This window comes from Falco punctatus (genome assembly GCF_963210335.1).
Source record: "Falco punctatus genome assembly, chromosome: 10".
Classification (NCBI taxonomy): Eukaryota; Metazoa; Chordata; class Aves; order Falconiformes; family Falconidae; genus Falco; species Falco punctatus.
Window position 1 is genome coordinate 14,075,713 of NC_137590.1, and position 239,251 is coordinate 14,314,963.

Consider the following 239,251-nt stretch of genomic DNA (forward strand, 5'->3'; position numbering starts at 1 on the left):
GACATTAAGTCGCAGTGGAAAGGCAACTGCAACTGCCAGTTTCACTGAGGTTATAACCCACCCATCACAATATGGTATATGTCTGCGTAGAGTGAGGATTTATAGGCTTGTGGAAAGATGCCACATGCTTACTAGCCAGTGAATAGAAATAAAAGAGTACTAATTAGGTCTGTGATGTCGGCAGATGGATCCATGTGTCAGGAAAAGAAAGCACTGTGCTATACAGAAATCCGGCCATCTTTCAAGTGTATTCATCAATATATGTAAACCGGGAAGAAGAGTCATTCCACATTTGGAGAACACAACACAGATTTCGGCGCCAGGCTCCTATGAAAGATGCAACCTTCCGAACCGAGCCATTTCTGAATACAGCATTTTACTTATCTCACGGTGCAGCTGTCTTGTGTGATTCCAAATGTCACTAAGTTTGGAGAGATTTCTGAAAGGAAATGTGCTCGCTATTTCTTTGCCTGCCTTTATTAATTGAACCAGAGAGGGAACAAGTGGATACAAATGGTTTCATTTGGCATGTGGGATATGTTGATGCTAGTATTTTATACTGCAAGTAGTATTAGCTGGAGCAGAAGTCTTCCAAGCTGGGTACCAGTTTTATTTAGTGCCTTCACATGTCTGGGGGAAGCTGGTAGCCTTGCCTGTGAATTTGGTGGCCCAGGTGACTGCATAATGCTCTGACTTTGCCTGCTGGTATTGGTTGTCGCCCTACGTTTCTTCACAGCGCTAAGCACTCCATTTTGGCTCTCCCCCAAATGGGGCAACACCAAGAGCTACTTGCTGGCTTCAGCTCCACTGCCCAGGCCTGTACACATCAAACTCCAGCATTTCGCCCATGCATTGACTGTCATATGAAAACACACTCCGTCCCATTCTGCCAGATGATGCTGCCCCTTATACTAATGTTCTGCAGTAACTGAGCCCTGACAAATCCTGGAGGCATTCTCACCCCTCACTCAGGGTGCTGATGGCTGAAGAAACATGTTCAGCTTTTTTGGGAGCTGTGTTTAATTATTGCACTCAATTAGTCACTTCCCCCACCCCCACACTTTATTTATAATTTTTTTTCCATGAGTCACGAAAAGGTTGTAGCCAAAAGCTTTAGCGATGACAGATGATTCACAGATAACCCCCTCTCCTGTTTTGTACTCCCAAGAACTTTGGGAATCAGAAAGCAAAGTAATTTTTGGACTAATGCAACCCCTCATGCTGGGGCCATATAGCGATAAATTACATGGCCTCTCCCTTCTCCTTCCCTCCAGTGGCTCTGGCACCTGCGCGTTATGATTAATATAGGCATTGCAGGTAATATTAAGCACGTTGGAAGGTTTCCATGAGCCAAAGGCTATTTGGGGCCATTTCACGCGCTGTAACGAAGGCTGTTAGGGAAAATGTGGGCATTGCAATTTCGTGAAATGCATGAAGAGCTAGCTGTAAAGGAAGACACTCCTCCCTCCTTTGAGAGGAGACCCTAGAAAGGCAATGCTTTATTTTCCCAAAGCCTTTTTCTTCCTGCTTAAGTTCTTGAGCTGTTACAGAAAATAGGAACATTTGGGCCCTATCAGTGTAATAGCTAATAATAGCCTCACAGTTTACTTATCTTCACACGAACCCTTTAATATACCCAGTCATTTTCTAACAGATGGGAAACAGGTATGGAGGAAACCTAAGCAGCTGGCCCAAGGTCATACAGGAAGGCTGTGGCAGAGCCGGAGCTGAGTCCAAGTCTGCAGATCCTGAGCCAGATCCCCAGTGACTGGGCGACATCCTCGCCTAGCGAGCAACGGGAGATGACATGCTGAGAGCCAAGCCGTGCCCTGGACTAGCCTCAGCCTCATCTGCTGACAGAGAAGGTCTCAAATTGCTGCTGAGGGCTGAGACTGATCTGCCCTGATGGATGCCACGGCCTGACCTGGGGCTGGGATCTCAGCAGGAACAAGAGGGGCTCAGCATCTATGTGAGTGGTAGCCAGGATCTGGCCTTCTGCAGCAGCATCTAGGCTAGGGAGAGCTGAAGGAGCTGGTCATCTTGCAGAATGCATGCGTATATATATGCGTATATACATGTAAGTATGTATGACCTACCTCCCACATACAGCTGGAGAGGTTCAGCTCACTGCCATGGGCTCTACTCCACCTGTTATTGAGCCCACCCCACTCAGACTTGCGATGCTCCCAGTCGATATGTGTTTATACGGCATTTCCGCGTTAATTTTGGTTGGTGGCCTTTGCAGTGAGGTGCAACAAGATGCTTGTACAAACACCGCTGGGGGAGAGAGGGCATGTCCTGCCTCGCCTTGCCAACTCCCCGGCAGCCTGGAAACGCTTTGCGGAGGGGATGGGCTCTCCTGGGCTCCTCAGCATCTCCTCTGGGAGCTCCCAGACCCAAGGGATGACAATTTCAAATCTGTCAAGCTACTTTAGAGGGCCAATTCTTTTTTTAAAAACACTTCAGTGAAACAGATGCTCGAGTTGTTCCTTAATCTACAAGGTAACCGCTAATTAGTTTTGTATACAGCATAAGCCTTCTCTCCACATGGCATATTTTGTGTCACCAAAGGATCCCTATCAGGGGCTCTATCTGTTTGCTGTCCTCCCCTGGTATTTAAGAGATAAATGGAGTTTCCATCACCAGCTCTGCCTTTCTGCTGTTATCGTTTCTCTCCTAAAAATCAGCTCATTCATCCCATGTGGCTGAAATGGGGTGTTTGGAGAGGGGACCAACCTTTCCCCCTAGCCCTGCTCACCTTCTTTCCACGAAGGCTGCATGGCTTCTGAGGGAGCCCACGTGTGTGTCATGGTGGCTTTTTTTTCATTCAGCAGGGCACCTCTGTCGTATGGGGATTGCACATGTGTGGGAGGAATACAGCGCATGGTCCATTTGAAGTCTTCTTTATAAATATTCAATTCCCCTTGACGCAACGGGCAACACAGCAAAGCAGCCCCTCATGGTCTTGCATGCCAATAATTTGCAGACTAAAACTCCTCCAATGTGCATCTCCACAATGGGCCCTGCCTTATCTGGAATGGGCCTGTGGAACTATTGTGGTGATAATCTGGGGATTAAGAGACTTTAATAAAAAGCTTTGACATGACAGGTCATAGCCGCTCTGGAAAACAAAACAAAAAAAATCAAATCTGTTACTCCCGAATGGCTTAATCCTGTGTGAGCCTGGATCCTCACTCTCCAAGGGTGCCGGGGGGATTCAGAGGCACTCAGCACCTTGCTCCAGGAGCTCGTGGTCCCCTAGGACAGGGCTAATTGCCTTACGAGTTTGCTGCTCTCAGCATGCCCTATGTAGCCAACCTGGGGGGACTCCAATGCCTTTTTGGAGCTTTTCTTAAAACCCACTACCCCGGGGCTGATCCTGCCCTTAACCCTTGGCTGCAGAGGACCACGCTGCATCCATCCTTCTGAGCTGGCTGCGGTGCTGGCCACGGCACAGCCCAGCCACAGTCCTCAGTCTGCTCCCAGTGCGTTTCGGGGAGGGCTCCTGGTTCAGCCCCCCCCCTGGACCTCACACCGAGTGTACGCCCATGCACATTAATTACATTTGGGTTTCTTGTGAAAATACAGTGCTGCAGCAATCCTCATCCAGCACTTGTCTCTAAACAAATTGTTAATATTTTAAGTGTCTTTCATGAGCCTGAGTCTAATTAATTAAAGGTTTATGAAAAACAATTAGGTTTTGATAGGGATCACCTTCTCTTGAGTCCCATGTCTGCACGGAAAAAAGAGAGGGGTTAGAAAGGCTCAGGTTGAAATTTAGAACTGCAGTGAATAAGAGAATACACAAATCCCACATGGATTGGGGAAATTAGGACATTTGGTGCCAGATTGTCTGACTAATTAGATTTCTATCAAGTCCTGAGGGACTGGCTGATGCAGCATTTTAATTTAAAGCTGCAGCAGCAGCAGCAGCAGCTTTTTTCCTTCCTCTCGTGCTCTTTATCAAATTGTCGGTGTTTTCAACATGCAACTGCTTTCTTTTCTAGCGCTGCGCCTCTGCAAGGATCAAACCTTCTTGTTTTGCAGCATGGGTCTGCTGTTCACTATTGGGTTTCATTTGAATGGGAAAACAACTCTCTGTAGCTGCAAGGGGATTTTCCCATAACATGAGGCATGGCATTCCTTGACAGACACGTGGGGTATACTTGTATGGGAAAAAGCTGAGGTGTCTTGGAGTTACCCAGTACACTGGTTAGTCTTTATAATTAAGAGCATCTTCAAAAACTGGTGCATGGTACAGGAAAGCAGAGGGAAGAAAACAGTCCATCTCACTGTAGAGTCATGTTGCTTTCTGAACCTGCTCTCTAAATAGCTTACTGGGCATCAGGAATGGTGCTTTGCATTTCAGATGAACTGCTGGCAATTTCTTGGAGTTAGTTCATGAACATCCTGAAATTAAGATCAATGCTTAAACAACGGCTCCCTGCAGGGAGAAGAGAACGGCACCTCTTTCAATTATATTAATTTAAAATATGGTGATGCAAATGTTCTGCATCCAGATACAGGCTGGAAAACAGAGCAGCTTCGTGGCAAAGCTGTGGAGCGAGCACAAGTCCCTGTCCCTGAACTCTGAAATATATACATATATATATATATATATATATATTGCATGTGTAGGCACCTCATTCAGAGCAGGCGTCTAACTTTTAAGTCTCTGAAGTTACGGGCACTGAACTCAGGCTTAATGTGTATGGAACAGTGCACAAATTGATTCAGAACTGCAAAATTGTCAGTTTCCTACTTAGTAGGCACCGAAATTTAGTGTTAATTGCTCCAAAATTAGTTAGCATTATTGAAATAGAGTAAGTGGGTTTTTTTAAAGCGATTTCTTACTTGACAGTATGAGATTGCAAATATTCCCGTGCCCTATTTAATGAAAAATTATTATGCTATTATTGCTATTTTATATGATGGATACATAATTAACAGGGTCTATAGAATCATTTCTTCTCCCATTTTGCTCTACTTCTTCCAGATTATTTTATCAAAAAAAAAAAAGATAATGGAATTATATCTTATGCTTCAATGAAACTGAAAACTATTATTCCTCTCGATAACCAAACCCAGCAAAGTCAACCATTCCAGTGAATATTAAACACAAAAAGTACATTTCAGATGTGTTATGAATCTGCTGCTAAGTCTTTAACTCATTGCTTTGTGAAGAGAAGTTCAGCAGCGGAGGGAGCTGAAATGAAATCACAGCCTCTAAAGACGCTGAATTTCCCAGCTTTCATTGATTGAAAGCAGGCCTCTAACAGTATTGAAATGGTTTCACTTAACCTCATTTTCCTGTTATTATTCTGTTATGCTTTTTGGGGAAGGTTATATAATACTTATTTACTCTTGTCAGTGATCCCTAGATGCTAAAAATTATTTAACCCCACTGTGCTTCAGCCAGATGCACGATGCAGAAGGCAACAGGAGCCTGCCCAGGACCAACAGCCCTGTTTGTGGCCCGATCATTTCAATTTACAGTAGATGTGCTAAAGAGGGAAGAGGCCAGCTATTACTGTAAAAGCATTAAGAGCCCGGGTGATGGATGAGATCCCACTAAACTGGGTAATAAAGAAACACAGAACAAAAAGGACATTTCTAGCCCCCAAGTGCCCAGAGCGGCTGGGCTTTGAAAGGTGCCATAAGCATCATGGTAAAAGCAAATGAGTTTAAGCTCCTGTGAAAGTATAGCTCTTACTTAGGGTCCTAAGAGGGATTTCGGGTCTCTTGAAAAGGTAAAGATCCCTAATTCTCAGACCTAGATTTGTGGACCTATAAAGTGCTCCTACAATTTGTGCTGGTGCTTTTTCACCCTTGAAATGTCAGAACAGATAAGACAATGCAGAATGGTGATTGTAAAACACACTTTCAGGAAGATGCTTTTGGAGAGACGCTTTTTTCCCCCCTCACTTGATCCCCTCCTCTTTCTCCACCCAACGGAGAAATATAAAAAATTTCCAAGATATTTGGATTAATTAGAAATTCATTTTCTTTCTCCTCTTTTCCCTTTTTCTCAAAGAAAAACAAAGAATGGAAGAAGCCACTGTTTTACATTGATGATACTGTTTCATTTCCCTTTCTTTTGTTTTAAATCCCATTTTATTTTCAAATTAAATTGAGGCACACGCAGAGAATAATTTCTCTCCTTGGAAGGTAGTCGTCAGAAATGCGAAGGAGGGATATGCAGTTTGTGCTCACGGATTGTGGAACCTGGCTGAGATGTTTGCATTGTCAGTGGCTAAAGTTACAGAGAGGAAACAACCCACTGAAGGTCTGAAATTAGAGAAGGAAAATGTATTGGTTTGAAAATTATCAAAATGAGATAATTTTGACTTTTCCTAAAAATAATTCCTGCATGTAACTATGCATTATGCCTGTGAAAAATTGTCTGTGGCTGCGCCAGAACTAACACAGTTTTGAAAATAAGCTAGTTATCTGAAAATGCATTTATTTTGATTTGCAATGTGCATATTGTGAAAAAATTGTCCCGAATGACCATGATAAATTTCATTCATATCATTCTGAATAACCATGTACAAGTTGAGGATTGCTTCCCAACGTAATATAACAAGTCTAGCCAGAATTTCTGGAGAAAAATCCAAAAAGTATTGTTTCGGCAATTTCCAAAACCTAACAGTTTTGTTTCTAATTCAAATATTTCCAGGATTCTCCTGGCTTTGAGCTGGATGGGTAACCAGGAAGGTAACAGGAGGGAAGGACACAGGTCCTGCAGGCACCAGGGCTGGCAGGTGCTTGGATAAATACTGAAGTCGTTATGAGCCAGATGTCACACTACGAGTATGTGGCGCATGAGGATGCTTTTGGGGACAGCAGTAGTGAAGGCAGATTTTGAACTCTTTTTTTTTTTCTTTTCTTTTTTTTTTTTCTCCGCCCCCCTCAACCATTCTTTACAGTTTAAAGGTGAATCTGATGCTCATGGAAGGTGTCTCACTGCCCTCCTTCAGGTAACTGGGAAATTGGGAAAAGGCTATCAAAAAGTTTGGGGACACTGCATCATTTCAGCATCTCTCTCATGTTACCCATCCTCTTGCTATAATGTCAGGACCCGGTGCATTTTCCTCTCCAACCAGTCTCTAGTACTATCTGAGATGTTTTCTTTAATGTTATTTACGTGTAAAAGCATGCTTTGCCAGAAAAGCAAGGACATCAGGACCCGCACCGTCCCCTCCTCCTTTGCATCAGCCAGCCCATGCCCAGCACTGCCCACATGCCGGGGCTGTGAGCTGGAAACGCTGCAATGCCAGGAGCAAGAGCTCGCAGAAAGTTGTCTTTAAAACCCACTCCTGTCTTTTGTGGATTACTGGCTCTAACTCCAGTATGGAGAGGTTATATGCTATTTTATTTTCAATAGATCACATGTAGGTCAGGCAACTGTGAAAAATAACTGCTCTGTAGTTGCTGGACAGGCTAACAAAACAGTTGAAATGTTATATGGAAGGAAGGGAGTAACTCCTTATATTGCTATTGCAGGCATTGCAACTGAGTCTGTCACGTTCTGTTGGTCTGAGCAACTAGCTAAAAAATGGGGGGCTTGGGTATTATTTTGTGCCTTTGACTCAGTCCACAGAAAAAAATAAACAAATACCCCATTTTTTCCTGAAAGTAGCAGAACTCTGCCAGCAGAAACCAGGTTCTGCCTTCATAGCTTTGAGCCCCTTGTAGGGAACGATCAGCCCAAAGCATCCTTCTAGCTTCCCCGAGTGCCTGGGTTGCTCGGCTGGAGGCCGGCACGTCCTTGCTGCCCTTCCCCTCGGTGCTCCCCGACTCCCCTGCCTCACACCAGCACGCAGAGCGTGTGTGCTGGCAGCCCACCCTTGCTGAGCCCCGGCTGAAAGCGGGGGGATAAATCCGTGCTTTGCGAGAGGGCTGCAGGCATTGTGTCTGACCTGAAGGAGCTCGAGTGTCTTTTACCTGTCTCAAATGAAAGGTGACAGCCGTGTCCTCGTCCTCACTGCTCCCTTACTTGTCGTCTCAGCCTGCAGAGGGGATGCACACCACTGATTTTAACGTAGGAGCCTTAGAAACACTTAGAAACCAAACCTTGTTTTCTAGTAATTACTTATACCCTGCTCTGTAGTAAAGAAAAGATTGCACCAGTGGGATATTTTCAAAAGAAAGTTAAAAAAAAAGCTGAAAAATTATGTGTTTGTGCTTTGGACACAAAAAAGGAAAGAACGACTGTGTGCGTCTTTCTGGGCTGATGCAGAGCGAAACCCCGGCAGTGACTGACTGAAGTCCGTGCTGCCTCCAGACAGCACCTCTCAGTGCCTGGGAAGCGAAGGGATTTGTTCCGTTGGTAACAAGGTGGATTATCACAGAGATGTGTGCCCTGCCCGTGGGCACCGCAGCCCCGCAGCGCCCAGGCCGGGGGCACAGCGGGGGGAACTGCCCGGCGGGACGGGGCCGGGGGGGGCTGGTCGCCGGCCGGCTGGGCAGGAGCCCCCAGTGTGCCCAGGTGGCCAAGGCGGCCAGCAGCAGCCTGGCTCGTGTCCCAGACGGTGTGGCCAGCAGGGCCAGGGCGGCGACTGTCCCCCTGGGCTCGGCCCTGCTGAGGCCACTCGAACCCTGTGCCCAGCTCGGGCCCCTCCTGCAGGACAGACCCTGAGGGGCTGGAGCGTGTCCAGGGCCGGGAACGGTTTAGGTTGGATATTAGGGAAAATTCCTTCCCCAGAGGGTGGCCCAGCACTGGGACAGGCTGCCCAGGGACGTGGTGGAGTCACCAGCCCTGGGGGGGTTAAAGGACACGTAGATGTGGCGCTCAGGGACGTGGGTTAGTGGTGGGCTTGGCAGCACCAGGTTAACGGTTGGGCTCGGTGATCTTAGGGGTCTTTTCCAACCTAAACCATTCTATGATTCTATGATTCTAATTAGTCTCATTTGCTGACACACAAGCCTTTAATTGCAAGTTGAATAATTAGACATATCTGCATATGCAAATGAACAGGGTTATACTATGTCACTCTTAACATGATTTCTCTGGAGACAAATAGCTCTCTATATTTCAGAAGAGAATATGATATATTAATTTATGTAGACAAATAACTTTATTTAGAACGAGTCGCTCTCATGTTTGTTTATATAAAGCAATAAGAGAAGAAATAGAAGAGATTTGATGTGGAAGGGAACAGCTGGAAGATACTAATTTATGAGGGGGAAATCCTTGCTAACCGGGATGCCCCTCCGCGGCAGGATCAGGAGCGGGATCGGGAGTGGGATGGGAATCGGGACCGGGATCGGGCGGCCCCGCCGTGGGCCGGGGGCTGCGGGCCCCCCGCGGCGGTGCCGTGCCCCGGTACGCGGCGCGCTGCCGTGCGGGCCGGCCCTGCCCGCCACCCTGATGGCCGCTGCCGCGCAGCCAGGCTGCCGTTTCGGCGGGTGCATGCCGGGATACGCGGCCCTCCGCCGGTCGGATGCGAGGTGAATCCTAATCAGGCGGCGGGGCCGGGGGCTGCTGGCTGGACCCCCCCACACCCGCCCCGATGGGGCTAAGGGGCCGGGGCAGCGGCGCGGTGGGGGGGGCGCAGGGGCCGCGCTCCGTCGGGCTGCCCAAGCGGTGCCCCAGCGGGACGCTGCGGCTGCTGGGGGGGGCGGGCAGCCCGGGCTGGGCACTGGGGGGGCTCGGCAGGACCGTGCGGGGGGTCGGCAGCAGCGGATACAGCACGTGGCGCGGCGGTGTCCCGGCGGTGTCCCTGTCCCGGCCCGTTTTTACGGAACTACCGAAGGGATGCCTGCCCCGCACCCGCCCTCTGCCCCGCAGGAAGAGCGGACCGGTAACCGTGCCCCCCGCCCCGCGGCGGCCGCTGCGCGCTGTGCCTGCGCCCCCCCCCCCTCCGCAGCCCCCGAGAGCAGCCCGGCAGCGGCGCGGCCCCAGCGCAGCGGGCTCGGCCCCCCCTCCCGTTACCGCGGCAACCGCGGCCCGGGCCGGTTGCAGCGGGCGGGCGGCGCCGGCAGGAGGCAGCACCGGCACGGGCCTGCCCGGAGCGGCGGGGCGGGGGGCGCGGGGGGGCAGGCAGGGTGCAGGCTGAGTGCAGGCAGGGTGCAGGCAGCGTGCAAGCTGTGCAGAGGCAGCATGCAAGCGGTGTGGAGGCAGAGTGCAGGCAGTGCATAGGCTGATTGCAGGCAGCATGCAGGCAGCGTGGAGGCTGAGTGCAGGCAGGGTGCAAGCTGTGTACAGGCTGATTGCAGGCAGGGTGCAGGCTGATTGCAGGCAGCGTGCAGGCAGCGTGGAGGCTGAGTGCAGGCAGGGTGAAAGCTGTGCACAGGCTGATTGCAGGCAGGGTGCAGGTAGTGCACAGGCTGATTGCAGGCAGGGTGCAGGCAGCGTGGAGGCTGAGTGCAGGCAGGGTGCAAGCTGTGTACAGGCTGATTGCAGGCAGGGTGCAGGCAGCATGCAGGCAGGGTGCAGGCTGATTGCAGGCAGCGTGGAGGCTGAGTGCAGGCAGGGTGCAAGCTGTGTACAGGCTGATTGCAGGCAGGGTGCAGGCAGCGTGCAGGCAGGGTACAGGCTGATTGCAGGCAGGGTGCAGGCACTGCACAGGCGGATTGCAGGCAGGGTGCAGGCAGCAAGGAGGCAGGATACAGACTGATTGCAGGCAGCATGCAGGCAGGATACAGGCTGTGCACCGGCTGATTGCAGGCAGCATGCAGGACAGCCAGTGCCAGAGCTGAGCCCCCCCTGCAGCAATCAGCGTCCCTTCCTGGGTGTCCTGCACAGGGAAAGGTGGTGCCAGGGCCTGGAGCTACACAGGGTTAGTTTTCTGTGTGTACCAGCTCGTGTCATCTAGAGGTGGATGGTGTTTTGCCCCCTTTTGGAGCAGCCTGGTGGCTCTGCGTGCCATGGTCACTGCAGCTGGCCAGTGGTGGGCTGCAGTTTCCCGTGTTACTGTTGTAGTTTAACCCTGCCTGGTAATTAATTACGAGCTGGGGTTAAACCACGACAGTTGTCCATACAGCAAAGCAGGGGTTATGGACAGGATTCCCAGTCAGACCTCATATCCCTGTGAGGAAGCCTAAATCATGTTCAGGATTTCTAAAACAAGGCTGAGTCATTGACTTGGCAGGATCTGATGATGCAGCTTCTCATCATTTCTTAACTTCCTTTTCCATCCTGAGTTTGAACTTTTAATTCAAGCATCATAGTCTTAATTCAGGCATGGGGGTATCCATCACGACACAGCTAGGGAAGCGCATAGGTGGGTGGGTGTCCCTAGTCCATCCCTCTGCCCAGCTACGGGCACAGTCACATCTGCTACCAGCCCGACTCAGACGTGAACTAACTGTAAGTAAAGCAGTTCATGGATAAACTGGATGTTGGTTAACTCACACTTTACTAGTCCAATACAGCTATGAACTAAGGAACATTGCAGTAAACATCTATGTTCTTAACACAGACTAGTACAACACCCTTAATGCTATACAAACAGTGTTTCTTTAATCTGACTCATATAGGTTTTGCAATAAGAGAAAGGTGCAAAAAAAAAAAGGCTGGTAAGGCACCCAGACCCCTGTGGTAAGTTTTCTAAGCAAATTGCCAGATGGTCTTCCTAAGGTGCTGCATCATGCCGCAAAATTTTAGGATTCTCATGACCAAAAACCTCCTCAAACCCTTAAAGATATTTGGGGTGTGCTGGTGCTGCAGGGGTTAATTAGTGGAGAGGGTGGAATCTGCATAAAGCTGATTTGGGGAAAAAAATAATGAAACGAAGCTTAGCTGAGATCAGGGTTGAGTGGGATTTGGTGAATGGCATCTCTGAAGGGAAACCTGCCCTAGATAGGAGCTGTGGTGGTGTGTGAGGGGCATCGCCCTCCTCTAACTCACACGGAGACACCCCTGCGTGAGACCTGCCTTACTTCTGGCTTCCTGGCGCAGTGCAGGCGGCGTGCGGGAGGGTGATGGGAGCTGCCCATGGGTGCTGGTCCCCTGTCCTGGCCACCACAACACAACATGACCTTGCCTGGAGCCACCCCCCTCCAGGCTACAGCACTGTTGCATTAATTTCCCTCAGCGATCACCTCAAGATGAGCCTTTTCCCATCGCATTATTATTGTTGTTACTGTTGCTATTATTATTATTGTTGTTATTATTATTGAATATTTCTACACAGCAGCATCTGGGAGCTGCATCCAGCCCCCGTCTGTTCTGTGCAATCAAATCCTTTCGCTGCTGCAGCAAGTTTTTCATGTAAAAGAAGCTCCATGTGACCGACAGCTTCCCTTGCTCTAGAAATGATTTCCCACAGGGGTGGGGGTGTGCTGGGAGCCACCCTGCATTTCTCCCCCCCATTTCAGGGGGCAGAGGGGCCTTGGGGTACCCGAGCCTTATTGTTGTGTTCCCCCAGCAGCAACACCTTGACAGCAACATGCTCTGTGTACCTTTGAGTTGGTGGAATTATGCAGGTGCATTTCTGTAGCCCTTCCTGGGACAGCTTGGTGCTGTGCTCACGCTTTTCTAACGACACCCTGAGTCCTTCCAGGCTTTTCTTCTGTGCAGATGGGTGCGTGCGTACCCATATTTCTGTGTGCGGACACCCCAATATGGGTCATTTTGGAAATGCAAAGTCACAGCATCACGATACTTTGCTAAAAGCCGTCAAGTTGTCATTCCTGTTAATGCCTTCCTAATCCCAGTGACTTGGTGAAGAGTGAGCAGACTACATCCTTGCCCTTGGAAAAGCTGTGGGGCTCTTTTTCCTAATTTGTCGTTTTATTCTTCCCATCCGGGTGCAGCATTTTAAGGCGGGTTGCAGCTCAGTGTCACCCTTTTTATTCTCTCTAACAGTTTCTTTTCCTGGCGACAACACAGAGCTTTCACAGCACAAACAAGCCCAAGGAATAGATTAATTTCCTCAGCTATGAAATAAGTAAAGCAGGTGATTGAATACAGTTTCTTTTCCCCGCCTGGTTCAGCGGCTCTCTCTTGCTGTATGACATTTCCTAACTTCTGGCCTCAGCAACTCTCTCAACTGGATCTGCAGCCCCCCCCCCCCCCCCCCCGCCTCCTTCCCCCCCAGCAGCGGGTGATGCTGGGGCGTTTCTTCTGCCATTGAAAACCTGACCCTTTTACATAGGGCCAAACGCTGCACTCAGTGCCCCGGGTTAATCTGGAATAAATCCCTGGGATTAACTGGATTTAACCCTGCGCTAGCTGAGCGGCTGTGCGCAGCCCTGACCAGTGGCGTTGCCTGGGGTCTGCTGGGCTCGGTGTCCTCACCAGCAGCCGCGGGCTGGGTAAAGAGATGCTCCCAGAAAAGACCAATAAACCATCCCACGCTCCAGAGGCAACAGCAGGTCAACCACCTCCTGGTGAAAAGCTGGAGGGGATCCGTCCAAAATCAGCAGAGCCCTTCTGGGCTGCAAGCAGGTAGAGCTGACAGCTAAAGACCACCCCCCTTCCCCCCTGTTAAGTCATCCTTCTTAAAAAAAATGCTCTCTTCTTCCCACTTTCACCTTTCCTCCCTCCCTGGCTGCCCTGGGAGGTTTGCTGCACAGTTTATTAGGATTTATTTTATTTTCAATCTTTCTGCTTTCCTTGCCGGAGCGTGTGCCATCCGGGATGGGGGCTTGAGTGGCTGTGACCGTCACAGGGGGGGGTCTTCCCGGCTCTCCCCTGCCCTCCCTGCAGTGGGGGCACAGGGTTTCAGCAGGTTTCTCTTGGAAGCCTGAGTGGAATATTCAGGCCCTTTGTTTGGCCACAACCGGGCAGTTGCCTATAGCCGTGGGTTTTCTACCTGCTGGGTATTTTCTTGCCCTGATGTGAGCGAGGGAAGGTTCTAGGCGAGCAGCTCATCCTGCGCCTGACTCTGCACCTTCCTGAAACCCTTTCCACATCCACCATCACACGAGGGTGCCGTGACTTGGGCTGGGTGCCGGAGGACGGGGTGTGCGAAGTGCAGCACGAGGATGACTCCGGTCCTGCCAGCCTGGGGTGGGTGCGATGGCCGGGACACCTGGGGTCTCTCAGCCCCCACTCGTGCACCCCCTGCCGCGCTGCTTCCCTCCTGTTTGCATCTCTGCCTGGTACTCCCCGGCCAGGCTTGTGATGGAGTGGGTCCCCTTTTTCTCTGGTGTGTCATCGAGGGAGAGACGGTCACCTGTGGGTCCCCAGAGCCCCTCTGCCCCCTCCACTGCTCCTCCACCCTCGCTGGTGAAGCTCTTCCCACCGCCGGCTGCCTCGCTAAGGAGCCTGACGGAAAAAGAGAGCAGCAAACCCCAAAGATGTGTCATTGTGCTAAGTGCTTTCAAACCTTGCAGGATGTCACTGTGTCACAATTTCAGTTCATTAGGTGGCGCAGGGAAGACGCTGGGACATCAAAGCACTCCTTTTCCCTATAGAAACGGGAGCAGCTCTTTTGATCTCAGCCCCCAGTATCCCCCCCAGATTAATATTTACTTGTACAACCCGAACCTACGGGGGATCCTGCGCTTGATTCCGCCATATGTTCTGGGGCGGTTTTCGTTGCTTCCCTGGTTTTCTCTGGGAGGTGGTTTGTCATTGAGGGGAGGAGTAAGCAGTAATTTTTATATGTTTATTTATTTCCACGCTACCCTTTGCTCCTCGGGCACAGCAGGGGAGGGCACCCAACCTATTTCATGTCAACCGGTTGCTTTGAAGCTTGCTACAATCAAATGCTTTTATTTGGGGGGAACCCAGCCAGCTGTTTGTTTGCTTCCCTGCTTTATATTGATTCAAGGAGATAATCTCCCAGGCCCCACGTGCTTAATCTGTGAGCTGCTAATGTTGCATGAGCTATCGAGTTGGTCCCTTCGCCCCTGGATTGCTGGGGTATTTATAGTTTAATGCAGAGGTTTACAGCCTAACGCTCATTTTCAGAGCAGCAGAAGCTACAGACGTGTCCAATAGCACCAACTGCTGTTGACTTTAGCGGGGATGTTGTAACGCTTAATTCACTGCCAAAAGGTGACCATGTGCTTTATACTGTAGGAATATTCTGATATAATTTGGTTCCTAGCAAGTGGTTAGGATAACTAACAGGATTCAGCCACTGAAGCATCTGAGCATCCGAGCAAGAGCGAGGGGTGCTCCCCGAGATCCTGAAAGGCAGGGCACGAACTTGATGGGGAAAAACTCAGCACCAGTGTGGAGCCCAACTTCTGCGGGCAGAAAGAGAGGCCACGTCTCAAAGCCAATTAGAGCAGGATCTGGCTCTCACGGTGTTAGCATCTGACAAAATGGAGTGGAAATGAATTCCATTCAGAGACATCTAATTTCATGAGAGACTCTCTAAGAATAATTCTGCTGCAGATGCTTAAAGTGATTTCAACCTGAAAAGCAGGAAAGACAGAGAAGATGATAGAAAATGACTACAGAATTTATACCTTCCCCTCCTGCCTTCAAGCCCTGCACATCCTGCATGTGTCCTGGCACGAACGCTAAAGAAAACCGCAGTGCAAACGGAACGATTCTTTCTATGTTTTTATTGCCCTGAAACAAAGAGATGGCCACTGAAGGTGTATAGAGCTGCCTGTCCTGGACCCACAGGGACCAGTCCAGGGGGAAAATCTATGTTTTTTTTAAATGAAGTTTTTTAGCAGCCTTTTAAGTGCTGCTTAGAGTGAAAAAAGGCAATGGTTAAACCGCATGCTCTGGGTATCATTCATTCACACAAGCCGAGAGCTCTAGCTGATGCTTGTGTGCCCTGAGTGGTGTTTGGGAAGCCAGATCTCAAAAGCTCTGACACAGACTGTTGCTGATAAGAACACATGACCACTATTCTCTCTCTCGTTTCTTTCTTCTTCTTCTTCCTTTTTTTTTTTTTTTTTTCCTTCCCGCTGTTTAGGGGGTTTAAACAGCCTTGATTTTCTGTGGCTGACAACACACCCCATATGCTATTTATCTTGTCAGAACTCTCTCCCTCTGCCCTCAGCTCCCATTTTGTTCTCATTAATAGTGATTATGAAAAATGGGGCTAAATACTTACTTTCCTATGATTTATCCAAATGTTGAACTGCGTAATTGGAGAAGCTAAGACATTATCCCTTCAGATCCTGTCAAGACTCAATTTCTGCATTCGATTTAATTTTTAGACTCATGACCCATAACAGTACATATATTTATTGCCTTTATGGTGGCTTGACTGAACAATATATCTATCAGTCAGAAGCGGGAAGCTGCATATTATTTATAAGAATTTAAATAGTCAGTGTCTTTTAAGAACACTTGTCCTTAGCATGCAGTTATTAACACGGGGCCCCTAGATACAACAAAATTGAAAGTCAGCTGGAAGGAGTGCCCTTATAATGAAGATATTTAATAACTGGCATCAGACTCTGATTTTCCTTTCGGTGACAAGTGATGCATGAGCAAAGGCAGGGGAGCGCTTTGCGCTGCAGAAACCTCGCCTGCCCCCTTCCAGGGCCTGATCCAGCAGTTTCCTCCCCTTCCACTTGCCACTGGAAACTGCTTGGCTGTAAAAGGCATGGCCACAGACACATAAGATTTGGTCCTGCCTGTCTGGGCTCCCTCCCAGAGCTGCGCACATGTGGTTGTGTCTGCAGCGCTTATGGGCGCCTGCACCGCTGCCTCACAGCGATTTTCTGCCCCTTTCTAATCCATCGGTTTCTACGCCTGTTTTTCACAAATCACTTTTGCGTGGTGTTGGCCCAGATGGCCCGCTGAATGCAAACGGTTATCTGCAGTGAAGTGTCTCGATCGATGGTATGGATTGTCAACAGGCAAGTCAAACCAAACCCGAGACCCCTCAAGGCTTCAAAGCCGGCTTTGCTGGGGCGAGGGCGGCCGGTGCTGAGCAGTGAGCCAAGGTGCAACGCGTGGCAGAAACTCAAGCCCACCGTCACATCCGTGTCACCGACAGTACCATCCCGCTCCCCAAATCAGCACTGACACATGCTGAAATTGTTAATAAACCAAGTAATCAGGCTGCTAATATCTGCAAGCACCATTTTGGAAAAAAGATAATAGAGCAACCATCAGGGAGCATAGTTAATGTATAAAACAATTACTGTAGTCAGATGCTTAAATAAGAGCTATAGTGGTAACAAATGCATTCCTGTACAGAGGAGCAGTTTACAGTACACAAGATATTTTATTTGTGATGCCAGAATGGAAATGAAGAACTCCAAGAGGAAGCCAATGCATTTATCACCACATTTTCGCCTTTTTCCTTGGCATGAAACCTGCGAACACCCGTGTGGGCACACACACACATGTGCACACACACGCAGACACAGTTTTAACTCGGTGTTATTTGTTGTAGAAACTAATGTAATTATTTAAAGCACACTTGTTTACTGCCACCTAGTTCATGTCAGTGGTCTTTCCTTTAAATAAAACGCAGTAACGGGTCAGGAGAGCTTTCCTTTAAGGAGACCTTTTAAACAAAAGCTTCCCATTGCCATTTTTGATAAGGATCTAACCACTAATCTTTTATTTTGCAGCCAGCCCTGAGACCTGGGCATAGCTCTTCCCTCCTTGTGAGACTCTTACAGGAAACAATAAGAATATTGATTTTTTTTTTTTCCCAGACTCATAATACCACAGTGATTTCCCCCCCTCCTTATTTTCTCTAGCATTTGGTGGGTTTTGACCAGCTTTAATTGCTACAAAGCTCCCGTCTTCTGTTGTTAGCCCTAAATCCGTAACCTGTGCTCTGCCGCACGGTGGTGGTTAGGACTTCGCGTTGTCTCTGTAATCCTAATTCCTCTGTTGTGCATCTTCCTCTGCAAAGAGGAAAAACTGCCTGGAGAACCCCAAAGCACAGAGGAAAAACATCAAGAACATAAAGAAAAGGGCTGGCTGGGGCATCCTGCTGAAATACTGATGGAGCAGAGCGTGTTTGCTGGGAGAGGGTCACTAAGAGGGACTTTTGCTGGTTTTAGTTTAAGGCTGAATGTAAGAGTGGATTCACCAAAGTGAATCTAAAATGGGTTCACCAAAGTGCCGTGGGTTTGTTTGGGAAGATTTCTGTCTATGCAGCCATTCAGTCTGATCGGGAGAAAAAGAGAAGTATTGTCACTGGCAATTTTTTAATTAAACCTCGCTTTTTAGACATCCCAAATTTCTATTCATGAAATATTTTCCCTGTACTGAACTCAGCTCAGTTTTTTAATGGGCACAAGATATTTTACTTGTTTCCCTACCTTTAATTTAAAAAAGTTAAAACAAAAAAAAAAAGTCAAAATTCAGAATACTCTATCAGCTTTTGTAACACATTATCTCTCTGTGTTTGATTTTATGCCGTATTCTGCATATTAGTAGAACTCAAAGCCAGCTGAAGTACTCTATACCTCCATTTAAAAAAAAGGAGACAGCGATCTGCTGTGCATTTTCTTCTGGTTATATTATAGACTGAGCAATGACAATAACCCCGTATTCAGGTTATCTAGCACTCTGCATTAAAACTTGGTTTCACATTGTTTCAAATTTTGACTACTTTTAGCCCAAATTTTAAACAGAGACAATAGACTCATTTCTCAGAATGGGATTAATGAAAATCAGAAAGCTCTGTCCAATAAATAGCTCTTCCCGGAGCCCGTCGCACAGTGCGCTTGCTGGGTATTTTCCCTGCTCGTTGGGATTTGCAAAGGGCCACGTGCCCTTTCCCGCGGACTTCCATGAACTTTGCATTTATCCATTCGTCTAGTGTTCTCTGGCTCCTGTGGGAAATATCTTTAATGCTGGAAATCCAGGGGTTAACTAGTTACAAATGGTATTTAGTTATTAAAACCATTGGCCAGTCTCAGGGTGGAGCAAGGATGGGTTTGCACCCAGATCCAGGGCTTTGCCCAAGGAAATGCAATCAGCTGAGCCCGAAGGGCGCCATCCCTTCCCAGGCAGCATCCCCAGCTCCCATCAGGGATGCAGGTGACCTCAGCTCCTCATCTCAATGTCCTTTGCTACGGTGGCTGGCACATCGCAATTGCTATTTTTAGGGATTTTTTAAATTATATCACTTGTCTTTTTTTATGGTCAGACAGTCAACTGTCAGCATCAATTATGAAAGTTAATATTGACATCCTCTTAAAAGAGGTTTAAATATTAAAGTGAAAAGGGACTTGCTCTGGGCTTCATCTCTCTGTGGCATTCGTCAATAAAACCTTAACTCGCAAAACAGTTGTCACAGCGATTTTTTGTGTCTTGCGCTGACATGATGCCTGGGCGGCAAATGTTGCCGGAATTTTTCAAATGAGCAAACTGCACTTATTAATTATGCTAATAATCACGAGTCGAGATAGCTGTTCTGAGGAAGACAATAGCTGAAAGTTGCTGCTTGTGAAAGGGGCCGTAGAGGAGCCGCCGCCTTTGTCATGTTTAGAGGCTCTACACAGGAAAAAACCTTCCGCCACTGCTGGGGCAACAGCCGTTCACACATATGAAGCAGAAACCTCGATATGCATATCTTTATTTTAACCACCCTGCTATTTATTGATTTTCCCTGCAATTATGCGGTGCTGTATTTATTTGCATCAGTGCTCTGCTGTGCCATATATTAAACCTCCCTTCCTCCAGTGGTGGCTCTTTAGAAAAATGCTTCTGATTTCCCCTCAGAGTAGGAGGTCAATAGGCCATAACTTATGATTTTGAACCTATAGCCGGACCTAATTTATGGATCATTTCTGGTTTCTTGTGTTTAACTGTTTCTGGGAGAGGGTTTCGTCAGAGAGACAGAGCGGATCCAGGCTTTAGGGGCGAGAGACGTATGGACTGTAGTAAAGCTCAGCACAATGCTATAGCTAATTCAAATCTGCTTCTCTATAAATTATGTATAGTTCTTCTGAAAAATGTTTGTATTTCCTAATATAACTCTAGATTATCTCACTAAAGCAAGGGAAATGTTAAGAGAAAGTAATTTCTTACGTATCAGAAATTAATTTTCATTTGCTAAGCACAGGATGCATTTAGTTCTCAAATTTTGTTTATCGGCCTAATATTGACAAAATACGGATTTGCTTTTCTCACTCTCTAACAACTTTGGCAATATTTGCCATGGACAAAAGGTTAAGGTTTCACATTACAATATGTCAACATTAAAAGAAAAATCTCTGGCTCTCCAGCGAGACCGCAGCCCGCATTGCCCGGCACCGGGGCGGCTCTGCTGGTGGGTCCCACAGGGCGATGTAGTGGCCAGCAGGATCACCAAAAGGATTCCCCAGTGGGGTCTCACTCGCCAGACAAGTGTTTGAACAGTGCAAAGCCACTCAGAGTGGCTCAGGGTGCTTAGGAAAGGGCCAGTTGCCCCCTCCAGCAGATTTTGGACCAGCTGCGGAGGATGCTCGGTGTGCAAACGGCTGCAGAGGCTGTGGGGACAGCGCAGGCTGCCTGTGCGGAAGAAAGTGCCAGAAGCCGGTGGGACAGGGGCTGTGGCATGCCACATGCATCAGTGCATTTTTGACTTAACTGCCTCAGCAGCTCTTGGGAGCGAGCCCCTTGTGCTTTACATCACCAAAACCATCTGCTAGAGTTGCGCTGTGAATCGCCTGGTCCTCTAGAGGCAGTAGGGAGGAAAAAGGCAAAGTGAAATTCTTCCCTGGAAAGAAGTTAAAAAAAAAACCAAAAAAACAAAATTAAAAAAAAAAATAAATTAACCCGTTCAATCCTGAATGAAGCTTTTGTGACCCAACCCGGGTCAGGCAGAGGCTGGATTGGAGCCATCCTTCAGGAACTCACGGAGGGTTTGGGATGCCCTGAGGTTAGCCAGGTGCCTGGAGGGGGGTACTGAACATGGCAGGGAACAAATAAACGGCACTGTCACAAGCTACCGGAGAGGTTCAGAGATGAACCGGTGCCAGGTGCTAGCAGCAGCAGCACTGCGCCGTCGGGCTGTGTCAGCATGCAGCTTGCCATGATAACCTTTGCATGTGGTGTCCCCAGCAAGGAGAAAGCCGTGGGAAGCCCGGACAGAGGGCTGAGCTGCTCGTCTCTCCCTGGGGCATGGGCTGAGCACCCCTGGCCACCTGAGATGCTGCAGGGGCAGCTGCAGATGTGCAATGAGTGTGTGAGGGCTCATGCCCGCTCACAGCAGGCTCTGACCCCCCGCAGCACCTAGGCACCACAGGGTGGGTTGGCGACCAACCTGCAGCCTTTAATTCCGGATTTATGGCTGCTACTGATCCTAAGCTAACCTTTTGCCATTACAGTGTCTGAATGCAACTTTGGGGATTAATAAACGGGAAAAGTCAGGACCTTAACTGTCAGGAATATAGCAGATGTGCCCGGCACTAAAACCAACAGCCATAAACCATGGAGGAATCCACTTCACCTAAAGAAAAACCAGCTACCTGGTGTATAGGGTTAATAGCGTCAAGCCAACATGCTAAGAGACCTCCAGGCTCTGCTGCGCAGCCTCAGGATCCCAAGGAGTTAAAACGAAGCAAACCTCCTCATGCATTTTATGTCACAGCTCCCCCTTTTTTGTCTGTGTGTGACCAAGCCAAGTTCTTTTTTAGCTCTACCCTTTTGAAAACTGCTGGTTACAGATAAATTAAAATGCCAGAGCTGAAATTGCCCACGTTAGCCCCTAAGGGAGCCTGCACTGTCATCTTTCATTAGATGCTGATAGACCAAAAGCCCAAGGCAAAGTGAAAGCTGGTTCCTAAGAAAGGGCTGGGAGCCAGGAGCTGCATCTCTCTGCTGTAATCTTGCATCTCTGTCCTTTTAAGTTTAAGCTGAGCAATGCTTTCTTAGACATGTCTGTTTTCATACTGCAAATTTCAGTCTTAAAATCAACAGCAAATATGAACAGCGTATTCCACAGAGTCCTAAATTGTCAAGACAAGCCAATGCATTTTCTCGGAACAATCTGATGGTTTTGTCTGGTGTCAGCCCTTACATCCTCCAGTGCAGATGATATGTTCGGACGGTTTAATAAGGAGCTGTTTAGAAATGTGACTGTTATTCATTTTTCAAAAAAATAGTCATATAATCTTTCAGCAACAAAGGCAGGATTTTCCCCATACTTCTTCCATCATTTTGAAGGAGGGGTAATGTCTTTGTGGGTTTTGTGAAGTCCAGCACAGAGGTGAAATGGTCTAGTCTGGGGAAAAAAAAAAAAAAAGTCTAAAATTATGCCTGCACAAGGAGCCTAATAAACCGTAAAGGCCAGTGGCTTTCCAGCATCCTTTCACTTTGTGTTTGAATTAGAGATGTGCTTTGACTTAGAAAAATGGGGCTAGTCCTCGGTGTGCTGGGCACTGGGCAGGAGCCTCCAAAAGGAGCAAAACCCCCAACCAGATTCCTCACGGGCAACTCGAGCTGCACTTTGCTGTTGTGCCCAAGGGATAAAACCTTCCTCCTTGTGTCCCCAGGAGCAGTGAATGGGTGAGGAAGAAGAGGCTGTTGGATATCACCCCTATGTCACCTCATTCCTACAAAATCCTGCTGAGGAAATCGAGCTGGAAAACCATACTGAGCTGGTTTGTAACCTTTGGATGGATGGCCACCATGAAGTTCAGTAGCAGGTGGCTGAACGTGATATTCTTTAAGGCATGCAAAAGTGTTGAAAGCCTGGAGAAGCCAGCCCAGTTGGTTTTGCTCATCTGTCACTCTAGGCAGTGAAATAATTTACTCAATTTCCATCTACCTTCTTCTATTTATTTGCATTGAGTTACGACGGGGAAAGAAACCATTTTAGACGTCTCTTACTTTCCTGGAGTCAGCAAGGCTTTAGTTTTCAGACCATTACATCTCTGTGCTTCTGATCTCAGTGCTTTTTTTCCCTAGCTGCTCCTGAATTAACTTTTATTCTGTGCATACAACACAAAGCAAACAACTGCACAGCAAAGCCCAGCACACGAGGTAGGACCACTTCACTGTATGACACTCACAACTGATTGAGTATATGAAACCATAACACAAAGTAAAGAAAACTGGAAAATATGTTGTTCCAGAAGTTATTGGGTAAGGCCACGGGGAATTAATTTTCATTGCACTACAGCTCCAGAGAAGGCAACAATAACGAGCTACACTTAGCAAAAGTAAATACTGCGACAAGTCCATGGCAGTGCACAGGGCTCGGGCTGCCACGCTGTGTCAGCCGTGTTTGCTGGACACCTCGAGATCGTGAAGTAAGGGGAAGCATTTTGGCTTTAGTTCTGGGGAGTTTCTGCTATACCTGAACACTTCATTAGAAGGCATTGCCGTAGGGGTGGTGTGAGAGGTCTTACCATGGACAAACATTCCTGCAATGCGATAACTTGGCATTTTGACTATAGATTTTCTTTCACTGCATCCCAAAGACTTGCTTCAAACATGCAATGAGGAAGATGCTTCCATGGTCTTCACTGAACAGCATTGCTATGGCTCTGCCTTCCCAATTTCACTCCTTCTCACTTATTAAATAAATGTATGCTTATATGCTGCAGATGAAGTTTCACCTGTCACACCTGTTGCCAGAAGCTACTCACTTGGGACAAGCAGAGGCTTAATCTCATGTGCACGATCAAAATAAAATCAGGAGAGTGAAAAGAAGTAGATCAGCCTTTGGGTCTCATTTTGCTCTTACTTCTCCTGACTCCGTGGATAATTTTTGCAGACTGTGATTTGTCACAGCACTTTCCAAACTATCAAGCTGTAACAAGGTCTTTTTACCATCACATACCAACAGACTCTTCATACAGTCCCTCTACTGCCTTCTCCTCACCTCTCCTCATCCCAGGTGTGTGCTCTGTCTCTTCTCTCTTCTCTCTCTTCATTGGCTGCCCAACCACTTAACAGAACCAACCACAGCTTATCTACATCAACCAACCCACCACCCCTGAAGCCAGCCCACAGCTATATATTAATGCTAATTGACCCAGCTTCATTCCTCTACCGTGATTCACCTGGAGGGCTGGTGAAAGGTGTATGTGCACCCAGCAAGCCTTCGTGATGCCTAGCAAGGGTGCAGCTGCATCTTCTTGTCTGGCTCTTCCAGCTCTCTGGAATCCACATCACATTGAAAAGACATGCAAAAACCCAACCAAGCCTCCAGCCTTTCCCAAAAGGAGCCTGGGAACAGCTGTCAGGCAGCAGCGGTGCCTGACATGGTGCAAATCAGGGTGGTTTCTCCCACTGGTGTGCAGGGATGGGTGCTCTGAAGAAGCTCTTTGGCCATGGAGCAAAGGTCACGGCAGCAGAAGCTGCAGGGCTGCAAGAAGAGCAAATTCTGCCTAAAATCAGAAATGCCGTTTGGTTTCCTGACTTAGAAAAAAGGATAATCACGCTCCCCTTACATGGGTATCATGCCGTTTAATTAGTAAATGATTAATTTGTTAATGATTTCCCTGGCATGGAAAGCACTACTGAACAGCTTCTTTTCCCAGCCATGTAAATCTGCAGCAGAAGGGAGGTACATCTGCACCTTCTCGGGGCTGTGTCTGGTTACTCCCCCGTTCCTCCACTGCTCTGCCCAGATCTATGCACTTGGTAGGTGCAGCGAGTGAGATGCAGCTCTGGGAACCCGCTCCTGCAGCACCTCTGCCTTGAGGCACGGAAGATTTCTGTGAAGCTGAACCACAATCACTGCCCTCTCTGAAGCAAAAAGAGGGAAGATGTTTTCTTAGAGCTGGACAAGAGCTGGGAACTGAGTGTCAGCTCTCCTGGCACCCACCGCTGCACCTTAGAGCCATCTGCACTAGATACACGTTTGCCTGGCAAACTTGAACATCAAACATACCGTTCTGCTCTATAAACACTCAAATATCTCAAATTCTGGTTTACTCACAATTTCAGCAAATAAGATTATCAGTGAAAAGAGAAGGAAGCAGAAATGAATCACAGCCTTGCTTAAGGAAAGAGACTCATTTAAGCCAATTTCTCCAATCAAGAAGAAAGGCTGTTTGAAAAACAGATCAAAACAAGCCTAGTCTCTTTGCGAAGGCCGTTGATCAGAGCAGTGTTTTCCATAAAAAGGGTTGGAGAGGGACCTTGAGGATGCTGGTGCTGTTTCTCTGGGGCAGCCTGCACCTTTGTGGCACACGCTGCAGCCTCCCCAGCCCCTGGTGTGGCTGCTTCTCCACTTTCCTCTGGCTCCCAAGGGGTTAGTTTGCTACAGAGACAGATGAAAAGCTCCAGAAAGGTATCCCTTTTCCTGACCCTGCTCCAAAGGTTCCCTGACCAAGATGAATCTGCTCCTGGCCTCTGGGAGCATCCCAGATTTCAGGCAGCTCGGTGGTAGCAGAGATAGGGCTCATGCCTATCCTATGCTGTGGATCCTGCCCTTTTAATTCTTGTGAGCGGCTTATCTGCCTTTCCTTATCTCAATCCTTTCCTTCTTCATCATGCCCTCACCCTAACCTTCCTGCCATCCTTTTCCCCAGCCCGGCTAAACCTCCCTGGGGAGGGGCTGCCCCTTTTATAGCTTTTTGCCTGAAGCCACATGGCTCCAAAGCAAGTGATTCTTTTAGGGCTCTTGACTTTAAAAAGCTCCCTTTTTGAAGCTCGATGGCGAAGTATAACTCTGACATCAGTGCTGTGGCACTGGGAAAAAAAATGGCTACAGGTGTGAGCAGAGCCGGACCCCTCGCATCTTGAGCGGCTTCATATTCCTTAGGAAACCTTAACGCACAAACATGCTGCCTGTTGTGTGCAAAGCCATGTATTCAGCTCTCTGCAAACTGGTGAGATTGGCTTAAAAATAATGAGGTTTAAAAATAGAGTAAAAGACATTTTGGACAACTTTCATCCGCTCCTTGGCTTTCGAGTGGTTTTCTGTTTGGCTCTGGGGACCACTTCAATCCCATTTCCAAGTTCTTCTCTGTACCCTGGAGGGCCAGACATCTACTTGAAAAAATCAAATCACATCTGAGATTGCCAGAAACCCCACAAAAAAACCTGATGGTTTTTAAACCAAACAAAATCTTCACTCCAAATGGAAGCCCCATCCAGCCTGACAACAAAAATCACAAGTTGGCAGTGCAGCCCTCCTAGCGAGGCATCCTTGCTGATTAGCGCTGCTGCCTCATTAACATGCATACTGTAATCTCATTTGCTCCAGGATTGCTTTGATGTTAATTCCAGCGTTTTGGTGCAGTGTGGTACTGCACTTTGTGTTTCCAGGCTAGCATCCCTCCTTTCCGCAGCCCAAGCCTTTTCTTTCTCTGGAGTCCAGCCTTGCTGCGGCCACTAAAGCACCGGCCTCCTTCATCCTCCCAGCTTGCGGCTTTGCCCCCGCACCTTGCAGCCTGCCCCCCTACTGCCTGTGCTCTGCTTTCCATACCATTTTCTCTCCCTGCAATTTTTCAGCCATCCTTTCGTATATTTTTTCAAACTATGTGCACCTTATCCCCGAGCCCCATGAGTCCTGGGTAGGCTGCTCAGCCATGAAGGTTGTCTAGTTTGGGGACAAGGGACTTGAACCTGGATGTGTCCTGCCCGGTGGGTTTGTGGTGTGACTCATGAGAAACCCACCCAGCCCTGCTCCAGCAGCCTGGCCAGGCTGTGCTGCCTCCCTGTGCTGTGGCAACGGGGACAGCTTCAGAGGGAACCAGGCAGCATCCTTGCAAGGACGCCCCAGTCTCTCCAAACGCATTCTCTGTTCCTGGGGCTATTTTTATGGCTAGAGGAGAAGGACCGTGGGATGTCCAGTAGGAGCAGGAGCCCTGAACCAGCTGCCATCTGCCTGCCAGCCCAGGAGGAACATGCCTGGCTGCCCATGCAACGGCACCCAGGCACGGGGCACAGCGGCTGGGTGGGTTGGTGCCCACAGCCCCAGGTGCCAGGGTGCTGGGCGTGGGCTCCATATGCGCAGGGATGGTGGGTCCTGTGTCTCCAGAAAGCACTGCACTCGCTGTTTGCATGCACAACCATGCATTTGCATTGTCTATAGGTGCTCCTGGGGACCTTGTACCCCAAACACCTTGCACCCCCTGGGAAGCACTGGCCCCCTCCTCTGGGGTGGCCCTGAGCTGGAGCACGAGGAATCAGGATGGGAAGCCCCTCAACACAGTAAATCCCATTTACTCCGATGAAAAAATGAGGACAATGGTGCGGCATGGACGAGGGCGCTGGGTAGGTGTCCAGCGAGGTGGGGGTAGAAAGTTTAATGCTTTTTGTTACGAGGAACTGAGTTATCAAAAGCCAGATGTGTGACCAGGGTCGGTCAGGGCTGGGGATGCCATAAAGGGGTTTTGTTCGAAGTGAGATGGGGACTTCACCTCCCTGCAAAATCAATTGTTTACAGAATTCTCAAATGTGGCTTCCAGATATCCCGGGTGTTTACGATTGTGAGGACTCAGAGCTACCTGAGAACAGGGGCAGGCCAGAAAAGCCAGCCAGCAGTATTGTCTGGGAGATCAATGACTTTAATAATTAGCATCTTACTTACACATGAATTCTATACTCAATTTGAATCTTAATTGAAGATGGAGAAGGGGATTTAGAAACCGTGATGTAGCACAATGCTGTGAGTATCTCCTGCCCACTCAGAGGAGGAGACCCTCCAGTGGGACCCGTGACAAAACTGCAGTGGCATCGGGGACCTCACCTGGCTGCTTCCAGGGGACCACTCAGTCCCTCTGGGGAGAACACCAGCGCTGGAGGGTCCCACAGCCAAGTCCCCTCTACACATACAGCCCCAAAGCCCAGCTCCAGCCTGCAAAGACAGGGGCTGGCCGAAGGGTAACGCACTGGGGGTGCCCACACGACACATGTCCCCAGCTCACTGGTGCCACGTGTCACCAACACCTTCTGCTAAAGGTGACGTGACCAGCCCTGGGGCCACCTCTCTTGGCAGGACAGTGCAGGAGGCACTGAGCTGTGCTGGTGTGGCTGAGGCTGAGTATGCTGCTCAGACCCGGCGCCTGCCCAAAGTGCTCAGCAGCTGTAAAAATCTGCTGCAATTTAGGGAGCAAGAAAGGGATTGAGGGGCTGTCAGCGCAGGCAGGCAGCTTTAAACCTCAGCCTACATGTCTTTACACAGGGACATGCATTAAAAAAATGCGAAGCATTTGAAGCCCACCATTTTAATTAAGCTGATTTAACATCCGAGCTTGTGAGGGGCACGGGGCTGGCAAACACAAAGGAGCTGCACAATCACTTTGGCTCCATTGTTGACGGGCTTTTGCTCTCTGTTTGTACAATAACCTATTGAACTTTTCCAGACTGTAATTCAATACAGAATAGATCCTTGCAGGAGGCTTTTTTGGCAGGGAGCACTGAAGGCCTTGAATCAATTTCACTTTTCCAACGTGGCTGTTTAATGTATTGATACCAGCTGGAAAAAAAAAAAAAAAGAAAAAAAAAAAAAGGAATCAATGTTACTTTTATTTGTCCTGAGCTGAAGCTTTTTGGGTCTGTTCTTTGTGACACTGATACCATGCAGCGTGTGGCTATTGTCCCACCTTTGCCAGGAAAAGCAAAGACTGTTAATGCGAAACAAGGCGGGTTTTTTTTTCTCAGTAATACTTCCCGGTTTTGCAAAGGCTTAAAACCTTTTATAGGAAGAGAAAAGTCCAGCAATCACACTGCCGCATGGCTTAGCTGGTTGTTCTAGTGATACTGAGCCAATGCTGTGTAATGCTCGGGATGTGGGATGCGAAGCAGAGGTGATGCTCAGGATTGGGCATTGCCCCATTGCTCAGGCTCAGACCCAGAGCTGAGCACAGCTTCACTCCAGACAGGGCTCTTCCAGGTCCTCTGAGGATCTGGTTTAAAAACAAGCCAGGGAGCTGCTGCCATGGTCTGTCAGCACAACTGGATCTGGCCCTACAAGGGACCTGTGCTGCATTGCCAGCGGGACACCCTCATCCTGCGCATCCTGGGCAGCAGCACAGGTATGGCATCTTCAGAGCAAGCGCCAGAGGAGAGAAAGCATCCTCACACCTGCAGCTGAGCATGGGGTGGGCTCGGCGGGGCGGTGCAGCCCACCATCACCCTAGCACAGAGAAGGATGGGGAGTGGGAAGGAGCTGGGGGATGTCCACAGTTTGGGTAACTCATCAAGAGAGCACAGGCTCCGGAGCAGGGGATGCACACAGTGCACCAGAAGCACTCCCAAAAGACAAGGCTGTTAATTGTTACTTAAGCAATCAAGCTGTTTCCAGATTGCCTGGGGTGAAGCAGCAGCGGTGGAAGGTGTCTTTCTGCCAGAGTGAGAAGTGGCATCATCGGAGCCTCTTTTTTGCTGGGAAACCTTCGCTGGGATGTGAATGAAAACTGTGGGCTACCCCAGGGCCACTGGTGTGGCCATGGAGCACCTGGGAGAGAAACCTGGAAAACCAGCTGAAAGGGAGCATGCAGAGGGCGAAAAAAATCACTTTTGGGTTGAGCCAAACTTCCAGACAAAACCAGGGAGGAGGATCTGGGACGGGTCAGACCTACCCTGGGCTCCCAGGCATCCCTGCAGAGCCGTCGTCGTGCCTTCCCCAGTCCCAGCATAGGAACATTTCCCTGTCTTGCCCCCATCCCAGCCCTCCCCGATGCTGTGTGCACAGGGTCTGGCCTCCATCCCGTGTGATATATGTACGTGCACCAATGGTATATGATACACGTGAACACACACACACAGATATAGGGGGTGTGCTTGGTGAACATTGCCAGTTTTACTAGGAAAAAGGAAAAGCTGGATTTCACAAACTCCTAAGTGATGTCAAAGCACAAATCTCACTGACGTTCACTTTCAGAGTATTTTTCTGTTAGGATTTGCCCCAAATGAAGAGGAGGCTGATACTGCAGCAGCTAATTACAGGGTACGGGACGACTGTTTTGAATGGAGTTGCACTTGCTGAAGATCTGTCCTGAAGATTTAGTCTCGGGTCTAAAAGGCACCTGCTTGAGGGCCACACAAAGCTTTCTGCCCTGCTGTTTACTAAAAAGAGAGAGGGTAAAACACGTGTCTAATATATATATATATTTATCTATACATTGCAAGGTGTCTGTGCCTCCCTAGCTGATTAGAACACCAAGCCATCTGATATTACTGTAGTAAGTCCTGCCAAAGGGAACTGGGAAACAAAGTCACTTCTTATAATTAGATGCTGCAGTTGTAAGTCTAATCTTAATTTAGAGCAATTTCTGAAAGACAAAGAAAAATCCACCTGACGAGGTGTTGGTGAACCGGATGATGTACCTACAAATCAAAGCTCCAGGTCTCAAAACTTGGCTGGGAAGGGGAAATAAATGGCAGGGGAACGGCTGATGAGGTGGCATACACCTTGCAGGAGCCATCCCCGGGCAGGATGGGGCCAGTGGGGATTAAATGCCCAGGAGCATCGCCCATCCACGCAGCCCCCTCCCCGCCACACACCCGCGATGTACGCCTGACCCTCCGCATCCCCTTACTCCCCTTCCCCCCACCTCCACTTATAAATCAAAGCAGAATTAATTCAGGCGCCGCGTTTTATTTGATAAACGTCAAAATATGTAAATACCGGGCTCTCTTCCTACAGTCGCTAAAACAAATGGAAAACACATTTATTAGCATAGAGATGAGTTTAATCAAATCAGCGGCGAGTACAAATTAGCCACAGGAAACGTAATGAGCTGGGAATTAATTAGCAGCATAATGGTAATAACTTTGCCTGCTGATTACCTTGCGGCCATGGCTCTCCCCCAGGGCTTTCCATGGGTTCTCCAACAGCTGATCTTTTCTGTTGCAGGAGCCCCTGAACTGGAACAGCATGGCCGACAGCTCCGGTGCAACAGACTGGAGGAGGGGAGGGAGACGGAGGGAGGGAGGAAAAAAAAAAAAAAAAGCCGTGTGAGAGATCCACCGCCTTTCCCTTCCCAAGCCATGAGCCTGTTTCTCTAGCTGAGTGCTCTCCCGGTTTTTGTACTTTAGCTGAGTGCTCTCCCAAAGCTCTCCAGGCTGAGCCTTCCCCTGTCCCTGGGTGGCTCTGGTGAGGTGTGTGGGGACATGGGGACGCCGCCCTCGTGGGTGGTGGGCTGGGTGGGGTATCTGGGTCACCTTCACCCAGTGAGGATCGCCTCCCTGGCCAGGCACATGGCACATTTCAGAGCTCCAACAGCAGCCAGCCTGCAGCCCGGGGTTATTTCAGTGCTTTCAGCATCGTGCTGCAAGCGGCAGATGCTGGATCTGACTTGTCCGAAAATAAATATCCAGGCAGATTTGGATAGGGGCTGAAGTTGCCTTGGGAAGGGCAGGAGCTGGGTGACCCCCGGAGTCTCAGCTGGCTTTTTTGAGGAGCTGATGTTGCATGAGAAAGGGACAATTGGTGCTCCAGGGGCTTTGTAAAGTGCTGGGCTTGTAAATTAACTGTTTGACACCAACAGTGATGGAGAACAGTGGGGGGCAGGGGCTGGATGGAGGAAAGGGGCAGTTTCTCTTCTTGATTTATTTGTATTCCTTCTGCAGTGCCTCTTCTCCTAACACCTGAGCAGTCCAAAATAACTTGCGCAGAGCCTTCCACTGCCGGAGCTAAAAGCACTTCATAAGCCTTAATGAATCAAGCTGTGCAACAGCCCTGCAAGGAATTATTATTCCCAACGGTGCAGGAAGGGTAAGGGAAAAACGCTCTTGTTTGGGGGCCTCCATTTAGATGCTCCAGTCCCATCCTTGTGCACCTTCGCACAGCAGCCTCCCACTCAAGTGACTGAGTCAAAACTTCTGAAGTTAAAAAAATAAATAAAGCTAAGTCAAAAAAAAAAAAAAAAAAAAAAAAAAGCCAGGCCACGCATTGAGGTGTTTTAGCAGGGTTTTGCAGAGGAATTAACTGAGTATCTAAGTTTAAAATGTAATTCAAAGTGATTTCTGGAAATTTGTATGGATGCTGAAAAACGGGAGCACTGGTACCTGCACAGCCTTTGCTTCCTCTCTGCTTCTGACGGTTGGCTCCAACATGCATAAATGCTCCACAAAACGGAGGGAGGACAATAAGGCGAAGGCCCAGTGCTGACAAAGACAGGGGGATTATTTTTTTTCCCAGAGGGATGGTGTCAGTTTGGACTCGTGCATCCCCCAGTCCCCCAGCCTGTCAGTGGTACCTCATACATCAGGCTGGTGAATCCAAGACGTGATGCTAACCACATCACTCCAGCCGCTCTAGCCCCTGCCTCAACCGTGCCAGTTGCTCGGGCCATCTAGGTTTGGGCAGATGTTTGACTGGAGCTGTCAAGAGCTGGTGGACTGAGACTGATGCAAACAAGGAAGAAGTCAGCACTTTAAAAAACAGATGGGTTTTAGATGGGAAGGGGCAGAGGTTCTTTCAGTTACTGGAGACAAAAGAGAGGCAGACTTTTCGCATTTTACGGAGCGTGTCTGTGCTAATAGGAAGGTGTCTCGCTTCAGGATTTAACTCCAGGAGGCTTCAGAGAAGCAAAGGTTTCCCTCAACACTGAGAACTTAGACCAAAATGAAGGCTCTGTCTTGTCCTTAAGCACAAAGAAGCTTCACATTAGCCCTGATCTTTGAAGCTGAGACTCAGTTCTCCTGCTTAGAGATCTTAGTAAAGTCCATATCTGACCTTTGAATGCAAAAATAAACAAGTAGGCATATCAATTCCCACTTAGACACTCAAGATAAAGTTCTCCAAAGCCCTCAGTATTTCCCTGAGTCTGTTTTTCCAGGTGTTTTTGGGGTATTCCCCATTGCCTTTAATCAAAGCGATGTTGGGTCATTGGTTCTACCAACATCTCCCTAACCACTGTGATCAAACCTGCCAGTGTCAGAAGCCCTGGTGGCAATGCCTTGCCTCAGCCAGCTGGTTGGTAGAAGAATCTGACATCTGAACAGTCGTCCCTGAACAACCTCACAAGTTGCTCCAAACCCAAGAGTCAGAGGAGAGGAAACGCGCCCGCTGCACTCCGGGTCAGACCCGCTCTCCTGCAGGGACTGAAATGCTTATTGAAAAGTCCCCAGACGTGGCAATAAACTGCAATCCCTCCCCACGGGAGGTTTGGGTGATGTGTGAACTTTTGTGGGAGCGTTTGCTCCTTCCGGAGAAGCAGAGGCAGAACTAGGACAGAGCAACTATTTCGAGCCCACTCTGCTGAGGGGCGTGGGCAAGGGATGTTTGCACAGATATTTTCAGCGTTTTTGCTAAAGTCCTCCTTTCAGGAGGCAGTGCTGGCTGCCCTGTTCGTGGCTTGGCTGGGCTTAAGCCTTCCTGCTGCTTGTTGGGTTTGTACCCAGTGTTGAAGGGTGTCCAGACCCAACGGGCACCATGGCTGTGCGGTAGCTATCATCTCCTCCCAAAGCCCATCGCCAGGACGCTCCTCGATGGAGATCTCCCCCTGCAGAGTCAGGCCAACAAGGACCTGACCTCTGATCAAAGTTGCGTGGCTTCAGTTAAAGCTGCTTAGTTTTTTAATCCTTTTAACGTCTCTGATTTATTTATTTTTTTTTCCTCCAAGGGAGCTTGTGCGAGTTGACACAATAGATTAAACCATGAGTCGTAGTTGAAGAATCCTGTATTTTATTATTATGGATAAATAATATCTCACCCAGAGGAAAAGGGGAGAACACAAGGTCACCCAGCATGCCTGGAGCTGAGCCTGAATAGGAGGTCTAAGTTGCCGGCTCGTGCCCCAGCCTCCCATGCAGCCCGTGCTCCGTTCTGAAGGCAGAGGGTCTTTATTCTTCAAAGTGCCGCTTTCCTTTGCTACCTGCAGACAAATAGGTTGCTCTAAGATGCATGCCACGAGCTGATTTTTGATTCATGAGAGCCTGAACCAACACTGATCATAAGAGAATCGACAGTGATCATAAAATATGAAAGGTTTTTAAGGAGGACTCTACATCATATTGAGGTGTGCAGCAGCGCTTTCTGCTTCAGAGCCAGAGGGGCCAAATGCAGCTCTAGTTTATTAATGAAAATGTGGAAGCGAAAGCAGTGAGAGCAGAATTTTCCCCTATATATGCAAGGCTATCTAGTTCTGCAGCAGCTTTTAGGAAATCTACGGCTTTAAGCATAAACACAAGACAATATTGTTTTCATGCAATTTTCTTGCCAATTCTTTTTCTTAAAAATCTGTACGGCTGTCATATAAAATATGCCTTGGTTTGTTCTAATTTAGATTACGCATATTTGTCCTCAGTGAATGATTGATTAAGTGCTCTGATCTTGACTGCTATGTTAGCAGCAGGGTATCTGTGCAAGAGGATTGATTGGAAATCTCATTGGATAAATGGTAGAGATGAAATCTTAGCTGTTATAGATCTGGTTTTCTTTTTCACAGCCAAGGCAAATGCTGTCTTCTTTGCAATAACAAACATGCTTTGTAATGTGTTCCAGGACAGTGCCGAGCCTGACTTTGTTTCCTCATGGAGGGGCTTTAAGCTGTCATAATACCACGGCACCAAACTCTTAATGTCACAGATTTCGCTGTAAAGCGGGTATCTCTGAGTTCACCAGATCAGTTGTGATTTACGCTGATGTAACTGAAAACAAAATGTGTCTCGCTGACATCTGCGGAGCTGCTCTGATAAAAACGGCATAGAAGCAAAACTAGGGGAAAAAAAAGATATCTCTGTGCAACTGAGCTCATTCAAAGCATCAAGCATGGTTTAGCAGGACTGCCCAAAACGGAAAACCTCCTTCAGGGGTTAGTTACCCTGTCAATCTCACTTTAACATCACTGAACCTGAGCTGTGTGCGAGTATATTGCTACCCACAGGAGCTGGAAGATATTTTCTTGCTGCTTTGTATAATCTTATGTCCCATACTTCTTATGGGAAATTATGTCAAGCTGCGTTTTGTCATCTTTTCATTTGTTTGTATTTATGAGCTAGAACTGATGCAACTAAAGGTACCTGAAAACACTAACTTGGAAAAAAAATTTCTTTTTTCTTTAATACATCTTAATTTCTAATGCTGGTCTGTGGCATTGTCTTTGGAGAACTGTATCACTGGGAAGGTGTGGTAACAAACCAGGCAATTTTCTAAAGAAAGGATTTTTTTTTTCCCTTTGCTCTTTCTGAAGCATTTCTCTGACCTTCTTGGGAGGTATAGAGAAAGCTTTCAAGACCATCAGAATAAATGGGTTGTTTACTGTGATGCTTGCAGCCTTGGAAAAAAAAAAAGAGGTAAAAGAATAAAGCAAAGAAAATCTCTCTACCTGCTGTCTTCCAAAAGGAGAGAGATGAGGCATGAGCTCAAGAGAAAATATTCCAAAATCTGAGCATGATGCTGTCACAGTAAAGCAGAGTAAAACAGAGAAAAGCTAAACAAAAAGGAGGTGACTGCAGGGGTGGCAACAGGACTCAGCACCCTCCTTCTTCTCAGGCGGTTCAAAACTTTGGGAAAAAAAAAAAAAAAAAAAAAAAGAGTTACAGAAATACCAAAACAAGGAGGTGTATCTTGGAAAAAAGTCTGTTCTGGCTTAATTTCCCATGGTCAGTATATCATGTTTGCTACTGTCTGCACTGACTTGTTCACACATACCTGCACACACAGATGCAATAATCAGGGGCAGGTCAGAAGATCTGGAGATCTTCTGATGAGAACTCCAGACTCTGATGCTGAACTGTGAGCCCTTCTCTGAGGAAAACCACAGCTAGTAGCCACGTATGAAAGTACTAAGCTGTGTTAATGATGCTGTGTTATCATCAGGCTTTAATGCTGCCTTGAATGGATGTCACTACTGTGTATGTTCCTGCAGATCAGTTGGTAATTACACTTGGATCCAAGGTAATTACATTGAGACCTGCACTCTGGTTTAGAAGACAGAAATAACCATGCACTCGCCTAGTCCCACACGTAGCACTTGTGATGTAATTTAATAGCCAGCTACTAACATGAAAGTAAAGCGGCATTTCTCTTATATTTATGCCCTTTTAAATTAAACATCGGTGTTTTTTCCTATGAAAGGAGCAGGGGCCGGTGCCACCGGTCTTCTTCCTCCCACTCAAGCACCCTTCTCTTTTCTTTACAAAATGAAATACTCCGAAGCAAAATAAATATTTATAAGCTCCTCCTGGTGTGTGATTGTTTTGACAAAACAACTCAAGCAGGTCTTGCTTTGGCTTTACTTTCTGCCCTATTTAAATTTTAGGCAGGGAAAAACCAGCCCTGTGAAGGCTGGAGGGAGACGGGGCGTTTGGGTGGGTTTGGTGGTCTCGGGGTGGGGAGTGGACGGACCAACCACCCCTTGTTGCCATTTTCCAGGTCGCATCTGCTAGTGCGTTTCTCTTTAACCTCCCAACGTTAAACACCTGGACAGCCGTAGTGCTACATTAAGCACCTTCTTTTTGATGAAGAGCTCAAAGGCGAGGCAGACTGACGCCTGGAGCCCCCGTATCGAAGGGTCCCCTCGCTGCCTGCAGCTCTCTTTCCCAGCCATCCATTAGCAAAGTGTGCAGGGGTTTTTTTGTTTGTTTGTTTTTTGTTGTTGTTTTTTTCATGTAGAATTTACTTCTTGTGCATTTCCAAACAAGCCAGTGCTTCTGCAAATAGTCTTCTTCCTTCAGGGTGAGTTGCTTATTTTGGTTAGGAAAAGAAAGAGTCTACTGTGATCTCTTTCTTTTGGCAATGTCTGAGTAATCATTGCTCATAATAATGCCATCCCAGATGTTGAAACATCTCCTGTATTAATTTTACCCAGAAGATAATTTCCCTTAGAAATCATGTGCAAATCCCCTGTTCTAATTTGAGAATTAATTCAGTACACTAAATCTTAGCACTTCATCCTAGAAATGTTTTGCTGTGTCTGTTAACCCTTTGCAACAACAACAAGAAGCCCAAATGGGAGATTTACAGATTTAACTAAGCCTGTCTCTCACGCCAAGCTCTGGTTGAGTCTAGCACATGATATTTTGAAATGAGGGGCCCCTTTGACACCTACAGCCTACCTGCTCGAATGATTTCCTTCTCCTCAGAGAATCACAAATGTAAATAGATTTGTTGTTACAAATATGGAGAGCAAAGACATGGTGGTCCCAGAGACCCCTGCGCCAGTGGTGCCTGGGATGGCCATTCTACCCTCCATCGGGACTATGCATGAAAATCAGATAATTCCACATTTTACAAGACTTGAAGGGAAAAATCAGTGGGAGAGTTCACTCTTTTGAGTCCTAGGTACGGGTCCTTCCCTCCTTCTGCCCACCCTTCCCTCCCTTGGTGGCCTCATGCATACAGAAGGACACACCAGGCTACCATGGCTGTGAGCATCCCACGCATCTGATGGGCTTTCTTCATTTAGTTTGTAATGGAAACTCCAGACTTCAGACTGGGAACTCTCCTGTCCTTCCACAATTGTGGAAGAATTGTGACAATCTTAGCGCATCACAGCCTTCATACTGAAAGTCTTTGACCATCAGTGAAAACAATAAAGAAAACACAGGGAGGCCAAATCTATGAATTTCATCTCAGCTCTGTGAAATCAGAGTGCAGCCCAGTGCACCTTCTGTGGAGCAGGATGCTTCAAAAGCCATGAATCTTCTGCTTGTACTGGGGTACCTCTGCTTTGCCTTTGCTGTCTAATTTCTAGTGGTATTTGGAGTACAAAAGAATTTCAGGTATGAGTACATTTAAGTTAAAAAGAATATAATGCAAGGAATTGGTCTCTGGGTTTTTGCAGCTACACAGGCTTGCAAATTGCACAAAGCCATATGAGCAAGACCATGCCACCGACTGTAAAGTGTACACGCAGACTGTCAGAGGGTCACAGAATTCTTTCAGATGGAATTTTTATATGTATCTACAAATGTTTCCTGATTCCTACCATAACAACATGAATTTATTATGTCTCAGTGATAACATCTAGCTAGCTTCTTCATGCAATGTAATGTCACATTTTGGATTTCACTGATTTTACTGCTGGTGACTGTTGTGTTTGCACAAGCGGTGCCTCGTGCATCTTGCACAGCAGAGGGCTGGCCAAGGACCTTCTCCAAAGAGGATTCAGCTGGATCCAGCTTTGATAATTATCATAAGGTGATAATATGTGATTAGTGCCGGGACATGCCAGCAGTATCACCTCATAAACTCTTGGATGCTGTGCTTGTGCAGCAGCTCAGCCTCAGAGGAGGGGAATGATGCAGTCCCAAAGAGGAGACAAAGGAGGGACTTTCACAGGGTGATCCACAGTTCTAGTAAGCAGAGGCTCCGAGCCTGCCTCACCGCTGTGGAAATGCTCAGAGAGGTGAGGGAGTACAGATGCCCAGAAAGGGCATCATTTCTCCCAGGCTGATCCTCAGATTCAATGCTATCCTGGCACAAAATGGTACAAATCCAAGGAAACTTTTCTGGTTTACACAGCCAAGACTGCACACAGCTCCCAAAGTCAGGAAAAAATGAAAGAACATGATGGTCATCTATCCCATCCCATCAACTGGATTGAGGATCCTGTGCCAGGTGTCTTCACATCCCCTGAGCAGATCACTTCTGCTGTCCTGTGCCCTGATGCACTGATAGTTAGGTCTTGTTTGCTGCTGCTTAGATGTTTACCCTTTCTCTCTCATTTCAATAAAACAGGCTGGAAAAACATTGCTGTGTCCTTCTGGTCCTCAGGCGAGGAAGAATGCATTTATGCTACCCTGAAATTCAGCACACTGACAACTGCAGGATGGATCTGCTGGCCCAGCAGCTCCAAGCCTGTGCACTGGTTATTATTCCTCCTGATGAATTCACTTGGAGGATCTGCTCCTTGAATGCAAAGCTCTCAGGTCAGGACAAACGGGAAATGCATTTCATGGAGCATGACATCCTGTGAGTCCCAGAAATGAGCGCACGTTGAGATATGTCCATAGGCAGTGGGATAAAGTCATCCCTTTATCTCCAAGCTGCTGCTGGAATTTCCTTCTAAAAGCCTGTGTTTGCAGCAGCAATGGCTATTTGCAGTGAAATATTGGAGTTTCTTGTATTTATTGTGTATTGGGATTTAAGAAGCTAAAATCACAGCTTTGTTTGAATTTTTATTAGTGGGGTTTTTGGCTCCCTGTCCCTGGTGTTCCTTGACTCTGACCATTCCCCACAGCCAGAGACCAGCCTCAGCAAAGAAGCCGTTTTCCCATGGGGAGCTTTTAGTTTCCTTCTGTTCCTTCAGCTCCCCATTTGGGGTCCTCCTTCACAAGACACCCACAACCAAACCAGGTCCACACGCATCTCTGCCACCCTCTCCACTGCACCCTGAGCAGAGCCCAGTGCAACTCATCTCTGTTGTGATGGGGATACATGAGTTCCTCTTTGTGGTATAATCTTTCTTTTGTTATCTCCAGGCGGCACTCCTTAGCCTTGACACTAAACTGCCCACCCTATATCTGCATCACTGGACATTTTAAATTTATCTGCCAAACCTTTGTCTCCTGCCCCACTATAGCTGTGATGTTAATGACATTCCTATTTTCAGCCACGGAGGCGGCTGTCATTTAGGTTTTGTCAAGGAAATGACAAAAAGACCTAGTATCAAATCTGAAATATTTAGAAAGCCTTTCTCCAAAAACCTAGAACTTAAAATACTGGCCTGGTGGCAAAGCTAGCTGTAGTTTTCCAGCAAACCTCCAGCCCAAATTTTCAGGATCTTGATCCCACAAAAGAACAGTGTGTGTGTCTGAGGCCCCGGTCCTGCCACCGAACATGTTCTGCCTGGTTCTGTGGGGATTCTCTCCTGTCTTCGGAGGGAGAGACACGGAGTTCAGTTTCTTCAGTGAATTGTCACAAGACAAGCAAAGAGACAGCTATTCTCACCCAGCCCACTGATCTTTCTAGAAGACTCTATATACCATTTGTTTTGCTTTGCGGTTCTCCTGAGCTTCAGGATACTATGTTCTCATGCAGGTTGTTTCATATTCAGATCCTAAAGCATCTTGTGAAGGAGAGGAGCTGTGTTTCCAAATCAACACTCTAAAAGTCTTAGTCTCAGCAATAGCTTCCCAAATGTGTAGGGTGTGGGAGGCTGATGAGTTGATCTAATCAAGATACAAGGGGGCAGGAGGTCACTGTTAGTTTGGTGGCTTGAGAGTGGTACTGGTATTTGCTGGAGATGGGAGTACAAGTCCTGTGCAGCTTGTTGGCAGCAGGAAGAAAATATCACAGCAGAAAATGATGCCCACCGTCAAACCAAAGCAGAGCAGGGGTTGAATAACCACATCTAGATTTGCTTATATTCTAACGCACATGAGAAAGTCAGCCGGCAGGCACAGGGAGGAAGGAAAAGCCAAGGGAAGATGCCAGGGCCGTGCTGACTGCTGGGGTGCAGTGGTTGTGGGTGGAGAGCTGGGCTGGGTCAGTGGGGTCTGTGTCACTGCCCCACTGCAGCCCCAGGCAAGACGGACCATCCCTCGCCACCAACACACGCTCATGGCCACTCTGTTCCCAGGGCCCATCTCCTGGCTCAGGGCTTTAACTGAAGACAGTGAGCATTTGCACAGCGGAACATTTTCTTTTCCATCCCTCAATTTCTCCTCTCCTGGCAGAAAAAAGTTGGGTTTAAAGACTACTCTTTTTTGAGAACTTCCCTTAACTATCAGCTAAATAATACATGAACACTGATCCACCGTGCTGACTGATGACTCCCTCTGCTGACCCTGTTTTATTTTTATTGCTTGGCTCGGGCCAGTTCCTTCAAGTCCTGAATCATCAGAACAGAGACCTTGAGGTATTCCAGCCAAATCAATCCCTGGCCCATTGACATATTGCTTTACCTAACCAACCATACAACTTCACTTTTCCCTGATAATTTCTCAATTAATTGCTTTTCAGCTCTCATTCGTTACAAGGTCAGGCTGTGACTGGGCTTGTACATTCCCATCTCTGATAAACTCTCTTGGTCCCCTAATCAGCTACGACTGGGATTTTAGTTCCATTAACTTATTCATCATCTAGACATTTTCATCTTGGGGAGCTTGACTTTTGATTGTATCAGTAGTATCTTCAATTATTTAAAAGGACTTAAAATTCCCTTCTTACCTAAAAGGAAAATGCATTTTGAGCTCTGAAAATTGGTCATATTGGCCCAGTGTATTTTGGATGTTCGTATGTGCAAGCCCATGTTAAACAACTCATGTCTGACAAGAGCATAAGAATTTGCTGCTGAGGAACATGTGTGTGCATAGGGCCGGCTATATTAAGATGTCAGATATAGAGAAATGACAGTATGCTGATGACTAGTGGCTTACTAATGCTAAATCACGCCTGAGATTCTGTTCCATGATGTCAAACATTGATTCAGTTTCCGTGGGAAGTTATGCAAATGCCAGAGCCCCTCGATGAGATCTGAAACTGAAATTGCTAGCAAAAAAAAAAAAAAAAAAAAAGCTTGCCCTCTCCTAGCAATAAATCTTTTTTAGAAAATCTTGAAGATAGCTGCTCCAGGAGGGGAGTGCATTTTGAACATGCTCGCCTAGGCAGAAGGTCTCGTAGGACCCTTCTTCATCTTTGGTGCTAGCTGGGAGCCAAATCCTTCTCTTCTGCTGCAGCCTTCTGTCTCAGTCTGCGCTTCATCTTTGCAGCAGCTGGTCCAGTCCAAGGCAACAACCTGCTAGTGCTACTGACTACAAAATTAATCTTTTAACAGAAGCAGCAGTCTCTGTCGCACAAGGAAATGCCCTCCATCCCAGCAATTCTCAATGCCCCTCTTCCCACAATTTTCAGCAAGGCAAAAGTCCTAAGAGCCTGCGAGCTTCTCCCAGCAGGAAAACTGGTGGCAAAACCTAACAAAACTGGCATCAGCTGGGAAACGGTACTTTTCTAAACGGGGTGATGGGACCAAGGAGTCTGGAGATCCCATCTTGCTCTTTGTCCCAGGTTTCGTGGAAGCCATTTGACTGAAAACCTCCTTCCTAGGATGGTGTCGGGGGACCCTTTTGGAATATCTGAGCGCTTCAGGCTCTGAAGGATATCCATAGAGAGAGGTCAAACCATATTGACAGAGTCTCCAGGAAGAAAAGCTAGTTTAATATTGGCAAGACAAGACCTGCTGCATATTTAAAAGGAGCCTCTCCTTCCAGGAACTATGTGCTTAGGTCTCAGTTTCCTTTCTGCAAAACGCAGGTGGCAGCTTTTAACACTCATGATTTCATTGCAGACTGCAGAATTATGGGTTTTTCTTGCAGGAACTCTGCAAGAGTTTACACTTTCGAGTGTAAATTTTCAGCATTCGCTTAAAAAGCAAAGCCCACATTATTGCTGAGAAGGGCTTAAAAAAGATTAAAAGCACAGAAGATTGAAAAAAAAAAAATGATCCCACACCAATAGGCAGTGTGTTGTGAAGAAGGAAAGTGCAATAGCAACAACAGTAGCAACTCTGGAGTGTTGCTTTGTTTGCTTTTCCCCCCTAGACTGCAATAACTCACCCACCCCACTGGAAAACCTCTGTCCTCCCATGCCCTTTCTGGCTGCCACGGCGTGAAGGGCCTTTCCAAGGATTCTGTCGCTCCCTGTAAGTGATGTACCAGAAGGCACCAACACTTGGAGGACGTGAAGAAACGTACAGTTCTCTCTCCGCCTGTTGCTAGGATTCACAGCTATACCCCACTGCTTGCTGGGGCTTCAGCTTCTCTTTTGGCTGTAGGAAAAAAGAAGGAAACCTTGTTGCTTCCAGGCTCTCTGCATCAGGTTTAAGCAGCTCCAATGCCAACCCTTACAATATTGCTACAGTCAGACATAAAATCTTAATGCATGGTAGTGCCTTGAATCTTACATTCTTCTGAAAAAGGTGAGTCCCCAGTAGTAAATGAAATATTAAACATTATTAAATATGAAACAGCTAAACCTGGATTCCATTAAAATGAATCTTTCATAGTTTTCCTGGGGTTTTTTCCTCCTTTCCCTTTTTTTCCCAGGGAGCACAGTGATCTCATGAGCTTTTATGTGTCCTTTTAAAGACAGAAAAATCACAGGTAATTTAAGCCTATTCTATTCAGATTTATTTTAGCTGGAAAACAAATCAAGGCTGTGAAACTCTCTCATGGTTGCATGTATCTCACTGAACTATTCAGCAGTCTATATCAAAGGCTCACCTAAAGACACTGTTGTAATGCCTGCTGACATGTGCCACCTATTTAGAAATCTTGTATCCAGTTACACACTCTACTTTCATTTCAAATGGCTTTAATCTTCCACCATCCACTAACCCCCGCCACCCCCCCTTCTTTTCACATGACATAGGATTCATTTAGAGCTGTTTTTGTTGCTTCTGCGGGTTTTCTGGGAGTTAAACTGTGACTAAAGTGAGTGTTGATGTGTGAGCTGGCAACTGGGCGTCTAGAGGAATATTTGCAAGAAAAAGCTTAAAATTAGTCTGGGACAGGCTGATCATGCACATGTGATAGAGGTTACGACTACACAGATAGCACAGGGCACTCAACATTGCTGCTTTATTCTGTGACCGTTGTATTTGCACCTCAAAATTCATAAATGTATAGGCATCAGCACAGGCTGGCTGAACAGACACAGAGGTGTGTACTTCTCATCAGATGTACTTCTGTCCTTGCATTCAGAACTTGAACCCTCTCTTTTATGGCTAACCACTGTATTTGAACAGGACTGATAAGAATTTTTAAAGCAGGACAAGGGAAAAGAGCGCTTGCCCTTGCTGAGAGGGTCCCAGAGCCTGGATGTGTGTGACAAGGTTCCCCCACTCCGCACCATGGGGACCGCTGTGGAAAGGTGGGTCTGGTGGGAGGTCGCATCTCCAGTGCACACCTTCCTTCTTCACTCTTCAGGCTGCTCTGTTATGGTCTCCAAAACATGCATGAGTTAATTTATCAATCCACAGGCACACTTGTGGACTGGAAGGCAATAACCGCTAAGAAAGATGAGCTAAAATGGCAGAGAAGGTAGAAATCCATTAATTATTCATGACTACTGTTCCGTTTTGCGCGAAAAAGCTTCTACCTGGCTTTCCTTAGGTCACTTCTGAGGCTCAGCAGAGCAGGTTTAAGTGGAGGCCCCACCACAGGAGCTCATGCTCGTGATGCTGCCAGTTCCGCTGCGCCTGGCTGGCTTCTGCATCTCCCCCTCCGGGAGCTGAGCGAAGTGGGGGCAAAAGAAGCCAGTTCTGCAGGATAGTGGGAGAACCCACGCTCTTCTCCATTGCAGATTTTTGTACCATTTCACAGATTTCTGAAAAAAAAAAATATTAAAAAAAGCAAATTGTACAAGGTTATTTTCCATGTTTAAACACTGGTGTTTTCTTTTTGGTGTGCTTCTCCTTCAGCTGAGATGGCAAGAGCATCTCACCAGCAATGGCCTTCTCGCAGCCTGACCAGAAGCATACGCTCTTGGTCCGGTTTTGTAAGAGCTTTTGATGCCGCCTTCTGGCCTGACACCCTTGGGATGGAGAGGAACAAATCCCAGCTTTATTGTTTATTTATTTTAATGAACTGCCGTTGGCCAGCTCACATTTTCACCACAAAGATTTCAAATTGCCTTAGAGCACCAGAAAACATGTTGCAAACTGCTATGAAGCTTAGGCACGAACATGTCAAATAAGTGATCCACACGAGAGTAGATAGACGTGACATTTAGTAATCATCTTTCATGGACAAAATGGGGCATGGCTGTCACTTTAAGTAAATCTCAGTCAAATTTCTGGCATTTTACCATAGGGGAAGCAGGAGGCATAATAGTAAATTTCTCTTTAAAAAATATAAAAGATCAACCTTGGGAAAAAAAATGGTTGCCACAATTTAAGGTGTAATACCTCATCCTAGCTTGGCCATCCGTTTACTTGCAGCTGATATCAATATGTCACCCCTAATGTTTACTGATGTTCACTTTATAAATGACTTTTCCTAGCTGTCAGAATATCTGTCACCAGCATCTCTTCCCCCTTTTTGCCTCTCACGCTCTTTAATAAAGATTAATATCTTTGAGGTTAAGTAAAAAGATCAGATACTACGTAAATGACACCATAGGTCTGATATTTAAACAAGATGAACACGTAATTGCTGAGATTATGTGAGCAAATTGGGTAATTCCTAGGCTAAATGAACAGAGTTGGCTTTTGTGGGGTCAGTTAATGTAAGCGCACATTCAAATGAGCTGTATATTGTGCAGGCATTTGGGCTCCTGAAGGTTCACCCATTGAAGAATTGTAGATGTTCAAAGCAAAAATTGGTGAGTTTAGCTTCCACAGCTTCTCTGAAGCACTAATATGTTTAAAAGACATGCAGAATGGGGATTCTATAAAAATATGGCACATTGGTTTTCCATATTTATAGTCCACCAGTGACTTCTATATTAAACGGTTTCAGTCTATGAGTCTAAACAAGATTTTTCAACCTGTCACTCCCACAGCTCAACCTGGTATATGAAATGCTAAACATGTTCTGTCTGCTTTGTACATCTTCCTTGACAAACACCTGGAGTAATGACTCCAGAATGAAGATTTAGCTGGCAATGTGAGGGATGAAGCACAAAACAGTTATTTTGGCTTTGCAATGCTAAGAGTAGTGAACGTGCATCTTGCTTCAAAATTGCAAGATGCAACTTGGAAGGCACAGTGAAAGAGGTGATGGACTCTTCATGTAAGCCGTGCTCCTGGTGGCTCAAGTAAGGTTTGCCTGACCAAGAACCACAGGACCAAACCAAAATGTAGGATCATACCCATGGAGCAAAAACTATGAGATCAGACCAAAACAGCTGGTGTAGAGGTCAAACTTAGCCTCATTTTTCTGACCACCACCTTTGCTGTGTGCATAGATGGTCTTGTGGTGAAGAGTGGAAGACATGAGGCTCGTAATCCAGTTTAGACAGTTTCCTGAAGTCCTTCTGGCCAGGCTGTGTGGATTGTATCTAATAAAGGAGGCAAACACCTCAAAGGAGACTGCAGCCCTACTTCCTGACCAGAAATCCTTTACTTTTTGGCACCCCAACTCTGGATGTTAGAGCTCTCTGGTACCTACAGCAATATTCTGGATATCCTCAGAGTTACGGCAGTTTTGACACGGCCGAGCCGCTGAATTATGTGGTTTGTACTTCTGCCCCATTGGGAACCCGGACACAGAGGCTCTCCCACTCTCTTCCAGGGACCATCCTCTGGGATTTCTCTGAACGTGGGGGAGACCAGGGCCAGGGTGCTGGAGGCGTAGGTCCTGCCACTGCCTGGGAGACCCCGACCCACCTCCCTGCACGTGGCAGTGGCTCCTTCTCTGTACTGGTTGGTGTTGTGGATGCGTGTGTGTGTGGTGGCGATCTGGCTCCTCTCCATCCTGCCTGTTCAGAAAGCATCCCTGGAAATGGAGAAAAACCTAAGGACTCATTGGATCAGGAACAGAGTATGAAAGGGGTCATGGCTTTGATGAAGATGCTTCTTTAGGAGTGGAGCACTTGGTTCTGTTTTATGCTTTATTCGGGGGCAGTTTGACATAATTTTTTAAATTTAACCCCTAAACTCTGAGCAAAACCCTCCTCCCGATGTCAAAGGTGACATCCCTCTCAATGCCCACACTGCAGCCTCCTCTTTGAGGTTTTGCTGTGTTGTGAACTGCAATAACTGGCAGCTCCCTGACTCCACAGGGATGGGGCTGTTGGAGAGGCAGATCTCACACAAAGGGCACCGACGGTGCTCCTCAGCATCACACAAAACCTTCCAAAGGATGGCAAGCTAAAAAAAAAAAAAAAAAAAAAAAAAAAAAAAAGTAGGCACCAAAAGGCAATTCCTGAGGTGAGAATTGTGTACATAATTTCTTTCCAGTGCACCAACAAAACTATTGTGCTCAGAAGATGGCTCTGGAGCTGCCTTTTGTTGTATTTTGTATGAAGTAGGGTTTAATATCTGCAATAACCACCAGGTGATTTTATTTCTAGGAACTAGATTATTTTACAATAAAAGAAAAGACTCTCTGATCGGTATTTTAGCAATCATCTTATGAAGAAAAAACACATCTAAACATTCCAGGAATATTACAATATGTTCTAAACCCAACTTAGTTTTGACTCATGCAGATTGATATTTGCACTATTTTACTGTGTGGCACTGCTTCTCTTACACATACAATTGTTTCTTTCAGCAGTAACTAACTTGATTCTTCGTGTAGCAGGATCTGAGACTAGTAAACCACAAAGAAATTCTACGCTGCAGACAGCAGCAAGCAGAGGTCTCTCTAGCAAAGGCATTATTTTACAAAATGATGGATGTGCATATTTATTTGCTCTGTGACTTCCATGTCAGGTTTGTCATATTTCCTCAAATTACTAGTTAAACCAAGGTTTTGTGTTTTGTTTTGTTTTTGTTTCTGCTGAAGCCTGCAGGCTCAATATACCTTATAAAAATCAAGCTGTAATTTATCTGCTCCATAGATCAAGTGTAACAATAATCACTCTGGAGTCTGTGCTGGGTTCTGATGTCTGGCTTTGTTGGAAGAGATGTATGAAGTGAACAAAAAAGCTTCCTGATTTTCATACTCTGTAATAAACCTGAAATATGGAGAGAAGTGAAACACGTATTTAAATTAAACCGTGGAATCATGACAAAGAAGGAGAACAGAGAAATACACGCACACCCAGACACATATTATGCAATGACACAGTATTATTTCTTTTACCAGATGGACCTCTACAAGTTATGTATACTATATGCCGCATACGTATAGCGATTGAACTAGTGGAACAATTTTTATCCTGAACTTGGACTCCTCAGAACGGTGCATATGTTCACTTGCATTTTGCAGGGACAAAAAACTTGGCCAACAGAAAAACGTGTGGACCCCCAAACGGGTTAATATGCACAGGCGCTACCCGCAATAGCAAAGTGATAGTTCACACTGAATTCGCGACTCAGTGTTAACGCTTGTTTCACATACACATGGGTAATTTTGGAAAGGCCACGAACAAACTTCAGAATTTGTGGTAGATATTTGCAAAAATAATAATAATAAAAAAGCTAAAATTATTAGATGAACCATCTAACTGTGTACAAATTGAAAGCGGGAAGAAAAACTCACAGAAGATTGCTGTAGCTTAAATTCCCCCCACACCCACACCCACATATACCCCTGTGAGGGTAGGAAATCATATTAATATCTTGACATATTTTTTATTGCCCTGGGTGGGCAGTTCCTCCCACAGCTGAATTGCCTTTTGCAAGGCATCGCTCTGCCTGCTTTTTTTTTTTTTGTTTTTTTTAATAACAATACCAAAAGAATACATGATTCATCTTGCAGATGTTAGAAAAGCAACTCCCCATCTGGGGATGTGAACTGGGCACTGGATGATATGCAAAGGCGCTTGCCAGGGCTAGGCGAGTCCTTTGTCACCGCATGGGTTAATAAGCATTGAAGGGCTGTCACCACTGGGGCCCCAAGGAAGCCGAGCACGGGGTAAAGATTTCTGGTCCACTGGCTATAGGAATAGAGAGCTGCAGCGAGGCCCTCACATTAAGAATAGAATGTAATTTTAAATTTAATTAATTCTCTGCAACGCACTTAGTGGAAGAGCTGCAGCCCCGTTCCAACTGTGGGAGGGGTACCTCCTCCGCTCCCCAGCTAAAGCGATGCCTGGGACTGCACGGGTAAAACACATCCTGGGGGGCACCTCCCAAAAGACCAATGTCTTGCATCCTGAGTTACAGGGCAAACGTTTCTGCCTCTAGCTCCCCAAAGTCTCTCTTGCCTTAAAAAACAAACAAACAAACAAAAAACCCCTAAATTGCAGTGGCGTTATCATTAAGAGATCCAACAGAAGCCTGGAAGAAGAGATTAGCACATACCAGAGTGACAGGGCTGCTAGGAAGGGGAAAAAATAGACAACATCAGTGCAATGTACCATTAAAAGTATGGAGTGACAGATGACAGTTGGTCTGTGATGGGGTGATTCAGCTAAATGGTAAACAGAAGGGCAGATTCTGATCTTGCTTATGCCAACATAAACCTTGGGTTGCAGAGGAGCTGCTTCGCGTCTCTAGTACCGGAGTCAAGCCCATAAAAGCTGTGACTCAGCCAGATAATCTCTGACAACTGTTAGCGCCGTGGTAAATATGGCAACGTGGCAGGCTGGAAAAGAGACTAAAAAAAGTTTCACTTCCACACTTCCAAAACGAAATTTTCAGAGTTTTTTTTCCCCCTCAAAACAAAATTTTAAATCTTGATAGTAATAATAGAAGTGGTTAAGAAATGTTGAGGTAAAACATTTTAATTTTTTTTTTTTTCAGGTTGGATGAAATATTTTGATGAAGGCCAAATTAATGATGTTGCTGAGCCAATGAGTTGAAAACTCAGTTATTCCCATAAATCCAGTCCCCCCGGAGTGGACCTGACGGATACTTTACACAACCATCAGTGGCAATGTGGTGGACAGACACATACGTCTGCATGAGAGGGATGAGGAGAGGTTTTTAAAATGAGATTATCTGCTAAGAAAACCTTCTGCATTTCATTTTGCTCCAAGAAAGGATCCTATCTAAAACATATGTCACCCCCTTCGTGTGGGCAGGCGTGCAAATGCTAACGCGGGACCTAACAAACTGCGCATTAGAGCTGAAGTCTTTTCGAAGCCACAGCTAAAACTCTCCCATCTTGCCTGCTGAGGCTTCCTCGTGATAAAGCTGGCTGCTCTCTGATTTTAGTACCGAGATGTCTGAAACTCAAAGGGATGGATCTGGCTTCTCCTGCCTCCTGGGCTGCCCCAGACCCCGTGCCCCTTCACCCCTCGGCACATCTGGCACCACGTCATTGGCATTTGGCAAATTACAACCTGACAAACTATCGGGATGTGAGCGTGTGTCACATTGCTTGGGTGATTAGAAGAGCAAATTCCCTGTTTTCTGCCCATGGTTTAACTTTGTGAGGTATTGGTATTTTTATTTCAGTCCACATAGTGCCTGGTTTCACCAGCAAGCTACTGCGGTATCTGCAGAACTAAAAATAAGCCATTTCTCATGGAAAATGTCATATTTTTCACATTTTAGCCAGTCTGAGCTGAAGAGCTGTGAAGGTCTCAAGTTTGCTTCTGATGTGCATGCAAAAGTTGGGATGCTCACCCAGCACCCCCCCACCCTCCTTGGTGGGAAAGGCCATGAGATGGGGCTTCCCCATGGGGAGGCCACCGCTGTTGCCGGAGCTAGTGGCTCCCGCGCCCTGCTGGAAGGAAGGGAGCAGGGGCAGCCCGTGTTTGTTCCTGCTCACATCACCCTCTGAGGCTTTAGGAAATTTGGGATCACTCAGAACCGTTTTAAGATCTGGGGAAAGGGTTTTGTATTAAGCAGAATGAGTTTCTCGTGTGAGCCCGACTCAAGGTGGCAGTGAAAATGGATCTTGGAAATAAAGCCGTGCAGAAGCATCCACCTTATAGAAAAGCTAACAAAAAATATATGGATTGTGGAATTACTCTTTGCTGAGAAGGGAATTCAGATTTTATTCCTTTTATTACATTTTATTTCTTGCGTCATTACAGCGTACAGAGGCAGATTATTCCCCAGTTACAAAAACAGTTGTAGTGAGATGCTGCAGTTGAAAAGAACAAAACAGGCAACAGTTCAACATTCTCAGTTAGGATAATTATGTTAATATTAATGGATATTAATTTCTGTTTATTTTACAAATATTGTATTAGGAAACTAGCTTTCAGATTCACACCTCACCAAATGCTTTTCAACAATGATTTGTTTCATTAATTTTATCAGCTGCATTCCTTATTTTTTTATAGCACTTTCTTTGCTGAGAGACATTAATCCATGATAGAGCATCCTAAAAGTCTGTGCAGAGGAACCGAGCTGATAAATGTCGGTGTATAGGCTGCTCAACACTGTCAGTTTTTCAATTTGCAGTGCAGTTGGGGCACATAATAAATTTCTGGTTTTTTAAATTTTTATTTTAAAGATATCGAAAAATTTCTGTGCATATTTTCTCACTGTTTTAACATACGTACGAGCCCTCAGCATTCAAATGTCAAGTGATGATATGGGTTAAGTAATAAACCCTATGGTATTATTTTTGGAATACCTATAAAAATAACTAACACAGTTTAAAGTCGGTGTCTTAGTCAAATATTCAGTGCAGAATTAGTTTTTAGCTGAATTCAGTACCCGCCATTTCTGAGTTTCTCACTAATGAATATAAGATGCTAATGGGAAGCGAACAGGAAAATGTTCTGCATATGCTGAGTTGACCTTATATTCAAAATAAGAAAATGCATGTGCCACATGTTTAATTGGTGAAAAAATAATAAAATGCATTTGTGCTTACACCTGAATGAAAAAGAGGACAGTGCACAGGTTGTTATTTAAAATGTTTGCTCTAAATTCTGAGATTCAGAAAATGTGGTGGCCTTCTCTAGAATGGCAAGAGCAGGGAGGGGTAGCTGACACTAAATTTTGTGTCTGGTTTTGATCCAGATTCATTCTTGCTGATACAACCATTCGTTTCTGGAGGATATTCTGCTCCTAAGTATTGCAGTTTTCCTCTGGTGTGCCTTTACCTATCACGGGGGACATGGGTGGGCAGCTGGCACCAGGGAGCAGGGACTGGGACCTCCAGCGCGGCCAGCTCCGCCTGAGTTACGCATGGCACATATATTATTCTTTAACACTTGTCTGCTAGTAGGCTTTATGTACAATAATCAGATGGCTGCCTACGATGTAACACCTCCCAGATGATAAACGCTTCCCCAAAATGAGTGTGTAAAGCCAAGGCAGGGATGGAGGTGGGCAGAACCTTCTCCAGGTAAGGGCAAGCCCTGGGCGAGGGTTTTACAGGCTGAAATCACCACCCTAAGCAGGACGCCAAGCTTTTTTTTTTTTTTTCTCCACGCTATCCTGTCAATTTGCTGTGAATGCTCCACTCGATGCTGAATTCCTCTGCTAAAAACTGGAGATGGAGCTAAAATTCAGGTCTTGCGATCAAAACTCTCGGTAGTGTGCTGACTCTCGTGTCTGGCAAGCGCTGCCGGCTATGAATCAGCATGGGAGTGTCAATAGGGAAACCTTACAATAAAAAAATAGGTGCTGTTACATTCCCTCCCCTCCTCCCAGGTTGCTGGGCCAAATTTCTTTGTCCCTCAAAAGCAGCTCTAGCCAACCCAGGCAATAGAAATGTCAGTTGAGTAGACCCTGGCTCACCCCTTGGCTCGCTTAAACCAGGCGATGCTGTTGAGTTAACCCATGACACACGTCAGCTTACCTTCCTGTCTTTCTCCAGAATAGACAGAGAATTCTATTTTTCCTATTTTTTTCCCTGGACCTTGGCCAGCTCAATAGAGGTCAAGTACACCAATCTGGGTCTAAACTACAAGAAAAAAAAAAAAAAAAAAAAAAAAGAGCTGCATTTCAACCTTTTCCTCTAGCAGAGTGACAATATAATTCATGTTTATATTCCTGCCTTTGCCACTGTCCTGCTGTTTGACCTTGGGCAAGTCACTTCATCTTTTTGGACCTTCATTTCTCCTCCAGCTCATTTCTTTTGTATTTAGACTAATACAGGGCGAAAATCGACTAATGTCTATGGGGCAAAATGTGGCTGATGCTGTGCATTTGTATTGCTACTACGTAGCGTATCCATCTCCTGGACTCGAGGTCTCAGGCAGAAGTTAAGGAAGATAATATCAGCCACATTCCAAGCTATGGGATAAATGTGGAGCAACGTACTGTCCCTGTGCATGCACACATGCTGTGTGTTCTCAGTATTCCTTGCGTGTTGAAGATGACTCAGAAGAATTCGTTCCCAGCCACCCAAATTAGCAGGCAGCCTCTTTCATGTAAAGCAGCGCCGTGCCCACCAGTCCTGCCATGCAGCAGGAAAAGCAAAACGCTTGCTCTGTGCTGAGCTGATTGAATTTGTTCAGATTAGACCAGGAGCTGAACAAACTTGAAATGCCTTCATTTGAGTGAAGCTCCCATTTTTATGGAGATATTTGGCTGTCTTCAGATCTAATTTCAGGATCCAAACACTCCAATTTCCCTATAAGAATGTGTTCAAACACCACTTGACTGCTATTCTTCTCCCTTGCTGCAGAGCTGGGAAGTCATCACGTCTGATGAGGATTCATTATAAAGTTGACAATTTGCCCCTTCCCTTCAAAAAAACTCAGCCAAGCTGCGTTCCTTTCAGCCCACACTGACTCTCATCTGAAACCTTCCCTGCCGCTCTTAAGAAACCTGAAATATCCAAACTGCAGGATTAAACCCATCCTTGCCCCCTCTAAACAAACAAACAAATAACAAAAGAGGGAAGAAATTATCTCTACGGTAAGGTGATGAACGTAAAGAGCTTATATGTTAATCATCAGCAGAAAAAAAATCCCCATGGCTCACATGGCCCTGAAGTCGGAAAGGAAGAAAGGGAGAGATAAAGGGAGAATACGGACATCGGGAAAAGAAAAAAGGCAAGAGGCAGAAATGCGACGTGCCGCTGCCACGAGTGTTGCTTGCCCGCCGTGCCGCAGCGCTGGCAGAGCCCGTCCGGACCGGTTAACTGGATGATGCAACTTTTAAACTCCCAGTAATTCCTGCAGCGAGCCCGCTGGGTTCCAGATCGGCCGCACACACCTGGCTGGGGGCCATCCACCTGCGGCCCCCTAGGTGCCCCGTGCCGCCTGGCAGCGGCGCCCTGGGTGGGCTGGGGGGGGTCCCAGCAAGCCCCCTTCCCTCCGGCCAGCCGCGCTCGCCTGTGCACCCATCACTTATCCAGACATTCCTTTCTCCCCATAATGCCTCTTTGCAAAATAAAGGCAAATTGATTTATTATTATTTTATTTTTGAGGTATGCCTGGTCTGGAAGGAGTTAAAGTCATTATCTCCTTGGATGTCCACAGCAGCACCACATCCCCGCTGCGCTCCATCAGAGCTGCTGGGGCAGTGTCAGCGATGACTTCACCTCCGCGCGCTGCAGCATCGCGCAGTGCCCAACTGCTGGAGTTTGCTAATTTGTGTGTTTTCACTCGAGGCCTGCTGATTCAATCATTTTAAAGATGCCCATTTCTTCCAAGCCAGGGATTTTATGACTCTAAGGATTAGAAGCTGTTATCCCAACAAACCCTGGAGCTCTATATATTCTGATTTTATGGTAAGCTTCACTAATAAACTGTTTAAAACATATGCTAATTGTGTTTATTGTATTCTTTAATTATCATATGTATCATTAAAGATGTACTATCCCGTTTGGAATCCTAATACTGAATGCCCTGCCTTTTTTTTTTCTTTCTTTTTTTTTGATACCATTGCACAGTACTGCATTACTTTAAAAAAAAAAAAGCGAGGAAATAGAGAGATATATATTTTAACAAGGAAACCTATTTTGGATTTTCATTGTTTATTTAAAAGTAAAGTCTTTGAATTTAATGTGGAATCTCTCTCCTGAAGAAAGGCAGGCAGGGAATGACATAACAAAACATGGCATTCTGTCTCTGTGCATTTTATTCCTTAATTTATTTTTTAAATATGCCTCCCTATAGTCTATTATGCTTAGTTTTCTGTTTTCATACGGCTCAAAATGATAATTTGCACAGCCAAGATGGGTTACAAAAGATCAGAATAATTGTCCCCTCATTTTTGTTATAGCTCATTATTCTTATCATACATAAACACACTCATATAGACGCTCCTGCACGTGCATAATAAATAAGTATATTATGTATATGTACACACATCCATGTATACATATGTATATTCACACTTATTCTCGTGCCAATTTTTTCCCCAATTAATGGAGAGTTGTTTTCCCCAAAAAGAGGTACCAGTCTTCCTAGCCATGTGAGTAATTTTCACTGCTTTGAAGACTGATCTTCATTCTGAATGTGGTTTTATCCTGCCCCTTTAAAACGAGGGTTCCCCTGTACAATAAAATCTTCATACTTAGCACTCACAATATATTCCCCTCCACTGACCTGCTCCCAAGCCCTGAGCACTATTGATTGCAATGGCCTGCCCTGATTCCTCCCTTTGCTATTTTGATGTGATTATTTTCTTATTTTCTTTTTTTTTTTTTTTTTCCCACCTGGGAAAATGAATTGGCATTAACATCAAGGAATTTTGCTCACTGCTGAAAAACAAAGCAGCAACAGCAAAAAAAAATCTAAGCGTTTTTCAGCTGCGCAAGTCAAGGAAAATGGATGCGGGCAGAAAGACGCATGTGCATTGAGATCGGTCCTTGGTCATCAATATTGCAGATGAGAATAATAAATATGGGCAGACACATGCCAGCAAAATGTGGGCACGCATGCTTAACACAGGCTTCTTCTTCCTTTCTGCTGGGTCATGCACACTGGTGTGCTCCAGCCTAGATCTTTACAGGTCATTTTCCCCCCCACATTTGAGGGACATCCTGGGAAAAACATGAATATCCCAATAGAAAGTGATGTTTTGATGCAAAAGAATGAAACTACTGGGCTGCTTTGCTGCTGACATAGCAGGGAATTTGCTCTCAGGAATTTATCAATCAGACTTTTTTTATTTTAGTTGGTTAAGAATGTTTCCTTTAGGTACCAGATGCTAATGTCACATCATGAATGAAACCGCTTCTGCAAATTGAATAACGTCATTTGCATTCACTCATTCAAAATAACATAGAAAAGTGGCAATGCTGCTCTGTGCTAAAGTTAAAAATCCTATTTCCAGGCAAAAGAGAGTGTCTGCTTGGGTCTCCAAGCCATGATAAAACAATGGGATTTGGATGCTGATAGAGGTCTTTAAAGTATATGTTAAATATTTGTATAATTGGGCCAAAAATAATTTTAAAATCATACAATTTTGGTTTTTAAATAAGGGCAACCGACAGCCTACAGCATCCCTCATCACATAATACAGAACTTCATGTCGGGTCAGATTCTCTTTATAGGGGTGCTGGCTGAATTTGGAATAAGCTGCCTGCAAATGCGTTGCGGCTCTTCAGTTGCTGGGATCACTGAGAACATCATTAATTGTTTGTTTTGCCTTTTTGGAGATTTAGCCCATGTGTCCTTGGTGGTTTGACATCCTGGCCACAGATGTACTTCAAGCTACAGGAAGAAATTTAACAGAAATCATGTTAAAATAAACCTGTTGCGATTAGGGACATCTCAGCTACATGCAGACTAAGCTTGATTTTCCCTGGCTTCTGTGGGTTTAATATTTCACCTCAGCACGAGGGGTGCTGGCGTCGGGGGGACGCTGGGGAGAGCAGGTCCTCCCCGCCCGCGCAGGTCTGCCCTTGCTGCAGCCCCTGGAAACGATCATTTTGCGCAGCCCCAAATTAAAGCATCGCCCTCTCTCTCTATTATATTAATGGATTTTATGCTATTTTTTAAATTACACTGTTTTCAAACTCGAATACATTTGAATGTCAGAATCTAGTACCCAAATATAAATGTCAAGACCTCTGTACATATGTGGCATGTAGGAACTAATTTAATCATCTCAGTGAAGCGATTTCGGATCAGACAATCACTTTGTTTGAGTGGAGGGGTTATGAAGAGGGTGCACAGTTGCAGGAGAATGCTTACACACTATTTAGGGCCACGCTTTTTTATAAAAGGAAAACTAAGATGGGCGTTTGTTCCTGAGTGGAAATTCCCAGCCCCTGCCCATCTCATGGGAACTGGGGTAATTGTATCTCAGGTTCAGAGAAATGACATGAGGAATATTACATTTTCATTTATTGCGGGAAAATAGGGGTAAAAGGGATGGGAAATGATTTTTTTTGCTTTTTTTTCTCTGGTGATTGGAGCAAAAAAGGACAATCTTGTGAAATACAGGCCGCCGGGTCACTGTGAGCAGCTCGGCTCCTGGGGTGGGTGAGTGCACTGGCTGCGCACGCGGAGAAAGCGAATGCAGAGGCAAACCCAGCTCCAGCTTCACATATGGCCTGTGGGCCCCCTCCTTCTAAAATTCAGCTTAGATGGTTTCCTTCCTCCTTTTTACATACTGCATTTAAAAAAAGGCAAAGGCAGTGCAGGCAGCATTTTTTCCAAGAGGTAGGTGCTGAACAGGACTGGCAGAAGGAGCTTGTTCTCTACGCAGGCCAGCTACTCACAGCACTCACGTTACTCAGCCCTAACCCATGTCTTCAACCTGTCTTAGGAGGAAGGAAAGTTCCTCCTGAATTTCTGGGGGGGGTCGGATCAGCTCCAAGCCACTGCTCTGCAAAAACTCTCCTCAGGGTCCTCAGCAGGAGCACAGTGATTGTGTGGGAAAGACCAAGCAACACGGCACCTCCTTTCCTGGGTTTCCAAGCGATCGGAGAGGCGTAGGATGAAGTAGTGTTGTTGGAGAAAGACAAACAAGAGGAAGGGGAAGGGTGGATCAGAGCCTGGAGGCTGGGCACGGGAAATGGGATCAGTGGGGGGGTGACTACAGGGATGGTTGCAGACCCTACATTTAATAAATGAAGGACAAGCACTGACCCAACTGGCCCATGTGCATGGGGAATGTTTGCCAATGTCCTCTCCCTGACACCCCACCAAACCTTTCCATCACCTCCCAAACCACCCCGGCACAGTTTGCATGAGATCCAATCCAGTTCCTAATGAATTTGCTGGAAATAAGTATGGATTCGACACTGATGGCATTCGCCTGTCTTGCATTTAAAACTTTCAGCCCTAATTCTGTCTTCACAACCAGCAGGATTAAAAAGTTAGAACTAAGATAATTTTGCTACTGCTTCAAGCACCCCCCAACAAAACAAACTAAAAGAATAATCAGAAGTGCAATCCATTTTGGAGAGCTTTGGTGAAAGAGGCTTAATTTGTTGGATTACTTGTTACAATTAGATGCAGTATAGATGATATCAAATTATATTAATAGCTCTAACATTTCATAAGTGTTAGTATGAAAACTGTCCAGCCTTGATAATGAAAACATACACAAGCAAGCTTTGTAAAACAATCAAAAATCAATCCGATGTGTCAAGCTGAACATATCAATGAGACAGTTTGCAGTCAGAGGGTTTTCTTATAAAGTGCTGTCAACAGTCAATGCTACACTTGTCTGATCTGTCCAGCTCTGCTAAGTGGAAAGATTTCTCTCTCTCTCTTTTTTTTTTTTTTTTTTTTTTTTTTTAAACCCAATAGAAGAGAAAGGAAAAACAGGAAAATGTAAGCCACGGTAATTCATCTCAAGTATCCTGAAGGACAATTAGTAACAAAGGCTAGCGGTGGTAAGCCTGCTCTTTGGTGTGGTTTGGAGATCCGGGGCTGTAATTATTGAGCCATCCTGCTGAATAGCACAATCAATGCTTGACGGCTGCATGGCAGAGCGCCGGTGCGACGGCTTGAGCCCTTGTGTAAATGAAACGTCAGGCTGGGGGAAAAGGGGGCCATTGTGTTTACCCCGCTTTGATTAGCTTGTAGCGAACAATGAATTTTCAATCGACGCAAGACATTTTAATGGTGTTGTTGGGATCTTTCTTAATAGGTGGTTTGGATGATAGAAAGGGAGGGTGAAAGGCGCTGCTGAGGAGGATGAATTCCCCCCACGCTGTGCAGGTGCATGCATCCAGCCCCGCATCCCAGTGGTGAGGCTCCTCCTGGCTGGACCCCGGTCCATGGTGCGGGCAGAGCTGGGCTGGAAGCAGCCCCCGGGATCAGAGCAGCAGCACTGTGGCACAGTCCTGCCAGCCTTCATGACTGGCTGGGCAGGTGACAGGGGCTTGCATCTGACTACACATTTTTCTGCCTGAAGGTCCTCAAGCCTCCCCACTCTTGCTCCCCTGAGCGTGTCTCTTCTTGATTTGTAACCTCAGGGTTTAGCCCTCTCCCCCTTCCATCATATTTTCCCCCTTTTCCCCCATCTCTCCCAAAAATAAGCTTCCCCTTTGCAGCATCAAGCTCAAGCTTTCCAGCCTTCCCTTTAAATTCCTGCCTAACTTCTCATGGACACATCTCTATTCTTCTCATGTCTTACTTCCTTCTTTCACAGAAGAAATATTTACCAAACTCTCTTTCAAACCTGCCGGTAGCTTAACTTCTCCCTTTGGTTTTCCCAGCGCTGCTCCTTATATTGCAAAATCATCCCTTCCTCCGTGCACAGAAGGAACATTCGATCTCGAGCCAAGGATGTTCTGGGAGACTTTTGTGGATGTGTGCTCAGAAGTTAGGGACCCTACCAGATTTTTTTTTACTGTTCAAAGGTATTTGCCAATCCCCGTTTCTCACCAAATGCAAATATTCCGGTCTCAGGCACTGTCACTGAGCGGGGAAGGGATGGGTAAGCCCAGTGCCTTGTTTCCAGCTGCACACCAGCAGAGCAAACCTGCGCTGCCAGCGTACGTACTAACAGCTGCTTTTTGCCTGCGTGTAGCCTGTAACGCTCACCCCTTCAGGACAGGGGGAATATCGAGGTAAACAAATACCTGCAGAATGCACATTACTTTGCACTGACTTTTGCTGCAGGGCTGTCAGACCGCCCCAGTGAGGGAAGCAGCCCCAGTTGTGCTAAGCCTGTGGGGAAGACAAGTGACAACAGGAATATCCAAATGTTTTGGGATGGTGCTTCCTTCCCTCAGCCTCATTCAAACACACTTGTGTCGCCAACCTGTTCAGCATTAATCCCCCCATCACAAGATTATCCATGTCCCATCCAGATCCCACCAACCCGGTAGCTGGTACATGAGATGCCTTACTCCTGCCATCAGCTCTGATGAAGAGTTCAGTCGCATATTTCTTCCTCCAGCAACTGCTCGGCCACGGAGCAAAGCAAAATTGAACCTCTGTAAGCTGCTCGGGGCAGGCACCGTGCCTTCCCCGTAAATCACCACAGCGCACCTCCTCAGTGGAAGGCAGTCTCTGCAGATGTAATTGATTAGTAACTATCAGCTAATTACAGGGTAATCACATGATTATTTTTGCTTTGCAAACTGAATAGTTGTCATGAGATTGAATAATTGTGCGGGGCAATTTTACATGCAGGCACATACTACTGCTGAGTAAAATCAGATAATCTGTAATGCATACAGCAGGTAGGATTATTTTGTTCCTATCACTGTAGAAGTCCGGTGTGCACATCATTGCATCGTGTGCTTCTGAAAAGGATGTTTGGATCCTATGCTTTAAAGTAGAACCAAAAGATAAGAAATTGCTCTACCAGTATTACTAGAATTAAATACAAATCCTGAAACCTTTGGCAAAGCAGCACCTTCGTGGCTCTGCCAGCCCCAAGGGAAAAGGCAATGCTTGTGCCCCACAGAGGAAGGAGGAGGGCTGAGGCTGCTCCTCTCCGGGGAAGGAGAGGAGGAGAAGCGGAGGCATGGACACTGCAGGAACACACACTGCTTAACCCCGGGGTCTTGTTTGCCTGCAGCCCACGTAGCTGGCGCAGCCAGGCGGTTGCACCTGCAATCAAGTGCAAGGGTTCCCCTCTCCTCCCAAAGCCTGGTCACAAAATGCAAATACAGTGGTCGGAATAATTTGTCCCTTCATAGCTTAGTAAAACTTTGGTGTTGGCAGGAGAGTCAATCAAATCCCAGTAATGCAACCCAAATATTTTCTTATACGGATTGAACACAGTACCAGTAAACGATGTGAAGAAATTATTTTCTCTATTGGCAGTTTGATCCAAAGGGCACACTGGCTTCTGAGTGTCTCTTCCCTAGAGAAGACGATTAAACATTTCAGGCCATTTTCAATGTCACTGATTCAGATCAGTCAAATATTGAATACATGGGGTTGAAGCGGGAAGATATCATGTTCCCTTGGAGCTCCCAGTATTGTGGCATCAGACCTGTGGGATAAATGCTCCCACAGATGAGACCTGTATTTTCCAAATTCAATGGAATTACGAATGCTTCCATTGCCAGGGAATCCTGAAGATTCCGAGAGCTTCCTACATCTCAGGATTCCTGCAAAAAGCACTGGAACTACCAAAATAGGACTGACAGGGGAAAAAACCCACACTTCAGTGGTTTAGAAAGAAATAATATAAAGAACCAACATATGTCTGAATTAAAAAAAAATGCTTGTATTAAATTAAGTTTGGCATTAGAAGACACATTTCTATATGAGCCAAGAGCTAGCAGAACGTACATGGGAATATATTTAGCTTTTATCCAGGAAAAGTTAATACAAGAAACAAATGCCATAAGCACATTCATGGATGTACCGGAGGACAGCTCAGATCCTCGGCTGATGGAACTAAGCCTCCATCATTTGTTGCAATGGAGATACAGGGATTTACCCTGGCTGAGCCTTCTGCTCGGTCCACAGAAATGCTGTTGATGCCAAGGGGGACTAGGCACTAACCAGGAAGGAAGGAAGCTGGAGCAGGGAGACTTTGTCCCTTCGTATTTCTTCATGAAATAACAAAGGAAACATAAGTAGAATGTATTTGTAAGGCCATGCTGCTGTCAGAGGGCTTGGGTAGAAGAAAAACAACACGAGCTTCACTCTTAGATTGTAATGTCCTCAGAAATGGCCATCAGAGGCTCAGCCCAAGGCCCCAGATGAACTAAAAAATGCTCCTGTGCAGCAAAAACTCTCTCAGAATGAGTTATGTTGGGTTTACATGGAGCCATACCTACTCACAGCCTGATCTGAAGATAAAAATAAGGAAAAAACCCCAATTCTTTGCTAGCAGAATTATTTTTGCTCCCAGAAGATAATTTATTAGTAACGTTGCATCTGAAATTAATTTTGAGTGAAACTGAAAGCTCATACACCCTCACTGATCTGAATGTGGAAGAACAGAGATACTTCTCCATCATTCTCTAAATGCCCCCTGATACGTCCCTTCACCCCCACCCCCACCCTCCGTATTTCAGTGTGCACCAGCTAAGCTTTCTTTAGTTTCCAGGTGTAGATTTTTGTAACTGGAAAATATATTTATATCATGCATACTCTTGTTTTAATATCTCTGGATTTGAAAATCTCAGTGGTTAAACTAAGAACTGCATTAGAAGTAGAAAGGAAAGGTTGAAAGCTGTAAGTGAGAAAAAAAAAGAAAGAGGAAAAATCAGGGTCACCTGGTTACAGTCAGACAAAAGCCACATTTCAAAAAATGTACCCTGTAATTTAGTCAAAATGGAAAGGACGGGAAAAAGGTCAATATTGTTTTAAATGAGACTAACAGCTTCCTTTATGTAATGGGTGAACTCCAGTGTGTTTCCGGATGATTGGCAATTTAGCTGCTTGGGGGAAAAAAAAAGGTTAAACTTATCAGCACACAAAAGTGCCAGCAATTTATTTCTGTCACTTTCCCACAAATTAACCTATTTTAAGGCATTCTGAACCTCATCAGCAAGCCCAGGTGTGGTTGGGAATGAGGGTCACCACCAGGTCCACATGCACAGGGGGAACGTGACAGCAGCCCTGGGAGGTGGCAGCCACACAAAGAAGCTCTTGGAGTGGAAGACGAGTCTGACGAGGAGAGGGCTTATATTTACAAAAAGGAAAATAATTATTTAGTGCTTTCCCAAATGAGCAAGGTTTGGTCAGCCTGACCACTGATGTGGACCCCGAGGTCTGATGCTCTGCACCTATCTGCCAGGCAGGAAGGTGTAAGCAATGGATGCTGGGGATGTCAGCTTGCACGGTTCTGCTATGCCAAAAAATATTTAAGGACCTGGGTCCTGCACTGAACAGCCCCTAGCTTTCAAACACAAAGAATATGGACAAGCAGAAAAAAACCATGGCTCTAACCCCGTCCCCTCACACACCTTTGCTCATCCAGTTTGGAAACCTTGTCACATGCATGGACATAACTGGTTCCTTAGGCTGTAATCCCCAGAGACAGCGTGGAGGAAACACTTTCTTCTGCAGCCGCGGCATCTGTCTGCTCTGCTGGCTGGCTGGCTGTGGTGCTGACCGCTTTTTTAAAAATATATTTCTATAAGTTTATAGCTTTATGGACAAACATGAGGCTAGGGTCCCACCACTGGTGACAGTCTCAAGCAGAGGGGTGGCACGCAGCTTCAGTGTGTGCCCAGGCAGGGAGGTTTCCCAGCACCTTATTTTTTTACAGAGCAGCTATTGATCGATCTCCACAGATTTTTTCCCAGGAGACCGGCTTGGCTTTATGCCGCAACCTGCACCGGTGGGGTGCCTCGGTGGAAGGACAAAGCGGGACCGAGGGGGGCACGGCAGAGAGGTGGTCAGCAGCAGGGGCTGGGAAAGGCTCCTGGCACGGCGGCTGCATCGAAATGGGCTGGGAAAGCTGGGGAAATGGTACGGAAGGGGTCAGGGAGGGGGCTGAGTGGGAGGGCATGCTCGAACCCACCTCTGGGAGCCCCTGAGAGGCACAGTTCCCCACCAGGGGTAAGGAAAATGCCAGAGCAGAAAAGTAATTTTTTTGTCATCAGCTTATATGAGAGATACGGGCTTCTACGAGAAACCCGGCTTAAACGAGACCTTTAGCATTAACATTTTCAAACAACAGTTGGTCTTTCCTTTCCATGCTAATTACAGCCTTTCTGAAAGACCAGGGCAGGGCCTCCCATCACCCCGTGTGTACCGGGGCTGGGCAAGGCTCTCTCACGCAGCACTCTGCAATTTCAACAGAAAAACAGCGTAATTAATTTAAACATAATAGCTACAATTTTCAAGAGGACCAACACGAAAGGCTAGTGGATTAAAGCTCCCATACCATTTGTGGCCAGAAGATTCCATGGTCTAGATGCTGAGAAGTGTGGTAGTACCGATCTTCGCGGTGAGGTGCTCAGCTCTCTGAAACCCAGGAATTTTTACAAGGTGCTGCCTCTCAAAGGGAACATGAACACCTTTGATCTAAATCACTCCGTCTCACAGCTGATAACGCTGTGGTTTTCCCTTTAAAACACACCTAGTAGATAAAGCAGCATCCTTCAATATCTGGATATTTTTTAGCGTCGATTTCAAATACAAGGATGCTTGACTGGCCGCTCTACACCGTAACAAAGCTCTTAATGATTGTTCCAGATATGTCCACAGGTGAATCTGCCAGTGAGTTAATCAGCAGAAGATGCTTGACACAGTGATATTTTGATCCTTGGAATTTCCATGAACACTTATGGGGCCTTTTTTCCTTCTCTGACCATTTAAACCCACCATCAGTGGGTCTCCTTCTTACCCTGATTACAACTAAATACTGCCTGGCAGCAAGATGCTGACCTCAAATTAACAGCAAAGACCCCTGTAAAACTTACAGGAGTATGATTTCAATTCAGACCATTAAAATATTTCTACGGCTTCTGCTTGTTCCTTAATGCTTGTTTCATTAAATACCTGAAATACCTGTTTTCACCTGCTATAGGCACCATTACCTCTGCCATCAACTCTTGTGATACAACACTTGTTCTCATGGTTACACCCATAGATGATCAAGAAAACAGACTGAAAATACGAGCTCTTTGCAAGGGGGGAGCCTTTAAAATTTATCTTTTTAGATCTAATTAATACAGCTTAATTATCCTTTAATAAAAATGACAGTCATAATAAGAATAATAATATGATGTAAGCAGTGTCAGGAGGGATGGGCTGTAGATTTCCAGCAAAGTTTTCCAGGTCAGGCAGGGAGAAAAGACCAGCTTAGGAAGGAAACGAGGAAGGCTGAATTTTCACTCGCTCTTTTTTCGCCCTCTGGTATGAGACAGTCAGGTGACAGCTCATGTTAGCAAAACATTAACTTCCAGAGGCCTTTAATAACAGCCTTCAGTGATCCTAGAAATGCTAAAAAGGCCAATTTTTCAGTCTAGGGTATCTGAATCAGTAGCTTTTCATATTGCAGTTGAGGCATAAATAGCCATTGTATCTGCTGAAATTATTTTGATCAACTTATGTATTCACCAAGTGGTGTCACTACCACCGTTCTCGCCATCGCAGTGCTGGAGGAGCTAAGATTCGAGAAACTTGACAGGATAATTAAGTATGAAAGCAGACTGGATTTAGCAGGACCCCAGTGAGTCAACAATCCTGATTGTTTCATCATCTCGGCTTTGTGCTGTTCATATCTTATCAGATTAGATAACAATCTGCTATAGCTATGAGTTGAATTACCATGTTGAACTGCACAGTTAGACCACATGAAAAACATCAATACACATTTAAATAATCCCATTTTCAAACTCAGATAAGAAATGGCCAGCCTCTACAAATCAAAGGCATATCCTCAGGCTAAAATAAAGAGTGGTCTGATTACCTATTCAGTTATATCAAAGTGCAACAATCAAATGCTATTGCCAATATAGCGCAAAGGGTCTTATAGCAGAGCAGTAGCACGACTGCCTCGTGACAGCAAATTTCAGCACTAAAATTCACGGGTGGGTGGTGAGTTTTAAAGGTGAGGAGAGGACGTAGCCAGGTAGCTGCCATGGAACCGGATGCTTTCAGAGTCTCAGAGCCTCCTCCTCCATGTTCCTCCTTGCAGCGCTCACAGGACTGTTGTTCTCAGCCTCTGGTGCAGAAGCTCAGAGGGTCTCCAGGTACCAGGGCGTCCCTTTTCCAACCTCTCCATTACACTCCCTGACACAGAGTCTCTGTTACCAGCCCATGGACCCAGGACCTCTTGTTCCTCCTACCCTGTCTACCCAAAACGCCCTATGCTCTCCCAGAAGACACATTTTACAGGCTTTTCCAGTGGAGACTCCCCACTCTCTCCCCACTACCAGGGGGGTCAGATGTGACCTCCTGGGAGGTGGTGGGGCCACAGTACCTGCAGAACATTTTCCTGCAGCATCTCTGGGGAAGGGGTGGGAGATGACAGGCTTGAAGGGTCTGGCCAAACCATGAGGGCACACAGATGCTCTCACATCCTGGGCAGCGGGCGAGAAGCCATGGAGGCCTCCACTTGGAGATGTCCCACTCTTCCCTTTTCTTCCCCTCTAGTCTATAACAATATGGGAACTGATCAGAATTTCTACTTACAAAAAGGTAAATTTTCCTAAGTTGCCCTGTCTTTAAGAGGCTCTCATTAAAAGGGTCACTCTCTTTCTTTTTTCCTTATTCTCTCTCTCAAAAAGTTACACCACAAAGCTCCATCACTTTGATCTCATGATCTCATATTTCCTATTCTCAGTAATGCCATGGCACATGTAAATGTCTTTTCTTTAACAACGAATGGAGGCCTTGAAGGGCCGTGCTGTTCCATCAGATTCACACAGCTAGGAAATGTATTAATGGAAACAAAATTATTTCTGATTTGTCCAGGGTTGAGACAAGAATTAATCCTGGAGAAGTTAAGTTTGAGATGAATATGCGGCCCTCTTAATTACAGTCACAGTTTCTACCACCCTGCCAGATCCCAATACTGCGTGAAAGCTGGGCGAAATTCTGCAGTAAGAACGCTATTGTTGAGAATTAATATAGAATTAAATAAAAATTAAATGGGAATCAATTTTCTTTAAGTACTGTCAGTCATCCCCCTTCTTTCTTTCTCTTTTCCCCACCCCTCGCACATTATCCTCTGATCTTTTATGCAGCTATTTGCAAACTAACCATTAGTTGTCAGTCTCCAGCCATGCACAACCCAGCCGGCAGCCGGAGGATCCCGCGCAGCCCGCGCAGCCACCGGCACGCTGATGGGAGCATGGAGAGCCCACGCAAGGACATGCGTGACCCACCGGAGCAGGGAACCACTCATTCATCAAGGATCCCTGGAAATCACCCAGTAACGATCCCCAAAATGAGCCACTCTCTTCCCACCCCACTTCCAGCCCCAAAGCAGCTGCTGCCATGTGACGTGGCTGAGCGGCCACGCTCATTTCCAGCAGTGGCACCAAAACCCATGGCGGCATGGCCAGGGTGGAGGGAGCAGCACATGCTGGAGCGGCAGCGTGTCAGTGGAGCCTGTTGTGCTTTAGTTTTCATCAGTGGAAAACAGAAAGAACTGGGGGAGGAGAGGGGCATTAGCTATTTTTTTACACATTTGGCCAATTATTTTTGAAGTTTCCTTTGCTGGGGATGCTTTTGATCACAACATTCTGAGAGGAAACAGCAAAGGAGCATATATTTCCCATAAAAATTTAGATTTCAATAAAATAGCCCATTGCATTTTATATGTTTTTCTGAACTGGAGAACTCTCAGCTGGGTTTACTCAGAAGCTCTTTGGCTGCAGATTAGATCCCGCAGCAAAGAATATCTGCAGCGTTCCATGGTAAATGGAAGGTGGTTGGCAATGAGCATCACCCTCCTGCTGAAATGACCCGTCTGCAAGATGCAAGTGGTAATAAATATGGGCTGTGGATTCGCTGGGCGCTTGTCTTGAAAAAGAGCTTGTTGTACACTAATAGGAGAGGAAAGCGTCAGACTGAAAATACCTTTGGTGTGCTTACGCTGGAAGAAGGTGTGTGAATAAACCATCACTTGATCTGTTAAACTGTTATCTGTTCATGGCTTATATACTCTTCAGGACATGGTTCATCTGACCAGGAATGGTCAGAGAACAATTTCCCTCAAGGGGCACAGTGTAAGCTTTGAGAATAATTGATTTCTTGAATGGTGGCCAAATTGCTGGGATGTGTGCATCTGTACTTCATTTTGGGTCAAACGGAGCATGTTCAATCCAAAACGAACCATCCGATTCCTAATCCTCCTTTAAAATAAAATGTAGCCAGAGCTGAAAGGACAACGCGAGTCTGAAATTTTGGAGCTATATAATTCAGGAAATTTCTAAAAAAATATATCCTATTTCAGTGTTTTCACCTTTGCTAGCTAAAATGATTTATGAATTCAAGCCCTATTTAGTGAACAGTTTTGATTAATGTTGAACCCAATTTTTAGTGACTAAACCATCCATCCAGCACATTCTCTGGGACAGTCAGTTGTGATGGTGACTGGAGAAAAACCCAAAAGCCGCCATCAGGGGTGGTGGCATTTCGAACCTGCCGGCTTTCCAAGGACAGAGGAGGAGGAATTCAGCTCCTGGCTCCACGGAACCTGGAGGGTTTCCCCTGTGATGCTTCCAGAGCAGATAGCTGGAGCTCTGCTCGGCAGCACGCAAACTCCTGGCCCTTCGTTCCCATCTCCGTCATGGGTGTTGACACCATAACCCAACCTTTTCCCGTACAACTTTCTAGCACCTTTATGTGACGCAGGTGCAATGCCAAGAGATCAGCCAACTCCTCAGTGTCGGTTTCCCCCCCCCCAAGCTTTCGCAGGTGCCCTTGGTCACAGCGGTGGCCCCGGGAGGTGATGCAGAGGAGAGCATCCTTGGCAGCTCGCAGGCTGGGGTTTGGGAGCATCTCAGGGGTCTTTCCCAACCTACAGGATTCTGTGATCCTAGGAAGAAGTCAGCTGTGCAGCTCCCCCAGACTGTCAGACCTCATTATATTCCCCAGGGCTCCGGCGCACTAAGGTTAGAGAGACATTTCCAAAACAAGGGGCGAGATACCACAGAGATAATTATGGATGGGAAAAAGAGATGTATTTTTTTTTCTTCATTTAAAAATGTATTGATATATACATTGATGAGCTAAACTGACAAGCTGTGCTTGAGAAAGGAGTAATTGCATTTTTAATAATATTAAACCTGACACCTGCCTTGGCCGATAACACGCAGTCCTGACACTACTTAGCTAGCAATTAGGACACATGAAAAGGATGAAGGGGAAAACAGTATTAAACTGAATCTGCATTTTAAAGAACATAAAAATAAAAAGACTGTTAATTGTCTAACACTTTGTTAATTCAATCAGGCATGCAATTTAAAAATAGCTTTGCTTTTTCACTGAAAGAGGAATTAATTATGATTTCTTCCTGAATCCTATACAGGAGAAAAAATATTTAGGACAGCCATGGTACTCTTAAAAAGGCTGTTTATTAATAAAAGCAGAAAACTCCAATGCTAATTGGTATCATAAGCACAATTAGAAGAGATGTTGTCCTCCATTTGAAAAAGAACAGAGAGCTACATAGCTGAAGGATATTATTGCAAAATGATAAACTGTTCAAAGGTATGAGTGAAAAAGAGGGTCTTTTCTTTAATGGTAAAATGCCATGTTATCTTGTTTAAATGGCATAACTTTGCAAAAGACGCCATAACATTTCAACCTTTTAAAATGTCAGTATTAAAAAATACATATCACAAATAGCTCTTTATACACTTCCTTTTTTCCCTTTCCTTCTTAGGTTTTTTTTTTTTTTTGAAGGGCTTATGTAGAACTTGCAACTTCAAAGGAAACAGCAAAGATGGTTCAAGGTGATCTCAAGTCTTGCAAAACGTAAATAGATTTAGAAGCAAATTTGGCTTTGCAGGGTTTCTTTCCCTCTGTGTGCATGTTTGTCTGTGTTTTAAATAAAAAACACATCCATCCTGCCAGCTGGGTATGTATCGTCTCTAGCACTGAGGGTCTGAAATGGGAGAAATGGGAGGTCTTCGCTCTGCTGAGCCCTTTGCTGTCTTGATTACACAGAGAACTGGTGTAATGACACAGGATGCAATGCAGACCTACACGAAGGCACCAGGAGGTTGGGGTTCTTTATTTATTTCTTGGAAGGGCACCTTAATCATCACCACCAGGGTGCTTACCCCTCTTTTTTTCTTTTTTTATCTTTGCAGTCACACTTGGGTTTCTTCAGGGAAATAAATCTGTGGCTCAGTGTAACAAAAGAAAATTATTTTTTCTCAGGTTGCTGCCTGAACGTGGTGAAACATTTTATAATCACCGGTTTCTAGCGACAACGGTGACAAAAACCAAGGGGTAAAGAAAAGAGACAGTAAAAATACTTCATGCAAGTGTCAAGTGTTAGAAGCTGGTTGGATGGCGGAGCCTCCCTAGTGTTGCAACAGAGAGATGAGCGTGCAGAACTGGTTTGGGATTAACCAGAAGTTGAGTCTATGGCTGGCTGCGGGATTTACTGCTCTTTATCTCTGGATTTGATCCAGCTAACTAGTAGCCATAAGTTCAAACGGATCCCTTAAAGTAATTTTTTTGGTGGCAACTCTTCTTCCATTCTTCCAAGAGTTTTACAGTTGATTTCAGTGGGGTCACAACTGTGCTGTGGCTGTGGACATATTGCCGGAATAGAATTATAAAGTAAAAGGGAGGTTCCCCACCCCCCCGCCCCCCCTTCGATTCCTGGAGGTACCATGTACCTGGAGGGGAGCAGGGATGTCTGAGCTGCCGTTCTGTGTGATGCCCTGCACTGGCTGGATCAACTCTGGTCTCAGTCGCGCACATTGAGCAGCACCCCGTGTGGCTTTCACTTACAGAAAACAACAAATCTAAGAACCCCAAACCAGGAGTTTTGGTACAGTGACCCCTGGAATATTCTGCAAATAACCCATCAACACGTGTATCTAAATGTATGAGCGTGCAAACATGCATATTCATACAGACACACATATATACCCACATTATTTACACACACACACACATATGTATGTAAATATACATATATGTAGACAGTTCCCTAATTTAACGCTATGCAGAAATCCACACACACGCATGAAAATGCAATACATAGAAAACTATAGAAAACACTGCACTGGGTATCTGAGAACACAAATAACCACAACTTGGTTTGATCTGTGGGTTTTTTGCAGTATACCATTGCACCTCTATCAAATAAACCATTGCACCTCTATCAAACAATCGATGACATTGAATATATGCGACGTAAGCATATGCATTCATTTACACATATATAACATGTTATATCTATACATATAAATGGATTATTTACAAAGTATTTCTCAAAATATCGTGACAGTTCATCATATTGAAGGTGCAGTAGTTTGGTTAAAATGACACTGTTGAGCCCCTAGGGTCTTTTTTAATAAATATATTTTTGGCTTCTGCCTTCTGGAAATCTGCACTAGGCTTTGAAACTCCTGAAAAATTGATTTGCTTTTTTATTGCTGCTTAGCCCACACTACACGCCGGACATATTTTTTTCTTTTAATTGAATCTGCCCGTTACACTGCACAAGTGCCAGGACATCAATTTAATATCTACATTTTTTGTAAGCTTTGAAACACACACACACACACACACACACAAACTTATTTAATATGGTTGGATGTTTCTATTTTGCTCCTTAGAGTTTTGATTTGTATATTAGCATTACAGTAGCTGTCCAAGTTGTGTGATATTCCTTGGGAGAAAAAGATATAACGCACTAGAGGATATTTTTTTTTCCTGCTGCTTTCCCGCTGTAGCTTATCTTCTTAACAAAGGCAGGACTACAGTGGGTTTCACAATCTGAGTAAAAGCACTTTAGCTCAGAGACGCACCAATGGGTAAGAACTGAGAGAAGATAAACATCCCCACATCAAGAGGCACCGTGCTGCATGAAAGTGGTACACCAAGGAGGGATGCGCAAAGGCTCTCGAGAGCGGCGAGGGAGTCTCCAGCACCAAAGGGGGGTTCTGCCCTTCACTGCAGTGATAATCGTCTTGGGGACAAGTGCTCACCTTGTGAAAGTTAAAACCATGCTTGCAAAAAACATAATGCCAAAAGAGCAACCTAACAAAAACGCAGAGAGCCCAAAGTGCCTGATCCCAGTTATCGACCGACAGCGGTGGAGTCGCTTGTTTGCAACAAGCACGGACAGTTGCAAAGCAGCAGCTCGTGCAATACTGTGGGCAAACAGGGACAGGGATGAACATAGGAGCTCAGCAACAAGAGCTTTGTAGTTACATGCACAAGTAGGTTTCGGCTGGGTGTGACGCAGTGATTGCACTCCTTGTGCCTTCAAGTCCGTGAGTAACGTGCACTCTCCTGGTGGTGGAGTGGGGCAGGACCAGGTGGCTGCACATGTTTGAGGATGGCTGAAAAATTTTACCAATATGAGTGAATCAAACCTCTTGATTAACTTCTCTGAGAAGGAAGAAATAAGCTGTATGAGGCAAAGGGAGTTTAAAGTACTGACTACAATAATTTCCCTTTGTGTAATTGATGTAGTTACTTTCACGAAAATCGCTTACGCAACAGGCATGCTGGAAGGGTGCAAAGGAAGATTTACATTGCTCCTAGTCTGATTGAATCTAGAAAATTACCAGGGCAATGAAGATTGGTGTGCACAGAGACACCAGCACCAGATGCTCTGGTGCTCAGAGAGGCTCTGGATGTGTGCCTCTATTCCTAATTCTGGAGTGCTGTCCACATCTCCTGAATCCAATCCTTTTTTTTTTACTCAACTGAATTATTCTTTCAAGGTTTCATCCATCATCTGTTGCACAGGAGCAGGACAATCACTCAGAGAAGTCCCTTTCCAGGCTGTGCAGTGCCTGGTTCTGAGATTGCCCTCTGGGTTTAGGACAAATAATCCAATACCAAGAAATTTTGTTGAAAACATCTTGGTTTTCTTCTGCTGTCATCCAGGCCTGTTAAATAAGTATATTGTACTGGGGCAAAAAGAAATGCATCAATACAGTGGAGTCCGTGTGTAATTAAGGTAAGGCAGTTGCACAGCGATGAGCTCAGTCGGTATTAAGGAGTTTCCACTTGTGCATTACTTTGATGTATACCCTTTTCCCCACTGGATCGGACAAAATCGCAGCTTCAGCCAAGTGTCTGCTTCCAAACCCAGAACAAAGTGGGGCCTCCAATGCCCCAGAGAGGAAAAAAATTTACACGTTAAATGAATCTCAGAAATAAAAACAAATGCCAGAGTTACTCCAACAGGGCTGTATCATGTACCAGCGATGTTCCTGGGCAAGGAGGGGGCAGCCCTGGAGCAAGTACTATTCATTATTATTGATGAATATTCTCAGGAGAAACAGAGGATGTTGCTTAATGGCTTGATCTAATATGCCATCAGAGGAGAGGGAAAAAATAGAGTGAAAGATATCCTCAAACGCAAAAGCTAAGGAATCTTCTGAGCGGTGGCTGGTCCTTTAATTACCCATGCTGCGAGGGAGGAACACACAGCGAAGAAGATGGCTTCAGTGAAAGTCCTTTGAGATGAAGTCCTTTTACTAAGGCACTCTACTTGTTAAAGCTGTAATAATGTCACCTGTAGGTTAGCTTTTTTATTAGGACTTTGAGTCACAGGAACATTTAACATACACTTGTGCATCTAATTTTCTGTGCAATTGGCGTAACTACCTGTCCCAGGTGGGGAGGTGCAGGTAGAAGCTGATATATTTGTGCAAGGAATTATTAAGTTTGTAGAGACAACTGGGAAAAAAAGATGGCAAAAAGAAAAGGTCTGCAGATGATCTGGCTCTGGCATGGAGTGGATATTGTGCAGCCAGAAGCAAGGATGATCCGAGAAGCTTTGGGGAAAGCAACACCTACGACCAACAGACCCACAGACATGGATGTGCTGCTCCTTTGCCAAGTTAGAGATTTTTTTTTTCTCTATGCCATATTACTGGGAGAGCAAAGCCAGATGACACGGCACCTTAGTGGCTGGTCAGGCTGGTTCAGAAGTGCCCAGTGGCACCTGCTCATCTGCCATTCACTCTCCAAAATCATTCAAACAGCGTATCCAGCCACAAGAGAAACCCTGAGTTATCTACAGCCCTGGAGACGTCTCTGTAGGCTGCTTCCCCAACGCACCTCCGAGGGCTCTGCAGACTTGCAGGCTCTGGGGACCAGGAATTCCCCTGTCACAGCCTCCCACATCCCTTTGCTCTGAGGACCCAGAACATGCCCTGAGTCCTGCTGGGGAACCATGGGCTCCCCAAGGACATTGCAGTAGGCGCCAGGGATGCTCTGCCACCTGTATGCAGGGCTCCCAAGCCCTGCATACCCATGAAACCCCTCCCCAGCTGCTTGCAACAGTGGAGGACCACACCAGCCAGCTGGCAGGCGAGAAGAGCAGCAAGCAAAGCAGGCAGAGGAACCATTAGGAAAATATCTCTGGCACGAAGCCTGGCAAGCACGTGGTGCCAGCGCACAGGGAGGCTGCAGGGAGGAGGGGCAGCGGGATGCTGCCAGGACCGACCCCAAGGTCCAGGTGACAGCAGGGTCCCCAGCCTTGTCCTTGATTTGGCTACAAGCTCCATTCGTTCCCATGGAGGCTGATGTCCAGGCTATGGCAGTGCAGCTCCTTGGGCTTTAGGGAGGTTTCTGCAGCGAGGAACGGGCGTAAGAAGAGAAGCAAGCTCAGGGTTTCGAGGTAGGTGCAGGAGCGGAGCTTGCAGGACACCAGCCAAGGGCAAGGGACAGGCAAGGAGCCATCTCCCTGCATTGAGAAATGTAGGGAAACACCAGTGAGCGATACCAGGTGCTAAAAGTTAACGGTCTACAGGGTGACAGCACCCAAATGACCCAGGCTGGACCACCTCCTGCCTGCTGCTGTATGGATTCCCTCTGCTCGCACCATGCCGTGCAACCCCTTGCTCTGTCAGCAGCAGGGAAAAATCGGTGCCTGGTTCTCTCCTCGCTCACAGCTCATCTCCCCCCACTGGTTTTGTTAAATGCAGCACATTTCCAAAGAAGCAGATTTTAATTTCAATAAACTCTGTAAGAAATAGATCAGCGCTAAGGAGGGGGGCAGCCACAGGAAGTGAGTTTAACTGCTCGGCTCCAGAATATTAATAGGATAGAATGTTATTAGAATAATTTTTCACCGTTTATTAGAATAATTTTTCATCATGAATAATAAATTAATAGAATAATTTAGTACCACTAGCCCTCTGTTTGAAAGGGTATTTTATTTAAAAGTAGCTTGAAAAGTGGCGTTTGGAGAGGTGGGATGGGGAGTGGACCCAGGGTGAAGGAGGCACGGCCGGCTGCACCGCGCAGGGACTCGCCGCTTGCCTTTATTCCCTCGATCCAGGCAATCTCCTCATGCCCTGGCTGGGGAAACCCAACCAGGTGAGTCCATCGCTGCTGCTGGCTCTGCCAGGGTCCCACTCAGGGCAGAAGACAGCTGGACCAAAGGGTTCAACCCCTGGAACCCTGCAGCTCAGGCTTCCTCCTGCCCAGCTGTGCCTCACCATGCCCCTCCACAGCTCCACAGCCCAGTGGAAAGTCCATCTTTCCTTCCAGCAGCCTGGGAAATGGCCACATCCACTCCTGGGTACCTTTACGTGGCTTTAACCCCTTGCTTCCCTACCTCACAGCGGGACGTCGATGCCCATTGCGGTAGTTTTGTGCAAGCCCAGAGGTCTCACTCTCTCTCTTTTTTTTTTTATTTGCATCTGTGTGGAAGATAATCGTTCCTCAGAAGGCTATTCACACCACAAAAGCACAATGACATTATTCTCTCCCTATCTCTCTCTCTTTCTACTGTTTTACTCTACAACTGACAATTAATGTTAGAAAGAACATGAAATGGAGGAGAAATTACAGCAATTTATCAACTGAAATTATAGGTGTAGACACATGTCAGCAGTGGAAACAGTTTCTATCAAAATTAAAGTATTTAGAGATTTTCCTCAAATTTCAAATTATGCAAATCCCATTTTTGTGATACGCTGGTACTGTAGCTTTAATTGCAGGATTACCAGCAAGCTGCAAACTGCACTTGTAACCAGGATTCAGCTCTTCGGGGAGCGGCTCCCTTCTCTAGCACATCTTATTAATTCCACAAAGTTCCCATCTCTTTAACAAATTAAATATGTTTTGCAGAACAGGCAGCGGTTTTCTTGGTTTCAATCTGTCACGAAGGACCCTGCTGTTTGCAGAGGTTACTCGACAGCTGGATGAACAGACAGGTTTGAGTCCAAACACGGATTCAAATGCATATTTATACATAAAACATATTTATACAACAACATCGCAGGAACAGCTTGTGCTGCTGAAGTTTCTGCAAGTCCCTTTACGGCAAGGACACCGTAACCAAAGACAGAGAAGGAATCTGGATTGCAACTTCTTCCTCCAGGTCTTTCTGGATCAGTTCAAGCTGCCCTGTGATCCCAGGAGATCATGGGCGCTTCCACGAGGATGGAGTTGCTTTTCCCCTAGAAATAACCCGTGTGGCTGGAAAGCCCCGTGCCAGCAAGCCCAAGGCAGTGTGCTCCTGAAAAGCTGTTTGATCACTGCCAGCCTAATTAGAAGGCACAATATTCAGGATGTTATTTCTCTCCCTTCCCCCATTTTGTGCTCCTCTGATGTTGCAAAAAGAGCCAAGGATGAGGCATAGGGAGCAGGCAGTGACTAGGAAAGGCATTTGCATGGTAGAGTGCCAGGAGACTGCCGGGCCGAGGCGGGGAGGTTTGATGTGCTGCACCGGAGCCCGTGCCGTCCCTCTGCTGCACAGCACGCTGGCATGCTGCGGTTCCACTCCCACCCTCCGCAGAGCCGGGACAAAGCAGAGCAGAAGGGAGGAGAGGAGAACATGGTTCATCTCCAGAGGAGAAGCAAAGAAAACTCTCTGGGTAGCTCTTCTGTATTGCCAGGCGTTGCTGGGGAAGCAAAGAAAACATTTTCCCAACTTGCCCCAAGGAAGAAGATGAGGGCTGTACCCTGCTGCATTTGCCAAGTCATGGCACTGACACCCGCGATACCTGTACATCACAACACTGCACCTCAGCGGTCCCTCATCGCATATCTGCGTGCTACGCTCTAGCACCAAGCTGTGTTTTTTAGGTGATTTGCAATGATGCTGTTCAAGGCAAAACCATCTCCAACACTGTTCAATGTATCAATGTTGAGAGTCGCCATCCTACAGGCACTGAGGCTGAAAATCCTTTTGCAGACTCAACTGGAGAGTTATAAGGCCTGGCTGTAGGAGATCACATGAAATTAGTAGAAATTGTGGCAGGACTATGAGCTCCATGTGGAGAGGCATGGAGTTTGCTCTCAGAAGCAAGCAACACCAATCTGGGCTGGATTTTTCACGGACCTGGCTTGTTCATCCCCGACTGGCTGGGTGACACAGGGTCACCCCGAAAAACATTGGGGATAAGCTGACATTTAACTCCCCTTTCTTGAGTATTCTGCCAACGACGAACCAAATCATACCAAAGCGAAGTAAAAGATCACAGAATCATCCAAGGTGCACTAAGTATTTTGTTTGAACCCCTGTTCTGATAACACCCCCTGGCGCTGCGGCAGCGTGTGGGTGCTGCACCCAGCCGTGGCTGTGCCATCGCACCCACCCTGTCCCGGCAGCACCCAGGTCTGCTGTCAGGTGTGCATTTTGCACGGCCGGTCGCACACCTACTCCTTTTGAAAACTCCTCCTTCCCTGGCTCATCTACCGCATCACGACTTGCACGGGGACTGTGGCACGGTACCATCCAAGCCACGGCCACTGGGTCTCCTTAACCAATAAGTTTCTTCTCGTAATTTTTCATGTGGCCGGCCCAAGATAAAACCAGATGCCCGGGGTCTATTTGCATATGCCAGGCGATGCAAGGCTCCTGACAGTCACTGTATCCAACTTCAATAACCATGATATGCTCCATCTGCTGACGCCCCAGCATAACAACAGTGGGGAGCTGTACTGCCAGAGGCGCTATCCTTGAACAGCTGAATGGCTGAACAGCTGGGAAATCGTCGCGGGGCACTTCTCGTAGAAGAGCAGGGTTGTTGGCCATGCTTCTCGTCGCACACACGTCATGGAGTGGGGGCAGAGGAGCCACGCGGGCAGCAACACATTATGGGGGCAGCCTCAGCAAGAGCGTTTGTGCCCTCAGCACCCCAAGCAGCCGTGAGCCGAAGAGAAGCTGGTGAACTGGTTCGTGTAGCAGGAACAGTGTGACTGGCAAAATAAACTACCTGCAGGCCACCCTGCATTTGAATGGAGCAGAATTGAACCTTCCCGGGGATCCAGTGCTGGCGCTCCCTGTGTATCGATAATCCTCACTGCTGCATGTAAAAAGGGGGATGCTGTCTGAGCTGAGCACCCAGGGCTGGGGAGAGAGGCCAGGGTGCTGACCACCACCCAGCTGGGCTCCTTCCACAGGTAGCTCCCAGCAGGTTGCAGGATGAGGCTGCTTGGATGCGTATTTTGCCGTGCAGGGAGGAAGGGGGATTGCTGCCTGACTGCACAAGGATGGGAGGGGGGCTGCAGGACAGTGGGGCGGCAGCGGGGCGATGGGGGATGCTGGGCAGGGAGCTGGGGCTGGGCTGCGGCTGGTGTCGCCCTTCTGGTTTTTGAAAGAGGGAAAGGGAAAATGGACCTGGGAATGTCGAGTTGTGCACGGTCAGGAAAAAAGACTGAAGTTTTCCTGTGGCTTGGGGTGGGAGCTTGAGGGAAGGCTACAGATAGGTTTCAGCTGAAATTGGGAAAAGGAAAAAAGGGGAAGGGGAAAGGGAAAAAAGGGGAAGGGAAGGGAAGGGAAGGGAAGGGAAAAAGGGGAAGGGGAAAGGGAAAAAAGGGGAAGGAGAAGGGAAGGGAAAATAAAGGAAAGAAACAGAAAGGAAAAGAAAGGAAACAGAAAGGAAAAGAAAGGAAAAAGAAAGGAAAAGAAAGGAAAAAGAAAGGAAAAAGAAAGAAAAGAACAATCATTGGGAGAAAGGGGAAAACCAGAATTGATTCAAGCTTTTTTTTTTTTTTTTTTCCAAAATAATTCAGTGATTCTCATTCAGCTGGTGCTTTTCTTAAAGACCAAAGAGCCTATATGATAAGCATATTTTACAAATTAGGTAGCGATTTATCCCGCTTTTGTTTTAATGATTGAAATGAATGATGTCGTGCCGCTTGCTGCTGCTGCTGCATTCAGCGCCTGCTGTTCTTGGGAGCTGAAGACACCGAGAAATTTGCATACTTAATGCCGGGAACTGGCACAGACTAAATAGCTTCTTTTCTTTCCTCTGTGTTTGTAGATTTACTGTAGTGCTGGGTTTAATCAAAGGCTTTTTAAAGCCGTCCGTGTGCCGTTTCACAATGCTGAACTTGCATGTGACAAAGGCAGCTATTTATTACTTATCAGCTTTATGGCAAGTACCACAGGCTACTCTAATTAAAGGTATAGGGGCTGCATGCCCCTGCAGAAAAAGGCACTGGCCGGTTAACATTTCTAATCCCTAATCAGGCATGGCGTGGATTAATTTTTTTATTCATTTTGTTCTGGCTAAATATTCAGCAGTAAGGTTAGGGCTAGTCAGGGAGCTAAGCCAAGAAGGACCCTTTGGATGGGATGTGAACTTCCAAGTGTAGGACGTGAGCTCTCCATGTGGATCCCGTAGGCTTCATTCATTGAGGTGCTCTACACTTTCACCTTCATTCAAGCAGAACTGGCTGGGACATTGTCTTCTTCAGGAAATGGCACCACAACAGAATGGATCATTACACCAAAAATGTTCCATGGAGACAAATCCGTATCAGCCAGCTTCCCTGTTTATTTCTTACGTGCACATGAGAGACAGTAGAAAAGAAAGAGCTGTCATACTCTATCACTGGGTTTGGGGTTGAGTGGATCATGAAGCAGAAGATGGAGAGTGAAAATCTCTTTTTGAGAAGGAGCTTCAGCCTTGCATCTTTAATGTCTAAGATCAGCACCCCAGAGATCATATTATGGCCCAGAAGACTCTTCTGTTTATTAAGATAATCCAACAGTCCCAAATCTAAGAAACCTTCTTATGATAGTTAGGTTTTGATTTAAAACCTAGTATTTTGATACAATCCTATCTTTGAAAACTGGCCTTAATTTTTTTTTTTTGTTTTTTTTTTTGTTTGTTCCACCACAGACCAAAATAAATGCTGAACTTTGGAGGATGCTCACAGAATGGAAATATCACATTGCGGACAGCTCTGCATTCAAATCAGTGCCCGCGAAACCCCGCGAGAACAGCTACAATGACTGTAGTGAAAGCAGGATTGCCCCTTATTTACTATCAGCAAATTTAGGGCTCCCTTTGAAGTCAGTAATAAATTTCCACTGGCAAATTATTATCATTTTGAACAGCAAGAAAACACATTTTCCTCTCTAAATATTTTCTGATTTTAAGAGACAAAACACAGTGCAGGGGAGAGCAAACAGAAGTAATTTCTCATCAGGCTTGGTCCTTAAAGAGGCAAACTTCTTGAAAAAAAAATTTAAAAAAATAAAGTGCCCCCTCCCCCCAACATCTGCTGGGAGCACTCGGAGATAACTGGCAGCTTGAACAATAACTCTGAGGACTGGAGTCCTTGAACAATGGGAGTGGGACGAGAGCAGCCCTCGCTGTGGCATCGTTTCCAGGCCTTCCGCACATGCAATTGGTTAACGGGAATAAAGATCAAGTTGGACCAATAACACTATAATTTGGAAACAAATATATTGATTACAAGAGAGCCCCACTGGAATGAATGGCACTACTTGCGAAGCGCAGTTATTATTCTGAGCGCATAGGGATTACAGAATATGGTTTTCTGTGGTCCTGAATTGATCAGCATGATATTATCATCTTGCAAATGCAATATTATCGTACAGCAGCAATGCATAGCTGTGTGCTGAGGCCGCGCAGACCTGGGATGATGCAGCGGTGCCCAGCCTGAAGGACTGCTCCCACACAGCGGTTCCTCTTCCCTCCTTTGCCATGGATGCTCATTCCTACAGATCCCTTCAAAAATCTTCCTCGCTAGGCCCTGCAGGTCACATGCTGCTGAACTTCACTAATAGAGAGTTTATCTTTCTTCTAAAGTGACTGTTTGATAAAAGAAATAAAAACTGGCTATGAAATATTTAGCAGAAATAATAGTATTCAAATAACGGGATTTGCCAAAACCTCTGCATCTATTAATAATGTTTTAGAGCACAATAATGGGATTAATTTTAAATTCCTGGCTTATTTTTCACCATTGGTGGTGGGTTTCAGTTAAGTTCAGCATTTTATTCAGCTCTGGAAGTGACACCAAATCACTCTGTTTTTATTCCTGACATTTTTTTAAAATTTAAATTTAAATTTAAATTTAAATTTAAATTAAAAGATGAGATGCACATCTAAGGCTTTAATTTCCCTATTCATATTTCTTAAAGCAGCAGAATCCCAGCAGCATCAAAATGATCATCCTGAAAGGAGATCAACCACAGAGAGCCCATTAAACATGCAAACAGGTCCTTGGGTTTATGTTACTTTAGAACTAGCAGCAACAGGTCCCAAGATACTGGGGTCCTGACAGTCTCTGTCTGCACAACTGATGAAGATCGGCCACCTTCCCTTCTTGTCCTACCACTGCTCTATATCTACTGTTCCTAGCCCAGAATAATGTTTATTTTCACCTCATCTCCTTCTAACATGAGCATCACTGCTGCCTTTACACTGGTGCTTCTTTTTCTCAAAGCATCTCTTTGCCTTCCTGCATGTCAAGTACTGCAGCTACTCCATTGTACGTGGTTTAATGTTTTCTTTTCTTTTTTTATTATTTTTTTTTTATTTTTTTTAATTTTATTTAAGGTTAGGCTGAGCCTTTCAAACAGACCATGAGTTTAGGGGCCATCTCTAGCTACTTGCAGAGAACAGGTTTTCCAAAGGTGGGTGTTCAAGATTTTCTGAATATTGTTTCTTTTTAATGAATCTAACCTCAGGCTGCCAAGACAAAAGGCACCCAGACTGCTAATAATTTCTTAAAACTTTATCCCTGTAGCAAAGTTAAATTGCAAAGTTGCATTTTCTTTTCTAAATAATTTTCTCTGCATTTTAATGCCTTTCAGTTTGACAGCCTTAAAGAAGACAGATCAGGCTGAACCACAGATTTTACCAACTCTAAACTAAGCCTGTTTTAAATAACTGCAATGTTAATTTTAAACTAGGAATTATAATGCAAAGTCTGTTTTTCCCCCACCATGTAGGTAACAGCCCTGTGCAGACCCCTTTGGGAAAACATATGCAACAGCATAATGCTGCTCAAACTAACAAAAAAATTTTAAAAATTAGCAGGACCACAAATTTGCAAAGAGGGTTTTGCATTCAGTCCACTACGCTCGAAACCACCAATAGAGACTCTAATGGCCTTCTTGGGCCTCATCAGGCTCGTGCAGCTGTTACTTCAGCTAGTGCTAGTCCTCGCCTAAAGGGAAAAGACACACTTATTTTTGGTTTGTGGTGGCTGCTGCAGCTTCATCAGCCTGATTTATATGCTGATTTGCATATGTTCACCCACAAACGTTGTGAATTGCGCTTTTCCACGAAACCATACCATTAACACTGGCTGCCAAAGCAGCGATCGGCGATGCTGCTCCACATGTTTGTCTTGCACATATCTTGGATGGTAGGTGTGTTATCAGGCCAGCCTTAAAGCTTCGGGTGCTCCCAGCGACACTTGCAGATAATACTCCATATGCAGGAAAAGATGGATGATATCGTAGCTGGGATTTTTATTTTTTTTTTTTTCTAGCAAAATGAGCACTGTAACATTTCATGTATCTTGCCAGGAAGGATCCCACTAGCACATCACTTGCAGGCCAAAACTGGTGATATCTATGTACCATAGTAACTGGCTCTATAGCACTCCTTTTATGATAACTATAATACCGATTCATAAAAAACCAACTGGCAAATATTCTGTGAGCACAAAATTGTGTTATTTATAGACCAATTCCTCAACATCTGACATTTCTGCAAGAAACCTAGATATTATCTTTGCTCTAGTCACCACGCAAACCTCCCAACATATCTGCAGTCCCACGATATTTTAAAGACAAAAGAGAAAATTAAACGCCCTGGGAAATCACAAAAGTGCCGAGCGATAGTGGAGCGGTCGGGAGGATGTTTCTTATACCTGGCAAAGCACATGCCCTCAGAGCTCAGCTTGAGCTGGACCATCCCCAGCCGGGCTGCGCAGCCACTTCTGCCTGCGAGAAGCGGCGCTCGTTTTCCTCTAGGTGCGGCAGTCAGGATAGGCGCTTAGCTCTATAATCGATTTTATTCCATTTTATTACTCTTGGCTCTTCCAGAGTATTACAAACTCTCAGGAGACCTTTTAAGACATCTGCTGATGCTTCACTTACTTATAAATCAAATTTCCCCTTCCTGGATACTTCACTGGGTCCCATCCCCCTCCTGAGCTCCCTCCAGGAGCAACCCCTGCCAAGCCACCAGGGAGCTACACACCGAGGCCACCTCCACCTTCGCGATACCACCCGAAAAAGTTGTAACGGGGAATTTCTCCAGCATGAGCTCAGGTTTTTACTGGTCAAACTTGCTTTGTTATGGCTTAACAAGGCACTTTGTCCCCCTCTCTGCCCCGACGGCAATAGCTACAGGTAAAACTAGCGCTGTGCTGCTGCATCTGGGTCTGCAAAAGATTTTTTGGAGGTGTGCTGCGTCGGATGGAGGTAGCACCTCTTCACCCTCCTGACTGACAAGGCTGGGTCAGATGGTGCCTGGGAGCGCAGGCACATTTGAGACAGGGGAAGGTTACTGGGAAAGAAGATATTTTCTACCAACATTTTTCTTGAATTGAAATTAAAAGCTGAAAAGATTTATTACATTGGCATGTTCATGCTGCTATATTTAAGGTGGTGTCAGTGTTCTCAGCATAATCCTTCTTATGCACCGAGGATTAAAACTCAGCCATAATAAAGTACTCTGAGCTGAAACTTGTCCTCAAATGTTTCCTACTTGAAGCACCAATTTTATTTTATTAAATGAAAAATAAAATTAATTCAAGAGTTTTGTGAGTTTGGAGATGAGAACAAGGAGGAATTCTGCCCATAGGTTTTTCCCTTCTGATTGCTAGCAAAGTCAAGAGACCCACGTGGAGACGATGCTGCCAAGGTAGAAACATGTTCGTGTTTTTCTCACCTTGAGCATGGAATATCGGACTACAGACTGAAAAAACACCTTCACCTATGAACTAGTGATAAAGGTGTAAACGAATACAGACTCCCGTTCCCACCCTCTCTGCGGTGCTCCCAGGACATCTGTGTACAGGCGAAGGGAGCCAGAAACAGCTGAACTTTAAAAAGCTTTCACTTCCTCCCTGGAGCGTGTGTTTACTCTTGAACATGCTACAAATAATTAATAGGTTATATCTGTTGAAATAATAAATAACGTGTCAACAAAGCTGCTTTGTCTGTGCGGTAGGAACAAATCTCTGCAAGGGAATTTGCATATCCTTTTCCAGTATATTGTAATTACCAAAAATACCTGGTTTCCTGAGTTCTCCTTGATTGATGGACAGCATTTTTACTCTGTAGGTTCAGCTCTAAAACATGCACCTGAATCATAGTCCTGATCACCCTAAAGAAGCTTTGCGTGATTGTTCTCACCCTTCGGGCAGGGGTAGGACTCCAGGTCAGGATCCAGCTGGCTATGCCGGATCAGTAGAGTGTATATGGGACAGGGAGTGCTCAACAAGCATGTGGGAGAGGGAGAAAATCAGATTGACTGTGGGATGCCCCCACCCCCAGACAGCAAGAAATGGTCAGGTTTCCATTTCAGAGAGGATAAACACGAGTGTGGGTGGTGTCAGGAAGGTCTCAGCAATATAGACCTTAAAGACAGGGAACTTGGACTCATTGGAGACGTGAAAAGACGCAACAAAAGTCGCACATCTCATTATCAGGCTCTTAAATATGTATGTGCACACATATACATATATATATTAATTCAGGGCTGTTTATCAGTTTTGCAGAGGAGCTACTACACTCATTTCTCCATCTGCCTGTTGCTGATGGCTACTCACACGTCCTGCAGAAGGATCTCAAGAAGCTGCTCCTGAAAAGGGTAGGAGCCAGGCGTACTTTTCCAGTAAGCATTTCTTCTTGCAATTAATACGTCTGTAGATTAATTAGCGCTGATAACAACTGTTCATGGCAGGCTGTGGGAAGTTGTTGAGCACTTAATGACTGCCATAAAGTCCCTGCCCAGCCTCCACGTGACAAACAGAGCACATACAGCCACGGTGCGGTGCAGAAATGCTGAGGAAGATGGTGGTGGGAAGGGCAGCAAATCCGCCCGAGTTTTTCTATGCTGGCCATGCTCGAACCGCAGCCTTCTGGGTCAGCTGGAAATAAAGACTCGTGGCTGGGCTGGCCCTAGGTGCAGGGAGCAAGGCAGCCTTAAAGCAGCCCTTTGGTCTGAGATAAGAATGAACCGAAGCTTTGAAGCTGAGATTTTGGAAGGAGGGAAAAATTTCCAAACCTCGTGGAAGAGCCTAGTGCTGATCATAGCATCGGAAATGGCTGGAGTCGGGGGTGTCCCTTTGATTAGTTTTAATACAAAATTCTCCCAAGGGCGTGCGCCAGCTGGAAGCTCCGATTGAGGAGGAGGAGGGAGGACCACAAAGATGGGTCGTTGGCCCTGAAGCAGGATAATACCACCAGGATACTGTCCTTTCTGATGTTATGACACTGAAATCTGGGATTCAGGGAGACTATGTAGCATAAGCATATTATATGTGCAGTCTTTATGTAATATAGCCTGGAAATGTCAATTTAAATATACCTGAACAATTTCAGTTTGATTCCTTTTGGGGATATACATGTTTATATGATCTTTAAGCTATATGTTCACATGCTGTTTTTTTCCAAAGTGTCCGTGTACGCAAAGTACAGAGCTCCTTTAAAGAGCACCTGTTTGATATTTTATTTCCAGAAAACTACTCAGACTCTGCTCCAGAGGCAGTGACTAATTTCCTCTCAGGCTTGTCTGTGACATTCATCAGTTTAACTTTAATTGAGGAGAATGTTGCAGAGTATCTTCACGTTTTACTGAATCTTCATATATATTTAGTGTTCTAACAAGAAGGGTGACATTATTGCCGCGGAGGAAAGTGCCGAGTCACCAACAGAAGGTTCACCAAACAGCGCTGATCTGCAGCACCCGGCCGGCGGTGATGCAGAGCCGGGTATCTCACGCCCTGGGTGCTTTCTCTGTTACACTGCCTGGATGCGGCTGGGGGAGCTCAGGACCCCTGTAAGACCAGATTCCAGGCTATCAACCCCAAAATGAGCAGCTTGCAACTACTAACGACTCCAGAAAAGTTAGCGTGTTGTGTAGGAACTCTGTGAGGGAGGTAGAAGCGGGTGTATTATCTGGGTCTTTAGAGACGACTGTCTTAAATCCAGGACTAGCTTTTCTAGTTTGGTTTTATTGGGAATTTATGATATGGCCTGAAGTTTCATGATGGTGAATTTAGGGAAAAAATCAAATAATACAGATTAGAGATTTCTGAGGAGGAAAAAAAAACCAAACCACACCACCAAACCCAAGCATTTTTTCCCATGTTAAAAAATTAATGGCAATCTGCTCTGTTAAATTTTTGACTATTACAGGGGGGATGTAGAAAGATTTTATGCAGGGAATATGCCTTTTGTCCTTTGAAGTTCCCTTGAAAATCTGTTCAGATTTGGCCGTGCTAAATGCATTTGTGAAATTACTATTTGCACATGCTCAGTAGAGACTTTTTTTGATTTTTAGCAGCTAAAATCTCTAGTGAATCACCTGAGTGGCTTGGAGCTGTGCCTTAACCACAGGCGGATCGTACGCCATTCCAGGATGGTAGTGTGAAATGCGGGATTGGGTGGGCTTTTTCAAGAAAAGGAAGATTTCAACCCTATGGATGAACATGCAAATGGCACAAAATAGATGTCATTAACTTTCAAAACCCACAGATATTATCAGTAGATACCGAACCAGAGTCTTTACAACTGTCTTTGCAAGTTGAGCAAAACTAAGAGGAGGGGGAGCAACCAGACTGCTTGCAATAAAACTTCAGAGATGCTGCTCTCTGAACATGCCCCGTGCTTGGACGAGGTTTGCCATACGTGCTGTCCAGGCAGTCACTGCTCTGCTTTTCCACCTGCAAAGCAGGAACCATCCCAGATATTGTGGTGGCACAACTTTGCCTCCCACCCTCCGCACTCCTTGCCTTTTGGAAAGGCAGGAGTGCCTGCCCTTCAGCTGCCTTTCCAAATCAAATGTAAGAGTCTGGAGTGAGAAGAAGACATCCTTGCTCAGGGATTGAGCAAATAGGACCTCTCCTTTGCGTGCCACAGCCCTAAATGTGTCAACAGATGGTCGGGTCAGCAAAGGGGAATTTTACCTGGTTATGGCCACAGGGAGATAAAAGCAGCAACGCTGCTAAACAGAATTAGTATTTATTTGTATGGCATTTAATTTTGCTGTATAAAGGTCACTCTTGCCTTTTGTGTTGGGGAAAGAGAGAGCAGCTGTGTTTTTTCTCCTCAGCTCCAAGATATCACCGCCCCTTATTCTATAGGCAGGAATTCTCAACTACTTTTTATGAGCTCACTTCATAAAGAGACATTTCTTGCCGAGAACCTAAAAGGAATTTATCTTTTAAACTCTCATCCACCGTGACAATGAAGACAGAGACTACATTGCACCCAAATGCAGAAGGCAATGAAGCAATAGAATTTCTCCAGGAAAGGTAACCAGAAAAGTTTGCCTGACCCGTTTGTTCCTGGGTGATGGGGATTTACCCATATGCTGTCCAACATTTCACAGACTGCCCTCGCTGTATGATGGATGCACTTTGTACGTCCCACCTGATCCTGTGTCGTTTATGGCTCATGGTGGGCTGCAGCAGATCTACCCTACAATAAGGTTTAAATAACAGGGAGTCCTTTGAGAGTCACAACTATCCTCTTGCACGCTGACGTGCACGCCTGGCCCTGTGCTCCAGTCTCAGCACGCACCGGCACGCGGTGGGCAAGGGGAGAGGTGACGTCTCAGCAAACTGCAAGAGTCTGTTCATCTCAGATGCAGACACAGCCTGCTCTTCAGTCCTGGTGCACGCATCAGGACACAAGGGTCTGAGGGTGGAAGACCCCACATGTCCCAGTTCAGGACGCGGCTGAGCTGCAGGGACCCAGTGCCCAGCACACACTAATGGACCCACAGCAGAGCTCTGCGGTACTCCCGTTCAGGAGGTTTTATCTAGACTGAGGTGAGAGCCTCCACACAAGGATTTCACCTGCTCTAGCTCTACAACTTTACCCCATGATCTTCTTGGTTATGCTTGATCCAACAAGCCCCAAGTCGGCACCAACCCTGCATATCCTCTGCCTGCCCTCGGCTGTGTGCATGGCTTTGCCTGGCGCTGCTGCCTTCCCCCACGGGCCCAGGAGGCTCGGGCAGTGCTGCAGAAGTAGCAACAGTTCCCTCCAAGAGCCTTTCCTGCATATCTCCTTTGGGCTTTTTATAACTGGGTACTAGAGCAGCTATTCGCACCTGAGCTGCCGTGTGGGATAATGCGCACAGGCGAACATTGTTACACGCAAACACAAATACTGGAGATGCTGACAGATGGAGGAATCACACTGCTTTGCGGGGAGGAAGGGCAGAATAGGAGCAGGAATATCAGAATGAGTCTTGCCATTTACATATAACAAGCTACAGCTATATTTGGATACGCTGCTGCATTCACAACCTTCCCAATTGCCAGGCTTTCAAATACACACATTACCACCAGAAGTGCTCTTGCTTAAGTGCTCCCATCTCCAGGATTTCCTTTGAAGTATCTGACTGAAGTAATGTAAAGTGCATTTCAATTGGCAGTGAATGCAGGTTAAATGGTAACAGCACAACAGATCCAGTGTTCCCTGGGCTTTTTCTTTTACCAGTCTCTTTTTAAGAGAGTGGGTTACTTACTGTAACACTGCATTCAGGCACCTTCAGTCTATTAAGCCTCTCTCCTGACCCTCTATACAACTGCTTGAGGATGCTGTGAGCTGTATCAGTACTGCTTTAGTACACAAAAAAGTGAGTAAATGCACCGCTGAGTGCTCAGGCTGAGCAGTACACAGTGGGTAAACTCATTTTAGATATCTGTGCACTTGCATTTATCCTTGGCTACACCACCCAGCTGGCTGGAGACTGATCCAATCGCTTTGGATCACTCTGGATCTGTGTGTCACCTCCCATACATGTTGATGGAGTATCAGCTATTTAACCTTTAAACGGAGTATTTTGCTAATCCGTTGGATTGGCTGAAGAACGTATATCATGCTATCAAAATAGCCAAGCCTGCACTGAACAATGAAATATCCCCACCTGCCCACACCAGACACTCTCTCCACCTCAGGCTGCTGAGCCAGCGCTGCAGCACCGCTCTTTGAAAAGCAATCAAAAAATGCAGGGTAGGGGAAGAGCTTAACCCAAGCCACTGGCATTATCCAAGAGGAATCTTACCGTGTCTGGTCTTGAACAGCATCTTGCTCATCAGAAAGAGGAATGACCCACTGCAAAACCTCAGGCTGAAGACTCCTGGTAGTTATTAACCAGGCTAATTTGGTACCAGGGAAAGGACTGAGCTGGGTTATGGATCTGCTAATATGCTACCCAGGCGTGTCAGGGGAGAGGACATGGATTAGCTGAAGAGGGACACAGAGGTCACATCCTCCTTCCACTTCTGCACCACAAAATCAGGCTGAGTGACTTCTAAAGGTAACAAGAGAGGGGATCACATACCAAAACCGCTGTGTAGCACAGCCAGGCTAAAGCTTTCCCACCATCAAACCCCATTTGCGTCTGTGTGTATGTCTACGCAAGAAAGATGGGAATTCAACTGCTGCAGTTACCTTGCGTGTGCTTCATACATACAAGCTCGGGAGGATTTTCTTTATTTATTTTTTTTCTTCTTAAAGCTGTAAGATATTTCTTTCAGATTCATCTTTCTGGAGTGGAAGGGGCGTGGGGAAAAGGAATGCTCTGCCAGGGATTAGCTGAACTGAAAACCTTACATCTGAGTATCTTCCAGATCTGGGTTTGGTAGCTTCTTATAGCTTCCTCATGGCTTCTCTGAACCTCCACCCGTGATAGATGTTTAACATGCTGTAATGCATATTACTCTGTAATGACTTTGGTGGAGCCATTACAATGAGTTACACCAGTGACAGATTGATACTTAAGTCAGTATATGTTTGCATAATATCTGTCTACGTTCTCACATAGCCCCCCATTACCGGCACACATATAGCATAATGACAGCACGGAGAGCCATATGACTGGTGGGTTCAGCCCTATTCCCTGTCACATATTGCCATGGTACCCAGAGCTGAATCACTGAGTATGTTTAAATAGGCGGACATTAATTTATAGAGTAAATCATTATGAAATGGAGGAAATAAGTGACTATCATTGGCACTGATTTGATCTAATGGAGCCTCACGCTAAATTGCTAATATTCTCCCTCCCCCAGTTTTTTTTTTTCCTCTTAAATGACAGAAACAAATAAAAATATAAGCCTTTGTTCAACCTGCCTTCAAAACACCATTGCCAGGTACACGGCTTGCTGATTACGTACAAATTTACCTTACCTCCTCCCTGCTGCTTCCCAGGCTGGGGAACAGGATTTCTTCCTTTTGGTTTCAGTAAAGCCTCAGTGACCTGAAAATTGAAGGAAGACAATTTATCGCTCTCCCCTAAACTGTCCTTTCCCTTTCTTATCTGGAAGCAGGCAGCTTTTGGTTCACTCGAGTGGAAGCTGGCTGTCCATTTCCTGATGGCAGCGAAGAGCAGACTCCCATCTGGTTGATGCAGATGCCACTGTTTTGACTTTATCCAGGTGGTCACCCAGCAAACCCTGTTGTGCCTAATTATTTAAGAGGGTTGTGAAACACTAGGTGATTTTATATACCATATGTGCTAGAAAACATAAGCATGAAGATGCTGTGACTTAATGATGTGGCAACTTCAGCTCTGAATCTTCCGTGTTTTACGGATTAAATCTGACCTTTCGCTTTACTGTAATGCACTTTGTAGCATTTAGCATGAAAGAAGAGCAAACAGCATTGGAGATGGGAAGGTTATCGGCAGCGGTGACAGAGCCATCCTCCATCCTCTATCAAGATAAAGCACTTGACTCAATTTTAGAATATCCATCCTAGCAGGGAGAAGGCAGGAGGAGCGGGGGAGAGAGCCTGTCCTTTAAATGGAATTTCAGGATTTGGAGTTCAGAGACTTCCTTCGTGGTGTTAGAGCAAATCACAGACCTTCTTCAGAGCAAAATAACAACACACCGGGTCTCCTGCTCTGGTTATTAATTTATTTATTTTGAACGCACATAGTTTGCTGCTTTGACTTCTCAAACAATGGGAAGGTACAAGGGGAGAAGGATAATAAATTGCATTGCCTCTTTTTTGCCATCACAGGAAACCTTGAGGGACTGTTCAGCAAGCTAGAGCTCTTATCTGCCTTTGGGCGATCTCATTATCAAACCTTCATTTTGCTCCCCAGCAGGAGAGATGGCCTGCAATGTATGATAACCTCTACTTATGAAACTCACACTCCAGAAATCTCTGATAATAGGCCAGCTAAAATGGAAAATCAAAGAGCAGGCAGTGGGTTTTCAGTCGCCAATAAAGACTGTACACACACACACACACACACACACACACACACACACACAGAGGCAGGTACCGAGACACCCTTATGTTTATTTATATTTCTATGCATCAGTCCAACTCTGACGCACCTCCCAGAACTTAAACGACAAATCTGATACGGCTAATATTTTCCAGCATACTTTGAATAGTAGTCTCAAGTAAGCCTGTGCAATACAGGGGGCTGTGTCCCGTCTACAGAGAGGTCAGTGGAATCAGTGGGAATTATAACCGATCTAACCTGCTCAGGTGTTTTTATAAATCCCATTAAACACTTGCTTAAAGACTACTGAAAATATGAGCTGTGGGAACATCAGTAGTTCCTGGGGGCACGGGGGAAAAGGGGAGAGGAGGAATAAAGAGAATGAAATTCCTAAAACACTTGGGCACTTTGATTATATTTATTTTCAATTACTTTCCCGTTGCTAACTCTCCTGTGAGCAGACTTTGCCACAATGGTTTAACTCCTTGCCCGCACTAGTACCATCTGTGATGACAGCCCCCTGATTCACCCCTCAGCCACCAAACCCTCCATTTCTGAACCCTTCACCTCTCTGTGGGTAGTTGAGGAAAAAATGGGTTTCCAGCTCTCCCAGTGCAAATCTTTCTGGGTATGGGCTAGAGAAGATGAGAGGTTGAGAGCCCTCCCCCGAAAAAGCCCTGTTAGCCACTCAATCTTGTTTGCACAAAGACACCTCCAGCTCAAGATCCATGTGTGAATGGTGATTCCTCCCGTTTCCTCCCCATGAAGAAATTTTCCTGCTGGCCCCTCTGGGCAGTGAATGACCACCTCCGTCTGCAAGCCATGCGTCATGACCACCTCCCACTGCAAGCCAGGCGTCACCCACATGCTGGCTCGCTGCTGCGCCGTCATGAATACCAGCCTCTGCCAAGCTCCCTGTCTCACCCAGGGGTTGAAGAACGGCACTGGGGGGTCAAGAGATGGAGAGGAGGGGTGGGCAGGGGGTCTGAGGGGTTCGGCCCACCATGTCCTGCAAAGTGATCCAGCCTACAGCTGGCCATCAGGGCACAATCACAACATACACCCACGACCAAGGCTTCTGTAGTAACTGCCCACCCCAGGTTGGGAAGGTGATGTGTTGGGTCATGAAGCAAAGGTGAAGAGCTGAACAGCTCCTTCCAAGCACAGAAAGGTCTCCAGAAGGACTCACTTGAATGCACAGCCACACTAATCTGTGCATTCCCACTTGCAAGGCTGCATCGCAACCACATCCCAGCTCCACAAGCCCCCCAGCCCACCCCAGAAGTAGCTGCTCTGCCATGGACAGGCTGTGCTGTTCCCCCCGGGCAGGGGATTAGGCCATGCAAACCCTACCGCCCTGCACCCCTGGGCCACCCACATCCCCATTCCGCTGCCGTGCCAAGGGCTTCTTTATCACAACCTGAAAAACGTGGCAATCCAGGCTATGAACTTCATTCTTATCTCCTTTTGTTGCACCACTGGGAGACGGTCTGGATCAGAAAGAAAATGATGTGAAGGTGAAACACCTGGAAGCATTAAAAACCCTTCCCCTCTTTTTTTGTTTCCATTTTCCTATCAGTAAAAAGGGTTAGAAATGGCCAGTTGGTCTCCCTCACTAGTGTGGGTGATGCAAAAATGTATCTGAACTTGTAAAATCTCCCTAGGCATAACACGCTGCTGAAAATATGATAACAGTCTTAATTATATTTTAATATATCATGTGGATTATATTTTTAATACCTTAAAAAATAATCAGCTTGAAAAAACCCAGCTAGTGAGGAAATAAATGCAGAGGACAAAAATACTAAGATGTGAAAAGATTTTTCTTATTAAAGGCTAAATAGGTCTTGCTTTTAAATTCCTATTAAACAGGAACGCATATTGGAAAATAATCATAAAAAACCATGGGAAGGCACCAAGTTACCTGCCTGGAGACCTCATTGGGATGGGTTGTCCTTGCTGAACGAAGGAGTAAAAGCAATAGGGTTCCCCCCAGTTTTCTGCTCTGGACCTTAGATATGGGGAAGTGCTCACCCACGGGTGTTTCCCCAAAGAAGCAGGGGCAGAGCGGGGAGCAGGGGCTCCCGGGGTGCTGGGGCTCACACCGGGGGGGGGGGGGGGGGGGGGGCGAGGCAGGCTCCATTCCCCCTCCCTCCCTGTGCACAGCCTGTAGCACTATGGCTGAGTTCACCACCACCATACACCCCGGGAGGGTGAACAGGAGCCAGGTCACACGTGCTCTTACAGCTCCAAAACGCACATTTTTTTTGGTTTACGTTAGAGGTTTTCAGTTCCAATGCCTATTAATCTAGTACTTTTCAGAAACACCACAACCCCACTTTACAGCAGATAGGATGACATTTGGGTCATCATAATGGAGAGCAGAGTTACTCACTGAGTGCTAAACCAGCCAGGGCTGGAGCCAGGTTGGTCTGGGCAGACCCTGCAAGGGTCCACATGAAAATGGTGATATTATCAACAAAGTCAAGCCTACTTCGAGTGAACACGCAGAGGCCTTTTCTTTAGAAATGGGCGAGGATTTCGGTGGAATTCAGAGCAATCCCCTTTTAACAGAGCTGCCTGAGCTCTTCTCGGGTGTTATTTTGCAAAACACAAAAACCTGAACCCTAAAAACAACCTCACAAGGCAGCAGATCTCTGCTCCCAATGTCCTCCACTTCGTGTTTCACATCAATGCATTGGTCGGATTCCAGGGAGCTGGAAGGAGATGGAGCTCACGCTCGTTCTCCTCTCCCATGCTAAGGGCAGGTAATTATCTCTGCATTCCTGGAGGAATGTTACAATAAATATGGCTGTCATTTTTCATTACTGCACAGTGAACAAAGGGAACAAAGAGAACAAAAGAACGTGTGGTTTTGCTAACCTGGGCTTGCGTGTGCTTGTATATATGCAAGATGTAAGTAGAGGGGGAGAGTTTATTGCTATTATTTATTGTGGATAAACCAATCTGGGTGAATGTCTCAAAATTTACCAGTTTTTCAAACTAATTAAAAATCTTTCTCTGGGAAAATCCTTACCTCCTACTTGCTGTCCCACCATAAGGATTATTGGCTTAAAATGGAAATTATTTGAAAGGCAAGAAACACAATCATGTCTCCTTAACTTCTACCCTACAAAGTACAAACACTCTCTTTCTGGTTCCCTTCACCCCCCCCCCCCCGCCATTTGACATCCTCTTAGTAGTGGCTGGATTTCTGAATTTCTCTTGATGGCCAGCGTCTTACCATGTTGGAAAATATGGCAAAGGAATTTGTGCAAATAAAAGTACTTAGAAAATGTGTGTGTGTTATTCTTCCCTCTATAGTCATCTATGACAGTTCTGTTTCAATGCAGACAAGACAAAATAAACAATGGTCAGTACCCCTCATCACTGAGTGTCTAATCTGAGGCACAGCCAGCTCAGAGTCCATCTCTATGCCTGCGTATTTTTTTGCGTGGTGCCTAGGTGTTTTTACTGACTAACTGAACAGACACTTTGATTTGCCAAACTGTTTTTTACAGGAAAAGAAATTAGAAGGTTCACAGTGATCACACTGATGCAAAATCCTGAGATGCAGGAAGAACAGTTTGCACTCACCTGCCTGAAGTCTAGCAGCAAATGGAAAATTTCAGTGTAAGCAAAAATTTTGCCTGGCAACTGTCTACATATGCAACATCAAACTCTGGAAAGGACTAAAACCCACGTAGCTAACAACAGTTACTAGTGTACAAAGGATGCCTGCACCAAGTCTTGCCTTTCCCTTTCTCTATTACCAGAGAAACTTTGCTGAGATCTAGTAGTGACAAATTCACTGCTGTTATATCCAAAACACTATACTCAGTCTTCCATGCTGTTTTCTACAGCTTTTGTAAATCCCCTCCTTTTGCTTCTCAGCTCTTGATGAGTATGGTTGTACTGCCACTTCCACTGCCACCTTCTCCACCCCAAGGCTCTGGTCCCTGGTGGTCTCTGCTGCACCCACGCTCATTTGCTACCAAGATCCAACCTACAGAGACCCAGGCACCAGCTAATGTCTGCACCAGAGACACGCTTTGAAATCCCTCTCCCCACAGCAGCGCTAAAACATCAGCCTAACAAGGTCTTGCAGTGTCAGACCCTCTGAACAATTCCTGCCATTAACTACTCTCCAGAAGTCCACAGCTGTCATGCTGCTGCATGACCCTCTGTTATTCTGGATCCAATGTACTGAAAACAAGTAATTTTTATATATCTATGTTTATATCCATCCATCCATCCATCCATCCATCCATCCATCCATCCATATCTCTCTTGGAGCTACAGTGGCTCCATATGGGCCCAGAGCTGACCTGGGAGAAGCTCGCCCACCCCAGAAGATGCTGGTTTCCAGCAGTGTGGACAATCTGCTCCAGCAGGCATGGGATGAGCTGGGTTCTCTCCCAGTACTGCACCCAGTGCAGACACATGAGCGTCATGGGGCTGATGCTCAGCTGCAAGAAGGCTTCATGATGGACATTTCTGTGCTGTATGCAAAGGGGCAGCCACATCCAGGCTAGGTCCTCAGCACCCTTAGCTGTGGTAGCACAAAGCCCAGTCATGTAACAGGATTAGTTCCTGTACAGCTTCAAGGAGGGGGTAGCACAGAAGTTGTGTAAAGCAACTGCAAGCCCTGTCAGAAGTGCAGGAAGTGAGTAACTGGTGAAAAAAAATAATTTCTGAAATAAAGAACACTGATGAACAATGAGATATTTCTGATTTGTCACTCTCTCATCTGGTCCTAACTCGGTCACTCTAACAGGCACCTTCTTGTCAGTAGCCACAATGAAATCAATTGAGTGGGAGTGCAAAGCATCAGCATTACTTGCGAGAACAATTCAGTTAGGGAAGGTTGCTCTGCTGGTAATATTAGAATCAAAACATTCAAATGCAAAGACAGAGAGGCTAACAATTCAATTTACGCTGTGAATGCTGAACAGCACATTAAGCAAATCAGTTCAGATGGCTCTGAGTTGTTCTTGTTTATAGAAGACCAGAAACAAAATTTCAAATCCTGAACCACATCTAAATGCTAGAGCTGAAGCACTAGAACATTAGCTAATGATATTTTTATTTTTCTGCATTTAACACAGCCGATTTGGTCTTCTACTTCTGCCCTGTGGTCCATAGAGAACTGCTGTGGTCTTTTACAGAAGAAATATCATGCTTACTATGCAGCTACACCTCATGTCATGGGCTGGAAGGCAGGCATTTTAGGGATGTTAATGTTATTTTTTTCCCCAATATTCTTCTGCCATAAGATCATCCACAATGTAATAAAGCTTCCAGCAAGAGTTTGCCATTTCCCCCGCAGTTTTAGGCTCAGGTTTCCAAAGGATTGTGAGTTTCCAAAGTTGCAAATAGCCATTCCAAGGATTTTGAGGAACTTTACATGTTTGGTACCTAACGATGGCAGGTTATACTAATACCAACTGTGCCATCAGGTCTTGGGGGTGTTCCCCCACCTCTGACACGCTGCCTTGAGCCCTTCGGCAGAGCAAAGAGTCTGTACAAACGGGAGAGGTGCATGATAACACCCCTTCCATGATGGACCCGATCTTGGGGAGAAGGTCTTCAAATGTTCCTGGACTCTGTCTTAAACCCTGGCCCATGCACTCCAGGGGTCTCCAAATATTGCAGCAAGGTGTGTGTGTGTGCATATATAAATATATGTTATACTGCACATAACTAGACAGGCTAGAGACACAGATGAGAACAACCCATTACAGCAAGACCTAGATCAGATTGTAATTTTATAGCTGAAAGCATCTTTTTACAAAAACTTGAGGAGATGGAAGGAAAGTCCCCCAAACCAGGCATGCGGAGACAGCAGGGTTGGAGGCGGCAGAGCCAGCCCCGGTGCCGGCAGCGCTGCCGTGTCCCCACGGTGCTGTGCACTCCCAGGTAGGGCTAATTAGCTCTTGTTGAGCACCACATTAGCACAGTGATGCAGACCTGGGGACTTGCACTCGCTTTCACGCATACCCCGGCTTGCTTGGAGCTACACTGTGCCACTTACAAATGTTTTAAGATTCATTAACCTCCCTCTGCACTCCCCAACCGGAGAGACAATATATCAGGATAGGAAACCTGCAGCAGCAGCGAGACAGACAGGATGATAATTTCTCACCCGTTCTCCTTTCCTCTGCTCTAACACACTCCAGATAATCACACCCGAAGCTAGATCAGACAGGGACAAAATTAACTGGAACTAGAACTCGGTCCTCACACATTTCTTGCTTGTATCTACACAAGGCACCGTGACCCTTCCCTATCTGTCACCTTGTCTGTACGTCAACCGTAGGAGCTAACAGCCCAACTTCCCCACGCCATGCAAGCCTGCTCTGCTGTTAAGCGAAAAGGATATTGAAACGTTCCCGGTTATGTGTACGCTGTCCTCCGTGGCTGTGTGTGCACGCCTGCACATGTGTGAGGTGACACAGGCAATCGCACGCCTGGTTATCTGAGTCCCCTGTGCATTCCCGTGCAGGCATGGGAGTTCACAGAGTGTTTTCCCCAAGTCTCTCTCTTTTCCCAAAACTCAAAAAGTCAGTGCCTATAATTTAACCATCTCTGCAGCACTGTTATTCAGTTGTTTATGTCTCAAAAGTATGGAAAATATTCTTCAAAAAATGACCCTGGTAATGTATTATGAATTTGTCTTTTTATTTTCACAAATGATCTTTGGAAAACTAGTTTTCTTTGGTCAGAACATAACCTCTTCAATTTTATGAAGGTTACTGGGAATTATATGGGTCTACTGTGCTTTTCTGGACCTGAATTAACAGTGACTAGTTTGACACATACTACTTAGTTTACCTAGGTAGGGTATTACTTTCTTATCTAACTACATTAATTGATTCTACATCACTTAATAGCTCAATAGCTTATCAGGTTACTTCACTCACTAGACAAGCTAAATGTCTGGAGGCAATTAGAGTGTCATTCTCCGTAATAACAAGTTTCTCTGAGAAGTTGCTGATGAGGTTCTTTATTACACAGATTATAAAACGTATCTTCATACTGTTATAAATATAGGTACAAATTGAAATTACTTACCAGGAGTCCCACTTCCCTAGCAACCAGGCAGATTTTAGGCTCGTTTTAGGAATGGTTGCTTTCTCCCTGTCCTCCCCCCTCCCCAGTGCTCTCTTCTGCCTTCCTCGTGATCTGTGTCCAATTTTCTGTCACTCAGAGGTGATCTATGACCACAGAGAATCTGTCACTACATCCCTTGCAGTTTGCCATTCTCAATGTTCAGTTCATTTTGAAGATGTTACCTAAGGGACACCAGGGCTCAACATCACGGTTTAATTATGGCTGTTCTTCTCCTTGGCTGCCACTTACACGCTAAGTGCAAAGCCAGAGAGGAGCTCTTCCCTTTCACATTTCCATACGCCGACAGCCGTGCCATACAGGAGGTTACACACAAATCCCCAGCCTTGCCCCAGCAGAAGGTCTGGATGACCTGTGCTGATTTCCACCCCATCCTCCCACTGCAGCTTTCAGCTTCGGCTTGGTTACCTGGCTCACTTCTCACCTATGCATCTGAGAAGCCCTTGCACATGTTTAATCCTGTGCGACACAGCACCATGGCTGGAAAGCCCTCTCTGTGCTTCTCCAAATGCCCAGCAGAAACCTGGATGCATTTTGCTTACCACTGCACGCATTCAAACAGTAATAAATGCCTCTTTCCAAGGACTAAATTAATAGTGTTTAAAATTAAGTGGAAGATCATTAAATTCATTTGTTAAGCTGTCTACAAGGGTGAGTTGTATGTGGGAAAGAGCCCAAACCCAATACAACCGATTCCCACTTTTGTGCAATCCTCAGACCCATCTGCACTCCACAAAGCCTAAATCAATATTTTCTTATCCCAAACCAGCGTCTCGCTTTTGGGCAGCAAGGAAAGTGAGCAGAGGGGGAAGAGGGGATGTAAGAGCTGGGCTTTGGGCTCCTGTGATCGTAGCACTGTGCAAAATGGACAGTTGAGACTCTGGGCGATCGTCCCCCAGCTGCCGCTGGCTCTGCCCCCAAGCTCTCTGCTCCCCTCACCTGCTTCTCTCCACCTCATCAAAGCCAGCACTTTAACACTAAAAATCTCTTTGCATTACTGCTGTGGTTTCTGTGAATGCATTAGGAAGGCTCCTCTGATTGTCACAGAAGCGACAATTTGCTGCGGTGCCTGCAGTGGCAGAGGTGTGGGAACGGTGACCCTGGGTCTCCTCCTCACTTGCAGCTTTCCGGTTGCCCATGGAGGAGTTTGAGGAGGTAAACAACAAATCCCTGCAAAAAGACCCTCTTTTGTGTCCCTGCCACAACTCCAGGGCTGCTGGACCTGGGGTAGTTAGTCATGAGCTGGATGGAAAGTACTGCTAATATGTAAAAACCCCATTATTCTTGGCTTCTCTTTATTAAAGCAGAGTTTTTAGATAATTAAGATGCACAACTCCAATTTGCTGCGGGGCACGATGTATTGTTTCTGTTCTCACCCCCTGGCAAAGATATGAACAGAAAACCACCCATCCTTGAAAATCCTGGAGCCGTGCTTGAAGGTGACAGTCCAGCTGCAGGCTGGGGTCCCAGGAGAAGCAGCCCTGGAGCAGATACAGATCGTGCACTCCTGGGGGTGGGCGAAGGGGTCCTGTGCCCCATTAGGCTCTAATTATAGACCTGGCTGAAGGGCAGCGGCTGCAGAGTCCTGCTGTCAGGCAATCCCCAACCAATGTTTTCAATTCTTTGCTTGGGTGCACTGAATAATGATTAAATAATATTCAAAATGTTAGATTTTGTTTTGATGAAAAGCACCAACAATGCTACTCCAGCCTCTCCACCCCAGACTTCAGAGACAGTCAGCCTGGGAAAGGGCAGAAGCGTGATTTGAAATGGCAAAGGAAACCCCTTCTCCGTGTTGTTTCTTTTACCCATTCTAAAACTTGCTGCTATTTCTCAGCTGTCTCCTGTAGCCAGGCAGGCGATTGAAGCTGCCATTAATTGTGCTCAGTCTTCTGTTTCTCTAGGGAGGTTTGGGGTCACTGCTGGAAAAGCCACGGGAGCTATGGGAAGATGGAAAAAAAAAAGTGGAATTAAGGCTGAGGGTGTTTAAGTATTGCTTGTATCTTGGTTTAAAGGAGGAGACACCCCATCTCCCTCCATGGAGGGAAAAGTCTTGACATCACCCGGGTCCCTGATAGATGCCCGAGGGAGTGGTGGCTTTTCCAGCCCGCACAGAGGCTTTGCATGTAGGGGAACCCAGGAGCCCTTGGCCCCTGGGGTGCGGCAGAAGAGGAAGGCAGTGCCAGGTCCCATCCCAAATGGGACCTCCTCCACTGACATGAGCACCTCTGTCTTGATGCACATCACAGATCCCACGTCTCCCTTCCCAAAGCAGTTCCTCTAGGCTCTTGGTTTGGCTGAGGAAACCATGTGTTTTGCTTTCAAACCCCTGATACTCATCCACTTCTCACATAAACACCCTCCTGCCTTCGAGAATAAGGACATCGCACAGAGCATCCTTACGAGATGTTGTCCTGAGCTCTGAGAACCTTTGCCTGGCAGGTGCCCATGCCCGGGAAGCAGCAGGACTCTGAGCCTGCAGGATGGTGTCTGCATGACATAGAAGCAGCCTCCAAACGGCAGAACGGTGTTTGTGTGCAGTCACAGCAATCCTGCCCGGGCTGCGGCTGTGCGGCTCAGCCCGCTGCGTCTGCTCTCTGTGCCTCCTATCTTTGGCATTTAAGATGTTCAGTAATTTTCAGAGGACAAACAAACAAAACCCTGGCGGTTCCCATTTAAATAGTATGCAAGACCCACGGCTAGTTGATATTCACCAGCAAGAGATGTCTGCTACCTCAGAACAATTAGTCCAAAATATTTATCAGAAATAAGTGTTGGGGTTTTTTGTCCAAGTTTTTGAAGTTACGAGGCCTCAGATGGGATTAATGGAAATTTTAATTAAGATATGGAAATAAGCTGCTTTCTCCCTGTCTCTCTGAGACTGCAGGGAGTTAACATTATCCTCAACAGCATGTCTCAACCTGCTGGGGGATGTATTTGCAGGATGACTTTGGTTTTAAGTTCACCTTAGACAGGATGTTTAGCCGGGAATTTAACATGAACCCCGAGTCCATGTCTGCAAATAGCTGCTCTGCCCCCGAGGATCACAACCCACCCCCCTGCTCTCTTGCATCACAGGGGCAGCCAGAAGCACCGACCCCTTTCCCACTGCCGGGAAAAGCATTCTTGAAGGAGGCAAAGGGATTTAAATCCTTTTACGTGTGTTCTGACATGCATCCTGGCCATCTAGCCGATTAGCTGGGCTCCATTCATCAGAAGAAGATAAACAGAAATGAGAACTGAAGGGGCAGCAGCTGAGGAGAGGAGCCCGGTGGCTGCACGGGGATGCCAGGCTGTCGGGAAGAGCATCCCTGGAGGAGCAGGGGCTCTGGTCCGGCACTTCTCCAGGCTTGTGCTGCTTCAGACGGGACCCTGACAAGGCTGGTGCTAAAGCAGGAGTGAAGCGCTGATGATTTTAGGTCTGATTAGCAGTGCAGACCTCCCCTGATTTCATTCAGCAAATGCCCAACACCAGCAGAGTGAGTTTCCCCCTCTCGATATGCTGCTGTTGCTCGTGGGGAGACATCTATTTTATGGGTGTTTTGCCCTCTTTATGCCACAGCATTGCTAATGGTGTGAACAGAGCTTTTTTTGAAGGTAAAGGATTTTAATTCAAGCCTTGGAGCAGCTTTGACCTCTAGTTTTCCAAAATTTCATTGGAAATCAGGAATCCAAGTATGCTGCAGAGCTGGATTTTCACACAGAAGCAGAAATTGTGACTTGCATGGAGAGGGTGTCTCAGAATATTAAGGAAAGGTGTCTGCAGGAACTGTCTGGAAGCTTTTCTGCTTTCTCTTCCTCCTTTCTCCCTTTAGTCTGTATAGATAAATCTCAGTTTTCCCAGTCTGAAGAGGAGGGAAAATGAAGCATATAGGCACCTGTGCTTTTCAAAGAGCACTGTATTTTTAAATGCTTGACTTCAGAAAATGATGTCCTGGCTTCCAGATACACTAAACATCTGTATTTCTAGCCAAGCCAAATAAAAGCAGAAGTTTTAAGACAAGGGAATTTTAATTCTGCTTCCAAAGGTAGTGGAAAGTGTCTGGTAAAAGTATTTCAAATTATTTATATTATTTTACACCCTGTGGGATCGCACTTCAATTTCTACTGACACTAAAAAAGTTGTTTTATTTATGCAAAACAAATCTCATTTTCAAACCTGTTAAACCAATGGAAACACATCTGCATGCACTGTGAATAACATTTCATGTGAAGATCACAAAATAACTTACGAGCATTAATTAATCAAGTACTGAGACCTAAGCATGAGCTATCTGGGCATTTCTATACCAAATCCATCTTACTGACAAGGGGGGACTAAAAGGCATGAAATGACTTGTCCAGGGTCACAGACAAGTCCATGGCAATACTAAACCTGAAATTCAGGAGTTCCTTTTTCTTCAAAACCAGAGCCTGTCCTCTAGCATTGGGAACAAAGGAAAAACGAAAAAAGTAAAAGGAATAGATGTATTAAGGATGCCCAGATGTTCTTGACACGGAGGGCATAGGTCAAATCTGAGATCCTATTTCAAAATCTAGAGAAAATTACCTTTCCAATGACATGTGGCGTGACCTTCAACTCCTAATAGTCTAGGAGCAGTCAATTTCTGAACGTTTGGATCATGCATTTTACATTCAGGATCTCTAAATCATCTCTTATCATTTACTTACTTCTCTCCGATAATGAACACTATTTTTCTGCTGTATATCTCTTTTTTCTGGGGGCTGCATTCTGCTACACACTTTTCAAAAGCACATTGAAAATCTCAAAGCACAAACCTGACATTTAATGCAAGACTCGGGTATAGTTGCTGATTACTGCTTGCTTGTATGTTTTGTACAAAATGGGCAGACAGACTGCAGAAGGCTGGAAGGCATTAAGCAGAGATGATTTTGAGGAGATCTCAACCAAATTGAACTTTTTTTCAAGTAAAGCCCAGCAGGGGATAACAAAAATTAGGGTTGGATTTACTAAAAATGAAGTGCTCTGGTGATTAAAAAATGGTTGGCTGAAAAATCCCAAACTGCATTTGATTGTGAAAGAGCACCAAGCCAAGATAGGGTAGTTTTAATAAATTGTGTTGCTAATTATAAATATTTCATAGTATCTCCATTTGTACAATAAGGATGGAACTGTTTAATGGCAATTTATTAGTGCATGCACACAGATATAGTGTGTTTTAATCTTCTTTTTCTTTCTTTCCCCCTCCCTCGCCCCCTTGGTTCTTCCAAATAGGAAAAAATGATAATCGTTATCTAAGCTCTTGACTTCCCTTGACTTAATTGCAATCTAAGCCCATTTCTAATCTGTACAGATCACAGTTGCACGATTTGGAGTTTAATTTGAACCCCTGGTGAATAGATGCACAGAGGCTGGAGGGTTTGTGTGTGCACACGTTTGTGTGCTCAGTGTTTTGAACACGCCTTTTTTTTCCCCAAAATCTAGCAAAGAGGTCTCTCTCTCTCTTTTCCCTACGAACACACACAGCATCTGCCTGTCTGCCAGTATTGCAGCTTTCTAAAGGATCAGGATTTTTTCCCCAACTCCGTATTTCATGATATAAATAAAACTAAGAGCCTTTGAGGAAGAAAACCATAATTTGCTGAGAGTGGAGAAAACCAGAGCAGTTCTTCTGTGCCTGGTCCAAAGTGTGTCGTGCCCCTGAGCTGGGGAGAAGATCCCTTTGTGCTTCACGTCTGAGATTGCAAAGCTGTCTAAGAAATCTGGATGCCTAATTCTTATTAGAACGCTAAATTGAGGGTTTTCTTAAATATCCTTCACCTCACGTGTGCCTCAGGAGGATTCCTCCATCCATTTAGAAATACTGGGAAGGGAATCTCAGTCTCTGCATTAATGTGGCTCAGCTGGGGAGAGCAGGCAACACAGATGAAGTAAGAAACAACGTACCTAAAATTTGAACCAACCCATTTTTGAAGCTCAAGAGAGATGAGTTACCTATTTTTCTACCTTTCTGATCATTATTTTTAAAGCATCGACCCATCCTAGATTAGGTTGAAACCTCGAAGCACTGAAATATCTCCAAACCTAAATAAGAGCAGAAGGACTGGGTTTGCCTCTGTAGGAACTGCATCACCTGCACAGTCGAGGAATAACCTCAAAACAGCTTCTGCCATGGAGGAAAACACACTGTCTCCTCCCCTGCTCACTTACTAACATAAAAGCAAAGCCACGCACACTGAAAAAAATATTTGCTATGCTTGTAGCTAAGATTTAGGTTGATTACTGCTGAAATAAGACTTCCACAGTTTTAATTAGCTACAGGGTGGGAGCCTAGCTCATTACTCTGAAAATGTAATGATGTTTCCGCTTCCATTTCCACAATCAGGTTCCTGTCTTTATGAAGGGGCTTCTGGCATACTAAAGATGGGCTAGGAGCTAGTCAAGCCACATCCACTGTTGCTGGACCAGAGTTTGGACCCTGATGGGGGACTGTGGCTGGACTCCATCCCCTGCGTCGGTCTGGTGGAGCTGGGGCAGGTTTGGGGTGAGCCCTGAACTGGGTTCAGAGGCAGAGGCTGCCCTGTGCTGGATTTCCACCTCTGCTGCCCTCCCCAGCACCCTGCAAGCCTGCAGCGCCTACTTCAGCACTCCTGGTATCTTGCCCGATCTGAACTCTTCCAAGAACAGATCCCCAAACCCTCCTGCACGGTATTTTTATCTGCAGTATATTCAAGGTCGTAATGAGCTCAGAATTATCCTCACCTGAAATGATGCATTGTCCAAGCTTTCCTCCAAGCATGCTCTTACATGCCTGGAAGTCCCAGTGCCTGATGATTAACAACGACTCCAAATGGGGACTAAGAGACAAGCCATGAAAAATGTCCCCGCAAGACAGGGAGGCTGAATGCGAGGAAATGAATCCCTTTAAGCTGCCCTGAGAGTTACTTTTAGGACGATGATAGCTCCATTAGTTGTATCTAAGGTGCCACTTCACATTTCATGCTACAGCGAAGTTTTCGTTTGACCAGCAGTGATTTGCACAACTTGTGGAAGTTTCTTTCTCAGCGCTGGCACATTAAAGAAAAAGGCTATACGGCGCTGCAGGCGAGATCCAATATTTTGTTGTCATGTATGATTGCCTATTGACTGTGAAAAAGCAAATAACACAGTCTGAACCATGCAAGCTTCTGGATACCTGCATCCAAGCCTGTCTTGCTGCTTAAAAAGAGGCTCTTTGCTAAGCGGCTGGGGGGGGATCCCATTTTGCCTGACCCCAGAAAATGTGTCAGACTCTCCCAGTCAAGAAAAAGGACGTCTTGCCTTTAACTCAATTAGCAAACACTGCCAGCTCTGACAGTCCCTAGCTCAGTCCCCAGGCTGTCAGCTGCTGGTCCAATTTTAGTTTTGTGTACTGTCTAGATAGCAAATTTATTGATGAAATATGGTCGTAGGTGTAAGAAAAACTTGGAGGATCTGACACAACTTCTTGAACCTATACTTATGAAGACTAATGTATATCTTTATGAACTGGCAAATGCATCTTTCTGTCTCTGAAGGTTTGTGTATGTGAAAAAAAAAATCTGCAAAACAAGATGTTAATACTTGGAATGTTGGCTTGGGTTTTTTGTCTTTATCTTTTAGTCCTGCTGCAGTCAGCGAAAAAAAAAAAATCTGGAAAAAACGACATATAAATAAGTGTTACTGTGACAGTGCTGAGGAGACCCAGCCCCAGAGCAGCACTCTGTTCCACAAGTGCTTTTCCTAGCTTAAAAAAAACAAAACCACCAGTGGAAGAGTTTTGCTTTCAGCATTATTGGGCAGTAACAGATGCAGTTCCTACCCTGCTGCACATGTAGATGATGTTGTGTCAAGAGACCAGCGGTGCGAGGGGAGAGTGGAGAAGGGATCTGCAGGTTGGCAGCTGGAAAGGAAGGTGACACCATCCACAGAAACCTTTGACTAAACTTTGCGTTTCTCATTTAAATTAATGCCAAACATATAGTACATTGCAGTAAGTTAGCTTCCTGTCTACATGACATGTTTCCTGCAAACCGAGATCTCCGAAACCTCAGAGCCAGCTCAGAAGAGGTACCAGGGGACAGATTAGTGGGTTAGTCCCCCCAGATCAGGATTCTGTAAGCTCTCAGCCCATGTAACTCTGAAGCCAATGGGATCTGTGGGAGACCATGATCTCAAATAATCAAGACAAAAATAATTGCAATGGGGAAGATCGTAGGGAGATCTTTGCATGTGTGGGGATCGCCCTTCACAAAAGGGAGGGGGAACCAGAGCGGTCAGGGCTGGTGGGGATATGGCCCCATGGTACGCTGAGCAAGGGCTGGAGGGGAAAGAAATCACCCCAGTTTTGTAGAGGTTCTCTGAAAATACCAGTTAAAGTTCTCCTGAAGGACTGCGAGTGTGGGCCGGGAGGGAACTACATCAGAAATAGAGGAGCTGGTGCAAAGTCCTTGGAGTCCATGCTCATGGCTCCCCTTCTCCGAGCCTTTGGAGAGGAAGCAGGATTGAATCCAACAAACCACAACCCATTTACACATGGAGTGGGGAGCAGGCGGGGTGGCTGTCTGTGGAGCCAGGGAGCAGGGGAAGGCAGAAATCTCTCAGAAGTGTGAGAAAAAATGTCCTCCATGTGTGGGAAGAGAGGGAGAGGTCAGGCAGATAATGCTGCTGGCTTCTGTTTTGTGGCTCAGGTCTTCTCATGTTCTAACTGACTGTGTTTGACACGAGCATGCCCTCATTATTTTAATTTAACTATAAGTTGTATATCGTATGTTGTTAATGCCTAGTGCCTTATTTGATAGAAGAAAAAGGTTCTGAGCCCATAAGGGGGAAAAAATCAATAAATTACAATAAAAGTGAAAGAAAAACATTTCTCTGGCAACCGGCAATGCAGCACCAGCAGGAGAAGCAGCCGCACTAAGGGGGGAGAAAAGACAGGGGAAAAAAATAAACAAGATGTCTCATTAAAAAAAAAAAAAAAAAAAAGAAAAAAAAGAAGAGAATTTAAAGCAAGGCACATGTTTTTGTAGAAAAGGAATAGTGAGTGAAAAGAGGACAGTTACATGGAGTAATTCCCCTTGAAAAGCTTAGATAAATGGGAAGGAATATATCCTAAATAATAGCTGAGCTTTGCTGGGCACTGAAGACAAGTGAGAGGAGGGAAGAGAAACCACCACCCAATGCAAGCACAAGGCAGCAAGCTGCCCTCCTGCACGGCTGCTTCCTCCACAGCCTCCCCCAAGCAGCCTCCACAGTTCAAAAGTTTCCTTCTGGAGGGGAAAAAAACATTTCAATTGGTTCTCCCTGCCCCAGTTAGGAGCGGAGGGGGAGGACAAACATGCTGGGTAGCACTGGTGCCTGGGCACGGGGAGCCCCATGGCTTCGGTGCAAAGCCCCCCGCCCGCTCCAGGGCAACTTCCATGGGAACATCTGGGGCCAGAGCTCGGTCCTGCCTGCGCTCTCCCTGCACCCCCGCCAGGGGCTGAATTTTCAGTGGAGGGTTTTTATGGGCACGTCAAAACCCTCTGCTCTGGCACCCTGTGTCGGGGGAGGACAAAACGGTGAGGGTCGCAACCTGCTCCGGGACAGAGAGACCGGCTGGGATCTGCCCCTCAGGCTGTAATCACGTACTTGAGCTGACACATCCCAGCCACCGGCTCTCTGCAGGTGCTTCAGCCCATTCCCACTGCCCACCTTCCTCGCTGCTATCATTAATAGGGAGAAAAAACGAGCTCTGCAGTCATGCAAACATTTAGCACTTGGGTATGGAGTCCCTGACTTCATTTGACAGCTGGCTCCTCAGGCTTTTACATTCTGATTTTTATTTCTGTTTAGAAACACAGAGAAGCCCAGCGCTTCCTGAGATATCGTGGTGCTCGCTGGCACGGTTACACCAGCCCTGTCCATCTTGCGTGTTAATGCTCACGGTGCCGGTGCTTTAAGTTTGAACTAATCAGCAATTCATCACTAATGACTCTGAGGAACTGGTACTTGGAAGTGAGGCTTTGGAAACAAACTCTGGGCTTAGAAAGTTGTGAGAAAGCTATCTAATTATTGGCTGCTGGGTTATTTTCTTGTTTAAGAGACCTTTAAGAGTGAGTCTGATCTATTCCCTTTGCAGGTTTCTTCCTCCCTGTCAATACTGAGAGTTCATGTGAGGCAAAACACTGGATGCATTGGATGATCTTCTCACTTGCCTGAGAGTCGCTTAACAGCGTGTCCAATATTTTAAAGTTTAAAAGTAGTCGAAGGCTTTTAGGAGAAATGAGATGGAAACAAGCTGTTTTATATGCATGAAAATGACATATCCTTGGTGAAAAGCTGCTAACAGCAGAAGGAATGGGTTAAAGAAAAAACCCATTGTTAGTATGAGTTTAAAAGTAACAATGAAATTAAATAGGTATGCTCAAATAAGGATTTAAAGCCAGATTTCAACCCAGGAAGGTCGAAACTAGCTGAAGGTAGACACATGGCTGCAGAAAGCCTTGTGCTCTTGCAGTGAAACCTTGCAAGGCTGTTTGTTCCCATGAGAGATTCCCCATGGCTTCTCGTTGCACAGGTACGCGCGTGTCCTTTCTCCACAGAGGTTTCATTCCTTGCCTCATTGGCAAGTGCTTGTACAGGAAGAGGCACTAATAACACCTTCAGTGACTAATTTCACTGTTTTAATATATGGAATCAAAGCTGTTACCCAGCAGAATACGGTCTCTCAGCTGCCAGAGAGGATATTTTTTAGTACTTCACAGCTGACCAGAGGAATTGCATCATGCTATACCCCCAGTGAAGATCAGAGTCAGTGGGAAACACGGCACATACAGCCACTATTTCAGTTTGTAAATTAATCACACTGGATGTGAACTCCTTTGTTCGCTACCTCTCTGCAACCTGTGCCGCACAGCCAGCCTCGCTGACATCCTACAGTCCAAACAAGGCATTATTCATGCTAATCCTAATTTGACTGAAAAAAGAAGCAGAAGCCCACACCGTGACCCTTTGCTATGCTAGGTGCTCTCCAAATACAGACCAGAATGACAATCCCCAACAAACTAAAGTCAGAGAGAAAATCCTTCTCCAGACTCTAAACTTCTGTGGATTAAGCACCTCCACGTATGTGTCTACCCCTATTCCCGTGCGTGTGTGTCTCACCATCAAGACTGTTTCTTCCCCCGATCGCTGTTGCCTCGTATCAGCCTGCAAAGACACATGGGCTCAGTCTCGAGTCAAATAAGAAAAATGGGAAGCAATACAAGCAAAGCAATGGACACGACCATTGACTTCTCTGCAGGTTTGCTTGCAAAGAAAAGCTGCAGGCAGAAAAAAACCAGAGAGGGAGGAAATCTGGGGCCCAAGGAGAGTCTCGTGGGCATGTGTAACAGGCCTGCTGCCACTGTGGTCCATGGAAATGCCCAGCTCCCCTGCAACGGAGCAGATGTCAGAGGAGGTATTCCCACTGGCTTTGCTTTCCCCACCTCTTCCAAGATCCTGTGTCCCTGCAGCGGTTTTGCAGGGCGCTCATCCTAGTGACCTGCGCTCCGAACGCTAAATAACATCAGATTCACCCGGTCTGGAGTCACGCACTGGGAGGTGTTCCAGTCTCTGTGCTGATTCACTCCTCGTGTGGGGATACACCATCGCCTTTCCATCCCAGCATCCTGCCCACCCCAGGCCAACAGAGAGGAGCAGCCAGACGTCTCGCTGCCCGCCAGCCCTCCTCCTCCTCCCGCAGTGCCCAGGAGAGGGGAGAGCATCCAACTGCCAGGCGATAGCTGTGTATCGCAAGGGGAATTTGCCATCATCATTATTCTGCTCTAATCATGCCATAGCAACCACCCCAAAACTGCGACTTTTCAAGGAGAATTGGGGTATTTTTCAGCCTATTTGATCTGCCAGAGTGCTGCAGCTTGGGAAGAGTCCTAGATTGAGGTTAGACCCTAAGGACCTGATTTGCAATATTTCTGCCCATCGGCCCCATTCAGAAAGAAACTGAAACTTGTGCCTGACTTCTTGTCTCACTGAAGTCATACACACAGGAGTCAGAATTAGGCGAGACGGCAGCGCTGCGTTACGCATCACCTTAGGCTCCGGTGTTAACAAGGCAATACAGATGCTACGAGGTGCCGCCATGTCAAAGGTGAAAAATACACTTTATCTTCCTCATCAGGCTGTTGAGAGAATTCCAAAGAAACATGTGCGTGTCTATATTTAACTCTTGTTCCTTTTTAAAAATAAATAAAAAATAAATTATTCAGCTCATACAGGCGATGAATATAGGCCACAGAATCCAACACACAGCAGCAAAAGTACTCCATTATTAAGTCTGTAATTGCTAAGAATTAATTTGCTAATTGCATGCAACTAATCTGCGTCCTTTTTGTTTTATATCAATTAACAGAGTAATTAAAAAAAGCAATCTTCTTGATAGTTCCTCACTGGCAGACTTAGCCCAGCAGAGCTAATGAAAGAGGGCCACCCTTTAACTAACCTCATTAGTATCTCTTCTTTTGTTAAACATCCTACAAAAAATAGTTAATTTTGCTGCATGAAAGTCCTTGATGTTAGACGGCTAATGAGGGGGCCACACGGCTCTGATTCGGTGCTTGTTTGGAGAGTGGCGCCGCTTGTTGCGAGGCAAATGCTTTTCCCTGCCTTGCTGCCCCTTCAGAGATGGAGAGTCAGGTAGGCAGCCAGAACTCTGTACTGGTTAGAGTTATATGAGCAATTGTTAACTCTTTAAAATCCCTTCCAGGTCAAAAATGAAGTTTGTTTCATGATTTTTTTTTTTTTTTTTTAAAAAAAGCAAACAAGAGAAGACTGACTGCAAGAAGAGAGCGGCTGGGAGATGGCTCTTCCTAGGGTTTGATCTGAAAAAACACTGTTCTGAACAGAAAGATGAGGTTCCAGCTATGGCAGAGACATTGTGCTGGAGGTTGTACACATGGCGTAAGCAATCTGTGCCGGGAGCAGCCGAACGCGGCTCTGGATGCCTGCGCAGGCTCATCCGAACAGCGGATGGGCGGGTGTCTGCAGGCAGGAGCTGGGAGATGCACGGAGACCTGCTGGGATTTTCAATAGCTTGAAATTTCCACTCATTACCTGCACTTCTGAAACCCTCCGAGGATCTCTGCTCATTGGCAGCTCCTTGCTTTAAATCCACCCGTGCATGAGAGGAGCACAAGCCCTCATCAGAGACACATTTCTGGCTTACAGCTACCTGAAGGGCGGTGGTGTGTGTGGCAGCGATGTCCAGGGCATTTGAAAGGTGCTGGAGGAGGGGGGCAGGGTGATTTGGCAAATGGAGGGGAGTCACCACCAAGGAGGACACGAGGATGGGTGTGTGGCTGTGCCGGTGTCACTGCAATTGAGGCAGGAAATCCACTGCTCTGATTACAGAATAAAATAGACTTCCAAGTCCTCACACCTGGTTGAACATCATGTGAACCTTTGTATGAGGCATCTCAAAGTTCAGCTGGGCACTGAGCTGCACTAACGTAGCCTTCCTCAGAACTTGTGCCCTTGGTACTGCCCTTACTCAGCAGGATAAAAACACATTAAGTACTTTTTTTTTCCCCCCTGTTGTGACAGATATTCTATAATATTCTACTGTCCAAAGGAGTGCTTGTGGGGAGAACTCAGCATCGCTAGCACAGCAGACACACACTGCTACCCAGGGCCATGTGTTCTTTCATTTTCTTTGCTTTGCTTTTAGGTTCTGCTGGGTTAGGAGATGCCGGTGCTGGTGGATGTGGCGTGGATGCCTCATTCCCACAGCACGCTGTGGTGTGGTGCACCATGGTGGTGTGCAGGGCGCTGGGCCACATGGTGACTTCATGGCTTTGGTTTAGCACCGTGCCAGTCACTCGCTTCCCTGTCAGGCTCATCTGAAGGTCTTTGCAGCTCATGTCCTGCTTTCTCTAATATAGCTCCTGGAGCTGGAAACCATCCTTGCTGTAATGAGACCTTCCACCAGGAGGCAAGTCGGGATTCACAGTGGCACAGCAAAGAGCGGAAACGGCTCTAGCCAAGAGCTGTCTTTCACCAGGGGTCCCAGGTGATGCCCAGATGCCAAAGACACCAGGAATCTATCTCTGAATGCATCAGATGAGACTTACAAATTTTACCCTGGGTTGGTTTTCTACATTTGCTCAGTAGATGTACTGAACAAATTGTCAGAGTAGCAGGTGGCAGCGTTAGCAGTGTTTTCCTGCTCCTGGAGCTGAGCTTTGTCAAAGGCGATCGGAATGGGTCCACGTTACTCTGAAATGACAAGCCAAAATGCAGGCAGGTTCAAAAACCTCCTCCCAAGTGAGCTGGGAGCCCAAATCCTGGACAGAGACAGAGCACGTTGTGCTTCTCTTTAGGAGCTTTTTGGAAGCCACCTCTCCCTTCAACCGTTCCTCCCAGGATGGGTGAGTGTTCCCCATCACATTTAAGGGAAACCTGCCAGTGAGGTGCTGGACCCAGTCCTGGAGCTCCTTAGCCACAAACCAGAGCTCATTTCACCATCCTCCTGCCTGTTACCTGCATCTTCAAGACATGCTTTCACAGGCAGCCTGAAACCTTTTCGTCATTCTCGATTGAAAAGAAGGGATGAAATAAAAAATAACCCACAACTGCTATTGCTGCAGTGCTGGTGCCCCTGAAGCAAGGGTGTCTGTGCACCAGTGAGAGCCGAGAGCTGGGTGACAGGCTCTCCTGCACCATGCCCCATGCCCTAGGGCATTACCCTTTCACAATGTCTTTAGTTGACTTGATTTTGACCCAAACTCTCACGTAGATACTAATGACAGTTAAGGATTGCACTGACTCGTTCCCTGTGTTTCTGAACAAGGAAAACCACTTGCTATTGTTTAAAACCCTCAAGATTTTCTTTTCTTCTCCCTGTGTGGGGACATCTTGGGAGCAGGGGGACAGTGGTGCCCACAGGTCTGCCTTGGGGTCCCTGCGTGGGGAACCAAGGGGAGGCAAAGCAGGGGAGGGAAGCGAGGTGTTACCACCAAGGGGGGGGTTGGGGGTGGGGGGGGAACAGAGAGAAAAAAAGAAAGAAGCCAGATTTATGCTTCAGCCATTTCCCTCCATAATCAGCTTATGTTGTAGAGTTAAATGAACCGATGGGGAACTCACGCAGGCGGACGGGGCTTGTCAGCTGAGCACTTGTAAATCACCCGCCGGTGTGGGAAGCGCGTGCAAGGGCGGGCGTGCAAGGGTGGTCGGCCGTGCACGCACGCGTGTGGCGGGGGCAGGTGGGGCTGGCGGGGGCCCAGCGCCCGTGCTCGGCGGGTACCCCTCCCGCCAGGCCGGGTGTGAAGGAGCAGCTGAGACGAATTGCAATACCTCCCACTCCTCTGCCCATTTGTTTCTTATGAATGCATAATGAATGCTAATGAATTCCTCACTTGGGGCATATGGTTAAGACATATAGAGCCTAACCTTGCTACAGAGAAGAAAGACCTTGATGTTACAGGATGGGGGAGGGCTGGGAGGAACCCAGCAATTCGTGAGCTGAGCTTGGGTCAGTGGGACTCATCCTGCTCCAGCCCAAGGTCTTGTTCAAACACACAAGGGCTATGGGACCTGGAGTGGGAGAGAGAAATTATTTACTTCCCTACTAAAGAAAAGGCAAACATATGCCCATGGATGTGTTTTAGAGGCTGAGAGTCCCCATGAGGTTAAAGAAAAAGGATTTCTCCTTTCTCTGGAGAAAGGAGAAGTATCCGAACGGAAGTGTTGCACGCTGCTGCAGAAGGGAAATGGATACACAAAGATTCAGAAGCAGGGTTGGAAAGGACCAAACCCACCTGCAGCTTATGGTTCTTTATGTCCATTCAGCCCTTGGGCTTCTCAACTGAAAGCAGTGACTGGAGCATCTGAAGTGAGGGATGGATTTGTGCAGTGAACAGCTCTCCTCCAGCAACCCAGCAGAGCCCCAGCTCCCCAGACAGATGCTGCTCCCAGGTCTGGCGTCGGGTCCTGCCCTGAAAATGGGGTGATATCCCAGGGCTGATGAGGAAAGCAGGGCAGAGCAGGAGTGGGGTGAAGAGGCTGCAACAGCACCACAGCTACTGGGTTTGGAAATGGAGAGAAGGATGAGAGGGTTTCAGACACGGAGGGATTAACAGGAGGTGCAGCAGTGGGGCCCAAATGGCCAGCGTGACAGTGGGAGAGGCTCAGGGTTGAAAGGCAGATGCCTCAAACATGAGGATGATGATGAAGAAGACCAACACAGCCACGCCAAAGCAAAGCAAGCAGCATGCTCTAGCCCCAAGGACCTTCCCGTCCTCACTCCCCGTCCCTGCTGCTCCATGCCCCTCCCCGTGCTCCTTCAGTCACATTCAGCCTTCTCAACATAGAGGTTTAGGGTTATTTTAGACTCTGTAGCTTAACCAAGTCACCTCTGAGGGACTGGCAGCTATGACACAGGAGCCATGAGTAACCTCTACCCATTGGTACGCAGTTGGTGACATGCCAGAGCACCTCCAGCAGCAAGAGGCACCCATATTCAGGCCACAGCGTCCCACCCAGTGTGTCACAGGCTGGCTTAGTGACATTACAGCAAAGTGCTATAGGCCTGGTGGTACCAGTGCAGGTTGGGAACCTGCAGCAGCATGAGTTCATGGTTCCACTTTGGGCTGATGGGTGAGCAAGAGGTCTGTGAGCAGACTTCTGCCTTCCTCCCTGGAGATCTCAGGTGCTAGAGCCTCACAGGTTAGTGCTGCAAACCCTGGACCGTGTCCCAGCCTCTCACAATCCAGTATATTTGGAAACTACTGAAAGACTTCTTTTTTAATTGGAAAAGCTAACAACTTTGGATCTAGTCATGAAGTGTTGCCAGTAGCCGAAAGAAGCAAAAATTTACAGATCAAGATTTATATGAGCTAGCTTAGATACCTGTAAAAACACACAGATCTCTCTACTGGGCTGTATGCCAAACTACTCCTGGCTGAGTTTTGGGTCTGCATACAGCTCTTACGGCTCTGCTCTCAGTCCCAAGCCAGGCAGCGCTAACTAGCTCCAATATTCCTCCATGGATTACTGTCATGTCTGTGAGATATCAACAAACATGCATCCTGATGGCCTGTCCCCAAAGGGTTAGAAAGCATCAAGAAAATACTCAAGGACTTTCAAAAATTACTTTCAAAAATTTCATCCACACCAACAGTTCTTTCAGTACCAAAACCTGTCATAGGACCCTTTTGGAAACGTGCAGCAGGCAGATTTCTGAGCGAGACAACCTCTCTTGAACAGCCAGGGTCTGAGCTGACACATCAGCTGGATGCTCTACCACTGCCATTAGGACTCTGACCATGGGTGGTGAAAGCTTGTCTTTCTCTTTGCTATTTTCTGGCTGATTCTATCCACATCCTCTCCCCTAAACTGTAGCAGAAGCAATTAGATGGACACTTCTGTACCGTTTTGAGGCATTGCTGTCCTTTGCTGTCCATCTCATGCCTTATAACAGGAGCTGAGACTGGTCAAAACAATGTAGAAAAGCAGCGCTTGCCATGGCTTGCGACTGCTTATTTATCAATGCATTTCTGAGAACAAAGCAGCCCAGGTACCTCACTGAGCAAGCAGTGAAAAACAGCAGAGAGAGAGCTGGAAAAATTTCAAAGTCCTTCTAAAAATTAAAATCTGAAAGCCAGCCAAGTCCCAGCAGCCGAGTGGAGGTGCGAGGCATTTAGTCTCCGGGGTGGGCAAAAGCAGCCGACAGCCGTATGCAGTGTGCATCAACACCTCTTGACACTTACGAATATGGGGCTGGTGCTGATGCCCACTTGGATGAAAGAACAGAGTGAGACTGCCAGCGTCGAAGTGGGTGGAAGGGAGGGATGATCTGTAGCAAGATGTTGGGTTTTCTTTAACCCTCTCTCACACAAAAAGCAGCCCGTGCGCCCGTTCGTCTGGGAGCTTTGAGCCACAGAGATTTAAAGGCTGCAGATGTTTGGGTGCAGGTTAAGTGAGGGGGGGATCTGGGCTAAGCCCATGGGAGGGGACCTGTATGGTTGTGTGTGCGGCCAAACCACATGTGGATGCTGGTACTCAGCGCTGGGGGAGAAAAGGTCTGATGGATTTCTTACAGCACTGGCTTGACTTATGGAAATGCTTGAGTTTGCTGGGAGCTGTCGTTGTTGAGCAACTCTGGAAACTCAGGCCCTTTGCATCTCCCACAGCACTCTGCACCCAGCTCAGCAGCAACCCTCGACTCCTAACAGCAGAGAATCACACTGCCATTAAGTTTCCGAGCCTTGATGACTTCTTTCTGCAAGCTCAGAGAAGATACTGCGATCACCTAAAAAAGTTTTTTTGCAATAAAAAGATTGTGGTAGGAACAAGAAGGTTTCAGCAAAAGCTGCTGATAAATGAAGGTTCAGCCTGGAGTGTGTTTTAAATCTCTACACCATAAGTACACGTTCTTGTAGGTGGGGGCAGCCTCATCAATGGACAAAGAATCTCTCTAGTTTGAAGTGCCACTCCACTTTCAGACTCCTTGGTTGTGGGTTTTGGCTTTTGCCAAATCCTAAACAAAACAACAAAGTAATCCCAACCTGCTTCCTGCCCCTCCTTCTGCTCCCCTTGCAAGAGGCTTCCCCCGCAGAGCCCCAGGGGCTGGAGCAGCATCATCCCACTATAAAGCCTTTCCCACTCCCCCAGAGCCAACTGGGGAGCTCACCCAGGAATACTCCTCTTGCCACCACATTTGCATGACAGACGGCTCCTTTGCATTATCCACCTCTTCCCACAGAAGCCCCATCCATCCCTCAGGCATCCTGTGGGGATATCTGCTGTCACAGGCTGCTTTCCACCCCCTCGCTGCCCACCCTTGCCCTCACTCCTACATGCTTCCAGCAAAGCATTGCTCTGTGTGTTGGCCCCATGGTAACTTCTACTCATGCTAGCTCCTTCCGCAATTTGTCTAAAATTTCAGGCCTCTGAGATGCTAAGAGTGAGACAGTCCTTTGCCACCTGCGATGACCACCCTGCCAGCCAGGCTCCAGCTCAGCCCCAAGCCCCCAGCCCACCTCAGCAAGGGGCTTTGGTGGCCAGGAGGAAGAACAGCACGTCTCTCCGGGAGAGATGCAGTCCTTACCCCAGCTGCAAGACGCACCGTGCCTGATATGTTGTAATGACATGAAAATGAATAGAATAAACTGACTGAGTGGCATTGTTATTAACCTTTGTTACCTCAATAAATCACGCCAAAGAGCAGCAATTACTCCCGTTTCTGACAAATACTGGTTACGCAGTGGATTCCCCCCTTGCTCTCGGTCCCATGCCCTCTCCCTCACTATCTTTCACAGCTGGAACCAGGAAGGTGCAGTACATATCGTGGTACTGAAAGGAATAGGAATAATTTAATACCAGCTCATAAAGGCACCTAACAGATAGCATGGGCTTTCCACAGCATCCATCTCCTTCACTCTTAAACAAGGCAGTGGGCTTTCCAGGGGCTGCACATCCCTGGGTGGATCCTGGATCCCAGTCCTGGCCCCTAAACCCAAATGCACAGCTGCACTCATTCATCCATGGTCATTCATCCAGAGACGGATGTGTGCATTTCCTTTGCATCAAGCTTCAGATCTCAGGAATTACTGAATGAAAAGGCTTGGAAGTAAAACCCACCCTCCTCCAAACTCTGGTCCAAGGTATGAGTCAAGCTGTTGGCCCCAAATCAGGACCAGCAACCAGGCTCTCTGCGTAACACTAACTTGGCTTGGGTTTTTGTCACGCACTCATGTCAACTCTGATATGGGTTTAGGAGTTTGATGCTGCTCCCAAGCCAGCTAATTTCTGAGGTCAGTGCCATGCTTTCAGATCGATAAGTTCAGAATTTAGTCAGCACAAACAGCCTCGCAGTAGAGTGCTATCCTTGCATATTTAAAGCTATCTTGGAAGAGGACCTTTCAACAAAGGTATTCAATGAGACTAAAAATCAATCCTTGTTTGAAGAAACTGGAGAAGTATTGTAGCGACCATTGTTAAAATGCCTAGATTAATAATAAATCAGAGTTGACAAATACTTTTTGCATTTTTTACATTGTGGATTGGTTTTCACAAAGGACCTCGTTGCAGACATGAGATTTGAAGACATGGTTCTTTACAGAAAGAGTCAGAATTAAAATTCAATAAACTTTGAAGGACTTTCTGTAAATCTAGCAGAACCCATGTATTTTATTTGTTTATACTATTACTTCTCCAGAAATCCACAGAAGTCACTTTGGAGATTTAAAAAATTCCCTGGGAATTTCCAAAGTCACATATACAGTGAAAATAATGGGATTATAATATTAAAATATCATACCCAGTCTCGAAATAGTTCAAAATGAGAATTGAATAAATGCTCTGTGGCCAGAAACAGCTGAAGTTTGGGTTCCTCAGTCACAGCTGCTGCCCTCCTGGGGCACAGCACCCGTGCTAGCACCCCACTCCACCGACCCGCAAACACAGCAGCACCACTGGGCTGCTTACCATGCCAGGAGAAACCTTCCTTCCCTTTGAGGTGGTTTTGCTGGGCTGCATTTGCTTTCTCGTGCTTAGACTTTCATTAACCGAGCACGAAACACCAGCCTCTGATATCAGCACCCTTATGGGACCTAAGGCTATAGGTGCCTGGCAAACCCAGAAGACACAAGAGGGGCCCAAAAGCATGGGTGACCCTTACCTCTCTGTCTGGAAGACAACAAGGGGACAATAGATATGATTGTGTGAATACCCTGAATAAATTTCATGGTGAGGGCTTATTTCCTCTGATATCATTTCAGCAGTGTAACGGTGCATGGTTTTCACACAGGGAACTACAACTGGTGGGACCGCGGGGAAATATTCAGCTCTTTGTGAAGCGACTGCTTGTCTGGGTAGCTTTGCTACTGCTAGATCTGCAATGAGACCCAACCTTTGTTTTAGGTCAGCTCGAATCTAATTTAGGGAGGAATCTTTATTGTATGGATGTCTTTGTGACTTATGTGCTCGGAGTTGACTTTACTCCCCCAATCTTATTAAGGACTTATTATAGAGTAGAGACTGCTGCAGAGTCCATGAGGGTACAGGAGAGGTGCCCTTTATTGCTAGCGAGGGGTGCATGTGCGAGCTAGGAAGAGTGAAAGGGAAGCAAACCAGACATAAATCATCCAGAATGGCAGCCAGCAGAGCCTAAAACCCACAGAAAAGCAAGACTATTTTCTTTTTCTTTTCCAGAGAGCAGAGGACCTGACCCAAACTGTGAGTAGCGACTTCAGCAAGCACCAGGCGTGCCAGGAACAGGACAGGACCCTAGTTTCTGCACTTTCATATCCTAAATTAATCCTTCCCCTCCTGCCTCTGAAGAAAGGAGGTGGGATTTTGCCATTTCCATCTGCGTGAGAGGAGCAGGGCTCGCGTGGGGGACGAGGCAGCGAGAGCCCCCATTTCCTTCCCTTTCTTTTCCGCTGGAGCATGTGACAGTTTGCAATGCAAGGACTGAGTGGCTGCAGGAGCAAAGTAGGAAAAAAGAAAACCCACCCAGTCCCACATCACAATGACTTTTCTCAGATGATAAACATAATAATAAAACCCCTCCTAGTAGCCAATATGATGCTAATGCTTCTTAGCTCTGTCAAAAGTGAAAACAGCTCCTTGCTGTCAATTACTGGAGGGACAGCTGGAGTCTCTCCTCTCACTGTCAGGATGCAGACATATTGCATGTCATCGAGAAGGTAACAAATTCACCAGGACAGCATCACCATCTGTCACCAACAGAGACACCGCCGAAACAAAGGGTCAGGCTTCGGCGCGGAGCTCGGGCCTGATCTTACCCTGTCTTGCTCGTCCTTCGCCGCACAGCGGAGGGACGCAGATGGAGGTGCCCGCCAGAGCCCCACGTCCGTCCCAGGGATACACGGGGGACTTTCGGTTTATAAACCGAGGGGACAAGCTCTGAGTTTCGAAAGGATTGTTTCCACCAGCAAACCTCACGCTGAAGCCTCCAGACCCTGTTGATGGGTACAAGGCACGGCACGAGAGGCTGCCTGCTTCAGCACTGTCCCTCGCCCCGTTCCCATCTCCAAGCGCAATGTGTTCCAGAGTGACCTCCTTCCACACAGAGCATCTTCCTACGTGTGCAAGTAGATGCGTTTGGGTTACTCGCGGGAGTAAAATGACACTCACGGAGGGCTGGGGGATCAGGCTGTAAGTTGATTTGTGTGGGGCCAGATGGCTGATTCCCCACATTATTGAAGTCTGACTGCCCTGGATCCGCTCTTGTAAGGAGATGCTCGCCCACCCCGGGAAGGCACTTACGCTGGTCCAAACCCTACAGATGATCTAAAACCCAGTTAAATGACAAATAATTCTGTGATATGTTTTGAGGTCATTTTCAGTATTTAACCATCTCTCCAAAAAACTTCAAAAAATATGCTTCAAAACCCCCCTCAATTAATAATGCCATTTTTAAAAAACATGTTTTTGAAGATGCTGTTCAGGAGAATAGTGTAAATAATATAAATAATTTAAGTGATTTTTTTTTCTCTAGCATATATTGTTGTGCTATTTAAAAATAACCCACATAACTCCATTCTTTCACTCAAGATGGGGCTTATTTCCAACTGATGATGTGCTAATTATTTCAAGAGCAAAGTTTATTTTTGACAGAAATATCATTGAACTTAAAATCACATAGAGTGTTGAGACTTCAGATGAGTCCGAAAGAAAGATGTTTCTGCAAAACTAGCCCAATGTGACAATGCAACATGTTCATGGCAGCTCCTGTGCTTGTGCCTCAGTATTAATTTAAGATACCCTGTGGCTGCTGGCAAATGCAGCACTGTAGGGTCCAGCTGACATCTGGGAATACAATTTTGGTTTCCAGAGTCGGATGGCAGCTTTCCTGGATGGCAGCTATCAGTTGCAAGATCCAGGACTTACAATTTATATTCATAAATATCTCAGGTGTTATTTAGAAGTTAGCTCAGGAGCTGGTCTGCTAAAGGAAAAGAAGTTATCTGGAACTAAACAGCACAGTTCTGATTTTGGCAGCCATTTGGATGCTGCTTTGCTCTGGTCCAGCAGGATTTCCCTGGAAATCCTGCTTCCCCTCTGCTCTATTGTGCAGTAATAATCCAAAATAAGCACAATTGAAATTTGATCTTAATTTCAAAATGCAGCAAAAAATGGACTTGCTACAGCTGTTGCCCAACCTGCACTACTTCTGCTGAGATTTACAACCAGCACACAGTCATTCAGAGAAAAAAATGTTACTGCAGACATAAGGATACGTTTCTAACAAGGAAAAACAGTCCATCCTCTAGTCACAGGCCTATATGCCAAAATTAATTTCATGCTTTAGGCTACAATAAATGACAACCGACTACCCTGAATCATATGAAATAACTTTTAAAGAAGTTACAACTGCTGCTTCCCTGCCTTCCCAGCACTTCTTAAACCCAGGATTAACATCTCCAACATGGAGAGGCAGAGCACGGAGCTGTGAGCCCCCGTCCCCTGTCCTCCCCTCCACCCCTTCCTTCACCCCCGGTGTTTGCGGGCTACCTTGGGATTTCTCGATTGAATCTCCTCCAAGGTTATGTCAAGAGTGCTGTGATGTGGAAGTCACAGGATACTGCCAGCAAGAGGCTGGAAATGAGATTCCCATGGCAGCTGGCAGTCCTCCCTCCATCCCTCCATCTCTCCCCCTATCCCGCCCTGCTGCACCCTTGTCCTCTCCCACAGAAATTGGGAGATGCGAACCTTCCACACTCAGTGCCATGTAAAGCCGCACAAGTGAAAGGAGGAGGATTGTAGACTGGTCTGGGAGAATGGCTTATGTTTGGGAAAGAAAGGCAGCAGTTGTCATCCTAGTTAGAAAGGAGGGCATGAACCGGTCCCGTGTCCATCACCGTGAGCTGGGGGCAGGTGGCTGGGCTGCAGTTACTGCCTTCATCTAGATCCACACTAGTCTGTCCCCAGGGAGGATGGGGGTCACTCATTCGTTGCACAACTTCCACCAAACCCACTTCCCTGAACTCCCTCCAGTTTTGAAGGTGACTCTTTGGCAGACTTAGATGGACCCTGCAACCCTCACTCTTTTCATTTTGCTGGGAAGAGCAGCAGCCAAAAAATGTAGTTGTGGTTCTTCTAACAAAGACTTGCAGGAAGGTGTTTCCCAGTACACTAAGGGAGAGCTGCAATTTGGATCTCCACAGAGGAGCTGAGGCCATTAGGGAGGCTATGACAGAGCAGGGATGTGAGGCCTGAGGTCTCTTGAGCTGTTTCTCTGCCCCTCAGGGCATCCTTCATCCTCATCCCCACGTGGGACAACATCCTCCACTGAGCAAATCCCCCCTCCAGAGAACCAAACCTGGGCAGTTTGCTGAAACTCAGAACCTTGACCTCTAAATCTGAACACGAACCCGCCTAAAAGCAACCTCAAAAAATTAATTTAGGAAATTGTATCAAAGAGTTGCTCTTTGAGGGGTATCCTGTCCTGCTCTGAAGAAGTCACCTCTGCACAGAAACCACCTCGTTTGAAGCGCAGGCTGCGGGCTTAGGGGCATTGAACAGATGAAGCCTGGGCCACACACTTGGCGTGCGGACAAGGCTTTAATTCTGTTGTTTGCAAAGGTTTCTGCAAACCAAAGCAAATCCTACCCTGGCTGCCTGGCTTAGTTTCCCTGTGATAAGCTTAGAGCGGTGTGAAGGTATTTTATCTTTATGGCTACATAAGAAAAAGGCCAAATGATCAAATGCTCCATGTAGCCCCCTCTAACTTGGTCCATGCTGGGCGGCTGACTTCACAGCCGGAGCTTGCCAACTCTCACAAAACCCCGTGCAGCTATTTTGGAACTAGAGCTGATCTTTATGCATTAACATGGACCCAGATTTTAGAAGAAAACTCACATCTCTTTGGAGCTGCCGCTCAGAACATTTTGCTCTCTCGATCGCTCTGCCTGCAGAGCCCTGCAGCCACCGCCAGCAACAGAGAAATGAGAAACCCGACGTTGCTCCTTTATTAAACAGAGTGGGAAACTTCAAGAGGGAAAAACTTAGCTTGAAAGCAATATCTGCACTTAGGTGTTGTTCGGAATGTTCCTGCAATATAGAGGTACGTTGAAATACAGCCTGTGTGGCTGTCCTGAGCTTGCGTTCAGGTGGTGCCCCCACATCACACGCTATGGCAAGGCTCCCTAAGTGGCACTGTGCATAAAAATTGCTTCTCCCACCAGTGAAATGCAGCTGTCTCTGGGATGGGGAGAGCACACTTGATAAAAATGCAGCTGTTTCATTAGTTTGGACGGAGAAGAGAAAAAAATCGGAGAGCTACAGGGGAATTTGGGTGGGAAGAATCTGATCTGAGGAGCTGCTCCACGGGAAAGATTTTTTGTTTGAACACAAATGGCTTTTTCAGCGTGGATTTTTGGCATCAGCCACATTTTTCTTGCTGAAACAATCTTGAAATTTCCATTAAAACTTTCCATTTTGACTCGTGATTCGATTCAGCCTATAAAAACTCAGCAAACATTGTGCTATATCTCATAAAAGTAATGCACGCCTTTGAAGAAATAAATGAAAAAATATCTAAAACCAGTAAGAACTTTGGAAATTCTGGGTTTTCCCAGGAACTTGACCAGCTATAGTAAGTAATAGGCAAATAGAATGTCACAGGTGCATCTCTGAGGAGCCACACACAGGGAAGATGTTATCTCAGAGCAGTTCTGAAGGACCGCACGCTGCAGCATGGCTGAGCCAAGCACGCTGCCTTGCCCAGTACCAGCCCTTTATAAACTGGTGAACTTTTTCAACAGTTTCTACACAATGGAGCAACAACAACTGTGCCAAAGATGTGTACCGGCGTAAGTGGTGTTAGACAACAGGGCTACCTAGTGAACAACAAATCTGTCACCTCTGGTCTGGAGTTATCAAAAATAATTCCAGGTCTAAATACTTCCAGGCATATACTTTGTGTAGGTTGTAAGTTCTGGGGCTCTGGGGCATGGCCCGCAGTTAATCAGTGTTCCCTGCAGCTGTTTTATCAGTGGTTAAAAAAAATATTTTCTAGGAATGCAATTGTTCAGTCCTCCTATGTGACCATAGTGTATGAAGTGAGCAGGGAGGGCAGTGGTCCCAGTAGTATTTTTCTATACCTTCAGTATCCATGATGATAAAAAAGCGATGTACACAATTCAGTGCACTTGTTAGCAATTAGCTTTTTTTTTCTTTTTTCAGTCAAACAACAAATTAGTTTTCTAAGACATTAGATGTATTAGAGATGTACATTTCTGGGATATTTGCTTTGTTTTGGGTGTTGGTTTTTTTTTCCCAAATAATTTCCCATGTCAGATCATGATTTGGCTCTACTGACATCCAGAAGACAGAGATCCATGCTCAAGACTTGGGGCAAGATTTATCAAAGGCAAAATGAGTAGATTTTTTTTGACATTTCTCTGTGGTGCACTGTATGACCACTTGCACCTCTTAATGCACAATACCAACGGTCAATGCAAAGCGAAGGCACTCGAAGTGAAAAACACCCTCCCTGTTGGTTCCAGTTAAGATGCTTCACCATGAGATGCAAGGAAGAAGCAGCGCACATTTGTTCACATACACTAGATAAAAACCCAAATACACAGGTAACAATGGTTTTGTTCTAAATTAGTATCTTTCCATAAAGGTAGATACCTATCTGTAAATTTTTGTTATATTTTGATATTTCTCGTTCAATGAAACCCAGTTTCACAGGTAAATTTGCACGAAAAATGCTGAGTGTGTCTTATCACGCAGTCTGTGTTCGTGAAACTGCCAGGACCAGTCGCCTTCAGGGGCTGCACAGCCACATGGGCTGATTTGTGCTTTTTTTTTTTTTTTCTCATGTGCAAAAATTTGCCAGTTGCAAACTTTCCATTTCAGTTATTTACATTCAGAAGCTAGTATGTGATTCTGCAGATATTTAGAAGATAAAATACTTGTCCCCTAGTATTGGGTTTTCTTGGGGTTTTTTGGTTGTTTTTTTTTTTAAAAGCCTCACAGATCTAGATGTAGTTTACACTAAAAGCCAAAGAGAATTAAATACTTGTCATACTTAGGCAAGTTCAAGAAATCCTTATTACAATTTTAAAAGTTTTCCTTGGAGCTGAAGTCCTTTCCAAAAGAGAGGGACTAACCACATCTACACATTCAGGTGGATTTTTGCTGCAATTTTAAATATCTGGGCACCTGAAGGTGCATATGGGCATAACATGATTTTTGAAAGCTCTTGAATGTTGTCTTTGACAGCAGCTAAATGCCACAAGTTTTGAACATTGCATTAGACATCTATATGAATTCTCTGGCAGATAAGAGTCTTTACAAACATGGGCTGATATTTGTAGTGGTGAATATAGAAGAATGTATACAAATACTCTTCTGAAGGTGGTTGGGTTTGAAAATATTGTCTGGAATCCTCAATAATTTTAACATTTAATTTGCTTTGGTGGAGTGCAGAAGACAAAATGGGCCCCTGGACCTTACTCAGGCTTTCCTACCAAGTAGCTCCACCAAATTAGGAATTTAAACCAAGTCTGAAACAGCACTTTGTCTGCATTTACAGACGTATTGCCCCAGGATAAGAGATGTAATTCTCTGAAATGAAGAAAATTAAATCATTACCCTCTTCACCCAAGCCTTTTTGCTGTTGGAAAGTTAGTTTTACATTTAATGAATATGGGCTCATGTCTTTCTAATGAGTATGAGATAGCTGATGTAATTGAAAACTTAAGCCTGAAAAAATCATTACAAGTTTGTTGTGTTTTGGGTTTTTTTTAATTAATTTATTTTGTATATTTGTGTTATGAGTGATAGCTACCAGTAGAGTAATGGGGATGGAAAACTGCAATTTACTTAAAAGACAATTCAAAAACATGTGTTGTAATAGGAGATTCCCCATATTTTACCTGCCTGAAGGAAAGCAGCTGGAGGAGAGTTTTCTGCTGTACTTCCCTGTGTCTCTGGGAGACCCTAGGCTTTTCCTTACTGCTGCCTCCCTCCTACTTCTTACCATTATGAACTTGTTCTCATATTTTCTCTTCTCCCTTTTTCTGGCAAGAAATGCCTCCTCTGGCCTTTGTTCTTCAGGACCGTCAACCACCCAACATCTGGAGGGATGGGCGGGGGATGGGATAACAGCTATCCAGACTGTGGATAACTCCCTCCACAGTCACATAAAAGCCTGCTCTCCCACACCGGGCTGTATTTCAGGCTGGGTCTTTACCATCTTTAGGGTCTGGAACTAAGCAAGAGCCCTAGGAAAGCTGCTGCTCAAGGACCATGTTTCTAGTACTGCAGTGGTGGCTGTAATCTGGACAAGGAAGGGACTCTGGCATCCTCTGCTCATTGTTCAAACCAATGTCTTTGGCAGTCCCAAGACTAATGGGACTGATTGTCACTGTGTTCCCATGTATGAAATTAAGAACAGAAACATGCATTTTTAATAACGAAAGGACATTGAGGGGAAGGGCAAAGGAGGTGCTGGGGAGAGAGAAACATGGTTCATAAGGTCAATGTGATTCATAACAGACCCATAAATCTCTACCATTAACTGGCAATGCTTTTCTCCATCTTTTCTGATATCTTCCTGCAGGTTTTGATAATCCCCATCAGCCCCCTGCACATTTACCGCTGGAGGCCAGCCTTCATCCACGGGCCCATATATCATTTCCAGACAAAGATTTTCCTCCCCAGGCTTTTTGTTTTCCTTTGATCTTTCCCTTATAGTTAGATATTTTGTGTGTCCTTGCTCTCCCATGAATAGCTTTTCCTGGCTGCCACCAACCACAGTAAAACACCTGTCATTAACCCCACTTTAAACCCCGACATCATTCTCCTGATAGTTCCTTCCATACTCCCTGTACAAAAAAATTCCTCCTCATTCTCATTGCAGAGACTGTCCTTGAGATATCCTCTCTTATTTCAAGAACAAAACCAAAAGAGAGAGTAGGTAAAACGATTCTGAGAAGTGCTCACTGCAGGGAGCTTTCCTGGAAAGCCCCATCACCTATTTACGGATGCTGGCTCCTGCCATCACCGTTGGGCTCCACGCACCACCTCGTCCTCACAGGAGGAGGTTTCCAAAGTACCTGAGAGCACAAGTTAGAAGAGATACGTCTTTGCAAACTGCAGGACTGATGGAAGATGTTACCAGCCTCCAGCTTTTCTTTCCTTCCTGCCAACAGCTGGGAGCGTGCGAGTGCTCCCTAATCAGTTCCATGTGGTCATCCATTTCCTACCCACAGTCACTGGCAGCTCCCACTAACCTGGCTGGTTTTGCCCGAAGTGGATTCGGGAGCACACGTAGCGTCACTCCTACCTGCAGGGCTGGTAATAGACAGCTGGGGAAAGTTAATGTCTTCAAGTAGCGTCACTTGATCTGGGAGAGGATAAATGTCTGAAACAGTAGCCAAGGGTTATGTCCTGATCCCAGCGCATAATTTATCCACAAATTGTCTTCCTGGCAAGAAGCAGGAGTAGAAAAACACCACCGTTTCCAGGCAGATCAACCCGAGGTATAAGAAGGTTGCAACTCTACTCCGGAGCTAGATCCGGACAGCAATTTTTCTGCTTTCATTGCCATCAACACTCAATTAAAAATCAAATGTCAGTCCCTACTAGCTGTTCAGAGTAGAACAGACGCATCTGGAAACAACGCGTTGCCCTGAAAGCCACCCAAGCTGGCTCTGGAGTTGGAGACGAGGGTGGAATGTTCTTATCGCGGCGCCAAGGCTGTTGCTGCGCGAGCACAAAAGGCAGTTGGTAGGACATCAGCTTGTGGGAGTCTCCTTAGTTACCATAAGGAAAAGTTAAATGTCACAGTCTCCACTGGATCAAATCTACAAGAACAGAGATGATTAGTTTGAGCTCAGGTCTGGGTTTAGCCACTGATCTGAACATGAGGCTGGCCTACGGAGCGTGCACGAAAATTGAGTTTGTGGTTTCTGAGGTAAAACTGGAGAATCCAAGGCAGCAAATATTAGGTGAGGTTGGGAGACCATGGTCTCCCTGATCTCTGATTCAGTTTGTCTTCACCAAGACTCTAACACACGTCGCTTGCTCATGTTAGCTGCGTTTAAATAAGAAATTGTGTATCTGAGGAGAAAAGAGGCACAAGATCTACGAAGCAGCGGTTCTAGCCTTACCCTCACTGCAACTTTCTGGTGACGTCGGTGTGATGGGGGTAATACATGACCGCAGGGGTGCGAGGTGACAGCCAGCACTGGGCTGCAGGGAGGGGGGATCTGCAGGTGCACTGCCCCCCATCTCCCCAGACCCCCACCGCCCCACAGGCAGCATGGCCTACACCTTGCCCCTGGCATTCATCCCTCCACTGACCAGCAGCAAATCAAAAGAAGAGCCTGGCTGAAATGTTGTTGGCAATTTAACGAGATGCTAATGCCACTGCCAGCACTGAGACCTTCGACAATATTTTTTCTCAGCCTAAAACCCACCCTTTCAAAAGTCAGCACCACTTTAAAGAGGCAGAGAAAAGAAAACGGTACTCGTTAATCATTCTGCCACGACAACACTACAGGGTGATTTCTGCTCTACACCTTTTCTCACAATAGTATGCAATTTAATTGCTTTTAAAAAAGCTTTAATGATACAGACCAAAAGCTGATCTTAGCAACATCTTTTCTACTTCAGTGGAATTAAGGACACAGTTGGTAGTTGACAGAAATGAGCGACTGAACCACTTCAAAAAAGGCAAATATATCTCAAACCTCAGCCAGGCTAAATAAGATACTTTCTGCAAAGGTCCAGTACAACACCTCCTATCTATTCTGAATCCAAAAGGACTTTCAACTTTCTGTCTGGCCAACACATATCATTTCAGGGCATTTTGACCCAGGACCTTCTTGTCTATCAGAACCTTTCTCTGAGAGGCAGGTTTTACAGATGGAAAGAGGATGGAGACACAGATGCATGGTTAGTAAACTGAAAAGACAAAACAAATGAGGACACGGATGGAGTGCCAGAGAGTCTTTATAAAAATGAAGTCATAGACCACCAGGTGTTCAAATAAATGTGGTGCATATCAGCAGATCCAGCTTTTCAGCAGCACTCAGCAGGCTGGGTGCCGGTTACACAGCGAGCACTTCACTGGGGTTGTGTTTGATGCCAGGAACTCCTCTGACAAAGTCAGATTATTATGAATGCATCAAATCTGGAGCTGGACTTTTCTGCAGGTCTGACCTAGATCACAGGTGCTTGACACTGCAAACCAGTATGGATATTGCAGGGACTTAATAAGACGAGCCAATGTGCAGATAGCTTATGCAGACCTCTTTTATGAGAAAACATGCCCAAAAGTCAATGGATGACTTTTGTATTTGTGCGACCAACTATAAAGGACTTGTTTTAAGAGTGATTCAGGTCACTTCTGCTGTCACTGCTTGCAATGTGTGTGCACATATGAAGTAATGAGCGGGCTTTACCTACTGAAGAGACGAGCCCGTGACGTGTGAGCTTCTGGAGAGGTCTGATGAACACCCTGCGCACAGATTACTAAATGCATCCATGCTTTCATATCACTGGACTTTGTGACCAGATTATTTGATCTCAGAATGCCTTTTTCTCCCTGTGTGGGACTTGCCACTTGTTTGACAGCTTTTCAGCTTCTGAGATGGCAGAGCTGGACAGTCTTGCTTTAGCATCTCTTCTCAGGGTGGGCTTTACTGAAATGTCACAGGATTTCTACCTTTTCTGGACTCAAAGGAGTAGTACCTCTCCCATAATGTTCCCAGTAGAAGCAGAATTTCTGAGCACTGGGGTAGGAACCAGGCTGAAGCAATGGCATCACAGGAGTGAGAAAGCTGCCCAGAACTGCAAGTGGAAGCCAACCCCTTGAGAAGTGTTCAGCGTTCAGGCTAGAGGCACAAAGAGGATGAAAAATGTCACTTGTTGGGAGGAGGGGAGAGAGAGGAAGAATGCGATTTGTGAATAAAGAAAGAGAGACCTCATTCCATGCAGCTTTGCCTCTGGAAAAGCATCTGTGACCATCTTCTCCCAGCCAGAAATGTGCACTGTGACTCTATCCAACCCTCACAACATGCTCCGAGTCATAAGGTTTGCATCTGTTATCATTCACAGTCTTAGCAGAGCTAAGGCCAATTTAGAAGAGATCGCCTCTCTGAGATGAAAGACCTTGCTTTCTCTAAGAGCTATGTATGAAAATGTTATTTAATGCAGGAGTGTACCCAGCAAACCTGCTGGAAAATATTAGCCTCAATGGAAAATGTTACTCTGCTCAGGTATCAGAGTGCTACGTTACTTTAGATCGCACCCTAAAAATTCCTCTGAGATCACTTCTCACATAAGGGATGAGTCTCAGTGTTGATGGGGCCGCCTAGGAGTATATTTTCAATGCAATCTATAGATAGAAGTGATTCATTAGATTAAAAAAATATATGCTTTGGGAGCTGCAGTTCATGTACAGGTTTCCTTTTTGAACCAGGACTGGCAGAGAAGGGAGTGACAGCCCTCTGTGCTGCTGTTTTCTAACCCCTGCAGTCCATGCCTGAGGAGAGCACGAGCACTGTCTAGTTTGTCCCATGCAAAAGCCTCAGACTTGGTGAAACCAAGGAATTTTGTTATTGCTCAGGGATTTGTACGGGAGTAGAGAGCTGAGGGCCAATGGCCCAGCCACGCTCCAAAAGAGCAAGAAGCAAAAGCTGCTTTTTAGGTGAGCTGGTATTTTTAGCCAGAGAGAGAAAACAAAGCAGCGAGGTAAGGTCATAGCGCAGGTCGATGGCAGGAACAGAAATAGAGAACAGATCTCTCTCCTTCCCAGCTGGTGCTCTGCTCCCAGCAGGGTCTCTCCAGCTGGAGCAAAGCCTATCCTAGAACATTTGGCCCCATAGATGCAAACTTTCTTCCTATGGCTTTTATTTAATAAATGGGATTCAAGGCTCACTCTCATGCCACAGTATTAGTTTAATGTACATTTATTTTGTATACATTATCTTTCCTTTCAAGCGCTTCAATATATCTGAAAATCAGAGATAAAAAGGGATAACACATTAGACAGAGTAACTCCCAGAGAGGCAGCCACAGTGTGAAGAACATTGAATTCCCATATGCTATTATTATATTGCCTTCTTTGCTGCACAATGTTACAGTAAGTAAGGGGATTATCTGCTTGTCTCCCAATATATAGGCGAGGGAAAAAAAAAAAAGGGAAAAAAAAGGGCATTGCTTTTGTTTCAGTAGTTCTAGTCTGCAGCATCATCCTCCTTTCTCAAGAAATTATCTGTTTCTAATCAGAGGGAGAAAAGAGAAGGTAAAGCAAACTAGAAGATGGCTCAGACACTCATCATCATAACTCACACGTGCGACTCCTTTGTAGGGTAATCAGCCTTCAGATGGACATTGCTCTTTGGAGCTGGTACCTCTTCCAGGGCTGGTTCCTACCATGGGGGTTTGAGCCCTCCCTTTTTGCTTCAAGGGAAGTCAAAGAGGAGAGCATCCTAGAAACTGGAGAGAAGCTTTAGGTCCTGCAGTAGCAATAAAGTTCAATCCTGATGAAGGTATGTGTCTGTGACCATGAGAAAGGTGCAGGCAGACTTCTTCTGTTTCAGATGTTCCCTCTGACACTGGCTATTGAGAGAAAAGCAAGGGCAAGGTTGTGCCAGCTCTCTGGCTTCAGGGAAGGACTTGGAAAGTAATAAGAAAAGCTTGCACATCTCTGAAAGCCCACTCATCCAGCTGCAAGGATGAATGGCACAGCTGGAGAGGACAGGCCAGCACTGGAGCAGTTCAAGTGCTCCAGCATCTGGAGAGCTGGGGCAGCACTAACTCCATCTACAAACTGTCACCTTGTGCTGAGGGCAAACTCCAGCCACTGGGTACCGCAGGGGTAAGGAGCAGAGATTGTTCCCCCAAATTTGCCAAGCTCCTTCCAGGATCAGGTCCTCTCACCTGACGTGCCATTCAGGCTGGTGTCTGACCTAGTAATTAAGATGTCCTGCCTTGTCTGTTAAGTGTGGAAACCCTCTCCCTCTTTACCCCAAACATTAATTTAGAAAGCAAAATGCCAGTGTGACTGCGTCTCATGCAATTCCCCCCCTCCCTTCAGATTCCCTTGCCTCGTCTATTTAGTGCCAGCAGAAAACAATATGGTTTCTTTCATTGTCTTCTATTAAGACTTCCAAGCGAGGGGGGAGATTATTACTGTTCCAGTGTGTGACGACATAATAGGCTCCTGTCCCAGAAGACAAAAGTCTTTGCAAGATGATAAAGAGACAAGTCCTACTTATGATGTCACTGAAAAGACAGTAGTAGAAATAAAGGAAGGGGGGGGGGGGGGGGCAGATAAGAATAAACATCTGTATATTGGGAATAACAATAACATTTGTTCTGCCTTTTATTTCTGAAAGATGCCTTAAATTGTGCCTTGTACAGAAAAGACTTTTGTGTGTGTGTGTGTGTGCACAGATGGATTTATAATAATAAAAAAATCCATTGAAATGCAAAGTTTACGATTTCCCCCTCCCCCTCAAAAATAAAAAAAAAATCAAATAATTCTTGACAAAGAAAACTGTTTCAGTTCTATTTTTTCCTGATCTTCTCAAGTTCTGCCCCTTTTTTAACTAGGCAGAGAAAAATGTGGGTTTCTTTTTAAAAGAGAAATATGTATATTTCTGGAAATATGCTTTAGGTGGTATAATTAATAAGGTATGTGAACAGCAGGAATTAGAACTATAGGAACCGATTTGGCTTCAGTGCCAGTACAACTTGGATGATGGTGGAGTCACTCCTCACTCATGGGCTTTTTCCCAGGGGACAAGGTGGGGAGGATGCTGGGTTTGGAGCAAGTCATGGACATGGCGTGAGGATCCCTGTCCTAATGCCAAGTGACTGCACCTGAACAGCACAGAGCAATGCCGTGCAGGAGCATGAGCTGGAGTGCCAGCAGCAGCACGGTTGTGTTCACCCTGCAAGATGCTCGAGCTGCGATGCTGCTGGGGCATGAGGGCAATGCCCCTGCATCCAGAAGAAGTAGCTCAGACAGCTCAGAGAAGCAGCTTTGCGCCACACAGGGTTTTATACTTGGTCACAGCAATGAATCACGCTACCAACAGCTTCCGCGGGGACATCCTGGATTTATACCAGCATATCTGCAAGCAGTGTTTGTCCCTCTGTTTAGAAAAGAAGGGGAAAAATACCTTGCTAGTTTTAACATTAGAGTTATTTATTAGTTAGGATACAGCTGGTTGGCCACTAATCTTCAAGGTGAGATCATGAAGTACTCTCTGTTGTATCAAGAGGGAAAGCAAGGCACTGCAAGCCTCTAACAGTGCTGGCAGTGTTTGCTGGCTGGGTCTGCAGAGATCCTAAAGCAGTAGGGTACATCAGAGTACGACAAATCACGATCCCGTGCAAGGAGCAACAACATCACTTCCCACCGCTGCTGCTGTGGGGACTGCTAAGAGCTGTTCCTCATGGATTGCCTAAAACCCCAACATAATCAACCTCATTGCATCAACTGCTCTAATAACTATTTCTTGCTCTTGAAGGCAGCATTATAACAACGGTGGGCATTATTTGATAAATAGAACCAAACTATGCATTTACATCTGATTTACCTTCTCATAGCACGGTTATTCCTAAGAATTGCGTACTGTTATTAGATCTATATGCGTGTGTATTAATAATAACAATTGTACTTGCAATTAATTTTAAAGCCCACCATCAATCTTTCTTAGAATTCAATCTGATGCACAGCCAGAGGGAAGGGATGCGTGCACTGAATTTCATTTTAACCCCTTCCTTTTTTGTTTGCTGACGTTGGATTTACGATGACTAATAAACAACCCTGGCTATTGCATTTCCAGGCCAGACCTGAAGAGTTAAATTTACCATTGCAGGGAGGTTGGACATCATCAGAACCTAAAATATCAGTAAGTAAACAGAGACCAATGCACTCCTCCCTCACGTGACTGATGTTACTAGTGGAATTAGGAATTAACTACAAGATTAAAGCCACCATTTTAATTCACCAGACAAAGCTGGTTATCTGTACAGCCATCGTAAGCAGGTGGCCAGCTTGCTAGCTACCATGGACACAACGGCCAGTATAATGCAAAGTGGACCAGGAGGTAATAATTCAGCCGATAACCCCTGACACACTTATTCAGTTGCTAATTCGCTCTGCGTGCAGGAGCTGTAACCAGCATTTAAAGATGTGCTATGATATTTAAAGCCTAATTTATTCTCTTTATTAAAAATGATATCAAACAATATTTCACTCTCCCTTTTGGTGAAGATTAACTGTTTATGATCCTTGTGTATTACGCGGGGCCATAACCATTACTCACGTCAACTCTTTGGCTGGGGCATCAGAGGCCCTTGAGATTAATCGTTCAGCGGTTATTTGTTAAAGTGGAGGAGGCATCATGGAAGGAAACAGCCTCAATTCTGAATCAACTTTATGCTGAGTATTAAAAGCATTTATTTGAACTTGATTATTTATAATGACCTTTATATTTTGGTGCTTTTTATCCCCAGGTAGAGATATATCTTCAAATCTGAGTACAGAAGATTTATTGCTAGATTTATTAAACACCCACTTTTCCACAATTGGATTCTTTCTAAAACCACATATTAGACCACTATCCAAGCACCTACACTTCCCAGGTGTCCAAATATTCAGCAACTTGTAAGATACATCTTTGGTGTGAGTAGGTGACGAACACCGTGGTCAAGCTGCACCATCCAAACCCCCCGCCAAGACATGGATGAGCCACTGGGCATCACAGTTTCCTGTTTCCCTGGGGAACGGATTGATTTTTTTCTCCTCTGGACTGTCTGGCACATTTCCTCATGCATCTTTTTTCCTTGTACAGAAAGAAAACCTCACTGCTCATCTGTTTTAGCCTATGAGGACCAGTGGTGGTCCTCCCAGTGCTCCACAGGTCCTCTGAACCAGCCCAGTTGAAAGGACTCATAAAAGTCATACAAACACGCGTGGGATGCTGTTGTAATGGCTTGGGAATTTCAGGGGAACCAAGGCTATTTCTTTTTAGTTCCTTGTAGTTAATGAAATACCTTTATTAAAGCAGGTCCCTCCTGTAAGGAGGTGAAGTTTGAAATAACAAAGCGCAATTAATGTAGGAATAGTAACGAACTGCCCTTCTAAAACACAACAAAGAGAAGTGAATGGATGTTATAAAGCAAGGTACCGCTACCTGCAAGGGTGAAACGGAACACAACCTCCCCAAACTTCCTACGAAACAGAAATAGAACATGAATGGAACTGGGCTGCCATGTGGAGTTGTGAGTGGGAAGAGACATTCAGACTCCAATTTAGACACAATCACAGAAGCTGTAAGTGCCTGGGACTCTCTTTGGCTTGATGTTGGTCTAGAGGATTTCAGAGATCGCTTCTAGCCGCAGTTATGATTTGAGGGCACGATGACAGTTAAACCGCATCGCACATCCCATGCCTCATTTTCATTCATTTGTATCTCCGGATTTTCTGAATTTTAACCCACAGAGAGCGCTTTGATTTTTTGTCTGCTGTAAAAACCCACTGGCTCTGGAGGGATTCTGCTGGCTTGTCATAAAAGGCACAGATGTTAAGAGCTTCCCATGAGCGGCAGAGCCGGCTTCGCGGGAGCACACAGCTCCATTCCACGCCGCTGCAAATCTGGAACAACTCCACTAACTTCAGCACGCTGCACCGACGCTGCAGGGAGCAGAATCTGGGCCACCGACTGGAAACGGCAGGACAGTATGTGGGGTTTTTTGCTGTAAGGCTAAGGTGGAAGCAAACAGCTCTTACACCCCTGCACCTCTGGATTTATAGCAGCTAAGTGGCTATGGAGCAACTCTGGTTTCCCTTGGCCTAAAGGGGATCCTAATTCGGTGTGAGGGAAAGCAGGCAAGCAAACAAGCTAGCAAACAAGAGCCCTCTCCATGCTTCTCATGCCACAGAGCTTTGTTTTCTTCTCAGTAAGAGCAATGCCAGTTAAAAATAGTTCAATAAAGAGCCTGTAGCTATGTAATACAAAACCCGTGTTAGTGATGGTAAATTTGGATATAGAGTGTACCCCTTCAATCCTATCATTTAGACCCCCTTTCTCATTTTGTCATCTCAGTTGCATGCGTGTAGCTACGTGGACCCACAAAGTCACCTGCACACCATTTTGGGTGCACCTTTGCACACCAAGCCACCCAGAACAGCTCCCTTGCTCCTGCAGAAGTGGCCGAAGAAAAGTGGTCACTCATCTCAGACAAGTAGAAATTTGGTGCTGGGAACAGCAAGAGATTCAGTTTGAGATCCGGAGCACAAAATAGGCCCGTCCTGCTCTGCACCTCTAAAGAAGGGAGGGGTCAAGCTGGAGCTCCTGGGACAGACTGTGGCCAAAGCACTGGAGGTGGAGATTTGGTCCTGGGTCTTTCCTGGACTCTGTGCTTCCACGCCCCATCTGTGAAATGGGGACAACTGCACATTCCCGAGAGTACAACAGCATATCTTGGAAAGCAACTGCGATAAATAGATTAAAACTGTGCTGGTGGAGGGTCACAGAGAAGAGGGTCATGCGACAGCCTATTCAGACAGTTCCTATTATTAATATGTAAAGCTGTCATACTTCATAAGATCACATCCAATGTAATCAAGAGGATTTAGTTCACTAATATAGCAGCAGTCACACTAGATAAGATTGCTTATAGGGATAAGAGTGTACATTTGTCGCTCCATTTTAATTAAAAAAAACCTTAATAAAAGGTTGTAATGATAAACTGATAAGCAATTGCGTTCTCCCCTTCTCCCAGTGGGTTACTACACAAAACTCATATTGCAATTAGAAACCTCCCATAAGACACCATAGGACATATATCAACGTTGGCTCAGTAGCAGAGTGTTACTGGTCACCCCACTTTGTATATTCAATTGCTGCTAACTAGATATTTTCCCCCCCCCACCTTGATTCACAAATTATTTTGCCAGACAGGGAACAACCCCGAGTGAATTTATTTAACACATCCTGGTGTTAGGACTAAGTGGGAAGAAAACCTCTCGCCGAAGAAAACTAATTGAAAATGTAAGTAATTCCAGCAAGACAGCCTTGCTGCATGCTCTCCCTCGAAAAGTAGAGGCTCGCTCAGTGGAAGCACTGCTAAACATTCCCCCTTGTTAGCTGAGGTGTTAAAGCGTATCTCTTCCCCTTTTTGGGAGATGAATTATACAATGGTGTGATCCACAGCTCCAGCCTGGTTGGATGAGAGGTGCATGTCGATTTATACGACTGAGCATATACGTTCCTGTAGCAGCATGAAGTGGCATGCTGCTATTGAAATTTCAGATCATTTTGCAGCTGCAAACTGTAATAGCAGTAATAATAAACCAGAAGCTGTGCTATCCATTAAAAAGAACCCCAGACACTCTAGCATGTTTGTTTTGCTTCTGATTTTAAACATTCAGCACCAGCTGAACTTCTTGTTCACAACTCATTAAAAATATCCTGCGTCTTTTCATACACACAGGCTACTGTGTGTACCCAGAGATAAGTGCACAAGATGGGGGGAGTGACAAAACCCGAGCTCTCCCCTCAGTTAGGTGACTGCCTTGGTGTGAGGTTAGGTGGTTCTCTCTGCCTTGCTGAGCCTCAGCTGCTCAGAGGGCAGGATGGAGGTGGTGGTGCCTTACCCACTTCTGTAAGGCAGATGCTTTTCTACTGAGAAAAATCTGGGAACTTTAGAGATGAATTATCTGGGGTATAACCAGGCACAGAAGTTGGCTGATGATGCACACATGTCCTGCTGAAACGCAGCTGTGCATCACCACTTGGATGCAGCGTCAGGCCGAGCTGCAGCACATGGACAGGCTCCGAGTCCAGTTGCGGGAGGCTCCGAGCTCCTGCACAGGCAGAGATGTCTACACTCAAAAGCCCTGGAACTCCACCTGCTCTCTCAGATGTAGAAATGATTTGTTTCAGGTCACAAGTGCTGGTGCGTTGCATGCAAGCTGAAACTTTTCCCTAAGTCTCCCCATGCCGTGCGGCTGTGGGTACAAAGCACAGCCCGAGCAGCCTCTACCGCTCCTCTCCAGCAGCTCCTGCCCTTTCCATGGCACGGTTTTGCAGCTTCAGTGGAAGGATTTCTCTGCCTCACACCGTCTCACAAGCATTTAACTTTGTTACTCAGGCTGTGGAGGAAGAGCAAGATCTGCACAAGCATTCGTGCAGCGAGTCTGTGTGCTTTGTAAAAGTCGATGATAAAAGAAAGCTTTTGCTCTAGGTTCCTCAAGCCACCCTGCGCTAGAAGCAGGCGGTGGAAACTGTCTCCCCTGAGTCCCTGCTGAATGCCTCAGCTCCGTTAGTAAGGGCAGTAAAAGCGTGCCACGCTGCCACTATTGCGATGTAAAAATCCGTTTGCACGTTTCAGTGGTGACAACCTGGGAAGCAGCCTGGGCGAGCGGCAGCCAGCGCCATGCCACGCCACGCCACGCCGGGCCAGCGTGTGGCTCCAGCACTTGCCCACTCTCCACGCTGTCTGTTGCAACGCTGGGCAATTAACGGAGCGTGGTCAACCAGAAAGATACGCCCGGCTTTGTGAACCTCAGAAGAGCACTATATCCCTATAAGAGGATAGAAACATTTATTTATCAATAATATTTTCTTGCTTAGGTTTTGGGGGTTTTTTTTGAATTGTGCCAAATTAACACAATAATGGCAATGTTGATTTTTTTTATCTCTACTTTTCAGTGAATATGAATGTTCAACTCTGGCAGGGCTTAACTTTGTGTATGAAGAGGGGGGAAAAAAATCCTGGTAAATATGTTGTTACTGATTTAAAAATCTATTTGTTCAGTAATTTCTGCTGGAGCCATCATTATCTTGCCAAAGCAGCTGTTGGAATATTAACTAGACACAGCAGTAACAAGTGGAATATAATTAGCACTCCTTGTTCCAGTGAATTTTCAGTTTTAACTAGGAACAATTTGCAATGAATCTCTGTGCTGTTGTAATTAACTTAACTAATGCACCACACATACCGTCGACTGTACTGAGTACTGTAGGAAATCACCAAGGGTGCTGCGGGTGGGGCAGAGCTATTGCCTAATTCTGGCCAGCTATTACATACCAAGGAGATCCCTCCTTGCTCTGCAGTGCGTTGTCTGCAATTAAAGACTGGCAGCGTGTATTTGTGAAACCATAAAAACGAAATTACAAGGGGATACTAACGCCTCACACTTGTTTTGTTGGTTGGGTTTTTTTGTTTGTTTGTTTTTTTCCAGGAGTATTTTTGCAGCAGGAGCTTTTAATATACCAATTGTTTCCCAAGCATTTAGATTAAATGGTGAGGGCAGAAACACACGCATAAAAGCGAGCTTTCCCAAGAAAAGCTGCTCCAGAAGCCCCAGCCTGCACAGCCATGTGTACCATTAACTTTTACTGCCCCAAATAGCCAGAGAAGCTGCTGTTAATTAAATGAATTACTATCACTGCTCTGATATCCACCAACACACCAGTCACAGCATGCTCTGGGGTGTACCTCCCCTCTTTACCAATGCGTTTCTTCCAGCTCCATCTCTCTCTCACTTGTTCTCACCCTGCAGATTGGCATGAAACCACGGTCCTACAGTATTTCTGTAATGGACAAATTCTTCATGGCGCTTTGCCAGTCCTGGGGCCTCACTGGACCAAACCATTGCCTCCATCAGCTGGGGTTTAACCCCCATGCACTGCATCCAAGTACTTTCTCCAAACTGCCGAAGCCGGACACTACAGCTCCATCATCTTCAAGCTACATGAGCTTGTCAGGCCAAAGCAAAACTCACAGGGAAATAGCAGCAGGCAGACAGAAGTTGCTTCTGAACTGTCCTTCTCTCGGTACCTTTGGAAGCTTCATGGTTGTTTAAGGTTGTCCGGTACTGAGATATTGTTAAATACCTGAGAGTCTTTGGGGAAGCAGATAGAGATGAAGGCTTGCTAGTTCCTCTCTTACCCCTGTTTCCCAGAAAGTCCAATCTTGCTGAAGGAGTAAACCTCTCCCTTGATAGCTTTATTCACAGTGGACAGTTTAGCACAAGGTGTCTCCACTGGGTGGACCTGCACTATGGACAATGAGGAGAACAGAGCAACATGAACTCCACCTGCAAACACCTGCATTTTCCCTCTCTGTGGTCAAGTTTGCAATCAACTAGAATATGACCGAGTGACCACCCTCCTGCATGTGTGTATATGCGACACCAGAAGTACAGTTAGAGACAATTTGTTGCTGATGACGAGCAAGATTTTCTTGCAAATTATCATCACTCAATGCTCTTCAGATTCAGCTCCTGGTAAGGTGGTGTGGGAGAATCTCAGCTTTCCAGCTTTATTAAAAATGGCTAAGCTGCTCTTTAGACATTACAAACTATTCTGAAAACTGCCCCTATGGCTCAAATCAAACAAAAGAAATGCAACACATTAGGATTTTTTCATGTCGGAGGCTAAGACTTTTTTTGAGCCAGTGACATCAGCTGCAGCTTCACTCAAGGTTTTGAACATGGGGGGTGCAGGCAATGCTGCCATCACAACTTCCAAGTGCAACCCTCTGGGAACCCAGGCCCTGCAGGCGAGCTCTTGTCTCCTGCTTGCAAAAGCATCTCTACAAGGACACACAGCCAGGGTTCCCCGGCGGTGCGGGGGGCCAAGGCCGTGGGCGCCTACGTGCACTGCCAGCACGCGAAGGCAGCCAAGACCATGAGACTGCAGGCACTGCTGGAGTTAGACCAACGCGATATAATCAACCAAAATAACCATCACCCCTGGGCCTGCCATCAGTTTCTCTCTCTTTACCCCAGACTTTGTGCTGTACCAGGCACAGGTGGCTGGGCATGGTGTGGTGGTGGGACTGATGTTCCTGCATGGACACCCATGAGATAGAGCTCTGTGTGAAATACCCGTAAGGCTCACAGGTGGCTGTCTCTGCTTCCACAGCCTTGTACTCAGTAAGAAATACTTTAAAAGTTGTATTTTGAACTGTTGTACAGAATAAAACCCTGAAAACTCCTGTTGTCCTCAACAGCATCAGTGGGAGAATCAGCATTTCAATGTCACCTCTGCTGACCAGAGCTGAATCAGCCCTGCATCTGCTTCCATAGGAGATGCCTCATAAATTAAATGTGTTAAAATGTCTCCTGTATGGCCTTTTCTAAAGGAAATAGTCTTTTCCAAAAGTCAGTTTTGAATGAAAAATTTTCACAATATTAGCATTTCTAAACTTTTCATCCCTAAGTCTCATTTTCCTCTGAACCTCTTTATACCTGAAGAACAAAGGGGAGGGGGGAGAAAGCAAAGCTGAAACATTTTTCATAAATTATTTAAACTTTTTTTCCTAAAATTTAATGTACAATTTTCTGTTGATTTTAGACCACATGTTTTTCCCTGGCTAATGTCATCAACATTGTCTTCTTCTTCTCATTATTATTGTTATTATTATTGTTGTTGTTGTTGTTATCATTATTGTCATCATCATTTGAACGGCACATTTGTCCTATCTCTAAATGCATTATCAGCAACAGGGAGCTTCATCACTTTTAGTCTTTACAACTGATCTCGTAACAAGTCTCCTGAAATAAGGGAATAAGGACCTGGGTGTGTGCGTAAGGTTTTTGAATCAGGACAACAAATGGATCAGATGTGAAGTCACACTGATTTAGCAATTTTTCTTTAAATATTTAGTATGCTAGGAAGCGGAAAGAAATTTTAAAACCTTGACAGCATAGAAATAGAACAGAAATAGAAAAATAAAAGAATTAAAATAGGAAATCTGCTATTTTTACAAGCAATTGGAGTGCTGCAAATAGTAAGCCAAGCTGATACTTAGTCACCAGTATGGAGAATGAAGATTAAAAAGAATCAAGAAATGGGGTGGGGACTGTAAAGAGCTGTTTTCATTTCTATAAATATTCTCTCTTGCCTGTGTTTCTGCAACAGAAGGCGGTTGGGAGATGGTCCATCTTTTGGACACCTCCATCACAGCCTTGCAGACAGGAAGGTAAGTGCTGACGTGCTCTATCAAAGCCTCCCGCACGGCATGAAAGACGAGCCAGGGATGCGGAAGCTCAGCAGACATTGTCACAGCCTCTTTAAATCAGGTGTGAGCTTCCGAAACCCAAAGAAAAATCCTGCAACCTAAAACTATGCCACGCAAAAAGCCCTTTGTGTGCACAGGAGACAACATCACCGAAGAAAGCAAAGGGAAAATTTATTAAGTCATGCTTTTGCAAAACACAATTCTTGATACCTAACTCCTGAAATGCAACTGAGGTGGGCTCCTCTCACCCTCTTTAAAAAGCATCACTTCATGCTTTCTTGTCTTTTTCCATTAAGATCCCACACGCGTGGCTATTCATCCCCTCAGCACACAGGAGCCAGATTGTTTGCTGAAGTGATAGATGAAAAATTCATTCTGTTTTGAGGATGTTTAAACATTCAAAGCAGGAGTGTAGCTGCTGGGTAGCCAGCTTAGCAGTTGCTCTCCAGCTCCGAGTCTCTAAGGTTCAGGCTGCAAATTCCAAACTCTACTCGTGGTCAAATAAAATCGTCAGAAATTTGACACAGATATTTCCCACCCCCCCACCCCCCACCCCCCTTTGCTTTTAATATGGATTTTTCAGTTTATAGATCCATCCGCACTGTAGCATTTTACAATTTATTCTCCTAGGCTTGACCAGGGCTGTTGTGCATAAAGTAATGAAAATGTTGTAGTCCAAAGGGAAACATCTCTCCGTGTTTGCATGTGTGTACACATACATACATTATTTTGAAAAATGAATTGACAGACACCCCTATGAGATCATGTTTGCAGGCTGAATTTCCTACCCTATTTTTTTCTACAAAGCTAAATCAAGACATTTATTGTTACAGAGGCAAAAGATTTGAATACCTAACCCTTCCCCTCCCAGAACGGACTTGCACACACACAAAGCCAAGGCAGAAAATCACATCACTTTCTCGGCAGATACATATTCCACCCCTACAAAAATGGTGTAATCTGTTTTCCCTGTAACTGGAATTCGTGATGTCAGGGATGCTGATGGCAGTGTCAAGAAATCAGCTGAGCCTCGGATAATGGCATTTGCACATTTGACTTTTTTATTCTTCCTGCTTTATGATTTAAAATCCACAGTTTAATCTGCACCCACCATCTCACATGCAGACTGTAAAACACCCACATATCCTGACACAGAAGCAGCAGATGCTCTTCTCTATTGTCAGCCATTGCTGTCTGAGGCCAAAAGAAAGAGGTCACCCATAATAATGTCAACCATCACCATGGTATCTGAGCACCGTTTGATTTAAAGAATGCTGTAAGAGTCTATGGAAAATGTAGAGGCAGCCAAGGAAAAGCACTCAGAGTAACTTCAGAAATAATTGCAATGCAATTAAGATGTGCCACCAAAATGAATATTTCACATCAGAGTTCATCTGCGGAGAGGTTGCTGGTGTTATAAAAGTTAGAGACATTTAGGCTTGATTAGGCGCTTGCCTGCAACTCGGCGGCCAAACACACAAAAATCAATGGATTTGTATCAGTTAAAATCCTCTCTGACAGGAAAACCTCGCTTTAAAGGACATAACCATACCCATCAGCAGCTCTGCAGCCTCTGGCATTAGTGGGTGGCCAGCACTGCTCAGGATCAAGCTCCAAAGCTGCAATATTGCTGGGCCAAGGGATGGAGGAGGGGAGATGGAGCTTCTACACCTATACCTTTTGGAACATGCTTTTCCCAGCTGTCTGCGCATCTGCAACAGGCAACACCGTCTGCTTAGTTCCTCCAAGTGTCACCATTTAAATGCACGTGGGAAAAGGCACTGGGAAAGTTCGGTGTGATTCCTTTTGGTACTGATGTCTCATCTGAAAGGATCCTTGTTTTCACGCTAACAGAGCAAGTGCAGAGGGGCCGTGATCCCGCGGTGCACCCGCCACAGGGTCCAGCACCAGACGAAAACGGAAAGATCTTTCCAGCAGGCAATTCACAGGTTAAGCTGCCTAACCCCATTGGGGAGCAGTTGGTGTATGCCTTGAAAAATGATGGTATTTCTGCTAAAAAATAAAGGAAAAAGGGAAGGTCCTCGATCCATCCCCCTCCAGCTGCTGCCTGCGTAAAGCCCGTTTCAACCCTGAGCATCTTCTCCCCATCCAGCACGGAGCAGGGACGGGTTCTGCTCTTGCACAGCGAGCAGCCCCAGCGAAGCCAGCTGGGTTTAAGGACAGCGTTAGAAGTTAAATTGAGCATGTTTTTCTTGAACGTTTAACAATTAAATGTTTTGGTGAAGGGGATCAATTCTGGCAGCACTGGCAGCCCAGTGGGGCCAAACCCAAAAAAGCACACAAGGATTACCAGCACAAGTTAAAACCCCAAAAATCTCTTTGGAGAAGCACAGGGGGAGCAGCTTTTGGAGGCTGCTTCTCCCAGAACCGTGCCACAACTCCCAGCAGCAGGGTTGTTGTGAGCAAAGACGTAGCCGTTTATCTGTTAGAGGTGAGGATTTATTTTCTAGAGGGCAAGTGCACCTCTAGGGGAGATTATTTTGGTCATTAATGCAGGTTTAGCAGGCACCATTATATGTTGAGCTTTGCTGGTGTGAAGCTGTAAATATGTTTAAAATTCTCATGATTGAAAATCAGGGATGATGCTCCCCCAGCCAGGCAGTGGTCCAAGCTGAAGGCAAATACGAGCACGGGGCAGCTTTGTTGCCTTTTTATGATCCCCACCGTACAGTAGCCTTTGATGTTTATTATGAAATATTATGATTTAAGTGACTACAGTAGTTCATGAAAAACGACCCCTGTAAAGGCTGCCTGGGAAACTGGATGTAGCAAATTAGCACATTCCTTAACATGATCCTCCTAGCTGTATACTGTATGTTAACTTAAATGTGCCTAAGTGGACAATTCAGTAGCCTATACATAAAATCCTTACATGATTATCCTATTAAGGACTATTATTTAAGTGGTTTAGTCCTGTGCTGTATCGTTTATGTGAACGAGAGAAAAACTGAAGTTACTATTACTTTTAGACAAAGTGCAAACAAGCTTTTCATTGCATATTAATGAATTGCTAATACCACCACCCATCTTTATGCAGATTATAGTAATGCTGTTTGCACAGTTGTATAATTTGAACTTTTTCATTTTGAAGCGCCTAGACTAAGATTTAAAAACAAAACCAAACCCGATACTCTGCAAGTTAAAACAAACAAAACCCCCAGTCAATTTTCCCACAGAAATACAGGACTGAAGCTGCAGACAGGGTGAACACGTTCAGCTGACTGTATTTTGTGATAAATAGAGCAAAATTACTTTTTTATGAGTTCAACGTAAAACTTAGCAGATCCAAACAGCAGTTCAAGAAAGCATTTCAGAACAGACTGAAACCCATCCATACTCGAGTTGATTCTTAATTTTGAGCACGTTTAAATCCCACTGATTGCAGTGACATGTTGACATATGTTTCAGTGCCTCTCTGAAGGAAATATTTTCTTGATTCAGGGCTTTAGAGAACACATCTCATCTTTGGACCCAATCATGCAACACATTACTCTTAACTCATACAAGCACCCCCTGCGATGTGAGACCCCTCATGTCTGTGCAAATTCCTCAGGTATCAGAGTCAAAACTGCCAGCAAAAGTGTAAATGCTCACTGGCTCTAACGGGAAGAATATTAGGTCCACAGAGAGGAATACAGGTGATAAATGTGATCAATAATGACTGTAACTTGTTAAGTTATATCTTTAGTGAAAACAAGGAACTGCTTTCAGCTGTAAGAAAGGTGGGGAAGAAATACATATATACTATTCGAGAGAAGTAATAATGCACTTTTAAGTACCTTTGGCAAATTTGATTCCAGAAGAGAATCAACAAAAGTGCTTGATGTATCTTAATTTTTTTAGATTTGCTTGTTCTATTTTACTGCCACCTGATATAATAGCTACATAGTCACTAATAAAAGTTATCCTCATAAAACCATCTAGTTCATATTTACAACGCTGCATTTGAATAAATAGTAGAAAAAAACAGAGTCATGCAGGAAGCAAGCATCGCTGTTGGAAACACCTTTTAGTGCACAACAATGGGAAGCAGGACTGGCCAACACCCCCCCTCTCCCCACCAGCGGGTCCCGAGGGGCAGGTTTGCAGAGGGATGGCTTCTCTACAAGAGTCGCTGCTGGATCCAGCTTTGTGCCAGCACCAACACAACCGACGGCACCAGGCTGGGGTTTAGGTTCGATTTCTGATCCTGCCACCAATCTGACGTGCAGACTGGTGCAGGCTGGCTGCTTTGCCTTCCTCTGTTGAAGGAGATAGCAGTACCTGATAGCAATTCCTAGTGAAACCCTGAAGCACTGTATTCAGTCAGGAGCACCATATATGTTTTTGTTTGTTGGGGTTTTTTTTTGAAAGGCAATTTACATTTGTGGTTACAGGGAAGAAAGTCTGGATTTTCAAGAGCTCCCATCTTCTAGGCACTCACACACAAACAAGCATTCCTTTCTTTTGCAACCATCAAAGTAAGTACAGCTTACTGGGTTTGAACTGGCTACGGAACAATCTGAGGACCTGAACAGCAAGAGTATGTGGCTTTCTGTTACCACCATTCATGTTTACTTCATCCTGAGGCTGACAACACACCAGCAGCAGGCACAATTCAGCCAGGCGAGGGAGGCGAGATGCCTGGTGCTCCATCACCAGCTTCTGTGTCCGCCTGCATCACCTCAAACCCTCAGACTTTTGTATTTACCCTAGATCATCACAACCGCTTCACAGCCATTACCAGCTATTCAGTAAATAACACGTATGCTGTCTAAATGCATAACATACAAATACTCAAATACATAATTAATGTGGGTTTACCCTTGAGAGCTGTTCTTGGTCTCCTAAGTAAGTAATAGGTCTTTTATTGCTTAGTCTTAAAGATCTCTTCAGGCTCTTTTAAGGACGTGCTTTAGGCAGCTAAAAGAAAAAAAAATGTACACAAGAAATCTATAGGTGACTCCATTGGCAAGAAACCAAAACTGCTGTCCTGTTCTGCTTTGCCCTGGCAGGTCTTCACAGAAGAGGACTGAGCAACAAAACTGTTTGCTTCTCCTCATGCAGAAGACAAGAATTTGAGTGAAGGATGAAGGTGCAGGTCTGACCTCACCTTGAAGAGGAGCCCGTCCAGCTGCTGCCCCCCAGGAGCTAGCTGGAGCTCGCGGAAGGGCTTACAATCAGCCCCACATGCGGGGGGAGGACTCTTGGGGTCCAGAGACAAAGGAACATGAAAGGAAGTAGAATTTGAACCTACAGCTTAAAGGTAAAAGGGTATTTATATTTCTTTGCTAATTCTTAAGAACGTCCAAGACCCTTGCCATCCTGATTTGGAAGGATTACAGCATCAAATTCCTCTGTGGCATCAGGGCCAACCATTTCTGAAGAGCTCTGCGAAGCTGCAATGGCCTCCTCCAGCCAGGCTAGGCAACTACGTTTGACATGAGAACACGAAATGAATTCCAGCAAGGGTATGCTCACAAATGTTCCTTAACACGGTCCTACAAACCCCACACAGGTGCTCCCGGTATTCCATAAAAACCATTACTGACATCCTATCTGTTTGCACACATTCAACATTTCCATTTCTTGCATGCACTAACAGGTAACATCCCTTATTTTCCATGGGGCAAGAGGTGGGGCAGAGCCCAGGCGGGCGCAGGGGTGATACCCCACCACCGCTACGCACAGCTTTGTGTCGTGACACTCCTTTACGTGGGTCTGGTGTTTATTGAAGCTGAAGCCACTTCAGGACCCTCTTTCAGCCTCCAGGATCAGATGATTTCCAAGCCTGCTGTAAGGCGCAAGCTGGATGTGTGCAGGGACGAGCGTGCGCACATGGGCTAACCTGGGGGGCTCGCGGTGGCCCCGAGGCTCAGACACTCCAGTCACATTCCTTTCAATCTCTGTTGAAAGCTGCAAACGTAATTTGGGAACGGTGTTTGCAAACATAGACGTGTGGGGTAGATTCCAGCCCTTACAATAGGTTTGTACAATAATTACCATTAGTATTAATGAATTTATGAGAGAACATCAATGGGGAACATACCCCAAGGTACTGAATTTTGGAACATAATACAAACTGCAACACTACGTGCAAACAGCTGACACAAATGGAATTGGGGCCTTTCCTACACTACAACAATTTTGAGGAGGTCAATAACTATTTTCAAACACAGACAACGTTCACCTTTCCGTTTCTTTTTACAAATTGTCAAACTAAATTTGCACCGTTGCTTTGTTTGGGCTCCCATCCTTTTATGTTTAAAACACAACATTACTATAGACTTACTTTATGGGTAAAGTATCTAAGAACAATACAAGCATCATAATGAAAAAGATGTGCAGCATTTTACACTGCATAATAAATGTGTGTCCGTATCATTGTAAAACATACAAATGGCAATAATTTAACACTGAATATTTTTCTGCCTTTAATTAAAATAAACTAATAAAGATTTCAGAGATGCATTTGCTTTAATAGAATGCAGAGTTATAATTGGTGACCTATTTTAAGCAATTTAATTTCCCATGACCTGTTTTCCAAATTAACATAGTAATAGAAGAATGTTTATTGTGTTTGGGAATATAAGTTTCTCCTTCAAAGATGTCATATGCCTCTGTGATTTGATTTAAAGGTGTGTTCTTTTATTAAAATGTTGATATAAAGAGCTTGTAAATTATGTAAATGTTTCTTTTTATGGCATTTAATGGGCCTAGAATTTTAAATCAAAGCACAATCAAAGAAAATAAACAAGGACATCTTGAAGATTCAGAAGATCACTTTAAAAAAAGCATATCAGCTAGGCCATACCGAATTCATTTGAATCCCCTTTTCCTTAAAGCATTCATGAGAATACTTTCCCCAACTATTTTAGTCCTTTTGTGTGTTTGTATATACACATTAACACACCCATACACAAAATTATGTATTTTACACACATAAGCTCAACCCACAGCTGTTTAGAGATGGCTCTTTTTAGAATCTCATTAAACTCTTCTGGCATTGTGTGCCAAGGGCTGATTAGGTGTTATTTAAAAAAAAAAAAATATTCCCTCGTGTGATTTTGAGACACCTGAATTATTCACAAGTCGCCCAGGGGGCCCGTTTCCAGGCCTGCCGCTTCTGCGCCGGCGAGGAAGTTCAACCCACTGCTGCAACCGAGCCCAAACCCAGCAGTTGGGGCTGAGCTTTAAATATTAAATCCTCACCTTTAAAGAATGATGCATGGGTGATATGCATGGATGCAATGACTTGTGGATGGTAGTCTCATGCATTTGGTGAAAAAAACTCTTTGTTAATTTTTTTTAACAAAAATTTTTTTTTTTTTTGATTTTGTTAATTGATTTCAGTGAGCATTTTAATTTTCTCCTGATCCTTACTCAGTAAGGTAACTCAGTAAGTAACCCTGCCTGGTAAAATGGTAGACTGAAACCCTTGAGACCACCACGACAGAGGACAGGGAGCTCACATGAGGTGAGGATGCTGCAGGGACCCAGGAAAGACTCTGTATCCGTCCTATGGGGCAGCTGAGACCGCCATCCAGGTAAGAAGCCCAGCATGAGCATCATGCAAAGATGTGTCCTGCATGTGTTACACTGGAGATAATCCTGCTTTTCATTATGGGATTACAGAGCAATGGTTTGCAAGGCTTCAGAAGACCTCCAGTTTGTTTGGGGTGGGGGACAATGACACAAGATTAAAGCCAATGTATGTTCTAAAACCAAGAAAAAACATTTATCATCTTCTCAAATACAATGTAGATGGGAATGCATTCCTAAATCACAAGTAGTAGAAATGTTTCGAGGGGTTACGCAGGGTTAATGAAATATGCCACCTCTGTATAAAAGCAGTTCTAATGTTTATTAATTATTTTGTCATGTTGAAAAGTTGTAGATCAACCTCCTTCTCTGGGAAAATGAGCTACTCCTCAATTCTCCTTCTCTTTAAATAGGTTTGCTCATTATACAAATATAAAACTGTAGCTGTATATGTTTGTGTACATTTTGCTGCTTATATACATTCCCGCAACTGCACACACGCCGCCAGGTCTGCATGTGCATGCAAAGCAAAACTCAAACAGCCACAGTCACGGCTCGTATACAGTCTCACCCACTTTCCATAGGTCTCCATCATCAGAAAAGGTGGAGAGAGAAAACTCTGCACAGAACAGACCCTGTAATGCCGCACAGATGCATGTGGCCTGACTGAACATCTCTCCTGCGCTGCTGCACTCTCTAGACCATCTCCAAATCACTTGTGAAATGTTCGGGACAGCAAAGGCGCCTGTTTAACAAGAGGAAACTCTCGTCAAGGCACTCATGCCTCCGTAAATATGCAAAAGAGCTGAGTGAGTTTAACAAGGGGTCAACTGCTTGACTAGATCTCTCTCTGACGAGCAGGACATCAACACCTAGACAGATGACAGCCTCCTCCTCCAGCTCGTCTCAGTTTCGTTAGGGCTCAGACAGCCACGTGGCATTATTTCAGCAGTGCATCCCCACAGCAGAGGAGATGCTCTCTAACAGCTTGTTATAGCCCCATCTGTTAAAAATTTACAGCTAATGTATCTTATAACATGGGTTTTTATAGGTAAAGAAATAAGCATTTGGCCTGGTTCGGAGATCTCTGCGTGGCTATGTTTGTGATCTTGCTGCCTAACACATTTGGTTTAGTATTTTGGGGAACTGGTATTAAAAATATCAATGATTCATCCATCATTGATAAACATGCCGAGATGTTCAATAAACATGCTTCAGCAGCAATAACTATGTGTATGTACATTTAAATAGATGAATATGTCTCCTACATGCGTTTCAAGCCCGATTCCCTCAGAACAGTCCAAGCTATAAGGTATTTTATGCTCAAATCCAAGCTTGCACTCTGATGATTTGAAGTGTCTGACCTATGGAAGTGCAGGGTCTGAGGGTTGATGGAGTCGGGGTGCCCAGCTGGACCCCTCAGCTAGCTGCTGCTCTCTTGGCTCCTGGAAGCGTTGCAAAGAAAAGGTCAAATCCCCCTCTATAAGAAATTTACAGCCTGTTTCTGTTATATTATTTCCTTTTTATAGCCTTATTAAAGCACCAAACAGCTGAAGGCTCTGCCAGGAAGACTCAGAAGGAATGAATGAAATGGCTTTGCGTGAAGAAAGCAAGGCTCAGTCAGTCTTGTTCTCTGAAGAGTAAGGCTAACCAAGTTCTGATTTACATCTGCCTGTTCAGGTGAAATCCCCCATCCACCTGGATCCTGAAAGCACCCGCTGCCTCGGGGCTGGATGCAGCCCTTAACCTCGGACCATTATACACACACACACATATGTAATATATCTCTCACCCAGTGAACATGCTCAGACTGGAGCCGTGATGCTTTGCCCCATGTCCCTTACTGATGAGATGCAGCGTGTCGCACCCCCCCACCCACCCCCCACCCCCACCCCAGCAGCTCTTGTCAGAGAGCAGGAGAAATGGGGGGGAAAAGCACTAAAACAGACAATAAAGAGAACACTTCAGAAACCTATCCATCGGGGATCTTTTAAAAGCATTGATTTCTGGGCTTCAAGAGACGAAAGGGAAGAGAATGATCTTTCAAGAGAAAAATAACAGCCCCCAAACCACAGACTTCAAGCTTCCTAAATTTCTTTTTGCCTTCAGGAGCAGCAGCCTGGGCTCGCTGTGGTTTAACGCCTGTACTGCTGGATCCAACCCCAACACATGCTTCACCAGGACACTGCTCCAGTACCAAAACACCACCTTTCTACCACCAATTTTCGGGGGTCAAAAGGCCCAACGCTGCTCTCACATCGCTTCCAAGCCCTGGGGAATTCAACTAGCTTCAGCCAAGCACCCAGTGATAGACCCAGCCCCACGTGGAAGCAAAACCCAGGCTTTCCATTTACTTTTTCTTTAATTTTTTAAAGGTTCTGGACTGAAAGTGGTAGGAGGAGAGTATCGGAAGACCTCTGTGTGTCTTCTTTATTTAAGGGGTAACAGGGAGAAGCACCTTGCTGCTCCAAGGGTGTGCAGCCAGTGAACTCAGCTGTGCATTATATAGCGCTGCCCAGCAAATGACAGGCAGCAGGGCAACAGGGGGACCCAGCTCGTCAAAGTACCCTGGTGATGACACAAACCACACCAACATAGCTTGAGCGTGCTTGCTGTCAGTCCAGCATCGCAAAAGGCGTCCTTGTGCCAGCCTGCCTCTCTGTAACCTGTGCGATGAGTTCATCTCGCCCTCCGACTCTCCCCCACCAAAAGGCTGAGAATGTTTTTCTCGTCTCTCTTCTTCCCTTTAGGTACTTGCTCAGCCAACATCCCACAACACCACTGACCCTCAGAGTGCCTGTTCTTCCTTCAGGCTAGCCCTGTTCACACTCCTTTGCTCCTCCTTCAGTCCAGCAAGAAAAATACTGCTAAAATACATCATATCAGGTCCTATATAGGACAAAAAAAAAATTATTTCTGTGGTTACCACTCTGGAATACTCACGTAGCTCTGCCATGACCTTACGTGCCTTTGGTTAAAGGGATGTTCCATTATTAATCCATCTTAGAGCTGGATTAACTTTTAAAGATACAAAAATGTACACAAGCCAAGTAAGGTGATATATTTTTGGCTGGTTGGAACTGGCAGGCTGCCGGGCAGGGTTAGCAAGCATCTAGAGCTTAGGAGAGGTGCTTTTAGATATAAATCCCGATGAAAAAAAATCCAACCAAACAACCCTAAAATAAATTATGTAAGCAAGTAACAGCCAGCAGGTCACACAGGACAGCTAACGTCCTCCAGATATATTTGTACTCTATGAGAAATTCCCACTACAGTGCGAATCTGCCCAGCCTGGAGAGCAGAATCACATTCCGACCTGGTGACTTTGATTTTGAAAGAGGAGGGATGAGGAAAAGACAGAGAGGGAGAAAAAAAGGTAATGCAAAAAAAGGAAAACAAAAACATGCTGAATAGGAAAACATTTAAGGGCTGATCCAAAGCCTACTAAAATTGATGTCAATGGGAGGTTTTTGTTTTCCTCCTTTCAATAGACATTGGATTGTGTCCCTAGAGAACAGTTTCCAAATGTGGCTCTAATGAAGCATCTAGAATCTGCATTCGGAGGCCGAAAAAGCACAGTGATTGCAGCCCCCCCAGGTAGGGACTCTGCCTTGTTTGCTGTTTTACTGAAGCTAGCACGGGGTGGGCACTCCTGGAAGCGAGACCTGACTAGCAGGAATGTAATCGGGTAGAGAGCAGAATGATGGTTGTGATTAGTGAAATGTGGATTTTCACATGCATCTGCACAAAGAGAGCTGAACTACCATCCTAAGACACCCCATCACATTTGCAATAAGATATTCAGATCTGTAAACACAGCCAGAATATTAACTTAAGCGTCAACAGAAAGATTTTAACATATTCTTTAAAACAAACTCTTAAATACTCATAATGTATGCCTCTTGTGAAACTCTGTACCTGTCTATACCCACGGATTGCTGCCGGCTGCGAAACACATATCCATTGTGTTTGCTTTCATCACTGCCTAAGAAGGGATTTATGAGCACGATACCTACTTTTGACGAGCATACTAGTGAGGAGCTGAGCAGAAAGGGAGAGAGAAGATGTTAGAACACAATCTCTTCAGATGTCCAATAAAACAGACACTGTTGAGCTGCAACTGTTTTGCTCATTGCAATAAAGTTCCTTGTTCAGCATTAAAAGGAAGTAATTCTTACTAGTTTACACCTATTACTGTGTATCAAAAACGTACCAGCAAACAGAGTCAGATAATGAGAAAAATTACCTTTGAATAAGTATCACATAAAAAGAAATAGTTAAGATCTGCCATGAATTATTCAAGCAGTTCCAAATATAAATTGCCACAAATAGCAAGATCAGATGCTGCATTTCTGTATGTTGCATATGTCCTGCAACAACCCAAACAGCACTTTTCACTTGGGAAGCTGTGTATGAAGAATTGCATTGCCTTGAGGAAATCCGATGGGAGGCAACGGTACACGGGGCAGGATATACTCTTCTTCGCCTTACAGATCACATATCTCTGTTTTAAAGCCATTTTGTGCAACTAGAATCTTTCAGCACGTAATGCCTCTGTTGAAAGCCTACTACTACACCCAGAGGGTTTCACAGAAAATACTGCAGCCCAGGGGATGTCTGGGTCCTGCCACTAGAAATTAGGGCTGCAGAGCTGCAAGGGAATCTGTGCTCTCACATAATTAAGAGTGATTCTTCACTAAAATTGCAATTTTGTTACTGCAATACTGACAGTTATTTAGATGCGCTTGGGAAAAAAAAACCAACCAACAAACACAAACCCCAACAAAAACTAGCTAGTGGCTAAACCTGTATAAATCTATTTATACCAATAGGGCTGCACCATGCAGGTCTAACAGCAGAATTTGGTATGGAGACGGTGGCACTTGGGCTCGACTATGCTTTCTAGCTCATAGCATGCAAAGGACGGTGATAATCCACACTTTTACTGGTCTGAAACCGCAGGGAACAGAGCTCCTCTCCTCTAACTTTGGTCACCGTGTAACTCCACTGATGCCTGATCAAATTAAACGGATCGAATGCAGAAGCACAGCCTCGTGCGACCTGTGTGAGCCTGGCTGAGCAGCACAGCCGCTCCCCGGCACAGCACCTCTCCGCATCCCAGGCATTCTGCATCTTTCATGCTCTTCCTTCCTCACCCTTCTCCTCATCCTCTCCTTTTCTTTATAAATTTGGGTCACCTTGCTTACATAGGCACGGCTTTGCCCAATGAAGACTGCTTTTGTGCCGTTCCCCAGAGCACGAACAAAGCAGGGAATGATGCTACAGGGAGAAAGACAGCTATGCTTGCACAGGAATTAAATTCTCTACTTCTGGGGAATACATAGATGGGTATTTGTAATATTTCTTTTCATAATATTCCAGATGAAAGTTCAGAATATTACAAACATGCAATCTGCAGAAATGCATTGTTTTCCTTAGATGCATGGGGAAGTCAGAAGCCTTTGCTTTCTGAGTCTTTATTTTTATTTTCTTACTATCTCTTTCTTTAAAAAAAAACCACCCTTTTCTGCTGCTTTGAAAGCAACATACATTTGTATGTGGCCACCGCTTGAGCATGTCTCTCTGCCTTGCCCGAGGAGCGTGTGCCTAGCTCGAGTCCCCACGGTGAGTGGCAGAATCTGCCATATGGAGGTCACCTTGTCCAGGTCCATAAATAGCTCTTTTTCCTAAGCAGGGAAGGGAAGGAGCTACTGAGAGTAATGAAAGAGGAGGCTAGCTCGCATCCGTGGCACTGATTGGTGCCAGGGTTACAACACGCAGAGACTTGTCATGCCAGCAGCAGCGATACCGTCAATCTGCAGGCACAGAAGTCACCTAGTTCCACCGTGAAAACATGTGCCAGCCAGTTTTTCATTTCAGTTTTCACACAGGGGTTTGGATGCCTTTCAGCAGTCGAGAGCAGATACTTCAGGAAAGGTGTCCTTGGGGAGACAACAGCAGCCCCCAGGCAAAGGGCTTTTGCTGCTTAAGGACACACACTCGGGTCTGCCAGGTTGGTCCCACGCGGTGGGTCGGGGCAGGAGAGGGATTTTGATGAAGTGAAGAAGCAGCATCGAGGCAGCATGGTCCAAGCCCCCCACTGCTGCCGAGAGCTGTGTAACGGCACAGGCACGACATGGCTCAGGCACAATGACGTAGCTGCCGTCAGTCAGGCCCCCAGCTTGTGGCAAGGACTTCTCTTCCATGCACTTACCACTGGAGGTGGAAAGATCAAGATCTGCAGCGTGTGCAAGGAACCTTTTTGCTTTATTCAGCTTTCAAGATACCAACAACTATGAAAACACTGCAACAGAACCATCCGATAGCCAAGAAGGAGCTCAGCTAGCAGCGAACTAATTGATACCTTCATTTAAAATAGACTGGAATATGTCAGCTAGTGTGTCCTGTCAGACTGAGTTTCACAGACCAGAAAGTGTACTGTTGTGTTTCCACTACAACATCCTGTGGAACAACGTGAAATTAATGAAAATATTGCAAAAATAATGTTCCCAGGTAAATCACAGAAAATTTAAAGGAGGATGGAATGGGAGGAGGAGAGGAAACAGTGTTCTTTGATTCCAATTCAAAATTATTTTGGAGTGCAAACACCTAAAGTCTGAATTAACACCGGCCCTCTTTTTGCCCCAAAATGTTTAGCAGATAAGTCAGATCAGGATATAAGGTTAAAGGAGGAGGCACAAGGTTTTGACGTACTCGCTTTGCAACTTTCTAGAGAGTTACACCTGGTAGCGGCAAGGTGGTATTCCAGCTATTAACATCCCCTCGTGTGGGTGATGCCAGCGTTCTCCTCTCTGTCCTGCTAAAAACGATCCCCTCCCATTTGTCGATATAGGAAGGGAAGAGCACTTATCCCTCCATGACATCTCTTTGCATCCCACAGGCTGCAAATCCCTGGTTTGATCTTGTTCAGTGTGGAACATCTGACATGCCTGTGATGGGGAGGCTTTAACTGCTCTTATTCCTTCTTATGATACCCATGACTATAGGATTGGATAAAAGGCATGAACAGATGGATGGATCACGTATATACACTGTAAAGCCTTTATCCTTCACTAGGTGTTGGTTTAAGCAATGCACAGTATTTTTAAATAGCCTCTTCTCTTTTTCCTTTCCCCTTCACAAGTTTTCCTCTAATGTTCCTCCCCTCGGCAGTCTCTTCCCCCCTTCTCCCATACAAACACTTTGAGCTAGAGTCTTGATGCATAAAAAAAAACACCCACCATGAAGCAGCCCTAAGCCAGTGTTTCCTTTGTCCTTGCTCTTTAAAAGCTGTAGTTGCTGCTCAGATGAGGTAAGGGCCCCATAACACAAGAAGTATGTTTTTCAGAACTTAATGTCCTCTGCCACAGATGTCGTCTCTGCCAGAGGCTTATTAACACCTCAGACGAGCAAAGCCCTGCCCACAAAGGGAAGGGAATCTAAAGAAGATACACAAACAAAGGAGGTGAATGTTAAAAGCAGCTAATGAGGGGGAAAAAAACCCTGCACCTTCCCATCACGGCACTTCAGAATAAGTAGCATTGCCAAGCACTAAAAACCTGGGGATTAAAGAGACAATTTAGGAAGACTTGATGTGGGGAATGGAATTCTCCTGGAAGACATTAAAAGAACACAGAAGATCAGTGCACATATTTGGGGAAAAGAAGAAAAACCGGGGGAAAAAAATATATGTATGTCTATGGACAACTTTGCAAGGACTAACAGAAAAGCTATTTGGAAATAATCAGGTGCATTTATTTCCTATAAAGCAAATTTAAATTTAAAAGGAAATCGAAACAGGGGGACATGCACAAAGCAGTTTCATTATCAAAAAAAATATACGTTCAAAGGGATGTACTGAAAAAGAAAACTTGTTTACAAACCTTTTTATTTAAAGCCAATCCTCTTAGAAACACCAAGAAGTGCTCAAATAAAATATCCACTTCACTGGCTTGTCTTTCTTGCTTTGGAGGGGCTACGTGTTGCTTTTGAAATCGTTCTATTTCCCTGCCCATTGCTACACTTGGTCCTCTCCATCAGCAGGGTTTGGTTTCCAGCATACAGAGGCTGCCTGGCCAAGGTTGTCCTCCCATGCAGGCTGGCTCGGGGAAGGCACGGGTGTGCCTGGGCATCCCGTGGGGCTCCCCACCACCTTGGGCACTGGAATGGGGCTTTACATCCCCTTCCCTCCAGGGCAGCCAAAAAAAGCGATGCAGGTGCCCCTTCACTCCTTTGGAGATTTGGGGAACAGATCTGGGGACAGATTGCAAAGACTAGGGTTTTCTTGCTAGAGCAAGATCCTTGCTCAGAGACACGTGTCACCGGCAGGAACATGGCAGAGGTCTGGGACCAGACTGTAGAGTAGGGCTCCTGGTATGAAAAATGGATGGGTAAGAAGCAAAGATGGAGCCACAAAGATCACCAGAAATAAACAATAAGTCAGGATGTTCAGAAGGGTGCTCTGACTGAGATCAGCCACAGCAAGGACAACAAAATCAGCCCCTGAGATTGCTGCTATTTAAAGAAATGTTTCATATGGAAATGAACAGCCCATAGAGGGCTGAGCTGGGTGCGTAACATGCATAATGCTAAAACTGCCTGGCATTTATCCCCAACACAGCACACAGAGGCTGTGAGGAACACAATCACAGGGGTTAAGAAAACTCAAGGGGCTGAAAGTATTCAAAGAGCACCTAACCCAGGTTAGACACTCCCCCCAGTGCTGCAAGAACCGGGTGGCAACTAAAGTCTTTCCAGTTAGTTAAATTGCATTCACCCACTCAAGGGGAAGCAAAACTTTAGCGTAGGTCTTGCACTTCCTGCCGTTTGCATGAAAAAGTCAACTGATAAACAGAAATGATCCTGAACCTCCTGAACTGAGGCTGTGGTGGGCATTGAACAACCCATCCCTTGGAAAGAGCTGCCCCATTGAGATGTCCTGGTCAAACACTGGGGCTGTACGCCTCTGCATCGATAAGGACCCATGGAGGAGACAGAGCTGTTATCCCTGTGGTAACTGATGACTTCATCAGTCACACAAGGGATCACAATCCTTGGTACTTTGAGGCTCTCCAGTACAGCCACGCTAACGGGTCGTGTCCATGGCGGGGAGGAGAGGAGGTACGTGGAGCCCCAGCTTCACCCCCAGGTCAAGCGTCTTGTCTTGGGCACCAGATGCACTGCAAGGAAGATTATAATTTTTCAAACTGTCCACCCCTCTTACGTGATCCAAGCCCAGTTTTGCCAGCCATCCTTGCTTGTGCAGGGCTGAGCCAGAGCAAAAGATAAGATCAGGATCATTCAGAGGGCAGGAGGATGCAGCTTGCTTCAGATGGTGCAGGCTTGGATTGCAGTCAAAGAACTGAATCTTCTGCAGAGATTAACAAGCTCCACAGGTGCAGGGGAAGAACAGGCTCTTCGAACACAGGAGGAGAAAAACACACAGTATGGAATAGTGCCCACTGCCCGACTAGCTACTGAAACTGTTAAACAACTGCCAGTGGGTTTTCTGGAAGGAGGTCAGGAGAAGCAAAGGTGTGGAAAGAGAGAAAGCAGCAGCTGCCGATGTCCCACAGGAGGGAAACGCCGGCCAGCACTAGGAGATACAACCTGATCCTTTGTGCTTTTTGCAAGTTGCCTTGTTGGAATCAAAGACCGTAGAAAACCAGTTTGCAAAATAATGCTGGTGACAGAGCAGCACCACCCCATGTCAGGGCTGTTTCACAGAGTGGGGCTAATTCACCTTTTGTCTGCCTAATAGTACTGCAGAAACGGAATCTTTCCGATCAGAGGGGTTGAGTTATTTCATGCTACAAACCCTTTGCAGGCAGCCTGACAACAGCACAGGCTCTGCAAAGTGTTACCGAGTCACAATGAGCCTCAGACAGCACTTCCCAAAGCCTTTCTACCCCACAGAGAATGAGGACTGTGGTGGGAAAATACCAGCTTCTTGGGGAAGGGGCGTAAATAGCTTTAAGTGGGTATGGCAGCAAAAGCAATGCGATAATAAGAAGGAAGAGCTGCTGAGATTATCAGTTCCTGGCATTATATTCCCAAAACACCCCTTAAGCCTCGCAGCTTCCATATGGCTCATCAGACACATACAATAACATGATCGCTGAGAACATTCAGTCCTATAGAAAGGAAACAAGAAACACAGACACGTCCTTGCTGCACACAAAGGCGGTGCTGGGACCTGAAACAAAAGGGACGGGAGCAAATTCTCTGTTCGAGTCAGCCTCCTCCAGGCTTCCTGTTCACAAGTTCACTGTGAACATCAAACCTTTGGAGAAATGGTTCACATGTTGCTTCCACACGGGCACAGACTTCAGCGGGCCACCAGACCCTCCAGTGAGGCGCGTCTACGCAGACGCCCCATTTGCGAGCACAGTGGAGGCGCCATGCAGAGCTAAGCACCCTGGCTGCGTGTTGCAGGCCAGTAGGCACCACCCGGCACTTCCACCGAGCTGCAGCTCCATGCCAACCTCCTGGAAGTCCTGCCTATGAGCAAACTGGAGAGCAACTCTGCTAGAGAGAGCAAAGCTGTGCTAAAAGGACCGAAGGTAACGGTGGCTCTGTGCAAAGGTGGCTGTTGTCATGTTCACCTCAATGACAGCTGAACAGAGCCTCGTCAACGTCCTTGTTCCCCTGTGCTACTGGCAGAACAAGGTTTTAAGAGAGTAGAAGGTATTCTGAGCCCTGCATGAAAAAAGCAGCTGTTCGCTGGAGTCTTCCTAGAAGATATCCTCGTGTGACAACTCTGGCCCCTCACTGAGCTGCTGGAGAGAGTCATGGGCTCCACTGGCTGCAGCATTTCATTTTCGGTCTGAGGAAGGATCAGGCCTGTAGCCGGCTCCAGAAAAACTTCTCAGTCATGGCTTGTAACCATGAAAACTCCTTCCCCAACCCACTGAGGCTTAAATAGATGCAATTTCAATGATTCTTTTCCAAGACTGATACACCAGCATCCATATTACTTGTTTCTCAGTCTTCTAGTCTCTAGTTTTGAGAAACTATTTCAGTTCTACAAACGTGGCCTGCTGTCTTTTTCCTTCTATGAGGCTTTAGAAAGAAAAAAGGATGAATCACCCCTTTTTTTATTACTCTTCCAAGTGGGGGCTCCTTCACACACTTACTTGTAGCATCCATTGCACCATTACTTCTTTGGCACCTGCACTTTCTTTGATGCTTTCTCTTTCCTCACCAAGGGGCTTGTTTATTTTGATTTTTTATAAGCAAAGCCTAATTCTTGGTTTTCTTGTTAAAATCCCTCAGCCGAGCTCCTTGAGGAGCAAAGCAGGCATACAGAAAGTTAATGAGAAATTCTCCCTCTACCCCTGAGGATTAAAGAGGGGATAATTTAGGTAATAACTGGAACCAGCTCTGACCCTTTTAAGACTCTCCAGCATTACTGCAGGAGGAGGAGGCTCCAACTGTCCTACATTTTCCTTGTGGATGCTACCACTGCTAACAGTGCATGGCTTTTCTTCCACAGCTCTCCCGCCAGGTCTGAGCAGAGCCAGGTGGTGCAGAAGCTGCAGCGTTGAGCACACAGCCCCGTGCCGGTGCCCGGGCAGCGCTGGGACCACCTGCGTGCCTACGGGCTCCTAGTAATAAGTGTTGATTTCCATCACTTCCCTACCTTGGACACCCAGAAAGCTGATGACTAGTTATGGCACCTTCTGCTGGATGCGATCATCTTGTAATATCCTAATTAGCTGGATCAGCTTTCCTCCTCATCATGAGCAGCGACTGAATGTCTTCTCCCTCTGCCCAGGACGGGCTCCCCCCCACCCCCCGGCTCTGCTCCGCCACGCTTCACCCTGGGAAACGTTTTGTGATACTTTGGATCCCTTGTAAACCGTATTCTTCGATTTGGGCAGTCTTTCAACTCCATGAAAGTTACACGTTGTTTTCATTTCTTCTCAAGTACCTCAGGTCAAAGAAAGACCTGTGTCAGTGGCTTTAAAAGCCTAATAAAGTCTTTCATCCATAGACCTGCTTGCTGGCGCAAAGTCAGGGAAAACAAACTAAGTCATCGAGTGTTGTTCAAACTGTCAGATCCTTTTCAACATGCTCTTCCTGCCAGCCTGTTCATGTGTTTGGGGGCTGGGATGGGGAGAAAGGGAAGGGGGGGGGGGGGGGGGGAAATAAAAAAAATCCTGATGGCAGAAAGCCCATAGAACAACTGGCACCTTTCCAAAGCAGCTCCCCCCGGCCCCCAGCCCGCCTTCGTGGGCACAGGCGTCTGCCAATCTGTTCTGCGCACACACGCACACACACGCTGCACAACACAAGCAACAAAATGACTTTCCAACAACTTTGCTCACAAGTGCCACTCTACTCCCTGCTTGGCACCTTGTGCTTTCTCCTCACCCCCGCCTCCCCAGGCTTTGCCTCCCAACAAGCTGGACAGGTTCCAGTGTTTAAAAGCCCATTTAACCACTCCCTTTTGTTTAGAAATGCTAAGCCTTGATCTGATTTTATCAACCCTGCCGTGCCAAGGGGAGGATGATGCTGAGGGTTTCTGAGGATCCTGCAATGAGCCTAAAAGCTCCAGGAGCCCTTCGAGCTTCAAGAAGGGCTTTGCCCACTTTGCAGCAGCCCTCGCGCTATCGAGAAGCCCCAGAAGGAGAGTGTGTACCATTCACAGGACCACACAGGATGGCTTCTACTTTTGCTTTTGTGCAAGTTTCTCCCTTCGTTATTGGCATGTTTAGGAGCTGAAATTCAGTGCCATGCTTGGCTGGCACCGTCTTTTGGTGGTTAAATAGTTCTTTACATTCTTTGCCTTGTTCAGTGCTGCTGTGCCCAGGAAAAGCAGAATGGCAGGGGAGTGAGGCAAAGAGACAAGAACAGGACCTCTGCTCTGATTGACAATTGTAATCTTCCTGGGTATTGTTAGGAGACATTTTTCTGCACTTGATAAACCCAGCATGATTACATGAAACATATCCTTTAAAAATATATTTCTCTTTTCCATAAAGCAGGTAAAGCTGACTGCATTTAGAGCTAATTTCAATTCCTTTGTACAGTGCAGCATTTGGATGCCCTCTTAAGGATGCTAGGTTTGAAAGTTTGCCTTATCAACATCCTTTTCTCATAACCCCAGAGAAGCTCTTAACATTAGTGATAGAAAGGAGAGGGTAGATAATAAGTCAGACAAAGCGATAAAGCTCTGGAAGTAACAGGAGACCCTTCCCAAAATTATACCTCCTTTCCCACATGATTATTTCTTTAAAGGCAGATTGGAGAGCAGGAATGCACACACTCAGCCAGTTACTGCATGTGGAAAGATGTCACCAAACATTGGCCACCAAGATCAGAAGCCATGGGAAAAGACATTTTGGTCCAGTTCTTCATATCCATCATCCCACTGGTTCTGTGCTGCTGGTGGTCATGGTGCTGCTGAACAAGGGCAAGGATTTAAACATCCATATAGCTGCTATAAATTTGAACAAATAAGAATAGTTTCTCATCTATGGCAATTTACACCAATCTAGGCTCTACCTTCATGTATCCGGCAATCTGGAGGAAAGAGTCTGCCCTCCTGCTAGGCAATTACTGACACATTTTTAACTTTCCTGCACCAGCTCTGTCCTCCTCTGCTTTTCATTTCTTACCAAAGAGAAAACATAAAGGGAGTAACGATGAACAGGCAGCTGTGGTCAACAGAAGAAGTAGCGTGATCGAAGAGATCCTATCTAGAAAGTTCACACAGAAACAGACTGACTGGCATCGAGAAGAGCAGGGCCTGGAACAACGTCACTGAAAAACAAATTACACACAGACACTATCCAAGTGACTTTCTTCAGTCCAAGCCAGTCAGATATTTTTGATATCCTGCAGCTTCAAAGAGAGGAACAGGCAGTTGAGTGCTAGTGCTGAAGATCACGTTAGCCCTACCAGATTATTCAGGTCATGCTAAACAGCAAATTCAGTGGATTAAAAGAGTCCTCATTCCTGCTGTGCAGTTTTAACAGTCTGCAAGTTAGACGGAGGGGGCTGAGGATGCTATGTACGTTGCATGTCTTGTGTAGCACTTTATAGTCAGACAAGCTCAGCAAGGGGCATCTGCCTTCCTAAAAATTACCATTGACCCATTCCTGTTTAGGAACATTGAGAAACCAATGGACTCATGAAACCAGCAGCCATGTGAAAATCTCTTTGCCAAGCCATGCAGAACTCACTTTTGTGTCTGCAGTGTATTGGCATTGTATTACCATGACAAAACCAAATTACCACCATTGAGGATAGCCTTTGCTAATACAACAGTCCTTCTATAGTAATATACTCGTGTGCACAAATGATAGCACAATGGAGTCGATGTGTAACCCCTATAGGATCTCTGTGGTAGCGGTGAACAGTTTTTCAGCTTCTTTCTTGTCTTATCCAAGTAATTCTCTGTGCAGGCATTAGCATAAAGTCCAGTGGTACAAGCTGGCCTAACATCGGTGCAATGGCGTTGTTTCACTTTAACGTGCTATTCCTGCAATTGCTACAGAGCAAATGTCCCAGGGGGGTTCTGCTGTGCCAAGCATTATCCCTGCTCTCACTACGGGTCAGTGAAATCAGAGGTGTTCCCGTACAACAACCAAATTCAATGTGGTACCAATGCGACTAACACTGAAACCACCCACAATAATTAAGGCTGTATTTCAGATGTCAATTAAAAAAAAGGGTTTTGTAACTAATACAAATGAAGACGTTGTATTGCCTGGGAAAGGAGGTCCTAGGACAAGCAGAAAGTGAAGCATCCCGCTTTCTGGCCCAGCTCCTACCACGCACTGGCCAGCCCCCCTACACTGATGCCAGCCCCGCACACAACTGAGCCAAAGCTCCCCAGAAACGTCGTGCTGGTGGGCATTACTCGTTTAGATGACAGATCCTTCGGTGGGTAAGCAAGCAAATAAATCAACTAGTTGTGTTTCTGCTTGATTTTTCAAAACACCTACTGTTGAGGTAGAGAACTGAGGTGAGGTTTCTGATGTCTAACAGAGGGATAAACCGTGCAGTTCCCATCCCTTCGAGGGGAGCAGTGATGGGGGCTCTCCCCTCTCCCCCACTGCCCATGCATGAAAACTTGTAGGGATTAAATATCATTGAGACTTCTACCTCTGTCAAAACTGGCAGAAATTAGCTGACAGGCTTAAAAAATATTATGGAAACTGATAGACAGAGACACCTACACACTGCTTTGGATGGCACAGAACCGCTTTCCCAAGAAAAACTAGGCTAAAAATGAAAATGGTCAGTCCCTGAGCAGGTCAAGACGTGGATATCAGCTTGCTGGTAGCAGGCTGGCAGATTCCTTGTGGAGCCAGACAGCTCTCCTGAGATTCAATGAGCAATGTGAGAGAGAAGAGTTTGGTTTAGAGTAAAATGCTAAGCTGTGCATGAGGGTTTAGGAGGACGATTCTTCCTAAGACTGGCCTCAATCAGCAGTTCCAGAGTAGCTTCGACCTCACAATCAGCATGTTACAGACTGAAGTCCCACACATGAACCCAAAGGTCCAAACGAGAAGCTGGAGCAGTTACTTTTCTACCCAAAATTATCTTATTGTTATGTAAAACCAGGATACAACAAAACTTTTAAAAGACACCCTAAGGCAGCCATCAACAAATGTTACTTTTCACTTTTATAATGACTGTGCAGTGTGCCGCTGTAACAATTCGACAGGTTTTTTTTTTCACAAAAGTTTGCAGACATCCCTGGATATTTTTTCAGCTAAGAAGAATCACCAGGAGCTCCCACAAAGGACTTCTCGAGGGTAGGAGGTAGCAAAGCTGAACATTCATCACCAGCAGATCAGGGAGCAGATGGAAAAACCACAGAAAGAAGATGCACCGAGTTTGCTGTTTCTTTAAGTCGCTGATGGATTCACACATGATGCAACTAGACACAACACAGCACTTGCATCTTCCTGCATCAGTGATTCTGCAGACATAGATCTTCCCACCCTTCTCTTCCCCCTTCCAAGACCCAGACACATTTTTTGTCTGCAACTGGATACAATCACTTTTTGCATACAAGCCCAGCAAAACAAAACATCCCATTTTCAGTTCACAGAGCTGCCATGGCAGAAATAAATATTACTTTGTTTGTTGGGGGTTTCTTTCTGGTTGCTTCTGCTGTTTTGTTTTCCAAAATCATTGTTCTGCAGAACAATTTAACAAAACATATTCTTCCTGATTCAAGACTTCGCAGCTAGCTGCACAGTAGCTGGGTTCTCATTGAAAAAGCCAACCCTTCCAAGCCCAAACCCCAAAGTTTGCTGAAATCTCAACCTCTAGAGAACTTCCTAAATCAGTAAATCTAAGACAAGCACTGGGCCTCCTTCCAGTTTCAGCATGAAACCACCGAACACAAGATCTCTGCAGCACCGCCGTGGTTTGCAAGCAGAAGATAACACCCTTGGTTTTACCTCCCTGCTTGGAGCACGGCATGGCTGGGGAAGGCGGCTGGGCACAGACAACTCCATCCTTCCTCCCCTCCAAGCTCTGTTTGCAGTTGGTGTCAGCACTGTCTGGGGTAGCAGCTGCCCATCTGGCTGCTGCCCCAGGAGTTTCGGAGCAAACACGCAGTGGTGCAGCAGCCTTGCACGGGCCACCATGAGCACGCTGTGCCATCACAAGCACATTGCTCAGCCTTGCCAAGTAAGTCAGGGGATGAGCCCTTGTCGAAGAGAAACCTGCCCAGGTTTCGGCTTTATGATCCCAACACAGACTCGCCAAGCTCAAGCATCTGTAAAGGAGCCTGAACTCTGTTTGCAGGGGGCAGCTGCAGGAATTAGCATCTGTTTTCTCCTTCTCCCTCCCTTTCCTCCCTTCTCACTTTAAATTGCCTGATCTGGCGGTAATTTTCCTCTCCCTGGTGCTTCCCTCCCCATCCTTTCCTTCTCTCTTCCCACCCTGTCAGCCAATGACAAAAATAGAGATGAGGAAAGACACAATTGCATAAAAGAAGGGATTTTTCCATCTTTAATCGCAGAGGGGGATTGGTTTACACACCGCCTCACTGCAAAAGCGGCGCAGGTTAGGCAGGTAAGATTTGAAGGGAGGCTGTGTGATGCATCGAGCCGAGCCTGCCCCTTGACCTCCAGCTCCCTGCCTGCTCTGCCTTCAGCTTTATTGAAGGCACCGGGCGTGAAATGGTACCAGCGATGATGCTTCACACTTTTCTAAGCAGCCTTTGTGCGGAAGGAGTAGTCGTATCAGATCTGCACCCCGTGTGATGTGCTTACCTTGAAGAGGCATACCTGGGCAGGGATATCTCCCTGCTTTTGCATCACTAATGAGAAAAATGCATGTTTCTGTGCAGACACCAGCTCTGTGGCTCAGCAGATACAACACTGTCATACTCCAAGGTTAGAATCCATTTAAAGAAACCTGAGTTACAGACAACTTAAAGAAAAAAAAATAAATTAATTGATGCTTACCTTGGATTTTGGCTGGTTGGGCTGGGGGGGGGGGGGGCTTCTTTTTCTGCAACAGAGACTGCTTCACTGGGCTTTTTGTGGCTGGAGAAAAAAAAAATAGAAATTGTAGGAACAAACCAAAAGAAGAAATTATGTCAGCATACCTTCTAAAAAGCTCTATATGTTTTACAGTTTATTTTGATTTTCGCACAGTATCACAACTGATCAGATTAAAAAAATAAATATTCATTGTAACATATCCTCATTTTTGTTGGACAACATCAGTACTCTCATCTCTATTCACGTGAAGCGTTCCTCTCCTTCCAGCCCCTTCCTTCCTCACCACTCGCCACATTTAAAGCTGAGGCTGGTCCCAGGACTGCTCTGGGACATTTCATATTCACCTGGGTAGTTTATCACCAAACTCAGTATATTTTGCTACTCCCCAACTGGACAATTAAACCATCACCAAGTTAACAAAAGATGAGTTTCCAGGTACCACCGGCACAACTTCCAGGGCAATCACGCACACAGCCCGGGGCAATCTCCCCCAGCCCCACGGCACACGACTGCTTCTGAACCGAGTGAAGGGGCAGAGGTGGGTTCTCTGAGCAGCACGTGCCGCTTGCCCCTGTGAGTGGGTGCTCACCCCCTTTTATTTCTCCTCTGTGCTGATTTCCAAGCTGAACAGCCCCTGTCCTTCACCTCCCCACACCCTACAGTCATTTGTACCAGGACAAACCCTGTCCCAACCAAAGGAAAGCTGAGACACCAAGCCCGTGGCAGTACCAGCCTAAGGGACAGTCTCACTGTGCTCAGCATTTGTTTGTACATTGCCCGTATAAAATTAATTGATGATGTCTTTTCAATGGACCACATACAGCTCTCAAAGTTTAACCAGATGGAAGCAGAGAGACTCCATTCAGAGATTTGAATCAACAAAATATGATTACAAAAATAAAAGTATTCCCATTATGATTTTTTTAAAATGAATACTACCCAGTAGGGCTACATAAACGATTTTCTCTAGAGTACTTTGGTCTCGACTTCTTAAACATATCTGAGAGCTTTCCCAAAACATTTATGGAAAGATGGATTTATCAAGATTAAAAATCTCCCCTGGAGATTCACTGTAAATAATTTTTTTAACCTACTTTCTTCCTCACTCCCCTCCCCAGGAGCTTTTTGTCTCACATCAGTGCTCTGCCACTCTTGGATTCTATGAGTCCTTCTGCCTCGATGCTTCTTGGGATGAAATGATCTTCACCAGCAGCTCTCTGATAGGCCACTTGAAATCAGCTCTTTCTTGATTCATGCATTTCACAATTCCTCTCTCTCCTCTTTGCTCTTGCAGCTATAATTACTGGTGAATTTAATTTTATTAAAAAAAAAACAAACAAACAAACACCACCACCGCACCAAAAAAACCAAACAAAACACCAAAACCAAACCACAAACAAAAAAAACCCCAAAAAACTAAAAGGCACCCTAAAACCTTCTCCCCCCACACTCTCCATCTCTTCCTGCCAGGAGTGACACCAGTGGTCTGTGCTGCGGGTGGCAGTGGGACTGCCCAAGCCAGATGGGAGCTGCTCAAGACCTTGGAGATCAAGCCACACGCCTTCAATTTTGACATTTGGTCGTGGGTGGCAGATTTCTTCTTTTCACACTTAAAAATGTTGAAAAACCACAGTACTTCTGTTTGAGGGGGAATCAGAGGCTGATTAACCTTATCTTCTTATGCACAGATGCAGATGTTGAGAAACAGTTTCCAACCCACGTTGGCCAGGACCTGTCTTTGGACCATTAGCCAACGCACAACGTGCCATCCCAAGCCCTGCACCCTCCATACGGTGCACAGACCTCGAAAGGGGGTTCGGTGCCATTCAGTACATGGGAATCAGAGGAAAACAAAGTTTGCTCCTTCCTATCTTGCCCTACAACTGCCCTGGAAACCAGTCCTGCATATCCCTAAATTTATCATCATTGCAAAACATTCCCCCGATGGGCCAGAAATATCAGCCCCCTCTCCTCTGCCACGCTCCCCCGAGGGCACGATGCTGAATCAGGGGGACCTTTCCCATTACCGATGGCAGGAGTGAGGACAACACTCCCCTCTTTTGAAATAAGGAGGATCCTTCTTCATGTGCCTTTATTAAACCATGTGCCTGCACCATGAGCTCAAAATGACACTTTTGAATAATTTAAGATAACGATAATAGAAACATTAAAAAAACCTCTCGTAGAGACCAAACCCAATTCCTCTCGCAGGTTCTGAATTAGTTTTTCGCTTGTAGCCACTTCTGCTCTATATTAAGAGCTGTAAAAAAAAAAAAAAAAAAAAAAAAAGAAAAAGAAAAGCACGATAGAAGGGAATATTAGGAAATTACTAATGCTTTTTCAAAAGCACCTATTGCTTAATCTTCTGCAGTACTATTTCTGGATTCCTGTGCAGCTTTCATCCTTATACCGAGCGTTTTACAACACTCGCACACTAACAGCCCGATTCCAAAGAAGACGGGTTGGTTTTGCGCATTTTCCCCTGCAGCTATTTTGTGCCATCGGAGGTGATGCTTCACTGGGTCAGGACTTTGTTTTGGTTTTTTTTTTTTGTTTAAAGGATGAGCTTTATTTACAAGACAACATTAACCATTTCAATTTCCCAGCTCCAAAATTCCTTGCAGGCATTCTGAATATATTAGGGTGGTTTTGTTTTTTTTTTTTTTTTTTTTTTTTTCTTTTAAATTCTATTTCTAAAGCTAGGAATGCTGGGTTGGACACAGCTGGGGACTTGATTGTTTTTTCACATTCTCCTTTCAGGAAGGTAGAAACACAAGCTACTCCTAAAACACCAGGATCAGGACATCATCTTTTCCCCAGCAACATCTGGAATATTAACAGACTGGAGCAGGATTGGAGTTGCATTGGCTGAACCAATCTCCGGCAGGAGCCTCCCCCCACTCGCAAGAAGGGAAAAGCAGCCGTGAACGTGAGGAGCAGCAGACTCACCGCTGCGTGACTCCAGTTTCATGCCTGCACTTCTCCATTGATTTATGGGGCAGCTCATTTCCAGACCCACCTCCTTCAGGAGGAGGAACTTCAACTCGATGTGAATAATAGGGTCCTATATCTCTTAAAGCAGTCGCTGTTGCTTTCCAGTGTTGGGGGGGGGGGGGGGGGGGGGAGGAGGGGGGGAATTATGGCAAAGAAATATTTCTCCTCCCTTTGGATGGGTCTGGAAATGAACTGTGCAGCCAGAGAGCTGGTACATTTTACATTAAAAAAAAAGAGAAAAAAAAAAAGATGTAAAGACCATAACCCAAAACACAGCTCAAGATGATGAGGAGGAGATCCTGCAACCCATTCCCTTCATTAAAGTCACACAATAGAAGACACGCACGCCTTCCGCCCATTCAATCTCTCCTTTACATCTATATATCTATATACACATGCCCCACAAAGGCATATTTTCTACGTTAAGCCTATGGATTACTGGCTCAGGCCCTTACAAAAAAAAAAATTAAAAAAAATGTTGCCAAGGCAACTAGCCAGGGGTTGCTATGGCATCTTGGAGCCGAGCAGCTGGGCCAATCCCCGCTCCCTTCGAGCTGGGAAGGCGCAAAGCCTCTAAATTTAATGTCAGTGCGGAGAGGAAGGGAAGCTGTTGAGGCATGCATGATGCTGAGCGTGCGCTTGCTAAATGCGGACAACATGGCCCCCATGATTAGGACCAGCACACTAATGAATATTCATTGGGCTGATTAAAGCAAAGTCAATTAACTACTTGACTGCTTGATTTTTTGCTGGATTTTAGTCATCTCTTTTAACCATTTTGCCACTGGGGATGCTCTTGTTCTCCCCTTCATCTCTCTCTTTCCTCCTCTACATTTCCTTACCCTGGCAATTAGGGTTTAGGTATTTTTTTTTTCTGTCTTTATGCTTTTTGCTGACAATAGCCCATCCTACTCAGATTTTACGGCTCACTTTATTTCACCAGTAAATCATGCTCTTCTAGGGTCACTGTCTTCCACTACAGTTGTAGGTAAGCCAGAAGGTCAGAGATTTCCATCAAGTTTTTAAATCTCACGTGCGATTTAATTCCGAATCCACGGCTAAGCAATAATGCTGATTTTCTACTTCACAGTGGGATTCTCCCCCATCCCTGCAGCCTTTTGTTTTATAACACAGGGAGTTCCTGTGAGCCAGGTCAAGGGCTGTGGAATATTTTTTTTATACTGATTTGTTAGATCAGGATTCCTTCAGATAGAGGACTCAGACCGAATGTTCTAGGAAACCTAAAGGGATCCTAAAATAAAACAACAATTCATTAAAAATGGTTTTCAATTTAGGGAGATGTCTTTCTCCCAGTGCAGTAGTGATGTAATAAGATTGCGAAGAGGACTGCATATTTTATAAAGATCATTTTTCAGAATGTCCCTGCAAACTAAAACATGTGATTAAATTAAAAATAAATGAAAAATTGTTGGCCAAAAAAAAAAATTAAAATCCCACATTTGTGAATTTAGCCCTTACAACCTAACCCGGGAAAATACATTCATTTTCATCATGTTCTTGGGCTTGTTTCGAAAAGTCTCTCAGGTTCTTGTATTATGTATACAGAACCATGTCAGAGAAAGATGCATTTACATGATAGTTGTGACTCTCCTGGAGGGGAGTTATTAATAGTTGTAAGCAATATATCTGATGGGTAGAATGGAAAACCTGAATAACCAAGCATTTGAGGTTGTATCTTTGTCAGCAACTGAAGGAAAAAGATGCAGAAAAAGGCAGAGTCTACAGTGTGGTAGGGGCAACACTAACTTCAGTTATTATACGTGCAATTCAACTAATTCCAAACAAAAAAAAGAAAAAAGAGGAAAAAGTAGTTGAAGAGGAATGAAGTGAGACAGAGCATAAACGAGTGGGGAAAGTTCACACTATTTTTAATTGCAAACTAAAAAAATAATCTATTTCCATTATATAAGCTCCATGGACATTCAGATTTCTCTATTATTTTGTTGGATGATGCACATATTTACGTGTATTTATATATTTATAGATATAAAAACAGATATGTGCTTTTCTAGCATGCCACTAAATTGTGGAAAACAGGGAATTACAACGCTTTCCTATGCAAGTTGTATTCTGGAAGCACTGCAAGCAATTTCTCTGCAAACTCGCTGTGTGTACATCATCCCTCTATTAATGCCGTTATCCCAACCTTTAATCTTTTCATTTGCAACCAAACATTCAGCACCTGTTTGGACTCTGGGAGTCATCTGGGCTTCACCTCGCAGTGGCTAATGCTGCTGGGAGGCTGAAATCGCAGGCACGATTTGGTGTGCGCGCTCCCGGATTGCCGAGATGCCGCCCTTCTTTTCAGAGCTTTACATTTCTGCCATCAAAATCAGAAATCTGCATAGCAACACTGAGCTCCGCAGGGTAACACATTTCATTTACCCAAATGTGAAGGAAAACCACAACAAATAATTACCTATTTACAAATTAAAAGAACAACAAAAGGAAAGGAAGGGGAACGTGTTAAGCTGCCACATTCAATTAAAGGAATTTGGGGGCTCTTTTTCAAAATAATACATTTTCATCTACGTGCATTGGAAATCTCTTCACAGGGGGCAAGATGCAAACACAGATGTACACACAAAGAAAACAAGAATAATTCCATTCTTACAAAATATTTAGAGAATCGGATTCAGATTCTAACTGGGTCACAATTGAAATGTAGCTAGCAACCTACAGTACAGGGGAAAAAAAAAAGAAAAAACAAAAAAGAAAAAAACCCACAAAAACCCACTCCAGTGCCATGCAACTCAGCAGTCTGCAATTCCTGGTCATGAGAGGCCACAGCATTAGCCAGGCAGGGTGTTACAGGTCAGGATTAAGATGCATTAACAAATTCATATGGAGGAAGCTTGCCCAGCACCTGCCCACAATTTGCCAATTCTCTTCATCTCCCTTCTGTGTGAATCAAATTCTCTTTTTCTACTTGGAGGAGGTTTTTTTTTTAAAAAAAATACTGTTATTCTGGGTAAAATTTGCATGCCTGAGCTGTGAAAAGCATTTTAGCTCAAAACCTACACAAGAGTAAGAACTACAGGATTATTGTGCTTGTATTGTGAATGATACTAAGATCAAAAAAATGCTCAGAGCCATGTGCATGTGTGCGCATGCATACACACGTACAGATAAATGACAGCAAACAGCATCTATCCTGCTTCTAAGATATATGGCAAATTCGTCAAACTATTAAAAAAACCAACCACAAAAATACAAACCAGGTATCTACGTCTGCACAATGGAAAATATTCTGACCGCAAAGCCATTGCGGGAGCAGTAAATTCAGGGTTAAGTCTCTGAATTCCTGCCTGATACTCTCAGCCTTTCATCATGACTCTATGAATTTTTATTTCTGCACTCTGGGGTAAATTAAGGCTGATGGTGTCAATACGGAGTTTTGAGCCCTATTTCGGTATTTCTTATGTTTCGCCTGTTTAATTCAGACCCTTTAAGTTTGATTTTTCAACAATTTAGGAGGACAGCTTGGGGCTTTCTGATCCGCTTTTGAAATGCCATGTTTTCGAGGAGGCTATTTCCCACTGAACTGCCGCCTCAAGTCATCCCGTGCATGTTGTGTCAAGGCAGGAGCCATTTTCCCAGGCAGAATAAATTCCTCGCCGTTCAGTTCTGGCAACCCGATGGCTAATAGACCCCCTCCCCATCGTCAAGAGCAGGAGCACCCCAAAGCTGTGGAGATCCTGAACTTTGCATCCGTCTGCTCTTGAAAAACAAACTCCCCAAACCCTGCAGGAAAAGCCTGATGGCATTTGAGATTAAAAACGTGATGTGTCTGGGATTAAAGTAAAACACGTTTACAGACCTCGCGATGCTAACCAACCAGAAGAGTTATCTAATACACGATACATGTGATTGCTTGAATAATATTACAGTAGATGCCACGTCCCTTCCTCCCTGCATGCGTACCCCTCTATGCATGCACACACATGGTATTTCTAATAGGATCTCTTCTCCCCTCTCTCTCTCCCCCGCTTTCACAATCTGTCGCTCTCCAATCTGCCCACTCTGCTCTATTTTCCCATCCAATATTTCCCCTCTAACACCTTCCCCTCCTCTTCAGCCCCCGTCCTTGCTCCCTCTATCTCCCCCCTCCTCCGGGCTCTGTTATAGCCCCGGCGCCGTGTTTTGGGTCTGTGGACATGGGAAGCAGTTAGCAGACCGGTTAAAAAAACAAGGATAGGAAAAAGCAGTTTCTCCCCCCAGTACTAGCACTTAAATAACATGGTAACTACCTCCCTCCTCTAATAATTCGGTGCCTAAAATCCATTTTTTATAGCGATGAACGACATTATTAACACTCACTCTTACTTGGTGCTATTTTATCAGAAACTTTACAAACAAGTTCACTATCACTATTCTCCGCTTTACGGAGGGGAAGAAAGAGAGGGAAGGAAAAGGCTCGGCCAGAGCTCCCCAGCAGGCTGGTAGTAGAGCCTGAAATAAATTAGGTCTCCTGGGTTCCAGTCCAGTGCTCTACCCATTAGTCTCTGACTAAGAAACAAATGCGGAGAGGCCAGAAAACGCGTAAATTGAAGCAACACTTCACTGTTCCTTGCAGTCTGTAGAATAATTACTAGATGCAGATGTAGCTAGAGATGCCTGAGGCTTTGGTGATCCCAGGGATATATTTATAAGATCTGGCTTTTCCTCCAGACCATCCTGCTGCTCTGCTGTGTTGTAGGAACGCTTTGCTCCAGCTGAAATTTGGCCCTAACTTGGGAAGTGCAGGACACAAACGTGTCTAAGCGGAGCAACTGGTCTAAGGAGTTCAGGGGAAGCATCAGGCTTTATCTAGGCCTGGCAGGATTATGGAAATAAGTATTTAATTTCCCAGAAGAGAACAAGCTTGTGGCCAGCTTATGTGTGTCTACACATGGACACATAGATGCTCATGGGAACATGCCGAAAGCTCCACCACAGCACTCAGGGAGGGGGAGAAATGGGTTTTATGCAGCGCATAAGATAACAATAGTTCTCATGAAGAGGGGAGAAATATATAAATTCACACTCTCTAAGCTTGCAGGTCTACCTTGTAGGTGCCCCTGGCTTCATGCCATGCTGCACAGCTGGTGGGAATGATAGCACTGACCCCACAGAGTGGTGGGCATGGCAGCAGCGTTGAGTCCCTGCATGGGACAGGGAGATGCAGAGCAAGGACTGATCTAGAACCCAAAAGGCATAAGGATCCTGGAAGATTAGGACATTCTGCCTCCCTTTCCAAAAGATAAAAGCACCTACTGCTAGGAAAACAAATGCTGCCACATACAGAAAGCATTAAAACCAATAAAAAACTGATGCCATTCCTGCAGGCCAAGCAAACACTGCATTTAAGAATAGTTTAAAATAGGGGAAAACCCCCGAAGATCCTTAAAAGAAAGCCAAGTTAAGTTCTCATCCTCACTCGAAACTTACATCTGCTGCACATTATATTTAGAGGGAGCTGCTACCACAGGCTGCTGCAGCACGATGCCCATGCCACCCTGCAAGAAGTGGGGAGGGGCACAGCTTTCAGAGGCAGACCTATGTGCCACAGAACAAGGAGTGGCTCCAAGAGACCTTATCCAGGAATCTCCTGGTGCGGACCGTGGTTGTAGCAATGATTACTAGAGGAACCTCCGCTATTTGAGCTGTTGCTTGGAACATCACTTCAGTGCCCACAGACCAGGCTGCCCAGTACAAGAGAGATGTGAACGTGCAGCAGAGAGTTCAGCCAAGGGCCCAGAGCATCCCTCAGATGAGGGAAGGCACAGAGCTGAGACGGTTCAGCCTGGAGAAGAGAAGGCTCAGCGGGGGTCTTGTTAATGTATGTAAATACTTGAAAGCAGGGTGCAAAGAGGATGGAGGCAAGCTCTTTTCAGTGGTGCCCAGTGACAGGATCAGAAGCAGCGGGCACAGCTGAGACACAGGAAGGTCTGTCTGAATATCAGGAAACACCTGTGAGGGTGACTGATCCCTGGCACAGGTTGCCCAGGGAAGTGGGGGAGCCTTCGTCCTTAGAGATACTAAACAAACCCAACCTCTGGACATGGTCCCTGGTAACCAGCTCTGCGTGGTCCTGAGCAGGGGCGTTGGACAAGATGGTCTTCAGAGGTCACTTACAACCTCAGCCATTCTGTGATTCTATGAAATTTGCTTTTTTTAAAAAAAAAGTAATTTTCTTTATGAAATTTCAAAAAAAATCTTATCCATACTTTTCAAATATGGCTTTATAAACCAATTCTTTATTACAAAAACAAGAAACAGCTTTCTCAATTTGCAAAATTTCTGGTAAGACGGCCGTTCAGATTTCCTTGCAATAGCGGCACTGATGGCTGCAAGAAACCTGAACCACCAGATCAGCTGGGGACCTTTCCTGTTCAAAACTTTGAGGATCAAGCCCACAGCGAAGATTCCTGTGCACATCTGGGCTTTTTTACCAACAGGATGGCTTCCTTGCCTTGGGCCAGCACAACTTTATAGAAGAAATGCAAGAAGAAATCAGCCATGAGAAAGGTGTGAAATGTCACAGCAATTCTTAAAAGGGCTCCAAGGGTGAACCCAAGGACTACAGACTCGTAAATATGACTTGCATAGCTAGCAAAAAATATTTGCCATTATATATACATACACAAATTCCTAGGATCTGTGGTAGATTTCTGAGGTGTGACTGATTCACCCAACATAAAGGTGACCCTGTTGTGACACAGCACTTGCATCCCTGAAAAGCTTCTGGCCACTTCCCTCTCCAAAAGCTTTTGAAGAAATTGAACTTTCCTGGCATGACAGGGAACATCCCCTTCTAGATTCATAACTGATTGCAACATGGGAAGCCAAAGGCAGGGAGAAAAAGGTTTTTGCAGTGGGTGAAGTTGCCAGTAGATTATCCCAAGCACCTTTGGGGTTTGTCTTGCTCAAGTGACCTGAAAAAGGTCGCAAACAGCAATACAACAAAGTCTGCAGCCAATAAAAAGTTATTTGAGAACCAACCCTTATTACTTATTTCTAAATGATCTCACTATACCCAATGACAGAATAATAAAACAATGTCGGTAAGCAGAGAAACAAAAAAAGAATAGCTGTATTTGTCAGGAGGCCACTCCACTGTTGGACAGAGGGTGCTGGACCAGACAAACCCTCACCATACCTCTTTGGTAATCCTGATACTTTGCATATCTCATTTGGATGTTTCAGACCTTTTGCACCAACACAGGAGCACAAAGTTCATGTCACACCTGACAGCCAAGGTCTTCACTTCTAACTTGAAACCAGTAAAATGCTGGGGGACAGTGGCTATTTGTATCTGCATTCTATGGGACTCTCAGCAATAAATATTGTAGTCACCTGGATCTATGATTGTGTGGTGGATGGTATTTCTCTAATGCAAAGGGAACGGAAACTTCATAAGAAAGCAGACCTGAGGTCAGCTTTGACTGCAGATGTCTGCTGGACAGCCATCAAACACATTGCTGACAAGCTGGAGGCTAGTGAAAATGCAAGTATGGAAGGATTTTCTGTCATGCCCTTGCACATCTCTGTTCTCGTGATTGATGACTACGCTCCAAAATTATGATATACTGTACAGCTCAGCCAGTTCTGCCTTACAAATCCGTACTTCTGCATGCACACAGGCAGGTACTAAGAGCAGCCTGCCCAGAGACAGTGATAAGGGTATGTTCCTCAGATCTGACTGCAAAATCCCCACTCCAGGAGATCTTGGGTAGAGGTTTCCAAATCCCTTAAATCAGGCAAACCCAAAAATCTTTCCTGCGTGAGAGAAGTGACTTTGGGAAAATGCATACTGGGAAAGGACAGAGAGAGGAACTCCCTGAATTCAGCTTGAGACCAATTCCTACTCTTGGGTTTGGTTGTGAGCAACATAACATAATACAAATACATTTGAAACTCAGGCTAGGGGGAGTCAAAAGCAGTGCCTCCAGCTTTGAGTTTTATTTACTCACAACCTCTTCTTAGAGGTGTTATTAAAACACAATTAAATGCTTGTGTTATTAAAACACAACCTTCTTCTTAGTTCCTCGTGTGCACATGGGGACCCAAACCCAGAAGACTTCACGCCCTGCTGTCTTGTCCTGAGGGTAAATGCAAGAGGTTATGCCTTGTCGCAGTTGATATCGCAGCCTACCAGCCACCAAGACCATCTGAAACTCCCACGCTGCTGCACCCAAGGTGCCCACGTGGAGACCGCAGCTCCAGGGGAGCACCGAGATGCACCGCGGGGCAACCGTGCCCAACCCGCACAGACTTCTGAGAACCAGGGCAGCCCACCTCTGCGCCCCCTTCACCCACACTGCCTGCCCTTTGACTTCACCCACTCACCCAACAAACCCTCGGTGCTGCTCGGGGCTTGCAGAACACGAAGCCACCCCCTTTCAACAAGTGTGACTGGGAGGCAGAGGCAGCATACGAGCGCACCAGTTCGAACCCGCCGTGGCCCCAGCAGAGCTGCAAGCGCACACGTCACTTCTCCAGGAACTTGTTTGTATTCTTGGGAGAATGTTGAAAAATATCTCTGACCCCCAAACATTTACCTTTTGATCGGAGGTTTCCAATGTTGCTGTAGTGTATTACAGCTGAGATGCTCATAAAAAAACCCTTTGTGTCAACATAGTAAATGACTCTAATTAGGCTGGTGGTGCAATGAAAATGCTTAATTCATTCTGATGAGGCAGAAGGAAGAGCTAAAATGTTTATAGACAATGGGTGAACAGGGAGATATAATGCTGAGTGCCAGCTTTAAATGCAAATTACCGCAGAAATCTTTCCCTCTCCACCATCCCATTCCTCCCCCTTCCACTCTCTGTCGCCAGCACCACACTGTAATCTCCTAGTGCAGTAATTAGAAGTGAAAGGAGCCACATAGAGGGGCCTCTAAAGGCAACACTAAAGAGAATTACAGAAAAAATATACCTGCCTTTAATAGAAGACAGCACCATTTTCCAAAGTGCACCACCACTGCAGCACTTAACATGGCGGTAGGATCAGAGAGGTGATAATTTGGAGGGGTATTACTGAAATAGTATGTAAATTTGTTGCAATTCCCCCTGCCCATCTGAACTGGCTTCATCTCTAGTGTCTGTTGACAGGGCTGGGGCCACTTTGCCTTTTGGAAGAAGGCCAGAAGGCCAGGCCAGCACCAACAAGCAAACGTCTTGGGGAAGGCAGCTCTTGTGGTCCTTCTTCCCCTCACCAGAAATACGCAGCTGCCAGTGGACAAGAAAGCTGTAAGCTTGCAAAAACACAGCCTGGAAGTTGCCAAGAGCGACTAAACATGGAAACCTTACAAGATCATCCTTGGAAAAGTTTCTCATCACACTTACGGTATCTCAGCTTCTTTTAGAAGAGGAGAAATTATACATTTGGTGAGGAAGAAGAGGTGAGAGAATGGAAGAGGACAAAGAAGGAGGGAGAAAAGGTAGCCAGTGTTTGTGTTGCCTATGGGGTATGACACTTTTCTTTAAATGTTCTCATTTGAAACCTCTGGAATAGCTTTTCCTTGGGAATTTAAGCAGAGAAACACTCCTGCTGCCAACTTGACAGCGTCTGTGTTTTAGGTTCTCCAGCACCAGCATGGACACAGCAATGCGCAGCAGCGTACAGATGTGTCAGAGTTTCACTACTGGAGTCTGAGCTAAAACTGGGGTTTGTTTCATCTTTGTGAATTAAGTGCCCTCGGTCCTGCTTTGGCATGGAATAACCCCCCTTTTCCCTCCCACCCAGGCACACCAACAACCTCAACACCGCAGAAGATCAGAACACGAGACCAGAAAACCTCTCAGCCCTAGACTACAAGCCAAACAAACTCCTGGTTAAAAGCTGCTGAAGTTACATTCTGGATAAAAATTCTTTGCACTAGAACATTTTCTCTGGTCCTTGCAGGGGTGGTCAAGGCTGAAGCTTGAGAAGAACAGGCAGGTGCACCCCGAGGCCCACAAGCAGGCTACGGCACCCCAGATTTTGCCACCAGGAGCTGACTGGGGCAGGGGAAAAGAGCAGGTATCAGGGCTCATTTCTGTGGAGATGATGAATTTTTATCATCTTTCCACTCCACCACATTGTGTTGCCAGTGGACAAGGTCATGCTCGCTCTGGGCACGTCACTTACCACTGCGCTCACCTCTCTTGGCAAGCCTGGTGACATGCCCTGCCCTTTTCTGCAGATGGCCCGACCACAGCAGCCAGCCTGGGCTGGCTTTTCCTTGGGGGATTTAATACCCTTTAGGAAAGCTGCAGGAGGCTGAGGTGTGCTGCTGGAGGTCAGTGGTCAGACCTTGCTGCCAGATCACATTATGTTACCAACTCCCAATCGAGCTGGATTTCCTGACATAAAACACTTTTATTTGCTAAAAAATATACAAAGATGATGTTTCTCCGCTCCCTTAAGGTCAGTACGCAGGAGATCCAGCTACATCCCAGAGCCTGGCCTGGGCAGGGTCACATTCCTGCAGGACAGTTATCACAGAAGTGATGCCACATTTGTGCATTGCATAAATCCAATGGAGCACCTTCCTCTGCATGTCCTCGTCTGCGTAAACAGGACCACAGAAGCCCGAGACAAAGCTGCACTTGGAAAAAGGCACAGCTTGCTTATGCCTGCAATTCATTCCCAAGGCTCTGCTCAGCTCATTCATAAAAGATCTCCATCTGACCCGCAGAGCCACCTCAAACCCCTGGTGTGTAGGTGATGCTGGGCTCTCCTGGAGGATGCCCCTGGGCACGGCACAGGCGTGCCAACAGCTCCCTCTCCCCCAGCCGCGAGCTGGAGCATCCCACCGTCTCTTTCTCTCTCTCCCTCTCTGTGTTTGCTCAGTGAGACAGAAGCAATACCAGTTTGCAGCACAATAAACCATGTAAAGGAAGCATCAATTAACTAGAATACATGGATATAGTATTTAATTAACTGATAGACTCACAGTTACCGTATGATGTCATGGAAACCTCGAATCTCCTGGGTGCCGCCTCACACATGCCAACCGGGAATTGGAGCCATCACAAATCCCATGTAAAGTTTGAATCCTGACATTTTTAATTAAAAAAAAAAAAAGATTCTGACTCTCTTAAGTACCTTTTAATTGACATAAATGTGTGCACATCTTTGGTACTGCAGGAGCCCTGGGTGTGATGGCTCTGGTAGAATGGAGGCCAGCGGCATTGCTCACCCACCCAAGGCCACTGTCATTAACCATGACTTTGCGTTAAGGACGTGGAAGAATGAGCCCACAAGGCTCTAAAGAAATAGAGGGCAAAACCATAGTGGATGGGTTTTCAAGGATATAACAAGATAATAAACTGCATTTACAATGCCTTCAATATGAGGATCTCCAAGCAAAAAGAAATTGCAAACATTTGAGGCCGATTGCCTGACTCCTAATTCAGTATGAAAGCATCATTTAAGTCTATAACTTCTTGTTCAGCACTTTCTAGAGACCTGCCCTGGTTCAAACACTGAATAATGTAGCCTCACCCATTTAAAAAAAGAGTGTTATTTTACAGGATCTGCAGCTGAGGAAACTGAGGCAAAGGGAAGTCAGGGCCATTGGCCCAGGAGTCAATGCCTGTTGAGTTCCAGAGCAAGGGACAGAGCAGAGAGACTCCAGCACATGCATGTGCTAACTGGGCAGAGCCAGGAGCAATGGAAGAGGGAGCAGCACCCTCACAGCACTGCTAGCAATGCCCAGGCACGGCTAATCCCCCCAGGATGTGCCCAGAACCACCCAGCATCCCTGCTTACACTGGGTCTGTCAGGGCCTCTCACACTCCAGCAGCACCAACTCTGCATCCTCAAACAACTATTAAATAATGCAAAGGTCTAGTTCCCCAAGTACCAGGCTGCTGCATTAGGGATTGAAGCTGAACCTTTGCAGCCCATATACAAATACTAACAATCAGCCTCAAACAACATTCTGATAGAAGTAATTTTACTTCTCCAGCTGCAAACACTAATACTTTCATTCCATTTACTGCAAAATATTTGTTGCCCAATACCAGTTTTGTCCCAACAGCTGAAATTACAGGAAAAGTCCTGTATTAACAACTATTAGGCTGAGGCGTATTGTATACCTGCCTTTAGTGCTTTGACAGTAGAACATTAGGCTTAAATACACCGAGACAGGTAAGTACAGTATTATTTTCTGTGAATGAAGGTGTGCGTTTGTTCTAAGTATCCATTGTCTCTGTTTATGTGTGAATTAGTTTATGGATTGTTCTTGACAGAGCTACAGCGCCCTCCCTTAAGGGCATTGCTGATATATTACCTTTGAAAGAGAATCACAATTTATTCATTCAAACACAGAGCTAAAGATAGATGTGCACCGGAATATCTTGAAATATTGCATTATATATAAAATGAAATAGGGGGAAGCTAAATTACACAGCTATAATTACTTAGAGTTCAGGTGGCATCGTAAATAATCTACTCACAACTCGCTCAGTGTTTATTATGTCACCAGAGCAATATAATTAACATGGTATAGATGGGAACTACGCAAAGCAGATGCCTAATATACCCAGATCTAACACACTATGACATAAGTATAAAAACACACAAACACATACTATGTCATTCATGAAAATGAAAGTGGGAAAGGAAAAAAAAAAAGGAGCAGTTTGACAATTTTGAGGCCCTAGCCCTGCTAACGCCACCAGCACCTCTTCAGAATAGTCATAGCTAAGTTTATGGGCATGCTTCAGCATTCACATCGCAGGGGCATAGATGGTTTTGCACTGATGGCATTCACGCCACCTATGAAATTCTTCCTGTTCTGCTCTAAAATTGGCTCCCTGGCTGTTTGAAATTAAATTGTTACAAGGCATAAGAAGTTGCCAAACAATCTGGAATCTGCAAGTCATCATCCAGTCCTGCACCACCAATACACCAGTTCAGGTTCTCAGATGGAATTGCCTGGAAATTATCAATAAAGGTGTTAGGCAAAAATCAAGCAAACAGCGTAAGAAAAGCAGAACATAACAAAGGTGGAAAAAAAAAACCCCAGGCATCAAAAGCTTTGAAACAGTAAAATTCATAAGAAATAATTTCTTATTTTACCTCAAAATCACAAGATTTGTCCAGTTAAGCCCTGTTTCCAAAATCTCTCCTCACATGGCAAAATGTATATATAGCTTCTTGCTGGAGGAGGGGTTCAGAAACAGCTGAAGGTGCCTCTCACAGGCTCAAAGGAGGAATGAGATAAGCAGGTGGCAAACTTAGAGCCCATTAAAGAAACAGAAAGGATAGAGGAACACATTTTCAGAAGGGTTTGTTTGGGATATGACAGCGTGAGGGACTGGAAAACAAGCTACTTTTCTCCAAGTCCAAGGTGTCCTTAAGTTTCAGTTCTCAAGTCACAACAATATTTTTAGGGCCTTTGAAAACCAGTTGGGTGTGTGTTACTCCATTTCTGATTCACTCCTTCCGGTAACATTTTGCTGGTTTCCATTTCCCTATATGTTTTGGTTTGGTTTTTTTTTTTTTTTTTTTCCAAATTTGTTTCTGTAACAAGGAAAGCAAAGGGAAGAAGTAGAGCGGGGGGACAAACTCCCACCACCACCCCCGCCAAAGCAGAGGTGAGAAAGTGAGTCAGAAATCAGCTTTTTCCCTTTACACCTCTGCTTTTCACTGCTGTAATTGCCATTTGTGGACAGTTTATTGCATGCTTCTCCATTGAAAAAGAGACCCAAGACAATATAGGAGCAGAGGAGTTCTATACATTTGCTCTTTTACTGCTTTCTTGGTCAAACGCATTGACATTAAAAGCAAGATGACTTCTCCCCCAGCTACCACCTCTGCACTACTATTAAAAACCCCTCTCCAGACATAATTGTACCCCCCACCCCCCCAAAATATAAACAGGAGCAAGCCCCAGAGGAGGCATCCCAAGGGATGCAGCTCAGCCTCCTGCAGCACCCCTTCAGCCTGGGCTCCAAACACAGGATTCCTCGCGGAGATGGGGAAGATGCCTGAATGCATTGGGGTGGGATCATTGTTCCAGCCAGCTTCAACCAAATCACAACCTCCTTTTTTCCTGCGGTTCAATTGCAGGTACCAACAATGTCCTTAAAGAGTTTTGGCCCAGCACAGAGTTTGTTCTTGGTCTGCCTCATCACCTTGCACAGAGGTGGGAGCGGACTGGCACCCTGCCACTGGCGGGGAGAAGATTCAGGAGGTTAGACACAGAGCAGAAGCAAGCACTGTGTCTTTTATTAAACAGCATCTGCCCTTCTTCTGGATATATTACTTTATGCCAAGTGGTGTGGATTTTTTTTTTCTTTTTAAGTAAAGAATATTTAACGTCATATAAGAAGAAAAATGGTGCCTTAAATTATTTGTGGCATGTCCTCTGTGCTGTGGAGGAACAAAGCTCACTCTCCCAATGTGCCGCACCAGAGTTCAGGAGCAGCAGCGACAGTCAGGAAAGAATTTATGGTCCCTGGGGAGAGATCTGCTAGGGTCCTGCAGAACAAGATAAAATATTTGAGAGTTGCTTTTTTTTTTTTTTCCTCCTTCTCCGTGGGGGTAGCAGAGATGAAAGATGTAAAACCATTTCCCAGGGACCAAGACCCCACCAAAACACCTTCCCCTCCTGGACAACAGACTTGGGTTTGCAGAGAGAAGCTAATAATCTGGCTTTGTTTCCATGATGCTCTTTTCTCTGTTCCCAAGAAATTTTGCAGCACAAACAGGAATTCTCCAAAGGTTAAAAACAAACTCTGGAAAAGGCAAAAGAAAGCAGCATGCTGGGTTCCCTCCCCCTTGAGCCCTCATGATTTTATTTTTTTTTTTGAGCATGAGGTGTTTGGGGCTTAATTTACAATTCGCATGATTCATGAACGCTTGCAGAGGGCACTCCACCCAGGTGCCACCAGGGAAGCTGAGCAGCCTCATGTTTTTAAATGCCTTTCACTGGCAGCTCCCTTGGGCCAGGCTGAGCTCAGGGCTCAGTCAGTGGTCACAGCTGGAGTGCTATGGAGAGGGTCTGGCTTATTTCTCCAGAATCTGCTCTCAAGGACCAACCCCGTCCCCCCCCACCCCCAAGCTGTCATTCCCAAGCCCTGCACCAAGAACTGGTACAAACCCTGCACATTTGTACCAAAAGGGGAACCGCTGGGTTTCTAGTGCTGGGGCAGAACAGCGACACACTTGCTGAACGGTTGCACCATCGGTTTAGGTGCTCTGCTCCCCATGAGACCTCCTCTGCCAAACTCGCCCAATCTCTTCATCCAGACAGAGAAGCTTTACAGGGTGCAGCCCTGCACCCTCAGACACCCATCCACAACACAAGCCACCCAAGACAAAGGGCAGAGCCACTCAGGACCTGTGCTCTGCCCCATGCCAGGCTGGCTGGGTGGAGGCCCACTCTCCTCCAGCAGCTTTCTGGCCACTGTAGCAGGGTGCTGGGCTGGAGCCAAAGAACCCTGCTGAGAGCTGCAGCAGAGGATGTATCAGCGAAGCACATCAGCTTCTGCACTGAGCTGTACAAATGCAGCTGTGCAGCCGAGGGTCCAGAGCTGGCTTTGTCCAGGCAGCTCAGAGCACTTGCAAAAAATAAATACTGAAACATATACTTATATACTTGCTCACGTGAGCATCTGCTTGTGTGCTGGCCAACGATGCTTCAGCATCTTCAAAGTTAAGAGCAGTATGCAATTGCAACCACAGCTTGGAGACAGGAGTCAGCCTGATCCAAAGTCCCCCCAAAGGAACAGTAGCTTCTCCGTAGTTGTGCTTTGGATCTGCCTTGTAGCTCCTGTGTCACGGCAATCTTTAATATTGTCCTTTCATTTGCAAAGCCTTTGCTTCCTTGTCAGCCAGAACAACTCAAACAGGTAAATTAAAGTGCTGTTCCTGCCTCAAAACCTACTATGGCTTTTCCACCAACTTCAGCCCAAGCCCATGGAGCCCTGCCTTTAACTGACAGCAAGATTCAAGAGCAAGTTCCACAGAGGGAAAAACCTCTGGCTGGTACAAAGCACCAGAGATTTATTTACTCCAGTAGTACCACAGCAATTAATACTCGCTAAAAGTCATCACCTTTTTAGACACATCCTGTGAGTAGACACATGCCTTCAATGTTAGGTTCCTCATCTTGAATCATATTTTGATTGAATACGGAGCAAGGTAATAAACAGGGGGTTATTACTAGCACCAATGCTGCTCACACCTACCCACCAGGGCACTCAGCTTCTTGCAGGCTGTTGCAAGTTGTATTCAGCACCAACTCAGGAGCAGGAGCAAAAAAACCCCAAAGTCAATCCCATGCATCGGCTGGGGGGGAAAAAAAAACACCATTATGCGTCTCCAGGTGGAAAGGTTAAAAGCTACAGGCAGGTCTGCTGCCCACCCAAAGCAAGCACAAGCAGCCACAAGACATCTCTGGTCTCAGCCCACTTCAACAGCACTTTTTTTTCCCCCAAGACCCCAAACAAAATCCCCAATCAAGGGACTGATTTCTCTGAAAATTAGCAGCAAACTGCACATGCCATTTTCTGGTAAGAAAATTTCAAAGGTGGCTGCAGTCCCCACTTTCTGCTGCAGGGAAGTGGAACTAATTACACTGCAGTTTTGAAGTGCCACTGGGGCAGTTTTGCCCCCTGGGCTCCCACCAAGGCCATCACAACACATTGGACAGTCTCTGCTACCCGAGCAGCCAGGCACTCTGGATGGAGCGACAACAGCAGTGATAGATTTGATCTTATTATATTCATTTAGAAAGATGTTTATGGCAGGCTGACATGAATTTCAATCCAAGCCTCACTGTCTTCCCATAGCATCTGCAGCTCCCAGAACCTGCAAGTGGAGGCAAACTGTTCCTTAAAAATTGAAGATTTAGGTCAAAATGAAAAAAAATGTTACTAGAGCCCTGCATTATCTGAGCTCCTCACCATCTCACAGAGGTGCTCTGGCATCTCAGCTCTCTTAAAAATAAGGGCTAACAATAAAACCTTGTATTTGTTCATGGCTCATGGAGCCTCTTACAATGCTACAGAGCTAGAACCACCTCCATGTTCACAAAGGACCCGGATCCTCAAATCTATGCAAGTATTTAGACACGTATTCTCCAGACTAGAGAGCTCTAGTACATGAATAGCTGTGAGGCTATTGAGACTGAACCATCTAGGAGCTAAACCAGAAATGCTCCCCACCACACAGCAAATCAAAAGCCTGATCCCCAAACACTGCCCAGGGTCTCCCAGGCCCTCCCATACCACCCTTCGCTATAGCCAGTTCCCATCGTGGCAGCAGTTCAGATCAAGGCTAATTGTATTTGAATCTACAGGGTACCAATTTTCCAGCGAAGGGGTTTTAATCTAACATGTAGATCTCTTGTCTACATTCACATCACCCCAGAGACCCATAACATAGGTCATTTGTGCATACACAATCTCAGTAATAGGATGCACAATTTTAAAATGGCTAAATCTGTAGAGAAGAAAAAAACGTTATTACAGGAGGAAAAAGAAAAGATTAGCTCACAGGCTGAGATCATGTTTGCCAAGTTTCCACCCAGAGAATTATTCCAGTACCGAATTCTATGCTACCAAAATAACGGGTTTATACAGCAGGCATTGTGCCAGCTTTTTGGCTATAATTATAGTGTTTTCCTCTCTCAAGTTCTTTATTGATATCTGGAATTTTTTAAAAAAAGGAGGAGGTGGAGAAGTGATTTTATACGTTCAACAAACTACAGCAACACTTGATGCAGTTAAAAACCGGGAAGTTTTAACAACCTGCCAGCCTCCAACTTCACAGGAAATGTCAGTGCCACTATCAGACTTTAGAGAAACCCCAGGGATCCATTACCGCGGTTTGAAGATGTCCCTGCACTTCCCTTTTAAGTAAACGCCGGAGCTGCTTGCTTCATTCAGTTGCTGCTGTGCTGCACAATATTCCTTTGAGGAGATGCTTTGCAGTGACAAAATAACTGCTGACAATGTGAATACTGACTTCATTTTAATTTTGTTTTACATTTTCTTTGGTATGTTTTGATCCTAAAAATCTTTAGAGTGCAATTTTTTTCTGTGATAATAAAGCAACTATTTATACAGCACCACGGAGTAATTTCCTTGCTTCTTCCCCCAACCCCTTTCCATTTTTCCCCCCATCCAAAGGGAGCAGGTTTGAAGGCATGACACATCCTCAGTGTGGTTTCAATAAAGAAAAGCAGCAAAGGGAAGAGAAGCACCCTAGAAAGAGCGTAAAGATCAGCAGTGACACAAAATAGGGCAAGCACTTTTTTGCAAGCTATAAAAAACAAACATTGAAGAACGTGATGTCAACATGACTATTAGGGAATCAAGCCCTTGCAACAGTCATCTCTTGTAGAAGACTCTAATTCCCCATCCTGTCTCCATCCCAAAAGGGGTGGCTGACAGCAGTAAGTCCCAGTTCAGGAAGCTCTCTTGTTCGGGGATGCATTTGACTGAAGTCTTAATAAATTCTATGGATCTGGGACATTATTATTACTTTTTAAAAACCATGGCTTTTTCATCATCTTTTTTAATTCTGGGAAACTTTACTGAAACACCACTGAAATTAAAATTCCATCAGCCCTGAACTCAGGAACAATTAGCCCAGCTGAGATGATTCCTGATAGTCTTTTGCATATAATAACCAATATCCAATATACCTCAACATCGTGAGAATCTCTGTAAATGAAGTGACATCTCTTGCTGGACAAAGCCTGGAAATGTTATCCTTCAGTGATAGGAATCCTAAGGGGACAACTATTCTCCCAGGTTCAAAAGCTTACTTAATTGTTCCAGTTGCTGGAAATTTTAAACAATTTCCCCAGTCACTATGCCAAGTTGCGTTAAGCTCTTTGTCTGGCTGATATGCCAACCAAAGGCACAGGGAGATAAGGAGAGCTGGGGGAATTACACAAACCGACTTACACAGAGTTCCCTTGCCCAAGCTCCTTCCCTCAGCTTTGCCACTACTTCTGCTACTTATTATTATTGTCACATAACTGAAGCCAGCAGCGCTTTCACCCCCAGTGCCTTGGCTATGCTTACACTAGGACTCTACAACCAGGACCCTGCATTTAACACCTTTTTTATTCATCTCCCTTCTACATTTGCTTTATTTGCCGGTAAAACTATAAATACCCTATTTATTTCAGTATCCCAGCAGCAGAGCGGGCATGCCAAAGTACATCAATTTCTCTTCTGCATCTGCACTTCTTTTCTCAGGTCAGATTTTCAGTGGTGATAATGGTGGGAAGTACCCGATTTTCCGAGAACCAGCTGAGCCATCACTGAAACCAACCCTCTGGATTTTGGGGCAGATTGACATAGTTTGTGCTTAGCCTCCTATGATTCCCAAACAGCACAACAGGTTCTCAGGAAGACCCTGCCCAGATAAACCAAAGGCCCCACATCGGTAACATTAAGAATATACGTTACTCAATGGGATGGTATTTATTTGTAGAAATTGTACCTTCTTGCAAAGTTTATCTTTACTGAGAAAAAAACCCCAACCCTCCTTGCCCATCTCAAGCAGCTTTGCTGCCATCTGCCTAGACAAAGAGTTGGTGAAACCCTTTTCTAAGGTATCTGCTCCAAGGATCAAACTACAACGCAAAAGCCAGAGCATTTAGTAAAGGGCTGTATTTCTGTAGCTCTCAGGTGCAAAGGTTGATCTATATTGGATTTCAGAATAGCTAAATCTTCTCCAAGAAGCAGTCATAAGAATCATTACATTTAGTTATCTGTTGGGGGGTTCGTACATTTAAATGGACCTTTCCCATCAGATCAATGAGCAGGTCATTAGGAATGGAGTGTGGGATCCTTGGAAGGGATTGATCTCAGATATGAAATAGGGTTGCACAACTCGAAAGCCTTCCTGGAGCTGGGAGAAGCCAGCGTGTCCTCTCAGACCTCTCCGTCCACTCACACACGGTTATTTGTCAGTGCAGTCACACCACTCATTTTGCACCCAAATGATGGAAAAGCTGGGCCTTGGCACATGACCTCCTTCCTCTGGCTTTGGCTACATGAAGTTTCAGAAGAGTTTAACTTCAAGGACCAAACAAGCCAAGGAGCCAGCTCTTCTCATTTGACCTCCTGCTGGATTGCCTTTGCACTCCATGTGGCTTCAGTTTCATCCCAAACCTTCATGTGAACATTGACATTTATTTCAACATTACCAAAAAAGAAGCATTCAATTTCCTGACACTTTTTAAAAATAATTTCTTTGCATAAAGTCAATTTGCCACCACATTAAGATAAACTTCAGGACAGACCTTCAAAATGGCATGAACTTGGGCTACTTCAGCACTGACAATATTCCTAAAGGTCTCAAAAGCCAACAGAATTTCAATATTATGTTTTGGTGTTGCTATATGCTGTGACAAGATTTTTTTTCCTTCTCTGTATACCTTTTCCCACATTATAACGCCACCAGGATACAGAAGTGCACAAGCAGGAGATGTCTTCTCTCTTTTTCCTTCCTCCTCCCAGCAGGAAGCCAACCGGAACCAGCAATGACCAGAAGAAATTGCTCTGCATTCAGCTAGTTCAAGCTTGTCACCAAGTTAAAAATCAGAATCGATGTCACAATCTCTACCAGCCCACAAGTGTTTCTCCTCCAGCAAAATATTTTTTAGAACTTCCTGATTTCCTATCACTTTAGAATGTTTTCAAGACTGAAAATTTTTAAAGAAGTTTTGGGGGGCAACAACTGAAATTTCAGTTAAAAATAATTGAATTGTAATTTCAAAAGCCCCATAACACTTATTGCAAAAGCTGTTTTAAAATAAGTGGGGGGGATCCTCCCCAGAAAATATGAAGAACATCACATACAGGTACTCATTCCACTGAAAGACATTTTCATTTTAAGAATCCTGAAAATACTCTTTTCAGGAATCAGTTTAAAAAAAAAAAAAAAAAGGGGGGTTGGTTGTTTTTCCCCCAGGGTGGCCTCAGCAGTGACTGAGCAGGGCTAGCGGTACCTGCCCTGCCAGCTAGACAAGAACCGGGGCACGGCTCCCATCGCAGCCTCAGCAACCAGGACCACCATGTCCACAGCTCTAGCCATTTCAGCAGAGCCATGGTGCTTTATAGCTGCAAACCTGGCCCATCATCCCTACTCTCAGACACTTAAAAAATCTGATTTGTCCCCTCCTTAACAAGTAGACTCCCATAGCAAAAACCCCACTGGTTTCACCAGGGCCACCCAGTTCAGAAGCATCCGTAGCCTTAGCATCCTCCATGCCCCCTGCAAGGTTTTTCCTGCGAATCAGTAACGCTCATCTCCCGACCTTAAACCGATTTCATGGTAGGATGGAGGCAACCGACAGGCTCTGACGTTTGCCTCCAATAGTGTCACAAGCTTTGCCACTTCAGCAAGATGGGTGCTTGCCAGCAGGAGCAGGCGGCTCAGGATGCAGCCTGTATGCCTTCTTGGGAAAAAAAATTAATATTAGTTTTAAATGCAAGTCGCAGCTTATAAATGCCAAGAAATTCCTCTTGCCACATGAATGTTTCCAGAATGCTGTGCTGAATTAAATGGATTCAGCTTGCTTTCAGACCTGCGCATATAAAGAGACAGTTTGATAGATAAATACGTTTAGGGGTGCAGACAGCTCTGGTCACTGAACAATTAAGGATGGGAAGATGACAATGCCCGGGTAGCTTCAGATCCGGAGCACAAATTATTCCTGCTAGAGAATTCTATTAGTAATATTTGCATCTTGCTAATAGAAATCCAATTACTCAGAATGACTCTGAGCACATTATCCATTTTTAGCAAAATTTGCCTTATTCTGCAAACAGATTTTTGCTTCATCGTCACTTTACTTTTGTTCCCGCGGTCCTCTGGGATGCAGCATCCTTCAAGGACATGTCAGAGGAGCATGCTATCCCGTCATCCTCTCGCTTTGAGGCCTAGCAGCTGAATCACCCCCAGCCCTATTTTCTTTTGCAGTGTTAGATTAGCGAGAGGGCTTATGACCTGCCATCTGTCACTGCAGTCTGCTGACTGTGAGTCTCTGCTCTCTCCGCAACATTGCTGAGGAGTTGGAAGGCTTTGCGGGGGAGGAGGGCAGGGGAAAGAGCCTTTTCATCCTGCTGCTGCTCCTTGCTCCAAAGCCATCCCTTAAAGCCGTAGCATGCGAGCCTGATGGAGGACGCACCAGCCCGGTCAGGGAGGAGGGACACTCACCAAGGACTTTTTTGTTTTAATGCAGTGACATTTGCTGTCCAGGGGCTTCCGCGGCATGACGACAAATCTAGTGGTACCTCGGAGGCAGGCTGCTCTGAACCTGCAGCTCCCGCATGCTGTTTGATCACACCTGCTGAAGCTTTCCCAGCCTTGCCAGGGAGAGCCAGGCAATGTGACCATGCATCTGGCTTCCTGGCAAGGAGAGTGCTGCCTCTGGCCCTGCGCCAGCTCAGTCCATCTCCTCCTGAAAATAGTGCACCAGTTAAAAAATTAAAAAAAAAAAAAACCTGCACACACCCCTGCTCTCACAGACTCGGGGGACAGCTTTGTTCCCCACTGCGGATGGGAGACCCACAGACCAGGAACCAGCCCGCAGGATTTGGGGAGAAAACAACGCATCAGCTGCTAAATTTTCCTATTTGATTTAAGCTAATCTGGTTGCAAAGCTCCTGCCCTGGAGAAAGGAAATAACTTTTCATTGCAGTGAGGAGTCATAAGACAGCAACTCTCCTTGAAAGCTGAGGGAAGGAGTGTTCCCACCTCCTGTTGGTTTGCTTGAAAAAAATCTCTGCATAACTTCTCCGGTATTTTCCACTGAGTCTCAGTATAATTGTACCAGAACTTACCAGCTCCATCCCTGAGAGAGCAGATGGGACTTTCAGATCAGCTTATTTCTGTCTTAAAAACAAGACAATATACAACAACGTGAGCAAACACTGATCAGTCCAGTTGTGGCATCAGACTTCTCCCCACAGCAGCTCCTTCTAACCTTCTGTTCCCAAAATGGTTTCTACTCAAATGTCTAGCCTAAACTGGGCTCCCAGCTTGCTGTGATGTGCTCTCAGGTCACTCCTCCCACACTATCACTGTGAAACCACAACACAAAGGAAGAACCAGCAGCCTGAGGATGAAATTGCTGATTTAGGACCTTGTGTGTCATCAGTAGGAGTGAACCTGCCTGTACATCAAGCCCCGGTGCCTGGGGAGGAGCAGCCCTCCCAAAATGGCTCCCAGCAGATCCCCTGACTTCAGGCACCATTCGGGTCCATCGGCATCGGGCTGCTCACACCTTCTCATGCCATACAAGAAGTCTCTGGAGACATTTCTCTGGCTGAGAAAGAAGAAAGGACTCAGGAACCAAAGGAAAGGAGCAAGTTAAATAACAGTTGGACTCTATGACCCTGAATGTCTTCTCCAATCTAAAAGTTTCCATGATAAATTATTTCTCCAACCCGACATCTGTTCCAGCACAAGCTGATTCTGCTTTGGAGATCCAGGTAGTCTCAGCCAGACCCCTGGTAACTGCTATCATGGAAACGAACAGGGAGCTGCCACCTTGCCAAAGCATTTCTTTATACAGAGGCCCTTCTGTATCCACAGGTAAGTATGAAATAAGTCTTGCACGCCATGGTCAGATGCCATGTCCTCCGATCCCTTTCCAAGCAGTGATCCATCCAGCAGATGGTATTGTTGACAATGAGCCTGTGGAACTGGCACTGCCAGTCCTGCGTTCCCCGCGGTGGTCCATGACCTCACCGCAGAGCTGTGTTCTGGATGTTGCTAGGCACATGTGGGTAGTCTGATGTTAGCAAGCAGATAATTCTAGAAATAAAATTGTATCACCTTCACCTAATTGGTAACCATTAGTAAGCCCCACCAAGCTAGGGCTGTCTTACCTCTGGACATGCCTATCCATGCCCTTTTCCAGGACATTTCGTCTGGATAGAGTATGAAAATTTTGGCCACACGGGCACCCAGAAATTCCAGACGAGTGGCCCCATGCACACACAGATCATCTTGGCGCATTTGTGTTTGCTGCAAGTGGTCAAGCTATTTTTGCAGCATATGTGCAGCAGGCCTAACACAGCTTGAAAAATCACTGTACATGTGTTACCCGGTGTATACGCACATATTTCTGTACAAGGAACCTCCATCAGGAGCATGACACCTTTTATCATAAGACAGCAGGTCCCAAACATCCGACACTGCTCTGAAGCCACACATACAATTTGTGTGCAGACACAGCAACAGTGTGCACAGGCATAAAATTAACTGAGCTGCATTATCCCCTCCAGCAACTCTGCATTCAGGGAAGCTGCAAAAATACAATAGCAAAAGAGGACAAAGGACACGGATGTGGGTTGTAGAATTTGGCATCAAAGCAGAAGCTGTTCAACTTCAGTTTTTCTAACAGAGTCTGGCCTCTTGCAACCCAAGGAGCACACAAAAGGTACCGTGCAGAGCTGCCACTGAAGAGCACTGCTGTGAGTGATGCAGACTGGACCCGTGCACATGCTGTAGGACTTGCTACAGCACCTCAGACTTACCAGTTCTGGACCCACCAGCCTATTCCAAACCACTCCTGGAATCACACCCAGATGCGTGATCAGACAAAGCCGCAGCAGAAGACACAGATCTCCAGTGAGAGCCCAAGCTTCTTTGCCTGCTAAACACAAGGCTCATGCCAACCCTTTTCCATGCAGAAATGACTTGGCGAGACTTGCTGGAGTGCAGGTCTGGAGGGGCACAGACCACCCAGCCGCCCCTCCTTCCCCTGAGGGCCCATTACAAGCCATTAAGCCCCACTGGTTCCCCTTTGCACCAAACCCACAGGAGAAAGCAGTGCCCCAGGTTTTCTTGGGGATGTTTTGCAGCCTGAACTGTGCATATCAAATTGTTATGCATTAGACATGCAGAGAAGCTAAAAAGTCATTTGGAAATAAGGAAGTGTATAAGTTAGACTAGCTTGAGGGCTTCAGTAATTTATGCACCGAGAATTTATACAGGTCATGTACCTATTTACTTTGCTGTGCTCTAAAAAAATGCACAGTTACCTTAGCAACTTTAACATTGCAAGAGAGTACAGAGCTTTCTTAAAGAGACATTGTCAAGAGCGGTCAGCCTGACCAGCCGTTCCCTCTCTCCCCTGTGTGTGCTGGATCTGCATTCACATGCATTCTTCCCCTCAGATCAAATGTACATTTTGTTATTTTAACAATGAACAACGCATCTCAGAACTCATTGACATCACCTAACAGTAAACAAAAATAAGCCTACCATGCACAAGAATGAGAAAATGTCATAAAAAAATAGACAGAATTTACTCATTTCATCATCCTGACATGTTCTGAAAGCTTAAAATGATTTTTCAATTTGTGGAAATTGCCTAGACTCTATAAAAACATAAAGCATGCTAGTTACACCTTGGGGGCTTTCAGATTTAAAAAAAAACATTGTAGAAGAAATCTAATAAGCTGACTAGGCAATAAGCACCCAACCTCTCAAATTTCTTTTATTCTTCTCTCTCCCCCCGCAGGGTTTCGCACTAGATTTGTCCACAGAGTGTTTTTCCGAAAGCCAAATTAAAAAAAAAAGTCTCTAGAAAAGGCTTCCCAGTGCCCAAACCGCAAAGTATTCAGAAGAGAAACACCTTCTCTGCCCATCGCCAGATCTGGTCTGACACCCAGCTGAGACAGCAAGCTCCTACCACACCTGTTACCCAACTTTTATCAGCCCTGTGAAATATGCAAACAATCCAACAAACTAAGGAGAAGCATCCAATCAATAAAAAACTCCAAGCTCACAGTCACAGAGGACAGCGAAGCTTAGAGCCAGGACATGGAGGGGAGCGTGGCCAGCCTGCTCAGTGGTGGCCGACTTGAATTGAGCACCCAAAACAAGTACTGCCTGACACCCAGCACACCCCTTTGCTTTGAAAACTTGCCACCCCGGATGACTCTGGGCGCAATTCATTAGCTCCCCAAAACCCTCCATCTTCTGCAGCCGTTAAAAGCAGAGTAAAGCAGTGACAGGGCACACTAAGTCAGGGAGAGGTTGTGCTACAGAAAACAACAATGATTTTGTTACAAAACCCTTCAGGCCACCATCAGAAACAGCCCAGAAATGCTGCACTGTGGCACTTCTAGAATTTTGGCTCTTCTCATCCTTCCAACCCACATCTGCAAGTCACTGCAAAGCACAAAGCACGCAATGAAATATCTTTTTTCCCCCCTCATACCTACATAGCCACCTTGCAGCTCTCTAAAAAAAATAATTAAAAAATTGTTCTTTCCCAAACAGTTCCAATTTTGCAAACCTTCAAGAGCATACAATAGATTTAAACAACAGGGGTTTTGTGGTTTGTTTTTTTTTTTTTTTTTTTTTTTTTAACAGCTATAAACATGATGTATTTTCTGCAGCATCCTGTGAGTATAGCGGGTGCCTCTGGTTTGCACACAAAGGTTGTATGTGTGGAGCTGGGGCAGGGAAAGGCAGGAGGAAAGCTACAAACCCCTGTTTTCTGGGGAACTGCTTTATTTGTACATTATCAAAAGGGAGTCAAATTATGGCTCTTTTCAATCACAGAGACAAAGACAGACTTAGAGAGGCAAGATGTTGACTCTCCCTGATGAACAATATATGCGTCCAATCAAATCCTACAGCACTAGGCCCATACGGTTATATTTTAGATGGGCTGTGCCTGAGAATTAGGGAAAATACTATCATAAATGCAAAAAACCTTGAGTTTTATGACTGTCCTTTTTCCTGATAAGCGTAGCAGGACACCTTCAGGGCAAGATGTGTGAGTGGATCTCAGAAATCACCTCCATAAGCAACAAGAGCAGGCTCCCTCCAAAGCAATAGCGCTGGGCATGCATTACTTCTTCCTCTTGCCTTTATGGTTAAACACAACCAAACCTCAGTGATTTTCTTTTCATATCACACCTCATTGTCCCATCCACATGCTATTGCCAAAACTGTTCACCACAGCCTTGGCAATAGCATCCAAAGGTCTTGTAACATGCTCTGCATCTGCAGACGGGGAGCAACAGTGGCAGCAGGGCAAGGAGCAAATACCCTGTTAACACCCTTCACATCCAGGGGGGTGGAAACCAACAGAGAGGCTGCACAGAAGATAATGCAACTTTAAGCCGTATTGGCTGTTGCAAGGAAGCCTCTCCTCTAGATCCAACTTCCAGACGCGCCGGCAGATCGGCACCGAGGAGTGGGGTCCCTGGGTTCCCGAGCCTCCCACACAAGCAGCACGGCTACCATCCAACGTGGCATCCCACCTGCCTTCCCCACGAGGCACGAGCCTGTACCTCCCCTCTCCACTGCCCTGGAGCAGAAGGAGTCTGGGAGAGGAGAGGAGAGGAGGACGGGGAGAGGGAGGGTTTGCGCAGAGCCCTCCACTCCCCATCCTCCACCCCTCGCCCATCCCCGCAAGCTTTTCTCCATAGAAGGAAGCAATCTGCCTCCTGTGCCCAGGTACCACAGGCAGCATGCCACTTTGCCAACGCACTGTCAGATCTGTGCCACGTCAGAACGAGCCCTACCACATTAATTCAACTTGGTGGATTAAAAAAAAAAAAAATAAAAGAGGGAAGGCAGGACAAGGCATAGCAGATGGCTGAGGACAGATACTGCGTCCCATTCTTTCTTGCTCTGCAAGAGAACAGCTTCACTCTCTGCTGTTTTTCATGCTGCTCCTCGCTTTTTTCTTTTTACCTAAACAAATGCAGAAACTGGTGTCCAAACACCCAAGGTTTCCATGTTTTTGTCGCCTCTACTTAAATTTTGTGGATTTCCACCCCTGTTGCAGCTCTTCAGGCCACATGGCACAACGAGGGTGCAATTGCTATGAGATAATCACACCCTTGGGGTGTTATTAAGCACAAGGCTATGCCTCATGCCTCTTGCTCTCCAGGGATGTGATTATATCATGATAACCAAACTCTCCAGAGACACCTTATTGCAATTATGACATTTCTTTCAGGTTTATGTATGAATACATTATTCAAGGAAATTACTTTGATCACCAGAAACTTCCACTTAGTGTTCAAATACTTAAACTGGCTGGTTTACCGAGATGAAGTTCCTTCCTTACACTGTTTGACAGGGAGAGAAACAGGGCTTTTAATCTGAGCAGAGCCGTACCAGGGCCTAATCACCAACATGCAGATACACTGTCTCTTATTTAGGATGGCAGTTTTTTCAAACAACTAAACTAATCCAAATAGTCAAGCCATATTTTGGTTACTCCAAGGCCCGGGGAAGAAGTCCAACAAAATTTCTTTAAAAAACTGTTAAAGGCAAAAAGAATGAAAGATGGAGCTATTACCTTGTGACTTCAGAAGCAGGCAGATCTGGTGGCTCAAGGGTCAGAGAGTAAACATAACATCTCCTCTTACTGGCTTTATAAACCTAACTGCACCACTGGACTTGAGTGGTCCCACCTGGGTAAGGCACTCAGCATCACCCCCAGGTGTTTCCAATAACCCCAGTGGCTGTCTGCAACGACTGGCCCAAATGCCCCAGCAAAACCTGTTAGTTAAATGCAATCACCTGCCCCCCTTGGTTACGGACCTGCTTCCATTGCTTACCGACCTGCCTCCCTTGCTTACGGCCCTGCCTGCAGCTGCAGAAGCTGCTCGTACAGCTGGCTTTCTGTTCCCATTGTGGTGCAAGAAAAAGCAGATGTACAATACTGAAGGGTTAAATAGTTGAGGGGCCAGAACTGACTCTACAGATTAGTGGTGGGGCAAAATCAAGGTCACACAGAAGATAGGTCACACGGAAGGCCAGCTCAGCGCCGCAGATGGATAGCGTTAGCTGATAAAAGGTGTGGCCAGAAGGTCTCCAAAGCCCATAAGGATTCTTCAGGGACCGACTGAATTAAAACAGAGAAGCAGAAATAACACCTGCACCCCAATAGCGATGAATATTCCTGAGAGACCTATGGACTTAGCGAGAGGGTACTGTGTATCTGCTCCTGTGTTTGTTTTACTGACCTTGGCTAAGTGTTTATGAAATACATATTGGTTATCGATCACCCTCTCCATTCCCCACCAGAGAGAACCCAACAGTTAATAGCATGGGCCTGGTGTCAGAGAAACACAAAAAACACAGGCATACAGAAGGACACAGCCTAAGTGCTTTGTGGAAAAGATCAGAACACGTATGCCAAAAACTCAGTGGCATCATCCACAGGCTTTTTTAATAGTTTCTGTACAGCTGGGTTGCGTCCCCCATAGAGAGAGAGTATGCCGGGGGGGGAGCAAAGCTGCTTTTCCCCGTGCCCAGCAGCACTCCTTGCTCCCTGATTATAACAGCTCTGCTATCGCTGCTTTGAAAGCCAGCAGAAGCCGAATGTCTGTGCTGCTTTATACTGAAACAAACATCAGTCCAAGGGCAACAAAGGGCATGTATCTAGATTTTTACTCTTCCTTTCAAATAATTAAAAAAAAAAAAAGGGGGGGGGGGGGGGGGGGGGATGTGCACCAGATAAAAGAATTGTTTATTAACCAAATTCTGGCAGTTTGGTTATGTATTTTGTTTTTTTAAAAGTCCTCTATGGGATGGGAAATACAACAAGACCTCAGTGTGCACAGTACAGCTGAGCCACCTACAGTGAACTTTCCCTCTCCAGGTACTCAGTTACTAACTGCAGTGTTATCCTCCACTTGTGGCCAACAGTCAAAGAAGAAATCTCAGCATTACTCCATGTTTCCTATGCCAAGCCCATCTTTCCAAAGCAAAGTTTTAATCCCTGATCACCTGCCTCCTGAATGTAACTACACCCCATCACGAGCTTCGATCTCTAAAATAGAGATCCCCTCTGAAAATGCCAGTGCCTGGGGGTCTCTGGCCAGCTAACGCCTGTTGCAGCACAGCTTCCCTGCAGAATGGTTTAAAAAAGCGGGTCTTTGGCTGTGGTGGGCTGTAGGGGACCTCAACCTTTGATATGGGACTTAACAATCAAGTTTTAGGAAACAGCACATCTATGAAGCTCCTGACACGCTTGTTCATGTTGGTCTTGATTTCTATGGAGTTGCTCACGCTACTGTCTCTTCAGACCCAGGTGGCTGCCAGGAAAAGGTTTCTGCAGATACCAGAGGCCATGGACTTGTGCTCGTAAGGCAGTTACATGCTTTGGAAAGCCCTGTCCTGCTGCGGAATAATGCTGTCATGCGCCTACAAGCAGATTTTGTGATACAGTCCCACCTGCAAACAGGGAATGCAAACGCTTCCAGTCTGCATAAGACCTTCTGATAGCTACTGTGATTCTCCTGTGTCTTCCTCATTCTTCCCACCACCTTCGGAGCCCATCGCACTCACACCTCTAGTTCGGAATTTGAGAAGCAAGTGGAAGCGTCAGAAAATCTGTTACACAGGTGATGCCTCACTTACAACAGCCATGAGAACATTTCTGCTATGGAAGCCAAATATATATATAACGTGCTAAAGATAATGACAGAGTGTGCATTATCAGCCTCTCATCGCTGTATAGTTATTGGTGATAAATTTGAATCTATGGTGAACTTCATACACCTCACATCCTTTACACTGACTATCAGTGAAGGTGACTCCAGGTGGAGGCAGCTTATCTCCAATAGTGTACCAAGTTAATTGAAATGAGCTTAAAACCAGCTCAAATGATCAAATTCCTATACACACTACTTTGGTTCTATCTCTTCGGCAATGTGACAGGCGACCTGCAGAATTACAATGCGACAGAAAGCATGATTGCCAGGAGAGCTGGTCAAACACGTTTGAGGAGTGACAGAACCCTGAGCTTGGTTAAGGAGTACACTACTGATAAACAATCCCTGCTATCTGAAAACTCTGGAGGATGATGATGAATAACAAAAAACCTAATGTGAAACAGAATCATTCTTGACATTACTGTGAACTAGTATTTACAATGCTTGCCCCGCTGCTCACCCACCCTTTTTCAAACTGTTTTTCCTTTACGCTATGAATTTGAGCAGAAATGTTTATGTGTCTTCAGGGAAATTGCCTCTTGCTTATGCTATCATCACAGCACTTAACCTGCACGTGGGGAGTGATGCCATGAGGCTGAAGTGGCCGGTGCCACAAAAGATGTGACAAGTAGCAGCCATGGTGTTTCCATGCACCAGGGCTTGCTCACAGAGGCCACCGTGAGTAACACAGATCCTTGCCCAGCCCAGCTCTCTGTGTCAATCTTTGTACTGATTCAGTCACCAGTTCTGTCCTTTTATTTGTCCAAGACCTTCTTTTTTTACAACAATACCTTTATTTGTGTCCCACACTAACTCAGATGTGGTAGTCCATGCTTAAGCAAAGTAAAGTGAAGCTGAAGTAGGTGCAGAGAAGGGCTACTTAGCAATGTGGGGAAACAGCCCCTTCTCTTAAAAAAGAGAGGGAGAGAGCCTGCCGTGTTTGGCCTTGCAAACTTGAGGCCATAGATGATGCTGTTAGCTGTCTCCCTCAGTCTGGAAAGCTGCACATCACCATCTTGGAAAGCTACTTAGACCTTTCCTCCAAGTGCCCACTGCCCATTAGTAAGAGACTCCTATGTTCATCACGAATGCAAGTAATAAATACAATCCATATACAACAAATGATCCTTCGGGCAATTACCAAGAGAAATAAGTATATATTTTTAAAAGCACCTTCATGAATCAGGTCCTCTGTTTGCAATGATTACATTGCTCAAGAGATCTTACATCAATGTCTTTCTCAAAGCTGGACAACTTTCCTCATGGTAACAAATAAATGCACTTGTTATGGTGTACTTGGTTCTCATAAGGACAGTTACGCAAGGACAGCATCAGTGCTGCCAGAAAATGATATCAAGAGAGAGAAGTCAGTGGTTGCCAAAGCTGAGCTTGTACCTTTTGAAATCTGACTCTCCCCCAAAGACACAATTCCAGCCCAGCAATATTTGCAAAGGTGACACAACTCAGCGTGTATCCCTGTCTAAAATTCATTGAGAGCAGGAGAAGGAGGGGGGGGGGGGGGGGGAGAGAGAAAAAAACCCCTCAAACATACCAGCATTTAAGGACTGGATTTTAAAACAAATGCACAATGAAAGGTTATGCTGTCATTAAAGGAATAGCCAACACTTTACAGCAGGAGTTAACACAGTGCTGCTGCAGACACTTTGCATTTGCAGCTAATCCGCCAATGATTAAACGAGCTGTTATTGAGCATTTGCCCTGTTGAACTAGGTTTTCCTTATCCTTATTAATCATTCATTTTACACTACAGTAGCCTCCTGTCTTTAAGCAAAACATTTTTTCCGTTTTTTTTCCCAATGAAGTAAATTTAGCTTTTTTTTTTTTTTTTTTTCCTCTGGTGATGTCCTTTACAATCCCAAGAATGGATAGCTGAACAAAAGCAGGAACAAAACCTGGGAGAGCTCTAAAAAGCGTGGGGAAGCAAATTCTTTTTGCACTAAAACTTAACGGAGTTAAAAGTAGAGGACATGGCTGGAGCCACTAAGCTCTGGTGTAAATACGGCCATTTAAGAGGATTTGCATACCATTTATTAACCTTCCGGAAGAACTACACAGACCCCAGTCAGGGAAAACAACTGTGTACACATGTTCATTTCATTCTTATTATCGAAATATAGCTTCTGACAGCTACTTCCGAGCATTTTCTGTAGGCAGATAAATACAGGGACTGGGAAGGGGGTGGACAGATTCAGCCTCTTTCCTGTCCTCTTTGGGTTTCATGAAATCTGGAATTCATTTTTTAGCTACATTTTAGGAGGAAAGGTGTGAGCAGCCACCTGCTGTGCTTCAGGTGTTTGTTAAAGTTCTGGAAACAAAGGTGATGCCGGCAGCCCCGCAGGGAAGGACTGCGGATGCTGTGTGGATGCATCTGTGGGTGCTGGGCACTGGAGATGCCTCGGCTGCAGCCCAGCGAGGACCATCTGCAGTGCCGGGAGCTGTCGCGGAGCCTGAGGCCCCTCACACCTCCTCAGGCTCCTCCACAGGGGCCCAGTCCCCTCCTCATCTTAATTTAGGATTTCAGCCTGTGCCACCACAGTTTATGCCTCAGTTTCCTCAACAGCAAACAGGGACAGCCAGGCCGCCTCTCCTCCCTTGGGCGCTCCCAGAGCTCTGCTGGCCACACGAACAACGAACAACGTCTCTGGCTCTCTTGCTGCTGTTAACGGTCTGTATTTACTACAGAAATTTCAAGGCCTTAATAAAAACTTCCAGCCTGCTTTCCTTTAGGGTAGCTGGGCTTCAGAGGGAGCAGCCAAATGGGATGGCATCATGCCATGGGTACAAAATACCTCGGGGCTTAGGAGAACCAGATTCTCATCCTACCATAAATTTGCACAGCTCCAGAGTCCCTCTGATTACATCTGCACCGCTAGCAGAAAATTGGCCAGAGCTTTGATCATACAACCTGCATGTTCTTGGAACCACTGGGGGCTTGACCACGGCAGTATCTTGAGCTGTGGGTGTCCCTGTCCCTTGGCAGGAGCCCTGGTGTACCAGGACCTCATGGAGGATGAAAGGCCCCAGGAAGGTACCAGAAAGGTGCAGATTTCCATCCCCAAGGATGCTCTGAGCCAGCACCTGGGTGTGAATGGGGATGAAGATCAACCATCATCATAGACATGTTCAGAGGTGTCAGGGAGTCCTACAGACACACACACACATACTCAGTCACTCATTCACTCTTACTTTGAAGCTCAGTACAAGGATGTTACCAGTTAAAAAAACACAAAACAACAGAAAATAAAGATGGTTAGAAGGGATTTTTCCTCCCTTCATTTCCTCTGTGTTGTCTTTTTTTTTTTTTTTCTCTTTTTCACTTTAGACATGTTTCATTCACTTTCCACTTTGGTTTAGAAGATGGATTAACTAATACATTTTTTGCTTTCCTATAATGTTGTAATGTTTAGTTTGCAAGCACTGCATAGGAACAGTCTTAAAATAAAGCTCTATAATTGATTTTTCATTTTTTTGGTTAAACTACAGGATCTATGCCATTGCTATAGGGTTTTATAAAACCCTATTTCTATGTGTTTGTTCTTTGGGTTGTAATTTATTATGACAGTAACTTCTTTAAACTCTTAATGTAATAAAATCCACCTTCATAATAGCCACACAACCACTAAAAATCTAGCAACGCCTTCCAAAACCCAAGGTGAATGTGCAACTGAGAAAGAAAACCTAACATGCGATACGTTAAAGATGTGTAGGAAAAGTGTAATTAATGTAAGACAGAAAGCGAAAAAGAAAGTAAGTTTTGAAATCTCTCCCAGTGATCACATACTTCACAGCGTAGTACAAATGCAGTTCCAACGTTATTTTTAGCCTGGCACACACGGGTATATTGTTACCCAGCCTGCTGCTAGAAGTAATTTTAAATATCTTTCTGAACAATCAAAGAAGATGCTATATTCAAGAACAGGCACAGAAGTCGTCCTTATCTCACATTCTCCATGAGAACATTTGACCTTCCTGATTTGGGTTCATTTGACAAGAATTTGCTGGCTGCTTAAAGATCCGCATCTCATGTAGAATGATTATAATAAAAGTTCATATCACAAACCCTACACAGAACAGCATTCTCTTTACCTACAAAAAGGTGACATTTTCCAAGCTGTTACCTAGAGAGCAAAGGACAAATGGAAAAGATCAGTCACATAAAAGCAGCATTATCATAACATCCCATGGCAATTTCAGAGTTCTTTGAAGGCCAGATGCTTCTGCTCCATATCTAAATTTCCTATAATAAGAGACTCAATGGAAGCACAAAACATACCTGTGTCACAAAGTAAAAAATCATAGCTAACCTACAATTTCAAGTAATTTTCTATTCGGAGTTGGTCAATTTTTTCAGTGTGGAAGTGGTACGGTTCCCCTAGTGTGCCGGAGAGAGACAACAAAATATTGCAAGTGAAGTTGAGCAAAACACTATAGACAGATTGAACCATTGAACCAGCTCAGCTGGGTGGGAGTCGTGGCTATGGACTTGCAGCTGAGTCTGATTTTCCTCAAAGTGCCGGAACTGTCTGGCAGGATCCCATCTCATCCCTAACAGCTACTCAACAGCAAACGCAAGCGACCCTAGGGCTGGTAAGCCAAACCCGTGCTGCACGAAGGGAAAGCCTTTTGGTGGTCTCTGCCGACGCCAAAACAGACACTTCCGATGCTTTTTGAAAATGCTTGGGTCTGCTGCAATATATGGGGTGAATTTGTCGTTGATGTTCAGTGCCCAGACTTCTGTGAAGCCTCTGAAGGTTGAAAGTCAAGGTTTGGAGTGGAAACCAAGAGCAGGCAGCCCTTGGCGCGACCAGAGTGGTTTGGGCTCAGTGATGAGCAGCCCCTGGGTACACCCCCAGCAAGCTGACATATTCCAGACTCCGTGAGCTCGATTTCCTTGCACAGATGGCAACCTTGCATGGAAGGTCCACAGTGAACTCTAAAACTGTCATTTCAACCAAACGCTCATGTCGGTCCTGCCTTTCTTAGGCCAAAATCATGCCAGACTATCTGCAGGAGCTGGGGAAAGAGACTGGCTTTAGAGAGTGTAAACTGACTTCACTGGAACTACTGCCAAGCTAGGCTGATGGAAATAAGAGGAAAATCACGGTCTTCCAGTTTTAATTCCCAAAGGAGGCAGTGCCTTTGCACAGCCCAGGTTCCCACTCATTTAGCCAAAAGAGAACAAAAACGAATAGGAAGGTGGGTGATGCCATCCGCAGAATCTAACCAATGCACATGTCTACCCGGCCTTGCTTTGCTAAATCATCTTGAAATACAAGCTGGTTTCCTGGTTGTTGTTATTTATTTATATATTTTGCCAAAAAAAAAAAAAAAAAAAAAAAATCAAAATCGATTCTTCTATGATTTACGGTGGGGTTAAGGCAAACGTGAAGCCCATGTTAAGGCTGTTCATCTCATGATAAGGCAGCAAAAAGGTCAACAAATTACTCTCTCCCTAATGGTTCATTTGAACCAATGAAAACAGGATATTTTATCCTCCCGGGTCAGGCCTGCTTAGAAGTCCTGTGTCCCCTTCCCCCCTTCCCTCCTCAACCTTCCCCCACTACCTCCTCCCTCTCCCCCACTCCCAGCCCCTTTCTTTTAACTCTCTATCTCTGATCCTCCAAGGTGACCTTTTCTCCCACTCCTAATACCAAATTTTCTGGCTGAGTGATGCCGAGTGGTGCTGCTGCCCTGGCCGGGGGTCCCCAGCTCCGGGGGCAGGATGGAAGCCGCAGCCCCGGGACGGGCTGTGCCACTCGCTGACGCTGCCGTGCCAGAAAGATGGAGGGGGTAAAGCCCTGTGGTTCCTATCCTGCTTGGGAGAGGTTTACTTGGCAATCCGTGCCTCATCGGTTATAAACTCGTAGGGGATGAGCTAGGGCTCTTCTGCTTTAGCCCGAGCTGGAGCAGCGAGCGCTAACTGCCGCCTATTAGGAATAGTGATCACATCTAATTGTTATCCTTGCTGCTGATTGAAGGGGGAAGCGGAGGGATGGGAAGTTCAGCTGGGTGACATGATGCAGTTTTAATGAGTCTCTCTTTTTCTTTTCCTTTTCTTCTTCCATTTTTTCCCCCTCCGGCCTGGCTGTTTTAATATGGAAATATAGTAAATTCTAACAAAATAAGGCTGGCGCTTAAAGCACAGACCGAAGGCAAACCTCCAGGAGTCTTTCAGCAGTCACAGGGCAGCAATAGCACTACAGAAGCAATTAGTTCCTTAAGTTCTTTAATACAGGGCCTTTGGAGGGGGTGGACACTAGATTAAGCCCTGCTTCATTTGCCTATTTATTCAGCTGTCAGAAAGCTGAAAGGGTTAAATCGTCTGTTGGAGAAGAAAGACTCCACAGAGGCAGCTCCTGGGGTGACCATCCCCAGCCAGCAGCCCTGGTGCAGGCAACGTTGGCTCCCTTGCAGCACAGCCGATCGCTGCAGTATGACCTCATGCATTAAATAGTTAAAAATTAACTTTTTTTTTTGGTTGGGGTTTTTTTGTGTGGGTTTTTTGGAGGGGTGTTCTCTCCCAGCAGATGCAGTGTGCTGCGTGGCTGGACGTGCAGCAGAACCTGACTCAGCAAAGGCGCCTGATGTCAGAGCAGCCCCAGCAGTGCTGGAATTCACCCTGAGCAGAGGCGAGCAAAGCCCGGGACAGTCTGCACTGAAAGCCAAAAACACGCTTTGCAGAATTAGCCCCAGTTTAGAAAGAGAGGGTTTCTAAGCTGGGGTACAGTTGTGAAACCGGGAGAGGCTGGTATGCAGCAACGGACTCTGTCTCTAAATAATAGAGGGATTAAGCTCCACATTTGGATCTGGTTTGTATTTGCTCCCTTGCTTGCTTTTCCTTCCCTGCAGCCATGCGTGCGTCCGAGTTGTGTACCTCAGGGCTAGGAAGAACTGATGCTCCCCTGTACGTTCCAACTTGTATTTTCAACATCTCATCAGACACCAGATTTAAAAAGTTCACTCTCCCAGCAAAGTTGCTTTGCTTTGTATGCCTCGACGCACACCCTGTGCATCAATGGTGCCTGTACCAGGGAGGGTTTTAATTACAGAATCATGTTTGCGGTGCATTACCAGTTTATTCCTAATATAGGTCACTAATTTGGATTCTCTTGGCTGAAGTATCCCTCAGCACAGTTTGCTGTAACACCTGACAACCTATATCCAACCCCAGAGCGTTTGCTCTTTCTCTCTGTATTATTTGAGATATAAATCTGAGAGAATCCCTCTTCGCAATCTAAGAAGGGGGGTGTGTGTGTTTGGTTGTTGTTCCAAAAGATTATTTTTTTTTCTTGAAGAATTAAAAATATAGCATATTCAAAGTGGATTTAGAGAAAGAGCTCACATACGATCGCTTGCACACAGAGCAGGATTGCCAGTGCCTACAGAGTATGATAGCTGAAAACACAGAGATAGCATGTAATGCAATTTTGTTATAGCATATCACTGAATTTTGTTAATATAATAACCTGAAATAAAGTATTAAGACAGATTGATGTGCCTGGGTAGCACAGCTGAGGATTCAAATATTTACATCTAACATGCTCCAGCTTGTTCCTACTGAAATCAATGGAAGATCTCCTTCACAGCTGATTGCAGTGGGGAAAAATTGATCCAGCTTACGCAGAATAATGATGGGAGGGGGAACGGGCAAGTTTAGCTGAGTTTTCAAATGTTGATCTCTTAGCTCAAATCAGCTCTAATTTCTTTGTTTCTTGTGGAATTTTTTTGTTAGAGGGGAAAAAAGGAAACTCTTTTCTTCAACATCCATAAACAAAACAGAAATCATCCCAATGCAAGGAAGGAGAGAGGGAAGAGTGAAAAACCTGTTTTATGTGCATCTTCCTTTCATGCCTTAATGATGCAAAACTTCCTTAGCCACTCTTTTCTATTTGCTGCTTTATCTACCCAAAGGATGAGACCACATCCTGCTGGAATCCGGGAATTTGCTGAGCTTGCTCACAACTGACACAAAAACTTCAAACCAGTTTTGAGCTCCAAGTCTGAAAACGTAAATATAGAAAAAATATCGTACCCTCATCCCCAATTTATGTGCCATCACATTTTCATACCGCTCACCTACCTTTGTTCAAAGAGCACCATGAACAGGTATTCACTGAGCTGCCTGCTAACATCATTGCCCTTTTTTTTTTTTTTTTTTTTTTCTCCCCAGGACTGCACAGCTTCATATTAGCAATTTGGGTCTGAGTATTCATCCTCCAAACTGACTTCAAAAGACTAACAAAAAGGCACTAGTTCATACTTGCATGGAGACAACAGCGATGCCGCCGTTAGTCACAGGAGAAGGAGGCTCCAACCCGGATCTCAGAAAGCTGAAATCTTTTGAAAAAGACGAAACCTATTTCAAATTGTTCCTGCAAAGGGTATTTTCAATTACCCCTCCCTAAAACCTTTCCCTTTGATTGACTTAAAACATCATGAAAGTTCTAGGAAATATAAAACTTCCGCTATTAAGAATCACGCACACACATTTAGAGCTAAGGCAAATCTCCACGCTAAAAGCACGCCACTTCAAAATGTTTTCTCAGATTAAAAGCCGAGTTTTCAAAAATAAAGCTGTAGCAGCTACAAAAGCAGACTGGAGAATTTTGCTAGAAATAAGCAGGAAACACCTCATTTTTCCTTCAAAGAAAATTAAATCAAATGGATTAATGAAGGGCCAGGAAAATCATCAGGAAGGCTCCTGACATTTCCAATAGGAGTTTTGCAGGGAAAAGAAAATGGCAGTTCCCAGACCTCCCCAAACAACCCAAAGAAATCTTTTCTGTCATAGGTGCCTAGAAAGAGGAAAAATGCACGCTCCAAAATATTGCACCACCACTCAGCAAAGGGCAAGAGAAAACCATCCCACTATTTCCAGTCTCCTGACTGTAAATCCAGCCTATCCCGCCCCCCCCGCCCCACCCAAATGACTGCAGTATTTTATCTACAAGGTTCCAATGCCTTGTTTAGTTCATGTGGTTTGGTTGTGGTTTTTTGGGGTTTTTTTTCAATTGCATCTGACAAAAATCATAAACCTTTTAGCTGCTGAACATTTCCTGCACTGTAGCGCTGCTCGCAGCATTCCCGGGAAGGTTCATCTTTTGTGATAAACAAAGAGTTGGGGGAGGCAGATGGAAGCAGCCGCCCAGCCCTGCTCTCCCATCCCCTTCTGCATCCAGGGGAAGGGAAAAGTCCCTTGCAGGGTGTGACCTTGAGGAGGATGCTCCGTTTGCAGATTCTCGGGAAAGCCAAGTTGCACCCTCTGCTCCGGACGGCTCCTTCACTCTCCGCTTTTGCATTCTGATCAGCTTTGCAGGGCGGCGAGGCCGGACGCTCAGCACCAAGCCACAGGCGAAAGTGTAACTTTGTGTTCCTCAGCTGGGGGAAAACACTGGGAATACAAATTGGAGCCCAAATCGTTTCCTGGCGTTATGTCACTGTAAATTTAAATGGCCCTGGCATTGTGAAGCTCTCTCATTTATTTTAAAAGCCAAAAAGATTTATTCTACCCAGAAGTCATTCAAAGTAGGATGGAGAACAAGCAGGACTTGGTTTGCTGTTTTCCTAACAACAACTAAAGTCAGAGCTGCTTTTTTGCTAAGTTGCAGAGGGGTTTAGGGCACTTTCACTTCTCTTCCACAATAATCTCACTTTTTTTCTGTGTTTCAGGAAGCTGTCCTACACATCTTCTTCTGACATAACTCCTGGTACTCTGATGGGCCATTTACTTATTATTATTACCCCACCTGGGTTTTAAGTAGCAGCAGGTTTTAAGTAGCAGCATCCGTGTGTTTCTTGCACATGCCAAACATGAATGTCCATTCACAGGAATTCAGAAGATCTGGGCAATTTTGGGTCAATCACCTGGTCACAGACAAAGTGTTCCTGTTGAGGACTGTTCTGAGACACAAGTAAATACTTAGCATTAACCTCCTACCTTCTAGAGGTGGAAAAACCATCTGGGGAGGGAGAAATGACCCAAAGACGAAGAACAGACCTGCCAGGAAGCTGAGCTTATTGCTCATGTTCCTGGCTGGCAGCCCCATCTCCTTACCACTACTCAAGCTCTACATTTTTGCAGGGTATGCAACTGGCATATGGAATTTTTAAAAGCAATTTTGTAAAGATGGGCTTCTATTTCTGTTCATGCCATAGCTTTTAATCCTGAGGCAGAAACAACCAATGCCTGAGTTTTGCATGCATGCATATGCATTACCTGGAAAAGGCAGGCGAATGTCAGTTTTGGGTTTCTACCAAAATCTTTCCTTAGCTGAGTTTTTCTCAGGAACTGGAGAACAGACAGAAGCAGAGCCCTTAAAATATGTTTTCAGGATTTAAAATGCAAACTGCACCCTTCCTCCCTTCCCCACATATAAAGGGGGTGAAACTGAACACACTGGGTAACTCTCGGATCACTCCTAGCTGGAGTGCAAAGTGGCCAAGGAGGACATCGTACCACCGAGGCGAATACCCAATCTGGGTACCAGCTCTTTGTTGGATAAAAACCACAGAGGGAGGTTGCAGCAAAATAAAAGAAGGGACAAGAAATATTCCTGATTGACCTGCTATCATTTGAATACATGGGCTCAGCCTTATGCCGTGCAGAAAGGCTCCAGCCCCTAGGCCAGCGCTGGATATTAACTACGCAGAAGAGATTTCAAGCTCTGCCTTCAGGGTTGGTGCTGGATTCCCTTTTGTCATATATTCATATCTCCTTTGTATGTAACCCATTAGGCTGCGCACAGGGTGTCAGGTGTATGAACGCAGCCCCACACACATTGCACCCACACAAGCGTGCAGCATCTCTGCATTTCCGTGGATGCTCAGCAGTTAGGCAGGGATGCCTGTTGTTGGACTCCGTTATATATGGCTGAGATATTCGGCCAGCACTGCGACCATCTGATTCACTTGTACTGCCCACTCCAATGGGAACTGGCCCTAAAATCTGGGAAAGCTGTAAAGAGCACACATTCGATGAACTAAGAAGATGGATGTTTGTTCATATGTGTTCTTTTAGATGTTTATTGGCCTAACTGGCTTTTCATTAACTCAAGAGCTCTGCTATTTATTTTAATATTCCAAACATTTATGACCTTGTAGCTATATCATCTGATTCGTTCTATATATATGTCCTAGGTCATCAACAGTTTGTTTTCTTTTTCCTAATGCTGGCTTTTAAAACTATTTGATCAGGTCATACAAATTCTTACTGAGTAATTCTGAAAAACCTTCAAGGCTTGATCTTTTCTGGGCACAGACACCTCATTGAAATTCAGGTTTGCATATTCGAGTGTAGAAATCAGATTTATTGAAATAGTGCACAATAAAAAAGATGTTTTCCCCTTTCTTTAAACAAAGGAGTAGCTGGCAAAAAGTTGCTGGCTCTATTTGTATGTTTAGAATGTCATGGTTCACTTCTAGGGGGTTTTAGTCCAGTTTTACTAAACTCTGGTGTGTGGACAAAGTTTGTCCTTCAGATACAGAGGGGAGAAAGAGTGTAAAGGGGGGAAAACAAATAATTCACTTTTTGTGAGTGAACTTCTCTTTTCCTTTACTATTTACTCTGACTCCAATCAAGCCCTTATTTCTTAACCTTTTAGAGGTTTATATCATCAAGATAGAAAGAAGTATTAGAAGCATGGATAATTATCACTTTTCCATTTGCATCCTCTTTAGAAGCTTTCAGCCTTTGGTTTGCACACCCCAGAGATACTGGTGTGGTCCGTGTCTCCCACCCAGTCCTGGACCCACAGAAGCTGGTTTAGCTCCGCAGACCTCACTGAGTATCTACACCTACTTAGGTGAGTTTTTTTATCTTGTCCTCAAGTTTGCTATAACTATGATCCCAGCTAAGTGACAGCAAGGTGAAAAGTGATTAATACTGTTTTCAGTGCTGACTGCATTGAGTCCATCGTTCTGAGAGTTCGTGAGCCATGGGCATGGGCAACACTGCATCACTCAGGATCTGGCTCTGCTAATACACAAGTGAATTACCACACACAGAGAGAATACCAGAATCTGATGGGAAGAAAACGTCCAAGAATGAAATCAGGGCATAAAATAATGAGCTTTCTGCTGGACTAGAACTGTCATGTCATGGGAAAGGAGCAAAGTGAAGAGGCTGAAAATTCACCTCCTCTCCCATCCTCAGAAGGGTGGCGGGGACATGCAGGGATACAGAGCTCAGGCTGTCCCAGCTAGACCTAATACAGACCTTCAGGCACGGAAAACACCCTTCAGACCTCTGACATCTCTGGTTCTCTTCTCACAATCTTCAGCCTCTCTTCTTTATTTGAGGAAGAGAAAAATCCACTTGGCATTTGCAAATGGCTGTGATTCAGTGCAGTGAAGGGTCTCTACCACCAGCAGCCTCTCCAAGCCTTGGGAACTCCTTGTGCCATAATGAAACCACATCTGTTGCCAAGTGGAGAGTCAGTGAAGGATGGATGAGTGGGGAGATGCTTTCTCAGGCAGGCTGGGCTCTACTGCTTCATGAGTTTCACATCTATGTGCTGCACCAATTGGGGTGTGCATCGGTCCAGTTGTCTGCCCCAGATAGTGTGGTTCTTGGGCAGGTGAGGGGTGGATCAGGGTAGCATGAGGACCATTGGGCAGTGGATCAGCTGTTAGAGAATGAGGGCAATGATCCTTTTTCAGCAGCATCTCACAAAAAACAGTGTCACAAATGGTGCCCTGGTTCCAACAAGAGGATACCTGGGGCTTGGGAAAGCCCAGAGAAGTGGATGTAAAGGCAAACAGTGAATCTCATCACCAATTCATGGTAACAAGAGCCTACAGAAGTAGCACTCAACAAATTTCTCCAAGCTCTTAGAGCATCTTAAGAGCAGATCACTGTATCACTTGCTTTATGAGTCTACGGAGGATCCGACTGGATAAGAAATGCACATATTTAAGTTTATGGAAAGCAAAACTGAACACTTGGTGCCAGCTATGGACATGCTTAGTTCTTCATGTTATAAGGAATATTTCTACCCTACGGGGCATTCTGACTGACCAAACCGGAATGAGTTGTGTAATTATTTAATCGCTATAGCAGGATGATACCTGTTATTAATACTATGAATAATAAACAATGTCTAAAACTATAAACCTCGAAGAGCAAAGTCAGACAGATGCATGGCAAGAAAAAGAGTGATGTAAAAATGCATGTGTCTCTAGTAAAGATGAAACAGTGGCACAGTAGGAGTCAGGGAAGTGGAAATATTGGGGAAATAACAGTATGGTCCCTGTCTTGTGCTGAATCTGCACAAACACACACCTTATGAATGGTCTCTGTCCTGAGGACTTAAAATTCATGGCTTAGGCTGAGTGAGGAAATGCCTTTACGATGTCTGGCTCTCTCTCGTGTCTCTCTGAGGGATGATCTTCAGGTGTAAAAATAGCCAAGCCAGTGGATTTTATTGTCTCCAGCTGGATTTTCACCTCCATGCCCATCAAGAACAGCTTTCTCACAGAAAGGGATTGCAGAGAGAGAGGGGGCAAGGACTGCCAGAAAGAAGTAAAAGAGGAGCAGAAACCAACACAAGGGAAAGAAAGAGGCCAAAAAGAGAAAGAAGCAGGGCAAGGTCTCTGCTCGTCTGTTTTTTGAGGGAGAATGAAGAGATGCTTTAGGAGGACCTGCAAGGTATAGAGGGACAGGATGGGAGAAGCCCAGCAGGGTAAGAGACAGAGCTGAAAGTGATAAAGGAAGGTTTCAGTGCCAAATAGGGTGACATTCAGCTAATTTTTCCCTGCTGCCACTCTGCTGAGTCTAGACCTGACATCTCTGCGGGCAGGTCCTACACAGGCTCCCTGCCCTGGTCACCTCCCCAGCTGCCCCTTTCTCTCACATCTGTGTGCAGAGCAAGAGGAGGGACAACATTTTTTGTGTTTTATTTTTATGTAACAAAAGAGTGACCTGGATAAAAAAACACTCAAGATCTCTTAAGTCCCCGTCAACCCATCTCCACTCCAAGAAAAACTCTTTTGCCTTTGCGTATTACCATCTCCACAGATAGAGAAGTGGAGGTCCCCACGGTGCTGGAGAGTCTGGTGTGGAGCCCCATCCACCTCCCCACCCCCCACCACCACCTCCACCTCTGGAGGAAACGAGCCACATCTCTAGCAGCAAAGCCAGGGAAAGTGCTTTAACCCTGCAGAATTTCCCTGAATGCTTTGGGAGAGGGTGGGAAATTTATAGGGAGGGGGAAAGAGGGGGTACTGCTACTAAAAATAATAATAACAAAATAACAACAACAATAATATTAATAGAACCCAAACACAGAACTCCACATGAATGAACTCTTCCAAGGTCACCTGGCATGGAGGCGGGTGGGACAGATTTCCTCCCTGCATCCTGTCCTCTAATGAAAGATGCACTTTAATGTGCTGATTACATTTGCACCAAGTTCTTTTAAGTGCAAAACAAATGCAGAAACTCCAGAGATTTGCTGCTGCTGAAAAAAAAAAATAAATAAATCTGTACTAAATAATTATCATAAAGCATCCATTTGTGTATGCAATTCTTGCCAGGCTTACAAATTAATAATATTAACAGATCTCATGTTGTAGGTTCGGGGCATTGGGTTTACACTTCAACCATAATTTCATCAAAATTGTCCAGCAAAATACATACTTTTTAATTCTGGTGTGTCGGTGATGACACAAGGAGAAAGAGGAAATAAATCTCACGGGGACAGTGTGGACACGAGGGCCTGTTTGTTCTGAAAAGAACTGGCAAAAGAAGAAGAAAAGAAACGGATCACTGCTGTACATTAATTGTGCAAGGGATGCAAAATGGCTGAAAACAGAGGAATGGTATTTATAAAGCTGCCTAGTTTTCAAAAGATCAAAGGCAGAGGTAGAGAAATAAGCCACCGGACGTGTCTAATTGCAAAGTGTATATGGTAAAATAAAAAATTAATCTCTGGCAGTTTCACTTGCTCCCTGCCTTCTGCAGAGCGCTGGGTCTGCTGCGCAAGCGGTGGCGGGGAATGGCCACGGTGATGCTGCAGCGCTGCCTGCGCGGTGCTGCCCGCTGCGCCAGCGCGTCGCCCAGCGAGGGCAAACGCGGAGCCTTTGGAGGAGAGAGCTCGGAGCAGGTCACCGGGCCGCTGGCCGTGACACCCGGGGTGGCACTCTGGGGACACGCCAGCTCGTTGCCACTCGATGCTCGCTCAGAGGAAAAAACCTCTGGGATGCAAATGCCCGAGTGTGTTTTCACAGGCGATGGGGAGAGGCCGGATTCCCTTGCACGTCTGCCCCCTCCCCAAACGCCCGACGGCCGGGTGGGCTCTGCAGTTCGTCCACCCCAAACTGCAGCCACCCTCCCTCCAAATCCCCCTGGAGCTGTCCCCACCGCCCGGGACAGGGCAGAGGCCACCAGCAGGAGGGGGGATGTGCAGGCTGGCAAGGGGACAGGGGCGGGCAGGGCGGGCAGGGTGGGCAGGGCAGGCAGGGCAGGCGTAGGGACAACTAGGGCAGGGACAGGCAGGACAAGGACACTAACAGGCAGGACAGGGACAGGCAGAGCAAGGGCAGGGCAGGGATGAGCAGAGCAGAGCAGGGGCAGGCAGGGCAGGAATAGGCAGGGCAGAAGTATGTAGAGCAAAGGCAGGGAAGGACAGGCAGGGCAGGAGCACGCAGGGCAGGCAGGAGTAGGCAGGGCAGGGACAGGCAGGGCAGGGACAGGCAGAGCAGGAATAGGCAGGGACAGGCAGGGCAGGAATAGGCAGGGACAGGCAGGGCAGGGACAGGCAGAGCAGGAATAGGCAGGGACAGGCAGGGCAGGAGCATGCAGGGCAGGCAGGAATAGGCAGGGACAGGCAGGGATGGCTTCCAGGTAGCCAGGGAAGGGGGGAGTGCCTCTCTGCCAGGATTTTGGGAGCCAGGCCATGTCCTGGGCCAGCGGTGGCAGGCAGTGGCTCTCTCCCGGGAGGGCTGCTCGCAGCCCGGGGAGGGGACGAGGGGACCCCCGGGGGAGGGAGACCCCCTGTGCCTCCCCCCCCACCCCCGCTGCTGCAAAGGGCCGAGGAAGCGCCTGCCCTCTGCGGGAGGTCCCCGGGGCTGGGGGGGCTGTAGCCGGAGGGTCCCCCTGGCCCCACACCTCGGGGCAGGCAGGGAGCCGAGGCAGGAGGCTCAAAAGAGCAATTTCACAATCGTGTATTGAAATTAGGCTGGGCGGAATTGCATTTCCCTGTCCCTTTAATCCAATAAGTCAGAACTTCTTAACTGATTAATTACAAAATTAATGAGTAAAATGGCAGGGTTTCAGTGAGGCACGATGGTAAGGGTTTGCTGTTGTTTTTTTTTTAATGTTGTGCTCTTTAAAAAGACTGATGGAAGTAAAGTTACCTCAAAGCATCAGGGTGCTTTGATGCCTATAATAGCAATTTAGTTATTACATTAATAGATTTCTCCTTTATTTTTAACTAGGCATTGTTAAATATGTTCTTGTTTTGTCTGAACGAGGAATATTTGAGCTTGCATTTATTCATTATACGAATTCTCCCCGCACAAAGAATTATTTGGCGTTATTCCTCCACCCGAAAACTCGGCATTAAACTGAGATTATCAGCGCCTTTGGTGGGGAGCGCAGGACTGACACAGCGCCGTAACCGTGCCTCACCCGGCGTTACCCCGGCCAGCCCTTCAGCAGCAGAGGTGGTGTTTACAAACACACTCTTCCCTCTAGAAACTACTGCATCAAAGAGCACAACCAACCCCCGAGACTGAAACCTCTACCCAGAATCCCAAATAGATGGAACTGATGGTTGGAGGTAGCACCAAAGCGTCAGGTCAATGCACACTAAACCCATGTACCACCCACCCACACCCCGCCCCCCCCCCCCCCCAAAAAAAAAAAAAACAACCAAAAAACCTCTGCTGGAGAAAATACAGATCTGATGCTGCAGCAGCAAAGATACAGTAGTTTTACTCTCTCATTATGAACTCTGAGGTGCCTTCATTTCAGTGGATTGTCATGCTTGTCACAGAGGAATCAAAGGCAGAGCTGTCTGGCAGAGTGGTATTTGCAGCTATTTGCACTTGATTTCTCCCCGTGCAAGCCCCGGCGCAGGATGCTGCAGCTCAGGGGCTGCAGCAGCGGCTTGCAGTGGCACCAGGTACCCGGGGCAAATGCTGCCCGGCTGTTGACAGGCTGCTGAATTTGTTTGGAAAGCTCTCTTTAATCAAACAGGGTCCTGCCTCCATTAAAGACTAATATTTTTAGGGCAAATATTTAAGGAGAGGTGAAACTTGAGGTGGGTGGGAGATCTTTTTTCCTTCTTAAAGCACTCCTGGTAAATAAAGGAAGAGGAAAAGGGGACGGCAGTGATGCCCAGCAAAACACAAATGTGTGTTTGTCCCCTCAGCAGTTGCTTGGCGAGTGGAGCATCAGGAGCAGGAAGGTGCCTTTCCCCATTACTGGGACCCTCATTAGAGAGATGGGCTGATTTGGTGAGGGAAGGTGGGAAACCCACAATGGCAATACTTCCCCCCCCCCCCCCCCCCCCCATTCCTTAGAGTAAAACAATCTCTCCAAAGTCCCCACAGCCAGAAGCATATTCCTAGGGATGGCTTGAGGTAAATCTATTCCCTAACAGGGGGATTTTTTTTTTTCCCTGTATGTTTTTTTCTAGGAAAAAGGACTTCCCACAGCCTATGTAGTGGCACTACCTAATGCCATGCTGCTCTCCCGAACACAGAGCTGAGTATTGAAGTCACCTCCTGGAAGGGGTGCAGGGTTGGAGGGGAGGGGGTGCAAGGATGCCCCCACTGCAGAGCAGCAGCCTGGCTTGGGCTCAGCCCCGGCTGTCCCCTGCTCAGTCACTGCTCCAAGGTGGAGGAATGACCATGCTGATGCCACTGCTCAACTTCCGAGGGGAAACTGAGGGCTACAACACCAAAATTACACATGAATCGGGAAGACGCGGCTGCAGAGACCTCCAACACGAGAGGTGTCCCCGCCTGTACGGACAGATGGACAGCAGCACAGACATACCGGCTCGGTACCCACGGGAGCTACAGGAATTTAAAGATATATTCTGCAAAATATTTCCATAAACTAGATATATATTGCACGCAGTAAATAAGCCATGCAAGTTGTACAAACACAGCTGGAAAGATTTGGAGCATGCAGGGCGTTACAAGCACACATGGTGCGTAAACACACATGCAGCCTGGCCGTATAAATATATGTGCCGCCCCAATTATATATGCATTAGAGAGAGAGAGATACATAAATAAACCCCTGTGCATTCAGTATAGCCACGCAAACGGAGCTATAAAGCTTTCCCTGAAAAGTGGGCAGCATTGTACGCGTGGGAGATGGGCTGCAGCTGAGCCCACCCGTGCCGTGGGGGCATTTGCTCCCATTTTGCCTTCCCCGAGGCAGATCCACGTGCAGCCATGGGGCTGCCCAAGCAGGTGGTGGGGGAGTGCGGCAGGGGTACGGGGCCCAGCGGATCAGGGGCTGTGCCAAGGTACGGGGGGAGGTCTGAGCACCCCCATTCTGTACCCCCCAGCTGGAATAAATATCCATGGCTGGACTTGGGGGGGGGGGGGGGTATCAAGGGAAAGCAAAACCAAAGGGATGGGGGGTGGGGGGGGTGGGTAATTATGGGGTGCCCTTGGATGGGGGGGGGAGTCAACACCAGCCAGAGATGTCCCCAGAGAGGGGGACAGCCCTCACGCCCTCTGCCCGGCATCCAGGGCCCATTCACAGCCAGAGCCCCCCTCCCGCAGCCCTCGATGCAGGCAGAGCCTGCACCCGGTTTTCCAGAGCCGTTTACCAATATTTTGCAGAAATCCCATTAAATAAGTGGCGAGCGGTATTTAAACATAGCGCTGTAATTATTAATTCCCCCCACATCCCCCCCGCTCCCCCTTGAATGCGAGGGTTTAATTGGCTCCAAGACGAGGAAGCTACAAGCAGTGTTATAAAATGAACTGACCCCGCAAAATGATGCAACATCTGGAGGCAGGGCAGCCAGGGAGGCAAGAGCATCTCTGCGGAGCATCCGTACGTGCAGCCTGCGCTGATGGGAAGGGCCCTACCGAGCCGCATCCCGGCTTCTGCCTCGTAAATCCCGGGCAGCCTTCGGAAGCCTCCAAGTGTGGTAAGAAAGAGAAGCCCCTTGGTGCTTACCTGCCCGCCGCGAGGCACGTCCCCTCACCACCTGCAGAAGAGGAGCCCTCTCCTTTCAAACAGCCCTAAAAAATTTCCCCTAAGTCCACCCAGGCGATTATTTTTTTAGAGCTAATCAAGGAAATAAAGTTAAAGAGGAGGAGAGTTCCTCTTGTTTGGGGTCTGATTTGGGGGAAGGAGGGGGTGGGGGGAGTTAAAGAGACCAGTTGCTGCCCACTGCTTTGACCAGTGAGGGATTCAACCCTTATTACCATTTTGTTTTTGTCCAGATTTGAAAGTAGGGCCCCCTGCATTCAAATCATCGCCCTCCATCGTTATTGTAAAGGACAGGCCTTAGTGGGCCCCCTTTGGATTGTCCTCCATTAACAATCCCTTCTTTTGTGGAGGTGTTTCTTTTTCTATTCACACACATTGCTGATGGTACTTCAGGCCCAGCTCTTAAAGAAACTGTTTGCAAAATTATACCTTTCCGCACGCTACTCCACAAGGAAGCGCGGAACTGTAGTTAGGAAAACATTATTGAGGCTTGTAATTTAATTAAAAATGTTAAAGCTGGCAAAGGGGAAGGGAGAAAAGGAAAAAGAGCATAAGAGTGCAAAAGTAGCAGCCAGGTTTAGTTTATTTTTCACCTCTGCAGCAGCACATCGCCGACCATGCAGGGCTGGGGCATGTGGGGCAGTACCCGCGCTCCTGCCTGCGCACACATGGCATCGGCGCCCGCCTGCACGGCAGCACACGCTGCCCACGGCCGTACGTGTGCCTGCGCTCCTGGGCCAAGGCACAGATGAGGCATCCAAATACCCTTCAGCAAATTATGTTGTTAAAATGGGAATGCAACCTTGGATGCGCGTGGACAGACCCTGAGGGGCACGGCCGTGCAGCGGGCGCCTGCAGCTGCCCAGTGCTCCGGGCAAGGCTCTCAGCTGGGGTAGATGTGGGGGCGGTGCACATGTGCACGCCGTCGGTCTCCTCCTAAGAACCTCTTGCTTTAAGGGTTTAGGCTGAAATAAAGATGGAGGAGCCGCATCCTGCTCAGCATCCTCGCTATCAGAACAGCTCAGAAGCACGTCTGCAGCAAGGACGCCCTTCCTTTGGTTATTGTTGTTTTCCCCATCACTAACAGATCTGTAAATGTTCAAAGAGCAACACGACTTTAAAAAAAAATAATAATAATTCAGCTGGCAAAGCAGGGCAGAGCCTGACCTCCGGCTCCATGGATGAGTGCTTCGCTGGGACCCCCGCTGAGCCAATGTGGACCTTCAACATCAACTCAGAAATTGGTGTGATTTGCCTGGGAAACCAGCAGTCATAGAGCAACTGGCCTTGACAAGATGAAGAGGAAATGTATAGAAGACGTTTAATGGGTCGCAAAAGGAGGAGGGGGGGGGAGAAACCCAGCCTGGAGAGATGCATTTTATGTCTGGAGGGGCTCTTCTGCAGGAAGGAAAGGAGAAGGCCTGGGGGGGGGAAGACTTTCCCAAGTTGGGCTTCATTTCCCAGCCATCAGAAGCCACCCAGGAATGCTCTGCCCTGCAAAAGGTTATTTCCCTGTCCCTGGCTGGGACTCGGGCCTGGGCTGGGCTTCCAATAAAAACGGTGATTTCTTTAATGTCAGTGAATAGCTGAAGGCAGGCTGGCTGGCGAGGCTTTGTACATAGACGCACTGGGCTTGGATTATGCACGCCTAATCGCCTAATTTTCTTCGAGTGATCTGGATGCCGTACTCTTGGGCTGTGGAACATTTTATAAATAGCTGTGCTTGGAGTTAATATGATTTACTGGAGAAAGACCGGTTAAGCAATTCCCCACCTAAGTAGAGCAGTAATGAACAGGCTCTGGAGAAGATGCTTTCCCCACCGGCCTCAAGAGGGGGTGGGCAGGGAAGCAGGGATGCAGAGGGGTGATGTTTATTTGTGTGCGTGCACAGAGTGTCATTGATTTTTAATTGTATTAAAAGAATTGCAGTAGCCACAAGCTGCCTCTAGGACTGGACTTTTCCCTCAAATATGTACAGCAAAGACTTGGCCTCCCCCTCATGCTCACGCTTGCAGCCACCACAAAATCCCAGTGCAGGAGCGAGTGGAGACAGCAGAGCCCTGACCCCGCTGTGCACTCCTTCCCCTTCCTCTTCCCTTTTCCCTTCCTCAGCCCTTTCCTCTTCCCCTTCCAGGAAGCCAAACCAAACCAGGAGGTGCCTGCACTGCCCCGATCCCTGCTCCTCCTGGCTGGGGAGCCTCAATCTCCCGGGGGTGCCAGCAGAGCCGGGCTGACCCCTGAGGGACAGGAGCATCCCTGGGCCTCTCCCCCTCCACAGGCAGGGGACAGTGGCTCCAGCCTTGGTCAGGGGAGTCAGCAGTGCCTGGAGAGCCAGGGGAGCCAGGGGTGCTGAGGGCAGGGACCCCCGCCACCACCGCTGAAGCCCTGAGCCAAGACCTTAACCAAAGACATCCCGATTTCAGAGAGAGCGGCAGTGGGGGCTTACACACAGGGACCTCTTTCCTCCCCATTCTCAGACAAAACCCACCCTGGGACAATGTCCTGGGGGTTGGGGGAGCACTTCTGGAATCAGGGGTGCTCCCTGGGGAAGGAGGGGGCGAGCAGTGGGTTAGAGGTGCTCCAAGCAACCTTCTTCACTTAGGAAATGGAAAGAGGAGAAAATACATAAGCTTCAAAGCAAAAGGTGGTGGTAATGTGGGGAAATGGTGAAAAGCCTGCCCAAGGCAGCAGCAGCCAGTGGAGGCTGGAGATGGGGCTGAGGCAGTGGGGCTGAGCTCCCCAGCCCAAGCTGGCAGGGAGCAGGCAGTGAGCTGTGGCCAGGGGCAGCACTTCTGGGGGGACACAGTGGCACGTTGCTCACATCCCACCCAAAAGGTAGGAGACACCTCGCTCCATGCAGAGATGGGGAGAGAGTTCCCCATTCCTGCTGGGATGCACCCCTCATCCCATTTGTCCCACCTCAGCCAGGGAGGGGCTGTGTAACCCCCTTGTGCCCGGATGGGGTGACCCCCAGGGCAGCCCCCGCTCTGCCCATGTTGGAGATGCCGGTCCCCACTCCCAGCCCCGCTAGCACAAACGCCCACAGGCACACAATAACCAGGAGCCCTCCCCAAGCTCAGCAGCTCCCGGCCTTTGGCCGTGCCTTCACGAGGTGACTGGGAAAAATTAGGTTGGAAACCATCCTGGTGATTGATACAACCAAATAAACATCTCTAGGGAAAGGGGGGGAGAAAAAAAAAAAGAACTTTCTCCAGCGTGGAGCACTGAGAGGGGAAGCAGGTAATTAGCTATGTGATGGAGCAATCCTCTCCTGCAGAGGAAATTCTTGACACCAGAATTCTGCCCTGTGAAACCATGTGTGACCCAAGTGAGGAATTGGTGGGGTTTTTTTTTTACTTCCCCTTTTTAAAATTAAGATCATTATATGTTTTTTAAATGTCAAGCCCAGGAACAAGTGGAGGGGGTGGGGGTTGGGGAGCTGCGGGCATTCTTCACTTCAGAAGCTTGAATGTTTCAAAGTTGCTGCTGTGCTGTTAGCTGACGGCTATTGTGTGTGTTTAAGGCTAGGGGGGGCCGTGAGGAGGGGGCTCGGACCCCCCGTTGGTGTGGATTTGCTGTCCAAAGACCGTTAGAAAGAGGCAAGAATGAATGAGATTGAATGGAATTGTAATGCACAAGGCCCTCCTCCTTTCTCAAGGAGCTGGGAGGCCAGGAAAGCGAGTCGTGGGGAGAGCAAGCAGCTTCCCTCCACATAGGAAGAGGCTTTGCAAATCAGCAAATTGTATATTTCTAGGGGAAGAGGGGAGGGAGGGGGGGTATTTATTTTTTTTTTTATTACAGATCGGGGGGGGGGGGGGGGGGGAAGAGCCTTGCAGCAGCCACGAAGACCAAAAGGAGACAGAGAGAGAAAAAGAGGGAGAGGAGACTTGATAGAAAAATCTGATTCCCAAACCTCTTGTAAGTGTAATTACTTTCTAAGAAAATGAATTGCTTTCTAAGAAAAAGAAAAAAAAATGTAGAAGAATGCCTGAAATTATAGCAGGGACCAAATTCTGTTAATCTCTTTCCTACGCAGCAAGATTTCTGGGGCAGAAACCAGAGGCCTAGAATCTGCAGAACCTTTATCTGAGGTTGGAAAGAGATCGGAGCTTCATTTTACAGAGATTTTGCTTTCTCCTCCAGCCTGCGGGTCAGCTCCGAGGCGATGCTCGGGATGGCGACGGGGCAGCGGCTGCTGAGCGCCGCTCCGGTACCTGGGCCGCATCCTGGTGGCAAACAAACAGACAAAGGCTGTTTTGTTATTGACTTATTCAGCAGAAATGAGGAGGGTGATGAAATTTTTCGGGTGTTTCGTGAGCGCTCCGCAGTGTGTGTGTGTGTATGCGTGTGTGTGTGTACGTGTGTGTCACGTTGGCCGGGACGGGGCTAAGCGTACGTTTTTCTAGGGTTTGTTTTGCCGCAGTTGATTTCAGGTTCAATCTTGTGTATTTTTCTAATGTGGTCATCTACGCATGGCGGAGTCGGGGTTTGGAAATGGAAGGAAAGTGGAGGCATGTTGCTTGTCTCTGGGATTTCTTTGTTCGGGGAACAGTAGGTGGTAGGTTTAAAAAGGCAGAGAGCGAAAGAGGGGGAGAAGAAGAAAGAAATGAAAAAAAGAGGGGAAAAAAATGGCCCTTTGCAAATCATCTGACTATTTTCTTCTGGGGTGTAGAAATGCTGCATTAGAGATTAAGGAAGGGCCATGCTTAAGACAAAATGTCTCACTGGAAATGTTAATAAAATAGCAGCCAAAGCCCAGCCTGCCTTTAAAGCCTGGAACTGAGGGGGAAGCTGGGGGGGGGGGGGGGGGGGGGGAGGTATTTAATGGCAAACTTTCGAGGGGCTGAGCTGTTGGTGGGGTTTGTTTTAAAGGAGAAATAAAGCCCCCGCCGCCAGCCCGCCGAGCAGCGCTGCCCCACCGCCGGGTGACACGGCTCAGCACGGGCACGGGGCTTGGCTCCGACAGGGGGTTAAAATACCCCGTCCCCGCTTCGCTGCGGGGGGGCATAAACTGAACCCCATGGCTCCTCGCGGAGCGCTGGGGGGGAGGCGGGTGAGGGAGCGCGCTGTGCCCGCACAGACAGACCGGCCTGCCCCGCAGGGCCCCTCAGCTGAGCGCAGGCCCGTCTGGAGGGGGGCACGAAGGGTCCCCCCCCCGCCTGCCCGGCTCCACGGGGAGGCACGGCCCCCGCGCCCCCGCCCCAAGCCGGGCGCCCCCGCGCCGCGCTGCCGCCGTCCCGCTCCTTCAATACCATGGACAGCGAAGCCGGGGCCGGGCCGGGCCGGGGGGAGGCCGGGAGGGGCCGGGCCGGGCCGGGGGTAAGGCCGGGGAGAGGCCAGGGGTAAGGCCGGGCTGGGCCGGGGGCAAGGCCGGGGGGTAAGGCCGGGGAGAGGCCGGGGGTAAGGCCAGGCCCGGGGCTAAGGTCGGGGGTAAGGCCGGGCTGGGGCCGGGCCGGGCCGGGGAGAGGCCGGGGCCAAGGCCGGGGGTAAGGCCGGCCCGGGCCAGGGTTAAGGCCGGGGGTAAGGCCGGTCCAGTCCGGGGCTGAGGCCGTGTCGGGGTCGGGGGGAGGCTGCCATGCACAGCCCGGGGCCCCCGGAGCTTCCCCCGGCCCAGCGCAGGCCTGGCAGGCCGCAGCCCCGGGGCTGGGTGCGGGGGCCAGGCTGAGTCTGACCCGGGGGGGGGGGGGGGGGGGGCGTGCAGGCGGTCAGCCCTGGGGATAAGAAGAGCGGTTTCCTCCCTGTTAATTTGTTTAGGTTGTTTTCTTTTAAATCGATAAAAGATTGAGAGCCTTGGTCTGTTGGAGTAAATAGGTCAATATGGAACAGGCTCTAAATAAGCAGATATTTTTTTTTTTTTTTTAAGTTTCAGAAGATGAAAAGTGAAGGGAAAATTCCCTTCACTGCGTAATGTCAAATACTTGACTGTCCCTGGTTTGGTGCTTATGTCATGAACTGCAGCGTTATAAAAGAGGAAGATAAAAATGCACACAAATAGGGACAGAGGCTTGCAGCACTGTGGCTGCCTCTTAAATATGGCTTTTGAGCGCGGAAGGTGATATTTCACCTCTCTGCAGAGTAATTTTGCTCATTCATCGGTAGCCAAACATGGCCCACCAGCTTTTTACGAGATGCTATTTGGAGGCAGCTTCCCCCTCGGAGCCTGGTCTGGCGTGGCACGGCTCTCAGAAGGGGAGACGCTGTCCCCAAAACAATTGTTTTGATATAGTGTGGAAGGGACTAGATCTCTCTTCCAGCAATTACCTAGCTGTCCTGGAAATGCTCATGCTGCTGGGGCAGGGAGAGACTTCCAGAGCTGTAGCAAGATGCCTTCCATCAAAACAATTGTATCCTGCCTCCCCCCACCTCACCCCATTCCTAAGAAGAAGGAAAATACCACAGTGCTTGGAAATACACACAGGCAAATAAATCCTTGCCTGAAAGCTGTTCTAGCAAATACGCATAGCACTGCTGGCCATAAAAGTTACTCTAGATGGGGAATAAGGATGTGTAGAAACCCACTGACCTACACCTCCCATCACAAAAACCAATGTGAGTCTGTGAGCACATACTCCTTTTTTTTTTCTTTTCTTTTTTTTTTTTTTTTTTTTTTTTTGGGGGGGGGGGGGCATTTGGAGGGAGAGGGTTGGATAATTAGCAGTGAAGAATTACTTGCTTACCGAAAAATTAAATGCACGTAAGGCTTCTAAGCAAGACCTCTCCTAGCTGGACATAGCCTCCTTGTTGCTAAACACGTTTTCTCTCCCCAGAGATGAAATTTGGTGACCCTAGATAAATAAACAAATTGCAGTGCCCATTTCCATTGTAACAGCCACCCTGTGATGAGATCTGTAAGTTTAATGGACAAGAGCCACAGCAAACCCATGTCTGACTGCTCTCCAGCTCGCAAAATGGATGTGGTGGAAGGATGTAGTGAGACATCAGCTAAACTGCAAGCGCAGGATGCCGGAGAGGGACGGCACGGTGGGGAGAGCTGCCTGGATGCCACGGCATAGGTTAGAGCAGGTTGAGGGTAGCAGATCTATAGGTGCTTTCAGCATTTTCCAGGTGGAAGTCTTAACGTAGAGAAAAAAAAAAATACTCTTTTGATTTGTCACTTTGAAGTCAAAGCCATCTACTTTCAGGTCCTTGCTCCTGTGAGTCTGTGCTCATGTAATATTAAGAAAAATCTAGCATTAAACCCCAAAATATAAAATTCATATTGTATATTTAAAGGGAACCTCTTACTTTATATAACTCAGGACACATTGTCTCTTCTTGGAGAGAACGGGGGTGAAATCCTACACATTCCTTAAAAAAAAAAAAGAAAACATATTTTAAAATTACATCCATGTCAGCTTTAAAGAAAATTATCGCTGATGTCTTTTTGAGCTTGGAAATATAACTGTAGGATGCAGCTTTTCCCCTCCCCCTCTGCCCCTCCACCCCCTCCCTTCCCAACCAAAAAAAAAAAAAAAAAAGAGAGAGAGAAAAAAAAAAAGAAAAAGCAACAGAATATATAAAGCTCCTCTGATTAACAGTTTAGGTGCAGAACCCTATTTATAGGGTACGCGCTCTCCTATAACGCCTCGATCCTCCAGCCTGCAGTGGTACATTATTGATGCAGCTGCAAGTGCTCAAAGCTTAAACAATATTTTTTCCGAAAGCCCCAGCAGCCCGCCCGGGAGGAAGGTGGGGACGGGCTGGCGATGGAGTCCTGAATGTTACTCCTCCAGTTTCAAGGACATCTTGCTGATGAGGATTTGGTTAATGGAGGAGAACTTATGTCCTAGCGGTGACGTCATTGGGTCCCAATGTAATCCTCTTGTGCTGAACCCAATCAGCAGATGTGCTGAGAGCCGGGATGCGGAGAAGAAGCTCTAATCCCTTAGACTGGATGAGATCAGCTGAAACAGCCAGGACTAGACCCCAAACCCCTCTGCTAGGAAGATCAAGAGAAAAGGGATAAATTGAGAGAGACGCCTCATAACCCCTTTAAAGAGCTTTGGAGAAGAGAAGAGAAAGATGGGTGGTGCACCAAGTTCATCTTGCTTTTAAAGCCTAGCGGGAGCCTGGTTTTCACTCTGATGAGGTCCTTCTGCATTGTTCCAGGGCAGAAGGAGAGAGAAGGAAAAAAAAAAAAAAAAAAGAAAAGAAAAAAAAAAAGAGAGGAAAAAAAAGTCTGAAATTCAAAGATAATGAGAGACTAGGCGCCTTTCTTATTCATCTCCAGCTTGCCTACACAAAAACAAGCGTCCTGAGCCACGGGAGGGCGTTTGCACTGGATCTGAGCGAGGCAGCAGAGTTTGTGCCGCCGGAGCCGAGCGCTGCTTCCACTGGAGTGGGTAAATGTGCTAAGAGCTAGGCTTGCCGAGCTGTAATTACGGGGTTTGGGCGACAATGGTGGGAGAGCGACCCAGCTCTATTGCTAACTTGGAAGAGCATCAGGATTTTTTTCTCCCCTTGTGCAAGCGACCTTAATGGGCTTGTGATGCTTTTTTTTTTTTCTTTTTTCTTTTTTCTTTTTTCTTTTTTCTTTTTTCTTTTTTGGACAAAAAGGAAGGGGAGGAAGGGGAGGGGGTGAGGATTTTTCAGACGCGGTATCTAGAGAGAAATCGTCCTAAATTCATAAGGCGCCTCTAAGTCCGACGGCGATCAGCGAAACCGGTTGAATTGCTTTACCCCATTTCAATCCCTCCCAATATTTTATTTTTGCATATATATATATTATTATTTAATATTTTTTTTAAGTGGAGCGATTATTGTGCCGAACCGCGGCGGAGCGGAAAGCTGAGAAACGCGTGTTTAACCTCCGCCGGTTTCCCTTCAGGAGGAGAGAAACCGGCTCCTTTGCCTTGCGAGCAAGGAGAAACACCCGAGCGGGATTTTCCTTTTGCTCCGGGGAGGGAGCGGGGTCCCTGCGCCCCCCGCAGCCCCCCGCCGGCTGCCCGGGGCTCGGACGGCGGCGGCCCGGCGGGGGGACCCGCTCCCGCAGCCCGGAGCCGGGGGGCTGCGAAGCATCTGCGGGCGCTTTGCGGCGGCTCCTGCCTCCGCGCCGGGACCGGCAGCGGCAGCGGAGGTTTGTTGCGAGCTGTCCTCGGCGCTATCGGCTTTTATTACTACCTTTACGATTATTATCTTGATTATCGTTATTAGTTATTTATTTACTATAATATTATTATTCTCAGCCGCATTTTTATCGCTGGTAGGGCCGGCTCGGGGGGTCGCTCTGCCCACCGGGCCGTTCCGCGCCCAGCGCTCAGCATCTGCCCGGGTGCGATGCAGCGGGGCGGCTGGCGGAGCCTGGGGGGTGTTGCTGACCCTGGCAGGGCGAGGAGGGGGGCGATGGCAGCGGCACCCAGCCGCAAGCAACCCACCCACACCCCCACCTCCCCCCGCACACCCCCCACCCCCCCCACACCCCCCTCCGCCGCCTCCGGCCCCGCCGCGCCTCCGCGGCCGCCCCGGCGGAGGGGGGCCCCGGGCGGCGGGGCGAGGGGGGGGGGGGGGTCGGGGAAGGGGGGCCACGGCGATCCCGGCGGGGTGGACCCTGCACTGACAGCCTCTCTCTCTCTTTCTCTCTCCCCCCCCTCTCTCCCGCAAGTCCCGCTCGCCGCCTGCCCCGTTCCGAGCGGGGACAGCCCGAGCCCCTCTCTGCGTGTTCACAGCGGACCTTGATTTAATGTCCATACAATTAAGGCACGCGGTGAATGCCAAGAGAGGAGCCTCACAGCTTCATTTTCATGGAAATTGGGGACATAAACCCTCTAATTACACTTAACAACAGCCACGGAGCGATCTATGGAGCATCCTCGGCCTTTTGACAAATAGGAGTAACAATGCCGGCAGCCCGGCCGGGCAGCTGTCTCCTCGCATTACCGGGGGCACGGGGGGAGGCGGGAGGGCGGCCCTGCTCCGGCCCCGCCGGGGCTGCGGGGGCTCCCGCCCCACAAAGGGCCGGGGGAGCGGCAGGACAATGCGGGTAGGGCTGGGGGGCGCGGGAGCGCGCGCTCCGGCGGCGGGGCGGGGGCGGGGGGCAAGCGGCCCCTCGCTGCAGAGCGGGGGACCCCCCTCCAGCGCAAGGGACACCCCTCCGTCCCAGCGCTTCGACAGGAGCTCCCCAAAAAACCCACCCCTTCGGAAGTTTTATGGGAGGGGGGGTGCTTTTAGCTTTTTTTTTTTCACTTGCTTTTTTTTTTTTTTTTTTTTTTTAGTTTTTTCTTTCATTATTTTGGCCGTTGCCCCACTGCAGCCCCGCTCCCATATCCCTGCACCGCTCCTGCCCTGCGCGGGGGCTCGGCCATGCAGCCCCTGCTGCGCTGCGGAGCCGCAACACGGGTCCACGGTCCTGTCCTGCCCGCCCGCCCCCCCTCAGAGCCCCTCGGCGACTCAACTCTTCACCGAGCTAAATTACGAGCCTCCTTTTTTCCAAAAGCCGGATGGGTCCAGCAGGGCGAGGGGGTGTGGTACCGCAGCCACCCCAGTGCCACTCCTGGCCCCAGCACTGCAGCCCGCAAGGTGGGACGCCCCCCCTTTTGCAGTCTCCAGCAAGACTGCAGTCGCCCACGTCGGTTCTTAGGTTAGGTTTTAGACCTCAATAAATCTCTGTTGTAAGACTCGTGTTTTCAGCTTCCTAAAGACATGCCGAGCCCCAAGTTTGAGCCTTCTGAGAGCTGTGCTTGGGCAAGGGAAGATTTAATTATTTGGCTGCAAAAAGCCCTATAGCTGGATTCAGCCGCATACACACAACTCTCTGCACCCCCTCCCCTCTTCATCTCTGCTCCACTTTTATCAGCATTGCGTCTGTCCAAGGAACCAAGTCCACAGACATCTCCATCCTCCATCCCTGCAGTGCTTGACGTGGGACAACGACCTTGTCTGCAACGGAGATGTCAGTAGCAGAACACTTTCCTTGTTTAGGAGAGGGGGAAAAGAAAAGCCTTACTGTACTTTGTGGGATTACTTGATTTCACGCTCGCCTGTGAAAAGCAGGCGCTTTTAGGTAGGGCTCCTGGGGGAAGCATTACAAGGAAAGGGAAGAAGCAGAGGACGCGGGCCTCGGAGGACAGCAGCGGTGTTGAGGAAGGTAGCTGCCCCCGCTCTCGAGGCTGTTTTGCAGCAGAGGCGTCGCACAACCAAGTGGTTGCAAACGGGTCATGCCTCCAACCCTGGCAAGAGGCAGGAGTGAGGAAGCACGCGATGCCCATACGGCTACATCAAGCGGTGCAGCAACCCATTCCTCCTGTGGACCTGATCCTGAGCGTTGCTCCAGCAAGGCCAGGTACCGTGTAACTGCAGAAGCTCACAGGGCAAGAGACTGCAAGGTGCAGGAGGGCTCAGCTTCATCAGGAGGGCTCTAGAGGCACAGAGATCCTTAAAAGAAGCTGGATTTTTTCCCCTCACTCTTTCCCAGTAGATCAGCGCAAGTACCAAGGTGTCGGAGACCCACTTGCTCCCACGTCCATCAAGCGCTGCGAGGTCACAGGACACATTTTGACCTCATTTGCCCCCACCGTAAGTCAGGGGCTATGCAGTGACTGGATTCACTGCTGGGGGAAGGGACACCCATACCACCCTGATCTCTTCCACGCAACCCTGCAGGGGCAGATATCCAGCCACGGGGCAGTTTTGCTCTTGAACGAGTCCAAGGTTCTTTGCAAAGCAGGTAGTGAGGGATGAGAAGCCAAGTGCAGGGAGTCAGACCCCAGTAAACCTAAAACTGGCACTGAGAGACAGAAGGGAGCAAGTCACTCCAAGGTAATCTACAGCGCAGCAGGAAAGCTGCTGGCTTCCTCCAGGGACCAAGAGGCCAAGGACAGCTCTGAAGGAACGCAGGTAACTGGGGGGCTGCGTGGGGCCCGATGGACCGGACTGGGCCAGGTCCCCAGATTGGGGCACGACGGGGATTAAGAATCAAGATTGATTGTGCCAAGATGGCACAAGGCAGATGCTCATCCTGGACCAGACCCCTCTCCAGGTCTGCAGGGGAGGGAGTCGCACAGACTCCTCAGCAAGCAGGACTGCCTCGATGCTCAAATGTCCTCTCCTCCCTTGGGCTTCCCATGTGCCCCCTTCTTCTTAGCCAAGAAGGGATTTAGGAGGTTAGACCACTTAGACATAACCCTCTTCCCCCACACAAAGCCCCCTCCGAGGCCATCATGTGTATTGCTCCAGTGTGGCAATAGCACTCCCCATCCCCAGGCTGCAGCTGGGGGTCAGCACAACTGCCCCAAACGTGCTCCCCGCTGCGCGTGCACAAGCCGATGGCTGCAGCATGGCGAAGGGGGGCTGGCTCACACCCACCCCACCAAGCACGGTCATGCGCTGCGGGGCTGCTGCACTGCAACAAGCCTTTCACAGCAGTCTGAAATCAAGGGAGACAAGAGCACGAGCCAGCAAGAGTCAGAGCAGCTACGGCTGGCAGATGGGAAAGCAAGAAAGGCTGGTGATGGAGCCAGCCACGGCTTCACTTTGCACATATTCTGCCAGTGTACTGACCCCCCTTTGTTTGGGTAAGTCAAGGCTCAGTCGCCTGGGAGCAGAGGGTTCCTGCAGAGGGGGCTGTGGATGTCCATAAAGCTGCCCCCCACCTCCCCCATCGTGTGTTCTGCTCAGAGGTGTGATCCCACGGTCTCAGGGATATGGTCCCACTTTGCTGTCAGAGATCCCAGAGATCTCCTTAGCCTGATCCTACAGCGATTCCTGGCTGGCTTGGCTCAGGGTTCAGCCGGGGGCACCTCCTCCAGGAGGTCACACATCCTGCAGGCTGGCTATATGACAAAAGCCCCCAGAGCAACACCACTAGTCACACAGCAAAGACAGCGCTGACACCAAGTCACCCCCGGTTCCAGGCAGCCCCTCCTTCAGAAGGAGGGTTTATCCAAGATCTGACGTACCCCTGTGCCAGCCTCAGCTTTAGCCAAGTCCAGTTTCCTGATGGAAAAGCCTTGGGGAATATGAGCTTGTCTTTGCAACGGTGGGGCTGGATCAGGCCAGTCCATGATGGAGTCACCACAGAGGAGAAATCACCACCTTATTTCCCCTGTACTGTTCCTCCACACTCAGGAGAGCTACACAGCTTCCGCTCCCCGGGGAAAAGCACATCTGGGTCCAAGATGGGGCAAGAAGGAAGATTTACCCCAAGCCCCTAAGCACCCCTTCCCTGTAGATGTACACAAAGCACCAGTCTCCACTCCTCATTCCTAAGACGATCGCACAGGGAATGGCTTTGCATATGATGGCCTCACCTTATACAAGTCCTGACATCAGTCATTAAGGACAGGTTAAAAAAAAAATCTTTGGATCTTTGCTCTCAGATCACCACACGGCAGATGGAGCCATCTTGTCGTCCCACTGTGTGTGCCAGGGAGGCCTCAGGTTTGACCTGCATCGAGAAATACAGGGACTGCTTGCAAATAGGATAAGGAGAAACAAATCTGGGCAGAGGCCCGATCTTAAATGAAGGTTTTATGACATGGGTGGGTAAACCTAAGAAAGAAAGAGGTTAGGGGAAAGAGGGTAAATCAAGCACATGGAAGGCTGCTGTAAGGGTAGGGAACCACCCTATTTCCGTAGGTGTGTAGGTAGTACCAGGCCTGACCTGCAGCAGGGATGATGCAGGTACTAGGAAAAGAGTTTTCTGGTGGAAAGGACAGGGAAGCACGGGAACAACCTGAAGGAGGAGAAATTCCTGCCTACAGAAGATAGTGGAGAAGCACCTAGCAGGAGTCCCAAGGCAGCACTGGTCCCTCCAGCCTTGTGCAGAAGGTGGCATCACACATCTATTTCCCCTGGAAGGATGAATAAGCCCCCAGCCACCTTCACGTCTTTTCCTAAGCCCAAAGGGTCTGTGTCACCACAGAGAACTGGAAAGGTACCACCACTTGAGTGGCGATGACCAAATGCATTGTCTGTGAAAGCTCAGGCTTGTCATCCTCATATAAGAGCAAGGTTGAGGCATCCCAATAGAAGTGATTAAATTCAAGGTGTCACTTTCTTCTAGAAAGACAGAAATGGGACGTACCTTCATCAATCCTATGGAAGTAATCCTGTTTAGGATTACTTCATCACACAGTTTGTCCCAAGCCAGCTCAACACCAATTGAGAGCATTACCAAGGTATAATACCCCCAGGTGACATCCCAGAGGGACGACTATTTTCTTTCACCTCCTAATAGCTTCCTTTCCATATACTGCACACCTTCCTGGGTATGTCTGCAGAAACAGAGGGAAAACAGCAATCATCTGATGTGTGTAGGATTATATATATATATATATATATACACATCTTTTTATATATATATATATATGTAATACAGCTGTATCTGCAGCTTTCTTGTCCTCTGAAAAGGACATGCCCAGGGCTCTTGCAAAGCTGGACAGGGAAGGACTCAAAGCCCTCGCTCAAGGACCTCAGACTCTGCCCTACCCTCCAGGGAGGTGAGAGGAGATTTTTTTAGGCGCTCAGAACGATTCATCTCTCCCGCAGCGCAGCTTCCCCAACCTGGGCTGCCAGGGTTTCGACACCAGAAGGCCAAGGGACCCTGAAGGTGACAGCCTCCCCCACTGCAGGGCTTGCCTGTGCTTTAGAGCAGCCTTCCCCTGCAGTTTGCAGAGCGGCTGTAGGGCTGCGAGAGCAGCCGCTTCGTTTCCTCAGGGCACCCATAACCCCCTACCCCCCCGCCAGCTGCCGCCCCGCTGCAGTGGGCAATACCTGCTTCAACTTCTATCGCCTTTGTTACAAAAAGAAAACCAAGATAAAACCAGTTCCTGCAGAAGCAGAGAAAACAACAGCGGGACAAAGCCACCCTCTCTCTTGCAAAGGGCCGGGTGACCGCAGGATGGCACCAGTGCCACCCTCCCGGGGGACATCGCCCCTGTGCCAGGAGCTGCCCCCGGGGCGCCCCCAGCCCCTGGGGATGCGCTACCAGCGCGGTGGCCACCCGGGCGGTGCTTCTGCCGCTCCACCGCCCAGGAATGATCCCGTATCCTGGATGTACGCAGCCACCGACTGTGGCTTGAATTAAATTTCATTCTGAATCGAGGCGGCAATTCTGCCTCCTCCTGCCAGCCCAGTCCTGCTTTCTCAGCGGCGAGAGCCACCGCTCTGCTCTGGCATTCACAGCGACAGCCACAGGCGATGCTCTACCAGATTCTTTCACCCTCACCTTCCTAGTCCATCCTCCCCATCCCCTATCAGCTTTGCTACTCTGCCTCAGTTCTGAAACCCTCCCGGTCTTACCGAGGAAAAGAGCCAGGCCACCCCGATAGCCAGCCCATTAGCCAGCCAAGTAGCCAGCGCGATAGCCAGCCCATTAGCCAGCCCATTAGCCATCCAAGGAGCCAGCCCGATAGCCAGCCCGATAGCCAGCCTGATAGCCAGCCTGATAGCCAGCCCCATAGCCAGCCTGATAGCCAGCCCTGCAGCCAACCCGACAGCCATCCAAGTAGCCATCCGAGTAGCCAGCCCGATAGCCAGCCCTGCAGCCAGCCCGATAGCCCGCCCTGAAGGCAGCCCCGCAGCCCCCACAGCCAGCCCTTTTGCCTCCTGGTGCCCAGTGTCCCCCCGGAAGGTGCCAGCCGCGCTGGGCTCTCCCTGGCCGGCACGGCTGGTGCTGACCACGAGGTGGCGCTCGCTCTCCATCTTAGCGAGGGGCTGCGGGACCCTGCGGGGAAACGAGCTGCGAGGCACGAGCAGGGCAGGCGTGAACTGCTCCTCTGTGCGGAGGATACGCGCCCCGGTTCCTTCTCTGCGTGCCCTGCCCCCTCCGAACACCCAGAACACCAGCCGTGCTCATGCTCGGGTCCTGTATCTTGCAGGCAGGAGAGGGGATGCCGGGGCTGCGGGTTCCGCGGACGCGCGGGATGACGGCCAAGCGCCCGTGTCTACAGTGCCGAGGCTGGAAGCGTGCGGGGAACACGGCCCTTCCCGCGGGCCTGCCAGTTAGCGCTGCGATGAACAGACCAGCTGAAGGTTACCGTCTCCTCGCCTAGCTCACCCTTAGCTGAGCAACTAGTTCTCCCTCCTTCCAGTCATTTCCACAGAATTTTCCAACCAAGCACCACATCAGCGTGGTCCTTCTCCATTCCCAGACCCCAGAGACAGTGCAGACCCCCCTCCCCAACCTTGCCCTTCCCAAGTTAACTGCAATACTCAGCCTCCAGGGAGACTGCAGCACAATGGTGACCTCCAATCTGCCCCTACCACCTCATTCCAGGAAAGCTGGTATCCCTTCCCATATGAAAATGCCAGCTGATTTAGACATGTTCACCTTTTCTGCAAGGAAGGGATCAAAGGCTTGCTTGCAGCTACTAAGCTTGATTTTAGCTATTGCACAACACAAGAAGCTGGCACCTAGCTCACCTTCTTCCCAACAGCATCTCCAAAAGAGAAGCGATATTTAAATGATATCTACAGAAATCACCCAACATGATGTGTCAAATCACTTGCATTCAGATGGGGAAAAAACCAGAACCAAGGGAAAGGAGGGGTTATGTGCACATGAGAGAATTTGTCAAAAGCCTGTACCTCAGCTCACAGGAAAGAGGACTTGTATCACATGCTTGTAAATGGGCAACATCCCTTTTAGAGGGGTTCTTTGTTGCTTGATACCCTCATAAAAGACATCCCATGGGGTCCTGCTGCAGGAGGCTGTGCAGTGCTGATGCCAAGGCAAAAGGCTGCCGAACCCAGGTGCAACCATGTCGCAGGCTCACAGTGCAAGGCATGAGAAGTTGACACCTAAGTGTCCAGAAATCATTAATAATGCGTGTGTCTATGTGTGTGGAAATGGGATGTAGCAAGGAAGCACTGGAAACTGGCCAGTGGAAGCAGAAGGACACGGGGGGCTCTTTTACCGTGCTGCCTGGCAGACTTTTGCTAGAGACTGCCTGCTGGCAGCACGAGCCCTTCACACCGGAGGCTCCCCCTTTTCCCAGTGCAGCCAGCAATTGATGGCTAGGCAAAGTCAGACATTTACACCACCAAAATCCTGGTGCAAAACGTTGCCTCCTGGAAGCCTGCTATTTTGCAGCTAAACTCAGGTGCAGACCCCAGAGATAAAAAAAAATAAAAGGCTTTTGGCGTCATTTCAGGAAAAGATCTAGAAGTGCTGTAGGAAGTTACATTCCAATTAGCTTCACGTCAAAGGTGGGGTAAGCATTACAAAGCATTTAAAAGATCAAATGCAAAAGCACAGCTTGAGTAATAGGGACCAAGGTGGTTTCAGCTAGGAACAGTTGTGGTTAATCTGATGGAGCTCTTTGAGGCTGTAACTGCTACAGCAGTCAAAGTGGAGGAAACAGGCAGAGCACAATTAGGTTTGCAGCATGCAGTGGACAAGGCTTTGCAAAAGAAGCTAATGACTGAGATGGGGAGTCCTAGAATAAGTGGATGTGCTGTGGCTTAATGCTCTGGAAATTGCCCAGAAACAAAGATGCAAGCAGGAAGGTATTAATGGAAACTTTCCATGTCAGAAGGAAATGATTCCCAGGATGGTGCAATACAGCCAGCTTGTCTGGAGCAGAACAAAAGGCAGTAAGGTAAGACAGAGAGCTCCCTAGGGCAGGGAGCTGTATTTCAGTTCTTAACATCATGTTCCACAACCCCTCATGCCCTAAACAAACAATTCTCTCTTTTTTTCAAAGAGCTGCTGGAATTCTGCTTTTTGTATTCTCTCCCTCATTTCCCTGTTCTAATGGTGATGGTTTTGTTTGTGTTTTGTTTCTTTTAAACAAAAGCAGAAACTCCTTTCAGAACACGCAGTGCCAGCAGCATGCACAGGCCCCCATCTATGTGGGGACGGAACAGTTGCATGGCTGTGATCACATACAGGGAAGCCCAAGCATGAGCTGTGCCAGATGGTGCTAACTGAGAGTTACGCTCCCTGCATCCTTCCCTCCACACATCCTGAAAATCCACAGACGAATGGGAATGGCAGGTGAGGAACAGAAAGACCTCATTTTGTACCTATTATCTTCCACAAGAGTTTTGCAACTGATGCATATGGGAACAAATTCCAGGCAAATGGCACCTAAAATACCATTCAATTTCCCAGGGCTTTGTATGTGAGTGTAATATGAGTGTAGGGTCATAAGAGGAAATTCCAGCTTTAGTCACTATGTTGGAGTAAAGATGAGGTTTTTTAGCCATAGTCCTTGAATTCACTACTTGGTTGTTAAAAGACAGACTGATTCTCAGATCTAGGTACATCAATTCAAAGACCCCAGTCAAAGCGGTTCCCTCACCTTCTGGAAGTCGTTATCTTACTGTGCTGGCCAAGATTCAAGTACACAGAATCAATCATACAATCATGGAATATCCCAAGCTGGAAGGGACCCATAAGGACTGTTGAGTCCAAGTCCATTAAAGGCAAACATAAATCTGTGAGGTACTATTACCAAACACGGTATAGGGTCAACAACAACAACAACAACAACAACAAGTAAACTATGCTTGACTCCTGACGCATTCAGCATGAGGTGAAAAGACACCCATCCTGACCCTCAAGCAGCAGAGGCCACACAAGTTAATGAATCTATTTGCCAGAGAAGGATGCAAAGCACCGTGGGAGGTCACCAAAGGACTCTGTGGCACACTTATACAATTTACTACAAACCAGCTTATTTTCACATGGATTTACTTCTCAACAGGTGTTAAGAACTCTTGGAACAATTCACCGGTTACATCACATCACCTCAGAGCGACCCATATATATCTGTAAGTTTAAATGATTGCAAAGGCCTTGCCCTGTCACAAACATCTCTACAAAGGCATCCCAAAGGTGCAGTTGGACTTTGGGGAAGAGGCATAGCACTGGCTAGTTTCCTTGGGCTCATCTAACGGAGCTCCTGATCGCCCCTGAAATGGCAGCGCTGTTAACGACACCAGCAGCCTCCCGATTAGCGCCACTGGGACGATCAGGATCTCGGCAGTAGGATTCTTGGCATGCAATTTGCTATTACATTTTCTCCAGCTTTGCTAATTCTGATCCTTTACCCTCCACCAGCTGTGCTAACTGCGCAGCTTAGGGTGCAAAACCAATCACTGAAATAAAGTATTTTGGTTTTTACAGTTAGGGTTCAATAAAAAAAAGAAAAGAAAAAAAAAAGCACGGGCAGCACTGTAATGGGAAGGGCAGCCCTCAGTGACAGACAGCTGAAGTGTCTTAAACCAGCTTTACTACTACCAGAGAAAAGCTAACACTGAATAAAATCCTCATCTTACCAGTGCTTTCGCATTGCAAAAGCATTGCAGAGCTTCGCAGACCCATTGCTTTTTTATTTATCTGCAGGTTCGCGCAGGAAGGCAAACCCATCCTTGCAGAACCCCCTTCTGCTGGGTGGGCTGTGATCACCCACCATGGGATGTGCTTTTACAGTGTGGGCAACTGGGCAGGCATCACATCGGGCGGCTTGTCTGACAGAAGTTTTTCTAAAAATGTGAAAAAGGGGTTGGTTTGCCCATTTTGTATCTCTGAAAACAGTCTCTGATGTACACTGCACTTTCCAGACCTCCTCCCTCCCCTGCTATTTTATTCCATTTTTAATCATCCCACTTTTCTCTTTGTTATCATCATTAATACTTTTAATGCATGTCTTATCAGAGACAGGGCAAGGTTGCCAGCTAGTGGAAATCAGCAGTGGCTTTCAGCTCAGACACACAGCAATAGTTACCACTTTTTCATTTGTTTGAAGAAAAAGCCAGCACTGTTGTTATTGTACT

At 46.3% G+C, this 239,251-nt stretch overlaps 2 long non-coding RNA genes across 5 annotated transcripts; one reads left to right on the top strand and one right to left on the bottom strand.

Moving 5' to 3' along the window:
* Window positions 1-15,775: 15,775 nt before the first annotated feature.
* Window positions 15,776-223,186, bottom strand: LOC308070298. 4 transcript variants are annotated; one of them, XR_013930696.1, is made up of 4 exons: window positions 219,303-223,186; window positions 166,844-166,924; window positions 30,518-89,755; window positions 15,776-28,202 (listed from the first exon to the last, which is right to left on the bottom strand). It is a non-coding gene; the product is annotated as an uncharacterized lncRNA (long non-coding RNA). The 4 variants fall into 4 exon arrangements; XR_013930697.1 differs by lacking the exon at window positions 15,776-28,202 and having other exon boundaries at window positions 28,213-43,946; window positions 89,686-89,755; XR_013930698.1 differs by lacking the exon at window positions 15,776-28,202 and having other exon boundaries at window positions 28,213-42,387; window positions 43,719-89,755.
* Window positions 223,187-223,352: 166 nt separating this feature from the next.
* Window positions 223,353-236,602, top strand: LOC308070297. Its single transcript, XR_013930695.1, has 3 exons — window positions 223,353-223,450; window positions 223,569-227,874; window positions 229,134-236,602. It is a non-coding gene; the product is annotated as an uncharacterized lncRNA (long non-coding RNA).
* The last annotated feature ends 2,649 nt before the right edge of the window (window positions 236,603-239,251 follow it).